General features: G+C 41.6%; 1 protein-coding gene across 1 annotated transcript; it reads right to left on the minus strand.

Moving 5' to 3' along the window:
* Window positions 1-90,976: 90,976 nt before the first annotated feature.
* LOC118081605 (contactin-6) lies at window positions 90,977-213,165 on the minus strand. The gene is made up of 20 exons (XM_035108102.3): window positions 213,009-213,165; window positions 179,574-179,669; window positions 171,948-172,151; window positions 168,899-169,001; window positions 152,384-152,562; window positions 150,566-150,702; window positions 147,596-147,725; window positions 147,222-147,372; window positions 126,495-126,622; window positions 117,810-117,985; window positions 115,507-115,624; window positions 114,225-114,383; window positions 113,990-114,139; window positions 111,742-111,812; window positions 104,476-104,710; window positions 104,022-104,137; window positions 102,358-102,544; window positions 97,553-97,665; window positions 94,211-94,379; window positions 90,977-91,552 (listed from the first exon to the last, which is right to left on the minus strand). Exons 1-20 carry the CDS (start codon window positions 213,148-213,150, stop codon window positions 91,461-91,463), a joined length of 2,856 nt encoding a protein of 951 aa, XP_034963993.3. The 5' UTR covers window positions 213,151-213,165; the 3' UTR covers window positions 90,977-91,460.
* Window positions 213,166-288,358: the final 75,193 nt, after the last annotated feature.

The following is a 288,358-nucleotide window of genomic DNA, read 5'->3' on the forward strand; positions in this document are numbered from 1 at the left end:
TCTAAGGGTATTGGAGTATCAATTTCACCGTTTCAGTTTGCAAACTACACAGAGCAAATCAAATTCTTAGAAGCCTTTGGCCTCACACAAGAAGAAACAAAGACTAAGTGGGACAATATGCCTCCTGCTTCAATCAGCTGAGGTGCCCAGGGTGCTGATGAAACACTGCTGTCTCGCTCCATCCCATCTAAGTCAGGAGACATCACTGAAGTTCTGAACTGGTGCCTGGAAGCAGCAATGGAGGAGATGAGGGCCCCAAAGCTAAAATTAAATCAAGACAAGATGGAGGTATGTATGCAGGCTGGGTGTACAAATCTGGGACATGGTGAGACAGCCTGTTCTGGATGGGGTTGTACTCCCCTGGAAAGAGCAGACCCTCTTGTTGCCATCTACAGTGGTACCTTGGTTCTCAAACTTAATCTGTCCCGGAAGTCCATTTGACTTCCTTGGTTCTCAAACTTAATCTGTTCCGGAAATCCATTTGACTTCCGAAATGTTCGAAAACCAAGGCGCAGCTTCTGATTGATGCAGGTGCCCCAAAACAACAGCTGACAGCCGCGTCGGACGTTTAGCTTCTGAAAAACATTCAGTTGTGTGTTTAGACCTTTAAACCCCACCCCCCTTTAAATAAATTCAGACAAGACTCAAATTTTGGTTTGGTTTCTGGCAGAATTCAGGCCACAACTTTATTGATTACATCAGGTGAGTGGTTGCATAAGCTTAGGTTTGACTAGCTCCCTGCACTGTTGCAAGTAGCGCTGACCCAGGGCACCCGCACAGGTCAGCCTAGGTTGAACACCTGGATAGGCAGAAAGCCGGGGACATGCTATGTCCACCACCCAGATGTCCTCCTGGACTCAGGCACGGACGGGCACAACCTCTCTCAGGGTTGACCAAACCATTGAGTCCCTGGATTCCTTTAACAGAATACCCTTTACATAGGGATGGCGAGAGCGTTTCCCCATCCCTATCACCTGAAACAGAGCCTATCCGCAGCCTTACAAGTTGTGACGATTTGCTACGCAGCAGGAGAAACCCAAGTAGCAACAGCCAATCAGTCCCAACAACAGGCGACACACGTCGGCATAGCAAGGTAAAGCGCAAGCCCTAAACATAGGGAGAGGTGGATGGGTGTTCCGATGCACTGACCAAAAGAGGAAGCTCTGAGTCACATGCATGGGCATATATAGGTCCCTTGATCGATTTGGCTAGCATCCCATTGGCCTGATTCAACCCAGCATCAAAGGACCTACCAATAGGGTGTTGTGCCTATCCAGTCGTACCCACCCACAACACAGGGTGCGGTTGCCAGGTCACACCGCAACACGTGCCCTCTTTGAGGGAGGACACAATAAATCGGAACACTTACTTCTGGGTTTTCGGCATTTGAGAACCAAGGTGCCACTGTACTTTAAGTTGCTTTTTGCAACAAGAGTTGACAAATCTTCCTAACACCAGGGTTGTGTTTGTGTGTACACATACCCTTTCTCCATTTGCTGTAACACTGGTCTTGTGACCACTTAGCCTCTTGATTTTTGCATTCATTCCCATCATTGTACAGTATGTCAAGTCTCCCACCACAATAAACTATTTAATTTGCTTCAGTTATAACACCTTTTATGGCATTCCTCTTTGCCCATTGGAGGGGTTGTAGGGAACCAGTTTAACACCAAGCGCTCAAGGTTGTGATGAGACCAAATTCTATAGCTAGTTTCGGAATTATACTTTATCACCAGCTGTTCTAGAACACAGTGCTCTTTTGTAGGAATGTCAACAGTTTCCCCCAGACAAATCATTTGGTGATAAAGGATGATTAAGGTTTGGTAGACCCTGTCTCGCTTGCTACTGGATCATTTTCAAGGGCCCCCAGGTGAATTAAAGTAGAGTAGTGAAACAGGAAGAACTTCCAGTGATAAATGTCATGTTCTTGGAACACAAGTGGCACACCATACCGCAGCAAAGCATCTAGTAGTTGACTTTATGTAAGTTCTGACTGGATGATAGTGAAGATTAATAATCCTGAAAGAAATACATATGAAGAGGTTTAAAGAACATGATGTCAGATGATGATTGCTAGATACATTGATAGCTTTGAAAAGAAGGAACTTGAACTCAGATTATCATTTCCAATGTACACAAGTGATGCTAAAAGACATCTGGCTAGATGACAAATAAATGAAGAAGAATGATTTCAGGAAGCAATTGCCAAGCAGAAATGGAGAGAACAAAGCTGAACTATGTCAGGCAACTGCTATTCAATGAACACCCGCTAAAATAAGATGAAGAGTGTTGGAAGAAAATTGTTGGGGAAATAAGAGTCCAAATAAAATAAATCATATTCACCGGAACATCGGTGAGACTTCCTAGGTGAGTGAAGCTGAAGAAGATCAAACAATAAATCAGAAACATCTGAATATGGAGAGAGATGGGGGAAATTAACCTGATACAAAATGCAATAGATTTCTTTTGCAGAACACCGTATTCAGATGTAAATAAAGATGAACCTCCCAGACACCTGTCAAGGTGTATCATTTTTTTTACACTTACTTACTGCCTCTGTCACTAAACTGCATAAGTGCTTTTGTGATAGATTAAGAAAATGGGGGACATACCAGAATCACAGTGCACTGATTTGAATAATTAGAATGACTAAGCACTGCCTGGGTGTTTAGCTCAAGATCCTGTTCTGCATTTCACCTGCTGCCTGAGGTGCGGCAGGTGAGCTCAAGACTCCGACTTTCTGGTCGTGGCATTCTGCTCTAGAACACTGCAGTCAAAACGGTTGTAATTAGCAACTGCTAATTTCTAAAGGAAATTGGAGGTGCAGAGTTCCAACCTATATTGGGGCCCTGGAATGGAGGATAATGTTAAGTATAATTGTTTAATCGACACTGGAATGGAGAATGCCTTGGTATGTATTGCTAATTTTGGGGCATGGCAGCATACAGAGAGCTTTCTGAACTCTTATTGATTAACTGAGAATGTTCTCTGCTGTAACACCGAGTGTTTAACCTTAGAACACATGATTATAGTATTTGATTGCAAATTGCTATTTTGAAGGGAGTTGCCTATTAGTCTTTCTCTGGATACCACAGAGACAGCAAAGGGTGTGATAATGGCTCTCCAGGAGCTGCATAGCCTTAGGCAGGTGCAAGCTAATGCAGGCTGGAATGGGAGACACAGTTTTGATTTCTGGAAGAAGTAAAGTTATTTCTTAGAATATGCTGAGCCTGTGCTGGACATGCAGAAGGTACTGTGTGAAACTATTTTGGATGTACTACTATTGTTTCTGTTCTGTTTTGAAGAAAGTTCTGAACGTGAAATTTTAAATCAAACTTACGGGTCTGGGCAATATTTTATTCCAAAAGGAGTTGGTTTTTATGCACCCAGTTGCTTCAAGCTGCACAATATTAATATCTCTAATAGATCAGGACATATGACTCTTTGTCTCAGGCTGCAATCCTAATCTGCATCAGACACTATGCACCTTGGTTTGCATTTGGGGTTGGAGTGGAAGTTCCCATTTGTTCAATGGGAGCTTTTGTTCTGATACCAATAGCAGGGGTGGGGCATGATTCAGATTAGGATTGCAGCAGAACAAAGAATTAATGTCCCTTAGATCAATGCTAGGGACCTGATATGGATTGTGGATGCCCAGCTGCACTTTGCTTTAGAAAAGCATCAACACAACCAGGGCCGTCTTAAGCATATCCGGCGCTATGGTGCAAAGATCCCTCCAGCGCCCCCCCCCTCCTGTTTCCCAGACTTGTTGACCCAATGGCATAGCAAGGTGAGGGCCAAGTTTGGCCATGCCTGCCATATACCGTACATTGTCAGTTTCCTTTGCAGACTTCTTAGCCTTTTTGCGTTTCTGACTACTGTTCCTAACGGACCCTAAATTGATGTGACGTTGTAGGCGCTTAAAGGGCATGTCTAGTTACAAACTCGAAACAGTTGGACAGTCTTCTCAGAGCATCCTGGGTGAGGAGAGGGACACTTGTGCCCTCCCAGATGGTGTTGAACTACAGCTGCCATCGTGCCTGACCATTAGCCATGCTGGTTGGGGATGATGGGAATTGGATTCCAACAACTTCTGGAGGCCACAAATGTCTTCACCCACCCCTCTCTCCACACATGTAGAGAAACCCCACTGCAAGGCTTCCTCGTGCTCCTTTCCTCTAAAAATCCTGTCCACATGATTCACCTACCGACATGACTGCACCGTGAAGTTCAGAAGGCATTGAAGAAACCTGAAACAATGTCACAACATATCCATCACTTCTATAATAACAATAACAACAACAATTTTTTATTTATACCCCTCCCTCCTTAGTCAAGACCGGGCTCAGGGCGGCTGACACCAATAAAATTACAATAAAACATAAAAGAAAGAAAAACAATTAATTAAAATACAAGTTAAAATCAGTTTAAAATTTAAAAATTTAAAATGCAGCCTCGTTTTAAATGGTGTGTTGTCTAGTCTGACCCTCGGCTGGCAGGATCTGGCAGGCAGGAATCAATCCTCTTTCTCCCTTTTCCTGGTATTTTTCCAGTGTCTGAGCAGCTCTGATGAGAAAGCAAGAGAAGTAACTGGGATCATAACAGAATGTCTGGCCTAAGAAATACACCATTGCCCTTTCAGTGTCTCTGCTAGCCTGTATTTCTCTACATTACAAAGCACAAACTAGCTAACTGGTGCTTTAAGCAGAGAGTATATTTAGTCCCCTGTGTCTTGATTCTTAAAATGAATCATGAAAAGGATGCATTTTCATGTCCGCACCACAGGGAGTCGGAAGCAAAGATTTCAGTATACCATAACTGAAAGGTAGCAACCCAGTCAAGGTTTGCTTTTGGATTCCCACTGCTCCGCAATTTATCTCCTGAAGACCTTCCTCTCCACATCACCATGACTGAAATCTAAAATAAAAAATAAAAATGAACTTTTGAACTTTAGTTTCATAAAATATAAAAGAGCTGAAGCCACTCTCAGCTGCATGATGGGAAGGGAAGATTTTGTTTTGTAACATGACTTAAGCAAAGATGACATTGGTGTCTGAACAGCAAGTAGCGCTGGCCTTTATTTTAGACTTGGGTCTCTTTCTTTCTTAGTGTGCCGTCTTTTGGTTTTCTGTCTCCCACCTCCTGGTTGTTATGAAGAATCTCCATCAGTATATTTATTTATCTACATGGATAATAGAAGTAGGGAACCATTAGCACTACAGATAGACCCTCCAAGTGTCCCTGTTTTCCAGGAACAGTCACAGATTTACAGAAGCCATCTCGATTTTTTATTTGATCTTGGAATGTCCCAATTTTCATTAGGATGTCCCTATTTTCAATGGGGAAATGTTGGAGGGTATGGAGTTATGTGCCCCCCCCCCAAAAAAAAACAACCAAGGAGAAATCTGAAACCTTTAGAAGAAATCTGAAGGCAGCCCTGTATAGCAAAGTTTTTTTTTTTAAGTGTTTAATATTTTAGTATGTTTTTAAATGTTTTATTATGTTTTTATATATCTTGGAAGCCCCCCAGAGTGACTGGGGTAACCCAGTCAGATGAGCGGGGTATAAATAATAAAATTATTATTGTTATTATTGAATATAAAGGTAAAGGTAAAGGGACCCCTGACCATTAGGTCCAGTCGTGACCGACTCTCGGGTTGCGCGCTCATCTCGCATTATTGGCCGAGGGAGCCGGCGTACAGCTTCCAGGTCATGTGGCCAGCATGACAAAGCCGCTTCTGGCAAACCAGAGCAGCACACGGAAACACCGTTTACCTTCCCGCTGTAGCGGTTCCTATTTATCTACTTGCATTTTGATGTGCTTTCGAACTGCTAGGTAGGCAGGAGCTGGGACCGAGCAACGGGAGCTCACCCCGTCACAGGGATTCGAACCGCCGACCTTCTGCTCAGCAAGCCCTAGGCTCAGTGGTTTAACCACAGCGCCACCTGGGTCCCTTATTATTGAATATGGTGTCCCTATTTTCATCGGAGAAATGTTGGAGAGCATGCAGATGTTTTTCAACTACATCTCCCATCAGCAAGCATGGTCAATGGCCAGTGATAATCAGAGTTGTAGTTCAGCAGTATCTGAAGGCCCAAAAGTTCCCTTGTATACAAGTATATGCAAACATAAAATCTTTTTCTTTCTTTGCTTAGCAGCAGTGGAGACTTGTCCATGGTGGCAAATGAGGCACTGCCCCAGCAACTGCAGTCTGCTCTCAGCCAGCCCAGGTGTCTGTCCCCCTTAAAATCATACAAGATGGGCCTGTCTAAAATCTGGTAGGCTTAATCCACTGGGCGGAGGGGCTCCCTTGCCTGCAAATGTAATGTATTTATGTGAAAGGGGGGGGAGCTACAGTTATTTTAAAATCCCTTCTTGCATGAAGAGGTTACCAGACACCCCCCCTAAATAACTCACACCACACACAGAATTTTAATTTGGGTTTTGGCATTAATTTGGCCACAACTTTATTTAAATACAATTAAATGTGAGTGTTGGCTTAGGCATTGGTTAATCCATCTGTCCCCCGCCTGGGACAGATCAGCTCCGACTTCCCTAGCCGTATAGGGAAGTCAAGTAAACACCCCATGGGAGAGGAGGTAGCTGTGTCCAGGCACTCTCCCCTCGACCAGAAATGCTCCCCAAGGCTCGTGCTCTGTAATGGCCCCAGCCCCGCCCTTTGCGGGGGTGTATGGACTGGAGCCCCAGAGCCCGAGGATTCCTTTAACGGAATACATTTATGTGGAGCAGCATTTTAATGAGGGGTAGGCACCTCCATGCCAAACCCCTACACCAACCAGAATTATTAACCAATGCCTAACCGCCAACCTAACAAGTTGTGACGATTTGCTAAGCAGTAGGCAAAAACCAATGGCAACAGCCAATCAGCCAAATGGCAAAATTCCTACTGGGCCCTTGCAAAGCAAGTGACCCCATGAAAGGCAAAGCAATGTCAGGCTAAACCATTAGAAAAAAGGCGGTGGGTGGGAGGGAGATCCAAAGCATTTTGCAAAAGTGAAACTAACTGCTGGATGCTGAGGTTTTACGGGTCAGTTCCTGTCAATCAAAAATTGCTACATGCTTTTTACCCCAGCAACCCAGAAGGGACCTATCGCACTCACTCACTCACTCACTCACTCACTCACTCACTCACTCTCCTCCACCCCCACCCCCAACCCTGGAGATGTTTTTTTAACCCTTCCGCAACCCGCACTCTCCCTGATTGGAGAACACACTTTATAATCAGTGGGGGAAATAGGTTTAGACTTAACCATTGAAACTTGGATCTGAAGAAGAAGGATGGGGAATCCCCAACATAGAAGCATATTACATTGCCAACCAAATCCCATATATACTAGAAGATGAGACAAAACAATGGATACACCTAGAGAAGAACACAATTGAAAATACCTGTACCACAGCATACCCATTCCTCCCAAACAAACTAAGGAAAATTCTCACAACACTTAACAGACACACACAGACCATGCTCAAAGCGTGGAAAAGAGAAATAGGCAAACTATTGTTGACCCTATCCCCACAAATTCCCCTGGCGTACCACCCATTATTCCACCAGGCAGCACAAAACCTCCAGATAAAAACCTGGCAAACCAAAGGCTTATATTGCCTAATAGACTTCTATAAAAATAACAAACCAAAGTTTCAGATTTGTTATATGTACGTGAAAATAGAGACTAAGCCAAGTAAAATAATATATTGCTTGCTTTTCATCTGCAAACTGTACAAACTTATGTAAGAAACATGGTAAACGTACTGCAAACTGTTTTGCATTGTTGCTTTCAGAAAGACAGGGTAAAATATTTTAAGAAATTCATAAATAATAACAGTCCTGACCTTCAATCTAACATGTAGAGTAGCAGTTAAGCAAATGTTTTGCATATGTATTAGTTCATAAACTACATGATTATTATGCTTAACATGATCATAACCTATGATTATTTTTAAGTATGTGTTTAAGTATAAAGTGTCAAACCTTGAGTAGTTTGAATAAGCATTCAGCCAAACTTATTCCGTTCCATAGATCCATAGTTATCTGATACCAGAAGAGAAGTCTATGAGTTTGTGGCAGCTGAAATATTTTGTTTGTTTGTTTGTTTCTTAAATTTCTCAATCACTTTATCTTGCCCAGAGATACCCAACGTGACTTACAACCAAAATAAATAAATAAATAAAAATAAACCCAACATAGATACATTAACACCAGGAAGAAAGAGAAATGCATTAAAAACATCTCACCAACTTATAAAAGACCACAGATGCTTAAAGGCTAAAGGCCTGGTTATAGATGAAAGTTTTTTGTCTGGTACCTAAAGATATATAATGATGGAGCCAGGGAAACCTGCCTGAGAGAGCATTCCCCAAACAGGGAGCCACCACAGAAAAGACTTGTTCTTGGGTTGCCATCATTAGGACCTCTCATAGAGGGAACACATGAAGAAGGGCATCAGATGATGATTGCAGGGTCCAGATCAACTCTTATGGGGAAAGGCAGCCCTTGAGGTATGGTGACCCTGAGACATTTAAGGCTTTATAGGTCAGAACCAACACTTTGAATTGGGCCTGGAAACTAAATGGCAGCTGGGCCAAGATTGGTGTACTGTAATATGCTCAAATCGCCTTGCCCTGGTGAGCAACTTGGCCGATTAATTCTGTGTCACCTGAAGTTTCCGAATTTTCTTTAGAGGCAGCCCTACATCTAACATGTTGCAGAAAACCAACTAAGAGGTTACCAGAGCATACACAACAGAATATAGGCTATCCCTGTCCAGATAGGGGTACAGCTGGGCCACCAGCTGAAGCCGGTGGAAGGCACTCCACGCCACTGAGGCCACCTGAGTCTCAAGTGACAGCAATGGATCCAGAGGTACCCCTAAGCTACGTACCCACTCCTTCAGAGGGAGTATAACTCCATAAAGAGCAGGCAACATCCAATTCATAAAGATAAAGTATAGAATGAAATGTTGGAGGTTATTTGAGCCTCCCACCCCACCCCACCCCACCCCAGAATGATTTTTTCTGTTCCTTAGTTCCATGAGCAAGAAGATATTGTAGTCAATTAGATTAGCTAATACAATTACAGTGGTACCTCTACTTACGAATGTTTCTACTTACGAATGGAGCTCCGTCCGCCATCTTGGATGCGGTTTAGATAGGATTTTTTTTTACTTACGAATTTTTAGATAGGGTTGCTTCTACTTACAATTTTTTTCTCCCAATGCATTCCTATGGGATTCGACTTACAATTTTTTTCGACTTATGAATGTGCGTTCGGAACACATTAAATTCGTAACTAGAGGTACCACTGTATAATTCTTCAGCCTCATGCTCTAATAGCCCTTTCTATCAAAGCCAAGCAATCCCAAAGCTAAGATGCCAACTCATAACTTGAAAGGTGCTCGGATTTTTCTTCTAACACAGATATTCCCAACAACATTCTATTATTCCTTTCCTTGGCTGGCAGAATCAAAACCAGGCTTTGATAGTATTTCCCTAGTGGCTACAATGCTTTTAACTTTCACTTTTTATTAAAAATATCTACATCAGACACAAGATTCCCTTGCTGTCCATCAGACTGCAATGCAGCGGTGCTGACTGGAGTCTAAATAAAGACTGGACAGTTCAGCAAACATTATTAAAACAGTTCCATAGGAGCCAAGGTGCTGAGCAGAAATGGAAAACACCCAAGTAAAGGTCAGAACTGGTGACTGAAGGGGAGCGTTGGAAAAGGTGCTTTATGAGAAAGGTATTACAACAATTGCTGCTGCTACTACTACAGTTTTTGGGTGAAAAGTGAGGATTACATCCCAATTGTGCTAGGTAACGACGTTCATTAAAAAAGATGCATAATTTGGCTGGCTCTCAAGAGTAAAGCAAACTGATAGGGTGACACTGCAGAATTTGACAAGTGAAAACCCACATTTTTGCAAAGAGTGAAACATCAGGGTACTCTTAATATGTGTGATAAACCATTTTCAGGGTTGGAAAGAGAATAAATGTGTAAGCAAGGAAAGAGAATAAATGTGTAAGCATGGAAATGTTGTAATACAACGTGAGCACATGGTGTATTCAGTTCTGCACTAGTTGAACTGGCTGTAATCTGTTTCTGGCTCCAGTTCAATTGTCTGGGTCCTTGCACAACCTGAGACTCATACCTGCAACTCCCAACATTATCCACCATTGGCAATGCTTGTGAAACATCTGGAGGGCATCACATTGGCTGCTGCTGCCGCCTTAAAGACTGTTTGTCTCCATGTGAGCCTACTCACAAACTGATTAGGTCTTATTGCCTACGGTTTCTTTATGGAACTATCTTTAAGTGAGAAAGAAGCCCATAGAGAGGAAATTGCAGAAATGAAACCTCAAACTGGGTTAAAAGGATGCAACTGAAAACTTTGTGCAGTCAAGATTTTAATGGAAATAATAACGGCAGGATAATCTTTATTTATTTAATCAACTAAACAAAACTTCTATGCCACTTAAATGTAAATAAATCCTCTAAGCTGTTTGCAAGGAAGGGCAATGTTGTGCAGGATCTTTTCTTGACTTGTGACTTCAAATCAGAGGTAGGGAAACTCAGTTTCAGGCATTAAATTCGCCCCTATAGGCCTCACTAGCTAGATTCTCGCCCACGCTACACTTCCTCCCCAGGCCCTCTTTCTAGCCACCTCCCTTCCTCCCCCTGCTCCATATCCTCAAGTATGATGAACTGTGGTACCGTGTTTCCCCCTTTTTAATACGTAGTCAAAAAGTAAGGCATGGCAGGGTTTTTAATCGTTTGAGAAATGTAAGTCATACCCCAAAAATAAGCCATACTTCAGCAACGTGCAGAGCAAGACCACCGAGCGCCCCAGCCAACTAGCGGGACCCAGCACGGCGGCCGCAACAGGAGGAGGAAGCCTGCCAGGTTGGGTCGGTGCCTGGAAGCGGCGGCGGCTGCTGCAGCGCAAATAAAGCGTGCAGCAGTGCCGCACGGAGCACCGAGGGCACAAGCCAGCAGGACCCAGCTCCTTCAATGCCGGCCGTGGCAGGAGGAGGAAGTCTGCCAGGTCGGGTTGGTGCTCGGAAGCGGCGGCGGCTGCAGCGCTGACAAAGCGCGAAGCAGCACCGCTCTCTCTCTCTGTGTGGGTGTCAGTCTCTTTCTCTCTGTGCGCGCGTCTCTCTCTCTCTCTCCCCCCTCGTGCGTCTTTCTCTTCGGCTCATCATTCAGCTGACGCTGCTCCTTTCCCCCCTCCCTTCCCTTCCTTCCGTCGGTCCGTCAGTTGGGGTTGTGCGCGCCAGAGGCGCACACCCAAGCCTTGTCCCCCTCGCGCTTCCCTCACTAGCGTCTCGGAGCGGGACAGGTCCCGGCCTCCCTCCTCATTCCCCGGCCAGCGTGAGAGAGCCCGGGGAGCAGCCTCTATTCCTCCGCGCGCGCACACACCCGGCCACCGCTGCCTTTGAAGCCATGGCGGTGAGCGCCAAGCCGAAGCAGGAGGAGAAGCACCTAAAGCTGCTGAGGGAGATGAACAGCCTCCCAGTGCTCCCACCCAACCGCGAGTGCTTCGACTGCGACCAGCGCAGTCCCACCTACACCGACATGACGGTGGGGAGGAGGGGAAACGGAGAGAATAGAAGAGGCAGAAAATGCACGCGGAAGAGAGCGCCAAGCGTCCTGAGCCAGTGGGACCCAGTTGTACCGGCACTTTTTTAAAAAAAAGACACCCCCTGAAAATAAGCCACCGTGTGTTTTTTTGAGGGAAAAAAGTTGTAAGACGGTGTCTTAAAAAAGGGAAAACACGGTAATACACCTGTGTGCCTGCCTGGTGCTCTGGAGTTTTCCGATTGGAATGTAGCTCATAATTTGATGTTGCACCCATTGCCCCACCCATTTTTTGCTCCTGGCCCCACCTACTATTGGCACGCAGCCACCAGATGCATATTCACTAGGGAACGTGGCCGTCAGGCTGAAGCGACTCTCTCTACCCTTGCTTCAAATGGACTGTAAGGGAATTTTCACAGCCTCCAAGAGCAACAGCCCAATCACAGACTACGAGTTGGAATTTATAGCCAAGGTAATACCATGGATAGGCTATGGCTATTCCAACCTCTGGCTAGGAATTCTCTGGGTCCAAGATCTGTGTCCCCAGCCCGCTGACAACAGGCGTGCTGCATCCAAACCATCTCCACCTTTGGATGGTAGCAGAAATGGGGGGGGGGGGAGTGTGTGCCATGAGGTGGGGAAAGCAATCTTACTTTTACCTTGTTCCCCGCCATTGGAGTCAATGGAAGGAGAATAACTTCCGCCAAGTTCTGCCCTGATGTAGATTCCTGCTATATATATGGGTGTGTCCCTGTGATGAGGGGAGTCAAGCATTTCTATAGGTGTGTTGGTGCAGGAATCAACCTCCCCCATTCCATCCATGCCCTAATTTCATATACTTCACTACTGGGACATGGTGGAGCCTTCTAGGCAGACTAAGCTTATGACAGCATTGCGGCTTTCGTAGCATGGCAGCCCTGCCATGTAGCTGGTGGCATGGCAGCCCTGCCATTTCCAAGTTCCACTTGGCCAGCAGATATCAGGGCTAGGATTGCACCCTTAGTAATTCCCCTCCCCCTGCTCCACTGCAAATGCTCATCACAACAAAATGTTCACCCGGATGCTTACTGTTAAGGTCTGTAAGAAAAAAAGAAAAGTAGAAAGCTCTTCGGTTAACGCAAAATCCCTGCTGCTTGTTAAATGGCAATTAGCATGTTTTGTGAAGCTCTCTTGGGAACAGTGGAGGGGAAAACCCACATATTATTATCAGGTCAATGCTCAGTAGCACCAAGACATATGCTGAAGAAGCCAGATGTTGTGCCACTTGTAAGTACAAACTGACCTCTGTGAGTTTGCCAAACTTTTAGTCTTGCAATGATATAGACATTTATTAAATAGAAAAAAAGTATTAGTGGATCAATGAAAGAAGGGCAGCATGTGTCAAAGCAAAAAAACCTCCATGACCTTTGCGGTTCTTTACTGCAGAGTTTTGAAATGTGTTTGTTTTTTTTTAAGAGAGAAAAAGCTGTGTGCAAATCTTTAGTGAACAAGCATTTCTGAAGGTGTCTCTGGGCAGCATTTTTTAATAAAAAAAATAGAAAGCCTAGAAACTACATGAGCTCTTTTTACCCTGGATCCAGCTGTACAGATCTATGCTAGCTTAAAAACCCTCACAGCACAATTATCTTTCTTCTAAGAGACTAATACAAAAAAATATTATTGTTGTCACTAAAACTTATGCTAATTATTTATTTGTCCCTTCTTGGCGAGGACTGAGTTTTATCACTCTTTGACTAGGGATAAAAGCTGTTTAAGTGATGTCCATTCTCAAGCCTAGTAAATGCTGGATTAAAGCTTAAATATCTCATGCTGTGTATGAATCATGCCACATTTTCCCATCCCAATAGCATGCTTTCAACTAGCGCTGTGCTGAAAATTTCTTCTGCACCTCCTCTCAACCATTCTCCCTCAATCAATGGGAAAAAATATTGCATTAAAAAATTATCAGAGGGGGAGAGAACACTTTGCTGATGTTCTCTTGAGTGTTGTATGGGTTATTTTCTTTTTTAATGTGCTTACTTTATAATTGTGGTGGCTATGGAGTCATGAGTGTCCTTACTTTCATTCTACAATTATCTCAGCAGTGTCCTGCACTCTGCAGCCTTCCTGGGTGCCCGCACTTCAACCAAAGCCTGAGGATGACAATATTGAGATAACTCCTTCCATTGGACTTTTTCTGATCAGAAAGTGCATGCAGGCTAGAGGCTAGAGAGTGCCAGAGACATATTCACAGGATATAAAAAAAGCACATGCATTATACTTGCCTACTGGAATAAGTTTCAGTTCAATATACTGAGAGAAACATGGTACAATAAACACCAGTTTGCAACCACCTGGAAGCGATAATATTAGCTCAAAACCCTGCGCTAGCTGAAATATTATATATATATATATATATATATATATATATATATATATATATATGTGTGTGTGTGTGTGTGTGTGTGTGTGTGTGCGCGTGCGCGTGCGCGTGCGTGTGCGTGTGTGTCAATGCCTTGAGAATGAGGCAGAATGAAACGGAAAACAACTCGGAGAAGCTGGAGGACAGATTTTGAGAGACAGCACCACTTTCAGCTGTTCAACATTTTCTCTCTCTTTTCACCCTTGCTATGTACTCACCCTTCACAAAAAGTCCTAGCATGGGTGTATAATAAGAATAAAAATACAATCATAGCCTTTCAAAAACTTGTTCAGCAACAGCTTTCGCTGTAGGGACCATTTGAGTGAGACTTTGCTTTTCTAAGAATTGTAGTGAAATACACCGTCAATATCTCCCCCATTTATCCAATCTTAATTTCACTTTGCACCATTTCTGTAGAAGTTTGTGATTTTAAAAAAAAAATCTGTATGGAAGCTCGTAAGCATTTTCATCCATATTTTTCTTAATATATATTATGGAAACACCAGTGGGTGGACTGCATTACAAAATTCAGAGAAGTCTAAATTTTGAAAGCTAACTGTCCCCTTCCCACCCCTAGTTCATGTAATGGTTCAGAAAATGTGAATTAAGCTACAACCCAACATTATTTGCTCGCCCATCCCTAGTCAGAGCATTCACAAATCTGCTTCCATGTGGCAAAAATCACTAAAAAAAAGCTATCTTGTTTTGGTATGGCATTCTTTGTAAAGAAACTGAACACATTAATCACCTGAGAACAACTTTGGCTGCTTTTCTTTTCCCACTTCATGCCTTCCCAACCAATTATTCTCCTACCTCTTCTCTTGACCTAACCCTGCCACACAGTCAAGAAGTTCCCTCTAGTTCTGGCTTCCTGTTTCCGGCGGTGAGAAATGGCTGGCTCCCATACGATCAGACCCCAGCCGTGCCAGTAATTCAGGGCTGGTATGGGGGTAATTAGCCGTGGCAGACTCCCCAGGATGGGGGAGAACTGTCTCATAGACCCCCCCAGATTGTCCGAGATTGTCAGCTTGCATCAAGGTGCAAGCGGCAGGACACTGGATCCCAGAGCATGACACGGCCGGCACTCTCCAAAGCCACTCTCATAGCCGGAAATATCTGTTTGAGGAAATAATTAGATTTGGACAATAAACAGACATAGTCTGGACTGAAGAAGACTGAGAAAAAATCCTGCAGATTTGTACAGTCCCTGGCTCGGACTTCAAAGCTTGGACTTCAAAGAGTTTCTCATCATGATGTTTGGATTACGGAGGTATTTGTACGCTCTTTTTTCTTCACAATACTTACAATTGGTTCTCTATGCCAAGCCTCATTAAGAAACCTAATTCATTTTGAGTTCTTTTTATAATTAAATATTCAATTGCACATCTTTACTTGGTTTGAAAGACTTGAGAAAGAAAAGAAGAAACAAGATGGCACTTGTTAAAATGACACAGCACAGAAAAATTTGAGTTCCTCCCTGATTTCGAAGGAAGTGGGAGATGCTTGTTGACTGACTTTGTAGTGATTTGAGACAATAATTTGGGATACAGTGCACCTGTTTGCAGAATTTCTTCATTAAGTGTGTGAGAGAAGGCTAAATGGATGTCTAGCAGTCCCCCTCCTAGGGGGGGATGTGTGGTCTCTGAAAGCCAATCGATCGTCAAATGATTCATATCTGTGGAATACAGTTTATTTACATTGCAATATCAAACAGTATGCCTTACATCAAATGACAAACTTGGACAACAGCCCAGATAGGAGTAACTTAACGATTTAACAACATAGAAGTTGATGCGTCATTAAACTCTAAATGAAGACTTGGATAATAGCCTGGATCAGAAGATTGGAATGAAGTCAGGAAAAGCTGCACTGGCAAACAGGCAGTTGGAAAAATACATATTTACAAATAAGGCTGTTCTCGGAGGATGTAAGGATATATGATTTTGGACATGATTGAGAATCGCATAGCCAGGGACGGAGAACTTTAAACATTAAAATTGGAATGTGGAAAATAGGGGAACAACAAGAAGGCAGGAACGAGATATGGGAGATATTCTTCAAGAGGTCCAGACTATGGGAAGCCAGGGGAAAAAAATTAATGATTTGGACTACAGTTTGGTCTTTTTTTTAGTTTATTGCTTTTAATTGGATTATGATTATATGTTAATTGGCTGTTTATATTGGAAAATTAATAAAAATGATTTAAAAAAGAAAAGAAATTCCCTCCCGTTCTGACTCCCCTGCCATTCTTCATTCAAGTGATTCATCACATAGTAAACATAGATTCTTCCATCCAAATCTCGACAAATATTCCATCACCTGCAAACAAAATATTATGCTTTCTAGTGTCTCACTATCTCCAAGGGACCATGACTTGGAAATGTTTGATAACACCATTAAGCATCTGTATAGCACTCAAAAGTGAAACCCTACAACTCCTGTTGAAATAGTGGGATGAAGTGAGGAGAATACAAATTAGCTAACAGATTTATTTCTTGCACTGACATAATAAGCAAATATTGATGATGTTCCCTTAGTCACTACTTTGCAGCTCTTCTAGAGTTTCGTCAATTTCTCTTCGCTGCCTCTGAAAGGTGTGATTCATTCTATCATTCCTGGAGCATAAGAGATTTCCCACCACTAACATACTATGCATCGTAAAAATAGCAATGCAAGAGGATGGAAGGTGATGACATTTACCTGCTTATTTTTAACTTCTTAAAGAACAAGATAAAAGGGAAATAGATTCATTTTGCTTTTCAGGAATAATATTTTGCCTTTGTATTTTTATAACCTCTCTCCCAGTCCATTTTTTATTTTTATTTTTACTCAAGAGCTCCTCTGTGCTGATAATAATGAATTGTTGGACGGCGGTGATCGACATCAAAAGCTCAGTGGTATTCTCTGCATATGTAATGATGTAGGTTGGCCCTGAGTGAAAACCTTTCATTAGATACAAAGTGCCCTGAGCTGAACGGAATGAGCACATACAATAATGATGACATTAAGATTTGTAATGGGGGCGGGGGGGGAATGCTGGAAATGGACTAAATATTGGTCTGGATCAGATGAAACTGCTTTCTCCATCCTGTCCAATACACAGCAGGGAATGACTACACAGTTGCCCTCCCCAACACCCCTGACATCTATGTATGCCCACATTTGGGGTGGGGGTGGGGGTGGATATTGGCCATATATGTAAAATCAGTATGAGCCAGCAATTTAGAGATCTCCATACCCTACCCCACTGGAGTTATCTGCACAATGTTTTGTCTATGTGCAATGGAGTTAATACACATGGATATTCCTCTCTGCATGGATGTGTGGGGCATCAGTGGTGGGGGTCAATACCCTAATAATGAATCTGGAGACAAGTATTATGCTATGCATCCTATTCACATGAGTGTTTATTGCTTTATTGAGGAATGATGTTCATGCAATAATTTCTTACTAGGCAAGACACACACACCCCAGTGACTAATTTGTTTAAACTCCAATTGAGGTGAGACTTCTTCCATTTATGTTGTTTTTTGTCTTCTTCTTCTTCTTTGGCGATCACTCGTAGATGAGAAAGATTGTCTTCCATAAACACAGTTTTAAAAGTGAGTCCGTAGGTGACTGTGGAGGCCAAGTCTGGATCCACACATCGTTCCAATTGAGGTGAGACTTTCTGTTGGTTTTTGCAGTCTCTGTTGGAAAGCTGTAACATTGAAGAGTTTATAAATTCTTCAATGCACCCTTAGAAAAGACTTGAAAATTAATCTTGTGATATACATTGAGTAGGAACTTACCCCAAACAGCAAGTCAGGGAAATGCCTGAAAACTGGAAATGGTGATTATCTTCTTTGTTGCTGTTGACATTCCACCAACCACTAAATTGACTATAGTAGGCATGTATGGCCAGCTGGACTGGTATTTAATATCCCATCCTTATTTTTTCCACTCAAAACCATAAAACCAGAAATATAAATACCAAGGGGTCAAAAGCAAGGAGACAAACATGTTTAATTTAACTTTTTAAAAAGTAACTTCTGAGATCCATTTGCAAGGTTGCATTAGTAGATAGTTGCCAAAATACTTATTTTTTTCTTTTTTTTCTTTTAGTTTTTTTCTTATCGTTTTAGCATTGACTGACAGGTAAAATGGACTGTGTTATTGTTTAGGAGAATATACAAGTGTGCTCATTGAAAGGAAGCAGCAACACATTTTCTATCCTTAAGTTTATCTCCACCAGAGTGCCTCCTTTCTAAGCTCCAATGTTAATTTCAAAACATGTCTCTCTCACTTCCCCAGCTCAACAATAACAGCAATGATGGGAAATGCAAAAGACTCTGAACATTCTCTTGCTATGACATGATTTTGTTCACTGAACTATGTGCTCTTCTTTGGATCGAGATTGCTAGACCCAGATGCCAAGCTTCAGAAAATATTTCTGCAACAGCAGCATCGGATTCCCTGGCAGACATTTCTGACAAGTGCATTGGCAGCTTTCGAATTGCCTCCAGGCTTGCCTGATGGGTTTTGTGACTGGGCAAGCATTGCTCTCCTATATGCTTTCAAACGAAAACAGCATTCACTATCTATAGGTGACTCTGTATGGGTATCCTTGGTGATAGTGTGGATCTCGCAGGAACTTTTGTCATCATAATCCCACATATTCATGTATAGACAGTGGGAAATTTCTTCTTCTTTTTTTTAAATCAAGGATAATTGTTGCATGGATTCTCTTTTAAATGGGTCCTCCAACCCTTTGGTTGGCAGCTGGCCTTGAAACCATACAGCTTGTTTTTCTGTGTGATATGAGTATCTTTCTAAATATCCAGGCTTTGCACTAAATAAATCACATTTCATGTGGTATTCATATGATCAGTCTCCTAAAGAATGCAGCACTGACAAATACATTTGCATATGAAAAGCAAGCTGTTTCCTAAGAAAAATACAATATAGGTAGCATAAAATAAGCAATTAAAACAAATGTCAAGTCACCTCTTATTTTCATCGATGCATACTTAGTGGTCACTAATTTATTTTGGGGAACCATTGCATCTATTAATATGCTAGACTACTGCTTTTATTTATTTTTGGAGCAATTAAAGCACAACATGTAAAAGGATATTATGCTGATAATATTACACCATCATGTTTCACCCCACTGCGTGTTGGGCATGGCAATGAAAGTCAGCTGGACCTGACTTTCTGGAAGTATTATCTAGGGGAAGATTGAAATCATTGTAAAGGAAAATGAAATAGAGAATAGAGAATGCAACATTCAGTTAGCAGAAAACAAATTAAATGGTCAGCATATGTGTTGTTGGCATCCACCTGTCTCGAGAAACCATGAAGTGAGCCTCCGGTGGTGAAATCAAACTGCTGTATTAGCAGCACTGAAGTGACTTTCCCGGGGTGCAAGCCTGGGTAATGTGTATGGGAGTTCTGTGCTGCCCAGATGACAAGACCCCTCTCTTGGCCTCGCTGATGTGGTCCAAAGGAAAGCAGAGCAATACGTTGGGCACCAGCTTGGCTGCAAGAGTTGCCAGAAAGAAGCTTATAAGGCAGCATCCAACCACTCCAGATTTGTGTAAGGTTTGCTCCTTAGTTTTGTCTTCTCCCAAATATAGCCTGTAAGTGGACGTTTAGGATCAGAGTTTTCCTTCTCCTACGTAGGCTACCTTCCTAGGTGGATGAGCCCCATCTGCCTCTCACTTCCCTCTACAGCACATGCAGAAACCACTTTCCTGACCGTTGGGTCCATTATTGGTCTAGTCCACTCAATCCGCTGGAGCCTATTCTTTGCATGTAGGGGAAGTCCTCACTGAGGATTTAGCTGACCAGTCAAAACCATTTCCTGGAGTGTGAGTGCTGTTGCATGCCAACAGCTCCTAGGGGTCACAGGTGAAAGTTTAGGCATGGGTGGGGAACCTCAGACTTGGAGACTGACAACAACCCTCTATATCTGTCCCTTGAAACTTATGAAATACTGAATTTAAAAATAAATAAATATTATTTTCTTTGTTTACAACAAAACAAAAAGAAATAAACTCTCCCAGGGCCACACCCCTTACCAGTCCTGCTTCATATCCTCATAGCTTCCTATGTTCCTGGTTTCGGATGGAGGGCAGGTGTGTCAGTGACAATATGACTCTAGAGCAGATAACCACATTCCTTTCTTCACACATCCTTGAAATAAACTCCTGAATAGAGTTCTTAAGTATGGATTTAGAGAATTTCTGACCCCAGGCACTCTACAAAAGAAGCGTATTCATGAAGCTCAGCTTCACTTTTTCTGGCTTTGCCATCTATCCGTGGATTTCTAAGACGTTACTATGCTTTTGATGCAGACTCCTTCTCTTCCTGTCCCATTGTTAGTGAGCAAAGCCGATGGAAAAGACGAACACTCCGAACTGTTCTTGGAGGCTTGACGCTCTAGGGTCAGTTTGCTGTACCCTGTTTGATATGTCCTCTTGGGAGAGCTGGATGCTGACTGGCAGTATACTTTCTAGCATGGATAAGTGTTTTGGAAAGCTAAGATCAGGTTACGCCCTTTCCTCTTCTGACTGGTAATCACATTTCCTTATTTGGTTGTTGCAAAAGGCAGCAGAAAGTCACTTCTGCAGGTCTCTCCATGACACTTATCAAATTGCAGTAGATGCATCCTCACAATTGTCATGTGTCTCTGGAAGAAGAGAAGCCAGCTCGGTTTGTATCTTGACCCAACCAATCAATAAGAGCTTTAGTTCATGCTTTTAAAACCTGGTGTACTCCAAGGTACCATTTGCTATGCTCTCTGACCCTGGTTCATCCTGGGAGGCTGAGTGAGGTTCTGTAAATTGGATGAGAAAGTAATGTGAATGTACTACTGAAATACTTCCCTAATGTTAGTTATATCAGTTGTGCCTTGAAGGAAAGCAGGCCATTTTAAAAATAAATAAATAGCCTGCCCATATTGACATGAAACATTATTATTGTTGTAATAAAAACTCTGCTTTTTAAACCTTCGAAGAACTAACTTTGCACAGTCCCGGGTATAGGAGCAAGGGTGAAATATATTTGGGATGGCACTATTAGAGTTTTGATACTTGTCATGCCATGGGGTCTCTAGGTCAGTGTTGCCTCCATCTGCACTAACCTGGATTCTAGGTTTCCAAGTGTTTAAATTAAGATGAACCATGAGTAAACAGTCAGTTTAGGGAGATGGGGCTTAAGATAGAACATGCAGCAAAGGCTAGAATGGGTGAGCTACTTGTGAGGCTCATGGCCTAGCAGAGGGTTTTCTGATCTTGCTGCTGCTGCTGCTGCTGCTCACACCCACTGTCACTGTTTGTTTGCTCGCCTTTCTTTTCCTTCTGAAGCAGAGCTGGTGTTGATTGTTGGCATGGTTGGCTTTAGGCATCGGCCAAGGAAGGGGCCCACTGAGAAGAGCCTCCTGGACTAACTGCCATGAGGAGGCAGTAACTGAGAAATGGGGGGAGGGTAGAGGTATGGAATGTGTATTACCGAAGGAACCTTCAAAACTTGAAGCCAACACTGTTCTGGAGCACAGGGGGTGAACCACCAAGCAGGCAACAAGCAAGAGGAGCAGGAGCAGCATCAAGTATCACCTGGTACTTGTTCACAGCATTTCTTCCTGGCAAGTGAGTGGGTGGAACCCACAGCAATGTAAGCAGAAGAAGGCAGGCAGGCAGGCAGGCAGTGACTGCAACAGTGGGGAGGAGAAGGTGGGCCCACTGAAAGAGGAGCTACTGAGGGGAGCTTGCCCAAAGGAGCTTCATAACCCAGCATAGGCATTGTATCCAAGTGCAATAAAGACATGGAAGGGAAAAGCATATATAATTAAACCAGAAAATGATAGGTTTAACTTATAAAGAAGCATTGCACTCTTGAATATAAAATAACAAGCAAAATGCTTGCTTTAGGTCCACTGTTTTAGGTTGTACAGCAAAAGGGAGCAAAAGACCCACCTTGAAAAGCTTATGATTGCCACAGCCCTTTTAAAGATAGAAAAAAAAAATAGGAGAAAAGTCCCATTGTAAGTAAGGTGCAATCGTGGTCCCCCACCATTTATAGGAAGAAAATCATGGGAAATATTGCACAAAAGCACCCAATGTGGTTGTTTTGTGTTTAGGAATAACTAATTTATATTAACTATTCTTGAAAAATGATATTCTTAACTTGGGAAGCAGATACAAGTTCAGACATAAGCCTCTTTTTGCCAAACTTTCCATGGGCCTTATTGATCTACACTAGCTACCAATGAGCATTCAAAGAAATCTTAAATGATTTCATAGTCAATTGGCTTTCTGGTGGGAGCTGCTGTCCTCAGAGAAATTTCATTTCAATATGACAGTTTTCACAGCACTCTTTCATAAAAGTCTGAGTGTGATAAAACAGAGAGGGTGAAAGCTGTATACCTACAGCTCTGTATTTTCCTTAGATGTGCATCAGTACCCAAATGCAACCACTAATTTTACTAGGGAATAACCCATCTAGATATGGGCCTTGAACATATTTAAATAGTGTCTAAGTGGACTGCCTGGAGTGATGTAAACAGAATTTGAGTACATCTATTTGAATGCCGTATGCCTGTTCAGTTTTGTTTGCTTTTTCCAAATGGTCTTGTATTTGCATGAATATCAGGGTTCAAATGAGAGCCAAGTATCTGTTCTAACATGAAAATTATATTTTAATTGTCATTTCTGTATATGAAATGCAAACAAACAACCACTCACAGAAAAGAAAGTGTGAACTTGTATGAACTTGGTCTTTTTGAAAGAACAAACAAAATAAAAAACAAAAAATTAGATTACAACCAATAAGAGAATATAACCTTTGACTTCAGTGAGTTTATGATCAACTGAAGGGGTTGCCAAGCAAATCACCAAAATAATCCTTATCAAAATTATTCATTGAATAGTTATGAATAATGGATATATTTGCAAAAATGAGGATCAGGTCACAACAACTGATGCAGAGTGGAAAGGGTTCAGTGAGCTGGATAATTTATTTGCAATGATTCATTGTGTAAGCTATGGCAAGGAATTAATGACATTGACTGAAAAGTGAAATTAAGGGGCTCTGTATAGGTGTGGTCCTTTGGTTGGTGGTGAAAAGAGGACCCTATACTAAGGCTAGCTATTTGTGATCAGATGAGTGTCTGGCTGATCTTCTTCCATGGCAGGAAGTGATGGGAGAAGCAACTTCTGTGGTTGGGAAGGAATCATTGAATCATAGAATTGTAGAGTTGGAAGGGTCCCCCACGGGTCCTCAAGTCCAACCCCCTGCAATACAGGAATCTCAGCTAAGGAACTATGAGGGAGGCATATATTGGGCTATGAATGCAGAAGGTTCCAAGATCAACCCCTAATATTACCCAGTAGGACATTTTGGGGGCATACTGAAATGCCTGAGACCCTAGAGTATGTAGGTAAGGGGTAGTCAACCTTTTTTATACCTACCACCGACTAATGCATCTTTCTTGATGGTAAAATTTCCTTACTGCCCACCAGTGCTCAATGGAAGGAGGATTCAGCTTGTGCCATAGAACCCCCTACCGCTCACCTAGAATCCTGAAAAGCCCACTAGTGGGTAGTAGGGACCAGGTTGACAACCCCTGGTGTAGGTAATACTGAGCTAGAAGTTCAAATGGTCTGTCTCAGTATAAAGCAGTTTCCTACATTCCTACGAGTAGGAGAGCCCATGTCTTTCTTGTAGAGGGTCTTCGGTTCAATCCCTACTGCAACCATTTAAAAAAAGCATAAGGTAGTAAATGATGAAAAATACCTCTGCCTTAGACTCTGGAGACCGTCTGAGTAGACAATCCTGAACTAAATGCACAAATAGCTTAACATGAGGCAGCTGTGTATGTTCCACAATGGACTCTTAATTCGGCCCATGAGGCTGTGTTCCCTAACTTTTCAGAATAAAGCACTGTGTGTGATTGTAGGTTTTCTGTTAGCAGCAAACAAAGGCTCCTGTGGTTAGCTAGGAACAATTTATTTGCTTACAAAAAAAAAAAGTACAGAAGGCTCCAGGCAAAATCTCAAATATGTGCTATCTAACTTAAATGTCTGCCTCAAACTTCTACTTGGGTATAATTCCAGTCCTCCACATTCAGTGTTCAAATTGGACAAGAGAGTGCTGGCAAAAGAAGAAGATTGTATATGGACAAGTGATGAAAACCTGTAGTATATTATTAAGCGGAATGATACCTTCTCCACCAACTAGTAAGGTTGAAAAAGGCAGCACAATACAGTGCAAAATCTGTGTATCAGTGGAAAAACAGAAATTAAGCACTGTAATGCAAATGTTTCAATTCATGAAAGGTTAAGTTTGGGGATATGGGGAAAACCAGGGAAAACTATCTTGGTTATCACAGCCAGTAAATGGAGAGTGATTTGAGAAGCCCATTCTGGAGCTGGGAACTGGGGAAATGAACCTCATCTTTTTTGTTTGCCTGTTTTCTTTTTAGTCTGTTTCAATATGCAGAGGATTGAGCTGTGAGGCTAGATAATGCCCTGTGCATAATAATTACTAGGACACAAGACATGTTGAAATCAATGGGCTGTAGGCCAGGTCTAGACATTATGCTCATCTGGTGGTGCTTGAAGTTGTCAAACAATTACTTTGGTCATTTTTGATGTGTATAACAGGCAGTTGGCATGCTGAGTCTCTTACTCCCCAACCCTAAAGGTCACCTCAGAAATTCTGTCATAATTTGGCAGGCTGGCCTACCCATGTGGTAAGTGCAATATTTACATTAAGTTCACATGAGATAGTGCTTGAGATGAAGGTGGCTTGACCACCAAAGCTGTTTGTGTGTCAGCAGATGTGATGGGGACAACGCAGCCCTCTTTCCCCATAGTTATCTGTCAAAGTACTGACACAAAAGGAGTCATTAGGCAGCTTGAGTCCTAATAATGAATTCAAAATAATTTGTGAGGGCTTAAACCTGGGGTGGGAAACCTTTTTCAGGCTGAGGCCAGTGACCAGAGGCAAAATCAGACAGAGCAATGAATGTAAAAATGGCTCTTGTATGTTAGGGCTCTTTCTACACACACTTGCACACCCCTCTTTATTCTCATCCTGGGAACAAAATACATTATTAGAATTCAAAGGCACATTTCACTCAAGGAAAGTACCAAGAAGAGCAACAGAGGGGAATGGCCTAGGGAAAAGGGATGCATGATTTGGAAGGGGATGTGGTGTGAGAGTCCCAGTGGTCTGGGGTTCCCCAGTCCTGAAGTATAGGAAGTGGCCACGCCTGGGAAGAGGCAATGCCCTCATCTAAACTGAGTGCCTGCTTTCCCCCAGCCTTCTTGCATTGAGTGGAAAGGTCAGAAGAGGGCTTTAAAACACAATTGACTAAACTTGCTTACAAGCCTGCTTGCAGTCAGCAACCCCAGTAATGCAGGATTCTCAACAGCAGGACAGTTTAAAGGTGTGTTCACCAAACACATTTACAAGCCCTTCAGGCTTTCCCACTCAGTGCAGGGAGGTCAAGGATGAACCAAGCTCACTTCTTCACCCTAGTTTTAAGCCATCACACACTATTTTGAATGCTTGGATAGCGACAGAGAGGAGAGGAGATGTGGCTGTTTCTTTAAAAGGAAGAATGAAGGGGGTGGTTTTCCTGGGACAGAGCTCCGAAAACCATGGCTGGCCCTAGTAGATCAGGACAGTTGTGTATAACATGCTATGTGTGATGTTGTATAACTGCAGATCTGATCATCGCTCTGAGCTAGTTCTCCTAGGACTAATGTGTTAATGAAACTTCTTTTTAAAGGATAAAATAAAAGGTTACTATTCAAAGATGTTTACGAAATATGCTCCTTCGACTTTGTGCATAATTAATGGTTTGTGCGAATAAACACAACTGTTCAGACTTGAGATTAGCTGTCTTTCTGTCTTTGCAGAAAAGTAACCTTTAGAGTAGATGCCTGCCATTATAATGGCATAAATGTGTTCCCTGGAATCATACTTGTTGCCTATCGTCCCTCTCTGTGGGAACAACACCCACTAACTGTAAAGCTTTTCACCCTGTTACATTGAAACCTGCTTTCAGTACTCTCTGTGTTGAATCCAGTACTGTGACATCAGTTACCTAGACTGTACTAAACTGATAAGAGACTAGTTTTGAAAGTGATGGGATGCAGAGATGTTGGTGAGGGAGATAGCGGAACAGCAGCTGTCTTCATCTTTTCCTGTATCACCAAAACAATGCCTCTGCATCTCCTCCTCACAGGTGGGGACTATGGACATGAGAAACAGGTAAAGCGCTTAACTCAGGAATAGGGCACCTGTGGCCCTCCTGATGTTTTAAAGCTCCAGTTCCCATCAGCTTCAGCCTTCAAGGCCCAATGGTCATTCAGCAACATCTGTAGGATATTATACTTGCTGAGCTCATGAAATGAATGTGAGGATGGCGCTGCCTCCCTTCATCACATTCTTGAACAGATACTTAATATTCCCTTTCCAATTTGAGGAAGAGCCACAGCTCAGTGACAGAGCATGTGCTTTGGGTAGAAACTCAGGTTCAATCCCAAGCATCTCCAGGTAGGCCCAGCAAAAAACCCCAGCCTGAAACCCCAGAGAGCCCTGGCCAGTCAGGGTTGACAATACAGTGGTACCTCGGGTTACAGATGCTTCAAATTACAGAGACTTCATGCTACAGACTCCGCTAACCCAGAAATAGTACCTTAGGTTAAGAACTTTGCTTCAGGATGAGAACAGAAATCATGCGGTGGCAGCAGGAGGGCCCATTAGCGAAAGTGGTACCTCAGGTTAAGAACAGTTTCAGGTTAAGAACGGACCTCCGGAACGAATTAAGTTCTTAACCCGAGGTACCACTGTACTAAGCTAGACCAGGCATCCCCAAACTTCGGCCCTCCAGATGTTTTGGACTACAGTTCCCATCTTCCCCAGCCACTGGTTCTGTTAGCTAGGGATCATGGGAGTTGTAGGCCAAAACATCTGGAGGGCCGCAGTTTGGGGATGCCTGAGCTAGACAGACTAATGGTCTCAGTATAAGGCAGCTTCCTTCGCTCCTAGGTTGCCAGTGCCATCACCTGTGTCATCACATGTGTTGGTAAGGGAACTTCTATAGTGAGGAACCTTCTCAGCTGATGCAGACTCCGCATGCAGTTCAGGTCCCTGGAAGATCATGTTTCAACACACCACTAAAAGCTACAAGTATAGCAGGCGACCTGCTGTAGTTGCTTCCTTTCCCATCCCACACATGAAAAGCGATTAAGTTAGGAACATGGCAGAGATGGGGGGTGTCCAATGGCCTCTCCTTCCCCCCGAAAAAACCTCAACAACTGGCAGAGAGTGGAGCAACTTGCAAATCCTATCCTGCAGTGATCCACCTGCCTGTCTGCCTTCAGTTACCTTCTCCTTATCCCTAAGGATGCTCACTTGCCAGAGCAGTTATCCAGTGATGGTCCTGCTTTTTTGCCACTTTCTTTCTCCTTGGCCTCTGATGTTGCTGAGGCCCAAAAGGTGGGCAGATGCAGAGTAGTTATTGGGGAGCTGCCCTGGCCCATCCTAGATGTTCCTCTGTAGCTCTTATGGGCCTGCCACCCATCACTTAGCATCTGCTGCTTGCTCATTCACCTGCCTGCTCTCCAGGTGGCAGCCACGCAAACTGCAGTATGATAACATTTGGTTGTTTTTTTCTTACAAAAATATGGTAGAGATATAGACATACATTTTTGCACCTCCTGCTTTTTCATATTCATTCCTGCATCTGCAAAACCTGGAAAAGGAATTTGTAACTTAGCCCTGAGCAAGGGCGTACCCACCACGGGGCAAGTTAGGACAGCTGCCCTACTCTAGAAGCAGGGCTGGTGGGCAGAGGCGGAGCACAGCCCGGCGGAGCGCGAGTTCGCCATTCCCGCCGCGCCGCGCCGCACCCTCCCTCCAGCTCCCCGGCGCGCCCTCAGGCAAGGCCAAGCGCGGCGGGGAACCAGGGAGCGCGGCGCGGTGGGCGGGAACGCCGAACTCGCGCTCCGCTGGGCTGGGCTCCGCCTCCGCCCACCAGCCCTGCTTCTAGGGAGGGGCACAGCCCGGTGGAGCGCGGGTTCGCCGTTCCCGCCCACTTTGTGGCCCCTCCCCTTCCGTGCCTTGGCCCCTCCCCTTGCCCCCCCCCGTAGTTTTGATCCTGGGTACGCCCATGGCCCTGAGTATCAGAGTTCAGAAAGAGATATGATGAATCAGGACTATCAGCATTATCCAGACAAGAGTGAGATAATGTTTAGTAGAGATAAGAAAGTAAAAGTGCCCTACATAGGATATTACCTACTAAAGTATCATGGCCAGATGGTGATAGAGTTGACTTTCACATAACATTCAGATGGAAATTAATCCTGATTTGAGATGAGATTCATAAATATTCTTTAGAGAAAGAGGAAATGCTTTCTTTTAATTAATCTACATTTCTTCTTTCTTGAAACAAGGTGCAGCATCAAAAGACTGTATCTACAAACTGTATGATTAACTTTATTCTTCCTCAAAAATTACAGCTATTACTTTTGAGGGGAACGAGTGTCTGTTCTACCTTTTAAAAATTTCATTTACACATATTTTTTTTCCAAGCTCAGACACAGCCTTGACAGATGTCATCCACGATTTAATGAATATGATAGACTATTACAAATGGAACATAAGAGCAAAAGGGGAACTGACAAAAAATGCTTTTAAAAACAGGACGTAAGAGTATGTTTAAGCTAAAGGCGGCCACTTTTGTGGAAATTAAACAGAGCAGCCATTTAACATATTTTTGAACCCACCATTAGGGTTGTGCAGAAACTCTATTGGATTCACTAAACATTTTTTTAACCAGAAAATGAACTTCATACCTGCCTTGAGTTTTGCTTCAGATGAAATCCAATTTTGTATGAAACTCCCCACTCCCAAACTAAAACCAACCAACCAAGCAAAAACCTTAGGTATTCTTTTTCTAAATAGAACCACCAAATTTGGGTTGATTTTTAAATTATTGTTATTTAGGCCCATTTAATCCCTCATATTTCCTATATCTAAATCTGCCTGGCAACAGTATTTGCCAGTGGCCTTCTCTGTGCTGAGCCATTCATTTCCATGGAAACACAGCCTGGATAGAAAGGCCATAGAAGTAACCTCTGGCTTGAGGCATGGATGATTTGGCCACCATCTCCTGTCATGCTATTCGAAATGCTGTCTAATCTGTTATCCGTCTACCCCAGTGTTGTTGAGGTTGGCTGCTTGTGCCATTGATAACTGTGGGGGAAAGATCCTGGATGAGAGAAAGGATGCGTGAATGGGTGAAGCTAGCAGCTTTGTTTGTACATCTGCCACCCATACTTCTTCTTCATACAGTACATCTGTTGCTGAGAGATTTATAGGGGGAAGGCTTGTACATTCCTTTTGTTGCTTTGGCAACTAGCCGGTGGGTGGATAGGATTTGCAGCACTGATTATGGATATAGTGGTGGGGGTTTGTTATGCGTTGCCCTGTTGGGGTACAGTTCAGTTCTCCTCTGATTTGGGCTTAGAGATATATGGCACACTGACCCCTGAAAGAGAGTCCACTGTATTAATTCCACCAATCAATGTTACTTGCTTGCTCCAAAATACCTTAATACAATGAGTAGCACATTCTATAAATCCATGCAAACAAATGTAAATATTTTCTAATTGTCTTTGTATAATTTAAATCGACTGATGAATGCTCAATTAGATAGTTTGTTCTGAACTACAAAGAACCCCAATGAGACTGAATATGATGAATTGTTGACTATCCTAATTTTATCATATTAATAAAATATGACTAAAAATGTAGGAAGGTTAGTGTTTCTGATTTGAAGAATACAAACGCATGAGGGGGGAGGGGGGAGGCCCAATGCTGAACATACATATTTAAATTTGTCTGGAGGGTTTTTTGTCAAATTGCCCTGCTGTTCTGTGTAAAAAGCTGTGAATCACCATGGAAACCAATTATTAGTTCCTCATACCATCTCCATATTCAATGAACACCAGACCCATCCTATTCTCCATTTTAATTATTGTATGACAAAGTCTACATAATTATTTTCAAAATTTTATTTAACAAGATTTGAAATTACTGTATATAAAGATCCAATTACTTTCCTAATACATTATTGTTGCTTCTGGTATCTGGGAGATAGCTAAAACATGCCAGGTAGAGGGGGAGGGGGGGAGAGAAGTCTCAGGCCAATTACATTAGCCACTTTTTATAGCTTGCAATAGCCCAAGGTGGTACAGAAGTTTGACAAACATTCTCATCGATTTCCCCCCACACATCTGTTTCCTAAGAAACTTTTAAAAGTTGAGACATTGTTACTAGAGTGAGTCACACCCCTGCCCTTCTAGATTTCATTTGTCCTTTTTTTCTAGATAGAGATGTTCAAAATGTGCCTGCAAAGTACAAAATATCATCTTCGGCCCTGTAGATCTTCTTGAGGCCTGGCAGTAGGTGACCAATGGAGGAAGGTTTCCATTGCCCCAATCTTGAAAAGCTGTATACTGAGCTAGGCATGAAGAGTTAAAAAAGAGATCATATTCCTTAAGAGCCACACTAAAAGTCTCATAGCAACTGCAGGTGTTGGGATAGATCTAATTAGCAACAGAACATTTGAAAGGGGAACAGATTTACGCTTTTCCACTGTGCTGTTTTTCTGATTTGAAATTTAAAATTCTACACAGAGCCTGACAAAGCTGCTATTTTCACTAAATGGTAAAACAGACTAGTACCCATATGGAACCAGTATGTCTGGTCCTGTGGGACAAACTGTAGCTTTCTAAGGGGGAAGATTCAGTTGGGCATAGGAAGAGTTCATTTCCTTTGGGGCTCTCTGCAGCTGCTATTAAACTTAAAAAATAAAAGAAAATAGTAGCTAGATCCAGTCATGGATCTCCCAGTGCCCTGCCTAGCAATGTTGTGAATGTTTACTCAGAAGTAAATGCCTCTCTATTGAAAGCATTAAATGGTAAAGATAAGCGTGCATAGGGTTTTAGGCTCAAAATAAAAGTATTGCAGTCCACTTACATTGGCCATGGTGGAAAGTAGGAACAACCTGGCCTTGCTTTAAATCTGATTGCTGCACTAGTTCAAGGCACCGAAACCAGGGGAAGATTAAGCCCAATGATGAGAATGGCTAGGGATACAATCAATTTGGGCTAGCTCAGCCCTGCACTCAGAATTTTGCTTACTACATTCAGCGGACAGCTCTCCCATGACTTTTCCATCCACCTAGACATTTGGTGTCAACAGAAAGCCACCTCACCTGTTCCTAATCTAATCACCACATTATCTGGGAACCCCCCTTTGGGTGGATTGCTCATCTGAACATGAATTTATCCATCTTTGGATCTGGTTTGCCTTTAAAACACTGTGGGGGGCTTATTGGGGTTCAAGTCTGGGCTGCCTGGAACATCCAATAGGAATCCACACACCAATTGTCAGTCAAACAGGACATTTATTTAGGCCAGTGCGACACAACCTCAGCCAGAAAGTACCAAATATGAAAGTAGCACAGGCATTTATACACTTACAAGCAAAGGGAAGCAAAAGGGCAGTTATGTCCACATGTGGCAGTACTTCCTTCTACTAGCTTCTACTGGTTTGATCACAAGGCACAACAACTTCTTAGCTTTCCCTCCCTCCTTTGTTCTCAACTGGTATAGCTCCTGCACATGTGTCCTTCTGTCTCTCTCTCATTGTCCTCTTGCAAACACAACGGGAGAATGGGCCTTTTCCAGGGTTGCTCCCCTCTTGTGGAATGTTCTCCCCAGGGAGGCTCGACGGGTGCCTTCATTACATATCTTTAGGCGTTAGGCAAAAACTTTCCTCTTCTCCTAGCCCCTTGGCTAATTAAACAATCTACACCCTTGTTTCGTTTGTTACTGTTACCGTATGTATGTTTGTTTTATATACTAGTTTTATATACAGTGGTATCTCGGTTTACAAACACAATTGGTTCTGGAAGTCTGTACTTAACCTGAAGCGTACTTAACCTGAAGTGAACTTTCCCATTGAAAGTAATGGAAAGTGGATTAATCCATTCCAGACAGGTCCGCAGAGTACTCAAACTGAAAATACTCAAACCGAGGCGTACTTAAACCGAGGTATGACTGTACTATATATATACAGTGGTACCTCTACTTACGAATTTAATGCGTTCCGAATGCACATTCGTAAGTCAAAAAATTTGTAAGTCGAATCCCATAGGAATGCATTGGGAGAAAAAATTCGTAAGTAGAAGCAACCCTATCTAAAAATTCATAAGTAGAAAAAATCCTATCTAAACCGCATCCAAGATGGCGGACGGAGCTCCATTCGTAAGTAGAAACATTCGTAAGTAGAGGTACCACTGTATATATATATAGAGAGAGAGAGAGAGAGAGAGAGAGAGCACTGTGATCCTCTGATGAAGAGCAGTATAGAAATTCAATAAATACCGATAATGTTACACGCCACCCCTATCTCTAAAACAGTTCAAAATTCCAGGGATTCCAAGCACCTACCCAGGGTTCATGTTTCCTTAGGGAATGAGGCGAGTGGAAACTGTGGTGTCTTTATGATATATGGTTTATTTACACATGTATACTATGATGGGGGGGCGGGTTCTAGCATTGCACTCCAAGCGGGTCCTGTTTCTCCCAAGACTGGCTCCTTGGATCCAAACTTCTGCTCTGCCCCGCTTTGCCCAGCTTGCAAAGGGCTTGCAAACTGCAACTATCTTCCCTTCGTCTTACCTCATTGGCAACTGCAGTTCTGGAACGCCCCCCTCCCAACTCTAGCATTGTCTACAGGTAGGTAGCCAGGTTGGTCTGCCATAGTCGAAACAAAATAAAAAAATTCCTTCCAGTGGCACCTTAGAGACCAACTAAGCTTTGTCCTTGGTATGAGTATGAGCTTTCGTGTGCATGGACTAATTACCCAGAGCCCAAGGCAAGGCTCCACACCTTTGTGTCTGTCTGGCAGAGAGTCTTTGCCTTGTTGATGGCTTTATTGATGGCTCTTCACCCTCTCTTTGTTTGCTTAACAACTTGACCATTCTCAGGCTGGGCTGGCTATTTTGACACTGCTAAATTCAGCCAAGAATTGATTAAATTCTAGCACTGACTAAATCCATGCACCCACAAACTCTGATTCTCTAAAACTTAATAATAATAATAATAAGCAATACCATTCACATTCCACCCTTCCATTGTGAAGCTCTTCTCTCACACATTTCACTTTTCAAGCTATAATGTTCATAATCTCTCCAATAACGCCACAAATGGTTTTGCAGTAATGTTTATTCCATATAGTTACATTATTTTTGCTTTTATATACAGCCCTTCAATATATTCCCAGGGCAGTATACAAATGGAGTAAAACAATTTAAATGTAAATACAAAATTAATTAATTATTTCTAGAGAACCACAAAATCATAAAAGCAAAGGATGTGTGTGGGCACGGGGGAGAGAACCTTTCAACAGGACTGCAATACATTTGGGAGCTCTTTGCCACTGATGAAAATTTTCCCCGATTTGGTGCACTGAAATCTTCACAAGCTACTGCGATGCAGGATGAACAACTGAGAGGGCACCAGTGCTTCCCAAAGGACAAGCATAGATACTGCTCATTAGTCAAGGCAACTTCGCTATCATTAGAAACACTGCGAGCTCAAAGAAACCCCACAGTATGTTGCTGTACAATCTAAGGTCACCGTACATAAAGAAATGCCATCCCAAATTGGCACAGTGCTTGAGAGCCTTATAGAAAAGCATATTGACAGTGAAACTGTTCTAATCAGGTAAATTATCACTTTGCACACACAAAAAGACAGATTTCCTTAATAACATCACAGCTCTGGGGAAGTTGGAGGAGAGGTCATCAATAAAAGCAATTACATGTTCAATGGGAGCAGCAAAGTATGCTATAGCACGTTTCTCGATCTTTTTGGTAATTTCAAATGGGTTGTCCTTGTATGAAACAAGCCCATTTAAAAAGTCACGCAACACTTCAATACTACCGATAAGCATTAGGTTAGATTTCATTTTATGGAACGGCTGTCTTTCTGTTATAGGCCCTAAACTGTAAGGACATCCTGCCATGCTAAACCATACGCTGTGGTGTCCCATTTCTGAAGGGCACATGATGCTAGGGAGCCAACAGGTTGGCATGCTGAAGGCGGCAGTCGGGTGAAGATGGAGCCTAGGTCCAACAGTCCGGCCAGGAACCAGCCGAGGTCGGGAATCAGTACCGGGGGTCAGGAGAAGCCCAAGTCAGGAGCAGTCCACATCAGGAACCAGCTAAGGTGAGTATCAGTACTGGGGGTCAGGAGAAGCCGAAGTCAGGAACACTGGAATCAGGAACAGGATGAGCAAGGACAACCATGCGCTTCAGCACAGCAGTTGCAAGTGCTGGCGAGGGAAGCAGCTGGCCTTCCTTAAGTAGCCAGCTCATCACCACGCATAGCTGCCAACTCCCGGTTAGAAAAATACAGGATCAGCAGCGCCAGCACTGGAAGTCGCTTCTACACATGTCCAGACATGCGAAGAAGCAACTTCTGGTACTGGCGCTGCCCGATTTCCGGTGACCAGACATGGGCAGAGTGGCACCGGAAGTCACTTCTATGCATGTCCAGACATGCATAGAAGCAACTTCTGGTGCCGGCGCTGCCTGATTTCCGGTGCCCAGACATGGGCGGAGTGGCACCAGAAGAAATCCGGGGGAATTACGGGATATTTCACCATTCGGGATGACAGCGGGAAACGGCTTTAAAAACGGGGGTTTCCCGGGGAAAACGGGAGACTTGGCAGCTATGTCACCACGCCTTTTACGAGCTGCAGCTGCCTCCAATTGTTCCCTCTGTTTCTCAGCTCTACGCTCTACAGCTGATAAGGGAGGAGGGGAGGGGGCCCACCAGCTCCTCTCCTCACAAGGGCCTGATTCTACCTCAACTCCTCAACCTCCTGTTCTGGTCTTCCCTCTTCCCTGATTCTTCCCCTCTGAGGAGTGCCGCCACCAGTCTTCACCAGGTATGAAATCCTCCATTTCTCTAGATTCTCCCGTGGGGGCATCCTCCCCAGGCGGGGCTTGCCACCACTCCCCCTCATCCGGCTCAACCCTGACATCTGATCTGGCCCAGAGCCAGTATAGGGGAACAACTTATCTCTTTCTTTGGATGCTAGGAAAAATGTGTCTTCCTTTTATGGTGTTGTGCTTGACTTTTGACCCACATTCTTGTAACTCACAGATGTGCTGCAAGAGGGCACTTGCACCGATCAAACGGAATGGGAATGCAGTCACTGAATATTATGGGCTATTTCAGTAAAAGTTAATATTTATTTACGCATCATTGAGTGGGGGGTGCCATTTTAAGTTTGTTATTAAATTTATTTAAAGTGCAGTTAAAATAGGCTATTGGACATTGTGGTTTTCACAGCTTTTTAGAAACTTAGTATATTAATTGTATCACACTGGAAGTAATCATTGTGGTGCAGTCTAAAAGTTTCAGACATAGATCTCTCTAGAGTACACACGAATTGCATTAACAGAAGCAGCCCATGAAATTTCCATTGCCCGCCCAGCTGTTGAAATTCAGTGGGAGATACTGCTGCTGTTTGTGCCACGACATCTGATTTAATATTTATATAGCACATTTAATATTTATATAGCACAATGATGTGCTAGATGCTGTACAGAATACAAAGGCAATGCCAAATGCATAAATTAGACGTATCACAACCTGATGCTTCTCAGAGGGCTCGCCAGCCGTATTGAAGATGTAGTTGCATGCAGAAAATCAACGTCACTGATTTTAACAACTGTAACATACAATTGTTTCAATATATGCCTCTCCAGAAGGAATTAAGCCTGTCAAAATCTGATCCATTCAGGAGTATCCAAGCAGAGAATCTTAAAAAGTTTTTTTTTTTTGTTTTTTTAAGGAAAGTCTCTACGGTAGCAATTTTTATTGTAATATATGAAATAAATAAATGTGTTCTCTTAGCGGCCTTACCATTTCTCAGTAGTTTCAACAAACAAAAGATGAACCATCTAAATGTGGGTGAAAGCAAGCGTAGCACCGTGATAATGAGTGGACAGTAGCAGTTCTGAACAAGAATTCTTTCATCAGAAGCAAATGCAAAGAACTGACAGGGGCTTGCTGTGACTTGTTTAGAAAGCTTTTTGAGGACAAAACCACTTGCATCCACTGGGGTCTTGACTCCGCTGTTTATAGCCGATGAATCTGTGTCTTAGCTGGTCATGTCTACAGGCACACGGAGGCTTCGGTTTATTTGATAGATCACAGAACAGCTAGCATCTAAACTGGTGCTTACCCACCTTTGGGGCAGTTTACACACACACACAACCCACTCACTTTGTATATTTTCTATTTTAGCATTAAAATAAAATATGAAAATAACTTCACAGTTTTAATCAAGCTTGAGATGGAGTTTCCAAGCAGGGAAACAAAGAAACAACTCCAAAAAGAGAATTCCCACATAAGGGAAGGTAGGAGTCAAACAATAAAAAAAGAACTATCATTGTGATAGAAAGTAATGAAAACAAAGAATGTATGCTTCCAAGCACATGATGACAGAATGTGATTTCTTCAAGACCTAGTTAAGGCGATACCCTGTTGAGACTCACTATGCATTTCCTGACTTTCATTCTTTCTCATAATGTTAATACGCTTTCAAACAGAGTGTGCTGGGAATAATACTTTTGACGGGGGGAGGGATGAAGAAAATTAAATTTAATGGCTGGTCTTCAACAGCATCCAAACTGAGAATCCCATTTATTGTATAAACAGCACTGTGGCTTTCCCAGAGGTTTAGCTTCATCATGGAGAGGTATTAATTTAAAGCAGAGTTCCCCAAGCTGTGTCATGGTGAGCTTCCATAAGATGAAAAGCGCTCAAGCCTTCCCAGTAGGAACTGAAATGAAGTTTAGTCCATAATGGCTCTCCCTTTCTTAAACACCCCCCCCCCAATATTAATTTCTTAGTGTGGATTCTTGTTGTGCACATACATGCAACATGCTTCATTAATGCATTTCTCCCTGTCATCAAGTAACTTTTAGGCATGCAGGTGGCGCTTTAGTCTAAACCACAGAGCCTAGGGCTTGCCAATCGGAAGGTCGGCGGTTCAAATCCCCGTGACAGGGTGAGCTCCCATTGCTCGGTCCCAGCTCCTGCCAACCTAGCAGTTTGAAAGCATGTCAAAGTGCAAGTAGATAAATAGGTACCGCTCTGGCGGGAAGGGAAACGGCGTTTCCGTGTGCTGCTCTGGTTTCTCCAGAAGCAGCTTAGTCATGCTGGTCACATGACCCAGAAAAACTGTCTGTGGACAAACATCGGCTCCCTCGGCCAATAAAGCGAGATGAGTGCCACAACCCCAGAGCCGTTCGCGACTGGACTTAACTGTCAGGGGTCCTTTACCTTTTTTATGTATACTACATGCAAAATGCCATTTTCTGCATGTTGAAAAAAGATCTTTAATGGGTGATAACTGCTGTGAATAGTTGAGCAATTACGTCTAGGGTCTAGGAACGCCAGGAATAAAATGCAACCCTTTCAAGGGACTTCAGGCCATATTTCTGACTTCGTGTCTGGAAAAAGAAGTCAAATTAAACATTTTTTGAGGGGGAACTACAGTTTAATTAAAGCTTTTGAACTGATTTTTGTCCACAGTGACATAATACTGCTAAAGATGTTCATTGTTATTGTTATAAGATCAATAATTCAAGTCTGGAATGAATGCTGCACAGAATGGGGTATGTTTCATTATAGAAGAAACAATTTGGACCAGAGATGATTTTTGTCACAATGTGTTCATTTCAGTTGTATATGTCAGACAAAACAAGAGCACTTTTGGCAAGGTAGATTAATGTTTCAACACACATGAACCATGTGGATTAATGTTTCAACACATACGGTTTTTTATCTTTCAACTGATAATTGGTACTGCCAGGTTACTTGGCATTTCCATATTTTCAGAACCAGGCAGCCCTTGTAATCCTTTGCTCGTTTCATGTGTACTGCAAGGGTGCAGGAATAGATTGACTATATTTGTATGTAGCGATAAACCATGATAATTATTGGAACAAAGTCTAGAGCCTGTTCAAGTCTTGCACAGATATCTGGGTTTTCGCGGGATGTAGAAAGCCCAAAATGCCTTTGTCAGCTTTGTGCATGGCCACCTCACCCATAAGGCAAGATGAGGCGACTGCTCAGGTGGCAGGATCCACAGGTGCAGCATATCCTGATGTAGACTATTCATTTATTTATTTGTTTTGATTTCTATACTGCCCTTCTATACTGATTTCTATACTGTCAAAAGATCCCACGGCGGTTCGTAAGATAAGCACACAAGATAAAAGCACAAATAAGTAGTTAAAGCAGAAATAACAGGACAATACCGCCCCAAAATACATCTAAAAGTCTGTAGAATATTAATCAAAGATCTTAAAACCTTATTGCTGATGTAGCTCTTTACACACCCCTTCTTCTTTAGCAGGGAGGGGAGCTGCCATTTTGTGGTTTGTCCCTGGCTGTGTGGAGTTTCCACACCGAAAGTGTTCTCTATAGAAATTGCACAGATCACTGTGTAGCCCTTTCCACCAGCCATTGCTGAATTGCATTTCTGCTAAGAAGGGGCAGAGCAATCCAAAATCCTATTGTGTTGGGCTGGAAGTGGTGGTGGATTGGGTCCACCCAGCCCTGCCAACCTCCTTTGGCCTTCTACCAGCCCAGAAATCTGTGAGAGGGTCGAAATACCACGCCAGCTAGGTTTTCTAGTGGTGGGGAATAAGCCAGTGTGGAGTCTCTTTGGATCCTGAGCCGGCCCTGTTGTTGTAACAGCATTTGGCCCAATTCCAGGCTGGATTGCTGCATCAGCCTTAGGCTAGTGCAGGAATCAGGCCTGCAAATGAGGTGGTGATCCTGTTTGTTCCGGGGTGTGTGCATGCTAAAATTGTTGTCTAAATCTCTCTTTTGAAATTGCTTGCTCCAATAACTTGAGAAAAATAGGAATGTCCTTGATGCTGGCTTCTCAAGGTTAGCAAATGGAGCAGAGGGCACAGGGATATTTTTCCTCATGTGGTGCATGATAGAATGGCAATTGTATGACTGCTTAATTTTGGCTTTCATAGAAGCTTACTTCCCCCTCCCACACTGAACAAATATTTTGACACAAGAGATACGATTTTTGCTGCCATTGCTCAGGTTAAAACTTTATTAGATAAGGTCAGGAATTTCTTTGACAAGAGAGCGTAAGTGGAATAACAATACAGTTGTATATCTGACTGAAAGGCTAATGGGAAAGATCTTGGCACTCCAGAGTGAAGTAAATGTCATATCCCAACAGTTTACTCCATTTAGGTCATGTTGTGCTTTTTAATATCTCTATTTAATTATATTTAGCATTGTAAGCACCTTTTGGGAGGGATTGTTATTTTCTTGCCTTGGTGGTCCCAACCCGAGCAGAACATTTTATGATTGTTGAACAATTACACAATTAATTGCTTGATGCGATTAGCAATTGTGCTGCTAGGGAGATGGGCAAATGAATTTGTTTTGTTTTTTTGTTTTGTTATGAAGCTTAATTGAAGGTTGGTCCCAAGGTGTATTGTAGTTTCTGCCTTGTTTGCTTCATCTGTGCTCTAGATGTCAAGTGGAGAGAACCTTGTTTATGTTGCAGAGGCAGCTGAACCAGAGCATTTCAATGTGTTTATATTTTTTAACCTATGGTTTCCATCTGCCAAAATACCTTTTCATGCTTTGATTTTCTTTTCTTTCTTTCTCTCTAAGCCATCAAATCAGAAGTAGGAGAGCAGCACCATTCCATCAACTTTGGATCAACTGTGGTGAGGGCAGGTTTCTCAAGTTCCCTTTGGTGTTGGGGAATGCTTAGCACAACAAGGCATAGATGCACCCGTCCATTTCAATCTTTCTCTGTTAATCACTTTCACAATCTTAATTTCAATCCACTGCATTCTTGGATCAATATGAATCTAAATGAATTTAAATTCTTTAAATACAGCACAATGCATTTATCAGCATGTCTACCAAAACTATATAGATCTATGCATTTTGGCCTAATGTACATAGTTTTATGCTGTTTCCCCCCTAATACAATGCACATTTACATTTATAACCATCTGTGCCCCTAATACAGAGGTTTTCACGCTTTTTTGAACCTCAAAAGCCCAGTCATGTCACCTCTTGCCTGCAGAGCTGGAAGCCCCTCAGCTCTTTTCGAATACAGTTGTACCTTGGGTTACGTATGCTTCGGGTTGCATACTTTTCGGGTTATGTACTGTGCAACCTCGGAAGGGTTTACTTCTGGGTTTGCTGCGCGTGCATGCGCAGAAGCATTCTGTGCAGTTCGTGCATGCACAGAAGTGTGTTTTCGTAATTTTTCGGGTTACGTAATTTTTGGGTTATGTACCGCACTCTGGAACGAATCAGGTACATAACCCAAGGTACCACTGTACCTTCCCTTGTGGAGTGTTCTCTCAGACTCCTCTCCCCTCTCCATGGGTGTCTCTGGGCAGCGGCCACCACTGCCCCAGTCTCTGAACCACACTCTCCTCCTCAAAGAGAGGTGCCTCCTCAAGCTGCCTCCAGGGGCCTGGGAAGAAGAAGCTCCCAGTCTTAGCAGCCCAACAGAGACTGGCCAAAGGTAAATGTGAGACCAGCACCTCACCTTGGGAGGCAGCAGTGGCAGCAGCAATTGCCACTGGGCCTGCATGGTGGAAAGACTCCCCTTTGGAGCCAGGCACTCAGATCCCAGGCAGGCATTGCACACAGCAAGCACAAGAAAGCCCAGGACAGTGCCTGCCCACCTGCCTGGCCTCCCACTTGTCCATCCATTCCCAACAGCAAGAGCTGGTGGATTGGCTGGGCTCCCTTACCCATTTGCTTGCCCACTCTGAGGCCACCTCAGCTCCTGGCAACCAGAAACCTTTGGCTGGTTGCCACACAAGCCACACAAACTTTTGGGAGGCAGAGATGTGGAGGGAATCCGATGACGGAGGGAAAGAAAAAGGGACAGAAACCAGTGTTGCCTGCGGCACCCCAGACCACTATTCAAGGCACACCAGGGTGCTATAGCACACTGGTTGAAAACCCCTGCCGTAATATATCTATTTCTGTCCACAATTTTTGGTTGGATGACAGCACAGAATTCAAAGAAAGACCACAACAGTTCAGGTCATGTATTGCTTTGGGAAATAGGAATTAGGTAGCTTCTCATTAAATTGTGAACCAAGCTGAATCTCTCCCCTGTACATATCTCAAGTGAATTCTTCCCAATTGTGTAGCTTCCTGTGGCAGCAATATGAAGTACCTGTAGAGAGAAATGGCAAAAATGTTGAGACAAAGACAGAAATGAAATGAATCTTTTCTGTGTTTTGTTTCTCTTAATCTCTCTCAGAAGCATGTGCATTCTGATTTTTATTTCCTGTTCTTTGTACATGTTGCTGCATGCCATTCCATTTTTTGAGTAGTCCGAGATTCCAGGGATTCCAGGCACTTACCCAGGGTTTCCTTTGGGAAATGAGGCACAGTGGAGGCTGTGGTGTCTTTATGATATATGGTTTATTTACACATATACACAACCTGAGCCTATGATGGAGGGGTTTCCAGCATTACACTCCAAGAGAGTATTGCGTTCTCCATAGGCATAGCTCTTGATTCAAACAGAAATCGGCCATGGCCCTCTCTCTGTATCTGGCTGACTTTTACAAACTGTAACTTTTCCCTTCAGCTCACATTATGTCCAACTGCAATCCTAAACTCTACTGTGCTTCATCTCTGCTAACTATCTCAAAGCTCAGGAAGAGACCCCTACCATTTTCCATCTGGCACAGAGTCCCATCTCTTTGGCTTTTCTAATGGACCAATACCTCCCCATTGTCTTTGGTTCATGGCTGAGCTTCCGGGCAATTTTCTGAACATGGGAAGCTGGGTGGGCCTGTATTGTAACATGTTACTAAATCCAGTGTCTGGAAGCCTATTTTAAAACTACAAGCATCAATTGCATTCTATCACGAATCAGACCCAGGAATTTTGGGGGATCTACCCACATACCTTGGCACCCACAACTCATAACAATATATGTTGACACATAATCTGTTGCCTGAATCCTAGTTAAGATTTTCCAAATGTTGCAGTCAAAAATAAAATAAAGGTGGGCTTGTTTGTAAAGCGAACATGTGCAAGACCTCTGCTCAGATTAACAACAGGAGGAATTACTGCTCTTTAATGAGGTGTAAATTTTTGCCAGAGGCAACATTTCAGATTTTAGTAAAGAAGGCCAAAGAGAGCTGGTGGGATGTAGAATTCAACGAAGCCCCCACGCCTGCCGAAGGATATCCTCAAGGTGAAATTGCTAATGCAACCCTTCACCCCACAAAACTGTACTTGTAATAAGCTGTCTTTCCCTATTAGGAAAAAAAATCCACATAAGAACAGTAACAGTATACTAAGAATAGAGAAGATTTTGGGTTGGATCAAGACATCCCCTTCTGCAAATGGAAGAGTTCATTCCACTCACAGAAGGGACTTTAAGCAAGTTGAGGCTTTCACTGGGGAAGGGAGGGGAAAATTTTAACAAGTCACTTTCCTCCTGCAGCCTCCCGCACAACTTACTGCACTGTTCTGCATGGTCTCCCAAACCTCAAGTGTATATTTCAGTAGTATAAGTGTCTGTAAGAAGGAGAAAATGGTGAAAATTGCTCCCTGGCTTTGTCCAGTGAAAGCATCCAGTGAGCAATTTTTCACTCATTATATAATGCTTGGTTGTATCCAGACTTACTAGGAGGGAATCTCCATCGATATATGTAGGTGTGTGCATCTGTGCATGTTTGAGTATCTATGCATTTTTTTACATATTGGTTGGAGAACTGCATTGCAAAATCTGGAGAGGTGTGGATTTCAAAGGATTACTGAGTTTCCGGTTGCACATTGTTTCGGAAAGTGCAAATTTTCTTGTTTCTTTTTTTCTTACCATACCTTTTTTGTCTTTTTGATTTTATTTGTTCCAGATATAATTTAGCAAATTAAGGAACTTTGCCTTTAAATACAAACAATCCTATTTTCCCCGCATCTCTACTTGGTGGTGCCACTGTAGTTACATAAGCGATGGCAATCACAGCTGAAACTTCAGCAACAGAAGGAATGATTCCAAAGCCAAGAAGTCCAGTCGAAAGAGAATGCTATACTTGTGTCTTCTGTTGTCTTGTGTGTCTTGGAAGCAGGCTAATCCAAAATAATTTCTCTAGAGAGCCTCTGAAACACAGCTTCCACAGTGAGAAAAAATGGTTGATCTTGTGCAGGCTTCCTCCATCTCGGCCCTCCAGATGTTTTTGGCCTACAGCTCCCATGATCCCTAGCTAGCAGGACCAGTGGTCAGGGATAGAATCATAGAATCATAGAGTTGGAAGAGACCAAAAGGGCCACCCAGTCCAACCCCCTGCCAAGCAGGAAACACCATCAAAGCATTCTTGACATATGGCTGTCAAGCCTCTGCTTAAAGACCTCCAAAGAAGGAGACTCCTTGGTAGCAAATTCCACTGCTGAACAGTTCTTACTGTCAGGAAGCTCTTCCTAATGTTTAGGGATGGGGAATTGTAGTCTCAAAACATCTGGAGGGCCGAGGTTGAGGAAGCCTGATCTTGTGCGTGTGCTGTGGGTAGAGAGGGAAGCCATGGGGGTGACATACCTTTCGCCAATGCATTGGTCCTTGTTTTCTTATGCGCTGAAATTCTGAAGTGATGCATGCTGACATCCTTTTCCAATGAGTGATCATAAAGTTTAATCAAATTGTTTGAGTACCTTGCTTGGCTGCTGATATAATAACTAATCGGAAGCATATGGAGGCAACACAAGGTAACTGAAATCCCACAAATGGTGATTAATCCATCCAGTCTGCCACCCATAAACCAATTAGTGCTCCATGTTTCACAGCAGGAAGCCTCATCCAGAAAAAGGGGGAAAGGAAAGTCCCCATAATTCAATCGGAAACATATTTCATCTCAAGTGAAAATGTGAAAACTGCTGTTCACGCCTTACCACATTTTTGCAGGTATTTGAAAACCTTGCCAAAAATAAATGAATCCCTCAAAAAAATTCATTTAAAACGTTTCTGACCAGTTTTTTGATGAAGCCCTGCTAGCTTATACAACAATAGTGCCAAGTGTATTCCCCCAGGGAGAGCGTTCCACAGAGGGGGATCCAAGACTGGATCTTGGATGAAGTACATAGAGAAGGTCCTTTGATGTAGAGTCTGGAACTCAATTGAGAAAATCAGACTTGTCCTAGAGAGCCTGCAGTTGGTTTGAGACCACCTGATCACCCTGCCAGGGAGAGAGAGATTTCTAAACAGTTGTAAAAGTTTTCAGTTATTCCAGATACAAACCCACATTGCAAACTTAAATATGTTAATATATATGCACTCAATCTAAATCTAGAAGGATTCTGTTTAATAAGGGTATGGATTTAATATATTTAAGATGGATTCTGTTTTCTAAAACACAGGGAATGATGCTACTTTAATTACTACTTTTTTTTAAAAAAAATCCTTTTTATTGACTTTTTAAAGTCTCATAAGAGAAAAACTCATGTGCTCATAAGCACAACAAACAAAAATAGACAACAATTTCCAAGCATTCGTGCTTGTTCTGTTTTACGTGTTCTGGCATTCTGCATCTGTAGCATTTGGCAGCAGCCCGATCACTGTCTTTGTCTGTCCTGTATCATTGTGATTCAATTTGTATTAGGGGAAAGGCCATAGCTCAGTGCTAGAGCATCTGCTTTGCTTGCAGAGGGTCCCAAGTTCAATCCCTGGCATCTCCAGGTAGGGCTCAACTGCCGTCATGCCTCTAGGTGGATTTGCTACAGATGAAGAGCTTCACAGATAGATGAGGACTATTGGGGGCTGGGGCAGGAGTGCAAGTGATGGTAATATTCCTCTCACCTTGCTCCCTTTTCAAAACAATGGTTCCTCCTCAGTGGTAAAGGACTTACTTTGAGTGGACCTGCATAGGCATACACTAATATACAGGTGAAACTCGGAAAATAAGAATATCGTCGAAAAGTGCATTCATATGAGTAATGCAACTACTTCTTCTTCTTCTTCTTCTTCTTCTTCTTCTTCTTCTTCTTCTTCTTCTTCTTCTTCTCCTCCTCCTCCTCCTCCTCCTCCTCCTTCTTCATATTATTATTATTATTATTATTATTATTATTATTATTATTATTATTATTACAGTCATACCTCGGGTTGCGAACACCTCGGGTTATGAACAACCCGGTTTACGAACTTCACAAACCCGGAAGTATTTTCGCCGCGCGTGCGTGTGCAGAAGCGCCGTGCGCCTTTGCGCATGCGCAAAGCGCGAAAATAGTGAAAATCGTGCTTTGCGCATGCGCAAAGCGGCGGTTCAGGCCCTTTTCGGGTTACAAACTTTTCGGGTTACGAACTGCGAGCCGGAACGGATCGCGTTCGTAACCCGAGGTACCACTGTATTATTATTTACAAATGCTTTCTTTTGGAAATTCCACAGTAATAAAACAAATAGTTACAATAATACAAAAATAAACAAAAATAAGCATCGCTATTACATTTCATTAATTACATTTCATTTATAATTGACCCGCCTAATGACAAATAATTACAATTACAACAAATAAAGGCTTGACATATCTTGCTTTGCATGTCACGCATTTATCTCATATATTGGTTTCACCTTTTAAGTTGCATTACTGAAATAAATGCACTTTTCGAATATATTCTAATTTTCTGAGTTTCACCTGTATACGAGCAGAAAGCAATTCTCATCATAAAGATTTGTTGAAAATGAGTGTTGGGACTAGCAAATTAAGCTCACTTTCAGACTCTGTGACTTTCATATTGATCTGTTAGGAGGGCGAAATCTATGCCAATAAGCCTAACGGGGAAGATTGATCAAAAGAAAAATGGGCAGATAGTTGTTGTTTTTATTATTATTCCCTCGCACTTTTAACAAATGTGATTCATTAGAAAACTGAAAAGTAGATAATGACAAAATATGTTTTTAATGATGCTTTCTTGAGGCCAAATGCAATTCTGACCACCACCACCCCAGTCAGAGCTATGAGCTAATCAGATCAGCTTTTGCGAAAAGCATTTTGAAACAGTAGATTGTGGGGCAGACAGAGAGGACTATTCGTCATGCCCCACTTCATGTCAAGAAGTCAGTAGCCTCTCAGGGTGTTGTTGACACCTTGACTAGGCTCATTTCTGATGCGAAGTGATTCTATGGCCAGATGGAAATCTAGGTGTAGACTACATTTAGTAATTAGGAAATAAGTCTATAGGAAATGACAAGCTGCAGGCAGCGGGACTCAAAAGCAAGAGAAAAATGTATTGGAAAGGGAAAACAGGAGTCAAAATCAAGAGAAAGCAAGGCAATCCTATATATCATATCATCATATCATATCATATCATCACATCATATATTAAGTATAAATAGGCTGAGAGGGGCATAATATGCTGCAATTAAAAGATATCTGGGATAGAGCTTGTGGGTTCCATTAAATACCTTTCATAATTTCAACATTACAGTGGTACCTCTAGTTCTGTTCCACTCTTGTTCCGGACTTTCAGCTTACGAACGCTGCAAACCTGGAAGTGTTTACTTCCGGTTTTGCCACGTGCAGAAGCGATCTGCGCACTTCGTGCATATGCACAAGTGCTCAATCGTGCCACACACATGTGCGGAAGAGGCACTCTAGTTGTGGACTTTTCAGGGTGCAAACTACTCCGAAACAGATTACGTCCACAACTAGAGGTACCACTGTACTTTGGGGTAACTATTAGAGGCGGTGCAGGGAATTTCCCGGGAAAAAATAGAAACAGAGGACTCTCCTCCCTTCAAGCTATATTTCTTATTTGCAATCCATAGCATACCCTCCAACATTTCTCTAATGAAAATAGGGATGTCCTATTCCATAATAAGAATTTTATTATTTATACCCTGCCGGAGGTGAGAGTGCATGAGGCCATCATGCTACCAATTTGCTGCCAGGTCTGTGCGCCTCTTTCCTGACTCAGGTTGGCAGTGGCCACTAAGGAAGCTGCCATCACCGCTTCCCCTTCCTGCATCATTCTGGCCGCCCAGAGCCTGAAGACTGTGAGTAGCAGCAGGGCTGGGAGCACTAGAGAAGGCAGTGGCGGGCGGGGGGAGGCTCCTGACAAGAGACCTGGGTGGCGGCAGTGGCATTCGGGAGCTGCACTGGGACTGGAGCTGCTGCATTCCATCGTGTTCCTGGATGTGCCCCTCTGCCTCGGGTGGGGGGCAGGTGATTGCCCCCCAAAGCCCAACAACTCATGGCAATCACCTAAAAAGAAAAGCTCAACAACTTCTTGATATATGGCAATCCTAGCAGGGGGATTTTCATTGGGATCACAGCTGGGAAAGGAGCATTACACTTCCTCTCCCCATACATTGGGGTCCCATTCCCAAATGCCTTCCATGCTTGCAATTAAATAAAATGAACTGTTGATGTCATTGCCTGCTCCACATTTAATGTTATGGGTGGTTAGGTCCTAAGATTTGCATGGAACTGACTGAGAGGGTATTCTCCAAGGTGAGCTCAGTTTATTGTCCAAGACAAGACTAAGGGGGCTAATTTTGCTCCCCTACAATAGTTTGGTCTGTTGATCTGTTGCCATGTCCCAGTTGGAAGAAAAACAACCAGCTTGATCTCTTAATCCGGCAAGAGCTGAGGAGTGTTAGAACCATTCCAGTGTTCTCTGACAGTGACACACAAGAAGTCAGTAACAAGGTTAACAAAAAAGAGTGCTATTTGGAATGGCTTAATTCCTAGGTTATTAGCTTGGTAAATTAGAATGCAAGACTCAGTCCTAACCCTTAGTTCTGCGAGATATCATCTATTTCCCAATGTCTATGCAGTTATAACCTTTTCACAAAAAGGGCCACCTGCATAGAATCCTAGCCCAAAGAAAATACATATCTCTATTTACACTATCTCAGTGCGGTACTTAATATGCTATGTGCAGTGTCTACATAAGAAGGAGAAATTGCGGAATAATGTACTTCTTTCCTAAAAGAAGTGAGGCACAGAGAGATGAGTCTCAGATTATTGTGAGGTGCAGTGCAAGGTCATGTTGACAATGGGAGAAACAGGGATTGCCCAGACATTTGCGTGGCCAGACTCAAGGTTACTTACTGACAAACATTTGTTCGTTGTGGTATCTGTGCATTTTGTGCAGTATGTTCATGCCTTGTTCATTCCGTATGCGCTGTGTGAGTACAAGAGTAATTTTATTTTCGTAAGGGAGGAAAATGTGTCATTTTCATTTAGACTTTAAAAATCCTTTTAAAATGGATATGCTTTGATTTACATTTATTAAATGATTTAAAATTATGCCTCTTAAATGCTTCATTGATTAAATTGCTGAAAATGCATGGGGTGAAATACTTCTGCTGGTATTTCTGCTAACAACTGTTTGCCATCTCAACTTATAAAAGTACCTGAAGAATCCAGATTGCACTCGTCTATTTCTTCAGCTGTCAAAATATTCATTTATAAATATGAATGGGCTTGTTCTGAGAGCTGTGGTTGAAATGCAACTCCATTTTAGCAAACATAATTTTAGTATTCATTTGTTAAACCAACTTTCTGAATTCTCAAAAGAAAAAGAAAAAAAGAAACGTGTGTAGAAAATGGAGTAGAAACCACTTCACTCTTCTGTGGAAGCAAATACCTGATTTTTTTAAGGAGGAAAAATGGATCAGTGGAAAAATGAATGCACTGCTATGTTTTGTTCATCCAATCTATTTGTATTTACAGACTAAAGATCCTTAACCTGGACTTAGAAGATAGTAATACACAGGAATCATATATATTTAGAAACAAAGATAAACATTGCTTATAAGGAGCAACCTTTACTTTATTTTGCCAAAAGCTCCACTCATATGGAAACTCCAGCACTGGGTTTTCATCTATTCATGTTGTGTGTCTTCTTGTAAAAGTCAATATGTCACTATTTTCTGTATGTCAGTATGAAGGCTGATTGGAGTGTTGACTTTAAAGACAGGTCAAAAAGTCATAGAGAAGAAAAGCAACAACCTTTGCTAGAACGGAATGCTGCTAAATGTCACAGAACAAAAGATTTAGATGCAATTTGGTGAAGTGACATGCAAAAATGTTTAGACGGCAATGCTTACAGGACATGCTTTAAATCATGTCAAACTTGAGGCTAACGTTGCTACCCTGCAAAAATCACACCCAACACTGAATGCACAACTAGGCCATGCACTATTATATAGTGTTGTTAATTGAAGAAAGACTTAAAAAAACAGCATTCCGTCTATTTATGAAGACTGAAGAAAAGCTTGGCAGCACAGAGTCAATGATATTATGCTTCCAAAGAGTGTCTGGTCCAAGCAAACCAGACCTTTCAATTTGCTTAATCCTCTGTTCAAACCATTCACATCTTGGCTGTGACCCAATAGCAAATTCAACTATTATGTTTCACTACACCTCATTTTTGTCCTTGAAGTTGACTTAGCCCTTTTCAGCAACACCTGAACTGCCACCTGACAGATGGCCAATACAGATGCAAGCCATAATTAGAACACTGATCCTTGATCTGTCTTGTTCACTGGGTGGAATCCTGACATATAGCATTTTAAAACCATTGCAAATCCTTGACCTGCAAATTGAGAATCCCCCCCCCCCATTGTGGTTTGAACAATGCCTTCATGCTATTATTTAGATTTTTTTGGTTTTTTGGTCCACTGATACAAATATGTTGGAAATATATTACATTGTGTTTAGAAAATAGAGAAGACAGCTGTTTACTTATAAGCATATTCGTAACATGATAATTGTTTCCGCATATTTGAAGCTACAAATATACATAATAATAAAGGTAAAGGTAAAGGACCCCAGACAGTTAAGTCCAGTCGCCAACGGCTCTGGGGTTGCGGCACTCATCTCGCTTTATTGGCCGAGGGAGCCAATGTTTGTCCACAGACAGTTTTTCTGGGTCATGTGGCCATCATGACTAAGCTGCTTCTGGCGCACGGAAACGCCATTTACCTTCCCGCTGGAGCGGTACCTATTGATCTACTTGCTCTTTGACGTACTTTCAAACTGCTAGGTTGGCAGGAGCTGGGACCGAGCAATGGGAGCTCACCCCATCGTGGGGATTTGAACTGCCGACCTTCTGATCGGCAAGCCCTAGGCTCAGTGGTTTACACCACAGCACCACCCGCATCCTGTATACATAATAATAAGAGAAGATAAAGTGTTGGGAAATACCTGGAGCACTGTGTCCAGTTCTGGGCACCACAATTTAAGAAGGACAAAATGGAGGAGAGCAACCAAGATGATCAAGGCTCTGGAAACAAAGCCTTAGGAGGCATGGCTGAAGGTGGACACTCCTTCAGTGGAGGTTTTCAAGCAGAGGTTAGACTGCCGTTTGCATGCATGATCTAGTTGAGATTCCTGCGTTGCAGGGGATCGGACTAGATGATGCTCGCTGTCCCTTCCAATGCTATAATTCTATGGTTCTATGGGTTTCTCTTAGCCATGGTGGATAATTTGTTTGTGTGGCATGTGCCTAAATTTCCAACTCTAGGCCAATGAATCATGAGCCTGAACTGCTGACCTGACCTGCCCCTACAGGGATGCCAGGAGGCGAGGTCTATGATGCTGTCCTCCTTGTTGGTCTCCCATCTAGGCACTAACCTCACCAGACCTTAGTTTTAGCAAAGTTTCCAAAGAGCTTAGTTTTAGCAAAGTTTCCAAATCAGGTGCTTTCCGACCATACCCTTAAATCTAACCGTAATAGACTGTTACAGCCAACACTCCTTGTCCTGTGTCACCTTAAAGACTCAAGGTAAGGTTACCAGATGTCCCCGGATTTACAAATCAGTCCCCTGACAAAATCCATCTATTTAGTAGGAAGTTGAAAAGTGTCCCCAGATTCATTGAAAAAATCTGGTAACCTTAACTTAAGGTCTCTAGTCTATGAGCTTTATGCCACATAACACATCTGTTGATTCTTAAACTGCTATCTCTTAGATTGACCAATGTAAATGTGAATTATGCAATACCATGTGAATGCAGATATTTCAAAGCTGAGGCTCCAATACTTTGGCCACCTCATGAGAAGAGAAGAATCCTTGGAAAAGACCCTGATGTTGGGAAAGATTGAGGGCACTAGGAGAAGGGGACGACAGAGGACGAGATGGTTGGACAGTGTTCTCGAAGCTACGAACATGAGTTTGACCAAACTGCGGGAGGCAGTGCAAGACAGGAGTGCCTGGCGTGCTATGGTCCATGGGGTCATGAAGAGTCGGACATGACTAAACGACTAAACAACAACAACATTTCAAAGCTAGTTTTCAGAATTCTGGAAAAGTTTAGCTAATTTGGAGAGGCAACTGCAATTATGTAAGATATTGTGCTGTGTACTCACATTTTTAAGTGGGTTTTTTTAAGGAAGAATATGTGCAATGTATTACCATAAATTTAATTTACTTTGCGAAACAAAATGCAAATCAATCTAACTAAACTATAGGAACTTTATACTTGACTGTGTTGTGTTACTACAGCTGAGAGTCAACTCACTTAATATGGTAATAGATGCAGGAGTAAACAAATTCAGATACACACTCTGTGCTAGACTCAGAAAGCATAGTTTGATAGCATTGTTTTTCATTCTGCCCATTCTAAGTAGGCTGTATTTTAGCACATGGATTTTTTTAATAGCATAACTGTAAAGGGATTGGGATTTGAACACATTCAAACTTTTAAATAATTTTGGCAGCTCTTCTGTTAAAGGGGGCAAGTATTCAAAAGATCCAGATTAGTAGAGACACTAAGCAATTTAAAAATCTATCAAAAATCATGAGTGCTATTAAATGAAACTATTTAGGCACCCATTCGAAATTTGCCTGCACGGGGAAACTTCACTGAAGCTTTTCCTACATATGGTCCTGCAGGCACAGATACAGTTTGGTTTGTTTGTTTTAAATCCATCTTTTATCGCTAGCTGCATTCTCAGAGGTGGCATATAAAATATGGTTTCAGTAACACTCACTGTAAGATCTTAACATCATCCCTGAGGGAGTCCCTGTTAGATGATCTATATGGGACTTCCTCTTCCATGAGAGAAATTCATTGTCAACCTATATAAGAATAAGGGGCTGTGAGTTACAGGGTACCCAAAGTTGTCTCTGGAGCCCTAACACCACACACATACTACCCCTCTCTTTAAAAATAAAATATCTATTCAAGTCAAAGGAGCACATCTTTTTTCAATAATGGGAAACTAAGAAGGTTTCACATGGTGTTTTGATAAAAAGGCACCTCATCACTTTCCAGAATGTATGAGCCCCATAATGTACAGATTCTCAGGTGGGATGTGTATATGCCAGTATAAAAGTGTCCCATCTTCATACTTTTCTAGAAATTAGAATGCTTTGGACAATGCATATAAAATTAGAGCTATCAAGTACCTAAACCAATTTGGTACTCCTTGAGTGAGTGAGTGAGTGAGCAACTAAAGGAAGAATAGCCCTATGTTCGTATTCAAAGAACATCGAAGGAACAATCCTACATCTGTCCATTCTGCCCCATATGGGACACCCCAAAATCAGATATGTTTTTGGATCCAAATGTGAATCCTCTTCGCTGCTCCCCACCCTCCCAAACTTGGCTCACAACCTGATCCTAGTTGCTACTTCTTGGGATGCAAGTCATTTTTGAAAGTTAACTATGTCAATGTAGATATTTTCTTACATATAATAAGAATGTAAGACTACCACCACTGTTCTCATTGACTGTTTCCCAAGTTTATAAGGGCAGGGGTGGGGCAAGGTTTCTCTGAGAACAATGTTAGGGGAGCAGGGAGGAAAACGAGCAAGGGCAAGCTAATATGACAAGTTAAATCAAGTGACTCACAGGAGAAAAAGGGGCACATGGAATGGACTGAGAGTAAAGAGAACATCTGAAGGACCAAGAGGGAATGTGGGAAGGAGGGAGAGGTGGTTGGGATGGAAAGGATGAGGAACTAAGGAGTAGAAAGCTAGCAGTGAGTGGGATGGAAGGGAGAGTCTGCAATGCTGCCAAGGAGCAAGGCAGAGCATTGGGAAGAATGAAGGGGATTATGGGTCAGAGTGAGGGAGGAACTTTTACATCCCTCCATTTTGTCCCTGTGTGACCTGGTTTTCTCTGTGCTGACTATTACTATAAATCAGGGGTCAGCAAACTTTTTCAGCAGGGGGCGAGTCCACTGTCCCTCAGACCTTGGGGGGGGGAGACTATATATATGCCCCACAAATAACCCAGAGATGCATTTTAAATGAAAGGACACCTTCTACTCATGTAAAAACATGCTGATTCCCGGACCATCCACAGGCCGGATTTAGAAGGCAATTGGGCCAGATCCGGCCCCTGGGCCTTAGTTTGCCTACCCATGCTATAATAAATGGTGTTGTGTTTGGCAAGAGGAGTGAGACTGTCCCCTAGAATCATATTATCAGGGTCAGGGTCAGCCATTTGTGTGAATGACAAGTGGAAAGTAAGAGGAACTGAATTTGGTCCTCTCTTTCTTCCCTTCTTTCAAACATATGATTCATTATATTGGTAATTGTTTCTGCACCTGTATATCCATAGACTGGTGAAGTAGCATATATACGAATTATAGAAAGAGTATATCATACATATATTATCTCTCCCACACCCATTATTCTTGCCTTTGATTGCATTGAAAAGAAACTTTTCACAGCCTCTGCTAAAGTTCTAAGAGCTGTTTAAAGTCACCTTTTTTCTTTCCAAGAGAAAAATTAAATGAGGAACTATTTCAAAGCATCGTATTTCAAAGGACCACTGCTAACGACAACTTCCAATGTCTACAAAAATTTACATTTGAATATGTTGTTCCAAAGATGGCAAAACCCACAAGCAAATAAACAACAACCATGATTTGGTCCAAGCAGAGTATCTGAAAGAATTTGCTTCCATTTTCCAGCATAGTGATGTTAAGTCCTCATCAAAGTAGCTTTGATATACATGCAAGCATTAAATTTCATTGAGGGGCACTGGATCAGACTCTTCAATAGTTGTTTTCAGTATTGCTTAGAATCAATGGTGAACCTGTTTTATAGTTATTTAATAGTAATGAATTACCTCCAACATGTGACTTTTAATTCTCTTTGGAGCAGTTTGTTTCCCACACCATCTACAAAACCTTGGATCCACAATGGAATCCCATATTCCACCTGTACCTGTCTCAGTACAGTGGTACCTCGGTTTGTGAACACAATTGGTTCCGGAAGTCTGTTCATAAACTGAAGTGTTCATAAACTGAAGCGAACTTTCCCATTGAAAGTAATGGAAAGTGGATTAATCTGTTCCAGACGGTCCGCAGAGTACTTAAACTGAAGCGTTCATAAACTGAAGCGAACTTTCCCATTGAAAGTAATGGAAAGTAGATTAATCCGTTCCAGATGGGTCCGCGGAGTACTCAACCTGAAGCGTACTTAACCCGAAGCATGTGTGTAATTGGTTCCAGAAGTCTGTTCATAAACTGAAGCGAACTTTCCCATTGAAAGTAATGGGAAGTGAATTAATCCTTTCCAGTTGGGTCTGCGGCGCTCGTAAACCAAAAATTCATAAACCGAGGTGTTCGTAAACCGAGGCTTCACTGTATGCTAAAAACTACCACATGACCAGCTTATTTCTTCTGATACTCCCAACTGGAGACATTAAAATTGCAAAATGGAAACCATACTACAAAGAACCAACCACACCACAGCACATGTAGAAATCTTGTTGGAGTTTGGTGTATATATATTGCAGCAGGCTGCAGACATAAATAACCTGGTAAGACTGCTGGTTGCAGAAAAGGAAAGGAAAGAAACTTAAGATTTCTCACTCCTGGAAAAACAGAGCTATTTTGAGTACAACCTTCCATGAGGCCAGGATTGCAACATGCAAGCAAGGTCTAACTCTAACTTACTTGGAGAAGGTTACAGGTAGGTAGCCGTGTTGGTCTGGGTCGAAGTAAAATAAAAAAATTCCTTCAGTAGCACCTTAAAGACCAACTAAGTTTTTATTTTGGTATGAGCTTTCGTTTGCATGCACACTTCTTCAGATACAGTGAAATAGAAGTCCCCAGGCATTTATGTAGAGAAGGGGTGGGGAGGGGTGGGGATGGGGAGGGGAGATCACTCAGAAGGGTGGTGGAAGTGGGTGATTGACTGACTGATAGCTGTTGATGACCGAAAACGACTGCAAATGGTTTTGCATGAAAAAGCAAGGGTTGAGATGGCTGAAGATCGCTTATCATGTATAATGAGATAAGAATCCGATATCTCTGTTCAAACCAGGTCCCTCCATTGTTTTGAGCTTGGTGATAAGTTGTAATTCAATTACATAAGTTGAATTACAACTTATCACCAAGCTCAAAACAATGGAGGGACCTGGTTTGAACAGAGATATCGGATTCTTATCTCATTATACATGATAAGCGATCTTCAGCCATCTCAACCCTTGCTTTTTCATGCAAAACCATTTGCAGTTGTTTTCGGTCATCAACAGCTATCAGTCAGTCAATCACCCACTTCCACCACCCTTCTGAGTGATTTCCCCTCCCCATCCCCACCCCTCCCCACCCCTTCTCTACATAAGTGCCTGGGGACTTCTATTTCACTGTATCTCATAGCTGCCAAGTTATCCCTTATTTTAAGGGATTTTCCCTTATGCTGAATAGGCTTCCTCGCGAGAAAAGGGAAAACTTGGCAGCTATGCTGTATCTGAAGAAGTGTGCATGCACACGAAAGCTCATACCAAAATAAAAACTTAGTTGGTCTTTAAGGTGCTACTGAAGGAATTTTTTTATTTTACTTGGAGAAGAAGCAGGAAGGGTGAAAAAGCCTGAGAAACAAATTATCCACAAGTAATTTGCTCAAGAAGGAATCAGCAAAGGAAGAATAGTTTTCCCTTTTGTCTATTGCTCCCCTCCCCATCAGTTCAGGTTATTGCAAGTCTTGTTTGTCTCCCAACAAATATGGCCTTAGAGTGCATTTATACAATGATTTATGTCATTGAATTGTGCTTTTGATCTTCCTTCAATCAGCTCCCTATTTGTTTACTTACTGATTTATTTCCTTACTGAAGGGTTTTAGAACCAACCTGGACAGATTTAGAAGGGAAGTCGAACAATTCACGGAGGATAAGGCTGAGAATGGCTACTAGTCGTGATGGCTGCATGCTACCTTTAGGAACTGAAGCCATATGCCTCTACCACTTGCTGGGTATTTCACTTATCAAAGAATCATAGAAATGTAGATTTGGAAGAGACCCAGAGGGTCATGTAGTGTATTCCAACCCCCTGCAATGCAGTAATCACAGCAAATGAATCCCTGACAGATGGCCACCCAACCTGTTTAAAAACTTCCAATGAAGGAGAGTCCATCACCTTCCTAGGGAGTCTGTTCCAGTGTTGTACAGCTCTTATGGTCAGAAAGTATTTCTTAATGTTTAGTTGGAATCTCCTTTCTTGTATTTGTGTTCTGCTTATAAGCTTCCAAATGACACCTGGCTGGATGCTGTGGGGACAGAATGCTAGACAAGGTAGACCAGGGCCAGAATGAGACCTTAAGAGGCCCTAAGCACTTAAAAGATTTGGGTGTCCTGTATATATAAAATTCAAAATATAAACAATAATAAACCATAAAATAAAATTTTATTTTTTCAAAATGGAACAAGTATTAAAGCACCTACCATGTACACTTTTCATTTCCCTCTCCTTTCTCTTTGTTCCTACTTTGCATCTCCGTGTCAACACACCTGACATAGGAAAGGAGAGGGCATCAAAGCTTTAGTAACACAGGATTGCAACATGCTCTGCTGACATGCAGCTTTCACCAACCTGTTCCCCTTCAGATGCTTTGGACTACAAGTCCCATCATCCCTAACTGTTGGTCATACTGGCTCAGACTGATGGGAGTTGTGGTCCAAATGATGTGGAGGGAAACAAATTAGAGAAGACGAAGATAGAGCAATCCACCGAGTCTTTGACTGCTCTATCACTTTCCAAGGCCAAGCAAACCTTATTTGGAAATATTTTTCCCCTCTAAAAATAAATGTGCATATAACTTACACTATTGAATCTGTCCAGAATGACTATATATCAATATCAATGCTTTTTGATTGTTATTTTGCAGGTACTTTCATATAACCTGTCTTTCCACAGAGGGCTCATATAAAGTCTTATTTTGTCATTTTCTAAGAAGTTCTAGTGCTGATTCATCTTCTTTAAATCTTCTTTTCAACAGATCTTTGGAATTAAGACAAATGTTACAAATAAAGGATTAAACTAACAATTTATTTTAGTCTTCAGGGTTTTCCTCCTCCCTCCTCCTTGTTGGTTTGGTCTTTTTTGCTGATTCCCTCAGCGTTTGAAGATTACCGAGCTGCACTTGCAAAGGCTTCCGTTGTCTTTTAAATCTTTTCATCTCATCTCATCTGCATTAAAAATTTAAACTTCCAACATTTAATAATGATGAAGAAGATTAATACTGGAGCGTAAAGTGTGCAAGGAAATGTGTTTCCATTGTAGCCACTGATGGGCTAATAGTTCTAAAGGATATGTAAGCCATAATTTTTAATCACTGGGTTTTTAGAATATGTTCCTCCTTTTTGTCACTTATATCATACTTTTGATGAAAAGAGACTTTCCTGTCATCTCATTCATCCTCCCAACAAATCTACCAGACAATTTGTTTTCAGTGCTATTTGTGATTAAGCCAACACTGAGAGCTTTGAGCCAAGGCCTCCCACCTGCAGTGAGTCCCATGTGTGAACTGACATTTAAAATTAGACCAGTCCAAACACTTGCCCAAAAGTTGTTGGCCTGTGGCATGGGAGAGAGGGTGGCAGACTTTTAATTCCTTTGATTTTCTACTATCCTATATATAGGCATAGCCTGGCATTGAAATGCTGGTAAATCTGTGGTAAACTATCCTGTTGTGAAATTCTAAATACTGGAGTTCTGAGCAGGAAAGGACAATAGACAAGCAACTGCTAACACCCCCACCCCTTGCTCTTGAAGTCTAATGGCTGTTGGAGAAAGAAGGCTGAGTTTTTCCATTGCCAAAACATACAGTATGATTTATAATTTGGTAAGAGAAAATTCTTGAAATTTGTCAATTGCTTAGGGACTGCTTCTGTCCATGCTTAAACCCACTTTTGTTTGGAGTGGTGAAGCCATGGATCTGTGGAGATGATCTGATGATTCTGATAAGTAAGGCAGGCTTCTTTGTCCCTCCAAAAAAATATTCTGTTGGCAGAAGAACAGGCGAATACACAAAATTAAAATGTTCCCTAGACTACACTGAAGAACTACAAAGAGGGATAAGAACCAAAATAAACAAGAGCTTGGAGAAATAACAATCTAAACATTGGGCAATGTGCTGCTGCTGTGAAAGAGGAACTGAGCCTATGAACAGATGAAGGCTTAGAGGATACAGTAGCCAGGAAGCTAGACAAGAAGTGTATGGTCTCTCCTAATCAAAAACACAATAGCAACAGGAAACTGGTCTTCTCTCAGATACCATCGAGTCCTGGGCTACCTAGTGACGGAACAATATATAATGCTACAACTGTATGACAGTTGTCACACTGCTCTTCCTTCTCTTTGCTCCTGTTGAGGTTTCTGCCTTTGGGGCAAATGAACAGTGAAAGCTATGAGAGTGAGATGCCTTTTAGAGTTGGACTAGAAGAAACAAGAAATGAAGAGGTACGACCAGCTTCAGAGAGGCAATGGAATAGTACAGGCTGGAAGGTTAAATCACAATGAAGGTCTCTTACTTTAAAGTTCAGTAAAACAATTGTTGTTAGCTTATAACAGGCATCCCCAAACTTCAGCTCTCCAGATGTTTTGGACTACAATTCCCATCATCCCTGACCACTGGTCCTCTTAGCTAGGTATCATGGGAAAACAGAAACAAGGGGTTGGAGCAGCAGGAACTTGGACTTGGCAATGGGCACTCCACTGGGATGTACCACACACCAGCAGGTGCCCAAGGATACAAATCCCTGGAACCAGCCTAGGTGCCATCCTAAGACATTCTGCTTCAGTCTTCCAGTAGAGCCAGCACTTTCAGAAGGCCTCTTGTACTGTTCAGACATCGCATCTACCTTTATCTTCCTCTCATGGGGCCACTTGACACACATCACTTCACAGTGCTTCATGACAGGACCAGCCCTTACTACCTTTGGCAATCACTCATAGCTGAGTAAGATTGTCTTCCATAACAATAAGTCTGTAAGTGACTGTGGAGGTCAATTCTGGATCCACACGTCCTTCCACAGTGGGGACATTGGTTTCCAGGCGGTCAATCTAACCAATGTTGCCTATACTGGCTGGTTGAAGTTCTCCAAAATCTCAAGAATTGGCCATCCTTGCTACCTCAAATTCTGTTTTTAACCAGAAATTCTAGGGACTGGTCCTCAAGTCTTTCTGTGAGAGAAGGGGTATTGTTTTGTTTTGTTTTGTTTTTGTTTTGAATATCTATTTTGTGCTTTTATCCTGTATTTTTATCTTGTGAACTGCCCTGAGATCTTCAGAAGAAGGGTGGTTTGTTTTTTGTTAATAGTAGTAGTAGTAGTAGTTGTATGGAAACCATGTGCTTTAGGACTATAAGCCCTCCCATTCAAATGTGACTGCAATGTTCAAGCTACACATATAAGACAGGAGTTGGGATGTATTCCCTTATTGGTAACCTTCCATGGGGTACGTGCAAGTGGTGGCAAGAGGCAAAACTGGGCACAGCACCTGATGATTGATGCCTTTGGACAGTGGGCTACATTTCCACCATGCAAAAGTTATGGTGTTTCTGCAAACACACTGCATATGCCTATCTCTCCACCTGTCACATCTAGGCAAGCATTATTGTAGTTCAAGGAAAGATTTCAGCCAAGCAAGAGCACTCATCGAAGATCCAGAGCAGGGCCAGTGAAAGAGTGTGGCCTGGGAAGACAACTGAGGGCCAGTTAGAGGTATCTTAGAAAGAGAGAGAAGAAGGAGAAGGACAGAAATGCCCCAGTGAATAAGAAGAGCTTAGTATTTTTATTCCTGGTGTAGATTTAAGTTTGAACACCAGAATCTGACCATAAACTGCCTCAGTTTAATTTTAGGGGGATTGTTTAATTTGGACTTTTATGAAATTTTGAATCTCACTTGGGTTTTGTTTCCTAGCTGGTACTTGTATTTCATCATTTATGGAGCACTCAATATTAAATTTAGCCCCCAGGTGCTCAGGAAGGGCTACATTTACAGGAAAATGATTATGGTCCAAAATATATATACTCTTGAGTAGCCAAACCAAATCAATACAAGTTTTCCTGAGGATTACTGCCTTTCATGGAAATATCAAAAAATGAATGTTAACCTTCCAAGAAAAGGGATGGGTAAAAGTGTTATTATATATCCCAAAATGTGATTAGGTTTTTCAGATTTGGAACTGAATTATACGATGCAACATTTCATACATTATTGCAGAAGCTCATATCTTTTACATACATTTTTAATATAGGGACACTTCATAATTTTCCTCACAGTACCATTATTACTTTATGCCTCCATTTCAGAGGAATATCGGACTTCAGTTATTCAGGAAAGTGCATGTAGATGACAATATTTTATGCAATTAAATGTTACAATCCCAAGTACTTTGGGCAGCATTCAACTATGTTTACTCATAAACTGAAATGAATGAACATGACAAAGTTGTCCATTAATTTCAACAGGTCTACTGAGAAAAACTTGGTTGAATACCACCTTCTTTCTATTGAGTAGGTACCATTATTTTTCAATGGAGTTTTCTTTTAAACAGATGTGCTTAGGACTATAGCTTATATATTGTATAAACACTTTGGGGACATGTTACAAAGAAGACACCTGAGAATCTGCCAATTTTTTTAAAAATCTGAAAAGCAATTGCATGAAGCTGCTACCACGAGCAGAGAAATGATGCAAGTTAGTGGGACTCCTTAACCCTTCATTTCCTTTTAAAGTTGTTTAGCTCAAGTTGCCTTCGCCAACGTATTCCCACCAGCCCTCAGAAGCTAGAAGTTATGAAATCACCCTACGTCTTACATGGTAAGTGAAATATACTCAGAGTCGAGAGTAAATTTCATGCTCTTTATTCAGCTTGTAGTAGCAATAGAGGAAGAAGAGAAGAATGGCTCTTTTCCCCAAAATGTCTGCTTATTTACATTATTTACACAATGGGCCCTGCGTGATTGGCTACTTCAGGGCTGCACCTGTGGGCCAATCAGGATGCGGATTGACTTCTGCCAGCAGCCTGATTGGCTGCTCCTGCAGGTCAATCAGGTTGCTGATTCACTTCCACCTGGAGCTGGATTGGGTGGCTCCTGCGGACCAATCAGACTGCTGCATTCTGGATCCTATTGTTCTAGGATTCAGCTCAGTACATAACAGTAAGTAATAAAGCAGTAGGGTAAGGCAAGGGTTAAGGAGCAAAAATGGAAAGGATCAAGCAGTCTCTCCCATCAGTACTCTTTATTTTGAATCATAGCCCAAGGCTGTCTTTCAGTTTTTTGTGGTTTTTTATATATAAAAAAGTCAAAATATTAGACTGCTTGTGGGTCTTCTGTGTAATATCTGTATTGACCATTATATTCCCTGCTCCCTGTTATAATCTGCAAGGTTGTGCTCAATGTGTAGTGGAAAGTATAGGGTTTGTGTCCTAACTTTCTGTTTCTCAAATAAATGTTGAAAGGGTGCTGTTCTGGCCCACTTCTCTGTTCCATCACGGATGACTATGCATGCCTATTATACTCTGGAGGTAGTAAATTCCAGCTAATTAAACATTTATCACAACCCCCGATGTTAAATTAAACCATCTCCTGTGTGCTTTTCTTGACCTGCATATCAAAGAGAGTGCTGATGGGGCTAGTTTCTCACCCCCAAACCAGATTTGACACAATTTGCTGTAGATCATTTGCCGTGTACTGAACACAGACCTAGAGGGAGACCGTGGACTTGCAGAAATCATTATATATTATTGCCATTGTTATCATTATTACAGTGGGTTGCAGCAATGCAAAATGTAAAAATACAATATTAAAAAAAAAATCCTTCCAGTAGCACCTTAGAGCCCAACTAAGTTTGCCATTGGTATGAGCTTTCATGTGCATGCACACTTCTTCAGATACACTGAAACAGAAGAAGAATATAGGAATAGGAATAGGAATAATTTTATTGGCCAAGTACCAACATACTTGGAATTTTGCTTCGGCTACATTGCAATGTAAACGTCCCTTAAACAAACACTGTTCCACTCACAGTAAAGGAACCCCACCAATAACTGGCCTCCCCTTCTGCTACACAACTACGAATTTAACAATTTGATGGCACAAGGGGAAAAAAAAACTGTTCCTGTGCCTAGCCGTTTTTGTGTATAGAGTCCTATAGCAACATCCAGATACAAGTAAGTCAAACAGATGATGGCCTGGATGAAAAGGTTCTGTGACAATTCACTCTGCTCTCTTCCTAGCTCGGATAGCATAAAGTGACTCTATTGAAGGCAAACTAGCACCAATTACCCTTTCTGCAATTCTTACTGCTCATTGGAGCCTTTTCTTGTCCATCTTGGAGGCTATGCCATACCAGGCAGTAATAGAATTAAGAGAACAGTTTCAATGATACCTCTGTAAAATTGGATCAACAATTCCTGGGTCAAATTAAATTTTCTTAGTTGACGCAAGAAATAAAACTTCTGGTGGGTCTTTTTAATAATACTATTGATATTGCCTGACCAATTTAAGTTTTGAGAAATTATAGAGCCAAGGAACTTAAAGGATTCTACTACTACAACCATGTTACCAAGGATGGAAAGTGGTAAGAATATTGTTGTTGTTTAGTCGTTTAGTCATGTCCGACTCTTCGTGACCCCATCGACCATAGCACGCCAGGCACTTCTGTCTTCCACTGCCTCCCGCAGTTTGGTCAAACTCATGTTCGTAGCTTCGAGAACACTGTCCAACCATCTCATCCTCTATTGTCCCCTCCTCCTTGTGCTTTCCCAACATCTTTCCTAACATCAGGGTCTTTTCCAGGGAGTCTTCTCTTCTCATGAGGTGGCCAAAGTATTGGAGCCTCAGCTTCAGGATCTGTCCTTCCAGTGAGCACTCTGGGCTGATTTCATTCAGAATGGATAGGTTTGATCTTCTTGCAGTCCATGGGACTCTCAAGAGTCTCCTCCAGCACCATAATTCAAAAGCATCAATTCTTTGGCGATCAGCCTTCTTTATGGTCCAGCTCTCACATCCATACATCACTACTGGGAAAACCAAAGCTTTAACTATACGGACCTTTGTCGGCAAGGTGATGTCTTTGCTTTTTAAGCTATTATTATGCTTTTTAACTATTATTATTATTCCCCAGCCACTCTGGGTTGCTTACAGCATATCTAAAAACAAAACAAAAACATCAAGCATTGAAAACCTCCCAATATTTCAGCTATTTCTATGGAAATTCACCTAAAACTAGACTTCTGACATGGGTTGCCATAAGTCTGGATTTTCCAAGACCTGACTGTCATATTCTGGCTATGTGCAGGAAATTCCGGACGTATTGCAGCCCTAGCAAAAACTGTAAACTGTGAGGGCACATGACTGGTTTTTAAATTTTTATTTTAAAGTGTAGATGTTTTTAATTTTATAAATTTTTAAATACATTTTATTTTATTTCATTTGTACTATTTTACACCCTGAGCTCCTTTTGGGGGGGGGGAGTGCAAGAGAGAAAATCATAAAACAAACAAATTGATTAAAAAACAAAAGCTAAACCAAACCTACAGGGGCAATTCCTGTGGCCATCTGTCCATAGGAAAGTTGAGTGACTTTCTTTTCTTCTATTCCTTCCTGCCTTCCAGGCCACTAATTCCTTGCCGTGCCAAAGATGTGCTCACTGAGAGACCGTCCTCTTCTACACCTGTGCTTCCCCGAAACTCTAAAGAGTCCTTAGTTCTCTGAGAAGTTAAGAAAATAATTTTATTGCCTAACAGGAGGGAAGGCTGCCTTAATTTTGTTGTCACTGGGAGTCTAAATGTGTAAGGACAGCTGCTGTGCTCTGGCGACAATGCAATCAGTTAATGCTTTCAGCAGGGAGACATTAGCCTTCTCTGCCTGCTAGGCAAGGGGAAAGAACTTACTCTGGAAACTTTTTAAGAGGATTTATCTGTTTCTTGTGTGTTTTTTTTTACTGGAGAGAGATAGGAGGACCCCCCCCCCCAAATATGACAGTCTAACCTGATCTCTGTAATGTAGAGACTCATATTAAATTTGAATCAGGATGAAGAATAATTTTAAAAAGGGGAATAAGGGGTTGAAACAAATTCCTCCAGTTCTACAATCCCCAGGCACTAGGGTCCAAGTCTAGTGCCCCCACCACAAATTTTCCTTGGTGGTAATGTTTGGCACAAAATCAGTTTTCTGTAGTCCCCCTATCGTTTCCCATGCTTTCACACAACAAGTTGTGAATGGTGGTGGGGAGAAAGAGAGGTTTTAGCAGTAGCTGAGACTGAAGTCAAAGGCTTATTCCTTTTTACCAACTTGCCAGGAAAATGGTTTCCCCAATGGGGGAGGGGTGTAGCTCACTGATAGAACACATGCTTATGCAGAAGGTTGCAGGTTCAATCCCCAGTATCTCCAGGAAGGACAGAGGATAACCCTGCATAGACATTTTGAGCCACTGTAGCTCAGGGGTGGAAATGTCAGGCCAGGAGGCTCAAATATGGCCTTTCTATCTGGTCATTTGAAACCAGTTCTCCATCGAATTCAGCACTGTCCACTCTACATGCTGGCTCTGTGAAGCCTCCAGGATTCACACGATATCGCTTAACAACATAAATGGATGCCTGAAAAATTATTTAGGCATAATTCATGATATTTTCAAAATTGGAAGAAAATGAATTGAGAACTAGGCCGTGCTTTAGCACTGGCTGATAGACTCTCAATATTTGGAAGGAAAGCGTGGCTGAAAAGGATATTTGATTCAATACCAAATGAATAGACATAGTACTGCTAAAAACACCCACTCTTATTAATGTTGAACACTGCTGCTGAAGTATAGATTTTAGATCAAAACCTTTCCATAGAGCAAAATAAACAGGTATCTCACATCTTCTTTTACGTATTACAAATTGTAAGTTCAAGACACGAACGCACACACAAATGCAACTGCCTTCAATCAAAGAAAGGGAAAGTATTCAGAAAGCTAATGAATTAATAGGTATTCCCAAAAGACAAGGTATCTGGAGATAATTGGGTGTGCTATCACCTGACAGGTGTATTGGGGAGATGAATTAATCCTTAAAAAGCATATGTCAGTTAGAAAAAACTATAATTTAGGAATGCTGACACTTGGGGCACCCGCTGAATAAGAACCTGTCATGCTGAATACAAAAGAGAGGAAAGGCACAGAGAAGAAGTACAAAAGAGGGGCTTATGGCTGTCTTAGGACACCTTTCCAAGTTTTGCTGGAGTTCTGGTGACTGCTATAGTTCCATTCCTTTCCACACCAACAGGTAATATGAGAAGCTCCATGAAACTTCAGATGAGTACACACTGTAGCTCAACCACTAGGCTGTCCTAATTGTACTTTCCATAACATTACTCTCACAGCTATCCTCCAGAATTCATTGAATTCTCTGAATTTTGCATTGAAAGTCTCCAGTCAAGTAAATATTTTTAAGAGTATACTAGGGTGAAGCGTGCATAAAACAGATAGATTACTGAAAATAACATATGTAGTAAATGCATTATATACAGTGGTGCCTTGACTTGAATTTAATCTGTTTCGAAGGCACCTTTGTAGGTTGAAAAATTTGTAAGGCGATAAGTGCCATTGGAAACATGATTCCCCATAGGAATGCATTGGAAACGAAAAAATTCATAAGTCGAAGCAACCCCATCTAAAAATTCGTAAGTCGAAAAAACCCTCTCTAAAACTGCCACGATTTCCATTTGGATTTTGAGAAATTTGTAAGCATGTGGCCATTTGCCCCACTCGTAAGTAGAAAAATTCGGTTGTTGAGTCATTCGTAAGTCGAGGTACCACTGTATGGGGAAATGGCTCAGCAAAATGTGTCCATTAGGCAAAATGGCATACAAAAATGTGTCTATTGTGAGAAATCCACACCAAAATATCAATGAGGACTATAATAATAATAGTAATAATAATAATAATAATAATTTTAAAAAATCACAAAGTGTAGTGGAAGTGTGGAGAATTGAACTGAAGAATGGGGAAAAACAATAGAAAGAAATAAAAATAAGAAACTGAAAGAAATCCCCATGCCAAGAGTGTAACCCCCACCCCCAATATGGTCAAGGTTTTACTCCAGCAATGAAGAAAGGAGTGCAAGATCAACAGTTTCCTTGTTACTAGTGTAACTTCAGAAGCAGGCTGTAGATTTTGTAATGGGAACTTCTTTTCTGGGTTGTTGTTGTTAAATCATATGTAATCCTTTAAATATAACAGGTAGGAAAAGAGGTAGTAAGTGCCTACCTGATCCATGGTAAGAGGAACTTTTCATTCTTCGCTTACCCTCGCCTTGTTTTTCCTCATCACTTGCTCCCATTGCTCATCAACAGTAACAGAACTACAGTTGCTGAGATGCCTTTTGATATACAGTACAGAAACACATTTAATACTTTAAAGAAACAATAGGACTGATTTATACTCTGAAGAAACAATAGAAGTGATTTAGTGTCCTTTCCTGAGTAATATATGGCAAGTACCTCATGGCGGTGAATTGAAAAGGAAAGTCTTTAGGACAATTATATGGAGTGCTCCTACAGCAGGGACTAAACTGTAGGTGGGAAACGGAAATTCTTTCCAGCATGTGAAATCATACATATCTGCCACAGCAGGGCATGTCACCTATTTTCTGAAACACTTAGTTTAATTTCTCCCCTCTTGATCCGAACTTAACAACATACTGTGGAAAATTAAATCTCTGTTTCGTGTAGCATTCCTGAAAACTGGAAGGGAAAGGAAGGTGCTCATCTGAAGTCATTTTAAGGCATTATTAATGTTGAGGTGGAATTCTAAAACATCCTTACTATTATTATATTTATTTATATTCCATCTTTTCCCCTCAGACAGGGATTCAAGGAGGTTTATAGAAACAGCTAAAAACAGGGAAAACATCATTAAAAAGCTCTCTCTCTCTCTCTCTCTCTCTCTCTCTCTCTCTCTCTCTATATATATATATATATATATATATATATATATATAAATAATGTGGGACGCGGGTGCTTAGCTGCCAAGTATCCCATTTTTCGTGGGGAACCCCTGGATTTTAATCCATTTCCCGCTGTTCTCTCGAATGGAGAAAAATCCCAGAAATCCCCTGGATTTCCTACCTGCCAGGGAGCCTCCATTTTGGGTGCTGCACTTCCCATGTGTGGGCACCAGAAATCAGGCACAGCAGGACCGGAAGTCGCTTCTACGCATGCCTGGTGGCCATCTTGGTGGGCACCAAGATGGCCGCCGCCATGCAGCCACCACCAAGATTGCCACCGGGCATGCATAGAAGCGACATCCGGTGCCGCTCTGCCCGATTTCTGGTGCCCACATATGGGAAGAGCCGCCCCGGAAGTTGCTTCTATGCAACTTCCGGTGCCGCGCCGCTGCTGATCCCCCATTTTTCAGCGAGAGACTTGGCAGGTATGTGTGGGTGGTGCTGTGGTCTAAACCACAGAGCCTAGGGCTTGCCGATCAGAAGGTCGGCGGCTCGAATCCCTGTGACGAGGTGAGTTCCCGTTGCTTGGTACCAGCTCCTGCCCACCTAGCAGTTCAAAAGTACATGAAAGTGCAAGTAGATAAATAGGTAGCACTCCAGTGGGAAGGTAAACAGTGTTTCTGTGTGCTGCTCTGGTTCGGCAGAAGCGCCTTAGTCATGCTGGCCACATGACCTGGAAGCTGTATGCCGGCTCCCTCGGCCAATAACGCGAGATTAGCGCCGCAACCACAGAGTTGGTCACGACTGGACCTAATGGTCAGGGGTCCCCTTTACACACACACACACACACACACACACACACACACACAGCGTGTGTGTGTGTGTGTGTGTGTGTGTGTAATTTACATGTTGAAATCTTAGAAAATTGTATCAAAACATATAGGTAGTCTTCACTGGCAGAAGAACAGAAAGGAGGGAGCTAGTCTAACTTCTCTAGGGGGTTATCCGGGCCTGGATTCTTACAAGGGATGAGGCCATGGACCGGGCACGGTATACCACAGCCCGCCTCTCTATGTGGTTTCCTAAAGTGAAAGCGGTAAGATCACTTGCCAACTACTTGATAGACCTGACGGAGCCCAATTTGAGAAGAGTGTTTACTATGGCCCATTTCCATTCTATGCCCAAGGCCTTCCTGCAGGGGATTTACTCTAAGACTCCCTATTACTCAGCGCCTATGCCCATGCACAATGAATGAAATAGAGGACTTTCTACATTTCTTTTTCTACTGTCCCATTTATGAGCCAATAAGATCTAAGCTCCTCCTCTTGATCCCGTCCACCATTACATCTAAGGAAGACTGTTTGAAATTGCTTCTTGTGGACACAAATTCCCTAATTTCACGTGGGGTGGCAATCTTCATAGTGCAGGCTCTGAAACTCAGGGCTACCCGGACAGGGTAGTGTGTCCTAGACCTGGACCTATTTTAATTCTCTCTATTTCATTTTTAACTGAATGTGCCGAGCCTATTTTGGGCTATTTTATGCTTTACATATATCTGCATATTAGATTTTTGGTGCTGGCACCTAAATCATTGCATTATTGTCTTAGGGTAATTTAAATGTTATTACACCAGCAATATCGCCTTGAATTATGCTTTGTTGCTTGTCTCTGGCATTTTGTATTGTTTTTATTTTGCTATGGCTGTATGCTAACGCAATAAAGGTTTCAAATTTGGAATCTCTAGGGGGTCGTTCCTGAGGCTTAACAATCTAAATAGGAATTATAACTATTTTTATTAATACTATTACTAGATAAGTAGATGTACTTCTGCCCCGGTTCTGGAACAGCAGATATTTTAAACAGGGACCATGATGCCCGAAGAACCAACATGAAAGCATTTGATCTACTTTGGAGATTCTGCTTATATCCTGCCTGCCAAGTTAATTCAGGTTTTTTCAGCAGTGTCCCAAAGACTGTGGAACTCCGTTGCCACATTAATGCAGCCATCAATGCATTGGGACCAATTTCTATTAAAGGTGGTTCTCTCTTAACTCATTATTTTACTACAAATGTTGTTGCTTGGGCGACAGATTTCGTTGAGTAAAATTGATGTTTGAAAATTATTTTTAGTGTCCTAGGGTTTTTGGAATATTTTTAACACCATATCTGCACTTCTATGTTGTTTTTACAAATGATTTTATAAATAGATAGTCATGGCTGGTGTGTCTGAAAGTTCTTTTAGTTGAATAGCCCCTCAAATGTCCTGATTCACAAGCCCCAGACTAATGTGAAGATTTTAACTCCATTTGTCCACGGGCTCTCTAAATTAAGTGGTATAGAGATCTTGTTAAATAAAATAACTAAATAATAAATATACAGTGTGTGAAAATGCATACAAAAATTCAGGGATGGCCTTTGAGACTGATTGGGCAGAAGACAGGGAGTCCAACAGTAGGTGGTGCTACAGCCAATGACAGAGCCTATTCTAGTGTTGCCCTCATCTTCCTCCTTGCCAAGTACTAGAAGGAGAGGAAGGTGAGAACCAGGGCCACCCCCTGCGCTAGATGCAAGTAGAAAGGCAGGCAGGTGAGAGCTGGCTGAGGTTGGTTGGGCATTGGCTCATTTGCCTTAATGGACCAGGCTCCAATGGGAGTAAGTAGCTAAATATGTTTTTAATTAACTTCTTTGGTACTGATTTTTTTAGTTTTTTTAAAAGTCACAGATCCAGTCCTGGGATGGAATGAGCAAACACCCGAGCTAGTGACACAGTGCGGGTTCACCATCATCGTGAGCACGGTTTGCGGTGGGGGCCTAACAAACCACTCCTGAGTTCCAAAGGTGGGGGCATGAGTGGTCACTAAGGAATAGGTCCCTGGCTGATGTTGTTGGGCAGATTTGTATGTTGCAATTTGATGGGTCAGCCCCCTGGGTATAAAAGCCAAGGAGAAAGGTTTCTCTTTCTCTTTGGCTGCATTTTCGGATCCCCACCCTCCCTCCACTGTTTTTAGGCCTCTGTGTTGACATTGCTGTGCCTCTTTTGGGATCGCCTGTATTCAGGGGCCTGGTAGGAATTTTTCCATTTGGCTGATTGGCTGGTGCCATCTGGTTTTTGCCTACTACATAGCAAATCACAACTTGTAAGGTTGGCGGTAAGGCATTGGTTATTGGTTGTATTTGGGGTCTGTTGACTGTGTTGGCCCCATGAGTTAATGCCTGAGTTAGAGGAAATGCCGGTCAGGAATACAGGGACTCTATGCGTGTCCATAATCCTGGTCGGGGGCCAGCAACACGCATGAGCCCCTGGGGGCCTGAGGGGAGAGGGGAGAGCCAATTGGACCCGACTCCCTGTCTCTCCCTGTAGGGTTTCCTCTTGTTGACAAGGCGAGTTTATTTTTGTCCTTAGGTGACAGTTGGAGTACCAATGCCTACGCAACCACTCACTTATTTTATATTCGTATTTCAATAAAAGTTGTGGCCAAATTCATGCCAAAAACCATTAAACAAAAATTCTGTCTGTGGTGTGAGTTATTTTGAGGGGTGGTTTTGGGGACCTCCACACGCAAATGAGAAATTCTCAGATTCACCCAGTTCTATTGCTTACACTATGTAAGATGCCAGACTTGGAAGTTTCATTTGGTGTGTTTTGATTAGTCCGGAAAGGTGCAATGGGAGTGTGCTGCTGCTACGTTTTCTTAATCTTGCCACTGCATAGTGTGCATTACCGCAGCTCTCATTTGAATGCCGTTCGGAGGACGAATGTATTTTACAAATTACCGCTGTAAACAACTTTTCTCTTCTGCGGTGGCAGCTTTCCTGTCTAATTTCTCAGTTGTGTACTTGTGCTACAAGGGAAACTTTAAAAACATAGCTGCTAAACAGATAAAACTGAGTTAAGAGACAATGCCTTTAAGCCAATGAAAAACTGAAAACATTACTTAAGAGTCTTTGATATTTTCACAATATGCACGCAGCAAACACATTTTCCCCTCTCTTGTCTGGTTCTCCCAGTAAGGTGCTTTTGGAATGTAATAGAGACATTTATTTTCTAACTCCCCTGCTCAGCGCCTGGAGGCCCCAGTCCTGCCACTCACCACCTGGCCTAGGGCGGGGCCTGATGGGCTTTATAAAGGACTGTTGCCGCCGCTGCTGCTGGGCAGAGAGGGCTCCATTTTGTTTTGTTTTTTGTTTACGGTAAATTCCTGTTATTTTTTACCTATGTTATTTTAAACTGTATTAAGGATGTATTAGTTTTAGATTTTGATTTATGTCAAAACTGTTTTCCATTCGGTTGTGTATTTTTTTGATGTGGTTTATGTATTGTTTGTGACTTTTGTAATTGTGTTATTGCTGTATTGTTTTGATATTCAATTGGAAGCCGCCCAGAGTGGCTGGGGAGACTCAGCCAGATGGGCGGGGTACAAATAAAAAATTATTATTATTATTATTATTATTATTATTATTATTATTATTATAACGCAATCTGTTCCTTTCTGCTTTAGATGAAAATGAATTAACGGTGCTATTATAGCACATACAAAATTGGTTATAATAGAAAATGCACGTAACATTAATAACCGTCATATGTTATTCTCCATATGAAAGGAATACTGTAGTAAAGGAATGCATGTTCTTCCCTGCCTGTCTTCACAGGAGTCCATCTTTGTAGAACAATTTTCCAGCATTCCTTTGGACAACTTTGATTCATTTGCAATACAATTCCTTTGATGTCTGAAGACACCAGAATTGGATAGGCAGGACTTTCTGCATCAAGAATATTCAGTGGAAAAATAACCCATGGTCAAAACATTTTCTTTAACTTCTGTATTTTAATCTTTGTTGGAAACCACCCAGAGTGGCTGGTGAAACCCAGCCGGATGGGCGGGGTACAAATAAATTATTATTATTATTATTATTATTATTATTACCGGTATTATTATTATTATTATTCTGGCAACCACTGATTATTCATCTAGTGGTAGCTCATCCAGTACATCCCATGGCAATCATTTGCAACCCAGTGGAAAATTGTGGGGATTTTAGGGTGTAATTTTTCAACTGTTTTCAGGGATCACACAATGTGGTGAAATGTTGGGCAGTTTTTCGGCATAGAGTTCTTTTCAGCCATTTTCGTGGCTCGAATAAAGGGGTGGGGATCTCTTCAGTTACATCCACTGTTGTATCCCACCACACCCACTGGTATAAATGAAATTTAGTGTCACAAACTTAAGTCCCTAAACTTTAAAATTTACCCCCCCCCATACATTTCCCCCAGTTTAGCAGCTCCTTAATGTTTTCTTCTTGCTGCAGCTCATGGTTTTAAGTAATTGGCCAGGACTACTACTACTAATAATAATAATAAAATTAAATTTATTTCCCCAGCCACTCTGGGCGGCTTCCAACAGAAATATTAGAATACACTATTTTCTTAAAGATTAAAAGCTTCCCTAAACAGCTTTCTAATAATTCTCATTTTTTATAACAATCACCAAAGTGCTTTGTGGCACCTTAAATACACATTTATAGTGGAATAAACGTTCATGGCCTATAGTGCACTTCATCAGATGCCTCTGTTTTTGTGTGTCTCTGTGTGTCAGTGTGTGTTCTAACTGAGGAAAAGTCCCAGTTGGATAATTTGAACTCTAGTCTTTGCTTCTTATTTTTTTCTCAGAAATATCACGGCGGTGTACCATTCTGTTTGTCTTTAAGGTGCAATCCTATTTGTCACTCTTGGTGTAATATCAATTTATTTTATACAAAGGTATCGGAGTAGCTTACAGCAATTTAATAAACTTCATTCAAAATACAGTAAAAATACATCGATTAGCTAAGAAACTAAAAATAGAACGTCAACCTTGAGCCAGTTACTTGCCTAAAATGGCATTTAAAGCAATTGAGAATCTTATGTCGGTTACAAAGGATCTATGACCTCATATACAGACATATGGTAGTTTGTTCCTGATGTAAGAAATGAATTCCCCTTTCTACCTCTCTAACAGAGGTTCAGCTCATGTCAGGAGTGCGACAAACTTAAGGCAACCTGAGGGTAGGTACCACTTTGTAGAAACAGATTATCTGGAAGAAAGCCCAGGTGAATGAAGGGATGTACACAGGTGGAATGATGGAACCAAGATTTCTTTTTTAAAGAAAAATATGTAGAAGTCTGTCCCAAGCATTTATCACATCATCATCATTATTATTTGTTTAACAAAATGTCCATATCACTTGGTTGCAATAAAAGTGATTTACAAATCCTATCCAAAGATAAGATGTTGTAGCCTATCCCGATCAGACTTTCAGATTCCAATTTGTGAGCCATCTCTGAGGGGTTATGCACCCCCAAACCTATACAGGATGTAAGGAAGGATTGATCATGATTCTTCCAGAGAAAGAGAGACATGTTTAAGGCTATCTGGCAGGAGCTATCAGAAAATTAAGTGCACATTTCATTTCACAATTCTAGTGGGATGAACTAACAACTAGGAGTACAGATAAGTGCCCCATATGTTTAGGGAAGCTTTTAATGTTTGATGGATTTCTGTATTTTAATGTTTGATGGATTTCTGTATTTTAGAATTTCTGTTTTGTTGGAAGCCGCCCAGAGTGGCTGGGGGAACCCGGCCAGATGGGCGGGGTATAAATAATAAATTATTATTATTATTATTATATGATAAAGTAGTTAAATTTATACAGATGCAAACACAGATATCATTTATCCCATTCTAAGCAAATGTTATGTGAGAGGTGTTGCAGGGAAATCTTGCACTGGAGCAGGCTGTATGTTGTAAGAGAGACAGTATGAAAGCTATTCATAGGGTTGCCATATATCCAAAATTTCCCGGACACATATGGAATTTCCCAGACAGTAGTGTCCGGGAAGAATTTGGTCAAATGTCTGAGAAATTCCAGACATATGGCATCCCATGCTAGCACTGCCGTTTTTGCTGATTTTCAATAAAAATAGCTCAAATACGGTCAACAACTTTCCTGTCCAGATTTTCACTGTTTGAAAAATGGCAACCCTATATTCCTGAATAGTTAAGTAATGCACAGTGGGCTGAAACAAACAGAAAAAGATGGGTTAGGAAGGAGAGGCAAAGAGGAGAATAAGGAGTTTATAAACTATATAGGAGCAGTTAAATCAAATGTTTGATTTTACTGATATTTTAAATAAATATTTACGTTGTTTTACATAGGCTGCCTAGATGTTTTTGTTGGTGTTGATTAATCAGTATATAAAACTTGTCAAATAAATAATTGAATTTGGCTCCTCAAAATAGTTAATCTTTTTATTGATTGTGAAGATTAACTAAGGCTGAAGGAAAACTATGTTCAATGTCATTTTTCATGAATGAACTGAAAATATGTAAACTTTGATATGGCCAAGCAGTGAAAAAGCTACAAAACTGCTTTGCAATATTAAAGTCACTTCGGCATAATCCCTGTTGTGCTGCTCAGTTTTAAAAACTCAATAATACAATGAAGACTGATTGGACCATTTCCTCCCATACCTTTGATGTGAGAAGAATACCTGTCATTTTTAAATGACATTGATATTTGGAGTTTAGCCCAAGTTTCAGTTATTAAATGATAACACTAATCTATAATATGATTTTAGGTGGTGTGTGTGAGAGAGTGAGAGCGGGGGACTTGCCACTAGGTGCAAAACAGAGGTGCCTCCCTTTTTAAAAAAAACACACAAAATGATGGGTCGGGAAAGCATTTTAACTTGTGGCAAATCTACACAAAATAGGTGAAAGCCCAATTTATACACAGTGTGTAATAGTTGTCTTCTGTACTTCACACACACTGCAATTTCTGCTAGTTCCAGAAATATCTGACAGTGAAATGGAAGATCTTTACATGACATGGCAAGCTTCCCTCTGCATTAGTGCTGCCATGTGGTGCGTCCATTATGAAGAGGCCATTTCAAGTGGTCACTACACAGCTCTTAGTGATTGAGTGGGGATGGGAGTATGTTGCAAGAGCCTAAAGAAGAGCACTACTGGATGACACCAAAGGGCCATTCAGTCCAGCGTTCTGTTTCCTGCTGTGAGCAGCCTAATGTTTCTTGGCAAGCTTGATGGGAAGGCAAGAACACCATCGTGCTGTTTGTCTCCAGCATCTCATATCCAGAAATGTCATGCCTCTGGGCACATTGCTGGAGTTACTTACGGTACCTTCAAAGGAAACCAGGGATCTGAATTCAGGAAATGGGAGTTGGAAATGATTGGGTCTGAAATGACTCTAAACACCTGTTGGTAGATGGTGGTGGCAGCTTGACCTGGATTCTGAAATAGTCTGTCAGGAATCCCACCTCCAGTTCGGCAACACAGGGAGCTTAGTTAAGTAGAGAAAATGATTTATTGACCAAGTACACAGATAACACTGGACGGCATTAACCCAGCTGCAGCCCTCGTGAATTATGCTGACTCTTCTGCCGAGTCCCTCCCCTTCCTCCAACTTAAATGCGATTTCTGCCCCTTATGTTTCTGCTTCCACCTCCTATCACACACCCTTCCCCAGCGGCGACTCCTCCGTGGGCTCATTGGATCCCCTCCAACTTCTTCCTGAGAAGACAGAGTGTCAATCTTCTCTTCCTCAACTTTTCTCTCCAGCTGAGAGACCTGACAGAGATCCTGCTCCTTCAAGATAGTTCCCTTGGCAACCTGCATTCCTAAGGGCAGGGAAGTTGGTGCTTGGCTAGGGTCCTCTCTTCTGGTAGTTGACCCTAGCTCTTCCTGCCTACTTCCTCCACTGAAAGCTGGTTGGGCTGGCTCAGTCGTGACATAGTCCTTATAAGATTATATCAGCTCCAAACATTGTTTTCCAGTTCTACATGGCTTGGTCCATATTTTACAATCAGGGGTTGGCCTTAATAGCTCATCATAAATTAAGGGTGCTAGGCAACTTATAATCATCACAATAATTTTACTATTTCTACCCCGCCCATCTGACTGGACTGCCCCTGCCACTCTGGACGGCTTCCAACATATATAAGAACTAGTAAAACTAAGTTTTACTCAGAGTAGACCCATTGACTTTAATACGTTAATAAGTATCACAGGGGGAGATTTCTTAATATCAATGGATGTACTGTGACTAAAATTGAGTACCAACCTTAGTCTATAGAATCCAAGTTGTTTGGGGTTTTATTTTTTTAATCAAAACTCATGGTGAATTGCCGGTGTCTCAAGGCAACAGGAAACTGAGAGGACATCTCTTGGATACTGACCAGTCTTCAGATAGTTTTCAGTGTCAGTGCTAAACAATGTTTGCTGTAGTGGTCAAGTCTATTATTACTCCCTCTCAGATTAGTGATAGATATATGATAGATGATAGATAGATAGATAGATTAGATAAATAAGATAGATGATAGATAGATAGATTAGATAGATTAGATAGATAGATAGATAGATAGATAGATAGATAGATAGATAGATAGATAGATGCGTGTGGAGACCCTTTAACTAGGCTTAGAAATAAATTCAGACAGGACTCATAATTTTGGTTTGGTTTTTGGCAGAATTTAGGCCACAACTTTATTGATTACAAATCAAGTGAGTGGTTGCATAGGCTCTGGTTCGACTAGCTACCTGCAGCCCTGCAGGCAGCACTGACTCTGGGCACCAACCATAAGTCAGCCTTGGGTGAACACCTGGGACAGAGGTAAGCAGGGGGTCTGCTAGGTAAGCCTTGGACTCAGGCTCCAGGCACAACCCCGTATGGGGAAGACCAACCATGAGTCCTTGGATTCCTTCTTAAAGGAATACCCAATGCATAGGGATGGCTTGGCATCCTGCCATCCCTATCCACAAGAACCAGAGCCTATCCGCAACCTTACAAGTTGTGACGATTTGCTACACAGCAGGCGAAACCCAAATGGCAACAGCCAATCAGTCAAGTGGGGAAAATTCCTGCCGTGCCCCTGTCCCAACAACAGGCGACACACGGCAGCATAGCAAGGTCAAGCGCAAGCCCTAAATATAGGGAGAGGTGGGTGGGTGTTCCGATGCACTGAAGCCCGAAAGAAAAGCTGTTTTGACTGGCATCCCGCTAGCCCAATTGCTCCCAGGTTTGAGGGACCACCAATAGGGTGTTGTGGCTGCTCCAATGATCCCACCCACAACACAAGGCCTGATTGCTGGGTCCCACTGCAACACGTGTCCTCTGTTTAGGGAGGACCCAATTAGATAGATACATAGATGATAGAGTGGCCCAGAGTGGCTGAGACAACCCTGTCAGATGGGTGGGGTGATGGTGGTGGTGGTGGTGGTGGTGATACCAAAGTTCAATTGTGCCAGCTGCCTTGGAACATAATCTGTTCCAGAAGTCTGTTCGAGTTCCGAAACTTTCAAAAGCCAAAAGCGGAAGCCTCAAAATGCAAGCCTCAATACGGAAAACTCAAAACAGAAGCCGCGTTTCCTGTTTGAGTTCCGGGGCGCTTTCGAAAACCAAGGCATTTACTTCCAGGTTTTCGGCATTTAAGTTCTGAAACATTCGACCTCAAAGGCATTCGAGAACCGAGGTACCACTGTACTGTCAAGGGTGGCATATAAAACATCTAGTCAATAAACAGAATGATCCCTGGGTACTGTTAGCAGAATGCAGTTCAGCAACATTAGTTGCTGGAAGCCGAAGGAGGGGAGACGGCTCTTCTGCTCGAATCCTGCTTGCGGTTTCCCACAGGCCACTTTGAGATTGCTGGACTAGATTGGTTACTGGCCTGATCCAGCAAAGCTCTCCTTGTTTTCTTAAGTAAAAGTACTGATAGGATAATGAGGTTTCACTAGCTAGTAGTAAAGAGCACTCTTTGCTACAGCAACTATCTGAAGACCTTTGTATATTGGAATAGATGTGTCATATGGCTTTAATTTGTAAAAGGAACACATACCGTTCTGTCATATGTCAGCATCAAGATCCTTCTTAGGGTGAGATGCTGAAAGGAGCATCTTGTTCACTGTGAATAATAAAGGAAGCCTTTTTAAACATTACGCACCATGTTCGAGATTTGATTTAAAACAGACAGCACGAATTTGGTCCGGGATACTTAATGTTATTAAATGCCAGGCTATGTACCAGCACAGTTTGTAGAGCCTATGAATCAATAAGTCTTGGCAGCTTTATTTGGTTTAAAGGAATGAACTGCCTCAAAGTGACCAAATGATGGTTAATGTCTTTAATTTAGAGTAAAACAAAACTAACAAAAAAAAATTGACTGGCATAATAGTAAGCAATAGCCTCTGATTTAATATCATATTGTCTCTTAGAAGTTTTATTAAAATGTTTTCCAAACAGTTATTAAAGTGCAGGGAACATTGTCATTTTTAAAATGTTTCCTTCCAGTGACTCAAAAAGTCACTGCTGTATTTATAGAAGAGATTTTCTAAGCACTGGGGGTGTGAAAACATTCACACACACACACACACACACACACAGAGAGAGAGAGAGAGAGAGAGAGAGAGAGAGAGAGAGAGAGAGAGAGAGAGAGAGAGAAAGAGAGAGAATAATGCTTGGGAATGATTGGGAGTCCATACTTATGAGTGTCATGCCAGAGATAAATTAGATAAATTATTATGCTGGGTATTAGATACAAATGTCTGCTGCTATGCACTGTCTAATAATTCAACTCAGTTTCTTTGATTTTCCTTTGCAGGGAGAGAGGCATAATGAATAATTTATTCATCTCTTGGCTCTGTGCATTTGTATACTCAGCTTCCAAAATATGCTTTTCTTTTCTTTTCTTTTCTACTTACTGGCTTTCCCCACCCCCAGGGAGGGGTGTTCAGGGAAGGGTAGCACCTCTGGTGGAGGACACGTCATGCTCCTTCTGTGTAGTTAGTACACCTTTGGTCTGCACTCTGCTGTCACCTGTAACTTCTAGAAGCTGTCAGCATGAGATAGCGACCACACCCCAGGAAACAGCTTTGACTGGCCACCTAACCCAGGTGATGGTAGTTGATGGGTCTCAAACCCTCGACGAGTAAGGGACTGCCTATGCTTGGAAAGACGAATTCTGGTGGATTGAGTAGACAAGACCAATGGTAGGTTCAACGGTCAAGAAGGCGGTTTCTGCATGTGCTGTAGAGGGAAGTGAGGGGCAGATGGGGCTTGTCAACCTGGGAAGGTAACCTACCCAGGAGAAGGAAAACTCTGATCCTAAACCTCCGCTGCCTTGTGGAATATGTTTGGGAGAAAAAAGGCTAAGGAGTAAACACTGCAGAAATTGAGAATGGAGTCCCTAAGGCATTGGATGACACCTTCTATGCCTCGTTCCAGCAATTCCTGCCGCACAGCTGGTGCCATCTGTACTTTGGACCCTGTTTATTTGCTGTTATTCTTTACTCTGCTGTTATTCTTTTCTAGGTTGGAAAGGAAATTGTTGCATATTTATGCTATAAACCATTGTATAGATCAGGCTTCCTCAAACTCGGCCCTCCAGATGTTTTTGGCCTAGCTAGCAGGACCAGTGGTCAGGGATGATGGGAATTGTAGTCTCACAACATCTGGAGGGCCGAGTTTGAGGAAGCCTGGTATAGATGCATTGTGTAGATTTAGATGCAGGCGTAGATGTACCTGGTTCTCTTTCTAATTGCATGGCATTCAAAACAATCACCTGGCTAACGTTTGATCATAAGAGGTGCTATAGCTCACTGAGAGATGGCGAGGATATTTGTTTCATGGAAGAATACATAGTGTGCATGCATGAAGTCAAAGGCTAAATCATTGGCGTCTCTGGATCTTTGCTGGTGCCTGGCATGTCCAGGGGAGGCTCAGAAAAAATAATCAGAGTTCACAGTCAGAGTTCACAGTCACTAGATGGCCAAGTATAGGGTTTGTTTCTCATATTCCATTATACGTTTGGATAATTTTGCAGAATAACAGGGCTGGGAAACAAATGAGGGATGCTTCTTTCCCTCTTGCTCTGCCAGTGAGGTTTTTCAACAGTTTCTGCTGGAGAAAGAGTGCAGGGCTAAATGGACTATTGGTCATATCCTAATATAGACAACTGCTGCATTTGAAAGGGTCAAAAATGCAATCTTCTTCATTCCCCTCCTATAAGGAAGGACCCCCTTGCCAGAATGCTGTGCACAGAGAGTGGATGAATCCCAGAATGGCATTTGCAGAACAAATGTCCCCAAGATGATCTAAACAAGTGAAGCAAGTTGCATACTGCAAAGCAAGGCAAGAAGAAGCCAAACTATCAAACCACGACAAAATCTATGCACATCCTCACTTCGGTCTGGCTGCTGTGCATACACAAGTTTCCCAATAAGAGTACAGTACATTTTGCAGAGGTTCTTGTTCGGTGTGAGTAGGATCTTCAGGGTGAACCGAAATGAATATTTATCCCTGCCAAAGCAAGGCTCTAGTCTAGAAGCTCCAAGAACTGTTTGAAACAAGGGTAGGTAAGATATGAGCTTGTAGTAATGAATGAAGATGCTTGCAATGGGCGGTTGGGGGGCACAGAGGTCTATGACCAGATGACCCTCAAATTCCCTCCAGCATTGTAACTTCATTATTATGCTGGCCCAGGCTATCTTAAACTCACATCCAGATCCCAAATATGAAGTGCACTTTTTATTCTTTAGTGTCAAATAGTTCTCTCTCTCGTTGCTGATTCTGCTACTGTATATGGAAATAGCACTCATTAAGACAGACATTTGGCTGGAAGGGATCTTCTTGTTAACCATAGACTAGCACCTGTTGTTCCCTTGCACCTCTCTTGACCTTAAGCTATTTTTATGAAGTCCCAATATGTTTCTTTCGGCAGTTTTTTTAAAAAAAGAAGACAGTTAAAATTGACACATCTATAGATCCTGAGGCTTAGCAATGATTTTTTTCTTATTCCCTCCTCCCCATGCCATAAAATGGGCAAATTTTAGAAGTTACAATTTTTACTGAAAAACATTTACCTTAAGTTGCAATGTTTCCCTTGTCCAAAGACTTCAGCAATCCACACAACACTTGTGATGGCTAGTTAATATTTCATGGATATCTGCAGCATATTTGGCTTTCACTGCTTTTCACTTCTCAGAATGATCTGTAGGGAAGACTTTCATATGTTCGTTTGTTTTTCCAAACCTGAGCAGCTAATTTCTAAACGTTGTCAAGGACTTGATCTGTGCTGATCGAGGGGCAGGCCACTGATGGCAAAGAGTATCAGAGTCAACAGGGATAGAGAAACTTGGGATCAAATCCCCACTTGGTTATGGAGTGTATTGAGTGATTGTGTGCCATTCAGTATCTCTAAGTGCAACCCACCTCACAGGGTTGTTGTAGGGCAGTCAAAACAAACCTGAGGCCCTCTGAGAAAAGGTGAGAAAGAAAATATGCTAAATGAAACAAATAAGATTTGTCATTTATTACCTTAGCTACACTGTGTCTATCAAGGTATATCATTTAAGTTGCTACTAAATTCTATTTCTAGAGGGAAATTGAAGGTTTGTTCTTGTAAAACGTTTCTGAGAATTGTCAAAGTGGTAATAAGAAAGAAGGGGTGGAGGAAGAGACGTTTTCATTCAATCAGGGAAAAGCTGTGTGATTTCACACATCCCAAAATATTGCTATCACCCTAAGAAGTTTTTCTATTATTTAGCCAAATTCTATGTTGCAAAATTCATTGACTTTGTGTGTGTCTGCAAAATTCATTATACAGTGGTACCACGCAAGACGGATGCCCTGCAAGACGATTTTTTTTGCAAGACGAATGCGTCTTGCGATCTGATGGTGACTCGCGAGACAAATTCATTTTGCGAAAAATTCGTCTTGAGAATCGCGGTTTCCCATAGGAATGCATTGAAATTTAATTAATGTGTTCCTATGGGCAAAAAAGAAACTTCAATGCATTCCTATGGGAAACCACGATTCGCATGACGAATTTTTCGCAAAACGAATTGACTCGCGGAACGAATTAAATTCGTCTTGTGAGGTACCACTTTAACTTTCATCTAAGCAGGAACCGGTATAGATTTCCCTTAACATTTTACTTTCAATGAAATTTAGATAATTTTCAAGCCTTATTGATGTTTTTCTATTTTGGTGGAGATATGATGCACAATACTGGTGACCATGCCATTGCCCATGCAGAGAATATATTTATAAACTCAAACAAAAAAGTAGCCAGTCCCTGGTTGGGTCCCTTATCCAGCTTAGCCCTCTGAGGCCTGTGACAAGTGTAACCAGCTGCCCTCCTCCCTTTGCATGGGCCTGCACAATGCCAGCAACATTTTAGAAATCACATCATTTGGGGGGGGGGGGAATTGCCTGATTAAATTTTGTCTCAAAATCTGAGCTGAAAATTGATAATTATTTTACTGATATACATTACTACATCATAATATTATCCAAGATTATGTGTGTGTTGTGGGATTCATGGGAGTTGTAGTCCAAATCGTACAGAGAGCATCAGATTGGGAAAAGCTGCGGCACTCTCTGTTTCAGTTCCCCAGGTCTGATATGGAAATATTGCCAACCTATCCCAGGGGGTTGTTGTGACAATGAGTGGAATTAAAATGTCAATAATATAAGAACAAATTGTTATTGTTGTTGTTGTTGTTGTTGTTGTTATTATTATTATTATTATTATTATTATTATTATTATTATTATTTTATTCTAAACTCATTAAGTTCACACAGTTCTTCATTGGTTTAATACATTTTTCTGGAACATAAGGGGCTAAAAACTGGGAAGTGGGAGACATTTCAAATTCTATTCCATCTTTTCCAGAATAATATATGCAGACTGGACATTCAGTTGCTACTGGCGACTATATGTATATGTATATGTATATGTATATGTATATGTGTGTGTACACACACACACACACACACACACAGGGTTTGGCTGCAAAAATTGTGAAAGAAAGACTGCTACATTATCCAGTATTTTGGATTTCTTTTTCTGTTCCCTTCTGAGTCTGTTTTCCTCTTGCAATCTTTGCAGTAAAAACTTGGAATACAAAACGGTGGCACTTGCTCACTCAGAAAGCCGATCTGTATCAGCTCATTTTTGTCAATAAAAAAAGAAGTCAATCACTATTGGAATGCAGCCTCTTCCGGCATAGCTGTACACAGCTGGCGGGCACACTCAGAGTGTGGCACAATATCCTCACTAATCAATAGGCTGTAAAATGCTGATTTTGGTGGATAAATTGTGAAGGATGAAAACATGTCTTCAAATAATTCACTGATCATTGGTGTCCTATTTATTTAGGGAAGGGCACTGACGATGAAGTCCTTGCCTACTTGAAATGCCAGGAGATGCAATTGATGCATCCAAAGTGTGGCCTGGCAGGCACCTTGAAGAGTGTGGTAAATCCTAGTATTCATTTGATTAGTAGTAGTAGTAGTAGCGGCTAAATTTGTATACTACCCTATACCCATTGATCTCAGTGCGGTTGACTCAGGTAGGGGTGACTTGGATATTGCCAGAGCAAAGCCCTCAGAAATGACCATTTCCAGTGCATCCTTAACTTTTGTTAAAGAGCAGGCTCCTGAATGGATTCCCGCTATCCCAGATAAGGGCAGGAAAGCACTCTGGTGGCTTAGAAGTATTGCTGGTTCAAAGGCAGTCCCCTGGCCACCCATCCTAAATACAGTTTACAAGATCTCACCCTGACTTCTGAACCAAATGTTGAAAGCTTGGCACAAGTGAGTCCTTAAACACTTATCTGATCTCACATCATGCTCTGGGCAACAATTCCACCTGCTGTCACATGAATGCAGACCTTCTTTAGATTATCCAGTCAGGACGAGACCTTTGCAGTTCCAACTTCCTAAGCCTCCCCTTACCTGTCACACACTGCAGAAGTCTAGGCTTACATTGTTTCCCTATAAGAATCAGTGTGTTCACATGGTAGACATGGGTATGTATATACCATTACAATATATGCCAGACTGGTGTCATTCCACAACCATAATGCTTTGTAAAATGGTGCAAGTTTCTTATTAAAATGTCACCACCCAGCAGAAAATCTGTTTTCGTTCTTTGTGTCTGCTGTCCACTGTCTCTTTACCTTTGAAAACTTTCTCCTCACTCTACGGATATCTCAGTTGCAACCTCTGTCTCACTAACTCTTGTATAAGTTCATTGCCCTGAACATGTCTAGAGATCTGTGGCAAGGTCATTCTGGACTGATTAGATGCATGTCATTTTAATTCCACAGACGAGTGTGCAGAGAAGCAACTGGAAGCCAGTCTGCCAAACGCTAATGTCCAGGGGGAATGTGACATGCAATTAACTGGCACCAAACCATTCTGATGTGACATTGACATGAATTTTAAGATATGGTAAAAAGTTGCATCAGAAATGGCCCTGAGCATAATCTGGAAGCCACATGAGGCATTTCAAAGAGGGATGGAAATTAAGGGCTATATAGCTCATACACAGGTACTAAGTCAACTTTTGTTAACCTGCTGACCTCCAAATACTTTGAACTCCAACTCTGATCAAACCCAGACAGCATCATTCCCATATTCTAATAGAGAGTAATGTAGCCCAAAAGGGTCTACTTGGAAAGAAAAAAGGATATACTGTCACTTCAAAGACTGGAAGTCAAAAATCAACAGTTTCAACTGTTATGAGTTTGTGGGTACCAGTTTGGAGTGGATTAAGTAGGTTGTATGCAAAACCCTTCTAATTCCTGGATCCAGCACAGATTCAATTCCTGGAATAGTCAGGCCAGCCTGGGTGATAGGCTACTAGGTGAACAGAGGAAAGGGGACTCTGTGCCAGAGAGTAAGTGGGTGGGGTCCTGGTTGGGGAAGTGCTCCTAGAAACCTGCATTGCTTGGAGAATGAGGTGGCATGCAACAATACTTAATTTCATATTGCAATAGATTGTGTGTGTGTGTGTGTGTGTGTGTGTGTGTGTGTGTGTGTGTATGTCCTCCAGACTGGAGTTTTATTGTAGGTGTATTCAGCAACATGTTCTTGACACAGTAACAGTGCAACCCATCATGGGTTTATCAAAAGCAAGTCATGGCAGACAAATCTCATTTCATTTCTTTTTTTCCTTTATTTATTTTGAGAAAGTTACAACTTGGTGGATTAGGGGAATGCTGTGGACGTAGTGTATCTTGATTTCAGTAAGGCTTTTGACAAAGTCCCCTATGATATTCTTGTGGAGAAGTTGTTAAAATGTGGGCTGGATGAGATTAATGTTAGGTGGATTTGTAGCTGGTTGACTGATATAACTCACCAATGGCTCCTCCTCCTCCTCCTCCTCCTCCTCCTCCTCCTCCTCCTCCTCATTATTTATTTATTAAATTTGTATACCTCATTTTATCTGCAGATCTTAGGGAAGTTCACAACATAAAAATACAATGATACATGATAAAAATACATGATAAAAAAACAAGAACAAAAAACTAATCGGCAACCGCTCCATGAACGAATAACTTGTACATTGTCCACTAATAATGAGCCATATGTTGAGATATTACTGCAATTCTGTTATGTTATTTTTGTGATGTACAGTTGGCATAGAAGACTTGGTCTACTTATTTGTATCGTTTATTATTCCTACGATCACTGTTTATAAAACCCAACTAAATAGTTGTTGTTGTTGTTGTTTTAAAAGTTACACTCTAAATACTCATTGGTAGTGTGGAGGCAGGCAGTGGGAATGAGATCTATCCAGCTTTCAAATTTCATATTTAAACCATAGGGCACCAGGTATGTGAAAGAATCATCAACAAGCCTTTGTTTGGTATGGAAAGCTGATTCTGGCAGCATATTATGCCTGAAACGGCAATGAGAGGTGATAGCTGGAGGCCTGGCAGCTTGGTGAGACAGCCTTGAGCAACCCAGACCCTTAGGAAAGCTGAGTGTGCAGCACATGCTTAGTTATGAATGTCAAAATGTGCCAGGAGAAAGCCTGTGGCAGATAGGCACCGAGAAAAGGGACATATGTTGGGGAGGGCAGCCAAGTTGTGTGGTAAGATTCCTTCAGCTTTATTTCTGGAGATGCATCTCATACATACCGTTGACAGCAGAGAACATGCAGTGCAGATGGAGCCTGAAGAGTGGATAAAGTTCCTTCCATACTTAAGTTTTTTCTTAGCCATTTTCAGGAAAGAAACTTTCAGGATTTGCATGCTTATTTACTGTACAGTGGTACCTCGGTTTACAAACACAATTGGTTCCGGAACTCTGTACTTAACCTGAAGCGAACTTAACCTGAAACGAACTTTCCCATTGAAAGTAATGGAAAGTGGATTAATCTGTTCCAGATGGTCCGTGGAGTACTCAACCTGAAGCGTACTTAACCTGAAGTGAACTTTCCCATTGAAAGTAATGGAAAGTGGATTAATCTGTTCCAGATGGGTCCGCGGAGTACTCAGCCTGAAGCATACTTAACCCGAGGTATGAGTGTAATTGGTTCCAGAAGTCCGTACTTAACCTGAAGCGAACTTAACCTGAAGTGAACTTTCCCATTGAAAGTAATGGAAAGTGGATTAATCCGTTCCAGACAGGTCCGCGGTGTACTTAAACTGAAAATACTCAAACGAAGGCATACTTAAACCGAGGTATGACTGTAGTTACAATATTTATATCCTCCTCCTCCTTCCCACATCATTGGTTCCAAGTGGTTTCCTGACTAATTGAACCACACCATAGTACAATAAAGGTAAATATATAGAGCACAATTTAAAGACAACCGTCTGCTAACTGACAACAACACCAAAGGTAGGATTCACCTAATGATCCCCATCATCAAAAAGCCTTTTCCAGGGGCTTCCACTTGTACAATGGGGTTTTCCCCTCCTCCCACGATTGCTTTCTTGGCAACAGGGGTGCAAAAGTGAAATCAGTGGCTCACTTTGGGTTACATTCTGTTTATTTCCCCCTTTCTCCCTTCTCAGCTTAGTCTTATTTTTACTGTGCCTGGGACACCTAAGGGCAAAATAGCAAAGGTATCTATGACTTAGTCATTATAGCTTATTTATGAATGAATGAATGGATGCACATTATTTTGATTAGGAAGGAGTCAATTTTCAAGAACTGTTTTAAGAGATGCCCACCCTAGCGTTGGCAATTAATTAAAATAAACTCTGGGGAGAAATTCTCATATCTAAATCGAGAAAATTAAGAGTAAGTTGTGTGCAGACACAGACACAAACACAGAGATCCATTTAATAACAAGTACACAGTATCAAAAAGTGGCTAAATAAAGGCATTCAAGTGGTTGATGGAAATATGCCACTGTCAATCTTGAGAATGCTATCTTAAAGGAAAATCTAACAACTGGGTGTACAGATTTTCAACTTAACACACCCCCATATATGTTTTCCTAAAAGTTTTCTCTTTGAGATGAGAAAAACCTGAAATTGTTAATAGCACAGGAAGCTATGGTGTGAATTGTAACCTGCCTGCTGTGTCGATAAATTGCCAGGCATAGCACCAACACCGACTATTCAAATTTGATGGAACTAATTTAGCATATCTTCATTTTTCAAATGTCAACTATCATGAAATATTAACCAATGCTAAACAGCATTCTCAAGGCTCTTCGAGCTTAGCGTCTGCATTCAGATGTAGTCATTTCATTGCATCAGATTCAGATGCACAGAATTGCTTTTATTTAAAGTATACCAATTAAGGAGTGGAGAAGCTCTGGGCCATGGGCCTGATTTGGGCTCTTCATTTGCCCCCTCCCCCCAGCCCATATTGGCCAAGCAGTGCACACCTGGTCTACAACTCACTTCATAGAACATGTCATTAGACATTTCTATGCTTAATGCTCATAGGTTTGGCTTGTATTTAGATTGTAAATCTGACTTCAATCACTTCCTGCAGAAAAACAACTTCTTCAAATGACAATTCTTGCTAACAAGGCTTCTCACCACTTTCTTTTGATTGTGCCACTCTGGGGCACTTTTTGAGGGAGTGGGGAGAACTAGCAGCTACTGCATGAAGCATAGAAATGAAGGGGGAAGCATGTAGAACGTTGTTTAACCTACCTGACTATCCCCTTGCCCTTATATCCCTGCCTGATCACTGAAGTATTTGGAGGAGTCACTGTTAATGATCCCCCATGAATGGGATGCACAGCTTCTATACACCTTGAGCAGCGTGTTTAGTATTATGTGGTCAATTTTATGGAACACCCTTCCATTGCGGTCAGACAAGCCTCTCCCTATAAACTTCCAATGCCTACTGAATACTTTTTTTGTTATTCCAATAGATTTTTAATTGAAGCTTGATCTTATAGTTCTATTTTTTGGTACTGCGTCTTTGTAAACAACTTAGTAAATTGTTTAAATAAATAACATAACATAACATAACATAACATAACATAACATAACATAACATAACATAACATAACATAACATAATGAATGCACATTTGTAGCACATGATAGCCTTGACTGCTGGAAAAGTATTAGTTAGCATACATGTCCTAGCTGTAGGCAGCTCTGAAACTGAAGGAAAGGTACATTAAGTGAAAATGCAAATGGACAGGATTCTAGGTTGTTCCACTTGACCGTGTCCCCCCAAAAGGTTGGTGTTGTTCTTTGTAGAACTACCTAGATCCAAATCTGGGGTTCTTAGACAGTGCTATGGTATCTGACAGAAGGCTTGACAAAGTCAGTGATGGGGTATCAGTGGAAATTTGTGTGCATTCATGTTCCCTCTGATTTTCAGAAACGTGAAATACAAATTTTGTGATCTGTTATTTGAATTGGAATGTCAAGTTTGCACAGCGCCTATTAGAAATTTCCTGAAGAAAATATTTCATTTCGTATCAGAATGTGATGGTAGTGCTGCTATTATATTTATTTCACTTGAATGCCAGTTTCAATTTATTACAGGGTTTCCTCATTGTATTATGAGAAGTCGGCTAGCTCTTAATTTTCAGCAAATGGCTCACCATTGACAAGCCCCAGGCTAATATGTGAGCTGTGAGGCAGTGGTCAGAAAGAGCGCTTCCACCCTGCCTTGAGTTCACCTGGGATTGCTTTTAATCATGTCCTTTACTATTTGCACATTTCTGCTAATTCATTTGACAGCTTATAGTCAATGCTTGAGGTGATGTGCTTGAGATGATATATTCCAGTGAATGACAGAAAAATGAGCCGTTTGTCAATCTAGACTTATTTCTGAGGAATATATATATCCACTTATTCAAGGTCTGAATTGCAAACTCAGTAGGTCAAGAGGTTTAATCAGATTTGCACATGCCAAGATGAAGATGGAAATGAAAAGCTCATTTCTTTTCCCTTCCAAAAAACGAAAGAAAGAAAGGTTATTCCATGGAGGCTGCAGCTTAGAACAGTCAGCTGGACTCTGCATATTACTGCCTCACTTACCACTTGAGAGGATGAACAGATCTGTTGTTTTTGGCTTCCTGATATACTAATGGGAAGTATTTCTTAGGGGAAATGATGTAGCTCAATTGTAGAGCACATGTTTGAAAAGCAGGAAGTACAAGGTTTAATTTCTAACATGAGTGGATGGTCCACTAGATATTGCATTCTTGGAATTTTAAAAAGCTTCTGATAAAGTCTCTCACCAAAGGACTGGGTAAGAGGAAAGAGACCCTTATGGATAAGTAACTCACAGAGCAAGAAGTAGCAGAGAGTAGGAATAACTGGAGACTTTGCACAATACAGTGGTACCTCTACTTACAAATAACTCTACTTATGAATTTTTCTACTTACAAATGGAGCTCCGTCCGCCATCTTGGATGCGGTTTAGATAGGATTTTTTCTACTTACAAATTTTTAGATAGGGTTGCTTCGACTTACGAATTTTTTCTCCCAATGCATTCCTATGGGATTCGACTTACAATTTTTTTCGACTTACAAATGTGTGTTCGGAACACATTAAATTCGTAAGTAGAGGTACCACTGTAGATGGATGTAACAAATGGGATCTCCCAATGATCTGCTTCGGGACCAGTGCTTTTTAATATGTTCGTAAATGATTTGGAGTCAGGGATAATCAGTGACATGGCCATGTTAGTTGGTGACAACCAATTATTCAGGCTAGTGAAAAACAAAAAGGGATTTCAAAGAACCCCAAAAAGGTATTTCCAAACTGAGTGAACAGGCAGCTAAGTGACAGATGCAGTTCACTTCAAGTAATTATGAAATGATGCACTTTGGAGCAAAAAATCCTACTGTCACTTCTTTGTTTTGAACAGGCACCGACAGACCAGGAAAGAGATATTGGGCTTAATGAAAATATTAACTGTTGCAGCTGTGATAAAGGAGAATCTCATGTTTGGGATTTTGGAAATAAAATTGATCCCTTTTGTATAATACTGGAACTCGAGGTCATCCAATGAAAGTGAATATTGGAAGATTCAGCACAGACAAAAGGAAGGACTTCTTCAACCATAGTACAGTTAGCCTATCATCCATGGAAATATCTGATGAAAATCTTGTATGAGCACCTTTCACAACTAAACTATGACTAGTTTTCAAACTGTATTTTCAAAATGTAGGCTATGGGTAGAATCTAGAGAAACAAAACAAGTCCATCCTTATGTGAATATGTTTATGGGACTTCAGCATCCTTAATATTCTGATTTTAATGTCTAGCATTGAAAACAACATCCATGTTAATTCATTTGACATGGTTTCTTCATTTTAAATTTTAAATCAGAATATACACATGCTATGCATGAAGTCTTCAGTTAGTCCAAGATACTGATAAAAATGAGGAAAATTGTAAAGAAATATTTTTTTTATTAAATCTGAAAATGCAGTAAACAATGTTCCATTACAGACCAAAGTGAGAAATACAGATCAGCTAATGTTATACATCACAAACAACTGCAAGCCTTTTTCATATTGATCACTGGGTTTTGTTTTTGTAGATATCTTGTACGTTTGCAACTCATACAGATATACTGGATTTTCACAATAGATCCCTGCAATACAAACTAGCTTTCTTTTTTCTTTCTTTCTTTTTTACAATTTTGGCTCTGTTTTGTTCATTTTGGGGACATTTTAAACACAAATATGCTTTAAAAAAGGAGAAAGAAATCAATTACATTTACATTTTAAAGGGCAATTCATTATCTTTCTCAATAGACTCCATTTTCAGAGATGACAGATGCCAATATGTGAAAAGGAGGAAAGTCTCCCACCATCAATGGCTGCTTTGTTTTCAAAAGTCCAATGGCTGCTTGTTGGCACTATTCAACAAAATACTCAGGAGCTGAGTATATAAATCAGAATCAGAATCTTAGTTGTCATTATGTAATCTTCAGAGCGGCAGGTGTCCATCCCTCTGGAGCTTAAACCTGCAAACAGAAACAGAGATAGAAAAGTACACTCAAATTCACATGCTTGAGGCATTGATAAGAGCTGGTTTTAATGTTCTTAATAATCACCATGCTTTACTTTTCATGCTTTCCCCCCACCCATCATTTAGATTATTATTTTTCTTCAGGAGGATGAGGCCCAATTCTATTAGCTGACTATGATGACACTTTGAGAAGCTTGGAAGTGTGTCATTGCTCTGTTTCATTCCACCATTGGCGGAAGACTTGCAACTGTACAGTTCAATGCATAAAGTATAAAGTGCCTAGGACATTCAACCCACAAACCAGTTAATATTTTGTGTTTGGATTTCAGTCAAGGTAAGCAGTGGGGCAACTAGATTATTTTAGACTCTTGACTTGTATTACAAGGGGAACCCCCCATCCCCCACCCCTTCAGCTGGAAATGTATATTATTTTGCTTACAGCATGCTTGCCAGGTGTTGAAGTATTTGGGGCCCTCATGTTTATCCAGCTGTGTAGGTACCTGTATTTCTGCCCCAAAGTCTTGTCCTGATGGTACCATTCAATAGAACAACAACCGCTTCGAAACCTAACTCTATCCATATGAAACTGCTTACCCACCAAAGTCTTTGAAGGGTATGTGGTCAGGTTAGTTGAAATATGTCATCATGCCTCCTGCCTGGGGGGGCACTAGCCGTTGCAGCTGACTTTCTCAAGATGCACATTTCACAACTTCTATTTACTCTTCTCAGTGAATGGCAAAGACCATGTCCGTCCCCCCACCCAGGGCTTCTATGAAATTGGAGTTGCTTTTCAGAGCCCCTGATGCTGTGTATTATTATTATTATTATTATTATTATTATTATTAAAACATTTTAATGTGCTATTATTTATTTATTTAGACCATCAATGCTGTGTATTATTATTATTATTATTTAATTTTTTAAAATGTGCTATTATTTATTTATTTAGACCATTGGCATCTGCCCTTCATCCAAATATTTTAATGCGGGAAGTGGCAGAAATCAATACAAAGTGAGATCGCTGCTTTGAATTTGCATTTTGTAATGCGCCTCTCATTCTTTTACTTGCATTTTAACTTTAGTGAGCCACTTTGGTGGTTCTTTGGCTGAAAAGCCACCTAGAAATAAACTTTGGCATGACATGACATTGATGTGCAGTGGAGAATGACGTCTAAGCTCACAGCCCTGGTAACGTGTTATCTCCTTATTCCAGAGCTCCGTGCATTCTGATTCCCTATGCGGAGGCAGAACCAGCCATCAGTACCAGAATACTAGAGCTGGTTTAAAAATAACAACTATGTAAGAATCCTTGGAGGACAGGGAGGACGTGGAGAGGACAGCTGGATTTGCCCCCATGCTTTGCACCATATCCTGCCCCTGCCCCAGATCCCCTTAAGGCCCTCTTCAGTAGCTTTTGGTTGAAACATGTACAGTGGTACCTTGGGTTAAGAACTTAATTTGTTTCGGAGGTCCGTTCTTAACCTGAAACTGTTCTTAACCTGAGGTACCACTTTAGCTAATGGGGCTTCCTGCTGCCGCCATGCCGCCGCCATGTGATTTCTGTTCTCATCCTGAAGCAAAATTCTTAACCCGAGGTACTATTTCTGGGTTAGCGGAGTCTGTAACCTGAAGTGTCTGTAACCTGAGGTACCACTGTAAAAATTAGTACAGTGATGTACCCTACCTAAAGCTCCATGTAAGGGTATTCCTTCACCTCAGCGAACTAAGCTCTCATTTCACTTCTGTACACTCTTTCCATTTCTACTGCTTTTTATCTTTCTAGTATCGGTCCTGAAATCATCCCATTTGCTATCTCTTGCCTCTTGCCCCTTTTGCACAGAATTGCCCCCTAGTCTCCACGTTCATGTTATTCCATCTTGATCTTTTGCAATACCCTCTCATTGTTTCTCCTTTAGCCTCCCTTTTGTTTCCTTTCCTTTGCTCCCTGTTCCCACAGTTCACACATGCCTGTTGATAAATTAATGGTTGCAGGGGGGACGCATACCCCTAAACATTTTGTGAATCTAGGTTTGGCCTCAATATGAGTAGAAAAAGGAGAGTACCCCCTAAACATTTTTAAAGAAAAAAACACTGGCCACAGGTGTGAATAGGTCATGAGTACAGTTTTCAGTACAGTTAGTTCACAGGCACAGGTACCTATAATTGTATGTGGGGAGGAAACCAACCTCTCGTTTCGCATAGGAACAGGCAAACTGCTTCTTCGACCCTCCATCTCCCCTCCCCTTCAGTTAAAATAAATAACTGAGAGCCTGTGGGCAGAGACATTGGCTGTTTAAACCTATACACAGTCCTCGGTATATTTTAGGAACCTTTAAAATAGTAAATAACGAGGATTATTATGCTGAAGAGTTTAATTTCAACCCGACCCAGTAACTGATTTCCACACAGCTGCAGCATCCACTTAAATCAGCAAGCCGCAGATCTGCAGCGCCCTGAAAATTCTGCTGCATTTTCCCCCTCATGTTAATTGCTTTTCCCTTTTCCCAACCAGGCACGTAAGAGACTGTTCCCAGGTTTACCTGGAACCATAATATCAAGTTAGTGTCAAAGGTCTATCCAGCTTTAGTTCTTCCCAGCAGTCAAGGGACCACAGCAACAGTGCTGGGGAGGGTGTGTGTGAGAGGTAACTCACTGGACATGGTTGGAATCCTAATTTCCTCACTGCTGCTCCCTTCCCCTCCATCGCTCACGGTTCTTATTTCTACGAGATAATCTTCTTCGAAAGGTACCAGCAGCTCAGCAGATGTACTGTTTGTCTCCAATATATGAGTGGTGCTTTGTCGGTTTTGCCTATACAGAATCTAAATATAAAACAAGAGAAGGGCAGGACCTGTTATATTATTGCCGCTTGCTTTCGTTAAGGCTTCTCCGCATGGTGGGTTGTGTTCTCAAACATTTCTGCAGCGTATTTTCAAGCACCCTGTGGGCACATTCAGCAAAAACACCGACCGCTCCAGTTGCTTACAAGAAATCCCTATGGAGATTCCCCATGTGGAATCTGAAGAGGTGCACGGATAGGTTCACAATGCCTCCCTGTCTTTCATGCAGCGGCACTCTTCAACCTTATAATCCAGCACTTCTCGCTGTGTTCCTTGGAGCTTCTGCTGTTCCTTAAAGCAGCCCAAGGGGTTCCACAATGTAAAAAGTTGCAGTTGTGGACACATTTGCATAATGTGTGATTTCCATTGAGCTGCAGCCATGAGAATTAAATGCACTTATTTCCTTCCTTCTCAGAGCTTTCCAATGGCTAAATCAGTAGCAGCTAGAAGGGCTGTGTGGGCAGAGCAAATCTGCTTACCTGGTTTGCCAAGGCTGTACCAATCTGATGCTCTCCACCACCTCACCCCTCTTAGTAACTGGCAGTGGGGTGCAGTGTTGAGAAGTCAGGTAAGCAACGCAGCTTTGCCCACACCATTTGCTACTGGGTTGAGTGCACTGCTCAAGCCTTTGTCACAGGAATCCCTTGTCTCCTTATAAGTGCCGTCCATTGGAGCCAAGACCTAGGGGCCAAGGTCCCTTTGAACCTCCCCCCATAAAATATTTCAGGGGGCACCCCCAAAAAAATGTTAATGGTGTGCTAAGTTGCGCACTGCATCTTGTGATCAATTATGTGGGGTAGGGCTTAAAGGTAAAGGGACCCCTGACCATTAGGTCCAGTCGTGACCGACTCTAGGGTTGCAGCGCTCATCTCGCATTATTGGCCAAGGGAGCCAGCGTACAGCTTCCGGGTCATGTGGCCAGCATGACAAAGCCGCTTCTGGTGAACCAGAGCAGCACACGGAAACGCTGTTTACCTTCCCGCTGTAGTGGTACCTATTTATATACAGTGGTACCTCAACATCCGAATGACTCGACTTCCGAAGGTTTCGACTTGCGAAGTCGACAAACCCGGAAGTCTTTTTACTGTGCGCATGTTCTGCGCCTGCGCAGAAGCGGCATGCGTGGTCGGTGCATGTGCAGAAGCGCATAATCACGCTTCATGCATGCGCAAAACGGGCACTTCGACAACTGAAGGATTCGACTTATGAAGAGCGCCCCAGAACGGATCGCCTTCGTAAGTCGAGGTACCACTGTACTTGCACTTTGACGTGCTTTCAAACTGCTAGGTTGGCAGGAGCTGGGACTGAGCAACGGGAGCTCACCCCTTCGCAGGGATTCAAACCGCCGACCTTCTGATCGGCAAGCCTAGGCTCAGTGGTTTAACCCACAGCACCACCTGCGTCCCGGGGTAGGGCTTACCGTCCCCCAAAATAATATTTCATTCAAGTTGACACCCCTGGTGCCTTCCACTGAGCTGCATTCTGTCAGCAAGGGTTAAATGTGATGTTCCTTTAATTGAGAGATACAGAAGTGAGACTAAACCCTTGTTATATCTTCTTGTACTAAAACAGCTTGACAAATGTCGGCTAAATACATATATTTCAAGGGGCCAGATACATGAATACTATTTGCAAAGGAGTGGAGATTTGTTATTGCCCCATGTCAAAAAGAATGGGGGAACCAGTTCTTTGATAATGGCACCATGGTCAAATTTTTATGTTGTGACTAAGAATTAAGGCAAGCAGACACAAAGTCAACCTATTTATTGATCTTACAGCTGACCTGTAGAAAAGGATATAGCGCTTTATATCATCCAATATAAAGCGGATTGTGGTAGGGCTGGTAGGAAATTTACTTTAGGGTTTGGGTTCTGGCCTAGGCCACAGGTCATGCTGAGTAATGGGGGCGTGGGTATGTAAATCCCTGAGTTTTGATTGGTTGAAGGGTCCCCCTTTTAAGGTCTTGCCCTCCATTTTGCAGTCACATTTTGCCTGGTGTTTGAATCCCCTCCCTCCCGCCCTTTTTTCTTGCAGGTTAGCACAACATTGCTATTGCCTTCGGGGCCGCCTGTATTCAGGGGCCAGTAGGAATTTTTCCAATTGGCTGATTGGCTTTGCCTCTTGGTTTTCGCCTACTGCGTTAGCAAATTGTCACAACTTGTTAGGTTGGTGGTTATGCTTTTGGTTGGTTAATCGGTTGGTAGAGGGGTGTGGCACACAGATGCCTACCCCCACCTCCGTTTGCTCCATATAGAAGTATACCGTTAAAGGAATCTCAGGGCTTACGCTCTTGTCCTTACCATCCCGCCATTGGCGGGGATGGTGGGCCCAATTATAAGAGTAAGAGCCTTGGGGAACATTATTGGTGAAAGAGAGGAGGGAATGACTGGGCTCAGCCACCTCCTCTCTCCCAGGTATGTTTACTTGACTTCCCTTCAGGAAGTCGGAGCAGGAACTGTCCAAGCGGACAGTGGTGAGTCCTGTCCTATGGTGACAGCTGATGTGAGTCCTGCCCCAAATGGGCAGATGAGGTAAGTCCTGTCCAAAGGGGACAGCTGATTGAGTCCTGTCCTAAATGGACAGATGGGGATAGTCCTTCTTAAGGAAGGATGAGTGAATAACCAAAAGCCTAAGCCAACACTCGGATTAAAATTGGTGTATTTAATAAAGTTGTGGCCCTAAATTATTTGCCAAAAACCAAACCATAATTCTGTTGTCAGTTGTGAGTTATTTAAGGTAATCTCTGGTAAGCCTCGACACACAAGGTGACAGACCATTTCTCAGTTGCCTAGCTGACAATTCCATTTTACGGAAGGTGGAATAAACAGCAAGGGGGTGATCTCTCTTGGACCTGGTCCTCACCAACAGGGAGAAACTGATCAACATTTTTTATTTACGTTCACTGTTTATGTCTCATGTGGAAACAGTTCTCTGCACTGACTACAGAGTCACTTATCTAGATTCTCTGGGATCTCAGGATAGTCTACTTTTATTATCTGAGTGCCCATCAAACAGGGCACATGCTCTGTACTTCAATACATTACACTTAATAAGGTGATAAGGGAATATAATTGCTATTTAGATCCAAAGAAAAATAGCAACATTTTACTTAAAATACAGCCACTCACAGGGGTTCCTATGTTTGACATACTTACTTTGTAGCCTAGCACTTCAGATTCATTTTCCATCGTTTTCACATGCTCCCAGTTCAAGCATATTTTCGAATTTGTCAGTCTCCAGGCAATGTTGGCTGGGCGTTGACTTGGGGCTTTAATAAAAGATAAGGACAATATGCATCATTTCCAGAGAGAAGCTGCACGAGCTGCTAGCATGAAAAGTACTCAGATATGACCCATTCAAACTCAAAGTAACTATTTAAAGACTCTTATTGCAATCACCTTTCCTATGTGAAGCAAATTCTATTCATAACAGGCAGGTGGGGGAAGAACAGAACCCACTGATCAAAAAATTGCATTAACAAATTACATTATTAATAGAGCCCACAATCTGGTTAGCTGTATGCTTCTGCACCCAGATGCTGGGAAGATATTTCATTAAAAGTTCCACAGTTATTCCACAATCATTGGCCTGGGGTGTACTATGTAGCTTAAACCAGCTAGGAAATGTGATGCTTGCCACACTCTCCAAAATATTTGACTCATAAAACCCTGCAAGTGGCAATATGTTATGATGTACTTCCCTGTCCTGGGAATCGTATAGAGAAATAGATGCCAGCCCTCATATACCTATGTAGGTACCCTTTCTTTTTCTGTACAATGGCCCTGGTTGGTTTTCAGGGGTGTCATATGTAGAAGGGGGGAGAAGATGGCTACCCCCATAGGTATATGGAGGTTTTCATATTTTTCTCAAAGAATGTCGTTTAGAAAGAACAGATAAGAGGAGTCAGTTAAACCCTTGGACCACCTCACTAAAAAGGGGGGGGGGAGTGAAAGCAAGTTGGATCAAATCATGCCTGGAAAGGTTGTACACATGTGATCTAAACTGCATGTCCATGTTTCAATCTGAGCATCATCAGTGGGTTCATGCTCAGGCTTGCTACAAATTGTGGAGGAAACCAAAATCTTCTCCTGTCTCTAGTGAACAGAAGTGCCTGTTGTGGGTGGGTGCCATAGCTGCCAACTTTTCCCTTTTCTCGCGAGGAAGCCTATTTAGCATAAGGGAAAATCCCTTTAAAAAAGGGATAACTTGGCACCTATGGTGGGTGCAGGGCAGGGTTGTTGGCTTTCAGGGAAAACTAGTAGGGTGGTAGGGACAGTGGAGGCATCTGGAACAGATGATTTGGAGCCAGGAACTCTTCTTCAGGTCAGACTTCAACGGAGATGGAGAGGGACTTGTTTAGTCCTTTGAGCACCCATTGCTCACGTCCAGGCCTGACTCTGGTAAAAAAAAAAAATCCCCAAGCTTTGAATGCCCTGTGTGTGCCATTTCTTGGGGTCTTAGTTCAAGAGTTACTGAGACTAGACTCTTACTGGGTAGCCACTGCTAACTGGTGAAATATATTATCTATAGCACATGCCTGCGTAAGTGGAAAGGCATAAATATATCTTATTCCATTAATATGTATTTCACAAAGATATTTGGAAAATTCTAGACATATTTCTTAGTATTTGAAAAGGCACAGAAGAGTTTTGATGAGAAACAACTAAGCGAATGATTAAAGGTAATTGAAACAGTTTCTTTTTGTCCATATAAAGACTGACCACAAGTTCACAGCTGGAAAGAAATATACAAAGTATAACCAGATTTCTTACTATCTCCAAAGTTATATGGTGCACAATCCCACACATCATTGTTCTGTGAAGTAGGAAGATAGAACTATGTGGAAGGATACTTATTTGAGCTGTCTATAGCTGGCATTTAAGTCAATGACAAGCTTTCCTCAAGATGCCTAATTTTATTTCATTAAGCCCTCTTCAGAAATTTCATTCCATCCATTCCAGCTGAACCTTAATTGTCTATCCGGCTAGAGTTGTGTAGGTTCTCCCTGCTGAATATGTGCAGTTCAAAAGACAGGAAGGAGATCAGACTGCATGGAGATTAGCAGATGGTCCACATTGTCCCATTCCCACACAGCTCTCCCCTCAATGCATCCATGAACATGTGAGGATATGGTTCTTTCTGGAGAGGACTATATTATATTCTACTATGTTGTACTGAACTTAACTATCCAATAGAAGGGTTGTGATGCAACAGATGACCTTGTTAATGAGTCTTCTGCATTTTCAGGTACCATCTTGTACGAAAGGTACTGTAGGACCCATTTTGACACGTCATATAATAGTGAAATATTAACAGCACAATCCCATGCATGCTTCCTAAAAAGCAAGTCCGACTGTGTTCAGTAGGCTGATTCACTAGCAAGTGTGTTTAGGATGCAGTCTAAAAATATAAAGCTAGAAAAGGTGAAATTGAAACAATCCATAGTTCACTTTACTATGCAAGTTAGTCCACAAGTAAAATCAAGTTGTTGTTGTTGTTGTTGTTGTTTGTTGTTGTTGTTGTTGTTTGTTGTTGTTGTTAATGGCTAAATGTTTTTTGGTCTGATTCTCACTTCCATGGCCTTAGTAAAATGCAATGAGTTGCAACTCGGAGTGAGAATATAATAATAAATGTAAAAATCACAATTTGTTGCCCTTTCATGACATCAAATTCAGGTTCCTGAGGTGGCCATCTCATTTTGCCCAATGATAGGGCTGGGCCAGGGAGGGGGGGTATAACCTCCCACACTGTTCCAGAATATCCTCCAATCCCACAGAACAGTTTTTGTGGACATACAGGGGGCTGCAGGGGAAGAAAGAATAAATGAAGAATCACTTTCCTCTGTTGAAGAACCCCAGAAGCAGCATTTGCTCATGGGGCCTCTGAATCCAACCCATTTTATGGATTTGTTGCCCCCCCCCATTTTTATGATACTTCCTCCACCCAAATTCTATATTCTCTTCTATATTCACTTTCTATCATATGGAAAGTGTTTGAAGTCCTCATCCCGTCCACTCCCTCTTTGATGTGCACTATGCAGAAGAGTGTTTATAAGGATTCTGCATGCATTAAAAATGAATAACCACAAAACACCCTTTACCTGTGTATTAGTGGCCACCTCTCCATACGTAACCTAAAAAGGAGAAAGAGTTAAACGAAAAAGGGCAAGGTGATGTTCCAGTTAATTGAAAGGTATTATTGGGGACTCACTCTTTCTTGTAAGCCTAAAGTGATTTTGAATGAGAAGGATGAATAGTAGGCTCATCAAATCAATGGAAGATAGGTGGAGAACACTGAGATATTTTCACAGAGGACTATGGACACCATTCCAGCTCTCATGCATTACCAATGATGCTTAATCAAAGAGGGAAACTGAGGGAATATTTACACCATATTCTAATTTTTCCTCTGGAATTTTAAGGTATGTCAGTTTAGACTCCTCACAATACATCACAGTTCAAATGCTATGCGATTCTTCTTGGCTGCTAGGATATTCTCCTCCCACACTACTGGGAGATACTGAAAACAGATATATACTCATTAAACCCCATAAAAACAATCCAGCATTCAGGTGCACAAAGGCCTATTGAAATGAATGAGTGTAGAACACTTCTAACCCTTTGATGAACTATAGATTTTCTGCAGTAGTGCTATAATGAAGCAGCCACACTCGTTGAGCCAAAAATGTTATTTTCCTCCATTTTTAACAATGGAAAGGAAGAACAAACAAAAGGACCATCTCATACCCTCGCCCTTTTCTTTTCCCTGTTGTTCTTAAGGTGCTGAAATTTCTAATGTTACTCGCACCTTGTTTAACTGAAGGTTAGTAGAAATTCCAGCTGTAAATGTGATCAAGCCTTCAAAATGACAAAAGGAGTATTTCCCAAACAAGTAACAAAATCCATCAGATGATACGCATACTAGATTCTATTAAAAAGACTGGACTTAACTCATGGATTTAGAACTGCTCACTGTTAGCAGAGGCGGATTTAGGGGAGCACGACCAGTTTGGTCGCACTGGACACTGAGCATTGGAAGCACCACAGAGGATGCTGCAATTATTATTTAGAATGGAGCACGAGAAGCAAGGTGTGTGCGCTGAATGTTGGTGTTGCACAGGGCACTGCTGTATTATGAGACCCCCAAGTAAGTGCACATATCTTCCATACAGGAATTTTGTAACATGAGGTAGCCCTCAATGAGAGTTGTGCAAGAGAAGAATGGAAGAGTATTCTGCTCCATGCTTTCGAAAAGTACCTACAGCTCATGAAACAATCATTCCCCCACCTCCCCAGAGGTGCATCTGTAGAGAGCATTTGCTATCATTCATGTAGAGAAACTGCAGACCTGTGGCAACTCATTTCCTGGACAGGAGCTGTTGAAAATTAGTCCAAGACTCAAAACAGACAGAGGTGCCTGCCATTTCCATCTGAGTTGGTTGTCTCCTAATCCAAGGTGTTGCTTTCTTAGGGGTTTGCCTTGCACAGCTGCCTATACTTCCAGGAAGGGAGGGTAGCACTTGGACAGCAAAGAAATATGGTGGACTGGGCACTTCATGGTGACCCACATTAATCCCTTTGAAATTTTGTAAATTGTGTGGTGAAATGAACTGGCTGGTATACTGCTTGTGATTACTGCTTTAATCGTGTTGGGAAAGCTGGGTGCCCAATCAGTTTCTGAATGAAGGGGAGGGCTTTTCATTTAGTAACACACAGACATATTTCCAATACCCATGCAGTACTTGAGCACTGCATTATTATTTTAAAAAAAGGTGGCAACTTTATCAGTTATCGTAGTTCAGCATCCAATATCATCACTTCCTTTTGAAATATAGGACAGACATACTAGTTGTGGAACTTTATGATGCTTTTCTACTAGGCAAAGTTGTGCTGTAGCAGGTTACTGTGAGTCAAGTGACTTGTGCTTTTTTTTAAGGTCATTGGCTGTTTAAGATACTCACGTGCTTTTTTTGTAGTGACGTTAACTGGGACACTGGATGGTCCAGTCCCAGCTGTGTTGAAAGCCCTCACTGTGGCAAAATACATTGTATTGGCCCTGAGGCTGGTGATATTTTTCGCCGTGATGTTGCCATTGACTCTGACTTTGCCAGTTGCAGAATCCTTTGAGTCGTCCGTCCAGTACAAGACCTAAAGTTTAAAAGCAAGAGTTCATTGCTTTTCTCCAACTACAACCTTGATTGGAAAGAAGACAAGTAGACAAGTAATGCTTCAAGAGGGACAGCTGATTTTGTAATTGAAGCTGTCACGATGTAAAAGCAGGCATGAATATTTATAGCATTTCTTGCATCCTGAATACAAACCGGGGGGGGGGGGGAGCCCACACATAAACAAATTAGGACTCCTATGCTTATATAGCTATCCAAAGGGGAAACTTTGATAAGGTGAGTAATGCTTAAGAGCTTGTCGATCTATAATTAAACCATGAAGGAAAAAGGAATGAAATGAAAGAGGATTCCTAGAGAGATCTTAATTATTATGCCCATGTAGTTACAATTCAATAACTATTGACTTAGGCCTCCCTTTGAGCTCTAACAGTTGTTTGATGTGGAAGAGCATGTGCTTTCTGAACTAGAGCATCCACTCTATTTCTGAGGTTCAGCAGCAAATGTAGTTACAGTGGCACCATCCCCACACATGAGGATGTTTCAGCAGGCTTGGGAACATAGGAAGCTGCTTTATACTGAGTGAGACCCTGGCAGCAGCTCTCCAGGAGTACCTCCCAATCCTACCTGGAGATGCCAGGGATTGAACTTGGGACCTCTTGCATGCAGAACACATTCACTAGTATTGAGGCAAGACCCTTCTGGGCCCTTTTTTGTGCTAAGTCAAGGTTTGCAAAACTACAAACTATCTTTCCACAAACCCTGCAGAACAGGGGGGATGGGGATACAAGAGAGAGGGGAATCATTCAATGACTGCTACAACAACATTGGATGCAACCCATAGCTATTAAAAGCTATTAAAGAAAGGAATCTAAGAAAGAAAAGGGTTTATCTGGTTTGAGATAATAGAATGCACAGGCAGTGCAATTTTCTACCTCCCGTTGCCAATCTGTAAGCTTTCCTCCAGTGAATCATGGAATATTTACAGAGATTCTAATTGCACAGGGTGAGTTTGTCTAAAAAAAATATCCCAGAATCTTATTCAAAGTTGAAAGGAGACCAATCTGTCTGCAAATAACCACATGCAAGGCATTGGACTAGAGGATATGTATACAAAAGCAGGAGAGGTTGAGGTTGAAAAGCTGTGTTGCAAGAATGCTGATGCTCAGGAGGCAGGAAACCAGATAAACTATTAATAAAATAGCAGAGAAGATGGTGTGTTGGAACGAAGGAGTCAAATAGAATAATGGGATGAAACGATCTTGAAAATCAGGAAAATGGCAGTTAAACGTGGAGCTTGACTGGGAGGCTGGAAGCAGAGAGGGACTAGAAAGAATGGACATGAAATGTTGGCGTACAGCAAGTGAATGGAAAAGGTTACAGTAGAACCTAGGGAACTGTGGGGCAAAAAGAAAAAGGAACAGAAGGGTAAGGTAATATATATCTATATATGAATGAACCAGCTATATTTGACTACAAAAATCTAATATAAAGTGTCCCACCTCATAGCCAAGAACCCTTCCAGTATGTCTGTTCCACACAACAGGATTCCAAGAGACTTCTATTTCTGAGGCTGAGAAACTTTGTACAACGGTTCCAGTTGGTGCTATCTGTGGCTCTGGGAGAGCAATAGTGGCACAGAAAACACACATTTTAGAGACCACAATGTAATACCAAGTTGTTATAATGAAAAATAAACAGAAGGGATTATAAATCTGCAGGAAATCATGAAAAGACTGATCTCTCACAACTAAAGACTTCCTGTGGCAACCAACTTCTTATGATGTAGTGAATTTAGCTATTGAACCACCATGACATTCTTGCACAGCAATGCATCCATGCCACTGTCTATGATGTGATGTCAAACGCTTCACAATATGGATCGCATATCAGTTACACCAAAGTAAGAAGACCCAACAATGTCATAAATGGTAAGACATGGATGATTTTACTTACCGTCTTCTCCAGAGTACACAATATATATTGGGCTCAGCGTGCCTACTCCTTCATGATTGAAGACTCCCACTTTCACTTCAAAAGGGAATAAGGGTGTGATGCTTTCATTTCTATAGATGTATTTGGATGCCTCCACTGAGGCAACCGCTGCCTTTGTCCAGCTTGCAGAGCCCAGAGGCCGGAACATAATAATGTAGCCAAAACCTTCCCCGTATTGTAGTTCCTCAGGAACTGACTACAAGAGGCATAGAAATCAATCAATAACCACTTGCAAGCACTGTATATGCTGTTTTAATTGAATCTTCTCTCTATCGGTATATTTTAGCTGTATTGATTTGGTTGACTGTGCTTCCAAGAAGATAATAATGTTTGCTCCATCAGTCAATGTAATATTGAAAATAACAATAAAAATAAATCAATTGAGGCAATCAATTTAGAAACAAAAGACCTAATCAGCAGCATTAAAAGCATGCACTACATTTTAAAAATTAGACTCATTTCATTATCATCTTAGTTTGCTTTTGATTTTCCACCACCCTACACACACTTTGGAGTGCTGAGTTGCTAATTTTTAAAGAATTACAACAGAATGGAAGCAACTATTGCTATATAAGTGTGTACCAATGTGGTGAATGCAACTTTGGGCCTTGCTACATGAGGCACACTAGATCAGGCATCCCCAAATTGCGGCCCTCCAGATGTTTTGGCCTACAACTCCCATGATCCCTAGCTAACAGGACCAGTGGTCGGGGAAGATGGGAATTGTAGTCCAGAACATCTGGAGGGCCGAAGTTTGGGGATGCGTGCACTAGATTCATGAATGGACCTCCTGGTATTTCTATTTTACTAAAAGCTCACATGGGAATGCAGTCCAAATTGGCAGTTCTGGGAAAAGGGTTAATCATTTTCCCTTTGCCATTTCCCAGATCATAGTGCAGGAAGGTGACTTATAAGAGTCAGACCATTGAGTCCATCTACATGAGTATTTTCTACACTGACTGGTAGTGTATTTCCAGGATTTCAGACAAGGGTTTCTCCCAGTCCTACCTGAGATTCTGGGGTTTTGAATCTATTGCAGATACTAATATGAAGCACGAAGCAATTGAATGCATAAAAGTTGACTTCTTTTGGAATAAAAAATTTCCAGACCCATATGTATTATTCAAAGCTTTACTAATCAGAACTTCTTCAAAAAGCAGCTACAAAACAATCAAAGATACATGTACAAACCTATAAGAACCTATGCATATTCAAGGTTCTTATTCTTCAATTATGATCAGAGAAAAAAGAATCAAAGCTGTGTTTCTCTCATAGCTTGAATGAGGCTGCATCCAGCCTAAGGCCATGCAGCTCCTTGGGAGGATTCATTATCACAACCTTTATCTGACTGTGCCTGGGAACAAAGGGCCAAGCCAATTCCCTTCAAAATGGCAAATTTGCAATTGAATACCTGACTCACGTGATCTAAGGTTAAACACTCACCTAAAGGCTAGCAGAGAACATCATTAGTTAATTATCAGTTAGAGAGTTAGAGAGCCCTTTCTAGCTCAGTACACTCCAAGGGAATTTCCCAATGTTAAACACCTCAGTAATATACATATATAATGTGGCACAATTGTCCATTTCAGTGTGCAATTAAACAATTATACTTAACAGAACCTAGAACCAGCGGCAGATGTTCTACCACTGATTTATGACCCTTTCCCAGCTGCTCTTGGTCCTTCTGGATCTCCTGTGTCTTGTGTAGCCCCTAGATGTGCATGTAAGTTTAGTGTGTGTCACCAGAATATAACCAGTATTATTTTTTGTAGTTTCAAAATTCTGTAGTTTCAACATTGCCATATTTCTATCTGTAAGTATGGCCAATTTATTAATAAACTAAATGGACAAAATATGCAGTGGGACTATGTTGACATTATTTTCATGAGGGTGTCCTTTTCCTTATACATACTTTATGGAAAAAGAAACACTGGTGGAATATTGGAGCCATTAAGGCTGCATCTGTGCTCTTTAGTAAATTATCATACCCATAATCACCTTCAAAGGAACTACTGCTTCAAAGATAGAGGAAGATCATTAAAAGCCAACTAAGGCGGTGAATCCCAAAATAAATTAGAGGAACTAATCATCTTTAGGGTTCATATAAAGGTAAAGGAACCCTTGACCGTTAGGTCCAGTCGCGGATGGCTCTAGGGTTGCGGCACTCATCTGGCTTTATTGGCCAAGAGAGCTGGCTTACAGCTCCCGGGTCATGTGGTCAGCATGACTAAGCCGCTTCTGGCAAACCAGAGCAGTGCACGGAAACGACGTTTACCTTCCCGCCGGTTTATCTACTTGCACTTTGAGGTGCTTTCAAACTGCTAGGTGGGCAGGAGCTGGGTCCAAGCAAAGGGAGCTCACCCCATCGCGGGGTTTCGAACCACCGACCTTTTGATCAGCAAGCCCTAGGCTCTGTGGTTTAGACCACAGCGCCGAAGGTATGTTCATGGGGATCAATATACAATGATACAATAAAGCACTGAGATTGGATTATCACAGTAAGAAAGTACCAATACTATGCCATTGTGAAGTGGATATGGATGGAAGTAGCTAAATGCATAGATAGAATGTTTTTGTTTTGTTTTTAATTGCTTTTAGCATTCACTGCTTACCCTTGTTACAAGAAGTGGGTATACAGCAGTAATATTTATTTATTTACTGGACATACCAGAAAAGTAATCACACCTTTGTGGGTTTTTTTTTTTTTGCTGCTGTTCTTTGTTCAGACTTGCAATATATAGCTATGATTTATATTAGAGAGACAGGAAATGTGCATATCTACCATCTGCCTATCTACCTAATGTCTCATACTACTTGCTTGATTATTTAATTTTGGGGAGCTTCTCCTGTATTATTGAGTTTATCTAGGCTGGTTGATCAATTAATCCCAGTAAAGCAGAATTGTGGTGTTCTGTTTTGCAAAATAAAAACTCAAGTGTTAAAATCCAATTAATGTGCAGCATTTTTGAAACTTGTATGTGCTCTGAGTCACTTTTCTCTTCTAGCATAAAGCAGTTAGAGAAATATGATAAAAGAAATGCTGCAGTGTACTCTGGGAAATACACTTTTTAAAAACCCTTAATTTATCATGTGGCACAATTTTTCGGTATCCATATTCCTTTAAACCGAAAGGTGACAAAGTTACTGAATGCTAAAGAGAGAGTTTTATTTGTTATTTCTGGAAATCTTTCTGAAACCCCCAAAGTCCATCTTCCTGCCTAAGCTTTTTTCCCTTTCTCTCCCTAATAAGTCAAAATACTCTCTTTGTTCCCGGCCTCTTTTTCTGGAGTGATGCACAGAAAGCAACTGTCAGTTGTCAAGTCAATGGGAATAAAGGACTAGCACATTTTACATGTTCCCTGTCACATGCTGACAGAAAAACATTTTCTCCCAGAAAGCGGGGTGTAATGCAGCTGTTTGTTAAAAGAACACAGCTCAAACGCACTGGAACACAGCACTGGACTCTTGCCATGCCCATCTTTGTAAAGTAAATTCCAAGAGTGAGGACAGCATAAGTGAACTACGATCAGAAAAAGAAAGAGTTTGTCACTTTATTTGTGCCAATTTACACATTATTCTTTTTCTTTAACTTTGGGGGGGGGAATACTTGCAGAAAGAACCAGGGGTTAGGGCCACGCCAGAGCACCTGGGAGCATTTTGGGGTGAGGTTGCGCCTGTGGTAAGACCAATGCTCCCCCAGTCTGTTTACCCTTACTGACTTCTGCCGATGCCCAGTTGTCAGTGCTGCCCTGCCAGAGGTGTAGGTGCAACTAGTCGAACCAATGCCTAAGCAAACCACTCACATTCTGTAATCAATAAAGTTGTGGCCAAAACTATGCCAATAACCTTAAAGTAATATTGGTGTCAACTGTGTCTTTCTTTGGGAGGTCTTGGGGGGGGGGTCTTCACATACAACCCTGGGTTCTCGGTATGAGGAAGAAAAACATAACCTTATCCATTTTCCAATGCCACACATAATTTTATAAACCTGTTTTGTTTGGGGAAGGTTTCAATATCTGATGAATTATTGTATTTTAATCTTTGTTGGAAGCCACCTAGAGTGGCTGGGGAGGCCCAGCCAGATGGGTAGGGTACAAATAATAAATTATTATTATTATACTAGCTGACCCGGCCACGCGTTGCTGTGGTCCTTTCCTGTGATCCCCCCCACCCTGTCACGATCCATGACGTATCCTGCCCCTCCTCCCTCCACCCCGGCTCATCCCTGTGTTTCCGTAGGATACCCTTCCCTCTGTTGTCCCTGGGGAGTGTTGGCCCCTCCCCCCTGTATCTCCATACCTTGGCCCCCACCCTTCGAAAAGGAATTGTTAGGTTCTGGGTTCTATTTCCCAGCATGCATTTTTGTCTGAACCCTCTGTTGTTCCTGGGGAGTGTTGGTCCCTACCCCCGGTATCTTCCTACATTGGCCCCCGTCATTGGAGGAGTTGTCAGTTTCTGGGTTCTATTTCCCAGTATTTACTTTTGTCTGAGCCCTCTGTTGTCCCCTCACCCCTGTATCTCCATACATTGGCCCCTGCGAACGAATCATGAACATTTCTATATATTTAGATTAAGGATAGGGGATGATGATGTGCCCTGGGACCCAGATAACTACTTAAAGAATCCCAACCGGGGGGGAGGGGTCAAATAGTGAAGCCCCATAGCCCAGTAGCAACAGACAGGCCCAGACAGAAGGAGGGGGGTCATATGGGCCACTTGGGGCGGGCCTCCGAATCTAAAGGGGGCCTCGGTCAGCATATTCACAATCAGTAAAATGAGAAAAGTAGCAAAAGGGTTTAAAAAGGGCCACATTATCTACCTGGCCCGGGCAAGGGGAAGGTAGGGGATTGTAAATGGGGTGGGGGGTGGCCACTGCAAATATCTGAGGACTTAAACTGGGGAGAGAAAGTGAATGGTTTTTTTTAATAAAAAAAAACACAGAGGCTTACAATCAGTTGTTTCTCCTAAAATAAGACATACCCATAAAATAAGCCATAGCAGGATGTGTAAGCATTTGTGCAATATAAGCCATACCCCCAAAATAAGACATAGTTATAGGCGCAGTTCTGGAGGGCCCCAAGGAAGAGGCAAGGCTGGACGCATAATAAAAAATAAGACATCCCTTGAAAATAAGCCAATGTGGTGTTTTTTTTATAGGAATAATAAATATAAGACGGTGTCTTATTTTTGGAGAAACATGGTAAAGCCTAAGTTAAAAGGGGCACGACTGCCCTTACTTAAAATGGCCGCCGGAGCCTCGCATGTGACACAACGCCCACTAAATTATAAAGCAAAAACCCCTTGCTGTGCCCCCAAGTGCTCCTCCTCCCCCCACCTCCCACCCAGGGCTCCATTTGGGATAGTATTTAATGGGCTGGAAACCTGAGGCCTAGTATGTAAAATGGAGCCAAGGCCTCCTGTTTTACAGGATCTCATGGCAGAGGCGGGGTTTGTGGGTGTGTTGTGTTGTGGCTATTCCCTGTGAATGGCCTCATGTGTCCCGATCCATGATCTATTCAGTTTGTTCCCACCCCCCATGACCGGTGTGGTAGTGTTGCTAAATGGTAAAGTAAAAACCCCTTGGCATGCAGGGGCCTACATAAATCAAAGGCTGTGCTGTGGCCTGTGCCACCCCCCCCCCCGGCAGGCCCCGACCTCCACTTGGCAATGTTGGTTTTTTGGTGGGGGTTTTCTTTTGGGGGGGGAGGGTTAGTGGTGCTAAATGGTAAAGTAAAAACCCCTTGGCATGCAGGGGCCTACATAAATCGAAGGTCGTGCTGCAGTCTGTGCCACCCCCCCCCCGGCAGGCCCCAACCTCCACTTGGCAATGTTGGTTTGGAGGGGGTTGGGGGGGAGGGTTAGTGGTGCTAAATGGTAAAGTAAAAACTCCTTGGCATGCAGGGGCCTACATAAATCGAAGGTCGTGCTGCAGTCTGTGCCCCCCCCCCCGGCAGGCCCCGACCTCCACTTGGCAATGTTGGGTTTTTGGTGGTTTTTTGGGGGGAGGGGAGGGTTAGTGGTGCTAAATGGTAAAGTAAAAACCCCTTGCCATGCCCCCAAGTGTGTTGTTGTGGGTTCCCCCCCCCCCCGGGCCTGTCAGGGGCCTACATTAAACAAAGGCCTAATGGCCGCCTTGGGGAATTTCAAGTTGCTTGGTTGATGATGATGTCATTTGGTTTGTGGGTGTGGCTTAGATTTCACAGGAAGGGAGGGGTGGAGGAGGGTACTACACCACTTGAGGGCGCTGTTTGACTTGGTGGAAAAGCAGGTCTGCACCTGGGCAGGTGTGCGATTTGAGGGATTTTTGCCCCCAACAACGCTCTAGGAGTGGCCTGGATTGTTGTTTCAAAATTTCAGGACGATTGGTCAAGCGGTTACGCTTGGAATTTCACGATTTTTACATTTATATATATATAGATAAGGAACACTATTCTGCTCAATATGGAATGGCGTTACTCACTGTATAATGGCAACCACTATCTTTTTTTGTATAATTGTGTATTATCCACAATTGTCGTAACCCACCCTGGGTAAGAAAGGGAAGGTGAGAAATCCTATAAATAAATAAAAGACATGCATGCATAGTCAGACCAGCTTTGGTCCAAATGAACAGTAATTCATGTACCTTGTAATGCTTTAAGTGAAACTTGCTTAAGGGGAGAGCCCATATCCTATGTATAGCCTGTGACAATTCCCATTTGAACATTAAAAGGATATCCACCTATGGACTGCAGAAGTGATTGTGCATTTGGTTTGGGAACTTCTCCAGTTACCTCCAAAGCCACTCTTAGTTGGAACTACGTCTCAGTAATTTCAGCTGAACTTATTTCCCTTCAGCATGAATTATCCTTTGGGTATTTGATTTTGCCTTCTAAACATACACTGAGTGGAATTTGATACTGAAAGGCCATGTCTCCTTTTATGCATGACAGGGAAGGCTTTGGCAGCATAATATCCCAAATGGGAGAAAACAACAGCAAGAGACGTGCAAACAAATCTGTGTGGAATGTTTAATGTGCAAAATACCCAAACAGATTAGAGTGTTAAGCTGCCTTCTGCATAATGATGATAAGAGGGCTACAGATGACTTCTATACATCTTTATAACATGCTGCTCACAGTTTACTTCTCTAAATTGCTACCAGTGGTGCAACCAACCGCTTTTGCTACACCTATATTGTAATCTCCCTTCTTTATATTGAAGAGCTGAGGCTGGTTTACAAATTACCTCCCATGTTATGACGAGCTCGGACCGGCTTCCTCCACCTCCACTCACATTTGCTGGTGCCGCTGTAGGAACTAAGAGGGTAAAGCAAAAGCAAAAACATCACAAATTTGCGAAATTAAAAAGGCATTCGTAATTTTGTAAATCCTTCTTTGAATGACCATATGAAAAGAGAAATCAATACAGTACATGAGATCCAAAGTCCATAGCGAGGTTTATCATCATGGTTGGCAATGGTTCTATTGCTCTCTGGACCAATGCAGATAAGTTCAGAAACTGATCATGGCTGAACTACAGATAAGTTCTCAACTGGGCTATGGGTTCCCTCCACATTTGGGGAGTGGATTCTATAGGGATAAAACTAATGTGCCTGTATAGATCATCTCATTATAGTGGATCTTGAGATAAGCTGGTAGTGGCTTAGATATGTGCGATGCAACAGGAACGATCTACATGGTAAGCCACTAAGTACTTTAAATTAGTAGTAGGCTGACCATAATAGACTCAACTAGCAATCAACACAGGATCATTGACTTCTTGTTTTGTTATTTTATTTTCAGATATGCCATATTCATGAAAACAACACATTGTTTTGGGAATGGGGGGGGCAGCCATTATCCTTTTCCGTTGCTGCCATTCACTTCAAATGATTTGTGTTAGATCTGCAAAAGTTTAAGAGGGGAAAGGAAATGGGGTGGTTAACTAAATGAAGAATTAAAAAGAGACTTTCAAGCCAAGCTCAACTAACATTCCACTGTTCCATGAACCAGTTAATGCTCAATTAGTGCTTGTGTTAAATGAGTTCAGTATTTACTGTATTTGCATGGGAAAGAAATTTATACTACTGCTCAACAAAGCCTCAACTGGGTCATAGTTGAGAAGCAGATGAAAATTTACGGTTAACTGCATCGGCAGAAGCGCAATTAATTCTCAGCTCCATTTTAATGAAATGAGCAGTGGCTCATTTGCCTCCAGGAATCTACAAATGCTCGATCGAGTTTTAGCTGGCAATGTCGACCTTATAAGACAGACTTTCTCATTCACCCTTTCATTGCTCTTTATTTGCCACACCTGTTACTCTGAGGATGGTTTTAATTAGTAATTTAGAATCTTAGCAGCCAGATGCACAACTGAAACATTTCCCTTTTGCCTATGGAGCATCTGAGTAGTGAAGTGAGTAGAGTTTATCCAAATCTGCAGGACTCTTTGGTTCAATACTTTAACCTGTACACAACACCAGAGCCTCTGTTCTATTTCTGTAGCGTCTACTCTACAGATTTTGACAGTCCTAATGAGGGGATATCGAAGCCACATGAAGCTGTCTATGAAAGGTCAAAGTTTAAAGGAACTTTGTAAACCCTATCGTTTTGGATTCTACAGTGTATAAAATAGTCTGTGCAGCATAATATGGAACATACTTTCCTTATCCATTCATCATACAGTGATAGAATTATGCTTTCCCAGTACTTAGCAATAAAAAACTCTGTGCATCATTAAAAAAGGGATGAACTGCCTTCTGACTTCTGCATTTAATGGGGCTTACTCCCAGGACTGATGCCTAAGGAAGTAAAAGTTAATTGGCAGGAAGGGGTGTTGCATCCAGCCATTCTTCCTTCACACCTGGACTCTTGGGAAACAGTTGGGAACCCCTTCAGAATAAGAGATCTGAGGGAGGAGAGCCTATTGTTAAACCCCCTTCCATTGTTCCTGTACACCACCCTCCCGCAAAAAGAAACAACAACAACAAAAACCCACTCACAATATTTTGAATTGCAAGCCAATTTTTAGCTGATAACAGGGATACACAAATACACAACAATGTAACATTTGAATAACGATCTCCAGTAGAGGTGAGCCATTATGCCTTACTTTTGAAATGAACAGAGTTACATTTTTAAAGGTTCTTAAGGAAATCAGCCCTGAGTGCTCCCTGGAAGGACAGATCGTGAAGCTGAGGCTCCAATACTTTGGCCACCTCATGAGAAGAGAAGAATCCTTGGAAAAGACCCTGATGTTGGGAAAGATTGAGGGCACTAGGAGAAGGGGACGTCAGAGGACAAGATGGTTGGACAGTGTTCTCGAAGCTACGAACATGAGTTTGACCAAACTGCGGGAGGCAGTGCAAGACAGGAGTGCCTGGCGTGCTATGGTCCATGGGGTCACGAAGAGTCGGACACGACTAAACGACTAAACAACAACAACATTTTTTAAGGAGTTTCTCAACCCATCAAGACAATTTCAGGAAACCTACTGGATGCTTTAGTTCTTAGTAGCTCAGATGGTGTGCTTGGCTCTCCAATCCCAATACTATTGCCAGCCACAACACGAAATTCATATTCAACCCAAGGGTTCAGATCAACCACTGTTGCCGTGTGGGTCCTTCCATTAATAACTTCAGGAACTAAACATAAAAGCGAAAAACGATTAGCGATGGAAGAATGTGAAACTATAGCATAGAATGGTAAGTCATAAATGTGGCTGTATACCTGTCGAAGCTGCTTGCCACCCAACTGAAAAGGGGGTCCTTATCTGAATAGTGTATATTTGGACTGGACTATTATTATCTGTTCCTTGTCTCCAGTTTAGCACTGCCGTTGTACTGGAAACATGTTCAATGTTAACATCTTTGGGAGGACCTGGAGTGCCTTATTTAAAAAGGAAGAAAATGCACATTTACTTTAGCAGAATACTTAGAAATGGTGCGGCTCTTTAGGGCTCTGTTGTGCATTTGATATTCTCTACTAGATTGATTAGAGATATTTTTAGAAATCAAACCCCTGGTTCAACCCCCTGCTCTAAGGCCATATGGCTTAAAGCATAACACAAATGTCTGTCAAGCCATTCCTCCTAGATTACCACCTAAACTAAACTTCACTTTCTTAATAATCCAGAATAGTTCTCTGCCATCTTTGCCATCTCTGGCCCCAAAGGCCACCAACTCCCAAACCCAAACAAGTCTGAAGTCAACCTATAAAGCACATATACTAGGCAAACACCACCCCTTACAATGCTATTCTCTGAGCAGATCCACTGGAATTAATGGGCCTAAGTTCATCATATCCATTAATATGAATGGGTCTTCTCTGAGTAAAACTTTGTTGAATACCACCCTGTATTTCTAACCTGCCCTTCATCACCCGATCTCATGATGGGATGCACAGAAGACTATATGCCAGTTCCTGCTAAATTAAAAAACAAAACACCTGAATCCAATTATAAGAAATGAAAAAAGCAGGAAAATATTCAAATCACAACCACCAAGCTTTAAAAGCACAGTGTGGTTTTTTACACTTCTAATAATAATAAGATTAACTAAAATCGAGTATTCTACAGATGCCTGGGAAAACTAATACATTTTTAAAGCGGCCACTGAAATGAAGAAAGTGTGAGATCCAAACATACCTTAGAGGTATATATTTGTTTATGATATAGGATGCACAAACTAAGCATTCTCCTCTAACAAGATTATTGAGCAAATAATGGATTCGGTTTAACAGCTATGATATGCTATAGACATATATATACTAGATTTTTAGAGAGTAAAAAAAGTGTGAGGAAGAAATAATGTCTGCCGGCGTTTGCATTGGAGTTGCTTAGATGCCCACTGGACAAATTTTACTCTGTTGGGAATATATGGTGGTAAGAAACATATCTGAGCTATAGATCATGAGTTGTTTACATTTCATTCACCCTCTTCTCTGATGCTGATGCATACCATATTATTCTCCGTGTTACAGTTAGCTGGCGTTTTATAGATAATAGACTTACCCCTTACAATAATTTCTGCCGTTTCAGATAGGTTGTCCATAGCTGTTTGTACTGTGCATCTGTATTTCCCAGAATGATTTAACTGAATGTTTCTTATCATAAGGTCCCCTACTGATTCCTTGAGATAAGAAGAGGAGAAATAGACAACTAAATGCATTTTCTATAGTGGATATTTCTGTAATTTGTAAAGCATTAATAAAATATGTAGTTTTAAAGTCCAAGCATATACTGCTATCATCTGTTTATTTCATTTACATGCCTTTAATGTAATTTCACAAATAAAGCAAGCATTGAAAGCAAAAATAAATAGTTGCGTCCATATAAAGCAATAACACTTCTGGGTGGGAGGATACCAGAACTGGGAGACTTCATGAGTGCTACTATCAAATATCAAAGAAATAAACAACTATACGACATTTAGAAGACATCTGAAGGCAGCCCTGTTTAGGGAAGTTTTTAACCTTCTGTTGGAAGTCGAATTATTATTATTATTATTATTATTATTATTATTATTATTATTATTATTATCAGACAGAGTGAGGCAGCCACCCCGGGCAGTTGATGCTGTGGTAGTGAGTGACAGTGAGGCACCGGAACACAAAATTTTTGTGCCACCAAGCCTACCCTATGCCCTGTTAAGTAGCCTGCTTTTCTCAGGTGTGGTGACGACAGTTGTCAGATCACTAGTGTTGAATATTCAACTCCACATTCAGTTGCCATCCACACATCAAATTGCTGGTGTGTGTCTGTGTCCTTGTCTTTTTCCCCAGACAGCAGCTTAATTTTGGTCACCCGAGTCTTTTAACCATCAGGAAAAAATGCCATACAGAGCTGCATGCCCATCGAAATATGTAAGGTGCATTTTTGTGACCCAGTGTCAGGAGTATGGGCAGGAGTCAGGCTCTGGGGCCTGTAGTGCTTTGCAGGACTGGGGCATGCCTCAACTTGTGCTGGAGAAGCAAGGCGTGGCCACACAGGTGAAGTCCTCAGCTTGTGCTGGAGAGGCAAGGAGTAATCACCCAGGTGAGGCCACTTGAGATCTCACTGCACCTGGTGGCAGGAGCTGGGAGGGATAAAAGCCCAGCATTTCCCTTCAGCTCTTTGCCACAGCAATGCTATCCCTGCCTGGTTGCATCTGGCCTCCTGTTCCTTGGACCCTTGCCTTGTTGCTGCCGTGCTTCTTGGACCCCTGCCTCGCCTTCGCCTAGCTCCTGCCCCGTGGACCTTTGCCTTGCTTCTTGTTCCTGGATCCTTCGCCTTGCTCCTTGCTCCTTGGACCATTGCTTCACCTTCGCCTTGCTCTTGCCCTGTGGACCTTCACCTTGCTTCTTGTTCCTGGATCCTTCGCCTTGCTTCTTGTTCCTGGACCCTCGCTTTGCCTTCGCCTTGCATCGTGCCCCGTGGACCTTCGCCTCTGCCTTCGACCCTGCTTCTTCAGCACCATCTTGCCTCTGGTCCTGACGCCCGCCGACCGGACCGTGACACCCAGTATATGAAGATTTCCAGTAGAACAAGTCTTTATCACTCGTACTTGAAAGGACATGTTCCATTTCTTATAGTGGGTCAGGAAATATAGCTTGGACTCATCCTCAGCTGTAGGAAAGACATTTCCAGATACCCAGGTTGTTAACCCTTTTAGGGATTGTTGTTAGTTGGAGCTACCGTGCTTGGAGCCTTCTGATTTGGATGTACAGTGGTACCAGGTTAAGTACTTAATTGGTTCTGGAAGTCCATGCTTAACCTGAAGCGTACTTAACCTGAAACGAACTTTCCCATTGAAAGTAATGGAAAGTGGATTAATCTGTTCCAGACGGGTCCGTGGAGTACTTAAATTGAAAGTACTCAACCTGAAGTGTACTTAACCCGAGGTATGACTGTATATCCTAGTGGCTATTTCTTACTGTTTTAATATTTGGCCTTAACTGTAGACTTTGAGGAGCCTTACGCTGACAAATCATGTCCAATAGGGACCAAGGGACTGAGAGAAAAGCATCTATAGCCATTGCAGGAACAGCACAGCACAAGTTGGTACTGACACACTGCAAATTTATTACCAACTATTCAGCAATGGACATAAATGTGCAGATTTAGATTTATCATCTTTTTAAACATACAGACAAAAACAAAATGACAACACTAACCACAAATTAAACAGACATAGCTTTATGATTTCCCGATGCATATTACAAAAATATGTCATTTAGGGCAAGGGGACCCATGTGATTTATGACACACACACACACACACACACACACACACACACACACACACTGATTATATGAAGAAGAGTCTGTAAAACTTACTCCTCCGGCTCTTTCAAAATGACTCATTCTTCTTTTAAAATCTATAACATCTCCATTGAATGACCATGAAAACGCAACCTTGATAGATGGATCTTTGGATACCTGACAAGGCAGGACTACACTTTCTCCAACTGTAACATCCATATTGGAAGGTGGAGTAGTAATGATAGTCCTCTCTGTTGAAGGCAGAACAAGTCACTCTTGGTTGCATCAGTAGTTTACAAAAATTCACTTACTTCAGAAAGAACTACCAAGATCCCAAAGGACTTGTGTTTACCCTCAAAAGCATCAGTTGAAAGAAGAAAAAAAAACCTTTCAAGTAATTTAGATTACACTCCCGGCCACTTAATTAACGAAAATTATAGTTTGCTTAAGGGACAAGGGAATGAGTTAGAGCTTTGATTCCCGAACCCCTCCATTCTCATTGGTATGATTGTCAGATAAATTAGAGATAACAACTTCCCTGTTATAAGCAGTTTAGGCAAAAACAGCTTTTGTTGATGAAAGCATTATACAATCATGAGGATCATATGCATACAAAAAACAACAACATCAAGCTTAGTCAAGATGATAAATACTGTATGAATTAAGTACTGGTAGCTAGTAGGGAGAAAGAGGTGTGAAACGAAGATATAAGGGATGTATTATTTATGATTAAAAATAACGTTAAGGTCTTTAGAAAAATGGAAAAAGTAAGCAGCAGACTCCACTGTTCCTAACTTGTAGAAAGTATGAAATGATTTGTCAGAAAATATCCAAATATAATATATCCTGCATGTGTTTGGGGTACAGGCTAAAAAGTGCAGTGCTTTTCTCTCCAAATCTGTCATTCTGTGTGCTTTCATCGGTATTTTGTAGGAAGGATTGAAGCACCTAGTGAAATTTTAGGTTAGTGCATTTCAAATGGATCAAAGGGCTCTGAAAACTTAGTGCAAAACATCCACACACACACACACAGGGTGGGAAAGGGGTGGGGCAAAGTATTGAAAAGTATAGGAAGGGTGAATGATTAACAGGAAGAAATTCTAAACACTCCACAAGCAAATGAATGAATACTAGTTGTTACATAACAGAAAGAACCACTATTGACAAATTAGCCCATCCTTATCACCATATAAGTTTTGCGCAAAGAAATCAGGATGGATCTTGAATGAGCTGGTCAAGACAGCCTGAACCTAAAAACTACAACGAAAGCTCCATGTAAATGCATGGACATGAATTGTATCCGTTTGTCAACCCTGATTCCAAACACAGTACTCGTGGACATGGCCTTTCCTTCCTGCCTTTGTGTAACTGTACTTTTGGTGCAGAGCTTCTTAAGCATCTAAGCATATTCTGAAACACAACCTATCATTTGCCACAACGTACCCACTTAATGTGGGTGGCGCTGTGGGTTAAACCACAGAGCCTAGGGCTTGCCGATCAGAAAGTTGGCGGTTCAAATCCTTGTGACGGGGTGAGCTCCCGTTGCTCGGTCCCATCTCCTGCCCACCTAGAAGTTCAAAAGCACATCAAAAATGCAAATAGATAAATAGGTACTGCTCCAGCAGGAAGGTAAACAGCGTTTCCATGAGCTGCTCTGGTTTGCTAGAAATGGCTTTGTCATGCCAGCCACATGACCTGGAAGCTGTACACCGGCTCCCTCGGCTAATAGAGTGAGATGAGCACCGCAACCCCAGGGTCGGTCACGACTGGACCTAATGGTCAGGGGTCCCTTTACCTTTACCTTTACCCACTTAATACCTGGCTCCAATCAACATGGAAATATGAGGACCCACAAAATGCTGAAGCCTAAGCCCCATGCAGGTGTTGGTATTCAGAAAAGAGTAAATATGTGAGGTGTGTGTGCAGTAGCTCTCCCCCCCCCATCATTGTTCCCATAGCCCTCTGGAATTGGAAAATGATGTTTCCATGGGTACAGGAGAACTCCCCACTTTACACAGATGCCCTCCATGAGTTGTGGGCAACAGAAGCAACAAGAGAGGTAGCACAGCTATAATGCTCATCCCTTATGAGCCTCTCACATTTACTCTTCGCTGCCTTGCAATGTGTGAGCTCCAGCGTTCCATTTTGTCCTATTGTTCTGCTTTGTTAAGCAGTTCAGCCATGCATTATCCAGAGTCTATGTGTGCATTCTTGCAGTCTTAGCAAAACACAAAAGCATATTTTATAGAAGGCTGATGCTCGGTCTCTCTGGGTCTATCAGTCTAGCCAGATCACATCAAGTGCTATGAGTGATGCTGAGATGTTTGTTTCTCTTGATGCAAGCTGTTGTTTTTATGAGGTTTTCCTTAAGATTTCCATCTCAAATCTTTCTAAATGCCTCTTAAAAGCTCCCACGTTCCCATTATCTATCTGTCTTGCTTACTAACTGCAGACATGTATTATGGAGCATGCCCCGTTTCCAAAGAGAAAAAATAGACAATGCACTCAGCACACTTGAGGTATAATAAAGACTTCTTATCATAAGGAATAAACAACTCAATAAGCAGCAATAAACTTAATTTGCCCATTAGATATGCTTTTCGGAATTCTGACATTTCAGTTGAATATAATGCTGAAGCAATGAGGCCTATAATTGAACAGCCAAAACCTATCCAGAGGGGAACCAAAACAAATGTTCCCTGCAAACACTACCATTATGATAGCATGTTGTTATTTTGATTTTTAATAAATGTTGCAATTGTCAAATTAAAGCTTTTCTTTACGTTTGAAAAATTTAATTGTCACATCATTCACAATTAGGATACATGTCCGCTCCACGAAAAAATGCAACACTTCAGAATCTTTAAATGCTGGGAGGCATCCAAGTATCTTTAGGTGCAGAGAATTGCTTGCACATATAACCTGGGCCTGGATTTTTATTTTATTGAACAAATATATACATGTGTGCACACTGTCGCAATGCCACATCTCTCACAGCATTTAAATCTGGTTTTTATGTGCTATTTAAAATTAAAGTGTTTGCTACATTAAGTTGCTAGAGCCACAAATGGATAAAACAAAGATTGTAAGCATAAATGCATACAGTGGTACCTTGGTTTGAGAACAGCTTAGTTTATGAACAACTTGGATTAAGAATGGTGCACACCCAGAAGTAGGTGTTTTGGTATGTGAACTTTGCCTTGGAATAAGAACATGTTTCGCTTCCTGTCAAATGTGTTCCATTTGTAAATTGAGTCCCCCGCTGCTATGGGAAAACACGCCTTGGTTTATGAACGCTTTGGTTTAAGAACGGACTTCCGGAACAGATTAAGTTTGTAAACCAAGGTGCCACTGTACATATATTTAAACAATTCCTGGTAGGATGTTATGTACACAATCCAAGACATTATCTGTTCCTTAGCTGACTTTATAAGCCCAAAACAGTTCTCTTAGGGAATAGCAGACATTTAGCAAAAAAGGGAAACTAAAGTTTGGATGACAGTTTTCTAACTTCAGCAAATATATATATATTGCTGAACATATTTATGGTACAGGTAGGTAGCCGTGTTGGTCTGACGTAGTCGAAACAAAATAAAAAAAATTCCTTCCAGCAGCACCTTAGAGACCAACTAATATATATATGCTTATATAGTGAGAGGGTGGGGAGGGGTATTACTCCCTCCTTGTGGTGCGAGTGGGTGATTGACTGACTGATAGCTGTTGACGACTGTTAACGACTGCAATTGGTCTTACAGGAAAAAGCAAGGGGTGGACATACATCTGACATTAGGAATCACAAGACAGAAAAACCAGTAGGAGAACACTTCAATCTCTCAGGACATTCTATATACAAGATCTCAAAGTAGCTGTCTTATTACAAAAGAATTTCAGAAACAGACTGGAAAGAGAAGTTGCTGAACTGCAACTTATTACCAAGCTTAGAGAGACCAGATCTGAATAAAGACATTGGATTCTTATCTCATTGTACATGATAAAGCTATCTTTAGCCATCTCACCCCTTGCTTTTTCCTGTAAGACCTATTGCAGTCGTTAACAGTCGGCAACAGCTATCAGTCAGTCAATCACCCACTCCCACCACAAGGAGGGAGTAATACCCCTCCCCACCCTCTCACTATATATAAGCACCTGGTGACTTCTGTTTCAGTATGTCTGAAGAAGTGTGCATGCACACAAAAGCTCATACCAATGACAAACTTAGTTGATATTTACGGTACTTGAAGAAACAGGCATAGCCATCTCAAAAGGAATGAGTAACAGAGCAATCTCATTGTCCCTCCCTCCCTCCTCCTGCTGCTGCTTGCACATGAGAGGAACTGGGAGAGGTTTGGATTGGACTGAGATGTTTCCCTCTGCCAGTCTTGCCAACTACAGTACTGGCAATGAGGCCAGATAGATCACTCTTCCATCTGCTGCTGAACAGGTGGGTGAGATTGCTGCTGGTGAGATTCCTGTTAGCTAGCAGCAGCCCACAGAAAGCCCCACATTGGAGGTGGCACCTACTCTCTGCCCCAGCCACCATGCATAGCATGGCTGCGAATGAGCTGATGGCCTCCTGCTGGGTGGGACTTGGGTTTGCAGCCAAAGAAGGGCATGTCAAATAAGGTCAATAAATATTCTGACTTTTGGAACAGCAAAGACTGCTTATGTTTGCTGGATGGAGGGGAGACAAATCTTTTGAAAATGTTAAGCAATGAGTACCATATATATATATATATATATATATATATATATATATATATATACACACACATACATACATATACATATATACATATATATATATACACACAGTGGTACCTCTACTTATTAACTGAATGCGTTCCGAACACACATTTGTAAGTCGAAAAAATTTGTAAATCGAATCCCATAGGAATGCATTGGGAGAAAAAATTCGTAAGTCGAAGCAACCCTATCTAAAAAATTGTAAGTAGAAAAAATGCTATCTAAACCGCATCCAAGATGGCAGACGGAGCTCCATTTGTAAGTAGAAAAATTCGTAAGTAGAGTTATTTGTAAGTAGAGGTATCACTGTAAATGTAAAAAAGGTGAAACTGTGGGCTCCACTTTTCTCTGAAACTGCTTGACTGATTGTCCTGGAATTTGGACACAACGGTCTATGCCACTACCCGAGTGTTTGCACAACCTCGGATTGCTCACATCTCATACCTGTGCAGGTAAAAACCTGCTTTTCCACAAACTAAAACAGCGCCCTCAAGTGGTGTTATTCCCACAGCTCCTCCTCCACCTCCTCCTCCCTCCCCATGGAGTCTAGCCCACACCCACAAACCCTGCCTCCGCCATGAGATCCTATAAAACAGGGGGACTCTGAGACTCAGGGGGATCTGAAGGGGGGCTATTACCCTCCATTTGACAGACTACCGCACAGCAACACGTGCAGGGCCAGCTAGTATTGTATAAAACAAGAACCAAAGCTGAGTAGTTGTGGAATGCCTAGAAACGTGTTCCTGTTTCCATCATTATTAACTTTCAAGATTCCTGTTTCCCCAGTCATTTAGTGGCTGAAGAATACTGTTTCCAGTATAAATTTGGTACTCATTTCCATATTATTTGCTAATAGATTTTTTTTTCCTGGAAGCAAAAAACATGGAAATGAGCACTAGACCTGCACTATATTCCACTATCATTCCAGAAGTGGCTTTTATGTTGTGTGAAAGCTCAAATAGAATGTGGAACCCACCAGGGGAAAGTCATGAAAACAAAATAAACTTCCATGTGAATGTGGCCTTTGGCCTTGACTCTAGTTTGAGCTGTATGAGGGGGGGGGGATTTCCCCTCATTAGCGTTATTTTGTGTGTTATCTTTTTATGCATTGTGTATGAGCCTGCAATCCAGCACTGGGACACATTCAGGGGAGAAGAGTAGTAAAATGAAGCTGGGTTTTTTTTATAAGAAGAAACAACAAAAATCCTTGGTCAGTGGACTTAGCTGCAGCATTCCCTGGATCTTTATCAGGCATCCCCAAACTTTGGCCCTCCAGATGTTTTGGACTACAATTCCCATCATCCCTGACCACTGGTCCTGTTAGCTAGGGATCATGGGAGTTGTAGGCCAAAACATCTGGAGGGCCGCAGTTTGGGGATGCCTGATCTTTATGCTTAAATGCAGGCAGTTTTGCTCTATGCTAGCCAGGCTATAAAAAATATCCAACCTGCACTGTTACCACTTTTGTAACAACCAAGCGAAATCTAATTCACTTGACTACTGGTGTTACAGTAACATGGCTGCTGGCAAGGTAAAAGTATTTTGACATTATAAAAATAAAACTAATCAGTGTGTATATTGGCGGGTGGGCGGTGGTGGTGGTGGGAAGAGACACGCAACTATGTTATTACAAGCTATAATGGCCACTCTATTTTTCTTCAAAATACCATCATTGTTAATGTTATCTAGTGTCACCTTTTTTTTCTTCAGAGGGCTGATAATTACATTTAAAGCAATCTGCCCCTAAAACCCATTCCTCATCAGTTATGGTCACAATTTAATATCAGAATGCAGAGCTTTCTGTAGAGAAAACCAATTATTTTAAAATGCCAAACAAGATCAGATTGAGGAAAAACCACACACAAATACTTAAGTTGCCCCTCTACAGCTGCCGTTTCTTGGCACTTAAACAACCTGTTCGTGGGTTTATCGCTGGGGACTTAACCCAAGCCCTTAAGAATGCTTCTGTATCTTTTGAGCTGTAGGAAAATCTCTATTAGCTGGCAGCCATGTACTGCCCCCACTCTCCTATCTTCAGGCACAGCAGCCATTACAAAGATGACAGGATATATCTAAGCCCGTCTGCAGCCAGAGTTCACCCATAGCTACAGAGCTGCAGAGTTCTTGCATGGCTACGCTTCCTATCTGCATTGTACAAGCTATTGTACAAAAGGCTGTCCATAGGCACTCCACATTTTGCTACACAGATACTTTTCACATCAGCTGATGAAAAGCTCATGTTGGCCCACCAAACCTTCATTGATATGGGTTGGATACATACTACCTGTGTGCAGAACTCTGCTGGGGGGGGGGGCTCCTGTTTCCCCTTCTCCTTGCAGCCTCTGTGCCCATGAAAGAGCTGCTCCCAATGGCTGGGACAACCTTAAGAAGAGTGTAAGTTTGGGGAACAGACTGAATGGGGAATTAGTGAAAAAAAAGCCTCCAACCGTGCAGGGGAATGCACCTGTAGAAGAAATGTTCCCTTCATTGAAATGAACGGGAAAGCCATTGCAGGGAGATTTGTGGTGGTTGTGTATTGTGGGATTCACCCCTCATGTTTAGGAGCTATTCATCAGGAAATGGGCACCCCTGGCTTATCCCCCTCCCCGTGTGATTTGTTCAGGAAGAGGCATAGCTCAGTGGAGCCCATGCACTGCAGTCAAAATGTACCTGGTTCAGTTCCAGACATCTCTCATTAAAACATGAAAGACCTCCATCTGAGAACCTAGAGAGCTGCAGACACTCAGAATGGGATATATTGGTCACATGGAGAAGATGCCTGATCTGGTACAAGGTAGGCTCAGCAATCACAATGTAACTTCTCATTGTGTTGTCTTGATGCTAGATGCTCATTGTATCTCCCCGATAGGTTATTGAGTAGAACAAATACCTTTCCAGACAATTCAGAAATACAGTCGTACCTTGGAAGTCGAACAGCTTAATCTGAAGACGTGTGCATGATTGCACACAAAAGCTCATACCAATGACAAACTTAGTTGGTCTCTAAGGTGCTACTGAAAGGAATTTTTGTTTGTTTGTTTGTTTCAGCTTAACTCCTGACAGTTTTGGCTCCTGAATGTCGCAAACCCGGAAGTGAGTGTTCCAGTTTGCAAACTATTTTTGTAAGCCGAACGTCCGACAGGGCTTCCAATTGGCTGCAGGAGCTTCCTGCAGCCAACCAGAAGCCACGTTTTGGTTTTCTAATGTTTTGGAAGTTGAACAGACTTCTGGAATGGATTCTGTTCGACTTCCAAGGTACGACTGTATGCAGTTACATGAGAGACATATGCTCTATTAGGCACCAGCTTTCAATATGTGAGGGTGGATTGTGTGTGCTCCTCATACTAGTTCCTTCATGTCCTCTGCATGTCTAGGTGTGACCGTATGGATCAGGGAACCATCCTGAACTCACCATGGAGGATCCCACGTATTATAGAACTCAGATCCCCCCAGGGGGGGCGGTGTTGCACTGCACAAAAGCCTCAATGAGTTCAAGAGGCTTCCCCACTGCAGAACTATCTCTTGGGAGCATGGAGGGACACTGGAAACTGGAATGACGACAGAGCTAATACACCCATGCACACCCTTCTCTCCTCATGTCTTTATTTAAACCCCATTACAAACACCTACATAGGGCTGAGTGTTTAATTTCTGAAACTGAAGTCGAGCTGTATTTCACCGTACTACGGTATCTCTCTATACTTTATCACATGCTTGGAAGAGAAACAACCTATTTGAAATGCACCGATATCCAGACTGGAGCCTGAGAACGGATTGTGTATTTGTTGTCAGTATCACCATCTAAGAATGATATCAAAGCACTGGCACCACCTGCAGCTTGGCCAGGCACCCTCCGGTTTGCCAAAGGCATCTCAGCAGCCCTGTTCCAGACAGGAGATTTGGTTCAAACCGTGCCTCTGACAGTACTATTATATTCTCTGACATCTCAGCATGGTTAATCAAATATGCATGTGCGTTTTCAATATGCATAAAGCGCAGATGAAGACAATGAAGTACCTTTCACAATCAGGTTCCCCGAGTTCCTAGCAACTCCAAATTGATTCATTGCTATGCACGTGTATACACCTGCATCTGATTTGGTAACATTATATATCTTCAGGCTGCCATCCTCTAGGATAAAGATTCTGAAGAGAAGGGGGAAAGAAAATCACACAAACCCGTTATTAACAGGATATTGTTCTGATCACTAAGAGCCGTAACAACGATGTAATGTTACTTTTAATATTTGGACATTAATCATAGTTGATGTTGTCTACAGCAAACGGAGCACAATCCAGATAGATTTTCATCTCCGTGTATCATTCATCACTGTACTAGAAGCAACAGATTAGGCATACCAAAAATTGACTAATAATCTATCCACACCAGTAGCCTGAATTCTTCTCTGCTCAGCATTGGATTCTTCTGAGGAAGGAATAAATCCACAACAAGAAGTCTAATTATGTTGTGTTTCCTCACAGGTGAAGAATACTCCTCATCTCAGATAATGAACTATTTACAATATGAAGTATGTGACCTATGCAATTTTCACAATATTAGTGAAAGCTATTAGTCATCCGGCATTGCTTACAATCTGACCAGTTAAATAACGAAAACAGCACAAAATGATTGCTTGCCATAACTTTGGTGCATCACTATTAGAGACGGGCCAATCTGTGAATTTCAGTTTCACATTTTTCCTACCCTAGTTCAGTTCTTCACGGCCCCACATCAGTTTGTGAACTATTGTTTTGTAAAATCCTCATGCAAATTCAATAGCCTTTTACTGTGACATTCTCCTAACAAGCACATTATTGTGTCCGCTTGTGCCTAATATGCACATTTTTGCAAGCAATTTCTCCTAATAAATTTTTGTATGTTATTTTCACTATGTGCATTTTTAAGCACACATTACTTAAGTATATAAGAAGAGGCTGCTGGATCAGGCCAATGGCCCATCTAGTCCAGCATCCACTTCTCCAAGTGGCCAACCTGCGAGTAGAATTTGAGCACAGGAGCCCTCTCCCCTCCTGCGGTTTCCTGCAACTGGTATTTGGAAGCATTACTGTGGAGGCAGAACATAGCCATCATGGCTAGTAGCCTCTCCTCTATCCACTTGTCTAATCTTTACCCTAGTGTGTGCAGTTATGTATACATTCCTGGGTTGGAGAACTGCACTGCAAAATTCAGAGAAGTGTGGATTTTGAAAGATGGCTGCTTTTCAGTTCCTGTATTGTTTCAGGAAGTGTAAATTAAATAAGTTCATTTTTAAATGAGAACCAAATTAATTTTCTACCCTAATCATCATAGCCATAATCAAAAACCACACTGGAAGTTGTTAGGTTTTGCATAGATTTGTAAGAATGCTCATGTGCTACAGTCCCTACTCATTATTGTACCACATCAGAGTGTGTAATAATGGTCAACACCCCACCACAGTGCTATCTCTTTCAAACTCAAACCCAAATACTTGTAAGGTTTTTTTTATTATTATTATTCATCCACAGAGGACCCAATTGCCATCCCTCCCCCTTATTTGACTGCAGCCCTAAAATGGGAGAGGGCAGAGTCAAGTGACCCAAAGAAAATAATCCAAGCCACATTTTTCTGAAGACACAGAGAGAAAATTATTACTACTACCCATTGTATAACATTGTTGTGCCAGCTGCAAAATGAAAGAGCAAACTATAACGTGAGCAGAGCCAGAGAAACTAATTTGGAGTTAATTATCACAGGCTGTGTTCAACCAACTGTCAAACACAAGAGAATTCTCACACCTGTGCTTAGTGTTTGAGGTGATCAGGTGTCAGATTTATTTATTTTTTAAAAAAGCTAACTCCCTGGGATTTGCTTTTCATGATGGCATCCCATTGCTGAATCAGTAAGTTGCTTTAGTACCTCCGCTTTGTTTCTCTGCCTAGACTCAACTTAAAAATCAATACCATCCTCAATTAAGTTTTCATACATTTATATAGGTAGAGGATTGATCAAAATGGTAAAAAGAACTGGTTTGGCACATGTCTTCTGCTATGATGCTATGATTTGTGTTTTTATGTGAAGAGTGGAATATAAAATTAATAAATAATAACAATAATGTTTGTGCTTCAATGAATGCAGGAAAGATATTCCAAGCCCTATAACTAATGTGGAGCACTAAACACTAAATATGCTTTGCTTCCAGTCTGTTCAATGGGGAAGTCCATTGCAGGGAAATTAAAAGTCATGACTGCACTGGTGAGTCCAGCCACACAGACCCAGCTCTTGCATCAGTGCTGGGGGAGTTTGTTTGTATGTCAGTTTTTTAAAGTGGGTGCTAGAGACCCAGTGTCAGCTCTGGCTGTAATACCTCCCAAGAACTCCAACCACGGCAGACTAGGTGCTGGTGCCCAACGTATTATTTGACTTGGCATGTGATCAGTTGCACAGAGCTCTCTAAGAAGAATACCATTTTATCTATTTCCAAAGGATGGAAGTCTAGTTCCAGCCTGCATTCATGTGTTACTTGGGTACCGTGATGAAAGTTGGTTAAAGATCAAGGATTTCTGGATAATAGGGGAACCCTCTTTCAGGAATGTGTATTTCTCTGCTGGGTGAAGAAGCAGCCTGGCTGTTCAGAGCAGTCACCTGCCTACACAGGCCCAACTCACTTCAATTTGCAGCCTACCATGTTCAGCAAAACCCACTAGCCTTGTACAGTAGTCTTCTAGGTGCAGTTCCAGGCAGGCAGCAAACAGGTTTACTAAGGCCCTGGTGGAGCACTGTGTACGGCTGATGGGCTGCTTTTGGCCTAGTGGAATCACAAGTGGTAAAGATCTGTATTACCATATGGTTATATTTCATAAATAAATAAATGGGACCCTCAGAACCATTAATTAGGGTGGCCACAAACATACCACACCAGAACAGGGAATACCTCCCTAAGCCAGAGGGCAGAACAGGCCACAGGGATGCTTTAGTTGAGATTCCTGCATTGAAAGGGACTTGAACGTGAACATGAAATTTATTACAGTCAGAGTCCAGCTTGAAAGGGACTTGGGCTATGACTCTCAGGGTCTCTTTCCAATTCTATAACTATGTGATTTTTAAAGATTTCATAGGATTTATATGCCGTTTGATTGGAAAACAGCAACAGCAACAGCAACAACAACCAACCCTGAAAGCGGTTTATATATGCAGGTGTAGATTTAGAAAGAATTACTGTAAGAGGTATAAATCCAATACACAGAAATGCATTGTGGAGAAGACTCTGTGCCTGCTGAGTTTGCTTCCCATTTGCTAACTATTGATGGGGCAACTTTGAGGAGGCTGCTGCTCTCCCTCCTTAGAGTTCTTAGTCCTTAAACAAGGTTTGGACCGGACAACGCTTGACAAAGAGGATGCCTTTGGATAGAGGAATGTCTTCCATGAAGCAGGACACATGGCCACCAAGAATCATCATACCAGATGGGAGATTAGTGACAAATTGTACAAGAAGCTGGAAAGGAAGACTTCACAATGCTATCAGCATGCTGGCATTTCCAGATAAGAATGTCTATGCTCTTCAAAGTGAAGTAATACTTTTTAATTGGCATCACTGAGCTCTGCATCAAGCCACCACCAAGATAAAGGTTTCTTTTCCCCCAAGTTTTTTTTTTTTTGTGACATCCAGTGACTAAAATAGATAAAGAAAGGAGCTTTTCAAACACTTTGCATTGTCTGAAAATCTTGTATGGTTACCCTTGTGGAGTTGTCTAGTGCTTAAATGCTTGGATTAAAAGAAGATAAATGATACATTATTGTTGGAAAGACTCGCAGATTCCAAAGCATATGCGGTGTAAATATATTATGGAATCTTTCTTTCTTTTTTCCCCTCTGAAGATGCCCTGTTTGGGATGCCATATTATAAGGGTTAAACAAGGGGAGGGACAGAATTATTAATATTCCATAAATTGCTACACACTGAAAGCAAACCAAAAGTTCGATTAATGTGCATATTTGGTGAATCTATTATGGACAGAGTTTAGACTCTGTGGCCCTTAGAGAAAATAGTGGATAAAAGGCATTTTAATAACAATGATAGGTAATGTGTGAGTGACAAGATGACATAGATAAAAGGAGGAACTAAACTGAGTACAAGTAAGTAAAACTGGGCCAAAACTAACAAAATGAATTTCAATAGGGACAAATGTAAGGTTCAACACTTAGGCATGAAGAATCAGCTGTATTAATATAATATGGGGTACAACGATTTAAGAAGGATGTTGACAAGCTGTAATGTGTGTAGAGGAGGGCTACCAAGATGGAAATCCAAGCCTTACGAGGAATGGTGGAGAGAGTTGGGTATGTGTCACCTGGATAAGAGAAGACTGAGAGGAGATATAATAGCCATCTTCAAAAGGCTGTCACATGGAGGATGGAGCAAGTTTGTTTTCTCCTGCTCCAGAGGGTAGGACCTGAACCAACGACTTTAAGTTATGAGAAAGGAGATTCAGACTAAACATCAGGAAGAACTTTCTGACAGAAAGAGCTGTTCAGCAGTAGAATGGACTCCCTCAGAAGGTGGTGGACTCTCCTTCCTTGGAGGTTTTTAAGCAGAGGCTGGGTGGCCATCTGTCACGGATGCTTTAGTTGATATTCTTGAATTGCAGGGAGTTGAACTAGATGACCCTTGGGGTACCTTCCAATCCCAAGAATAATAAAAAAATGAAATATTTTGTAGTGTAGTAGTTAGAGTTTTGGGCAGGCGTTCATAAGTCCAGAGTTCAAATCCTCACTCAGCCGTGAAGCCCTACACCAGTCATCCACTGTGAGCCTAACCTAACTCACACGGTTGTGAGGCTAAAGTGGGAAGTGAGAGAACCATGGACACCGCCCTGAGAAAAGGTGGGGTGTAAATGTCATAAATAAATAAAGTCCATTTGTGAGGTGTAAACAGCAAATGTCCCTCAACTTAGAAATGACGCCTGATGTTTAGAAAATTAGGAAGTTCAGTCCACTTTGGTGCTGCATAGAAGTGGATGAAATATGCCAAGGAAGTGAAACAGACCAAGAAGGCGAAATATAAATATTCGTGGAGATATGCACAAAACATTAAAACATTTGAATTATTGATAGAATACAAAATAATCAGCTTGTTTCCCATCTTTTTTTTTTAGTTACAACATTTACCGTATATATAGTACTGCCTTTTCTAATACATACTGTGTGCCATTTGCAATATCAGAGAGGGTGTGGTACCCAGTGATGACATCCTGTTTGTACAACAGACACCTGTTCTACCAAATGGGGCTTCCCGTTTCTCTCCTTCTCCATCCCCCAAGCCCCCTGTGTGTGTCCCCAGAATTGCTCAGGAGGGATGGGTGACCCTCTGGAGCAGAGTGGGGGGGGGATGCAGGGGCAAGGTGAGGAGAGGAAGAAGAAGTCCCATCCTGGGGAAACTTTTCTTATAAATACGAAGACAGAAAAGCACCAAGACACTTAAAATCAACAGTGTGAGCTGCCTGACAAAACTGCCAGTGCTGAAAAAGTGCACAAGAGATAAAAGTAAGGACAATCAGCCATTCTGTCCATCTTCTATCTCCATCAGCAGAGTATGTGACGAGTTCATACTATGGAGTTTATAGAAAGGCCAGAAGTCACAGAATAGACAGCTCAATAGAAGAACAAAAAGTGGCCAGTGTGAAGAGCCTGCTGAGCAGGAAATTGGGGTGGACCCTGGTATGTGAGAGAATAATAGAGCAAATAAATAGGTTAGAAGAGCAGTTTGTGTTTGCAAATTAGTGCAGAACATGGGGCTCATATTCAGCCTGAGTCAACTTTGTAGATCAACCCCAACTGACAATTTTCATGGTGAAGCAACCCTATGAATGCTCCAGCATGCATTGATATCTTAAGTAATTGCACCAACAAAAGTGATTTTTGTTTCTACACTAGTTTTTTAATGTTTATTGTTATACATTGTGTTGAGTTCACCTTTCTATGAAATAATCATAATCATTAATGTGGAATGATCCTGATCTTCTGACCAGACTACTTTCCTCACAAATTTATTTTTACTAGGGATAAGCCACTTACAATACAATCCTACATACAGTAAAATTGGAATGAGGCCCACTGACCTTAGTGGAGCTTGCGTATTTGTTTGTTTGTTTGTTTTGTCAACCACTTTATCTTGCCCTAGGCAAAGCCCTAGGGACATGGGCGGCGCTGTGGGTTAAACCATAGAGCCTAGGGCTTGCTGATCAGAAGGTCGGTGGTTCAAATCCCCATGACGGGGTGAGCTCCTGTTGCTCGGTCCCAGCTCCTGCCAACCTAGCAGTTTGAAAGCATGTCAAAGTGCAAGTAGATAAATAGGTACTGCTCTGGCGGGAAGGTAAACGGCATTTTCGTGCGCTGCTCTGGTTCACCAGATGCTGGCCACATGACCTGGAAGCTGTAAGCCAGCTCCCTCGGCCAGTAAAGTGAGATGAGTGCCGCAACCCCAGAGTCGTCTGTGACTGGATCTAATGGTCAGGGGTCCCTTTACCTTTTAGGCAACACAAAGCAAACAATCACACATAGATACATTGAAACAAAGAGGAAAGATAAATACATATCCTACCCACTTCTAAAAGGCCATAGGTAGATAAAGGCCAATAGCCTGATTATAGAGGAAAATTTTGCTTGGCACCCAAAGATACATAATGATGGCACCAGGCGAGCCTCCTTGGGGGAACATCCACAAATGGGGAGCCACTGCAGAAAAGGTTCATTTTGTGTTTCCACCCTCCTGACCTCTTGTGGAAGGGGGCACATGAAGAAGGGCCTCAGATGATGATCACAGGGTCCAGGTTGGTTCATATGGGGGAGAGGCAGTCCTTTAGGATATTGTTGTCGTGAGCTTTCCTTATGGTTGCATTATTTAGGTGTATGGGCCACGTCTGACCTGCCAATGTTTTTCTGGGCTGGAGGGGGACATTTTCAGGGAAAGCCTGGATGGGTTGGTTATAGCCAGGTGTATTTCACTGTCGGTTTGATCAGGTGTCAGTCAACTCTAGCTGGGGCAAGTTTTTCACCAAAAAAATTCCAATAGTTCTTATTTTGCAAAAAAAGACAAGACAAACATGTTGCTCACAAAAAGGACTTCAGAATGGCATTTTTACCATAGCTTTTCTAACATAAATTCGCTTTGGAACACTACATGGGAAGTTCTATGTTGAAGTCAAAGGTGCAAGATTTCATTATCAAGACATTCCAAACCATTCTGACAAATTTAATAGAGTTGAAAAGTCACCCTAATGAAAAAATTTCTTAATTTAGGAAGTCAGTCCCACTTAGAGATGGATTACTGATGCCGATGCTGATTCCATGAACTTTAGCTTACCAGTAGATTTTGTTTTTTTAACTATGCTAACTTCTACAAAGCCATGGCTCAGTGAATTATAATGACCCGCGCATTCAGGCATACAGTGGGCACTTACATTTTAGGAAACCCTGCGCCCTTTGAGAGGCTGAGAAGATAAGTGTCTTGCTATGTTTAAATACAACTGGTCCAATAAGAGGTAGATCCACTACCTTAGCTTCTGACATAAATGTTTAATAAATAAAAAAACACCGTGGTAGCAGCCAGAAGAAGTTCTAAAATTACTCCAGAATTAGGAGCTTTCTCTTTTTAAAATTGACTGTAAAGCCGAGAATGGAAATACTCTGCAGTGGACTACACTTGCTGAAGATTCAGATTCTTCTGTGGTTGCAAAATACAGCACTATTGACCACTCAGGCACTTGCATTGAAAAGGCTTTCTATATATTTTGTGTGTTCTTGTAGACCTACTGAGTTTTTGATGAGCCCTGCATACTGATACACTATTGTTCTGTCTGCTTCTGCCGCTTATATTCATGCAAATATTTGCTTAGTTCCAAACTAGACCTAGACAGTATGTTATTTTAATAGCAGCTCCAATGGGGCAGCTGAGAAAGGTTGAGGTTTTTGGTCCATGAGATTAAATCTCCCTCCATGGTACAGTCCAAATGCGGGGGGGGGAGGGGGACCTTACCCAAATAGGGGAACTGTGCAAATGGCCCTTATTCTTAAAGCTTCGATCTGTGACAATCTCTCAACCAAGCCTAACTCATACTGTCATTGTGAAGATAAAAAGAACAGGGGGGAGAACACTTTATGCAATTCTGAATTCCCTGAGGGGAAGGGAAGGTAAAAATATAAATATATGTGATCCATGTTTGGAAGGCAAGAATGTGGTAGAGAATAATATTTTCATGACTATCCTGTAACTAGACACTTGTTGTTGTTTAGTCGTTTAGTCGTGTCCGACTCTTCGTGACCCCATGGACAATAGCACGCCAGGCACTCCTGTTTTGCACTGCCTCCCGCAGTTTGGTCAAACTCATGTTCGTAGCTTCGAGAACACTGTCCAACCATCTCGTCTTCTGTCGTCCCCTTCTCCTAGTGCCCTCAATCTTTCCCAACATCAGGGTCTTTTCCAAGGATTCTTCTCTTCTCATGAGGTGGGCAAAGTATTGGAGCCTCAGCTTCATGATCTGTCCTTCCAGTGAGCACTCAGGGCTGATTTCCTTAAGAATGGATAGGTTTGATCTTCTTGCAGTCCATGGGACTCTCGAGAGTCTCCTCCAGCACCATAATTCAAAGGCATCAATTCTTCGGCGATCAGCCTTCTTTATGGTCCAGCTCTCACTTCCATACATCACTACTGGGAAAACCATAGCTTTAACTATACGGACCTTTGTAGGCAAGGTGATGTCTCTGCTTTTTAAGATGCTGTCTAGGTTTGTCATTGCTTTTCTCCCAAGAAGCAGGCGTCTTTTAATTTCATGGCTGCTGTCACCATCTGCAGTGATCAAGGAGCCCAAGAAAGTAAAATCTCTCACTGCCTCCATTTCTTCCCCTTCTATTTGCCAGGAGGTGATGGGACCAGTGGCCATGATCTTGGTTTTTTTGATGTTGAGCTTCAGACCACATTTTGCGCAAAACTAGACACTACTCCCTCCCCAAAAAAAACACCTAAAAAGAAACGGGCTTAGGCTTTTGCATTTGAGATTTAATTCATCTAGTGGCAAATATTAATTTTGAATCTGTGTTCCTGTTTAGGTTATACGGATGCACTTTCTTCCACTTGAGGCAATGAATTAAGGAACCTTTACTCTTTCAGACATTGCTGCTAGTTCGGTAATGCAATATGGACGATGCAACACTACATCATGCTAGGTTGACAAACGTTTCGGTTTTCAAATGCCATAAATCCGGAAGTAAATGCTTCAGTTTTTAAACACGCCTTGGAAGTCGAACCTGCTGCGCAGTTTCTGCTGAGTGCAAGATCCTGAGGCCTAGCTGTCAGCTGTTGAGTTTTCAGTTTTTGGACATTTAAGAACTTGAATGGTCTTCCAGAACGGATTACGTTCGAAAACCGAAGTACCTATGTACTTTGGACAACTGGGTTCAGGTCCCACTTCCATTATGAATTTACCGCATAAGCATAGTCAGTATGATAACGCATGTTTATCTTTTTTATTTAAAACGTGTCTAAACTGTTTAATATTTTACAAATAAAAATATACCATCATTGACAATACTGTGCATAAATGTATTTCTTTATTAGTAGAAACACTTCTCCTTAGACGTTGCGTTACCACATGTGGAAGAAATATAGCATGACTTTTCACATTTCCCTTTCCTATAGTCACCTTATGTGTGTGTGTGTGTGTGTGTGTGTGTGTGTGCGCACACACACACACACTCTTTCTCTTTGACATAAGAGACCTTTGCTCGTACTATGCAGAAACACACCTCCGAAAAAGAACAACTGTGTCACACTCACATTTAAATGGAAGTGTGAAAGAAATCAAGCTGTGATCATATGTTCACATTTTAATTTAAAATGGGCCAAGCATCTCCTCTGAACAAAATACTGTTAATGACCGATTCCCTTGATCTGCAGAAAATGAAAGCATTATATCTGTTTAGTAAGGCTAATGGGAAATTCAAAAAATAGAAACTAATCAGCATGTGCTAATAGATTTTAAACAAAGAAGTTAGCTGGTGTTATGCTTCTTCTACTCTGTTCTAAGCAGTGATACAAGTTTAATGTAATCTGCATTTATATATATATATATATAAAACACACTATAGAATTCCTGATACAAAATTAAGATAACTCTTAAATAGCAAGAATGAAGAACCCTTGCAGCTCTCCGCAGGCCCAGCCAACATGGTCAGGGATGATGGCATTTGTTAGTCCAACAATATTCAAAAGATCCGTATCCCTGCTATATAGAAAAACACTCCACACTCCAGTGAAGAAAAGTCCACTGCCGTTAGGCAACCTAGTCTTGGCTCAGAGGCAGCTCAGAGCTCATCCAGACATGAGTGCAATAGGAAACACTAATGTTGCTCCAGTGTTTCCTGCAGAAACCATGTCAATGATTAGACATCACATTCTGGGACCTGGTTCTTCAGACTAGTACATTCTGGTGTCAAATACATATATATATATATATATATATATATATATATATATATATATATATATGCTCATCTCTGATATCCATCTTAGCTGTTCTGAGAAGATAAGCAAGCATGTTGCAAATAAGTTAAATAAATAAATATGTTATTTGTCTGCTGCAAGATACACTGGTATTTTCCGAAGCCATTTGTAGTATGTGGAGCTGCCCTTAGATGGAAGAACTGGTCTTTAGGTACAATAGTATGCTTTTTTTTTCTGAATCAAACTGCAGTGAATACTTCTCTGAACAGAGGCCAAAGACTATACACAGCTTTCATTCACCTCTCTTATCTCGGCCATTCTTCTGCTCATACCCCATTCAATACATCTCATAAAGGAAAAGTCTACAAACAATTCACACAAAAGCATCTACTCTTACAGAAAAGAGTGAAAAGGAGAGTTTAACCGAATTATAGCTTCAGCCTATAGGCCAACTATGGGGAAAAAATAAAGAGAAGAAAGCAAATACAAGGGTAGATTTCATTGTACCCAGTCACTCCAGTTTTCTTTAGAGGAATATTAAAATCATTAAATGAATTTATTTGTGTGCTTCTGAACTGACAGCAGAATTAGGTCAAGTGAATTAGCTCTGCCTAATGATATACGGTATTTGTCAATGGTGCCACTAGAATACATCTTAGACTCTTAGGATTTTCATTATATTGTTGAGTTGGGAGGGGGGAGACCGCCCCGTAGTATCTACATTCAGTGAAGGGTTGGAATTTGAGCAAACTCCTAAATTCATCCTAAATTGTTTAGCAAGGGCTGGGAATAATCCTGGCAAGCTTCCTCATGAGGCCAGCCGGACAATGGCTCTCTGGCGGCTGTGTGGTTCAAGAAACAAAAGGCTGATAACAGCCTGGTTTGTTTGATAATAGTAAGCCATCAGCAAAAGAAAAGACCCTCTGCCCAGTAGCTTTTGTGGTAGGATGCCTGATGCAAGCAACAGGGGACACTGTCTTTTGCAATGTGCTTGAGTAACAGAGGTTGCTACAGTGACCGGAGGTGGCAGGGGGATGCTGGAATGTAAAGGGAGGAGCTGTTTTTGGAAAGTTCTGCTGGGAAGAAGGAAGAAATGGGGAGTGACTGACGGGCAATAGCCATGCTTGCCGGCTGGCGCAGGCTGTTAAAGATAAACATGGGGATGGTGCTTAGGATGCCGATGAATCCAGTGCTGGGAAATACAAGCCCCTCTTGATGTAAATGTAAACTCTTTCCATCTCTGAAATATACTCTGATTCGAGAGTGAATTTCATGCTGTTTATTCATCTTGTGGTCGTCAAAGGAGAAGAAGAGAAGAATGGCTCTTTTCCCCAAAACATCTGCTTATATACATTATTTACACAATGGGCCTTGCGTGATTGGCTACCTCAGGGCTGTTCCTGCAGGCCAATCAGGTTGCTGATTCACTTCCACCTGGAGTTGGATTGGGTGGCTCCTGTGGACCAATCAGACTGCTGATTCTGGATCCTATTGTTCTAGGATTCAGCTCAGTACATAACAATCTCATTTCCCCTCGTTTTCCCCAAAGGAAACACAAACCCTGGTTAATGCCAAGACCCCTGGAATCTTGCATCGCGTGGCAGATATTGGCATGGCCTGTAACAATATGTGAATGGTCTTTCTACTTATTTGTGTGTAATTTGTATGGCAATAATACCACAATTTAATAAAACTCCCTTTAACTACAGCATGTGTAAAAGAGTCTTCTCCCTATCTCAGAGCAGATTTTAATGAGCTTTGAAATCAGGTTGCCACAATTTCACTGCAAATAAAATATATACTATTAAACCTGAGGTTAATTTGGATCAAAACAGAATTCCAAATTCCAGTTGAACAGGCTTATTAAAGACATTTGAGTAAATAAAATTACAGTATTAGCAACAATAAGAAGTGAGAGAAAAATATCACTGCTAATTAAAGAGGCAATTATATTCCATTTGTGTGTGTTTTTCTAAGCACACCTTGGGGTGTATAAACTAAAAATACAAATATTTGTCATTGGGAAACACTGTGTAGATATGAAATGTGTCGTCCTTTGTGATTATCTCCTTTGCAATTCATTGAGAAGCTTAAAGTGTGAGAGAGAGAGACGAGTGGGAGCGAGGAAGGAGGGAGGAAGACACAAACAGAAAACACATCATGCAGATAGTGTTGTCTTAAAAATAAAAAAGCACACAACAAAGCATAAATCCTGAAGTTTAAAGGTTGAAGACAATGACTTCCTATATCCAGCTATTAAGATCCTGATTTAGATTCATGGAGCAGCATTCAAAGAACCACACAACTAGGGAAGCTTTGGGTTTGTGTTCACACAGCAGCAACCTCATGCCACATAACAGCTCAAAATTGAACCCAGGAAGTATTTTAAAGGAGGTTTATTATGGGAGACTACTGTTCAGGGGGGGGGGTGTCACTGGCTGTACTCAAATTCTTAGGCACTCCTAAATGAATCTATTTGGATCCCAATCATGATGCCCAGCTTCAAGATATGAATAAAAGCACCCACAATGTGCAGTGAAATATTAGGATTCTGGAGCTCAGGTACATTTCTTTTAGGTTTTAAATCTCGGTTTGTCGTTTAGTCGTTTAGTCGTGTCCGACTCTTCGTGACCCCATGGACCATAGCACGCCAGGCACTCCTGTCTTGCACCACCTCCCGCAGTTTGGTCAAACTCATGTTCGTAGCTTCGAGAACACTGTCCAACCATCTTGTCCTCTGTCGTCCCCTTCTCCTAGTGCCCTCAATCTTTCCCAACATCAGGGTCTTTTCCAAGGATTCTTCTCTTCTCATGAGGTGGCCAAAGTATTCTTCTCTTCTCATGAGGTGGCCAAATCTCGGTTTACTTGTATATTTTATTCTACAAAATACCCCCCCCCCCACTAATCCCAGGTAGTCACAACATCATTAGTTTCCAAGTCTGCTCCAGAGAAGCGGACACGGAGCAATGGATTCAAACTACAAGAAAGAAGATTCCACCTAAACATTAGGAAGAACTTCCTGACAGTAAGAGCTGTTCGGCAGTGGAATTTGCTACCAAGGAGTGTGGTGGTGTCTCCTTCTTTGGAGGTCTTTAAGCAGAGGCTTGAAAGGCATATGTCAAGAATGCTTTGATGGTGTTTCCTGCTTGGCAGGGGGTTGGACTGGATGGCCCTTGTGGTCTCTTCCAACTCTATGATTCTATGATTCTAAGTCTAATATTGGTGCTAGTGAACTGAAATGCCATTAATTGTGAGCCATGGTAAAAGACTCAAGCCTTCAATGAAACAATTAAGAGGTTTAAAGAGAGTTCGAAGGGATTTTGATGACTCTTCTGCCTAGAGTGAATCACTCCCAATCTATTTTTATTTAGGAATAGAGGAAGTAGATGCACACCATGTCAGAACATTGATCTATTTAGCTCTGTATTGTTTACGCCTGTGAGCCATGGGATCCAGACAGAGGTATTTCCCAGTCTCCCTGGAGATACTAAAAAAGGGAACCTTTCACATTCAGCATAAATAGCATGTGCTTCAGTACTAAGCTTTGACTCTTCTGTAACAGTATCCTCAACAAGGAGGTGGGGTAAACAACAACAACAACAACAACAACAACAACAACAACAAACCAACAAACCAACCACCTTTCTGGCTCATAAATTTCATATTTTTTTGTGAAGAAACCTTGTATGTAAGAAGTTACTGCCATGAGCACAACACGGAAACATGAGGAACTGCGCCCATATTGTACACCCACATCCTATAGTTCAGTCCATTCCCACCTCACAGCCATGTTACTTAAGCACCATGACTTCATGTGAAAGAGGCATCAATTGATTACTGGGGTGTGGGGCTGCACTCCATGGTCCTGGCCCCACCCCAGATGCCATGTTTGTGTGGTCATCTGCAGTTGAAGAAGCCCATGTGCAAGCAGTGCAGGCATCTTCAAATCAGCCAGTCATTCTAATGCATGGACATGTAGCAACATGCCCAACCGTTGGGCCAGGGCCCCAGAAGCCTGGCTCCACTCCCCACATTTTTCCTTTGCAGGTCAGTTTGAATTCAGTCCAGTCTGTAAAGGGAAATGTTTCATCTGACTTCATGATGATGTCAGGTGACTGAGAGGTGGGCAGTCTTGTTCACCTTGCACATTGGCCCGCCGGGGATAAGTGATATTGTATATGGCTCTCATAACAACAACAACAACAACAACAACAACAACAATAATAATAATAATAATAATAATAATAATAATAATAATTTATATATACCCCGCCCTCTGACTATGAGCTGCTTTCTCTGTGTGTAGGTACTAGACATGGCACATCCATTTTTTCTGTTTGATAAGTGTTTCATAGTTCTCAACTTAAATCTCATTCCATATTTTCCATGTATTGGGCAGTTAAAACTATTTCAATAATAGGATTATATGACGCTCATACCACAATTAATGTATGCCTATATGTATATATTTACTTCTTTTTTTGCATCTTAGTCTATCTAATTTTTGTCCTCCAACATCCTTTTTTCGGCACCATCTTTAACTCCCTTGAATAATTGTCTGTGTCTTCTGATTGCTTTTCCTTTCTGGTCAGCCAGGCTGCCTACTTTCTCTATGATTGTAGCCCAATCACTGTTGCTGTAATCTAAGTGTCATAAAGACTTTTTTGCATATCTATGAACATGAACTTATGAACGCATAATTACAATTAAAAGAATTCTGTGCTGTGTGAAACTCAGCAAAAACCTTAAGTGGGTAAAGAACATAGCTGTCAACTTCCGGATTGGAAAATAAGGGATCAGCAGCCTCACCCAGCAGCGCGGCATTGGAAATTGGTTCTGCGCATGCCTGGGCAAGCGCAGACGCGATTTCTGGCAGCACTCGGCAAGTGAGCGAGCAACCAGGCTGCTCACTCATAGGTGGGGGCAGGCACAGAGCCTCCCTGGCCAGCAGTGAGGGAGAGGAGCTGCTTCCTTTGAAATCCGGGAAATTTACGGGATATCTAACAATCCGGGATAGCAGCGGGAAACGGATTGAAATAAGGGAGTTTCCCACAAAAAACGGGAGGGTTGACAGCTATGGTAAAGAACAAAGGGAAAGAATTTAACTTAGCTTTGTTGTTGTAGTGGTTATCAAAAAAGGTTTATTTTTTAATAATGTATAGAAGTTATGTATGGGGGAAGTTAACACTTTCTTTAATAATTTAGTTTGCTACTGTTACTTGCTGGCTGATGGAGCCTAATGTTTCATTTGAGCAAAATCTGTGCTGAACTTTCCAGAGGTGCCAATGGACCATGCAGAAGTCACAGCTCTGAGAAGGTGCAAGGGCACTCATTAAAAAAGTTTCATACACTTTCACATCCAACAAAGGAAAACTATGAAAGTTTTGATTAACTGAGGCCAGCAAATTGACACTTTCAGTTGAAAAGTTACAACAAAGGAAGAAATGAGAACTAAGAATGATAGGAAAGGGAGAAGTGCAGACCTTCACCTTTCTTATTGTTACTTTGAAGAAAGAAATGTTTTGTCCCTCTCCTATCAGAGTTTCTTGTTAATGTTCTTGTCCATCTTCTCACATTTTGATATTCAGACAAAAATATGGAACTTTCCCCTAAGATCAGCCTCCATACCAGAGGACTCGAAAGTGATCCAAATAACACAATTTTTATATAAAAAAGGGGGGGAATATTAGAAATTACAGGCCAAATAGCTTAATATCTGTTTGGGGAAAATTTGTGGAAACCACTGTTAAAGACAGAATTACCAAGCATGTAGAAGAACAAGTCTTGCTGAAGAAGAACTGAATGAGATCAGTAACTTGTTAAAGACTGGGAAACAATAAGTAAGTAGCAATACATTAACAGTTCCTACAATGACAGGATGTAAGAATGGTTACAGGTAGGTAGCCGTGTTGGTCTGGGTCGAAGTAAAATAAAAAATTCCTTCAGTAGCACCTTAAAGACCAACTAAGTTTTTATTTTGGTATAAGCTTTCGTGTGCATGCACACTTCTTCAGATACCAGGATGTAAGAAGTGAAGTTCCCTAAGGAACAATATTAGGACTTGTGCTTTTTAACTTGTCTATAAATGATCTGGATTTAATGAATTATTATTCTTCTTCTTTGGCGATCACTCATAGCCGAGTAAGATTGTCGTCCATAAACACAATTTTAACAATGGGTCCGTAAGTGACTGTGGAGGCCAATTCTGGATCCACATGTCCTTCCACAGTGGGGACATTGGTTTCCAGGCAGGAGTTGATCACGGTGTGGATTTGCCATGTGTGCCTTCCTCTTAGCACGTTTCTCCCTTGCATCCTGAGATCAAAGCCCATGACACCTTTGGTAAAGGCTGTTCTCCAACTGGAGCGCTCGCAGGCCAGTGTTTCCCAGTTGTCAGTGTTTATACAACATTTTTAAAGATTTGCCTTGAGACTGTCTTTTTTGTTGTTGACCACCAGCATTATGCTTTTCATTTTTAAGTTCGGAATAGAGTAGTTGCTTTGGAAGATGATCATCAGGTATCTGCACAACATGACCAGTCCAACGAAGTTGATGTTGAAGAATCATTGGTGATCTTTGCTTCTTCCAGTACACTGATATTAGTTCGCCTGTCTTCCCAAGTGATGTGTAAAAGTTTTCGGAGACACCGTTGACGGAATCTTTCAAGGAGTTGGAGATGGTGTTTATAAGTAGTCCATGTTTCACAAGCATATTGTAAGGTTGGTAGTATCAATGTTGGCCCTTGTGGAAAGGTAGGAGAAGTGATCAACATTTTCCACCGTTACACCACTGAGTTGGATTTATGGCACTGCAGAGGGGTTATTTTGTAGTTTTTGGTGCAGCACTTTGGTTTTTTGGATGTTGAGTGATAGGACAAGCTTTTCGTAAGCTTCTGCAAAGATATTTAGGATGGTTTGGAGGTCATCCTCTGAGTGTGCGCACACTACGTTGTCATCAGCATACCAAAGCTCTATGACAGAAGTTATGGTAACCTTTGCATTGTCTCAGCTCTCAAAGCTAAAGCCCACAGAGGTCTATTTAAAAAATGAAAATGGACATGAACTTTCTGGTTGATGAGGACGTAATACAATGTTTAGGTAGGAGGACGGCTTCAGTGCTGGGGGTGGGGAGGAAAAAAAGGGGGGTGAAGATTCCAACTGAGATTCAGAACAGAAGTCAGTTGAATGTTTCACATAAGAGAAAACTAGGATTTGAATGACCAGTATCAGATACTATTTAAAGAAGGTTGTAATAACAATGGTCTGGTTTGCATGACACTGTAAGCCGAAGAACAATCTTAAGGTGTGTTCTTGGATAGAATTTGTATTTAGTGAGGGGAGAGCTTAACCAGCAGCCCAGATTCAAATGACATGCTAAGCCAGGGGTCAGCAAACTTTTTTTAGCATCCCTCAGACCTTGTGGGGGTGGGGGCGGACCATATTTTGAAAAAAAAAATATGAATGAATTTCTATGCCCCACAAATAACCCAGAGATGCATTTTAAATAAAAGGACACATTCTACTCATGTAAAAACACCAGACAGGCCCCACAAATAACCCAGAGATGCATTTTAAATAAAAGGACACATTCTACTCATGTAAAAACATGCTGATTCCTGGACCGTCCACGGGCCGGATTTAGAAGGCGATTGGGCCGCATCCAGACCCCGGGCCTTAGTTTGGGGACCCCTGTGCTAAGCCAAACGTTGGGTTAGCTCAGCATTGTGCAAGAGTAAAAAAGGCTGGGAAGCAGCAGCAAGCAACTGTCCAGGAGTCTGCACATTCTTGTTGTCTTGATAAGTCATAGTTTGGTATATACTCTGTGGTACGAACCACTTCACTGTCTAAATCTGGTGCTTCAAAATGCAGAGTTCCAACAACAAAACTGTTATTCACCTAGATTGCTAAAGCTCCAGTTTAAACATTATTATTGCAAAATGATTTAAAATATTTCAAAGTATTGCCAAATTTACATTCTGCTTCCAATTCTACACCATTCTTATCTGTCTAAACAGAAAGCATAAGACAAACTGAAGCACCGGAGTAGGCTAATAAACTGGGAATGAGAAAACACTTCTTGTTTAAAGCCTGCTCTGTGGACTTTTGTACATCTCTCCAAGACATATATGGCCTTTGTCTTTATTATATTCAATTCTATAGTAGAGAGTATGACTTTATTGCGTAGGAGTATTTCATTTTCTACCTGAGGTTCCACCTAGCACCACTGAAAGGCAATGACAGTGGAAACAATGGCACATGGCACTGTACTGCCACAAGAACCTTCCCACATGAGTTTGATCACAACTGTATGATCAGAGTTTCTCCCTAAGGTCTCTCTAAAGTCACACTAATTTCTTAGCATGCACAACACCAGCTTAGCTCGCTGCAAACTCTCTTACCTATTTTGAGATACAAAAACTCACCTCTGAGAAGTCTGTCAATCAAGCACATTCCCCAGCAGATTAAAATTAATTACAGAACCAAAACCAAAACCTCTCTTCGAAATTAGAGCATCCAGCCCCTAGTTACGCCTCATTAATATCAGAAGTGGAACTTCTTCAAGAAGTTTTCAAAGAAAGGGTGGGAAAGGCTTGAGAAGCATCAAAACTAATCTCCCTATAAAATAGGCTTTAAGCACTGCTGTTTTTCTAGAAAAAGAGGTGCCTGAACTCACCATGAACTTCTCTCTTGTTCTCCCAGAATGGCAATGGCACCCACCTGAGCTCCTGTGAGCAATGGCTGGAAAAAAGCACTGGCTTCAGGTATGGTTAGGAGACCACCAAAAACTTTCTGAACTATTTAAAACATGATATCATTTGATGATACAGAAGTTATGAATGAAAGTCCCCTGTGGTTCAAAATTAGGGTTCAGATTGTTTGCTACTAACAATGCATATCATCAAACTAAATGAACCAAACAACAGAAGAACTGTCTGCTGAATACACTGGTAGAACATTTCAAACGCAAGTGAAACTTTTCAGATAATAAAATATTTTGGCTTAACATTAGGCACCACTTTGAATATCCCATAGGTCATCTGTTAGCAATCAGTGAATAGTCTTTATTTACAGGTAGGTAGCCGTGCTGGTCTGAGTCGAAGCAAAATTCCTTCAGTAGCACCTTAAAGACCAACTAAGTTTTTATTTTGGTATGAGCTTTCGTGTGCATGCACACTTCGTCACATACCTTGAATCTGACGAAGTGTGCATGCACACGAAAGCTCATACCAAAATAAAAACTTAGTTGGTCTTTAAGGTGCTACTGAAGGAATAGTCTTTATTTGTTAGTGTAGTGTATTGCAGCAGTTACAACACCAGTTCAGTCACTTTGGTTTAGTTAAAGAGCTTCTACTGTTTTTCTTTTTTGACAATGTACCATGGAAGAGAAATAAAAGAGGAGGTGACACATGCAACTCTCTCCTCCACATCGTCATGTGAGATGGACTTTTCTGCTGATGATGCTGGAGCTCCTAGCTCTTATTTGTGTTTAGAAGCCATCAAACTAAGAATTCAGAAGTTTTCCAAATCTGCATTTCTGACCCATATCTGGCCCCTGTAGGTAAAGGGGATACATTTCTCCTCAGATACCAAAAGATGGACAATTAGGTATAATTATCATTGTCCAGTTAAAGAGTGGGATTCGGTTGAAGAAACAATGACCTGATTTATTTAACATAATATATTAAAAGGTGAAAATAATAGGCTTACGTTTCCCTGTAAGTCTGACAAATGTACAACTCAGAAAATATTTATGCCATTTTGGCATAAAAGCGGTATATAGATTAATAAAAAGAAAACATAAAAAATAGAATGCTCTTGTACACGCAACAGCCAGATTACCTAGAGTCAACTTCAATCAGATTATCATTTTGTATCATTTAATTTATCTTATCCAGCAGCTCTACTTTATTTTAGCATGTTTCTTCAATCATCTCACCATTTTTGAAATGATTTTGCTTCTACTTCCCAGGCTTCTCCTGCAGGAGAAAATAACAACCATCGGATACACCCAACAATCTTTAGACATTTTTTCTATTAATGAGCAGCAGGCCTCTATGTCACATGGCATTGCTGTTGATATTTGAGGGGTTTGTGACATGGCATGGATTTCAGCCATTCGTGGTTTTTTTTAAAAAAAAAAAAGAGTAAAAGAAATTCAATGAAATAGTGAAAGCTCCTTCCAGGTGGCCCAGTAGCTCCTTGAATCCTGCCAAGATTTGATAAACAGATCACTTAGAAACAAAAGAAAAAGAAAAGGGGGGGGGTTACCTTTTGCTTTGCCGTAGCGTTTCAGTGCCTTTCTTCCAGCTAATGACAGCCTTGGGAGAGGCCTCTGGCTTGCATCCAATTGCAACTTGGCCTCCCACTTGGACAACTGACGTTTTTTTCACAGGATGTTTGGAAAAATCAGGGGCTGAAACTATAAATAAGTTAAATAAAAAAGTGGGTGTAGAGATATATGGAGCCTAGCAGTTCAAAGAAAATGAACTAATGAGTTTTCATTCTTTAGCTTTGAAATGTATGGGTCTTTCCTCTTGGCTTGTCTCCTCCATGACCGGCATGGCTCCCCCCACCCTTTCATTCTCAGAACTTAGTTGTTTATAACATTCCAGTCTTTCCCTTTGAAGGAATTGTTAACTTACCTTTTACTCTTAACTCGGCATTGGAATAGATGGAATCGTATTGGTTTTCTGCAACACACTGATAGAAGCCAGAGTCTGAAATGTTCAGCATAGTTATAGTAAGAGTTCCATTTTCAATTTGAAATCTTTCCTAAAAAAAAAAGAAGAAGGAAGGAAGCCAATATTAATACTATTAAAACCATATTTAAAATGTTTTATTTTATTTAGTTTAAAGAGAAAGAGAAGTTGTCCCTGCTAGAGTGAAGAAAGAACATATGTCTGTGCATGCAGCCTCTATGTCAAGGTTGCCAAATTCAAACCCCCAGGAGCCACACCTGTGGTTCTGCCCTCTGGCACGTTAGTTTCACCTGAATCAGCCGCCAATACAATTCCAGTGCACCACACTGCATTTCCGTCATAGGTACCAGGCATTATTCCTTTTAACCTGGGTTTGAGATCAGCAGGAAGGTTGGGTGGGAGTATGATGACACTTTGTACATGCAAAGCCCTGACATTATTCAATATATTTTAAGGAGTGCTTCAGGTTGTATTGGGGATCCTTTGAGGATCTGCTGTATGTGCCCTGAGCTATATGTGTTAAAAGACTTGCTGGCCAAAGAATGAAATTGCCTTTTGACTGCTGATGATGCAGTAATCAGTTTTGTGTTTGAAAGTCTGGGTGTGTACTCTGAACTTATCTGATTTCAAGAGCTCCCACGTACATATGTGCAGGTGGCATTTCCAACCCAGTTGGGCACTGTGGAGTGTTCCAGTCAGAGGCACCGATGCTTCTGAATACCTGCTTTTGGAGGCCGCAGGAGGGCATAGGACTCCTGTGCTTGAATCCCGCTTGCGGGTTTCTACAGATATTGGGCTGCCCCGAGAGAACAGGATGTGGGACTAGATGGGCCATTGGCCACTTCCAGCAGGCTCTTACATTTTTTAACCAAACTATTAGCCATGCCTATTTTAGAATACGCCATTCTATCTCCCTATCTCTCCCTATCTTCCTGGTTTTCTGTTTCATTCTCCTTTGTCAGTCAGTCAGAATTCTATAGCCCCTGAGCTCAAGCTCTGGTAGTTTTCCCACCCTAAATCAAGGGTGCTGATACCTGTCTCTTGTGCATGGATGGTGCTGTTTGGCTACATCAGGTTTCATACTCGAGAAATAAGGACGAAACATATTTTCAATTCATTGTTTTGCCATGAGACAACAGTTATGTTCACCCAATGCCACACACACACACACACACACACACACACACACACACACACACTGCTGATCTCTCTGCACTCTACACAAGTGGTGTCTCCAAGCCAGTGAGCATCCTAATTCCACAGGCTCCAAATCGAGGAATGTAGGGAATTGACTTATATCGAGACAGATCATTGGCCCATCTAGCTCATTACTGTCCACACCAGGGTTTCCCAAACTTGGGTCTCCAGCTGTTTTTGGACTACAAATTCCATCACCCCTAGCTAGCAAGACCAGTGGTCAGGGATGATGGGAACTGTAGTCCAAAAACAGCTGGAGATCCAGTTCGGGAAACACTGGTCTACACTGATAGGCAGCAGTTCTGCAGGAGCCCAGGCAGGAGCCCTGCACAACACTACCTAGGTAGGGATTGATCCTGAAACCTCCTGCATGCAAAGCAGATGCTCTATCTCTGAGTCACAGTCCTGTCTCTTCACTTGTGGAGATTATATTCACCGAATATGCAGGCATTGGGGTCAAAGCCAGCGTCTCTCTCTCTCTCTCTCATCATACACACACACACACACACACACACACAAAAAAAAATGTTTGTTTTTTTAACTATTGGTCCTGTCTCTCCCATGTTTTCAAGTTGTTTCTATTTCATCTGGAAGCCAACTTGAGTCCCTTTCAGGGGAAAAGGTGGGATATAAATAAATATGATAATAATGTTGGCTGGCTCAGTCCCACTGTCTCTTCCATGTGTCGGATTCCCTTCTGTTGAAATGAATAGAAAGGAATGAATGCACAAGATGTCTGTGTGATCATCGTGATGTGTGTAGCTCTGGTTCTGGGCATATGTGTTAAGAATCAAATGTGCATAACTGCAGGGATTTTTTAATAGTTTAAGATGATGCCAATCATGAGAGAGAGAGAGAGAGAGAGAGAGAGAGAGAGAGAGAGAGAGAGAGAGAGAGAGAGAGAGAGAGAGAGAGAGAGAGAGAGAGAAGCGTAGCTGAAGAAAGGGTGACTCCTACTGATTTTTTTTAAACCGATCCTTCAGCACTCTGGTTTTTCCTTAGAGGATTCTCCCTCAAGTATTGACCCATCCCAACCTTGCTTAGCTTAAAAATTTGATGAGGACACAGCCTCAGGTTGTATGGATGGTACACAGCAATCTAATTAACAACATTCCATTACTTCTCCACTTTTTACTTCCACAGAGCTTGCTGCAAATATCTTCTGCATACTTAGTTCAACCTGCAGGCTGTTGCTGTCCTCAGAGTGAATCTCTCTCTCTCTCTCTCTCTCTCTCTCTCTCTCTCTCTCTCTCTCTCTCTCTCTTCCACCCACCGACCCACAAAACCATATGAATGTGAAACACATCAACATATACACTTTATTTCAAATGGAAGCTCTACTTTTCTATCTTTTTAGGCTGCTTTTCTTTTGAGTCATATAACCAATCTGATAAATAATCATTCACAAGTAAGAAAAAGCAATGGACAAATGAATGGCTGTTGCAATCTAGCTTGATAAAGATACAACACAGATATTTTGTTGCAGTGGTACTAGGCATTCTCCTTCAAACCATGGAGTGGAAATGGCGGATGGTGAGATATTGTCCACCCTTTTATTTCATGCTAAAATCTGGAATCACTCAATGGAACCAGTTGCTGATTGATTCAGAAGAGAGTTAGATTTTCAAAGGGACAAAAGAAAAGCAGGAAAGCGTCACAAAAAGCGGAATTCGTTACAAATTTTGAGCTGAAGCCAAAATGAATCCCAGATCTTACCTCTGATACAAGGGGCTGGCCATTTTTAAACCAGCTATATGAGGGGCTGGGCTTCCCAGTTGCTTCACATTCCCAAACCAATGTGTCATAAAGAGAGAGAGAGGCATTCTCAATGCTTTTATTCCATTCAGGGAGTGCTGTTATCAATGGGGAAAAACACACAGAATTATTGTAACTTTATTGTAGGCTCCTTTCCCCTAAAGCCTTGGAACATGTGACAAAATAAAAACATAAATTTAAATAAATAAGCTTATCAGAACAGCCTAATGTATACTTCTTCAGGAGAAATGTGTGTTAAAAACTCTGCATTTTGAAGCTGGCCATTTCTCTGTTGTTGTCTGTGACATTTACGTGTTATATGAGGAATTAGTACAGAAATATACATTTAACCATGGATATACAGCATAATAAAACCTAAAACCCCATTCGGAGTGGGAGCGACCAGGAAACCTATGCTAAGACGTCTGCACACATTACCCTTCACTCTGACTTTAGTGCATTTTCACCCTGGTCTTTGAATCCATGTACACAACGTCATCCACAATTACCCACAGTCCACCGGGATGTATAATGGAGGAGCATCCCACTTCCCACCCACCTTGCAGCCTGCCCACTACAATCCCCTTCATGTTTTCTTATAATTCAGCCCCCTTAAATTCAAATTCAGCCCCTTGCAGGTGGGTTAACACAGAGCAGTCAAGTACAACATTCCTAGGGTGAACATGTTTACACATGAGGAGGAATGTTTGCCCAGCCAGCAGGTAAACTTCCTGTTTCCTTCTGGGCTGGGAAAGGCTTTCTCTACATGTGACCAGAGGTGGGCATGACCTTCCCTATGCAGGTAACAACAAAAGCACAGGGCAGGACAGCCACCTCTCTCTCTTTGACTCCATTCCTCAAAGAAGCAACATATATATGCTTAATCTGAGATGCTCTCTTGGTTTGCAGCCAAGAGAAGACAAAGGAGCTATCTCCTTATGGGATAGTTTCCAGGTATATTACTTTTGTAACTTAAGTCTGCCTTCTGGGATCCATCTGTGAACAGAATGTGAGTGAGTAAACTCTTTCTATACTTTTATAGAAGACTGTGTCGTGTCTATTCTTTTCTATTTCTTTTCTATTTCCGTTCTGTACCGGTTTCCTAAAAGGGTCGAGCGAAACATGGGGTTAATCTCTTTCCAAATCTTTATATAATTATCTTGAAATAGATTATGATTCCTTGCAGTCAGCCATATCCCTAAATATTTCACCTTTTTGCCTAATTCTTTGTTTACATCCTCTGCTTCTGGAAGGACGTGCTGACAGTGCTTTTTCCAAAGAACCCACCACCACCACCACAAACCACTGGGATCTTCTTCCTTGTTTAGTCCTGTCTTTCCCAACCTGTGCCCTCTATCTGTCTGGGAACTCAACTTCCATAACCCCTGACCAGCATGGCCCATGGTCAGGAATCATGGGAATTATAGCCTGAAGATCTGCTGGGCACAAAGTTAGGGAGCTCTGCCATGGATAAACGGGGGGAAGAGGAGATGACAAAATAATTTCTCTCTGCCACTTAATATTTTGTATGAATGAAACCACTTTACCCCTCCATTTTTCTTTGTATTTATCTTTGTAGCCCAAGGATGCTATGAGCTACCTTTATAGTCTACCACTGATGCATAATATTTCATATTCACTGAATTCTGAACTACACCAGTCATGTTATTATTTTTGTCCTTGATTTCTTCCTGTGAAGACTAAATGTTATATAAAGGGTTTAAGTAGTATTTCACAATAATGCTGGTATTCTATCTGGAAACAATTCAATTTTCTCACCATATATAAGCAGCTGGCCTTTTGCAGCATTCCTCCCCCGAATGTTTCCTGCAATGCATTCGTAGGAGCCTTCATCTTCTTGCTGAAAGTCTGGGATTTCAAGGATTCCTTTGGATGTGTGGATTTTTCTAGCCAATGGGCTACCATCAGATTTCCTCCAGATGATACTGGGAACAGGACTAAATTAATACAAATCATTAGACAATGTAAGAGCCCAGGTAATCCTTTCTTATATGAAGGGAGGAAGTAAGTCCTTGAACTTTTGAAATTATCAGCAACCACCCAAAAACTTAAGAAGTTATTGTTCTGAAATGATCCCAAACTTTTTTGTGAGTTTTAGCCTTTTAGATAATTGTGGGATTAACACATCATTTATATATATTGGGGGGGGTGTTTTACACACACACACACACACACACACACACACACACACACACATGGGGGGGGTGTTACAAGGTACATAAGTTGTCTCTATTTTCAGATCCTAAAGTCCTTTCTACAGATCAATCATATTTGATATGAGACTTTGATGTTATATACAGTATAAGGGGGGAGGGGGGAGAGGTTCCATTTCAAACTGAAATACACAACTAGTCCTAAAATCTGCCAAGGCTCCATTTTCCAAATGTTTGGTGCTACTGAGAGCCTGTGAGGTGCAGTGTTTAGAGTCTCGGCCTGAGATCTGGGAGATACAGGTTTCAAATTGCCCCCTTGGCCATCCGTGAAGCTCACTGGGTGACATTGGGCCAGTCATTGCCTCTCATCTTAACCAACCTCACAGTGTTTGTTGTGGGGATTACATCACAATGGGAAGAACCATGTGCATCGCCTTGAGCTCCTCGGAGAAAAATGTGGGATGTGAATGCAATAAGTAAATAATTTGAAGGGAACTTGAAAAGGGAAAGCAGTCATTGCACAAAACAGACTTCAGAAGGAATCCAGAAGTATACTTTTACCCATATGGTAGAATTTCCAAGAAGCTCTAAAATTGCAATTGTAAATTGCCAAAAGGTTCTAACATTGTAAAGACTGTAAATTGTAAAGACTGCTGACATTATCCAGGCATGATATTTGATAGGATACAGCTTACTTTGTCAGGTGTAAACTGCAATACACGGATTTACACACACACACTTGCAAACATCACATGAAGCACGTTGTTTTATTTTCACAATAAGCCTGCTTAACGACAAGATCTAGGAGTAGAGATCCTAGAAGCCTTGCTACTGATGCTGAGATGCACTTGAAATGTCTAAGAGGAAGCAAAGCACAACATTGAAGGTGCCTTAAAGATAATCTAACTCAAATCCATCCCCTCAGGCAGGAACAAGAAATGTGAATCTGCAGAGAGAATAGTGCAGAGAAGGAAACCACACGCGAACTCGCCTCAAACTGGTTGCATTTTACAACAAACAAAAGCTTTACTCTGTTTGAGTGCATCACTACAAATCAAACTGATGGAACATTAGACATGACACTAAAAGAGGAAGCTGAAAATTATAAATTACAAGCAAAAGGCAAAGGAGTGATGAGCAGAAGGAGGGGACTAGAGAGACTGGAATAAGGGGAACTTTTATCAGCTAGGGAGAGCAATGCTTTGTTTTGCATTTTTATAGCTTTTTATCATTTTAATTTATATTTAGATCAATGTTCTTTATATGATAAAACACTCAAGTGTGAACATGGCTATAAATACGTCTAGAGTTTCTGGCAACATCAGAAAACACACAAGGCTCACTTTCTTGATTTATTATGTCACCAGAACACTTTGAAATATTAATAGTCTTGCATTTCACGGCTGCCTTTCAGGCTCCTGCAAAGGAAAATAAGCTGCTTTGCTGCAGCAGAAAGACCGAAAATGCCTTCAGAACAGCTTTTAACAAAGGCTTTGAGGCAGTGTTGGTGGTGCTGGTGCTGGTGCTGCCACAGAAAGAGATATGCAAAGTTTCAGATGTGATGAAAATCTATCTGACACAAACTGTTCTGATTCATGTAAAAAATAGCAATAAAAAGTGTTGGTTGGGTAGATGGTGGCCATTGTCTGGCTTTCCATTTTTTATTGAGCAACTTGAGGCTTTGAGTTTGCACAATCCACTTCCAATGTGCAGTAGGAAGTGGGCACATGGGCCTGTGTCCCACTATATGGAATCAGCTGCAGGTTTTACCAGTGTTTGAATCCTGAATAATACTGTATAGCAGAAGTGGTTCCCAACCGGTGATCCGTGGATCACAGGGGGGCCTTGTAACCCACCCAAGGGGGTCTGTGGCACCATTCACATAACAAAAACTACCATAGAGATAACAAAATTTTCAAAAGCAGGAGGTCCATGGCTTTGCTTTTGAAAAACAGGGGGGCTGCAGTACTTAGCTAACTGGGAACCACTGCTATATGGAAACCCTTTCACGGATCACTGCCTTGTCATGGCGAAGGGGCTTGAATAACTCAGAGAAGCTATGAGCTATGCCGTGCAGGGCCACCCAAGATAGACAGGTCATAGTGGAGAGTTTTGACTAAACATGATCTACATGGAACAGGAACTGGCAAGCCACTCCAGTATCCCTGCCAAGAAAACTCCATGGACAAAGACAACAGGAAGATAGAAGTTATGACGCTGGAAGATGAGCCCCTCAGGTCAGAAGGCATCCAACATGCTACTGAGGAAGAGCAGAGGACAAGTACAACTAGATTCAGAGCTGATGAAGCGGCTAGGCCAAAGCCAAAAAGTCGCTCAGTTGTGGATATGCCTGGAAGCGAAAGGAAAGTCCAATGCTGTAAAGATACTAATGAGAAGGAAGGACTCCCTGGAAAAGACCCTGATGTTGGGAAAGATTGAGGGCACAAGGAGAAGGGGACGACAGAGGACGAGATGGTTGGACAGTGTTCTTGAAGCTATGAACATGAGTCTGACCAAACTGCAGGAGGCAGTGCAAGACAGGAGTGCCTCGTGTGCTCTAGTCCATGGGGTCATGAAGAGCCGGACACCACTAAGCGACTAAACAACAACAACAACAAGCTATATGGAGATAAAAACCAATAAGCAGAAGGAATATTATTCTTGTAGCAGTTACAGGTAGGTAGCTGTGTTGGTCTGCCATAGTTGAAACAAAATAAAAAAATTCCTTTCAGGAGCACCTTAGAGACCAACTAAGTTTGTCATTGGTATGAGCTTCTTTGTATCTGAAGAAGTCTGCTTGCACACGAAAGCTCATACCAATGACAAACTTTGTTGATCTCTAGGATGCTACTGGAAGGAATATGTTTTTTTTTATTCTTGTAGCAGGTGTGCATTTATTTTCCTCCTTCCTCAAGGAAGACTACTCCCAAAGGGAGCAGGTTGAGGGGAGGACCATGTGGGGGGCCTGCTGGATCTTCATCCTGAGCTCTTCAACCTTTGTATAAGGAGTGTGGGCAGGTGAGGTGGTTGGGGAGAGAAACAGCAGGGACACTGAGGCATTATTGGGTTGAGAATACCCTTTAGTGATCTGCTAGGCAGTAGGACAGGTGGGACTTATGGGGATCCCCTTTAAGGCCCAACATGCACTTTGTGTGAATGCTGGACAGTAGCACCCAGATGCATGTGTGCATTCACATTCAAGGCTCACCTAGTAATCAAGCCCCCTGCTGCTGCCCAGTTTGCTGGGGAGTCACCATCTGCAACTGTATGACATGCTAAAGCAGGCATCCCCAAACTGCGGCCCTCCAGATGTTTTGGTCTACAACTCCCACGATCCCTAGCTAACAGGACCAGTGGTCGGGGAAGATGGGAATTGTAGTCCAAAACATCTGGAGGGCCGAAGTTTGGGGATGCCTGTGCTAAAGGATCTGAAGGGATGCTGTTCTACCAGAATTAACTAAAATTCTCACTTGCCTGTATACTTTCTGAATTTGGTTGATTGGTTAAACTGTTTGCAGTTCTTCCAAGCTGTTATATTAAGAGATATGGCCATTATCCTAATGTTTCGTCTCATGAGTCTTCTTGGCAGGTGTGATGCATTGTACGTACAGCATCTTTCCCTGAGCCTCTGCACTTTTGAGGCACTCTGATATTTAAACTATCGGCAGTACTATCTTCTTATCAGTTTTGTATAACATTTGAATTGTTTATGTTTGTGTTATATTTTAGGGGGGTGTTACATGCTATTTTATAGTGGAATGATGGGGTATAAACTTGTTTTACTAAATAAAACAATTCCATTTGTTTTATTTTCTGGCTTTTTGCTTGTGGAAATCCAAAACACATTTCCACTGGAAAACCTGGGGCTCAGGCTACCTTTGTAGACTTGGCCCAGACATAACCAATGTCTGCAGAATTGAAAAACCTACACATCTACAGTATTGTGACCCTAGAAAGCTGCTTTAAACTGTGCTAGACAACTGGTCTATTTCAGGAGTTGGAACCTCCAACCCACAGATGAAACTTGTCCCACCAAGTGTTTGAATTTGGCCCATGAGGCCTTGTTCCACCAACCACACCCATGTGTCTCACACCTGACACAAGAGCATTCTGACTGGCAAACATTTCAGACAGACATATTGTTAGCACTGGTACCTGCAGGGGCAACTCAGGTAATATTGTAAACATGGGTAACAATTATGCCGCCCACTGAGTGGAAGAGCTGGAACTCAGAAGTAGGGCACTCCATGCAAAAGGTCCCGGGTTCAGTTCCTGACATCTCCTGGTAGGTCTGGGGTAGACTAATGCCTGGAACCTAGGAGAGCCACTGGGCTCTTCCTTAATCCATAAGTGATAGGAATGAGGGGGAAAGACTGCAGTATGTGAAAAATTGGCAGGGGAACGGTCCTCAGGTTCTGTGACCAGGGAAACTCTTCCCTCTGTGAGAGTTTTCAAGAATAAAATGGTGCCTCTTGAATTCTAGCATTTCATGCCATTGTTGGTACCACCTATTGGGTTTGTTTGATCTGTCCCCAGCTAACTCTTTAACTAGAGATCCTGGGGACTTGGCCTGAAACTTGATCCATGCAAAGTTTGTGTTCCATCCAGCCCTTCGCTGTCAGTTGTTATTTTTCATTTCTAATGTAGACTTGGGCATCCATACCAAGAAGCGCTGCTCTAATTGGAACTCCTTTTTCAAACTTCTATCATCTCTTGTATGACTGTGAAATCTTTTCTGATCAGGTCAAATAAGAGATGTAATTGGAGTAGACTTGTAGTAGATTGATATAGATCAGGGGTGGCATTCTTGAGGGTATTACAGGCTTTTAAACCAGTATCACATATTTTAGCCATGGGCAAATGACTTCTTTTCATTAAAACTGGATACAGAATTTGATTCCAATTCCATCGTCAATTTTGATAGTGGCTTCTTCTTCTTCTTCTTGTTGTTGTTGTTGTTGTTGTTGTTGTTGTTGTTGTTGTTGTTGTTGTATAAAAATAGCATGAATTCTCAATAAATAAATTAAAAACACTCATTTTAGAAAAGGATGGGGGAAATTAAGAACTCACCACCTACACTTATCTTACCCAGAAATGAGCCATTTACATACTTTCCTAACCTCTGCAAACTGTACATTCTTTTTTTAAAAAATGTAATTTCTGGAATAAGAGAAAGTTGGCAATGAACCACCAAAGCTAGAGGCAGCACTCCATGAGGAGAAGCCTCTTCTGTCAGGCTGTCAGCTCAGGTTTACTGTGTCCTGCGATGAGGCTGTCCTCTTGTTTTCCTTTTCCATATCAAATACTCATAATTACTTCCTCAGGGATCATTCCCAAGAAGTCCTTTCCTCCTCCGCCACCTCCTCCTCCTCCTCCTCCTCCTCCTCCTCCTCCTCCTCTCCCTTCTCCCTTTCCTTCTTTTGTGTGTGCCTGGGTATTTTTTAATTCTTTTCCACGAGACTAAAGCTGTCTGACACATAAAGGCAGTGTGTGCATTAACATTGCTTTACCAAGATAAGTTGTTGCATTGAACACTTAGCTGTGCTTTATTCTCTCCCAAGGATAATGGCTTTGTGCTGAGCTGCAAGAAATGATACCAAGAATCAAGAGAGTGATAAGGAGTTCTAGGCAGGGGTGGATTACCAATTGTGCTGCAGGGTAGGGCGGCCCCAACTAAACCAGGACACTTTGCTGTGGTATAATATCTTGAATTCCCATTGCTGCCTGCATTGGGTTTCATGCATCTTTGCTGCAACTCTCCATGTGTTCCCTTTGTGTTAATAGGAGACAAGCAGAAGCCATAATCCCAGTATGATGATCTAAAGAGAAATGGTAGACTGCTTATCACGAAGAGAAGAATATCTTTTGTACTGCAGAAATATTTAGGTCAGACTGTAGTAGATAGGAACAAAGAGGATTCTCTCTGACTGTGTATGGCTATGCCCATTTGGTAGATGAAGGCTAGCAAATGAGAACTTGTGGTGTATGCTGCAAAGACAGGAAGCTTTTAAATATGGGTCAACAGATGGATTCAGGGGCCTTTTACCTGGGGGCCCTGATGAGTATTAGGATATTGCTGAACAGCTTTCAATATTATCTGGCTGAAAAGGAACCAAATCCACAGGTTCCACAAACTTCCTGTTGCCCCACAACATCACACCCAAAATGGAGCTTTCACATGTTTTTGAATGTGGAGGAAATGTACAAGATGCTGACACAAAGAAAGCTTGTGTGTCTCCTGGACAACGTGAAGGCTGTGTTTTAGTTCCAAACAGCTGGGGATGAAAAGAAAGTGCAGTGAATTTGTCTGTGCTGTTAAAAAACAAACAAACCAAAGCCAACACTACGTCACTCAGCTAAGCCTCGGCAATTCTGGGTGGAGACTGTTACCACAGAGTGCTGTGTGGGATCAATAAGGATGCTTTAGGAAGTTGATCTTTATGTATTTTGATATGAATTGGCCTGATCTGGTGTCAGGTAGCCAGGCAAGGCTTACTGTTATGTACTGAGCTGAATCCTAGAACAATAGGATTCAGAATCAGCGGGAGCTACCCAATCCAACTCCAGGTGGAAGTGAATCCGCAACCTGATTGGCCTGCTGGAGCAGCCAATCAGGCGGCTGGCAGAAGTGAATCTGCTACCTGATTGGCCTGTAGGAGCAGCCAATCAGGCTGCAGGCAAAAGTCAATCCACAATATAATTGGCCCACAGGTGTAGCCCTGAAGTAGCCAATCACGCAAGGCCCATTGTGTAAATAATGTATATAAGCAGATGGTTTTGGGAAAAGAGCCATTCGTCTTCTCTTCTCCTCCTTGATGACTATGAGCTGAATAAAGAGCATGAAATTCACTCTTGACTCCGAGTATATTTCACTTACCTTCCCCCTCTCTGTAGATAACAGAATGAAGCGAAAGCAGTCTTTTGCAGCAAGAGAGAGGTTTCTTGAACACAGCACAAACATTCAGTGTCCGTTCTCACCCTGCAGGTGCTCCCAATTGAGTTCCTCCCACTTCCCTCGAGTTACTTCCGTCTTCCTGTCTCTTCACCACGTGATCCCTCCACCACCACTGAGCCTTCTGAGAAGCTACCCTATCCAGATGCCGGGCTCTAGGGCTCATGACCTGCACACTTTCTAGTGAGGGAGATTCAACCAGCTCTCTCTTCCCGTTCCTCTCCCCTTGGTTTTTCTTCTTGCAGCTCAGCCCAACTGTCAGTTTCCGAACTGTGTCCTTCCGCGAACCGTTGCTCTAGGTCGATATGATCCTCCTGCTTCAGTATCAGGCCCTTGCACGGGGGGGGGGGGCTCCCACCATTCTTCCTCAGAGCAATACCCTTCAGTCTGGTTCCCGGCATCTGGTCAGAATCCACAAACTGATCTTCTGCAACTAATGTGCAGATCAGAACTGAATCTGCACTTCTAAGATGTTTCAGTTAAGTTCTTGACTGATTCTATATAATCAAAATACATTTCATAATATGTATTTTGCAAGAAAAATACAGTTAAAATGCTTATATTGAAATTTTAAAATACTTATTTAAATGGTATTTAAATGAACATTTTTGCAAAAATGAATAAAAAATAAATAAACCCCAGGTTAATGCAGAAATGGGATGGAGCCAAATTATGCACAAAGGTCATATCTGCACTATACATTTAAAGCAGTATCATACCGAGTGGCAGACAAAAATGATAGACTATGCGGAATTAGCAAGACTAACTAACAGGATCCGAAACCAGGGAGAGGCAAAGTTCCAAAAAGACTGGAGTAAATTTGTGGACTATATGGAGAGGAACTGTAGAAGTTTAAAGACACTTGCAGGACTGAAATAAATCCTACGAAATGACTTTAAGTAGAAGGAGTAAAGGAACTGTGAGATAAGAGTAGATAAGAAAACCAGATGAGGGGAGGGAGGGAAGTCAAAGCTCGGCAGAGCATTGTGAATTTGAGATAGAATAATAGGCGTTAAAAAGAGAAAAATTGTGTGTGTTTGTGTTGTGGAATGTTTTGTTTTGTTAATGTGTTTATTTGAAAAATCTAATAAATTGCTTTTAAAAATAAAATAAAATAAAGCAGTATCATACCACTTTCAACAGTCATGGCTTCCCCCAAAGAATCCTGGGAACTATAGTTTGTTAAGGACACTCTTACGGTAGAGTTGTTCATACATTCCTAGAACAATATAAGAACAACTATGAAAATAATGTCAGTCACCTGACCCCAGGTTCATGTGATAAGGTTGTTGTTGTTGTTTAGTCGTTTAGTCGTGTCCGACTCTTCGTGACCCCATGGACCATAGCACGCCAGGCACTCCTGTCTCGCACTGCCTCCCGCAGTTTGGTCAAACTCATGTTCGTAGCTTCGAGAACACTGTCCAACCATCTTGTCCTCTGTCGTCCCCTTCTCCTAGTGCCCTCAATCTTTCCCAACATCAGGGTCTTTTCCAAGGATTCTTCTCTTCTCATGAGGTGGCCAAAGTATTGGAGCCTCAGCTTCACGATCTGTCCTTCCAGGGAGCACTCAGGGCTGATTTCCTTAAGAATGGATAGGTTTGATCTTCTTGCAGTCCATGGGACTCTCAAGAGTCTCCTCCAGCACCATAATTCAAAAGCATCAATTCTTCGGCGATCAGCCTTCTTTATGGTCCAACTCTCACTTCCATACATCACTACTGGGAAAACCATAGCTTTAACTATACGGACCTTTGTCGGCAAGGTGATGTCTCTGCTTTTTAAGATGCTGTCTAGGTTTGTCATTGCTTTTCTCCCAAGAAGCAGGCGTCTTTTAATTTCGTGACTGCTGTCACCATCTACAGTGATCAAGGAGCCCAAGAAAGTAAAATCTCTCACTGCCTCCATTTCTTCCCCTTCTATTTGCCAGGAGGTGATGGGACCAGTGGCCATGATCTTGGTTTTTTTGATGTTGAGCTTCAGACCATATTTTGCGCTCTCCTCTTTCACCCTCATTAAAAGGTTCTTTAATTCCTCCTCGCTTTCTGCCATCAAGGTTGTGTCATCTGCATATCTGAGGTTGTTGATATTTCTTCCAGCAATCTTAATTCCGGCTTGGGATTCATCTAGTCCAGCCTTTCGCATGATGAATTCTGCATATAAGTTAAATAAGCAGGGAGACAATATACAACCTTGTCGTACTCCTTTCCCAATTTTGAACCAATCAGTTGTTCCATATCCAGTTCTAACTGTAGCTTCTTGTCCCACATAGAGATTTCTCAGGAGACAGATGAGGTGATCAGGCACTCCCATTTCTTTAAGAACTTGCCATAGTTTGCTGTGGTCGACACAGTCAAAGGCTTTTGCATAGTCAATGAAGCAGAAGTAGACGTTTTTCTGGAACTCTCTAGCTTTCTCCATAATCCAGCGCATGTTTGCTATTTGGTCTCTGGTTCCTCTGCCCCTTCGAAATCCAGCTTGCACTTCTGGGAGTTCTCGGTCCACATACTGCCTAAGCCTGCCTTGTAGAATTTTAAGCATAACCTTGCTAGTGTGTGAAATGAGCGCAATTGTGCGGTAGTTGGAGCATTCTTTGGCACTGCCCTTCTTTGGAATCGGGATGTAGACTGATCTTCTCCAATCCTCTGGCCATTGCTGAGTTTTCCAAACTTGCTGGCATATTGGGTGTAGCACCTTAACAGCATCATCTTTTAAAATTTTAAACAGTTCAGCTGGAATATCATCACTTCCACTGGCCTTGTTATTAGCAATGCTTTCTAAGGCCCATTTGACTTCACTCTCCAAGATGTCTGGCTCAAGGCCAGCAACCACACTACCTGAGGTGTAGGAGACCTCCATATCTTTCTGGTATAATTCCTCTGTGTATTCTTGCCACCTCTTCTTGATGTCTTCTGCTTCTGTTAGGTCCTTACCACTTTTGTCCTTGATTATGGTAATCTTTGTACGAAATGTTCCTTTCATATCTCCAATTTTCTTGAACAGATCTCTGGTTTTCCCCATTCTATTGTTTTCCTCTATTTCTTTGCATTGCTCATTTAAGAAGACCCTCTTGTCTCTCCTTGCTGTTTTTTGGAAATCTGCATTCAGTTTCCTGTATTAATACCCAGTTACAGTCATTAATACCCTTACATGGAAATGTCTTATATGAATCAGTTGGCTTGGAATGAGACTTTGGTTCTGAAGCTGTGGTGACACATGACTCTCAATTCATTATGAAAGGCCTGCTTAGCAGTGATCCATTGCAACTAAGAAGTGGAAATATTTTAACAAGGGGGGAAAAGAACTCTTGCAAAAAGACCACATTAAAATTTCATATCCAGAGAGAGAGAGAGGTTTTGCTACTGTTCATTTTAATAAGAGTCCATGTTTTATGTGATAATTTAAAGACACTGGAAAAATACAGTGTTTGAATAAAGGGCAGTTTTCACTTTATTACCTCAGTTCTACAAATACCCATTAGTAAGTAGTTCCATACTCTAGTGTTTATACGTTGTGTCTAATAATATATAACCTTTGCTAACAACAGTATATTGTATGTTCCCCCCCTGATACTGGATGCGATAGTGATTCAGAAGGAAAAGTATATAACTGAGCAAAATATGCTTGAAATACATATGGGATACTTTTTGACATGAAGTTAATATTTGCAATATTCAAACTTTACAGGATTTTTCAATTATGCCAGTCCATTTTCTATATGAGAAATTTCAAAGCAAAATTTCAATTCCCATTTTGAAGAACAAACCCTTAAGGTGTTCAGAACCAGAATTCTTGCCAGAAGCTTAATTGCTTTGATTTAGGCCAGCTTCAACTTGAATTTCCCACAAGCTGTCAACTTTCAAACACTAAATTGTTATTGCAATTTACCCAATGCTGGTGAATTGTAATGTACCTAATGTTCGACCACCCTAAGGACATTGGGGGGGGGGTTCCCTGAACCCTATGTAGTATATTTGAAGAGGGATGGGGGGGGGAGAGACGCACATGAGAAGTGGGAATGGAAATTCTGTTGTGTAGCCAAAAGTCCTTGTGCTGGTGCAAGTACTTCTAAAATCTTAAAATGGCAAATGCCATACCCCTGCTCCAGAAAGGATTCAACACACTCCTTGAAAACCTGTTCCCAATTTTGGCAGCAATTTTACCCACCGAAACATTCCACTTTATCACTTTGGTCAAATCTTTCCCAACCACACCAAGCTGCAAGAGTAGCACAGCTGTATATCTTTATTTCCTACTTCTTGCCTTAAAGCACTAGCTTAAAGACTTTAAAAATAATAATAATTGTATTATTGTCCTGCCATGTCCTGCCATGTCCAGTCTGTAAACTGTCAATATGGGTAGAATCATGTTTCACTACTTTCCTGGAGATAGCATACTTTCTCTATGGTAATTTTTGAGTAATACGGGGCATTTTGAAACTCCTTTGTTGTACTACCATAACTTGTTTCATTAGTGTACTATACTTTTTTATTATTATTCCTTGTGACAACGCAGCACATGATGCCCTCTGTCCCCAGTCTGACCTGGTTTTTGCATTTGCATTAGTGTAATCTGTGGTTTGGTTGCAAGTTGGATATAATTGCAGATGTCACTGTGGTACTGATGTTTGCATTATGCTAATAATAGTATTAACGAGGCCATATTTCCTCATTTAAAAGATGCAGATAAAGGGGTGTTTTTGGCATGATAGCCACTGATGCAAACATAGCTTTTTGTAAAAGGAATTACAAGATCTCAAATGCGTTATGCTTCACAAATAATTAAGACCCCCCCCCGACACACTTCAGCATGAATAAGTGGACACAGTGCGAAAATGTGCATCTATGGCAGTGAAGATAAATCTATAATTCGTTTGCCTGAACGCTCCAAAGCATTGAAAGAACACTGGCTGCAGTCACTATTTTATTTATATCCTACAGAACAGGCAGCAGACCCAGGAATCCATAAGTTACCAAATTAAAACAGAGAAGAAGAAAAATATTTTCTTCGAAGTGACAAGTCTAGTCACACTGGGCATCAATTTCAGTTTGACTGGAACAACGCAGGAATAGCCAATAAGCAAACCTTGTCTCTCCCTTCAAATGAAGGCGCATGCAGAATAACCTTCGGTCAATCATACAGTATCTGTGCTGCATCATTCATGTCACTCCTCTCAGGACACTTCACAATAAAATTAAATTTGCAGCTCAGATAATTACGACTATGCCTGGTTAAACAAATGAGACAAAGCAGAGATGAGAAAAGCTGTGCGGGTGGCTTTTGGCACCAAACACTGACATGGGGTGGGAGAAATAAGTTCCAAAAGGGCATAATAATTAAGTGGTTCAGCCTTCCAGTTTTCCTGCTTGATTATTTAGGTCCCAGCCCTGAGCAAAACTGCATGTTTGCAAAGAGCTCTAACGGAATAAGGGTCCTTAAGGGACTTCTTCACACTGCATACTTCTGCCTGGCAACTGTGCTCCTATGCTAGGACACAGCAAGGAGCGCCACATACAGAAGAAGCAAAGCCAACACACAACAACACAGGGAAATGAAAGTAACCACCACCACAACAAGCTAGAAGGTAGAGTCTTCGCTCCAGCCCATAATAATATTTAACTCTACAGTTACCAATTACTACAATGACCAAGTAAAGGAAAAGCGGGGGGGGGGGAGCTGTCACTGACCTGCCACCCTGGCCAATGCGCCCAGCAGGATTTAGGGCTTTATAAGCTTAAAGCTGAAATAAACTGATTTGATTTAACTTAGGGCATTTTACCCAGCCTGGACTCTCCACCCAACCTCCAAAGGATTGTTCTGTCCAGTTTTTCGACTGAACCAAAACCCTAGGATTGGGTTAATTTCAAGTTTATTCTCTGTTGCTACATTATTTTCTTGGCAAATTCAGCTCCAGCTGTGATTTCTGTGGTCTATTATGACAAATAGTTGCTTTCTTTTAAAAAACCTAAACTCTGCTGTGGTTGTAATTTGGGTAAGTCTCTCCCCCCCTCCCCCGTTCCCTAATTGGTCTTTGTTCTGTCAGGTATTTCACTATAATTGTGTCTTCTGCTGTCAAATAATATAAAAGACAGCAAAAGCTAAATTAATCCTTTGACCTTCAGCTTTTGAAACTATTTCCACTAAGAGATAATGCACACAATTTGTGTTTTCCCTCATAACAAGGAATAAGAAGAAGGCAGGGCTGAAATAGCATTTATCTGCTGGACTCTCTTTCCAAATGTTCCATCTAAGATTTATGAAGAAACTTTTATGAGGAAAATTTACTCTCTAGAAAATGCTCGTTTTTTTTGTTTCGTTTTTTAAATCAGACCAAAACATAGCTGCCAAGTTTTCCCTTTTCTCGCGAGGAAGCCTATTCAGCATAAGGGAAAATCCCTTAAAATAAGGGATAACTTGGCAGCTATGGACCAAAATATTTAGTCATAATACTCTAGAGAAGTCACAGTAAACCTAAATATATCTAGGAATCGGAACAGGAACCTGACATTTCAGATGTGGTGTTTTGCCAAGAGGATTGGAAAGAAGCAAGCTAGCTGGTGAGAAAATGCTTCCTTATTTATTTTTCAAGCATTTCACATCTTAAAGATGTGCAATTTAATTTGTTTCCTCACCCCAGTTTAAGCTCTTCTTTAATGTGGGTCAACTTGAAGAGCTGACGCTACATTTGCATTTTCTGGTTGCCCTAATTATTCCTTATTTTAAAAATGAATAAGAGATGGGCACATTACTCCTAAACCCAAATGAAGATGTGAGACAATATATGGGTGAATATGGCCACAACTTTATTAATACAGCACATTTGTAAAATAAATAAGGCCTCTTCACTGCTGCTAAAGGCCTCTTCACTGCTGCTAAATAAAGCCTCTTCACTGCTGCTAAAGAAGGGTGGGTCTCATCATCCTTGTTGGGTACCCATTGATGGTTCCTGGCCCGAGAGAAGTCACTGTATGATCCCTCCTCCTCACAGTCCTCTGCTCCTCTTTTTCAAGGAGCTGAAGGTGCTACAAACATTAACCACACACTGCCAACCCTTCACAGCTGTAGCGGCAGCAAGGCACGAACACATGTAGTCAATAAAAAGTTGGTTTTATTCCAGAAAAAAAACATACCACTTGTCCGGAGCTCTCTGCCCCTGTGACTTATGGCTACCCTGATAATGACTCAACTAAATCCTCAGCGTTGTTCCTCTTCCTCCGGAAAACGAATCTCTTCCTTCGCTTCTGTGATGTCGATTTCCCCTTTTCTTGTACCCCTCCTCTCCTGCGTTCCTGCACGCTGAGAGGCTTGGAAACTGGCTCAGATAACTCTGATAACTCCTGTGATTCTCTGGGCTGTGAACTCCCCCCTGTACTTCCCCTCTGGTCTTCCCATAACAACTCTCCCTTTGTCCCCTGGGCTGCCGTCAAAGTCTGGCAGCTGCTGTTGCTCGCTTGCTGGCTCCAGCCTGACAGTGGCTAACAATGCTACCTATGCCCAGGGACATGCCTGTCCCAGTTCCCTTGCACCAGGCAACCATGATGGTTGGGTTGGGCATTCCTCCCTGCACTACAATGGTGGACCACACTTTCTGCCTGTTGGGCCAACCATTTCTCTGCTTAGAAAACACAGTGGTAAGAATATACCCATCCGTCATGACAAGAGGTTGGCAGACTCTATTCAGCACAATTCAGAATGGCACTCGGGAGCTTTCTTAGCGCTTGGATAACGCTAACAGCTCTTTCCCAGCTTGTTCTGTAAGCGTATATTTGCAGGTGACGCAGAGACAACACAAATCGTTGTACTTCCCACTTGGAAATACACAAGCATACAGAACTCTGCGTTGTTCCTCAGAGTGAGGAAGAGGAAAAGAGGAAAAGTCAAGGCACAGCTACTTCTGCTGCATATCAGTTAACAGGTAAAGTGCTGGGAAGGTGAGGGAAATTAGATGTAGGAGCCATGGCAAGGATGAAGAGAAGGAGTGGAAATTTGTCATCCCCATACCCACTGCCTGAGGCAATTGTCTCCTATTGTCTCATGACAAAGCTGACCCTGATTTTAATGGTATAGTGGTACCTCGGGTTACAGACACTTCAGGTTACAGACTCCGCTAACCCAGAAATAGTACCTGGGATTAAGAACTTTGCTTCAGGATGAGAATAGAAGTCGTGTGGCGGTGGCGCAGTGGCAGCGGGAGGCCCTATTAGCTAAAGTGGTACCTCAGGTTAAGAACAGTTTCAGGTTAAGAATGGACCTCCAGAACGAATTAAGTTCTTAACCCGAGGTACCACTGTATTTTCGTTCACTCCAAAACTGTAATTCAAGATGGAGAAGTTTCCCTTGGGAAGTTGTGGACTCTCATTCCTTGGATGTTTTTCATGGATGCTTTAGCTGAGTTCCCTGCATTGCAGGGGGTTGGACTATATGACCCTTGGGATACCTTCCAACTCTACGATTCTATGATTCTAAGATATCCCTGTTTAAGGAGGGAAATGAAATGCATGCTTAGTTACCTTGATCTGATGAACTAGTGTCCATATTGTAGTTATTTGGATCAAATTATCAGAAATTAAGCCTTATACGTTGAAGCATAGGTGTTTTGAATAAAAGCCACCAGTTTTGCATAAATGGAACATAAACTGGGACAGCAGAAGCATTTGCAGTAGTTTGCATAAGTTTCTCATACTGAAGGATTTAATACCATTGGTAAAACGTCACACACACACACACACACACACACACACACTTAAAAATCAGCATTCTTTCAGAAAGATATATTATAGTTTTGTGAGAATGAATGCTTAGCTGGAGGAGCTTGGTTATCAGGAAACTGCAAATAGCCTATTAAAAGTTGAAATAAAAAACCAATGACTTGGTTGAAAATTCACCCATTCCCCACAGCCTAACAGCAGGGATACAGCAGGAGGGGTGTTTGGGCAGCCTACTGCTTTGGTGAGATGGTATATTTGTCCTCTATAAGGCAGACCTGCAAGATTTCTAGGTAAGGTAATTTTAAAAACCTTTCTATGACCATGGGATATCACTCAAATCCAAATCAATACCCATTTGGTTGACTATTTGAGAAATGTCCTTATTTTATTACAGCAAACAAGCATTATGATTTTTTTATTTGAAAAAATTAGAAAAAAGAGAGAGAAAAACGAAGAACCTTACTTTCCAAGGGCAAAGCATTCCAGTTTAACCAATGAGCCTTTTGCTGCCAGTGTTGTTTCTGGAAAACGCACTTCAATCTTTGGTTCATACCTTCCCATCACACCTGTTGAACATTAAAACAAGGAGTGCTCCAGTTGTGCCTCAGACCTGTCTTACTACAACAGATTATCAGTGTGACATTGAAAACCGTGGCCTTACTTCTTCTTATGGAAGCTAGTAAATGTCTTCCAGTAAGAACATGAACAGGCTACTGTGGAAGACTTCATCACCATGCAAGTGCTTAATATGAAGTCTACAAATCAAATCATACAAGTGACTTCCCCTTGACCTCTTGAACCATATTGTGAAAAAGAAGCTAGCATTCAGCAGTTGTCATGCAGCACATTACATTCTTTTTCAAATTCCTAAGATGGCTTGATTTGTGTAAAAATGCAGCCCTAAAGTTGGATGCCTTTCACATTCCAACCCTCTGAGAAATGGGTCTCCGCCTGAGAAACTGGGCAAACCCCTATTAGATGATATTGCAAAACACATATTTTGTTCACACATTCCACTGCATATCATTTTAACCCTTTCTTCAACAAAACTAACTGAATAGATCCCATTTCCGCTGAATTTATAGTAACTTTTTTCTGGTTTATTCTCTTTTTAAATACATATTAAAATGCTTAATTTTTTTTTTCATATAGAGGTAACAGTATGCCACCAGGCTGCACAACTTATTTCTCACCAACCACATTAACTATGTAATATAGATGTGCTTAGCAAACACCTATACTTTATGCAAGGGACGTGGGTGGTGCTGTGGTCTAAACCACTGAGCCTCTTGGGCTTGCAGATCAGAAGGTTGGCGGTTCGAATCCCCGCGGCGGGGTGAGCTCCCGTTGCTCGATCCCTGCTCCTGCCAACCTATCAGTTTGAAAGCACGTCAAAGTGCAAGTAGATAAATAGTTACCGCTCCTGGGGGAATGTAAACGGCGTTTCCGTGTGCTGCTCTGGTTTTGCCAGAAGCGGCTTAGTCATGCTGGCCACATGACTCGGAAGCTGTCTGCGGACAAACACTGGCTCCCTCGGCCAGGGCAGTCTCGAGCAGGTCGCGTGCCCTGGTGCTGAGGGGCGGAGATCGCTACCAGCCCGGCGCCCCACGCCACCGGGACTCTACCTAGAGCCGGCCCTGCCCTCGGCCTATAGAGCGAGATGAGCGTTGCAACCCTAGAGTCGTTCGTGACTGGACTAAATTGTCAGGGGTCCCTTTACCTTTTTATACTTTATGTAGGTTAAAAAAAGAGGAGATAACTCAAAGTGCTAGTAAGAAAAATCTCTGGCATCTCAAGCATCTGGTATATATATGAAGGGGGAGCACATCAGTGGGCCTGACAGATCTCCAAAGGTGTAGGCCTGGTGTTCTGCAGCAGGGAGCCAATGCTACGTATGTACACTTCCTGTCTGATTTCAGGATTCTGACTCATGTAGGTAGTCTATAAAAGTAGGAGAGGCAGCACATCCAATTTTGCTGCTCCCTACACCACATACCTGCTCCTGCTGCCACCACCTGTTCTGCCACCATTCCATGCCCTGCCACATCCTCGGCTGGTGGAGAAGTGGCACCACCATTGCCACTGATTTAGGGCGAGATTGTCAAGATTCTGCATGATATGTGTGAGATCTTGCACACTCTGCCTCAAATGGCTCTCTCCTCCACCCCCTACCTTTGGGTTTCAATCCTTCTGAGTCATCTTTGAGGAAAAGGCGAGGGGCCAAATATGCCCCTGCTACAGGAACAGAAATGATTTTTGTCCTCCTGAAATGTAGGCAGTTGTACAAAGTCACATACATTGCTTTTCCCAGTTATTCCAATAGTCCTTCCCACTGTTGACATTTGGTACCTGCAAGGTCCCCACAGGGGAATGTAGCCTTGGGCTGAAAATGCCCCACAGCATTACAATATGGAACATAATGCCTTGCAATAGTCGTTGCTATTTTATGAGAGCCCTTTTGGCTACACTTAAGAGGGGCCATGGCTTTCAACTGCAAACATTTAAATAAAAGCTTTTTGCTTTTTTTTAAGGGAGTGCCTTTCACTTCAGTGACTAAACTGGATTAGATCTAGTGTTCTGCTTTTTAGATCTAAACAATGAAAACCTGTCACATCTGAATCTGAGCATTCTTGGAATAATAACATTAGCATGTGGATTAGGATTTATTTTATCATGCCTCTTTCCCCTGCAATGTGCTTGGTTTACTGTTGACATATCTTCCTTACAAACTGACTGGCCTAACAGTCATGTGCTCTTCCCAGAAATACCAGGGACTAGCCAATCTCTAACAGAGGATTGCTAGCATGTCACCAAAATAAAATTCATTTTAAAAAATCAATGGCATTTGAAAAAACAACAACTTTGCAGTGTATTTAAGCCACTTTATCACCCTTTGCTTATTTGCTCAATTATTTCAATTTAGCAATGACGAACAAGTATAGACTCAAAAGGAGCTTTTTGATTAATGTAAATGGGTAACACAAATGTTGAGATAATCTATTGCACTTCAAAAATATCAAGGTGATATCATATGCAAGTATTTATAGTTCACTCTTCAGTCAAGAGTCCCAGTTTGGCAAAGGGTAACATTAAAATCACAAAATAAAAAAATTCCTTCAGTAGCACCTTAAAGACCAACTAAGTTTTAATTTTGGTATGAGCTTTCGTGTGCATGCACACTTCATCAGATTAAAATCACAGTTAACAATTAAATAAATAAATAAGTACCCTAACATTAATAACAATCACAAATTACGCAGGTGGGAGAAGCAAATAAGTGCATATAAACCTGTCTTCTGAATGAAAATAATATACAGTCATGATTCACCCATGAGAGGAGGCCATTGTAAACCTGCAGGGCTACCACGGAGAAAGCGCTCTTCTGGACCCCTCAACTGCAAACCTCACTCTGTGTGGGATCACAAAGAGAGAGTCCTCTGTAGACCTTAACAAGTCGGTAGGCTGCATTTTTAAGGTGGTTTAATTGAGATTGTACGCAAAACAAGCCTTACCATCACTACGGAGTACAAGGGGTGTGGGTGGGCCCTGCACACTTTGTTTGGCCTCTGTGTTGGTTACAACACATGTGTAGTTGCCCACATCAGAAGGTTCCACTTTGGCGATGTATAGATTTCCTGTCTCTTGAGATACAAATCGACGACTGTCCTCCTGAACATATAAGGGATTATCATTGAAAATCCAAGCATAGGATAAATCTGGAAAACATCAAACACTTATTACACATATTTTCCTTTTTTTTTTTTAATTATATTTTTTATTAAACATTTTATCAACACACATACAAAACACAAATACAAAAAGTAAACATCAAAATACAGAAATACAAAAATACAAAAATACAACAAAAAAAAAATATATCATCTCTAATCCATTTTAATATTCATTGTCCTCTGGCTTCCCCAATTCCCTACTATCTGATTTTCTTTTTTATAAACTTCTGTAGCAGTTTCTAAATCATCCTTCTTACCCATCATATAGTCTCTTTAACACTTCAAAAATTTCATCTTTATATCATCTATCATATTTTCTCCCTTTCAATCTTCTATTATTTCCCTATTGCCTTAACTTCTTTATTTTCCTGGATGTTCAAAATCTAGTTTTCAAATTCATACCCTATGTATATTTTAAATTTCTTCCAATCTTTTAAAACTTTGTCATTTGTTTGGTCCCGGAGTCTTCCTGTCAATTCTGCCAATTCCATATAATCCATCATTTTCATTTGCCATTCCTGCCTCGAAGGCAGTTCCTCTTTTTTCCAATATTGTGCTATTAAGATCCTAGCGGCTGTGGTGGCATACATAAACAAATTAACATCGTCCTTGGGGATTTCTTCCCCAATTATTCCAAGCAAAAAGGCTTCCGGTTTTTTCAAAAATGTGTTTTTAAACATCTTTTTCAACTCATTATAAATCATTTCCCAGAAGCCTTTTATCTTAGGGCATGTCCACCACATATGGTAGAATGAGCCAACATCCTGCTTACATTTCCAACATTTATTGTCGCTTTTGTGATACATTTTAGCCAGCTTGACCGGCGTCAAATACCATCTATACATCATTTTCATCAAATTTTCCTTCAACACAGTACAAGCCGTAAATTTCATACCCTTCTTCCACAATTTTTCCCACTCCGACATCATCACATTATGACCCAAGTCCTTGGCCCATTCAATCATCACTGATTTTGTTTGCTCATCTTTCAAATGCCATTCTAGCAACAAATTATACATTCTAGACAAATTCTTGTAGTCTGTCTCTAATAACTCCGTTTCTAATTTCGACTTTTCTGTCTGGAATCCTATTTTTTTATCTAGCTTGAATGCTTCATTTATCTGCACATACTGAAACCAGTCACTCAACCTATCTTTCAGTTGTTCATATGGCCTTAACTTAAAGTGGTTTCCCACCTCCATCAGGATATCTTTGTATTTCAACCTATTCTCATCCATATTTGTCCTTTTAGGTTTCTTTGCCTCAAGTGGTGAGATCCACCTAGGAGTTTTTCTTTCCAATAGATCTTTGTATCTAATCCAAACATTAAACAATGATTTCCTAATTATATGGCTTTTAAAACCTTTGTGTAATTTTACTTTATCATACCATAAATATGCATGCCAACCAAACGCATTATCATGGCCCTCTAAATCCAACAAGTCATCATTGTCTAACAAAAACCATTCCTTCAACCAACAAAAAGCTGCGGCTTCAAAATAAATCTTTAAGTCTGGCAAGGAGAATCCTCCTCTTTCTTTTACATCAGTCAAAAGTTTGTATTTAATCCTGGGTTTCTTCCCCTGCCAGACAAATTTAGACAGTGTCTTCTGCCACTCTTGAAAACATTTCATTTTGTCAACTATCGGTAGGGCCTGAAATAAAAACAACATTCTCGGCAATACATTCATTTTAACAGTTGCAATTCTTCCCATTAAGGACAATTTCAACCTTGACCATACTTCCAAATCTCTTTGGATTTCTTTCCAAAGTTTCTCATAATTGTCTTTATACAAGTTCAAATTTTTTGACGTCATATTAACTCCTAGGTATTTCACCTTTTTTACACACTTCAGTCCTGTGCAATCCTCTATATTCTGTCTCTCTTGCAATGTCAAGTTCTTTTCTAGTACTTTAGTTTTCCCTTTATTTAACTTAAAGCCTGCCACACTGCCAAACTCTTGAATTATCTGCAGTACTCTCACTGCACTCTGTTCAGGGTTCTGCAAGGTCAGTACTAAATCGTCTGCAAAGGCTTTTAACTTATATTGTTTTGTACCCACTGTAATTCCTTTAACACCATCATCGTTCCTTATCATGTTCAACAAAACCTCCAGAACGGAAATGAATAGCAGGGGGGAGAGTGGGCACCCTTGTCTTGTTCCTTTCTCAATTCTTATCTCTTCTGAGACCACATTATTTACAATAATCTTAGCTCTTTGCTCAGAGTAAATACCATTAATCCCATTAACAAAGTTTTGGCCAACCTCCATTTTTACAAAATTTCTTTTCATAAAATTCCAAGAGATATTATCAAAAGCTTTTTCGGCATCTACAAAAATTAACATTGCTTTGGTGTTTATTTTCACTTCCAATCTCTCAAGAATATCTATTATAATTCTCACATTGTCTTTCATATGTCTACCAGGCAGGAATCCTGCCTGGTCTTTATGAATTAAGTCTTTCAACACCCTTTTCAATCTTGATGCCAAAATACTAGCAAATATCTTGTAATCCACATTTAGTAAGGAGATTGGTCTGTAATTTTTAACCTGAGTCTTATCCACATCCGGTTTTGGTATCAGAGAGATAAAAGCTTCTTTCCAAGTCTCTGGTGCTTTGCCCCCCCCTAAAATCTCATTTGCTACCTCCATTAGTGGTTGTATCAACCAGTTTTTTAATGTTTTGTAGTACTTGGAGGTAAGTCCATCAGGTCCTGGGGCTTTGTCGTTTTTCAATTCTTGTATTGCTGTTTCAACCTCCTGTCTTGTAATCAATCCATTCAGTAGGCTCTTTTGTTGTGTTGGAATTTTTTGCAATCCATTTTCTTTTATAAACTTCTCAATTCCATCTAAATCTTCTTTTTCCCTTTTATATAACTGTTTGTAATATTTTGTAAAGCATTTCCGTATCTCTGCAGGGTTCTCAATAGATTTTCCTTCATCCATAATCTTTATAATTGTATTCTCTTTTTGTCTTTTCTTCAATTGCCAAGCCAACAATTTTCCACATTTATTGGCCGATTCGAAAGATCTTTGCTTCATTCTTCTAATTTTCCATTCAATTTCTTCATTTATTATTTGGGAGTACTGCACCTGCAAAGCTTTTATCTCTTTTTGAACTTCCTGACTTTTTGGATTATCTCTCAATTTTTTTTCTTTTTCTTTCAATTTGTCTAAAATCTTTTCCTTCTTTTCATTCCTCCTCTTCTTCCAAATTGTATTCTGTTGGATCAAGAATCCTCTCATTACTGCTTTGCCGGCATCCCAAACCATTGTAATATTTTGTCCTTTGTTCAGATTTAATTCAAAATAATCTTTCAACATCTTCTGGGCCTTATTATTTATCTGCTCATTTCTCAGTAAAGAGTCATTCATCCTCCATCTAAAAGAACCCTGCAGGTACTGTTTTAACTCCATTAAAACTGCGTTGTGGTCTGAATAAGTTCTGGGGCATATCTCGCTTTTTGTCACTTTTGGACATAAGTCCTTTGTAATCCAAATATAGTCCAATCTACTTCCTGACTTTTGCGAGTCCGAAAAAAAAGTGAACTCTTTTTCTAATGGGTTTTTTAGCCTCCAAACATCTACTAAATCAAAATTCTCCACCAAATCAAAGAATGTTTTTGGAAGCTTGCCATCATTAGATATTTTTTGTCTTTGAGTTCTATCCATCATAGTCGATACAGCCCCATTAAAATCTCCCATCATTATGATCTTATAATCCAAATATTCCAACAGCGCAGTATGAATGTTCTTGAAAAAGTCTGATTTAGCTTCATTTGGTGCATAAATTCCAAGTATCAAACATTTTTCGCCTTGCAGAGATATTTCCACTGCGATATATCTCCCTGTTTCATCCTTAAACAATAGTCTAGGGTTATATTTTTCCTTTACATAGATGACTACCCCTCTTTTCTTAACTTTATCAGAAGATATAAATTCTTGGCCCAATAACTTATTTTGTAAAATTCTTCATTACACATATTTTCCTAGCAAAACTCTGAGAGATAGCACTATTGGAGGCAAATGGTGATTTCGGTTTTTTTTGATAAAGTTAACCAACATAGAAAAGCAAGGCTCTAACGGTAAATCTTCAAGCAGTGTTTCATTCATCCTGATTCATTCATTGTCCTCTTCCTGTTCAAGTGGTTTTCTCCCCACCCTTTAAATGAAAATAAAATGCTGAAATAACACCGCTTCCTTTGTCATTTGCCATTTGCAATGAGAGTGCGTTAGGGTTAGGGAAACATGTAGATGCAGTGATGTCAACAGCAAATCAAGGATAGCAGAACATTTAAAAATCCAGCCAGGGATCTATATAGCAGGAATAACACCAGTTGACAGATACATATTCTACACCTGTTGAATGCAAAATCAGTAATGATTTGAGCCATCACAAATCACCCATTTTCATCTCCAACAGAACAGTTTTTAATGGAGATGACTCACACACTCGAATGAGTTGTCCTGGGGATAATGCGGATAACAGAGCAGAGGCAAGGAGCCTATTTGTTGGGCTACTTTAACAGCTTCCCTTTCTTGAGTACATTGTAATGGAACACATTTTTATCAGATACGAGGAACTGTATCCTCAACGGGTTAATATAATACTGTTAGTCCTTGGACACATGTACATCTGCAAGTATAGCTGATAATTACATGTAACAACTGATTTTGAATTAGTTCTAAGGAAGTCAAATACGGCAAGTGGGTGGATTACATTACCCTTGAGAAAGCTCCAAACATTGTTTTCCAATTCTAAGTCTTCTGTCCTCACACTGCTTTCTTTGGAATGACTTTATAAAGTCTGGCAAAGCTCACCCTTCCCTTTCTTTCACTACTTCCTTTGGAAGGACTTCATCTAAGCAACTCAAGACTAAAGGGTGTGTCTAGAGGAGGGAAACTTTTTCACTCCCTATCTTGGCTCATATGTGTGGGACAGGAAGTATAGGGACAGCAGTACTTAAAATTCAGGCCCAACACAGTCCATTTAGAAAGGGGCCCACTTTTGATAGACCTTTTTCTATACAGCACAGTTGCCTAAATCATCATATGCAAATAGCCATGCCAATTTGCAAGTGAAAACAAAGGAAAACAAAAGTGGATGGTTTAGGCTCAGTATGCTGTCTCAATTAGCCGATAAAAGCTATTGCACTTGTGTGGACTCTTATTCGGAAAACAGTGAACATACTTAACACTCAAAAAAGCAAAACAAATCCCAAGTATTATCCATGTGAAGGGTTCTCGCTGTCATTGTGCCAACCACAGGTTGTTCCCCCCTTAAGTTATGAAAACACTTGACCAGGCTAGTAGGAAGAAAGAGCCCTTCAGAGTCCAAAACCAAAGAGGGCTCCCTGTCTAAATTAACCCCATCTTCTCCACTTCCATCCAATGAGCTATGGATTGGTTTTTAAAACTTTGACCTGATAGACAATAGTCTGCATGGCCTTTTTAAGTGGGTTTATACAGTACTTTTTAAAAAAGCTATCACAGGCACGCAGAGTCTGCACAACCACACAATTTCTGCCTCCTGCGACGTAGAGAGACCAGCATCAGTGTATGTGGACTACAGGAGATGGTAGACATTCACAGACACCCTCTGCACTTCAAATGCTTCCCACATTGGGAGTTACACTTTTTATTTCTTTTACACTGCTGTGCTTTGAGGACTGACGATTTATATGCTAACTTTTCCTTTTCCTCTTTCCCCAGCAGCTGCTTCCTAGTGGGCGCTGGTAGCTCACCTCCTTTCTGATCCCCCAGCAGCTCTGATCTGTCTGACTCACTGCTCTTCTGTCCAATGGCTTCTGTTCACCTCCTGTCGCAATTGTTCCTTCCTGCTGTCTGCAGTTTGACAGCTGACTCCTGAGCACTTTCTATCGAGCTCCGGCAGTGGCAGGAGTGGCATGGAAATTGTATTTTTAATAAAACATAGTAAATCAGAAGTTTTGAAATCTAGCAGTTTAGCATCCCTTAATTAAATGTATAATTCATGAGCCGAGCGAAACTCTCTGCCAACTGATTCATTTCAAAACGTCGACTCTTTCCCCATTCTAGCTCCTTGCCATCATCAATGCCATTTTACAAACATTATTTATGTTCCAGTTGCAACATCAGCGTAGTATGATAATGAGTCTGTAAACACTAGTGGTTTCTTCTGGAACTTTATGCTGACTTCCTATAATATTATGTGACTATAATTAGAAACAGCATGCCACTTGGGATCTATCAAAGATGCTTCCCTTCTGAAAGCATCCCTCCCCCCTATAAGGTAGTTAGGAAGTTAATAAAATCGGGGGGGGGGGATGGAGTATGTGAAATATTGAAAAGGTGTGTTAGAGTAGGGATGGGGCTAGCACAGGAAGCTGCAATCCTCAAAGAGCCATTATGTCTGAGAACAGAAACAATATGAGGAAAGGCAGTGCTATTTTCATAGAAAAAGAGGTGCTGGAACTCACAATGAATGCCTCGTTTGTTTTCTTATAACGGCAATGGTACCCACCTGAGAGGTGCCGGAACTGAGTTCTGGCAAGTTCCAGCTGAAAATAAAAACTCAGAGGAAAGCCAACTTGCACCCCCCCTTCTCAATACACACACATACCCCTCAGTTCTGATTCTACACCATGATCTCTGGCCAGTTCTTCCACCCATTCCTCCTGTTTGGGAGTCTGCAGCAATTTTAAATCTGCCTATTACAATCTATGGAGACCTCTGTATTCTGTCAATTTTAACTGACCCATTAAAACCCATTGAATGCTTCCAAAATGGCTGGTGGGGGATTAAAAAGTGATGAGGGTATTTGGGGTGAGTCACTTTCTCCCTTACCCCACCCCGTGGTCTGAAGAAAAGGACAACCAAAATGATCAAGGGGCTGGAACCGCACCCCATTGCAACAGTTCGGCTTCGTAGTTTAGAAAAATTAGTGAGGGAGGTAGCTGTTGTTGGAGGAACTGGACGTGGAGGAAGGGGTTAATTTCCTTCACAAACGCAAATCACTCCAAGGTTGAGATAAGCCAACAGGTGGGTCAGCAAAGACAGTTGCAACAGCCCTGTGATGACTATATAAGTGATTAAGGCCTGTCAGTTTATCAATTATGGGACTTTGGCTGTCTGTCGAGGTCAGTCTTGAGAAGTGAGCCGGAGTCTGTGTTATGTCTTGAACTGCTGGAACAACAGAAATACTTTATACTTGTCTGTATCTGTGCTACTGAACTGTGCTACTGAAGCTTTATATTCTGCAGCATGGTAATGGGCTGGTTCCCTAGGTTTGATCATAAACCCTATGCACACTGAATATGCATGAGGATAAATCATGCCCCCATAATGTGTTGCACATTCAACAAATTTGTGCTGATACTGTAAAAAATATTTTTTAAAAAAACCCGGTAAGAATGTTGTATACTACCTCCATAGTGTGGCGGAGGTCCACAGAGCAGAACGACTCCTTGGCCTTCTCTGACTGATACAGTGCTTCTTGCTTTGGTTTCAAAGTTTTCAAGATCTTAAGGAGAGAGAAATAATTAAAAATCTGTCAGGTATTTCTATTTCCAAACCATGGAGACCATTTTGCTGTTCACACTGGGAGGACTTTGGAGGAATAAGCATGAAAATGATTTGCCTAGGTCCTTATTGGCTCTTGGAAAGTGTCTGCTGTGTTGATAAGTTTCATTTGAAGTATGCCAGCGCCACACTGGTAAGTTTCCTATTAGCTGAAATATATATACTGAGAGCTTGGCTTTTTTACAATTTTTGTGGTCTCATCTCCTTGAAGATATTGTCTACTCAGAGGTGGCTGAATTGAACTGTAAGCAGTTACAGTCTCTCATAAATACACTGTGCACCCTTTTAGGGTTGGAGATTATAGCTATGTATCCATACAACGGTTAACATGTTTAAAGTTTATGCTCATCCTCATTTATATGGTTGTTTTTTCTATGGAAATATTTTTTATTTAAAAAGCATTTTATTCTCCCGCTTCCTCTACCACCTGCTTTGAACATTCAGCCAGTTTTACAGGAAAAAATCCTAGTGCATTTCTCCTAGGCACACTGAAATCTGAGCATGACACCCCCCCCTCCTTTTTACCATATTTTATCAACAAAGGAAACAACAATAACATTATTACCAACTCTCTCACACACACCCAAGTACAGAGATAGCGTTAAAGAATAGTACATTAGAATCAAGGTGTAAAGTGATGCCGTCCAGCAAGAATCAAACAAATGTATTGTTCCACAGTGTCATGTGAGAAGCTGAAATTTGGAAGCCATGTTCAATAGAATGCACACATTCAAGTAAATTAAACCATGTCACACAGAACGTTATGGTGTCCCTCCCCCCAAAGTACAGTGTTATCTTTGAGGTGCTGCTAGCTGATCCATAAGAATTATGTCCCATATCTCTACTACCATTCTTCATAAAGGTCTGTATTAAAAGTTCTCCAGGATCTGGCTAAAACAAGTTACAAGCCGTTAACAGGTGAACAATAAGATCTTTATTAGACAAATCTGATTCTCCCATTTTATTCTCTAAGATACTAGTTTAGACTATACTAACTTCCTTCCCATAGCTTTTTGCCTGCCCTCAATGGAATACTTTACTCTTATGTTCAAGTTAAACAGAAATTGGGGGGGGGGGATGAAAGGATCAATATATTTTATTATAAATCTAAATTTCAAATAAGTAGATCTAATGGAGTATATGGCCCAATTTAATCTTGAATAAAATCAAAATACGCTACTCCTATATGGAGTTGGACCCAGACTTTAGTTCTACTAATATCAAGAGTACTTAGTCATACTCCATATAAGTATCAACAATCTGGATCCACAATAAAATAAAAGTGAAAACTAAGTGAAGGAAAAACAGGAGTAAATGTATAAACTCAAGTCAGACCAAGATAATGATGCAACTGAGCTGGTGAACTCAAATGCCCTTGTTCTTCTAGTAAAGGAAAACTTTTGGATGTGTCTAAAGATAAAAAGGAAATTTCCATTAAGGGATTAAATCAAACAGTGTTCATATAAAATGACTTTCTACAAAACAGGTAGAACAACTACATGCTTACATTGTTTTGTTCTGGACTGCAAACTGATACGGTTGCTCGAAAACATCTTCAGGGGGATGGATATGTGTGAAGTCTAATGAGGCTACATACTGACAGTAATTTCACAAGTCCCAGAATCACATGCCCATTGGCTGAACATGGGTCTCATTTATTGGATTGCTTTGGATGTACACATCATGAAACAGGCATTGGTATTCTTCATGCTGGGACAATTGGGCTTCAATTTACTAACACAGGAAATACACCTAGAGACTGATCTTTTATTTTTACTTTCCTACAAAAAAGAAAAGTATTCCATGCAGCTTGATATTTTAAAATAGAAAAACCACCATAGGTTAAGAGTATCAGAAGAAAGCAAATAATTAAGAAGCATCGACTTTTACAAAAATACAGCAACATTGATAGATGTGCGTTCCTATTATCCCCCCCCCAACTAAAAAAAAATGTTTACTATCACATATCTGTTGGAAACAAAGTTGAAAGCCAGATTCGTAGCATACTGAAAAACATTAATCAGCTTTTTAATGGCCAAAGTGTTAACGAAGTAATGGGCTCCTGAAAAAGAAAAAATCTACAAGATCATTTGCCTAAAATGACACTATTGCATAACATTACATAAGCTATTAAAGCATAATGGTTTATTTTGTTGTTGTTGTTGTTGTTATCAAGGAGTGTGGAGCAGAGATCAGGTGTTCGGAGTGGATTGCAATTGCTAATAGACATTTAAGGAACGCCAGCTCTATTTCACAGATGGTATATTCGCTAACTGTGCTTTCCACAGAAATCTATGAATAAGTTATCACCTGACTCTCCATAATTCTCCTTTTTCCTCTGCCTGCATTTGTCTTACATTGTGAGCATCGACTTTGCTCACATTGCATTTTGCTACCGGCTGCAATTCTGTTCCAATTGCCCCTTCTTCTCTTTCCCTGGCAATTCTCTTTGATCGTTGCATTCTGGCATGTGGCTATTGGCAGGGCGCTGGCTAATCAGCCAAATCTGTAACGGTATCATGTAGACTGAGCAGAATGCTCAGGTGCGAATGTGATCCTTCCACGTGTGGCATGGCAATGCCAGGGCTCAGCTGCACAGGGTGGCAAGTCATCACCATCTGAGGAAAGCATTCGCAGACCACAGCAGGCACAAGATATGCTTATGGCAGGGGAAACATATGTTTCCTTGTGTTAACCAAATTAGATTATCACAAGAACATTACTGATATACGCTGAACCATATGGGGACAATGCTAGAGAAGGCTGGGAAGCAAGTTGACAGAACAGGCAAGTTGTTCAGCTGGTGTAATTGAATCTTGCCAACTCTGGAAATTTCACTCAGGGCTTTCATGATGAACATTGCTTTTCTTAAAACAATACGACGGGTTTCCAATCAGAGACAGGCGCAGCCAGAGTTGACAAAGAACATAAGCCAGCGTTCTGAATGAACAACAGTTGAGCCCAATTCAGACACCCCTCGGGAAGCAGGGAGAAGAGACACGGGTGGTGACAGAGTGCAGTTAGACTGTGGACGCATTACTGGGTTAAAATGTAACCTGCTTGTTGTTTTACTCTATTCAAAGCTGGGTTGGGGGAAAATGCATTGAAACGAAGTATTTTGTAATAAATGGCAGGATGGAGGTGGATTGAGTCTCACATTCTGCGCACACTGCTTCTTGAACCAGAGGTGGGAGCCCATGGGATTCGGAGCCAACAGGAGCGTGTACACAGCTTTAGAATCACCACCCCTTCACACCTTGTATCTCAGTGCAGGAAGATCCGAAGTAGAGCTGGCAAGTGTGCAATGAGTTAGGCATGGGGTTTGAATGTGTGCTCCTGTCCTCTCCACGCACCATACACTTTTATCTGAACAGGGATTTAGAGATGGGGGTTGTAACCTCTTTCCTGGCACCTGAAAATTGCCACGAAGAAGTCAGATCTACCACTGGCGCAAAGTTACAGACTTTAGACCCATACCTGTTTTATAGGACAGGGATTTTCCTGGGCCTTCTACACGGAGAGGGGGGGCGCATTATCACTGATAATCAATATTGATCGGTTAACATTGCTGCATTGCTGCCTGCTTTGTCACCCCAGCTCAGATCCCACTCCATAAATCTCATTGGAGGGGGGGGGATTTCAAAACCAACTCTGTCACGCTAGCATCCTTTCCTCACAAATAAACATACCTTAGAAGCACAGTTAATGCATCACAAACCATGTTTTAGAAGTGGAATCAGTAACTCTCACACCTTGCCATTTATGTGTGCCCCCCCATTTCTGCTTTTTGTTACCAAGGAGTGCCTTTCTGCCTTTGCTTTGAGGAGTCACTTCTTAGATACTACAGAGGGATCTGATGGATCTACTACAAATAAGATTTTGAAGATCAGTTTATAATAAGGCACTTGTTGAAGCTTTCAGAAATGTTACTATAGCTTCTTGCTTAATCTAACTCTTCTCATCCCAAAGTGCGAAGGAGAAAGAGCATTCTCCAAATTACCCTTTATTAAAAATAAATCATGGCGAACAATGCTGCCATTGAGACTGACATCTTTATCTGGTCTCTCCATAGAATGGGATCTTTTGAGAGAAATTACTTTTGATAAGCGCATATCGGGATATGCTGCTTAAAAATTGAAAAATGCCTATTGCTAGTCATATGCATTAATTTCAGTGGGCCTACTCTGAAAATGACTTAGTTGAATATCACCCAATATACGTAACATTTACAATAACCTGAACATAGTTTGTCATTATGTGTGTGTGGTTATTTTTACCTTTCAATTTTCTCCCTATCTACATAAAAATGTCAAGTCATCATTGTGAAGCCCCCATTAGAGGACCTGTAGTGTTGCATCACAATCCTGGATTTGCATGAATTTGGGGTGGAGGAGAGGGAAGAAAAAGAGAAGGAAGATTGTGCAACAACAACAGCCAAGGCATGAGAATGAGAAAGGACGGACACTGGCAGTGGGAAAGGGCAGGGGGAGATTAAAACAGCAGAAGTTTGAGTAAAGCACGGATGGGGAAAACTGAGGGGAGGAAACAGTGATTCTGAACAACAGCAGAGGTTTGAGCAAAGTACCTTCATACAATGAAATATTTGAGGGCCTCACATCCTTTATCACATGAGGCCATAGCTGCCAAGTACCCCGTTTTCCCCGGGAAACCCCCATTTTTACATAACTTTTCCCGGTGGTCCCCCGTATCACTTCGTCTCCCGTTTTTCTCCATTATTTTCTCCTGCCGGCAGCCATTCCCCTCCCCCTGATTTGCCCTTCTATGGGCACAAAAAATGACCACCGCCGGCTTCAAAAGTAGCTTCTACGCATGACCAGAAGTGTGTCGATGCACTTCTGGTCATGCGTAGAAGCTACTTTTGAAGCCGGCGGCGGCCATTTTTGGTGCCCATAGAAGGGCAAAGAGCTCCAGCACAGGAGGTCAGTCTATTAGCAGCATTCCAGCAGGAGATTGCAGTTTTGAAGCTCCAATGAAACCACTACCTCCTCAACACTGTAGGTGTTGAAAGCCACTGAAACAGACAAGTCCCTTATAGTAATTTCTGCTGCTGGGAGTGAAGCTAACTACCCAGATTAGCAGCAACAAACAGACCACACGGTAATGTTAGCAAAACAATGAAAAGGTAAACAACCGTGAAGTGCCAATATTTAAATGTATATGCACCAACAACCTTCACCTATACAAAGAGATTCAAAAAAGGTTTGAAGAAAGCAGGAATGGAAGGAAACTGAAATGGGAAAAGTGGTGATATTTTAAAAAATGGCAGAGGTTTTGAAATGGGATTGTAAAGGTGAAAAGTGAGGTTAGTAGTTGCATGGGGTGGGAAGGGGAAACTTTCTGGGGTTAAAGTGGGGGAGGGAGTGGCAGAGGGCTGTTGAGTGGGATGAGCAGGGACACAGACCCTGACCCCTCAAAACGTAACCCAAAGTTCTGCTTGCCCTTTTTGAAGCATTTTTGCTTCAGCCGCACCGCCCTTCAAGTGATTGCAATAAGGACCATTTGAAGGTGCAGCACAACCCTGTGGAAAACTGAATGCCACACTTACAATTCGGCATCTGAAAGGAAGAATGAGAATATAGACTCTTGTGAATATTTGTATGCATATGTATATGTGAGAAATGAAGCACACATGAGCTTTGCATTTTGTTTTATTTTGGAGGACATGCATTGGCCAGTTTAAAACTGGCAATGGAACCCTCCCATTAAAAGCGTTTCTTGTGCTAAACTTAAATATTCAAAACAGTGACACTTTAATAAAAGACATGGCAACAGTAGTAAAGTGAGAAAATAATCAACAATTTGAAGCACTCTAATTGCCCTAAACTGCAATTATCTAAAGATGGGCAAATCCTCAGTGATTGCTGAGGTGTTTGGTTATGGTGATAAACAACTGTATCCCAAGAAATGCTCTAATGTAACATAAACAGACATTTTCCTTTTCTCTGTGTTGGTTCCATTAGTGCTAATGGGAATAGCAATCTGCCACGGAATAGAGAATATATCTTTTCTACCTCCCCATCCTCAGCACCAGGAGTTTATCATTCAGTCTTAATTGGATGACAAAACATTAAAACGATAAAACAAAGTTTGTTTGCTTTTAATTTGGAAGAGTAATTTTTTCATACTGCCTGTTAGCACCAACTTTCTTCTACTAACTAATAAGACATGGGTGGAGAATCTCTGGCTCTCCAGATATTGCTGGTCTGGAACTCCCATGACCTATGACCATTGACTGTGCTGTAACGAAAGTAGTCATAAACCATAAATAAAACTTTAACAGTACACAATTTGAACAATTCCCACATAAATAGTAGTAAGATCTAAAATATTGATGCAAAAATTCATCTCGCTAACAGCAACAACAGCTCCTCTCCCTCCTGGCAACAAACCCTGCTAAAAAATACCCCAGCCCAAGAGTCTGTTCAGCAGCCTCAACTTTTGTAGCTGGAGTCAGTCAGGGCCCCAGGCTTTCAGATGAGGTGGGGAAAGGCCTGCAAGGCAGGGAGCAGGTCTTCTGGGATTCACAGCCAAGATGGTCTCTGGCATAAGGTACCTTGACCTTAAACTTAGTGCCAGCCCAGCAGAAATGCAAAAGGAGCTTGAGATGATCCACCATCTTCAGTGGTGCCCCCAACAGAGCCTCCTCTCTAAGATCAGTGACTACCAATTGTTTCACTGGTTGAAAACTTGATTAGGAGATATTGTGTGGGACAGAAATGCATTTGTGGGAATACATGTTCAGGGCTGAACCAGGACACTTTTCCATTTCAGGCAAAAACCTCAATGCCACCGCCCCACCCTTGGCACCACTTTTTATGCTGCCCTGAGCTTCTTGGATGTAGGGGCATTTAAAGATAGTAATGGTTGATTCAAATAAATGATGACAGAATCAACAGAACCAAGCTACATGCAGGGTGCACGTCCCATTGTGACGTTTTTAAATTAATGCAATAAATGTGTTAACTTCTTTTAGGGAGGACTATTACATAGCCATGCCTTCCTAAATACCAAACAAAGATATAACAACATCCTAATACATGTTATGGATAATTAGGGAGAGGCAAAATTCATCACCTTGCATAATTACTAACACTTCTTTGGAATTAATGCAATTTCATGCTTTCTTGAACTTTTGATTCCATCCCACAAATGTTTTGTCATTATATAATCTTAAATATGACTGTTGTAATTGTAGTCCATTATTGAATAATGGGGGAGGGGAAGCATTAGGAGCATAGACACTTTTCAAGCTAGAGACAACTCCTAAAAGGAATGGGGGTGGGGGGGTGGGGTGGGGAGACCAATTCCTTTGAAGAAGCTCTGCTTTATACAATGTGATTTATTACAGCACAATGACTAATGGAACTGGTTATGATGGATCACAATGCAGTTCTTCACCCAAGCAAATATAATAGAAAATTATGAACTTAGCTGTTTTCAAAGTGCACCCATTGTTAAGATTTGCATAAGTAACTGCACTGTCTGCGTTCAGGAGATTAAAAATTTGTTACCTATATTACCCTGTGATGCTAATTACACACAAATGCCTTCCAGTCAAGGGAGAACTTCTTTTCTGTCATGCTTCTCTTGTTTCCTGACTTGTTTCCTAAGGCTACTTCCCTGTCTTATGTTTACTAATATGCCTGGATTTATAATTAGGCAATTGGAGCAATTGCAAGGGGCCCAGATCTGAGATTTATTTATTTGTTTGTTTGTTTGTTTAAAGAAAGCCCACTACAAAGAAAGTTAGAAAGAGAAATGTGCAGAGAAATGGCTCAGCCTGACTTCTCCTGCCTTTCACTGTTTTAAGCCAATGAGGGAAGTCCTAAATTGTGATTGATGAGTGAGTTATTTTACCCAACAGGATTTGGGAATCTCTGGGTTCTAAAAAGCTGCTATTTTCTATTTTCTTTTAGTGATCTTTCCAGCACCTTTTCTAGTCCGGGGAATCTCTGTTGTTTTTTCCAGACCTAGCAGGAGGGGCCAGCTGGTTAGGAGAAAAATGAGTACATTTATAATATAGTGCAGACGTACTTTTCCTAATCACTTTGGAAAACTCTTCCCCTGCCCTCCACCCAAAGTAATTGAATAAATGGAATGAAAGTTTGAAGTTTTGGAAATAGGAAGTGATTTCTAGTGTTCTGTGTGAATGAATAAAATAGTTTGGCTAAGTATGATCTGAATAGGGTTAGACTTTAGATGTTCAGGTTCAGGTGTGATTTTTGTGGAAAGTGACAATTTTCCACAGAGGTACGTAGGGAAAAAAGACAGCTAATTTTAAAGGTTTATTGTTTTATCACTGCTTATTATTTTCCTTATTACTGATCTGTATTAGCCACTGTGGAGGCCTGGAAGAGAGTTTTTTTGTTTTGTTTTGTTTTTTTTTTGTTTTCTTGTCAGTTGTATAGCATGCAAAATGACAATATTGCTGCTTCAGGGTAATGGACTTTGCTTGGTTTCTTGAAGCAGTGTGTGTGTGTGTGCATACCATCCCACATTTTTCTGATGAAAATATGGAATAATAATATTTATACCCCGCCCATCTGGCTGGGTTTCCCCAGCCACTCTGAGTGGCTCCCAACAGAATATTATTAATAATAATAAAGCGATCAAACATTAAATACTTCCCTAAACATGTCTTCTAAAAGTCAGATATTTGTTTATTTCCTTGACATCAGATGGGAGGGCGTTCCACAGGACGGGTGCCACTACCGAGAAGGCCCTCTGCCTAGTTCCTTGTAGCTTCACTTCTCACAGTGAAGGAACCACCAGAAGGCCTTCAGTGCTGGACCTCAGTGTCTGGGTTGGACAATGGGGGTGGAGACGCTCCTTCAGCTATACTGGGCTGAGGCCATTTTGTGTTTTAAAGGTCAGCATCAACCGGTGTTATATCATAACAACAACAACAACAACAACAACAACAACAACACCCCACCATGGGTGGCTTCCAGCCTATGTAAAACATAATAAAACATTAAACATTAAAAAACACCCTTTGCTATACAGAGCTGCCTTCAATTATTTTCTATAGGTTGTACAGTTACGTATCTCCTTGGCTCAAGAGTCACACAACTCCATACAGTCCAACATTTCTCTGATGAAAATTGGGACATCTTAAGGAAAAGCAGGATATTCTGGGATCAAATCAGAAACTGGGACAGCTTCTATAAATCTGGGACTGTCCCTGGAAAATGATATTAGTAGCCTGACTTCAATTTTTCTAGTTACAAGTAGGTAGCCGTCTTGGTCTGCTGTAGTCGAAACAAAATGAGAAGAAGTGTGCATGCACACGAAAGCTCATACCAGTAACGAACTTAGTTGGAACTCTAAGATGCTACTAGAAGGAAATTTTTTTATTTTTTTTCCGACTACAATTTTTCTGCCTCCACAATGCCCCAGAACTACCATTGTTCCAGGTCATGTTGAAGGGGCTCCACATACAAAATGGTGGTGGATATTGAAAGGAAATTCTACAATGTGACCTTTTTGTTCTAGAGGAGGTAATAAAAAGCAGAAACAAAAACAACACAACACAACACATTTTTATTTTTATTTTGCAGAAAAAATGTATTCTGAGAAATGTTAGCTCAGCTCTACTCTAAGCCTCTGGAGTTGAGAGCAATGGGCTATGGAATAATCCCTCCTATTTTAAATGCATATTCCTGGCATGTACATTAATGACACACAACAAGGAGTATTTCCACTGTATTTCCACCGAATCCTGCTTTAATATTTAATAAGCTGTAGGCCATATAGGTCCTTTGAATTATTAGCATAGCTTCAATACATTGATTTAGGTCCAAGTCTAACAAATTGCTGTATCCCCCTCTGCCCCTTATTTCATCAGTATCCATGAAATCCAAGGGATTTCAGTGTCAAGCTTTGCACCGATAAAGCCAGCCTTGCTCCATGTTTTTTTATGATGACAGGATAACAAAGAATATCACAGTATATGTAGAAAATCCGTGTAGTCAGTGAGGCCTAATGGTAACTACTCAAGGATTCTGAAGGTGTTAGCTGGTGAAAGCTGAAAAGCCTAGGGAAGAGTGAATATATTATCTAGCTTTAAAATTGAAAGGGAGAAGACTCAAGGAATTACAGACTGATTAGCTGTTCTTCAATACCAGAGACAAAATTAGACCAAATCATACACACTATTTGGTTTTTAACCACTAAAAGAAAATCTGGGTGATGAGTAGTAATCAACATGGATTTGTTAGGAACAATCAGGGCAAACCAAAATAGTTTTATTCTTTTATGAAACTTCCTTCTGTGAGGCTTTAAACTACTCCTAAATGACAAGCTCCCGCAAATGATTGAGCGAGCAGTGTCTATAATAAGATGCTTTCTATGGCACTGATACACACGTGATAGGAAAGTTATATTCAAAGACCAACAATTAATGTATCATCATGAAAATTCAAAGAATGATCAACTGGAATCTCCGTTGTTGCTCAATGCTTTCATTAATTGACACGTCTCAAATAATACTGAGGGAGCGTCAGCTGTGGAGCATTGGAAACAGGGTAATAGGCAGGAGATCTTATCAAGCAAGACAATAATGCTGCTTACAGGAGCATGTGTAAATTGCTCCACTTGGTGTGAAACTAAATGTTACATGTTTGCTCACTGTGTCCAAGGGCTGCAGCAAGCAGTGGAGAAACTCTGAAGGATGACTATCTCAGTGTTAAGAGCACACATTTTGCATTCAGAAGCAGTGGCATAGCATGTGGGGGCCCATAGGGGCAGTTGTCCCAGGCACACACAAAAATTGTTAGGAGCGCAAAATTTCAACACCTGTGCTGCCTCAATACAGCTACACACTTCCATTGCTGTGCTCCATTGAAAATGGCTTTTCCATGTGAACCAGGAAGCGACCTCCCCAGACATCAGAACAACTTTTCTTTTCTTATCTATGCAGCTGTGCTCTCCTGGGTAACATGAGCACCTTAGGTAGGTGAATATCCATCTGTTTTCTTTCCTCCCATTTTCCTTCCTCCCACCCACCCCCATGCAACCCATGTTACACCACTGCCAAGGTCAAGATTTCAATGCCTAGAACAGGGGTGTCAAACTCAAATTCATCAGGGGCCGCATCAGCAGTTTGGTCACCCTCAAAGGGCCAGTTGAATCTGTAGGACTATGTGTCCACTCTTTATTATCATAAATTATTGTCACTGCATTCAATTATTACTGTTTTTTTGTAATAATGTAAGTAATAACTAGCTCTGAAAGCAGAAACATAGTCAGAATAATGGCAAGTAGATATTCAAATGTACAATTATTGTACAATTTATTGAAAAATGATTTTTGGTAACTGCACTGGGTGGTGGAGGCTCGCTAGGGTTTCATGCAGGAGCTTTGCAGAGCTACTGGTACCTGGAGATGCTGGGGTCCTTCTGCATGCAGGACAGATGTTCTGCCAGTGAGCCACCACCCGTCACCAAAGGGACTGGCTGAGGTTGACTCACTGGAGCTGCTCTCCTGGTTCCAGGGTTTAAGGGCCAGAAGTATAAAGCAGCATCCTATGTTTCTGAGGAGAGGGAGAGGGAGGGGAGGGGAGGGAGGAAGGAAGGAAGGAAAGAGGGGAGAGAAATAAGAGTAGGAAATAAGGAAGGGAATAAAGAAGGAAAGAAAAAGAAAGAGGGAGAGAAGACGGAAAGGGAGAAAGAAGGAAGGAAGTACAGTAGAGGGAAAGAAAAGCCTCTTTAAGCAGAGGCTTGACGTCTTTAAGCAGAGGCTTGACAGCCATATGTCAAGAATGCTTTGATGGTGTTTCCTGCCTGGCAGGGGGTTGGACTGGATGGCCCTTGTGGTCTCTTCCAACTCTATGATTCTATGATTCTAAAGAATAAGAATGAGGGAGAGGAAGAAAGATGGGAAGGACGGAAGGAAGGAAGGAAGGAAGGAAGGAAGGAAGGAAGGAAGGAAGGAAGGAAGGAAGAAAGAAAAGAGGGAGCAGGAGGGAGAGAGGAAGGAAAGAGGGGAGAGAAAGAAGAGTAGGAAAGAAGGAAGGGAATAAAGAGAAAGAAAAAGAAAGAGGGAGATCAGACAGAGATAAAGAAGGAAGGTAGGAGAGGGAAAGAAAGAATAAGAACGAGAGAGAGGAAGAAAGAAAGGGAAGGGGGGGTCGCCGCCTTGATTCAGCGCCAGAAAAGAGCGCGAAGGGACCCAGGGGCAAAAAACATTTCCCGTGCAGCGAGAGACAGCGGGTGTCCATTTTAGGAGAAGTGCGTAAAGAAAAAAGAAAAGCTGTACCTGCTGAAATTCCCCTCTCTTAAAGGTACAGGAGTCCATTTCCTCTCTCCTGATCGAGCCACCCAAGCCTGAGCCTTCCAGTCACATGCACACACACACACACACACACACACACACACACGAGAGTGACACCCTGTGTGTGATTAAATGTCTTGAAATCTGCTTCTGATTTCCTCGGGAATCAGGAGGAGTTGATTTTTTCCTTCTCCCCCCCCCCACTTGGATTGAAACCTTTTTTAAAAAACTCCCATTTAAAGGCAGCCCGACCTCAGTTTCTCCACTGTTGCATTTCTCCCACCCCCTCCCTTCCCACACCCCTCGCTGCTCTTTTGATCCCTCCCAGCGAAGCAACCCTTCATTTGGTAGTTCAGAGCGAGCGAGCGAGAGGGAGGGAGAAGCAGCAGCAGCAGCCAGCCCTGCCTCTGCCGCTCATTCCGGCGCCCCTGGAAGCCGCGGCTGCGGCTCCAGCGCGCTTGTCTCCTCTAGCCAGAAAGGGAGAGGAGCTTTGGAGGACTTACGGAGCTTCCGGACGAATGGCGACAAGGACAGCTTCGTCGGAGGAGACGACGCAGCAGCGGAGCGCGTTGCCATCGCCGCCACCGCCCCGCCCCACATTCAACCACCGCGCCGAAAGTGAGCGCGAAGTTGCGAGAGGTGGGGTTGGGGAAGGGAGCAGCGACGGGCCATCTCGCAAGAGTAAGAGGCGAGAACGGTTTCCCGAAAGGAGCCCCTGGGAGCTGTAGTCTACAAGCGGAGCGCTCCCCACGCGCCTCCAGATAGCGGCCTGTTTGTCGGCGCGGCGCTTCAGCAGCAAGGTCCCGCTGCTGGGTCCTGCTGGCTGAGGCGCTCGGCGGGCCACATGAGGAGGTCTGGCGGGCCGGATTTGGCCCACAGGCCTTGGGTTTGACCCCTGTGGCCTAGAATGTTCTAGAAATATCACTGTCTGGAACCATGAAGAGCCACTGCAGTGTAAATTTCCTGGTCGATTTACCTTCATTCCAACATAACAATAATTTCTGAAGAAGTGTGCATGCACACGAAAGAACAAACTCTAAGGTGCTACTGGACAACATTATATATATATGTATATATGTATGTGTATATATATATATATATATATATATATATATATATATATATATATAATTTATAATATATACAGTCATACCTAGGTTTAAGTACACTTCGGTTTGAGTACTTTCAGTTGAAGTACTCCGCGGACCCGTCTGGAACGGATTAATCCACTTTCCATTACTTTCAATGGGAAAGTTCGCTTCAGGTTAAGTACGCTTCAGGTTAAGTATAGACTGCTGCAACCAATTGTGTACTTAAACCGAGGTACACAGTATATATACTGTGTCAGAACAACCCGGCTGCCTACCTACCTGATTGTATATTATCTGGTCAGTATGCATACTGTCCAGCAGGCCTCTTGGAATGTGCATGCCTCACATTTTTGCATATTGTCTAGGCCTTGGAAAATTTGCATATCATGATAGGTTTTGTTAAGCTTCCCTCATCCTACAATCCTCCCTCCCAGTGCTTCCCAGTTGACTAGCAGGAAGGGACATTGGATGAAATCAGACAACAGGATGCATGTGGCTTGTAGGCGAAGGGTTGCCCATCTCTGACAGGAACAAAGGGTATGCTTATTGGAGAGTGTGCATATTGCCCTCAGAATCTACAAGCATGCAGCTGAGCTATTAGGATTCTATTAAGTGGGAAATGTGCACATTTCCCTCTTCATTGGCAGATTATGTGCACACTGGGCAAGATGGACTTGGTAGAAACCATAAAGTATGTTTCATTGTTCCTTTCCACCCACCTATGCAAAGATCCATAATAGTAGGAAGTAAAACAGAAAATAATAGTAGGAAGTAAAACTGAAACCTTGTTTCAGTTGCATAGCAGACAGACGTGCTGCAGAAATTGGGGGAAGAGGAAGGAGCCTGCCAGTTTCACAACTGCTCTTTGCTGGTTTTGTGCTCAGTTCTTTGAGTTTCTCCACTCACTATCCAAATCAGCAGGCCAAGAGCCTGCACATCCAGCAGCGGATGATAGTCTGTCATGATCTTGGAGTCCAACTTCCCCTCTTGAGGGGACAAAGTGGGGAACTTGGAGGAAGAATCAGGGAGCGAGGAGGAATTGTCCACACATTCAACCACATGGTCCCCACTGCACCAAGAGCTCCAGCACAGGAGGTCAGTCTATTAGCAGCATTCCAGCAGGAGATTGCAGTTTTGAAGCTCCAATGAAACCACTACCTCCTCAACACTGTAGGTGTTGAAAGCCACTGAAACAGGCAAGTCCCTTTTAACTATAGTAATTTCTGCTGCTGGGAGTGAAGCTAACTACCCAGATTAGCAGCAACAGACGGACAACACGGTAATGTTAGCAAAACAATGAAAAGGTAAACAACCGTGAAGTGCAAATATTTAAATGTATATGCACCAACAACCTTCACATATACAAAGAGATTCAAAAATGTGTACAAAATCTCATGCTCGAAGTCTTAAAGGTCCAGTATAAAGTGCAATAATCAAGTCCGATAACTCCTGTGATCCCTAGCCATCAGGGATGATGGGAATTGCAGTCTCAAAACATCTGGAGGGCCGAGGTTGAGGAAGCCTGGTCTAGGGCATGCTAAGCTTGCATCCTTCATAGAGCTGACTACCAACATGGTACATCTTGCCTGCATATTAGAGTAATCACGAGGAGCAGCACACAGTTGTCTCTCTACCCCTTGATGGAAACTAAATTAGAAAGTGGCAGACATGCGTCAAATGCAGGGTACTTCTCAAGACCAGCTGTATGGCAACATATACACAGGTGATCAAGTTTGGCAGATTACTGGGACATTCCTGGTTGCATCCCAGAAGCATTTGGACACTGATTTCTGTTGCTGTTTTGGAAGATTGAGATCCAGGAATGCAATGACCTCTTTCATCTTCCTCAGCAGCAACAAGAAATACCTGCAATAATGTGTGGCTCTTTCACTGGATCATGGCCTGCACAAAAATGTGCTGTTCCTGCTTACTTTTGCAAGAGGAGTGTTCCTGATGAAACCTTGCTGTTAAATATGTTATTACAGGAAAAAACTTCAGTTAAATATATTTATATATTATTGTAGAGTAGTAGACCCACCTAACTTTCAATTTATTTTTTTAATCTATTGCTATCTATTGATTTTTTTTCTTTTTTTAAACAAACCTTTCCAATCTTTTGTCTGTATTGTACCAAAAATAAAATGAAAAGCTCTGGTGGATATGGTGGAAATTACATTTAATAATTTATTGGAATCTTGGACAGTAAAGGGAACTATACCAACACTGCAAATAAAGAGACTGACTTTAACCTTCAAAAATATTAAATTTTATCAATAAAAACCTAACTGCTTTGAGACCTTTATCTGTTTTCTTCCTAACAATATCTCGATAACACATAATGCTTTTATAAGAGCACTTTCTGGAGGCTATATATGACTGTATTATATTTGAATGTTACATGTAGAATACATATCATACATATTATATCACTCATGAAAAGGCCTCAGGGCTGGCCCATGCTAGGGCTGCCTTATGTCCGGATTTTCACAGACATTACCGGGATTTCAAAGGCAGAATTGACATCCGGGGGAATTTCCAAAAGCCGGCCCTTTGTCCTGGATCTTAGGCAAGTCAATAGAAAAATCACATTTTTCTCGGTGTTTTTGTAAAGAAAAATGCTCAAAAATGTCAGGGATTGTCTTAAAAAAGCTCAACAAGGTTGAGGTATTCCTAAGAAAAGCTCAACAACTTTTTGGGTGTCCTGGTTTTTAACTTTTTGAAATATGGCAACCTTAGCCCATGCCATCTTGCTGTCTGAGGTCATGGACAGTCCCTCATCACAGCCAATTGGACTGGACTGGCAGTTTCATCTTCTTTCAAAACTAGAGATGGGAGAGCTACTTCCAGTCCACCTACAGAAAGCAAGCTAACTTAAGGGGTGCAAGGCAGGCTGTGTGGTATAAACAGCTTTGTTGTCCAACATTGTCTTCACTGCTGCTTCTGCACCACAGCATGGGCTCCCTCACTCTGCCTGATGGGAGGGCCAGCAACGAAAAATGAAGTCGTCCATGGTGAAGACTTCATTCTTGATTTTTCATGTTTACATTTAGTGTCCCCCCCCCCGCATGTTGTAATGTTCTGCATGCACCACTTCCAAATCTGAGGTAAAATTTCATATGAAAATTTAAAATGTTGTCAAATTATTCATGTTTGTTAAAGAGAGATATTATGGAAGGAGGCATATATATTTATCTGAATCTGATTTATCAGGCCAGGAAGTGCTGTAGCTCAAAGATTGTGAGTTGACTTGGCTGTGGCTCACTTGGATAGTGGATGTGATTGTTGGAAAACCCAGGAGCAGGAGTAAAAGACACCCAAAATTATTGCTTCTGCTCTGCAAATGGCTTGCTGTAAATAAACAAGCAGGAGTGGTCTAAGTCATTTTTCCGCCTGAGACAGAATGCCAAATGGAGTTGCCCCATTTTAAAGTGAACAGTACCCCTGAAATAAAGTGACTAGTCTGTGGCCAGTCATTAGGTTTCAGAGTAAGGATTTGAACCTGACTACTCAACATCCAACACATTGACATTTTCATAGGAGGACTGGAATCAGGATATATACATAGGAAATTCAAAAGAATGGATGGATGGATGCTTCTTCATTTCCCTTTCCAAATTCCCCAACCACATCCAATTGTCCTGATGGGAATTTACCAGTAAAGATCAGTACAGTGGTACCTCTACTTACGAATAACTCTACTTACGAATGTTTCTACTTACGAATGGAGCTCCATCCGCCATCTTGGATGCGGTTTAGATAGGATTTTTTCTACTTACGAATTTTTTCTCCCAATGTATTCCTATGGGATTCGACTTACAATTTTTTTCTACTTACAAATGTGCATTTGGAACGCATTAAATTCGTAAGTCGAGGTAGAGGTACCACTGTATACAAACACTTGTAGAGGATTATATTACCATGACTGTGATAGCACAACTTCCCTACATACATGGGATCTTTAAAGTGCGATGAAATAACAGCACTAACAGTAATTCCAGACCAGAACTGGTTTGTAACACAGCAGGGTACCATCTGGACCAGAGATGGAGAAGCCAAGAGGAAAGAAATTCATGCATCCCCAGCTTTTGTACATTTCAGAATATCTGATCTGATTTAGCTGCATTGATTTTCCCATTTTCTGCTTCCAAACATATGCTACAAGTTTTAAAAAACCCAAAAAAACCCAGGGTTGTGACATTTTGAGCTATGCTGTATTGCTTTCTGGTGCTTGTGCAATTTGTGTGCACTCAAAGGTAAACAACATGATGAAATAATCAGGGGGAAAGTGAGCTTTTATGTTTGCTGAACAATTCAAAAGCTCCATTTCCACACATACACATTTATTCAGCTCTTCTACATTGCCAGGCCTATGATTCAGCATCAACTGCAACAGCTTATCAAGTGACTTGTCCAACTGTGGGTAAGGGTTAGGGCGAAGGAATCTAATCAGTCCACTTTTTTCAGTGGATTGAGCAGATCTTACACTCTCAAATTCACTTGGCTATTGGAATGCAACCCCCACTAAAAAGCAATGGTAAAAATGTGTATTTTACTTCAATATTTCAGTAAAACATGTGTAAAAAAAGCACCCTATGATTTAAATGTACTTTTTAAAATGGGACAGAACAGACCAATGACTGGAAAGTGAAGCTGAAATGGAGAAGAATTATGCTTCCCAATACCTCCCTAGTTTCCTGTGATTTATTTCTACACTCCAGGCGAGACTTGGGACTCCTACATGCTTGGAGGCTGCATGCTGCTCTGCTACAAAACCGGGCCTGATACTTGGAGGTGTACTGGACCCAAGGATAGGAGTTTTGGTTGCCTAGAAAATTCCAAAGGTTATGACTAAAATATCACTCAGTATTGGGGCCCACTGGCACCCACAATGAGAGCCAATGGAGTGGTTAGAGTGTTGAACTAGGACCTGGGAGACAAGGTTTAAAATCAGCACTCAGCCATGATGTTCACTTGGGCCATTTTCCATGTCTATGGCTTCTGAATGTTGTGAAGGTAGAATGGGGAATCAGGAAGCTTGTATGCCACTTTGACCTATTCAGAGGAAAGGTAGGACCCTTTTGGCAGTTCCTACACCCTCAGAGGCTCAAGCAGTGGGTGGCCCAGAACAGAGCATTCTCTGGGATGGCCCCAAAGCTTTGGAACTCCTTCCCCACAGAGGTGCATCTGGCAAATTTATTGTACAGCTTCCTATGTTGAACACACTTGAGGTGTACAGTTGTACCTTGCTTTTCAAACAGAATGCGTTATAGGAGTTCCTTCGACTCCCAGAACCATCCAAAACAAAGCGTGGCTTCCGTGTGGCTGCAGGACTGTCCTGCAGCCAATCAGAAGCCGTGGCAGACGTTCGGCTTCCGAAAATTGTTCGAAAACCAGAACATTCACTTCTGGGTTTCGACCATTCAGGAGCCAATTTGTTCAGGAGCCAAGGCGTTTGAGAGCCAAGGTACGACTGAATATATTTTAGGACCCATCTTATTTTTATGATTGTAACTGTTTTCTATGCTATTTTAATGCCCTGGAACATTTGGGTAAAGGGCAGGAAATAAAGAAATAAAATATTCTCAGTGTTTCATCGCTCAACATAATAATCAGTTCATTTCCTCATTTGCAGAATGGAACGTCAAGTCCTGAAGAAAGTGCCTCATTTCCCTATAAGCCGCCATTATCAACATGGTTTCTGAGAGACACCTGCCGTGGCTGAACCACAAAGAATATGTCAGGGCGCTCAGGCATCCCAGGTTCCTTTCAGCACTTCTGATCCTTGGTATGGATCCAAGCTTCCTCAAGCATGCTTGCCAGCACTGCACTTTATTCCTGGACAAAAGGATGGGAAATTATTGTGCAACTTCATCGGCTTTCCTGAGGAGCAATTAGCAACAGGCTTCAATGCAGCTCCCTCAGCGAGGAATGTTTTTGCTTACTCTGCAAGCTAGCCCATTGAAATCTCGCCCTGAGATGCCAAACAAAAGCTCCTTTATTAACAGCTCCAGCCCTGTTTACAACAGGAGGGAAAGCTTTTTACAATGTGGACAATTTACAAGTGTGAAAGGGCTGTCTGACTCTGGGGTATTGCTTCCCTATGCAGCCCATTAATCTTGTATGTGAATTAAAGCGCTTGTCAATATCTCTTGAAATTAACAAGCTAAAATCACAGTTGGTGACAGACAAGTGACTTTCACGTGGCAATGGAAGTGAACTGAGTTAAATGGGAACCATCATCCCTTCCTCTGATTAGTGACAGAGCCTGAGACAGAATGATTTGCATGTATTAGAAGGAACCTCATTTCACATCCCAGACAAATTGGTTATTTTAAATAATATTTGGTCTGCTGTTCTTACCCTCCATGAATAGTTATGAGTGGTATTTTTGTTTCATGCCTGCGCTCCTCCCCACTTCCATCCATTCCTCAACATCATTTCCCTTCTGTTTCTTATCACATGAAAAAAATATGTCTGAATTGAGGACTGAAGGCTAGATTTTTGTTTGTAATACAAACACAAGTCTGCTTAAAAGTAAGTCCCACTGAGTTCAATTGAATTTACTCTAGAGTAAGTTAGTACAGAATTGGAGCCCACAAACTTTTACCCTTCCTTTCATCCAGATCAGCTTATATGGAGTCTTGCAGCCATTTAAGCAGTAAAACATGAGCAGGAGTACATCCATTAAAATTGATGAACATGATTGGCTTTGAGTCATTCATTTCAATGGGTCTCCTCTGAGTAGGGCTACTATTGGTCACAACCCCCAAATAAATATCCCTATAAAAAAACAGAGAGCTGAACAACAGAGCCAGCAGAAAATATAAATGGAAGGAGGGGAAAAACTGAATTGGGGAGGGTGTTCCACCATCAACCTAGTATACAAATGTCTTGTGGCTACAGAGCCTCTGGTGCCCTTCTGTTCTTTGATTTCCATGAAGGAGGAAATTTGAATGTACAATATACTCTTGACATTAAAATAAATGGACAGCTAACCCATTTATGAACATGATGTACCCATCAAAGTGCAAATTTGGCTCTGTATGGAGAAGCATGCTTACTGTACATTAACCTCAGCTATCAGGTCGCCGCACGGTTGTGAAAGACTGTTACCACAAAGCAAGTGATCATGGGATGCAGTGCTCATCCCAGGAGGCAAGATTATGAAAGGTGCCAAAAATGAACACAACTTGTGACCCACCAATCTGGTCTGCCAGTACTTAGCACCCCAGTTTTGACACCCCAGGCTGCAGTGGGCAACTATAAATGGTTGGCGGCCGGTATTTAGCTTGAAGGATCACAACCTTTGTAATCTTGAGCTATCTTTAATTGGCCACAACCACAACAGTTTGATTATATATAGCCTGGCTATTTAGGACAGTGGGAAAAGAAGCTGTGGTGCCCCTGTTAATATTCAACTCGATGAGGATATTTCCCTTAAACCTATTTATTTACATTGACTTATTTTTACATAAAAGTGGTGCAATAATGAAAACATTCCCCAGCATTCTAATGAATTTTTGAGCATTTAAAAACACCATTTAAATTTGAGTTATGTAAGCTTCATTCATAATAATAGGCCTACATTATGCACAACAAATTAATATGCATGAAGATTGTGCCTCTCAACTGCATTTCAGACTAAAGGGGGGGGGGGGAGAAAGGAATCTACTTTAGAGTTTAAATACTCCCAGACCCTTTCTATTTTCTTGGCATTGTTGACGTCAAGAATGCATGGCTACTATTTCTGGCAGTTTGAATACAGAATCTAAATGGTGCCTTTTTTATTTCCTCTATGACATTTATATTTAATACCACTTTCCTATATTACCAAGGAGGTAATACTGAAAACAGCAGGCCCCTAGATACAAGATGCCTGTGGACAATGCCGCTGTCGTAGTCAGGGAAAGAAGTTAACGAGAAACAAAAAAGTCTGTGAGTAAAACCTGCAACATTGCTTTATCTAACACCTTTGCTATAAAAAAAAATGTGCTTTAGGTATGCATAGCAATTCAATACTCTACACATTAATGTGAGCTTTGGATTACTCACACAACTATGTACCTATGTATCCATATACTTTAATCCATATACTTTAACCTGCAACTGTCCCAAATTAGTGCGTCTGTCTTCCTTAGAACCCTATGACACAAGTCCTGATACATTCTGCCTTGGTCAATGCCAATGCCAACATATCGAATGCTAAATGTGAGCCATTTAGGAGAGCTGCTGCCAATCATAGAGTTGTAGAGTTGGAAGGTACCACGAGGGTCATCTAGTCTTACTCCATTTCACCGCAGGAATCTTTTGCCCAAGGTGGGGTTCAAACCCATGACCCTGAGATTAAGAGTCTCAGGTTCTACCAACTGAGCTATCCCAGTAGACAATACTTCCTGAGATATCAGTGGTCAAAGTGTAAGGCAGCTGACTATGCTCTTGTTTCCATCCATGTTCCAAAGAGGTCAGTGGAGGCCTCTTTGTTTTGGTGCTCATTCTTCAGGTCATCTGTTTTCTAGGAATCCTAGTTTATTTCAATCCAGATTGCAGCTGACCTGAAGCTTGGTTTCTAGATGTTTCAGCAATAAAGGCCATTTCACACAGAACAGTTTTGCTGTATCAAAGTGATATCCATGTAGGAAACCATCTTGTGTGAAGAGTTCTTGATGACAATGTAACTCTGGTAGCCAGCTGACAGTAAGACACCCTGCTAGTATATGTGGACAATTTTCTTCTTGCATATCTTATGTATTCTAATTGTGTTGTTATGAGTTTGGTGGGGTATACTTCTGCCCACCCTCTAACCCCTGGATCCAGAATGTGTTAACATATAAGCCAGGCTAGGTTCTTGTGTTGAAGTGATCATCTGGGTGATGGGCCATTAAGACAGCAAGGAAAGTGGGCTCTGTGAAAGACAGCAAATGGGTGAGGCCCCTCCCACAACTCAGAGATGGTTAGAAGGACAAAGCATGAGTTTAGAGTTGAGTTTTGCCGTGGTGTGACTGAGAAGCAAAGCAGCAAGCTGGAAAGCCAGAGAGAAATAGCAGTGGTTGATTTCTGTTTGAAACCAAGGCTGCGGCTAAGGGAGAAACAAGACTCTTTTGGGATGTTAATGCTGTGAACCTCTCCATTGCAGGCTCAGGTTGTATATATGTGAAAATAAACCAACTATCATAAAAACACCACAGTTTCGGCTGTGCCTCATTCCCAAAGAAAACACAGATCCTGGGTAAGGATTAGGGTGGCATGCAACAGTATTTTCAAGCTTTTACTAGGCAGTCTACATTCCCTTATCTATTTCATCCATTTTAGTGTGTGTGTGTGTCACAGCATTTCTAAAATGCAACACTTGAAAACAAATTCAATTAAAAGGCTTTTTTTTCAGCCAGAACTCCCTGGAACTCAGTTCCGGCACCTCTCCATTGCCATTATAAAACAAGGGAGGCGTTCATGGTACGTTCCAGAATCTCTTTTTCTAGAAAAACAGCACTGCTTATGACTGGATTTAGCTGAAGCCATAAATGGAGGTCTTATGCACTACTGGGATAACACTGAAAAAAATCTTCCCTCTGCGAAGTTTAGAAAAGCTTGCCATATGCTCTGCTGCGCTGTCATCATATTGCACGTTTATTTCTGCAGTCTCAAACTTGCTTACTGTGTAACAAGTAAGCTTTACACAGAGCTATTATTGAAGAGTGTTCAGAAGCTTGAAGTGATATTAGAACACAGCAGCTTTCACTGAAGGAGGCATACTGCCAATACCACATAGTGGCATAGCATCTGCTTTAGTGATAGGACATCTGCATTGAATGCAGAAGGTCTGAGGCTCAGTCCCTGTCATCTCCAGGTAGGGTTGAAAATGTCCCCTGACTGAAAGATCCTAAACACTGCAAGTCATTGTAATCAATACTGAGATACATGGATGAGTTGTCCGATTCAGCATAAGGCAGCTTCCCACATAACACCACTTCTAAAGGACTGGGAAAGGATCTGAAGCTGGTCTGTCACTGGGTCTGGTGCCTGAAGTCAGCTCCCCGTAGAGCACACCCTTGGGAATCCTGAGACAGGAGTGCGAACATGCTGGGAATGTGGGCTTGGGAGACCACATCTTTGTTCTGTCCTGAGATTCTGTCCTGCCATGTGATACCCAAAATCTTCCTGATGCAGTGCATGTGAAGGTGTTGAGGCATCACTCCTGCAGGTTGTAAGTTGCCCACAACTCACTTCCATAAAGCAGTGTGCTCAACACACCATCCTGGTAGACCTTCATCTTGGTATTGAATGTTAGCATCACATTCTCCCATACCCTTTTGGAGAGATGAGCCGTTGCCTTAGCTGCCTTGCCAATATGCTAGCCAAGTTCAGCAGTGATGGAAAGATTGCTGGTTATGGTGGAACTCAGGCCAACAAAATCATCTACCACCTCAAACATGTGGTGAGCATTGCTAATGTGTGGAGTACGGGTGATGTTCTGACCCAAAATGTTGGTCATCGTCAGGCTGATGGTAAGGCTGAACTCCTATTAGACCATTAATACAGTATATGCTAAATATAATATAGTACAGTGGTACCTTGGCTGTCAAACTTAATCTGTTCTGGGAGTCCGTTCGACTTCTGAAACCATTCAAAAACCAAGCCACGACTTCTGATTGGCTGCAGGAGCTTCCTGCACTCGATCGGAAGCCGCACCGGACATTCAGCTTCCGAAAAATGTTCACAAACAGGAACACTCACTTGCGGCGTTCAGAAGCCAATTTGTTCGGGAGCCAAGCCGTTTGAGTATCAAGGTATATGGTAAATGGCATTTCCATGTGTTCTGGTTTCTGTCACGGTGTTCCATTGTGCCAGAAGTGGTTTAGTCATGCTGACCACATGACCTGGAAAACTATCTGTGGACAAATGCCGGCTCCCTCGGCCTGAATAGCAAGATGAGCACCGCACCCCATAGTCGCCTTAACCATCTGGACTTAACCATCCAGGGATTCTTTACCTTTCCTTATATGCTATTATTATTATTACTACTACTGTCATTATAATTATTTAACTATTTTAAAATATCATTTAAAAATAGCTCTCTGGTGGTTCTATTTTATGACCACAATACAGGAAAAATTAAAATTAATATCAAATAACAAATCCCTCAGACATGATGATGAATGTACAAGTTGAAGTTCAGGCAGACATACCGGTAACAATTTTTAATTACACTACTAAAAGACGCAATTGGGAAATGTGTGTTAGGACTTTAAACCTGAGACGCTGGCAAATTAGCAAGGTCATGTGATTTAAGTTGTTAAGTTGTTAAGATGCTCAGTATATATAGAGCGTTTGTTTTGTTTGCCTGTGGGGTGTGGAGCAGTCATGTCTGAAAGCTCTGGAGGTGTTTCTGTTATTTTTCTGCAATAAAGCTGTCTTCAAAAGTTGAGCTTTGGTGAGTCGTTTTCTGCTGCAAAGCTACAAGAATTCTACAACAAGAAGAATCCAGCCGCTGTGCTTAAAGCTCTGCAAAGAGAACTGTTTCTGGTCTGTATAGCGCAGCAAAAGCGTTTTTACTGGACCAGTGCAGAAAACCTCTTTAGGTTATGGACTGAGTTATGTTTTGTATTCTAATGCTGTGGACTCTCATGTGCTGATTGCTGTATCGTGTGCAGAGGCAGTGAAAGTGGCTTCGGATGTGAGAAGACCTGCTTGGTCGTAAATCAAGCCATAAAACAAGGGAGGAACCGAGAGAGCTGCGTAAGTGAAGGCTTACACCTTTAATTAACTGCAAAAGGCTAGTTTGATCTCCCGTTGTGTTTTTTTGCCAATAAACACAAGACGGTGGCAGATTGCTAGTGAAGACACGGAGGGGAAAAGTTTAAAAGGCTTCAGAGAAGGCTCAAAGCGTCTGAAAAGTGAGTAAAGTAAATCCCAAGGGGGAAGAGAAGCAAGGGCACTCAGAGGGGGTGGCAACAGACCCCAATAATGGCAGCAGAAAATTTCCAGGTTCCCTTTCCAAAGCTGAACTCTGATAATTATGTGCAGTGGTCTAAGAGGGCTCAAGTCTGGTTGGAAGCCAAAGAAGTTTGGGCGGACTATGTCCAGAGGCGAAAGCCAATTGTGGCTGTTGCAGCAGATGCCACAGCAGAGCAACAGGCTGCTGCACATGCTCAGAATAGAGAGCATGATAAAATGGATACTAAAGCTAGATGCATGTTAATGGTATCGATAGATGACTCTCAACTGCCCTATGTGGAAGGCTTAAGGTCTGCATTTGAAATTTGGGAAGCCCTTAAGCGTATTCACCATAGAGCCACGCCCAGAGAGAAGGTGAATTCCCAGTGTGGGGGAACTGGCAGGCAGAGCTGTAAGGAAGTCTCACAAGTGTCTGCTATGGCCAGCAAGTCATGTTTTCGATGTGGAAGCAGATTTCATCTAATAGCAAAGTGTCCAGAAAAGCAACAGGAGTTTCAGCAGCCCAAGGCCAGTTTCCAGAGCTACAGAGGAAAACGACGTGAGAACTACAAGAGTCAACGACCCAGAGGGGGAAAATGTGCTAATAAGGGACTGTTTGCAATGGTAGCACAACAGAACTCTAAAAGGAACCCACAAACCTTGAAATGGGTAATTGACAGTGGGGCTTCGCACAGTTTAGTACCGGCGACATCTTGTGGCAGTCTTAGGAACTGCAAGACTTTACCAGTTGCAAAAACTGTGACTATAGCAGACAATAGCAAACGAGAAATGAACCTTAAAGGCACCATTTATGTTAATTGTTTGCAAACTAACCTTCCTGTTTTTGTTCTTCCAGGAATGAAGAATGGACTTTTGAGTGTGTCATGCCTGGTAAAAAGTGGTTTTAAGGTTAAGTTTGAAAAAGATGTGTGCACTATTTCAAAACAGGAGAAGGAGCTAGTTAAAATTCCCTGTGAGGAAGGGCTTTTTGTTTTGGATGAAGAGCAGTTGGCAGCAGGCAGCTGTTCAACAGGTAAAGCACAAGATCAGTTGGCAGCAGGCAGCTGTTCAACAGGTGAAGCACAAGCTAAATGTGTAAATAAGGCTCCTCATACAGGTTGTGCACATTTACTACATAGAAGGTTAGCTCATATATGCTTTAAGTATGTAAGCAAGATGCCAGATTTAGCTGAGGGGTGTAACCTTAAACCCTGTTCGAATTTTTTGGATTGTTGTGCTTGTAAACACTCTAAGGTTAAGACATGTAACTACCCTAGATCTGATAGAGTAAGCAAGAAACCCTTTGAGCTAGTACACACAGATGTGTGTGGACCCTTTCCGGTCAAGTCCCTTGGAGGTGCGAGATTTATGCAAATTTTAGTGGATGATTTTTCAAGGGCCAGTTGGGTTTTCTTTCTGAAAGAAAAATCGCAAGCAGCATCAATTCTGATGGATTGGATTGAAGAAGTAGAGTGTAAATTTGACACTAGGGTGCGCAAGATACAATCGGATCGTGGTGGGGAGTATGTGAACCACACGCTAGCGACATGGTTAAAACGGAAAGGTATAGTCCATAGACTTACCAATCCCTATTCACCACAGGAGAACTCAGTTGCGGAAAGAAAATTCCGAACATTGCAAGAAGCCATTGCTGCTTTACTGTTTGATTCTGGATTACCACAGCGTTTTTGGGCAGAGGCTGCGCTGTATGCGAATTATTCCTTTAATAGAGTGTACAACAGCACAGTAGGCAACACTCCTTACTTCATGTTGTTTGGTAAGAAACCAAAAATTGACCATCTAAGAGTTTTTTGATGTCGTGCTTATGTGCTGGTGCCTAGGGCACAACGCAAGAAAGGTGATTCCAGATCTAAAGAAATGATTTTCTGTGGTTATCAAGCAAACACAAAAGGTTGGAGATTTGTAAATGTAGAAGGTAATCAAACAAAAATCACAATCAGCAGAAGTGCTGAATTTTGTGAACAAGATGGTTGGAATAGAATCCATGGTAATTCTGACATACTATTTGATGTGTCAAATGAAAAAGATCAGACACAGGTCCCAAGGCGAGAATTAGTTCCAGAACAGGCTGAGGAATCCGAGTCTGAGGATGAGGGTGAGAAACCTTCTAGTTCACACAAGTTTGAAAAGTCAGAATCGTCTAGCCCAGTAGGTTTACCTGTACAGCAAGGGAGACGAGTAAAGTCAGAATCAGAAAGTCCTTCAACTGCTAGTGACAAACAGGTGACAACCAGTGATTCTGGGTCAGAGGGGGCAACTGATGGAGCATCGCAGGAGCTGCCAAGGCGTTCCAAGCGTACCAACAAAGGAAAACCTCCAGAAAGGTATCAAGCCATTAGTGTTTGGGTAGGATTGGCGAATTGCGAACCTGAAAGTTTTGAGGAGGTAGAGCAATTACCCAAGGAGGAGGCCAGTAGGTGGCATGAGGCCATGCAGAAAGAGTTGAATTCTATGAAGGAGCTTGGTGTATATTCCATCTCCAAACTGCCAGAAGGTACCAAGGCAATAAGTTGCCGGTGGGTGTATAGAATAAAGACAACAGTAACAGGGAAACCAGAGTACAAAGCAAGGCTTGTAGCTCGGGGTTTTTCACAAAGTAAAGGGGTACACTACTCTGAAATTTATGCGCCCACTTCAAGGAGCGAAACTCTACGTGTACTCCTAGCGGTTGCTGCTCAGAGAGGATTCAAAGTGAATCACTTTGATGTCTCAACTGCTTATCTTCATTCAGGTCTAGCTGAAGAACTTTATATGGAGCTACCGCCAGGATTGAAAGGTGATAGGTCAAATCAAGTTTGGAAGTTACACAAGTCTATTTATGGACTCAAGCAGTCAGCTCATAATTGGAATGAATTTCTAAATGATGTTTTGGTAAGCATTGGCTTTAGCAGGAGTAAAGCTGACAACTGCTTATATTTCAGAGGTTCAGGAGACACTCAAGAATCTTTGCTTGTTTATGTAGATGACCTGATTTATACTTCAAAGACACAAAAGCAGGTGGAAAAGCTGGCCAAGAAGTTAAGTAAACACTTCAAAATTAAGAATCTTGGTGCTGTAAAGGTCTATCTTGGTGTTCAGATAGGTAGGACCAAAAATGGCGGTTTCTTGCTGAATCAAAAAGGCAAAATATTGCAAATGTTGGAAAGGTTTGGCATGGCAGAGTGTGCAGGTGTTAGAACACCTATGGAAATGGGTTTTGTAAAAGAAAGTGAATTCAAGGATAGTGCTGAGTTCAAATGTCCTGAAATCTTTCAATCAGCTCTGGGAAGCTTATTGTACCTTTCGCAATGGAGTAGGCCAGACATTGCTTACGCTGTTAACTTACTCAGCAGGGAAGCTTCAAAACCTAGTGTAAATGCATGGAAAGGAATTCAAAGAGTCTTAAGATATTTACAATACACCAAAGATTTTTGCCTTGAATTGTCTTCTGAAGGGCAAGCACAGCTTACTTGCTGGGCAGATAGCGATTGGGCAAATTTAAGGGATAGAAAATCAGTGTCTGGCTGTGTAGTAAAATTTGGAAACTCTCTGATTGGATGGCGTTCGAAGAAGCAAAACCTGATTACTTTATCGTCGACAGAAGCCGAATTCTGTGCCTTATCTGAATTATGTAGAGATCTAGAATTTTACAAATGTCTGGCACAAGAGATGTGTGAAAAGTCCATCACGCCCATCACTATATGGGGTGATAATCAGCCATGTCTTAAATTAGCACAGAATGGTCAATTTAAAGGTCGTACAAAACATTTGGATATCAGATTTCAAAATGTTTGTCAAACAGTGAGAGCGGGAATTGTTAAATTAAGTTACTGTCCAAGTCATGAAAATTTAGCTGATGGATTTACAAAACCGCTTGGGTTTCAGCGTCATGAAGAATTTTGTGAAGGAATGGGTCTGAAATAACTTTGTAGAACTGTTTTTTTTTTGCCAGCGAGAGGGGGTGTTAGGACTTTAAACCTGAGACGCTGGCAAATTAGCAAGGTCATGTGATTTAAGTTGTTAAGTTGTTAAGATGCTCAGTATATATAGAGCGTTTGTTTTGTTTGCCTGTGGGGTGTGGAGCAGTCATGTCTGAAAGCTCTGGAGGTGTTTCTGTTATTTTTCTGCAATAAAGCTGTCTTCAAAAGTTGAGCTTTGGTGAGTCGTTTTCTGCTGCAAAGCTACAAGAATTCTACAACAAGAAGAATCCAGCCGCTGTGCTTAAAGCTCTGCAAAGAGAACTGTTTCTGGTCTGTATAGCGCAGCAAAAGCGTTTTTACTGGACCAGTGCAGAAAACCTCTTTAATGTGACATCAGAAATGTAGTTCTGTCTTCAAAAACTCAAGCTTCTTAGATATGCAGACCCGAAGATTTTGCTCTGAATGGTGCAGTTTACATCTAGTTGCAGAACGTCTACACTTGTCATCTATAAATTCTCTTGATCTTGTGACCATAAAGATTATTAAGGAAGCTTAGACTCTGCCACAGATGATATCATTTAATCCAGCGCAAGGGATCAATGTGCCCATATATTTATATGGCATTTGAACATTATTGCACTGCAGGGGACAGTTACTGTGATCCTGGCTTCTGTTAACCAACAGTTTAGGAACTAGTACAGTACTTGAAATTAGCTCCAAGCTATACTTTTACCAGGCTTCTTCTGATTCTAAACTAATATCAGTTCTTTCTAGTCCATTGGCTTAAAGCCTTTCAGTACATGAAGGATTCATGGATGATCACCTTGGATTTCCCTAACCGAGGGGACCAAACTGCAGATAATTGAATGTTGTCTGGTATGAACAGTAAATTCGCACAATCAGTCCAAGGCTTCTTTCCTCATCAGAGACAGACAGACAGAAAGACAGACAAAGAGCTGCATAAATTTTTGTTTTCCCCTTTGCTTATAATTGATCCTCTCTATTTATGTGCCACTTTTCTTCTCCCCATACTAGCTCAAGATGGAACCTGGATCCACAAAAGTGGATAAGCTTTTTGCTCATGGAATGTATGGGTTATAACCAAGTAAGCCATATTCAGAGTATATATAATTATCCCTATCACCATGGCTCTGTAAAGCAACATGGCAGTACCAAGAATGAATGAGCAGAGAGGTTAAAATGGCTCCCTCTTTGTTATCTTTCCAACAGCAGGCTAAGAACTTCCTGTTCAGAGAGGCTTTTGGAAACTTAGGCACAGATGATGCTATCAGGCTGCTGTCGGGACAAATTGCATTCTAATTGCTGGTTTCAACTATGTTGTGATGTTGTTGTTTTAATTATTGCTTATAACTAGTTTATTTTTATTCTTCTGTAGTCTATAATTGGTGCTTTTAAATGTTGGAAGTTGCCTTGAATCCTGACTTGGGAGAAATGCAGGATATAAATATATTAAATAAGTAAAATAAATAATTACAAATAAATGAACTGAAAGCAAACCAGTCCAGGTAAATAGCAAGAGAAGTACCAGGTTTTGGTTTTGGTTTAAATTTTATGATAGAGCAATATTGATTACTTTTAAAAGATTTTAGACAGCTGCAAAAAGTGGCTGGGACAATCCAGCAGTATGGGCTGGGTATAAGTTTAATAATAATAATAATAATAATAATAATAATAATAATTTTTAAAAGTAATGAATATGCCAGCTAAATGTCTCCAAGATCACAGATCCACAACTGGGGTACTGATACAGAAAAGGCCCTGTTGTCTAGAAGAAGGGATGGGAACATCTGTCAAATTTGGTTCTCTAGGTTTCTCATTTATCCAATCTTAAATTCAGTTCTTCACATTTTGCAGAAAATTTTGTTTTTGTGGTGTGGGTTTTTTTAAAAAAAATATTGAATGAAAATTCATCAGCATGCAAATTTCTCCTAATAAACACATTTTTATATGCAGTTTTGACTCATTTACATATTTCTGCAAGAGTTTCCCTTGATACAATGCATCGTGGACTCCCATTTGGACTACGTCATTCAGTCTCATATTGCATATGTCAAAACAAACCCAAGGATTTCTCCAAATGCATTGATAAAATGCATATATATCTCTTTCATAATAAGAAACCTTTCAGCTTATTGCCAGTTGGAGATTTTTCCTTTTTCTCATGGTGCATGTTTAAAAAGAAGCCTGCTTCCTAACCCAGGATAACTGAAACCACCACCAACCACATATAAATACACGCACTCTCGAGTAAGCTCCTGAATACCAATTTATCACCACTTGAGTACTTTGAAGTGGGCTACACATTATAGTCTCCACAGGAATTGACAACCCCGTGACCAGGTTTCCACAAACAAGCCATAATGCTGAGCAGCACGAGTCATAGTGTGAATTATGACAGTACGTTTCCCTACAAGGGATAACACAGAGTCGGGGGTAGAGAAGTTCATTCTGTGCTGGTTCCACAGAGAGCATTAAAGCAGACTGTTAGCCAAGCACTTCATGTCCTGATGGTTCCAGTCCTACTTTGATAGTCATTTCCATTAGTCAGTTTGCTTTTACCTTTGAACAGTCAGAAGAAAAATGACTAAGACCATGGCAGGAATTACCACCTTTGCACACATGCACAAGTCTGTGAACCGTCACAATTTCTACAGCCTCCTTTCTATGACCTCTGTGACAGGCAATTTGTAATAGGAACAGAAAAGGATTAATAATTAATACCAGCACCGATGTCTGAAACAGCTCCATGAGGCTGCCTTTCGAAGTATATTTTATTAATGAGCATTAAAAACAATTGCTCTCTTAGTGCGGCAGCCAGCCCAGATGGAGGACGAAGAAAGGAGGATGGCAGGGAGGTGGCGGTGGGGTGGGGGTGGGGGACGTGCAACTTTCTCCAAGCTGCTTTTGAAAAAGAGCTGCTCTCATCCACCACCCGTCAAAAGTGCAAGAATAAAAAGGCAAAGGCTGCGGTCTAGAGTCATACACGACGGAGAACCCTAACAGATCGGTCCTATGTGTTGTTTTCTCATAAGCGACCAAGTTCTGAATGTGTTTAGAATTGCAGTCTCAAGCTTCCACAGTGGGGGATGCCCAATTTGATAGATGAGGCTGTCTGGCTGGATTGCTGCTGATGGCTTGGATCAGACGCCCCCCCCCCCCAGCCATGAACACAATAGCCTTCTATTCAAGGAAGAGCTCTACACACTGATGTGTCCTCTAAGTAGAACAGGTCCGTCCATGAGCAAAGCTCTCCTTTCATGAACAGTGCCTTGTTCTGTTCATGGAACGGAGACTCAGTACCCAGTGTCTGCAGTAGCACTATTTGACTTCCCTGGCTGCATAGGTGTAGATATGCTTATACTGTACTTCTCTGGTGTAGGAAAGAATGTGGTTGCATAAATTTCTTCTATCTCTTCCATCTCTGTGTTTTGTGTGCATGCATGATTTTGGATTTTATTATTTTATTATTGCTTTCACTATGCGTGGGCACACATACACCTGTGCCTAAAGGACAGCTACATATTTTAGGTGCAAGCAACAATGGCATGCCAAATGTGTGGAGGTGTATATTCTTGTTAATGCAACTAAATGTCAGTAAGGTAATTACCATGTGTGACATTTCTGTGACTCTGCTGGACATCATTATACTTTTGTGATTACTTCATTTTCCAACCTAGAACGGGGTGAGGAGCAGGTATCTTACCAATAGCAACCTGACCATGAAAAAATGCCTCCCAGGGGGGTGGGCTGAGGGAATAGCAACAGCTCTATTAAGCAAAACCTAATTGTGTTCATCTTTCTTGACCTTTCCCTCGATTGTAGATAATTGTTGTGTGTTGCAAGGACCAGTATATCTGTCTCATTATTGCTGTTTACTGGGGAAAGATATTGGAATTCAGCATGAAAAGGGAAAGATGAGCAAGTTCAATCATTTCATAGCAACTTTCATTGATGTTTTAATTGCCTAATACATTGTTTGCAAAAATAAAATTGATGAAGAAATAAAATATCCATGCAACTTACATGCAAACTGGAGTTTTGCTTTCCTGCTCAGAATTGTTCCAAACGAATTTGTGACCAAACACTGGTATGTTCCAATATCCTGTTTTTTATGTGGGTTATTGATTGCCAAGCTGCCTCCAAGCAGCCTGTAGTGATAACTCATGGTGAGATCAATATCTGTGCCATTTTGCTTCCACCTTTGAGGGAAAAAAAATCAAATTATACTTATAATTTACGGAGGCTATTCAGGTTTCTTTTTTAAATAGTGTGCTGTAGCTTACCTGCAACAATAAAACCATGGTTAAAATATTAGAATATCATACCATATTTCACAGCAGGCTGGTTTTTATATCTATCTTGTAAATTCCCCTGTAAATTTTACCGTTTGAAAAATCCTCTCTATTTAATGGTGTTTCCTAGGCAAGCATCCAAATGTCTACAAAAAATAATTATAACTTATTCATACATACGAAGTTTTACATTCAAATGCAATAGGAGGATGACACAACTACATCCTTTTCTTACTATAAAAGGTACCTAGAAATATTTTACAGTCTTTGCTAGTGATGTAATAAATTTGCTTATAGCAATGATTTCAGAGATGTAAATCAGAACAAATTATACTTCAAAGGGCAAGAAGAAAGCAGAGAAGGAATGTTTTTATACCACTAGTTTGAGATTGATAATGTAATAATGATAACACTGTTATTTTAAAACATGATTTGTCTCTTTTAGCCTGTTAGAGAGAAAATGAATCGTGTCTGCAACATATCACAGCTATTTACAAATGCCAAAATAAATTGTGTTTCATAGATAATCATATTTTACACAAGAACAAAAATGTCCTGTGGATTAACCATTTGTTGTAGCAAAACAGAATTCTCATCACTTATGTAAAATCACATTCCTGGCACCGCTGACATTCACAGACACAATCCTTCAAACAACTGTGCATGGCCAGTGTCGCTTCTGACCTGGGTATTATTATTTCTGATCATCCTGGGGTCTTCCAACACTATACCAGAAACCACCTCAGCTAGCTCGGTCAGCAACAGAGTTCTCCGCTGAGCCACAGAGTGGTTGATAGAACAACTGTTTCCTTAATCTAGTCCAACATCAAGTGCAGACCTGCTAAACCCAGCCCAATATCTGGTAGTGGCTACCATTTCTGGTAGTGGAAATGGTGCTTCTATGGACAATAGCAACAACCCACCACACTTGACTCCCTGTTCTAGTCAGGTGCTGCACAGAATACCTGGATGGGTACAGCTGATGGACACCCGGTTTGCCCACCCAAGTCTTGGTAATACACATCAGGTCAGCCCCTTCATCCACAACCAAGTCATGGATGAGAATGATCTCATTACGGACTGACCTGGCATTCAATCCCAAACCAAAGGGATCAACAGGTAAGATACCAGAAACCTCTGGGAGAGTAGGAGGGCTGAAATGGGGATAGGGATCAAATATCTAAGTCTCTGCCCCAGATGGAGGTCAGCCACTCCACTCCAAGTATACTTTCCTCTTCCTACCACCACTGAAACTGGGGCATCATCTTTACAACTCCTTGCTACCTGTCCTCCCTGCTAGTATCATCATCCAATGCCACACTATACAAGACAGAGATTAGGGCCAGACATAATTACAAAGAGCCCAGGAATAGGTGCATCCCTAGCTTCTATAGACTGTTAATGATAACCACACAAATTCTTCCCCATCTCAACCAACTCTCACAGGCACACAGAACTGTAGCCTTCTAGAAATGGTAGCTAAATGACCTGTCACAAAATGTAAGGGAGATCAGTTCCCTCCTCCAGCTCTTCCATGTAACTGGAGCCCTGCTCTATTGCAGGTTGGAGCGGCATGGTTGGCCACCTGCTGAGAGGCCCCCACTACAGCAAGAAGCTCACTGATGTTTCTCCTTTTCTGTCAGTGGCGAAAAAGAGACGAGGAGAGGTACACTAAATAAGTCTTTCCGAATTCCCCTCCTAAAACCTTGGAATGACAATGGATGTCTGCAGCCTGGTTGTATTAGTTCCGCCATCACTTGTGTTTTTTACCTGGATTTATTCCACTAGAAACAAACCTGAATTAAACATTCGCTCCTCACCAGTTTTGTATCTTAGAATGCATTGTTGTCCACAAACATCACTCATGAAGGAAATGGTCTGAGCTGGTCAACAGCGAGTACAAAATTGCTGGGATAGACGGTATGACCTCATAAAAAACCACCACTCTCTAATCTACTGTGAAACTGGAAACCCCTACTGAATTATGAATGTTGAAACATCAAGCAGTCATGAGGTATCTACAGCACATCAGTACAGTGGTACCTCAGGATACAAACACTTTGGGTTACAGACTCTGCTAACCCGGAAGCACTACCTCAGGTTAAGAACTTTACCTCAGGATGAGAACAGAAACCATGCGGTGGTGGGAGGCCCCATTAGCTAAAGTGGTACCTCAGATTAAGAACGGTTTCAGGTTAAGAACGGACCTCCGGAACAAATTAAGTTCTTAAACAGAGGTACCACTGTATTGTAATAGTTGGCTGAGGTTGCTGATCATTTTGACTTCTCTCCCCATTTATTTCAATATATGTGCAATTTACATGCCCTGGACCCAAAACTTCTCAGTTTTCTAGCTCTGGATGTACTGGTGTTTAATTTGCCAGCTCGCTTTAATTTCAGAATCAATCACTGAAATAACTGCTGTCATCATTACATGGGCTCCCAATTAAGGTCTATAATTGTTTCTCAACACAGATGCAAAGTTGTTGGCTTATTCGCGGCAAATGAATTTTTCACAGTGTCCCCCATAATCATTCTAATCACACAGTATGATTATTATTAAACTGTGCATATAGATCAGGGAAGGAGCTCCTGGTTAGGGCCTTTTCTTAATTAATATGTTTCAATCAATGAAGGAAAGCTATTAATGGATGCCTATGATTGCCAGGTGAGGTTTAATCATATCATGCATACTCCGGTGAATTACTTAAGATTAAAAACAAAACAAGAAGTGGAAACGATTTCAGTTAATTCTTAGCTCAAGAGTAATTCAGTAGAGTTTAATGATTTTAGACATGATTTTTAAATCCTAATGTATAGCTTTCAAACTGTGGCTTTAGAAAAAACATAAACCAGACATGAGGCAACTGGATGCTTTGAACAATTAGAGGGACATTGGCCTAAACCTAGCAGAAAGTCCAGTTTGCTCAAGTTTATAATACAATTTAAAATTAGACAATGAACAATGTGCAGTTTTATTGGAAAGAAATGTTTAAAACTGACATTAGATGTACATGTGAGAAGTTTTAGAATTTTTCAGAAATGATCATTGAGAAATGGTTGAATACTACATACATATGAAATTCTTCTAGGATAACATAAAAAAATGTGGCATCAGAACAATGAAATTTATTTCAGGGTTCTATTAACTGCTACCAAAAGCAAAGCAAAAAAATTGAAAAGGATTTCAGAGCATCTAAATGGAGTGTTCCAATAGTTCCGATACAACAAGACTGGTTTAATGCAGTTTGATAACTTGCCACGATGTGCAAATTAAAAGACATGGTACACTTAAGGAAAGGTAAACAAAGAACAATTTGAGAACCTTATCATCTCCCTTTATTAAATATATGAAACAAGAACATCAACTAGTATAATTAAAAACCTTTTCATTACTATTATGATGAATAATTTATGGTATAGAAACAATATTATATATATATATATATATATATATATATATATATATATTAGAAGATATATTTACATTTTAATACATTGCACTAAAGTTACGCATTTAAGGCTTGATGATTTAGAAATAAATTATACATTTGATGAATATTAGAGTTGAATATGGAATATGTCATTATTGGTCTTTGTATGTTTATAATCAAACCTTTTTAGAAACTATTATTATCATGGATACATTCTCTTTTAATAAACCGTTCTGACTCATCTTGATTCTATTGGTGTTCCTCATTTCGGTCACAGAATCCTGAAGTCCTACCAATTTCAGTTTCAAATCCATAGACATGGTTGGTTTAAGCTATGTTGAAAAGATATGCTAAGAGGAATGTTTACTTTCCCCAGAAATTATTATTTATTACAAGTGGGTCCCAACAGCAACATGGAACGATGAACCCCTCAGTGTGTTAGGTGTTGTTGTTTTCTACCCGAGCTTCTGACTATTGGGGCTGATAAAACACAAGTTAATAGCACAGATAGGAGTTCCTCCTCTAACTTGGGTCTTACTTCATGAGCCAATTTTATTTTTTACTTTTTGAACTTTTAAAGGTGTCACCAGAAAACATGAGATGCATGCAGCTGACTGCCTGATATTGCAGGGCAGCTGTAAGCTGCTCGCTTTCAGCAGTTATTCAACCTGCAATAGGTATGTAAGAGTGAACTGCACTGCCAGGTTGTTGTATATTCATAGCTGTCAACTTTTGGATTTGAAAATAAGGGATCAGCAGCAGCCTCACCTGTCCCGGGGACAGACTACGGTATATCTAACAATCCAGGATAGCAGCAGGAAACGGTGCTGGAATAAGGGATTCTCCGGCAAAAAAAGGGAGGGTTGACAGCTATGTGTATATTGCTTTCTCAGCCCAACCGGCAACTGGGGTGTGGGGTAAAACCAAAACATACAACTGTTTTTCAGCTTCTGCTTGACAACACTGCAGGGTTGTCATAAACCACTCAGAGCCTGACCTTCAGCATTCAGTGTGAACTACAAACTCAGGACCACAGGCAATTCCAATGTGGGGAATGAACTTCATTGTCGTGAAATTTGTGCCAATATGTTTGGTGGTGGGTTTTGTGTGTGTGTATGTGTGTTCTAAAATAAAATCTTATTACAAAATAATAAGGTGCTGAATTGCAAATTATTACTAAACTTAAAACCATGGAGAGACCTGGTCTGAATAGAGACATTGGATTCTTATGTCATTATACATGATAAAGCTATTTTTAGCCAGCTCACCCCTTGCTTTTTCCTGCAAGACCAATTGCAGTCGTCAACAGTCGTCAACAGCTTTACCACACCTATCAGCCAATCACCCATTCCCTCCACCCTTCTGAGTAATACCCCTCCCCACCCTCTCACTATATATAAGGGTCTGGTGCCTTCTGTTTCAGTGTATCTGAAGAAGTGTGCATGCACACGAAAGCTCATACCAATGACAAACTTAGTTGGTCTCTAAGGTGCTTCGGGGTCACGAAGAGTCGGACACGACTAAACGACTAAACAACAACAAGGTGCTACTGGAAGGAATTTTTTATTTTGTGTTCTAAAATGTTTCACACGAAACAAGAATTGATTATGAAAAAACAAGAATTTCCAGTGTTTTTTTTTTCTGGGGGGACATAGCGGGACACATACCCCTAAACATTTTGTGAATCTAAGTTTGGCCTCATTGAGGGGCAATATTTCAATGAGTAGGAAAATGAGAGTACTCCTAAACATTTTTTAGAAAAAAAAGCACTGCTGTTACCTCTTGGTTTGTTTGTTTATTGTGGGTAGGTGTAGAGTACTCAGCTACATTAAAGTTTTGGATTTTTTTCTATTGATTTCTATATCTATACAAGTCCTCACGGTTCTATTCCAGGAGAAATTTAAAATAGCTTATCAGTGCAAACCTGGAAATGACCTATTGAGATAATGAGATGGCTATTTCTGTACCTTTTTCATCTCCTTATGTCTCATATCTGCTTTGCACGCTGAAGGTGCAAAGTTCAGTCCCCAGCATCTTATATTGGGACTGGTGAGGTTGCAGTACTGGAGGAAATTCCTTGCATTAGGGTTTTCTTTTTGAGGATGCCAGTTCCTCTCCCTTGTGCATGGCTATCGCAAGTTTAGCTACAAAATGGTGGACTTTCCACTGAAGTTTAAATATGGAATATAAAATGTATATACCGTACCACCAATACTGTGCATTATGCTCTACATAGTACAAGAAGACACATCCTTGCCCAGAGAAGCTTGCAATCTAAAGTTTAAAGCAGGTGAAAGCATAGCAGAGGATGGGTACCAATAACAAGGTCCTAAGATCTTTCCAGGCAACTGCCTCAGTGCAGCATTTCATAGCACAAAATTGAAATAGCTTTAAAATCACTCTGATGAGAGATGCTCAGCTTGTTAAACTGAATGGATGGTTGGTACTGAAGAATAAATTGTAGTTTATGCAGTCTGCTCACTAAAATTTATTATTTTTAGTGATGGATGAGATGAATTGCCTTCCGCTAGATTCAGAATTGGACTTGGGGGCAGGGTGTTTTCTCAAAAAAACTGGAAATAGACAGATTCTCTTTAGCCAAATATCAAATTTTGAAACCCTGCCCCATTTCTGATAATGTTACCAGGTGCATGAAGGAATCAAAACACACATCTATCGCCCCCTATATGTTTCCCCAATTCCCAGTGAACCCTTAGATCAGAATTGGGGGACCTGTGACCCTCAAGATTGTTGCTGGGTTCCCACTCATATCAACCCTTAGCTAACTTGGGCCCTTGTCAGGGATGATGGGAGATGTAGTCCAGCAAATTCTGGATGGCCATAGGTCCTCCTTCCCTGCCTTAAACCCTTTCCTAATACCTTTTCCTTACACAGTTACCTGAGGGCGGCAGAAGGGCATTAAAAAAAAGTCTCTCTGGATGCCTTCATGCAAGGCTTCTTTAATTCATTTACACCTAGAAAGCTGCAAACAGGAGTGTGCCCATGGCACTACTAGATAATAATAATGGTTACAAAATCATTTTACAGGGTGCCTGGATCTGCACCATGCACCTTGCCATCATGACTACTGCCCCACTCCACCATCAGATGAGTTTGGGGCTGAGGGAATGGGGTAGCAGGACAAGGAGGGAAGGCTGGCTGGCTTGAGGTGGATGAGGTGACTTAGGCTAAGCAGACACTATACAGTGGTACCTCTACTTATGAATAACTCTACTTCCGAATGTTTCTACTTACGAATGGAGCTCCGTCTGCCATCTTGGATGCGGTTTAGATAGGATTTTTTCTACTTACGAATTTTTAGATAGGGTTGCTTCGACTTAAGAATTTTTTCTCCCAATGCATTCCTATGGGATTCGACTTACAATTTTTTTCTACTTACGAATGTGTGTTCGGAACGCATTAAATTTGTAAGTAGAGGTACCACTGTACGTTTAAAGTACATGAATTCCCCAAAGAATGATAGTGGAAATGATAGTTCACGCTACACAGCGCCAAGCTCCCAGCATGCTTAACAGATCCCAGGATTCTTGGTGGGGGGGGGGTGAGTTGTGTGATTTATATGTATGGCGTATATTTGAATCTCAATATGAAACAGGTCCAGACTGAGAAGAAGGGGAACTTTATGTGTCGGTTGAAAGGGTCAGTAAAACACAATTAAACTCAAATCATTAAAACAATTTTAAAACATACCAAAATAAACCCCAATACAGCATGAGAGTACTGCTAGAAAAAGAGTCCTACGTTAAGTCAATATCCCTGAAATGTCTGCTTGACTAAGCATGCCAGTTGCACTTCAGGCTGAGTACCTCAACTATGTGATCCCTGCTTTTTGCCCTTTTGTTTTGTGGCACAGAAGAAATTCACCACAATAATAATTTATCCAATTCATGGGTGGTGTGGGCATGTGGATTCATACACCCAAAAGTGGAAGGAAATTCGTTGTTTTTGCATGCAGCAAAACTTGTGGCCAGGGCGGAAGTGGGAGAGTTCTTTGAAAATTGTAGCACCATTTTCTTCCCTTCAAAATGCTCTCTGCGCCCAAATCCCATTTGTACAATAGAAAAAAAAGACTTCAGCCAGCTAAAGGTAAAGGTAAAGGGACCCCTGACCATTAGGTCCAGTCGTGACCGACTCAGGGGTTGCGCGCTCATCTCGCATTATTGGCCGAGGGAGCCGGCGTATAGCTTCTAGGTCATGTGGCCAGCATGACAAAGCCACGTCTGGCATACCAGAGCAGCACATGGAAACGGCGTTTACCTTCCCGCTGTAGCGGTTCCTATTTATCTACTTGCATTTTGACGTGCTTTCGAACTGCTAGGTTGGCAGGAGCTGGGACCAATCAACGGGAGCTCACCCCGTCACAGGGATTCGAACCGCCGACCTTCTGATCAGCAAGCCCTAGGCTCAGTGGTTTAACCACAGCCCCACCTGGGTCCCATATTCAGCCAGCTAAGTTGACCTCTAATTGTCTTTGGTATGTAGTTAACTTAACAGGATGCAGATTGCACCCATAAAGGCCAAGTTTGACTGAGAACTTTTTTTTTGGCAGAGTTCTCATATGTAATAATATCTACAGTACTTTATGCTTATAGTTTGTCTTCTGTTTTGTTTTCATTCTAGTCAGCCCTTTTATTCTGTAGTTTGTGTACAATGCAGGATTTAATGATTCATTTTTATTTATTCTCTCCGTGCTCACTTCAGTGCCATATTTTTTTGTGGTAAGGTCGTTAAGCATTATGGGTTTTTGAAATGAAGTTGCAAAAAAAATATTGTTGCAGTCAATAGGCTTTCCTTAAATGTATAGTATCACCACAGAAAACAAACTTTCATCCTCACTCTGCAAAAACACAGTGGGGTGGAACCTCCCAATACAATACGCTTTCTGCGTATTCTGAGCGATTCTACAGCATGCATTTTAACCCAGTAGTGTTAGGAGGTTTTTGCTTTCCCCTCCAAAGTTTAAAAGTACGGTGTATGGGGTTGGTGATGGTCAGACCCGATTGCTGCACTGCTAAACTCCTGCGCCAGCTGGAAATGAGCACAGCTGAGTCAGAGGTGAAATCAGGTAGTGATGGGTGAAGCTGATGGATACCTAAGCTTCTTCAGCATATAGTGAGGCAGACAGGCTGAGAGAAAAAGTCATCAGAAGTAGCAGTGATGGTTCCAGAGGGAGGCTTCACCTTTCTCTTTGCCTCAATGTCACAAGCAATGGCAAAGGGCCTTCTCAGTAGTCATGCCTGCCCTGTGGAACTCCCTCCTGTCAGAAGTCAAGGAAATAAACAACCAGCTAATCTTTAGAAGACATCTGAAGGCAGCTCTGTATAGGAAGTTTTTAATGTTTGATGGTTTAGTTGGTTGGAAGCCTCCCAGAGCGGCTGGGGCAACTGATTCAGATAGGCAGGCATATAATAATAATAATAATAATAATAATAATAATAATAATAATAATAATAATAATAATAGCAGCATGTGAGGCAGTAGGGGCGGATTGAATAGTTGGGTAAAGATGGGTGTGAGGAAACCACATAGAAGAAGAAGAGTTTGGATTTGATATCCCGCTTTATCACTACCCGAAGGAGTCTCAAAGCGGCTAACAATCTTTTTTCCCTTCCTCCCCCACAACAAACACTCTGTGAGATGAGTGGGGCTGAGAGACTTCAGAGAAGTGTGACTAGCCCAAGGTCATCCAGCAGCTGCATGTGGAGGAGCGGGGACGCAAACCTGGTTCACCAGATTACGAGTCTACCGCTCTTGACCACTACACCACACTGGCACTCTCACACTGGCAATTTAACGTAGCTTTGATAAAGTGTTTTGAGGTGGTGGGGCAACTTAACTTAGTCAATATTCTCTGGCTTTTGGCAAGGGTCCTAACAGTTAGAAAGGTTCCAGGCTTCCTTGCTAAGGGAATAAGGCATTCACCAGCTTTCCCCTGAAGTAAAGACAGCGGGTTTGGGACTCTGAAGGAACCCTGTAGGGCTGGTGCCACTGCTGCCCTGCTCCCCCAATCAATGCCCAGCCCAAACTGAGTGCCAGGCAGGATTCAGGCAGTGCTCTAGGAACACAGAGTTCTGAAACTCAAAGGAACAGGAGGTGGTACAGCCTTGTCATTAGCAGCAAGGCCCAGCCTTTTTCTGGTAATCTCCTACTGTGACACAGTGGGGCAGGCTCAGATCTACCTAGGTCTTCTGCAGTGGAGTGTTGGGAGTCAGAAAAAGCAGCGCCACATCCTTGAGCCCGCCAGATGGGTCAGTGGCTCTGTAGGTTCATCTTGTGGCAGTTCATCTGGACCTGGGTCTGCATTCTCTTCCCCTTCAGACTCCTGGCCCCTGAGATCTGCTACATTTCTTTTTGGAATTGTTTTCTAACCAGGTTATGGGTTTGGGCTGGGGACTTGGCACTTCAGTATACCTGAAGGAGCATCTCCACCCACATCGTTCTGCCTGGACACTGAGGTCCAGCACCGAGGGCCTTCTGGCAGTTCCCTCACTGTGAGAAGCAAAGTTACAGGGAACCAGGCAGAGGACCTTCTCGGTAGTGATGCTCGCCCTGTGGAACACCCTCCTGTCAGATGTCAAAGACATAAACAGCTACTGTATCTGACTTTTAGAAGACATCTGAAGGCAGCCCTGTTTAGGGAAGCTGTTAATATCTGAAGGATTATTGTATTTTAATATTTTGTTGGAAGCCACCCAGAGTAGCTGGCCACCCAGAGTAGCTGGGGAAACCCAGCCAGTTGGTGGGGTATAAATAATAAATTTATTATTATTATTATTTTAAAAGATAGTCCAAAACTTTCCCTTCATTTTTCCATGAAGGTGTTTCTCCCCTCCCCCTGCATTGCGCGAAGAAAACAAACAAACCCTAAAGCCACATCCCATCATAGCTGCCAAGTTTTCCCTTTTCTCGCGAGGAAGCCTATTCAGCATAAGGGAAAATTCCTTTTAAAAAGGGATAACTTGGCAGCTATGCATCCCATAAACCCTGTATTTCACATCTTGACTTATTTGACTCATAGCCAATTATGCCTGTACTTAAGTTTTAAAGTAAGTTTTTGTTATTTTTGTGGAACACCAAAATGGAATTTAAAATAACCTTTGAAAACTTCGTTTAATGTTGTAAATGGGCTTTGTCATTATCACTTCACTACTGTTAAATGAACATATCAAATTATGCATTTCTACAGAGAGAGAAATGAAGCTGAAGAGTAAGAGATGTGAGAGAAGGAATGGGGATGATGCATAGATAGTTTTTGCATGCAGAATTTATGACAGGAATTCCTTGTTCCCATCACAAATGCCTATTGTGATTAAAACTAAGCGGTTCAACCCTCTTTCTTTTTTGTCTGTCACTACATCAATGTTCATTTCTTACATTTTTGCTGCTGAGTCTTCATTTGAAAAATTGAAGAGTGGAGTGATATTCCATTAACCTCTTCTCAAAGCCATTCAAAATGGAAACAGTTGCAAAACAAAAACAAAAACCTTACCTGTAGATTGGCAAAGGATGTCCTTTAGCTGTACAGTTCAAAATTACTTCTGGATCTTCAGAACTCACTGAGTAAATGACATCAAATGGCTCTTGAACAAAAATAGGTCCATGCAAAGTTTCTTCATCTGTGAGATGAAACAACAATTGAAAATTAATATTCTTTTTCCAGTTAAACCCCAATTAATGTGGATTCTGTGTTACACCCTTGAGTTCCACTGGCCACTTTTTACCAAGGAAATACTTCCTGCAGAAAGTCTCCCCTCGTTGCTTTTGATGCACACATTGGGGTGGGGCAAAAAGAAATGAATATTCAACAGCATACAAGCAATTGCCTCATTTTATTATCACAACAGCCCTGTGAGATGTTAGGCTGAAAGATCAAGTACAAGTTGCTTTATGACAGTCAATGACCAATAACAAGATAAAAAACAACAACCCAAGTTTCTAAATCCACTGACTGCACTTTTCTGGTTGAAAGATCATAACTAGCTTCAATACCATGGATTTGGTGAGGTGCACAGCTGAGAAAGCATTTCAATTCTCCCACACTCTGTTCCCAGACCAGGGGTAGGAAATCTTAAGCTAGTTTGAATGTGACCCTCCAAACCACTCTGTTTGGCCCTTAGAGTTTTTCCCATGTCACACATCCCTACTGACCCCCCTTGAGTTTTTGCCTGGCTGAAATGTCCTTGAGTTCTCACAATGCTTTTTCCTTTCCTGGATGAAACATAGAGAGGAGTAAAACTTATATTAATTGCTCCACCTACTTTTCCTCTGAACCATCCCACCACTGCTATGTGACCCCTGGAAAGTTGCCCCAAAGGGAATGTTGCCCTCTGGATGAAAAAAAAATATCTCTACCCATGCTCTAGTGCAGGCATCCCCAAACTGCAGCCCTCCAGATGTTTTGGCCTACAACTCCCATGATCCCTAGCTAACAGGACCAGTGGTCAGGGATGATGGGAATTGTAGTCCAAAACATCTGGAGGGCTGAAGTTTGGGGATGCTTGCTCTAGTGTCTTTCAATATGCCACCAAAAAAAGCATGAATAGGTTGGTATGCTTGGAGCAGAATGGGGATAGATTTACATCTCCTATATGGATAGTATGAGAAATCTGTGCCCCCCCCCCGTATTATTGGACCCCAGCTGCCGTCAGCCCCAGCCAGCATGGTCAATGGTTGGCAAGATGGTCCAACATAATCTGGAGAGCCAAAAGTGCCCAACCCTTGCTGTATGGACAAGTTCTCTTTACAGCTGAGCAGAAGTCCAGGCAGGCAGGCAGTGCAAGTCTGAACACGATTCAAATATCCAACATTCATGTGCCCTTAATACCCAGCCATCACCTCCCTGCTTTTATAACCAAGGTTTTATAAATATATGGCACTCAATGCCCTTTATTTCAAAATCTTACATGGGGAAATTGCCTCCAGCCTATCCTAGATAGTCTGCTGGCAATTTCCTCTTCCCGCACAGCAGCAAACATTTCATGTCTGATTGATAATAACACCTCATTTCTTGAAGATTTGTGGGGCTTATTTACATAATGAAGGTGAGGAAAGGCCCTTGTTTGTATCCCTGCTTCATACAGATGGCTCTTACCTCCACCTTGCCCGTATCTTGCTCGAGCAGAAAGATCCTTGAGCAAGTCCCGGAAAGCAAGGCATGGGGCTCGCTCTGTCAAAATGAGATTGATAGAACCAGCCAATCAGGCAATTATGCCAGCATAGATTGCCATGACCTTAAAATCCCATGTTAGCAAGCATCCAATTGTGTTTCCTGCATGCATATTTTGAATTCTATAATCCACACTATAATATAAAATGTTCAAAAACCAAGCAACCTTTTGTTGTTGTTTTCCTGGGTTCATGGAATTTGCAACTTAACTCTCTATATATTTAAAGCAGAACTTACTAATTACATAGGACTTACTCCTAAGAATGTATGAAGACTACAGTCTGACCGTAGGAGCTTTGGAAGCCATGGTGTTCCACCTTTGCTCAATGAATAATCCACAGAGCAGGTGGCAGCATCCCTGAGTGATACCAACCCAACCTCTGCTTAAATACCACTAGCGAAGGAAAGCCCAACCATAGCTGCCAAGTTTTCACTTTTCTCGCGAGGAAGCCTATTCAGCATTAGGGAAAATCCCTGTAAAAAAGGGATAACTTGGCAGCTATGAGCCCAACACATACTGAGGCAGTCAATTCCACTGCTCTAGTTACAGGTAGGTAGCCGTGTTGGTCTGTCATAGTCAAAATAAAATAAAAAAAATTCCTTCCAGTAGCACCTTAGAGACCAACTAAGTTTGTCATTGGTATGAGCTTTCGTGTGCATGCACACTCATACCAATGACAAACTTAGTTGGTCTCTAAGGTACTACTTGAAGGAATTTTTTTATTTAGTTCCACTGCTGAAATGCTTCTCCTAAAGCTTAGTCAAAATCTAATCCCTTGCAATTGTGTTTATTGTATGCTTATTCAGGAGTAAATTCCATTGTACTCACCTATTTACAAAATCTAAAGACCCAGGGTTCCTATCTCTCAAAGATTTCTTTCTACCAAGATCATGGCCACTGGTACCCTCACCTCCTGGCAAATAGAAGATTTTTTTCTACCATACTAAGAACCAAGATCATGGCATCACCTCCTGGCAAATAGAAGGGGAAGAAATGGAGGGGAGGCATTGAGATATTTTACTTTCTTGGGCTCCATAATCACTGCAGATAGTGACAGCAGTCACGAAATCAAAAGATGCCTGCTTCTTGGGAGAAAAGCAATGACAAACCTAGACAGCATCTTAAAAAGGAGAGACATCACCTTGCCAACAAAGGTCCGTATAGTTAAAGCTATGGTTTTCCCAGTAGTGATGTATGGAAGTGAGAGCTGGACCATAAAGAAGGCTGATTGCCAAATAATTGATGCTTTTGAATTATGGTGCTGGAGGAGACTCTTGAGAGTCCCATGGACTGCAAGAAGATCAAACCTATCCATTCTTCAGGAAATAAGCCCTGAGTGCTCACTGGAAGGACAGATTGTGAAGCTGAGGCTCCAATACTTTGGCCACCTCATGAGAAGAGAAGACTCCCTGGAAAAGACCCTGATGTTGGGAAAGATGGAGGGCACAAGGAGAAGGGGATGACAGAGGATGAGATGGTTGGACAGGGTTCTCGAAGCTACGAACATGAGTTTGTCCAAACTGCAGGAGGCAGTGGAAGACAGGAATGCCTGGTGTGCTCTGGTCCATGGGGTCATGAAGAGTCGGACACGACTAAACGACTAAACAACAACAACAAGAACCAAATTCTGCATCCCCAATTTGCCGCATGGGAAGTCTTGCAGCAATAACTAGGACTTGCCACTTAATCTGTCCACCTTTGGCTTATCTCGGTTTCTCATTTTTCCTTCCCTTTCTTAAGTTCAGTTCTCTACATTTTTGTATCACTTTGCAAAGTTTCTTTAAAAGAAGAAGAAGAAGTGTGCATGAAAATGAATCAGCATTTTTGTGTCATTTTCTTCTAATACATGTTTTGTATGTAAGTTTGCCGAAAATGCTCATTTTTGCAAAGCACATTTCCCCTCTTATTTATATTTTCTCTAATATATGACATTTCCCACTAATATATGCATTTTACACACACTTTGGCCAGGTATTTGCATTTTTGCACATATTACTTGGCTAGAGAACAGCACTGCTCTGCCTTATTCACCGAGTGTGAATTTCAAAAGTTGCCTGTGTTTCTGTTCACATATTATTTTGGAAATTGTACATTAGATAAATTCGTCTTGATATGTGAACTGTTATTGCTCTGCAAAAATGGGGAAGAAAGAGAGAGCACTCTCTGCTTTCACCACCACATTCCAGAAAGAAGATGTTGAAACACATGTTGTTCATAATTGTGAAACAGGTAAGGGTTGAGGAAATTAATGGGTATGACCAAAGGAGGAATCCTAAGTATGGGAGGAGGGCTTAAGTTCTGCCAATGGAAAGGACACCAGATCCAACTCATGGAGGAGCAGAGCTAGTTCAGGCTGAGCTGGTCTAAGTCTGGCAGAAGGCCTTAATGCTGGTTGAACCCACAGACCTGCTCCATCCTAATGGCATTGTGCCTTAGTCCCCCACTGTACTTAACAAGCTCATTATTGGAGGCTTGAGTGCTCCATTTCCAAATACGGTGGCAATTCTTTTCATTTTTTTAAACATTACTTATATCAAATGAATACTTATATCAGTGAAGGATCGTTCAATGCACTTAAAAAAGCTTAAAATTATTTACGTTCTACTACGGTATATCTCCAGAGCATTTAATGAGTTCAGAAATTTTAGTGATTGAAAGTTCCGCATTAGAGGATGTAGATTATAAAAAAAAGTTAATTTACCTTTTCTTTTTCTTTTCGCAACGGAAGTGTCAAAGAAAACATGTGTGAATTTCATGAATGTTTTATGAAAATCTTTGAATTTTCATTCCTTTTGTTCCTTCAAAAACAGAGTTTACTTTCAATTGAAGGTGTTTTCATTTTTACTTCTACATACACATAAATCATTAATTAGAAATGAAAAAGTACACTTTAATAATGTAATAGTTAAAAAATATAACCCATGTTAATAGCGAACTCATTCTTATGCATTTAGCTCGGTCATATTTTCAGACAGTCACATTTATGTAGGTGAATGATTATGCCCCTCCTCAAGGGCCCTACAAGCCATAAAGTTGCCAATGTTGTCTTTTTTTATACAACATTTTTTATCCTTGTTTAATTTAGCAATTATTTGGTGTACCTAAGCCCATGTGTATAAATCTTGCTACTACAGAACAGAATACTTCTGAAACTCATTTATCTAGTGGCCCTCTGTAGCAACTGATTATTTGGCAATGTCCACAATCCATAGAGCTACTGCATTATCTTCTTAAAGAAGAAGCCAGTTAAGAACAAATGCTTCATTAACTATTGAAGTATTGAACTGGAGAGGGGGGCAGGGACCACAATAACTTATTATCTTAGACCTGGATCTGCCTTGCTGTGAGCTACCTCATCTATGTGCCTCTTCAAGCAGGAAGTGGTGACTCTGTCACTTTGTGTGAAACCCAACTCAATGGTCCAGCAATTACTTCAAATGTATCAAAGGGCAACAGACGTTGTCTTAGGTGTCTTCAACAGGATTGCCTTTCCCAAACTGGACAAGACACATAATGCCCTGTGACAAACTACTTTGGATTCCCTGCCCCATAGTTTTAAAAGTGGTTTGTCGTGTAGTATAAGAAATGAACATTTAAGAAGCATAATGCTAATGCACTAGTGGGCGCATGCTGCTAGCATTCTGGGATTGTGGGATATGATTAATATCCTTTATGGATGATATAGTGCAGGGGTGGCCAACTTCCAAAAGACAGCGATCTACTCACAGAGTTAAAAACTGGCAGTGATCTTTTTGGGGTTCAGGTCAAAGTTGTTGAGCTTTTTTTTTAAGAAGGAAAGCCCTGTTTTGGGGGGGTTCACATAAAAGTTGTTGAGCTTCTTTAGGGAAGAAAGTGATGTTGAGCTTTTTGTTTTAGGAAGGAAAGCCCTGTTTTTTGTGGTTCAGGTCATTTTAGGGGTGCAGGGCAAAGATGTTGAGCTTTTTTTAGGGTAGCCAAAGTTTTTTAGCTTCTTTGGGGGGAGCCACTGATCTACCGGTGATCTAGCACAGATGTCCAGTGATCTACCGGTAGATCACGATCTACCTGTTGGACATGCCTGATATAGTGGAAGCAATGTCACCTATAGCCCTGTTTAGTTGTCTTCTTGTATGCAGTAAACATGACAGTTAGGAACAACTTCACCAGCTGACATTGATTTATCCCACTGGCCCCACCAAGTAGTGGAAGGGTTGGAAAGGGCAAACTCAGAGTGCCTCTTTTAGAGCAGGCATAGGCAAACTTGGCCCTCCAGCTGTTTAGGGACTACAACTCCCACCATCCCTAGCTAACAGGACCAGTGGTCAGAGATGATGGGAGCTGTAGTCCCAAAACATCTGGAGGGCCAAGTTTGCCAATGCCTGTTTTAGAGCTTCCTTCCAATGCACAGGGGTCTGTGGGTCAATTGGGCATGGCAATGTTGGGCCAGGCTCTTAAGCATAGCAATGCTCCTACTTCCATGCATTTGGTGGGTTTATTTTTTATTTACTTCATATAATTTATGCCTCACTTCATTGTAAGAAACCTCAAGGCAATTTATAAAAAAGATAACACCATAAAACCAGGGGAAATTACAATTCATTAAAGCATACAAGAAGTTTAAATGTTAAAGCAGATTAAAATTCACATCACGTGTGGGATGTAGCTCAATAGTAGAGTATCTGCTCTGCCGGCAAAAAGTCCCAGGTTTAACCCTGAGCATCTTCAGGTAGGGCTGAGAATGTCACCTGCCTGAAACCCTAGAAAGACCCTGTCAGTCAGTGTAGACAATACTAAGCTAGATGGAACAGTAGTGGACCTTAGTGCCTCAGATTTCAGTGGGGCCCTGTGTGACATCATAATCTGGCACCCCTCCCCTTCCATTAGTGGCCACACCTGCTCCAGCCACCTCATATGCCAGGCTCCCCTAGTCTGGATGGATTAATGATCTGATTTGGTATGAGACATGTTCCAAACGGGGCATTAGGGATGCAGGTGGCGCTGTGGGTTAAACCACAGAGTCTAGGGCTTGCCAATCAGAAGGTCGGCGGTTCGAATCCTCACAACGGGGTGAGCTCCCGTTGCTTGGTCCCAGCTCCTGCTAACCTAGCAGTTTGAAAGCAGTTTGAAAGCAGTTTGAAAGCACCTCAAAGTGCAAGTAGATAAATAGGTACCGCTCTGGCGGGAAGGTAAACGGCGTTTCTGTGCGCTGCTCTAGTTCGCCAGAAGCGGCTTTGTCATGCTGGCCACATGACCTGGAAGCTGTACGCCAGCTCCCTTGGCCAATAACGTGAGATAAGAGCTGCAACCCCAGAGTCGGTCATGACTGGACCTAATGGTCAGGGGTCCCTTTACCTTTAATGACAGCATTAAGTTATAATCAGATTCATGACAACATATTTCTGTTAGATAATGTCGGAGAACCTATTTGCTTTGCTAACATCTTCTTTTAAATATAGAAATCTGCCCATGAACAAACTCTGCACAGATATTCTAACTAGCTTTGTTTCTGAGAAGAGGGCCTTCTGGCAGTTCCCTCACTGCGAGAAGCAAAGCTACAGGGAACCAGGCAGAGGGCCTTCTCAGTAGTGGCACCTGCCCTGTGGAACACCCTCCCATCAGAGGTCAGAGAGATAAACAACTACCTGACATTTAGAAAATACCTAAAGGCAGCCCTGTTTAGGGAAGTTTTTAATCTGTGATATTTTAATGTATTTTAATGTGTGTTGGAAGCCGCCCAGAGTGGTGGTGGTGGTGGTGGTGGACCCGGCCAGATGGGCGTAGTATAAATAATAAGTTGTTGTTGTTGTTGTTGTTGTTGTTGTTGTTGTTGTTGTTGTTGTTGTTGTTTGTTATTATTATTATTATTATTATTATTATTATTATTATTATTATTATTATTACCAAATATAGCGGGAGATTCATAAAATGTCTGAGTGGCACCTGGCTGAGTAGCCTTAAGGAATATCATTGTGAATGATAACATGCATTAGCTCTTTGGCTAGAATCATCTTAGTCTGACCTGGGGCTTACACTACTATTGGAAACTAGAAGGTGGGATGATGCCTGACAATCGTAGTTTCCCTCATAATCTCAGAGGATATTGGAAGGATTCTGACTAGGCACATGAGAGGAAAGTCTAGATTTGGAAGGGCAATAATTGTTGCAGTCTAAGGGTGGGGAGATTATCAAGAGAATATCAAAACAGATATATGTTTCTTCAGTAGCACCTTAAAGACCAACTAAGTTTTTATTTTGGTATGAGCTTTCGTGTGCATGCACACTTCTTCAGATACAGTGAAATAGAAGTCCCCAGGCACTTATGTAGAGAAGGGGTGGGGAGGGGTGGGGATGGGGAGGGGAGATCACTCAGAAGGGTGGTGGAAGTGGGTGATTGACTGACTGATAGCTGTTGATGACCGAAAACGACTGCAAATGGTTTTGCATGAAAAAGCAAGGGTTGAGATGGCTGAAGATCGCTTATCATGTATAATGAGATAAGAATCTCTGTTCAAACCAGGTCCCTCCATGGTTTTGAGCTTGGTGATAAGTTGTAATTCAGCAACTTCTCTTTCCAGTCTATTTCTGAAATTCTTTTGTAGTAAGACAGCTACTTTGAGATCTTGTATAGAATGTCCTGGGAGATTGAAGTGTTCTCCTACTGGTTTTTCTGTCTTCTGGTTCCTGATGTCAGATTTATGTCCATTTATCCTTTGGCGTAGGGTTTGGCCTGTTTGTCCAATATAGAGAGCTGAAGGGCACTGTTGGCATTTGATGGCATACACAATGTTAGAAGATGAGCAATTAAATAGTCCTGAGATGGTATGTTGGATGTTGTTGGGGCCAGTAATGATGTTGTCCGGGTGTATGTGGCAGCAAAGTTGGCATCTGGGTTTATTGCAGGCTCTGGTACCAGTGTCCATGTTAAGTCTGGTGGTTGTGTTATTGTGGGTGAGGAGTTGTTTAAGATTGGGTGGCTGTCTGTAGGCAATGAAAGGTCTTCCTCCCAGAGCTTGAGAAAGGGAGCTGTCATTGTCCAGGAGAGGCTGTAGATCTCTGATGATGCGTTGTACTGTTTTAACTTGGGAGCTGTATGTGATGACTAGTGGTGTTCTGTTATTTTCTTTTGGGGGTCTGTCTTGCAGCAGGTTCTCTCTAGGTATCAGTCTGGCTCTGTTGATCTGTTGTTTAACTTCATCAGGTGGATATTTTAGTTCTAAAAAGGTTTGCTGTAGATCTCTTAGGTGAGATTCTCTGTCTGTAGAGTTGGAACAGATGCGGTTGTAACGTAGGGCCTGGCTGTATACGATGGATTGTTTGGTATGTTTGGGATGGTAGCTAGAAGCTAAAATATCCACCTGATGAAGTTAAACAACAGATCAACAGAGCCAGACTGATACCTAGAGAGAACCTGCTGCAAGACAGACCCCCCCCCCAAAAGAAAATAACAGAACACCACTAGTAGGAGAACACTTCAATCTCCCAGGACATTCTATACAAGATCTCAAAGTAGCTGTCTTACTACAAAAGAATTTCAGAAATAGACTGGAAAGAGAAGTTGCTGAATTACAACTTATCACCAAGCTCAAAACCATGGAGGGACCTGGTTTGAACAGAGATATCGGATTCTTATCTCATTATACATGATAAGCGATCTTCAGCCATCTCAACCCTTGCTTTTTCATGCAAAACCATTTGCAGTCGTTTTCGGTCATCAACAGCTATCAGTCAGTCAATCACCCACTTCCACCACCCTTCTGAGTGATCTCCCCTCCCCATCCCCACCCCTCCCCACCCCTTCTCTACATAAGTGCCTGGGGACTTCTATTTCACTGTATCTGAAGAAGTGTGCATGCACACGAAAGCTCATACCAAAATAAAAACTTAGTTGGTCTTTAAGGTGCTACTGAAGGAATTTTTTTATTTTACTTCGACCCAGACCAACACGGCTACCTACCTGTAACCAGATATATGTTTGTTATACTCATAAAATAAAAACCTGTCTAAGAAAGAAAAAAAGAGCTGCCGCCATGTAGTATGTCAGATCGGTAACAGACTGAGATGAACTAGTGGCTGTAAAGATAAAGCATTAAACTTGTCTGAACAGGATGGCATGTTGTAAGTGACATAACAGAGCATAAAATGTAGTAAATCATATATATTTTTAAAATGCTATCTATTTCCATAAAGTCTCTTTCAGCCCACCAGACTCAGAAAGCTATCATTAACTGGAATGAGAACCCCCAAGCATTTTCTGATTTATCTTTAACTAATGGGCATGAATTAGGTCTACACTGAATCAAGTAAGGTTGCCACCTTGATTCTGGAAATTGATTTGTAGACCTTTAACAAATGCGTAACCACCTGAAATACTTTTCTTCCCTCCCTCTGTTGCCCAAGAGCAGGATAAGCCCTAGTTTGAAGCTGCCTGGTTTTCCCTTCAGGTCTTCAGGGTGATGCAGAATCCAGGGTGATGCAGAAAATCACACTTAACATTCATATCAGCTCACCAGAGGTCTAAACACAGACTGCTACAATAATTCAATCCTGTAACACAGTGCTCCCCAACCTTTTTATCGCCGCGGACCAGTCAACGTTTGATAATTTTACCGCGGCCCGCTGAGGGGGGACGACGTTGATTCTTTATATTTTATTTAGATTGTTTTGATTTAATAATTTCAATTAAATTGTATTTAAATGTTCATTGGGCGGCCCGGGACCGATTGATCCACGGACCGGTACCGGTCCGTGGCCCGGGGGTTGAGGACCACTGCTGTAACAAAACAGCCCTAGTCTGCTCCCTGCCTCCTTCTTTTAAAGTAGCAGTACACACCCACACCCACCCCTAATTGTGTGTGTGTTTGTGTGTGCATGTGTTTTTCAGCAAAGTAGACAGGCCACATGCATCACCAAAAATAAAAATGCATATACTAATTTATATGTATAGGTGCATATTCAGAAATAATTGCTATAATTTAATATTATAGTTAATAGAAAACACTATAGAATGGAACACTCAACCACACCTCCTGTCTCTAATAATGCAGTGGACTATATTGCCTCCTTCTGGCAAATCGTGCAGCCAAGCTGGTGCCAAATGTATTGCTCTGCTTTCCTTTGGACTACATAAGCGTGGCTAAGACCGGGGGTATTGTCATCTGGGCAGCCCAAGACCTCCATACACACTGAGGAGGTCTCTGCAGCCACAGCAGGCACTGTGATTCTCCAGAGGTTTGACTTCACACCCAGAGGCACACTCCATTGTCTCTTGAGGCAGACAGATGCCAACAACAACAATATTGTGGGGGCAGGGTGGGACAAAGGGGTGGTGCACGGCCTGCTCCCTAAGCTGTCGATTCTCCCCTCCCCCTTTTCCTTTTGGAAAATTGCCTTTTTAATTTGTGAAATGAGAGACAATGACAACCGCCATTTAAAGAATGTCATCTTGCTTTAAGAACTGGCACGGCTTAAGTACAGGACCTCTTAAAAGTTCGGTGAATAAGGCAGAGCGAGTACCCAACAAAAGTCTTATCATTTGGAACAGCCTTCAAAAGTCTGCTCACTCAAGACTTTCCCTGATGATTTTTCATTATCGCGATCGCCCTATAATTACCTAAGTGGTCCTGGAAATACAGCAACAGCCTGTATAGTACACTCAGACACATACACACAAACAGCTGCCAGCACAGCCTCCATAATGTTCCTGGACTTTTAATGGGCAAATTTGGAAACCTGATGGACGTCAAACAGTGATACAAAATCTAGGAGCATATGGACAAAAGAGGACATCTGCCCATTCTTCAACTGTGGTAGACTCCAAATTAGCAGTGGCTTAAACTATAGTAATTGCACTTCAGACAAACCATGTTTCCTTGTCATCAAAGAAGAGTTTCTTCTCAGCTTCCTTGGGGTTTATTATAGAATGGGTTGTGCAAATGAAACATTTATTTTAAAGAACACGTTCTTTTTTTAAGAAGAAAGCAAAGCAAAGAAAAACACCTGCGTAGAAACGAGAGCTAAGCTGAAAGACTCCCTCCCGCCGAGTCTCACCTCTCTCTTTGACAAGCCAGAAAAAGAACTTTCTCTGAGCATTCTCACTGTTGTGTTTTTTTAAGAGGCAGCTGTCATTTTCCCTACACAGTGCCCTGGAGTGATGCCAGGTCTGGGACATTGTGGAGGATGCGAAACAGTTACCAGGCTGCCAACACCGTTGATGCTACTGCTGCTTAGAGTGGCAACGGGGAGGAACCTCAGGGAAAAAGAAAGAAGCTGTGCAATTGCCACCGCTAAGGGTGGGTCTCACCCCTGAGAAACTGAAAGAGCTTCTCCCCCACCCCTGCAAGAAGAAAAATGTGCCCACAGATAGGGTAGAGAATTTGTTTGTTATATGGAACCATCTTAAACAAATATAAAGATTAACAGAGTGAGACTAGCATATGGAAAATTGCATTTTGTTTCATAATCATAAATTGTCAGAGGATTTAATTATGTTTATATTCCTTTTTTTGTTCTTTTGCATAGGCTGCAAATTTTTCTTTTGTATGTAGTTGTGGGAATCAGTTCCAGTTCATTTTGGTTTTCTGCTTCGTTGCTATTATTGGCGCCTACGTTACAGCAAAAGCAAAAGTATGCAATGCTAAATATACTCATATTCGGGCATTCATATAAACATGACTAACTGGTATGCATATGTATGTTGTACACTCATTCGGCAATGGTCGAGCTGGGCTCAGACAACAATAGATCCCTATGGGTCAGGTTGGCTGGGGAATCAGGCAGGCATTAGGAGGAAAACCCACAAAAAGCCTGAGACTTACCTCACTGATGGCTGCATTTTCACAGGAGAAGGTTGGCAACCATCAATGTGTGACTTTCCTGCCTGCCTGATGCCCCGCCCTCCACTGATCCTGTGGAGCAGAGGGATTGATCATAGGGGGTGCATGTTTAATTAGGCTTTACCCTAATTAAACATTGCTCCCACTTCCTGAACTAACTGGAACTGGATCTGAGGTGGAGCAGGTGGCCCCTGAATTAGCCAAATAACAGCAGGGGGGTGAAATTTCCAGCAGGCAAGATATTGTGGGACTCCCAATTAGTCCCAAGGTAATGTGGTCAATGATCACGGATGAGGGGAGTGTTTATTAATTGCACATTTATAAACCATTTTTGCAGTCAAAAGTTACGAAAGTGGTATACAATACAGTGAATTAATATAGAAGACATTACAAGCTTGGTATGTATGTCACCTTGAGCTCCTTGGAGGAAAAGAGGTGTAAAAATCAAAATAAAACATACACTTTGAAAATAGTTTAAATATAAGTTAGAACAATCCTTTTATCATCTGATAGCTCCCTGGTACAAACAGGAGCTATTGCAGAGGTGCAAAGTGTAAGCATAATTATATGGGGAATATCAGGAAACAATACAATTTTTCAAAACGCGGCCTTAATGAACGGCATCTTTGCAGTTCAGGCAAGCTAGTCCCTATAATGTGGTTTGCTGATTGAGGGAAGATACAGAACCAGGAATAGCTTTCTAACATGTTCCATAATGATACGCGTTGTAAAAACATAACAGAAATGGAAGCTTTTACAGCAGCCCACAATGACCTACAGGTTACGTAAATAAATACCTGATATGCTCTCAAGAATTGTATCTGTTCCCCTCCCCCCACCGCAACAATGTTATCTTTTGAACTTATGCCCATATTATGAATAAAAATAGAAAACGATCTGTTCAATTGATTGTGTTGTATTTTTTAACAGTTGCTATATAGTAAAGATTTAATAATAAAATCTAATAAGGGAGAAAATGCTGCTTGAACATGTTTTTATTAAATGAGGGTGAAGATGACAATATAGTGTTGCTGTCTGAGATAAATGTGTATGAACTGCAGTGAAATTTCAAGAGCCAATTCTCCATCTCCTCCCCCAGTGGTGGAAGATTACCGAACAAACTAGGTGCTATGCTAAAAAATTCTCACACTATCCCACCCCCTGCCCCAGCCAGTAACCCCTACCAATTAATGGGAAAAGAAATACTTTAGCATTAAGGAGAAGAGAAAATGTTGGTGAAATTCTCATCGGCAGAGTATTTACTGACCTTACTTTACCTTTGAGTTGCCCAAGAAATGTTTGTGTCAAGTCTTTCATTCTACAAATCATCTCACCAGCAGTCTGTACTTGGTTGCCTTCCCAGGAGCTTGACTTCAATTAAAGCACATGGGAGGCCTGCAGGTTTTTTTCAGATCAGGAAATGCACACACACCCCATTCTTGGCCACCTTGCGTTGATATGGTACATTTATGAAAGTATATTAGTTAATGTCTATGAATTCTATCTCTAATATAACCCATCTAAGTGCATCCTGTGTGTGTTTAGCCAGAAATGTGCACTGAGACTAACTCTTGGATAAAAATGCACAGGACTGCAGCCTAAAACTTACATTTGACTTTCACAAAAGTGTTTGATTTTCATGTCCAGGAAGATATCAATTTTGCACATCCTCAAGGAAAAGGTGTCATAGATCAGAATCTGGTGATGCAGTGCTGCAGAATCTCTTCGAACTGGCTACCCAGAGTGGGGTGGAGACAGCACTTTGGGAGGGAGAATAAAAGGAGCAGTTTCTGAGAGAGGGTTCGGATAGATGGTTTTGAGAGAAGAGAAAGAGTTAGAGAGTTGGTTCTGAGTTGTCCACTCTGAGGAGAATATCTACAGTTAGAGAAAGGAGTCTCTGAACTTTGAAAGACAGTATGTAGTGCAGGCATCCCCAAACTGCGGCCCTCCATATGTTTTGGCCCACAACTCCCATGATCCCTAGCTAACAGGACCAGTGGTCAGGGATGATGGGAATTGTAGTCCAAAACATTTGGAGGGCCGAGGTTTGGGGATGCCTGATGTAGTGCCTTGTGAGAGTGCCTTGAAAACAAGAGTTAACTGGAGGGCTGGGCTTGAGCCAGGAGACTGTGAGGATGCAGCCTTCTTGGGTCTCATTTCAGTCAGGAGGGCATGATCAATCTAGAAAGAAAAGAATCCCAAACCAGAAGAGCGGTGTGGTGATCTCCTGGGTCTGTTATACTGCTAGGAGTACCTCACTTGCTAGTGTTTGCCGCCTCCTCCTCCTGAGTAGGCTGAGGAAGGAGAAGTCAAGCTCTTAAATGGCTAATGTGTCCCTCGTGCCTGAAAGCTTCGTTACCTCTGAACCTGTGTATACATAACTCAGGATGACACTTCATGCATCTGATGAAGTGGAGTGGAGTTCATGAAAGCTCATGCCATAATAAATGTAAAAAAATTCCTTCAGTAGCACCTTAAAGACCAACTAAGTTTATATTTTGGTATGAGCTTTCGTGTGCATGCACACTTCTTCAGATACACTGATACCTAGGGAGAACCTGCTGCAAGACAGACCCAAAAAAGAAAATAACAGAACACCACTAGTCATCACATACAGCTCCCAAGTTAAAACAGTACAACGCATCATCAGAGATCTACAGCCGCTCCTGGACAATGACAGCTCCCTTTCTCAAGCTCTGGGAGGAAGACCTTTCATTGCCTACAGACAGCCACCCAATCTTAAACAACTCCTCACCCACAATAATACAACAACCAGACTTAACTTGGACACTGGTACCAGAGCCTGCAATAAACCCAGATGCCAACTTTGCTGCCACATACACCCGGACAACATCATTACTGGCCCCAACAACATCCAACATACCATCTCAGGATTATTTAATTGCTCATCTTCTAACATTGTGTATGCCATCAAATGCCAACGGTGCCCTTCAGCTCTCTATATTGGACAAACAGGCCAAACCCTACGCCAAAGGATAAATGGACATAAATCTGACATCAGGAACCATAAGACTGAAAAACCAGTAGGAGAACACTTCAATCTCCCAGGACATTCTATACAAGATCTCAAAGCAGCTGTTTTATTACAGAGAAATTTCAGGAACAGACTGGAAAGAGAAGTTGCTGAATTGGAAATCATTACCAAGCTTAAAACCATGGAAGCACCTGGGATGAATAGAGACATCGGATTCTTATCTCATTATGCATGATCAAGCTTTCTTTAGCACCTCAGCCCAGGACTAATTGCAGCCATCAGCAGCCATTAACAGCCATCTACAGGTTTACCACTCCCATCAGCCCACCACCCATTCCCACCCACCCCCACCACCCTCTGTATATATATAGGGTCTGACACTTCTGTTTCTAGTGTATCTGAAGAAGTGTGCATGCACACGAAAGCTCATACCAAAATATAAACTTAGTTGGTCTTTAAGGTGCTACTGAAGGAATTTTTTTATTTTGCTTCGACTCAGACCAACACGGCTACCTACCTGTAACCATAATAAATGTGTTAGCCTTTAAGGAGTCACAAGGGTCTTTGTGCTTTCTGCTGCAGCTAAGTGCAGATTTGCACCACATAGTTAAAACACACCCAGTGCACATTTAAAGCACATAACATCCTCCAAAGAATCCTGGCAACTGCAGGTTCCATTTCACAGAGTTGCAATCCTCAACACTCTTAACAAACTGCAGCTCCCAGGATTCTTTGCAGGGGCGTTGTGGTTTCAGTGTGCCTTGGATGTGTTTTAAATGTATGGTATGGAGCTGCCCTAACCGTAGCTGCCAAGTATCCCGTTTTTCACGGGAAACCCCTGGATTTTAATCTGTTTCCCACTGTTCTCCTGAATGGAGAAAAATCCCAGAAATCCCTGGATTTCCTACCTGCCAGGGAGCCTCCATTTTGGGTGCTGCTCCGACCATGTGTGGGCACCGGAAATAGGGCAGAGCGGCACCGGAAGTCGCTTCTACCCATGCCCGGCGGCCATCTTGGTGGTGGCCTCATGGCGGCAGCCACCACCAAGATGGCCACCGGGCATGCATAGAAGCGACTTCCTGTGTCGCTCTGCCCTATTTCCGGTGCCCACACATGGTCAGAGCAGCCCTGGAAGTTGCTTCTATGCAACTTCCGGTGCCGCGTCGCTGCTGTTCCCACCCTTTTCAGCGGGAGACTTGGCAGGTGTGCCTAACACTAGTACTACTCTGGAAATTATTTAATATGTGGCTGCAAGTAAGTTTTGACTATCTGTTCAGCATACAAGCATGCACGCAAACCGTACATATGGAGCAGAGGCAAGATGAAATAATAAAGGCTTTGTTATTATTATTATTATTATTATTATTATTATTATTATTAAAAAATCTTGTAAGACCACATATAAGAAAGCCCAAAGTGATATTTCTAGTTACAATGAAATTCCATGATATCACTACATTGATTGCACAGTCCTTTACTACTATTGTGCAAGATGCATGAAAGATAAAGTCTTTTCTTTTGTACAGGTGATTTGTTTTATGTCATGAACTTGGCCATGTCCTTCAGACACCAAAGTATTGCTGAAGCAGACATCTAATTACAGAGACAAATCTTCACCAGCAAGTTAGGGGGATGTGTCTTTATGATGTATAGTAATCCTGACATGAATTCTTCTCAATGGAATGTCATTCGTTTTGTGTTCCCAGTCAAGACAAATAAATAATAATGAACCCTTTTTCCAATCTACTGCACAAGCATTTTGTTCACTGAAATTTGACTTATAAGGGAGACCTAGATTTGGTGGCAGATACTGTGTGCTGCATTGTACTGTCGTAATATTCATCTGCCACTATTGCCAAACTAACTGAAGGTTTAATTCAATAATTTACACTGCAGAAGGAGATAATAGCTATAACATTTAATACCCTGTCAGTTAAATAAATCCCACACTTTATACTTCAGCTACTTTTACAGAGTAAAAGACAATTGGGTTTAGTAATATGAGAGGGAGGATAATTTAGCATCCCCTCCCCACCCAATTGAGTGCATCTATTTTTTTATTAAGGTTGTCAGAATATCCTCTAGCTAAGGCTAAACAAAAAAATTTAAAAAAATCCTCCATAGTCCAAATAGGGTTGCCAGACTCAATAGTGGACTGGACTTCTGTGCCTTTAATTGCCATGCTCTCTTTTGAGTCTGGAAACCTTAAAGAGAAACCAGCAGACCCATTGCTTGGAAATTAAACAAAGGGACTGCTGGTTTCTCTTTGAGGTTTCCAGGCTCAAAAGAGAGCAGGGCAATTAAAGGCACAGAAGTCCTGTCCTCTATTGTGTCTGGCAACCCTAAGTCCAAAGCCAGTCCTGGAATGTAACCCATTATTTCAACTTTCCAGGCAATGAATAAGAAAGGAGCCACAACAATAGAAAGCAAAAACATGGGATGCTGTCCATCTTGAAAAACCTTGTGTGTATTCTATGATCATAGATCATAGATATGATCATAGATATATTTGCCATAAATGACTACGGTACCTGGCTGGCAGGTGAGAAGTGAAAGCAAAGCTCAATGAGGGAACTGGAAATGTGTAGCATTAGAGCTACATGCAAGAAGAAACATTGGGCTGCTGCCAACAATTGGATGCTTCTGTCATATTGTCTCCTTCTCATCCATAACAAGTAGTAAATCATATTCTGGCCTAGTTCATAAATATGGCAGCATTCCCAATTACAGGCCCTGTTTGCACACCATGGTAAACCACAGTTAGTAGTTTAGCTTGAATGCTCAGACAGCACCCTCTTCTCTCCACCCCATGGGGAAAGCAAACCCTAATCCCTGGTTTAGTGCTAATCCAAAACAGGGATTGAGGATTGTTTCATTTGAAACAAAGATATTAAACAAAAAAGAGTTTTGCATTGTTGTTGTTGGGAGTGGCATAAACCACAGTCCCTGGTTCAGGGATCATGGTGTTTTGCTTCTTCTCACAAAAACAGAGTGGAGCAGGATCCACCAGCACATTCACAGTATTTATCCAACAAAGTCACCTTGTTGGTACAATGACTTCCACCTGCACAATGAGACTTCTCCTTGGCCTGCATGCCCCTGTTCTGGAGAGTTGGGGAAATCCCCAGACCAGATTTTGAGAGTGTGCAGGGAGCAAACAGGAAGTCCTATCGTGCAGGTGGAAAGCCTTGTGCTAAGGGAATGGTTTCAACTGAAATACTGTATGGAATTGTTTTTGTGTTAATTGCCATTGTTTCTAAAATGGTCCCATCAGTAGAATAGTGATGACATAAGGCTTGTCACTGGGCCATTTCATTAACCAAAGTCAGCACTGGCATGGAGTTTTCAGTGATTCTAGTGTTTGTATGAGTTCAATATAACAACCAGCTTTTGAAATCTTGAATAAGCCCTCCATTTGGAGGCAATTCATTTTGCAGCCCAGTGTAACATTCAAGAAAGAAATCATCAGAATGCACAAAGATACATTAAAGATTTTTCAGACAGTAAGTCGTTGATTGCTTGTAGATAATTGACAACTGGATGTGGAAAACTTGAAAAGTAAATCATTTCAAGCAATTAGGGCAATGTAAAACCAAGCAATATTAAAGGCAAGACTGCATTTTTTTACATCTATAATTGGCGGGGGGGGGGGAATGCAAGTGATATTAATTTTAAAAATAGTACAAAACCCTTAAGATTAATAGTTAGAGTGTTCTATGAATATTTATTTGAGCAATGGGATGCTTCATATGATCCTATTGATACAAGATAAAGATTGATTACTCATTGAAAAATAATTGAATCAAAGCAATTCAAATCTTATGTGTCAAAAGGAGGAAAGGAACAGAGCAGAAAGGCGCCCACATAGCAAACTACTCTAGTAATTTGAATGCTTTGCCAAATATGCCAAAGCATAATTGTATACTTTTTCATATAATACATAATTAATATATGGGATTTATTGCCACACAGCACAGTATACTAATAGCCACAGTATACTAATAGCCAAAGTTTACTTTGGAGAAAGGCCTAAGGCTTATCTATGGGTTATAGATCTGAAGCAATAAGCTGAGTCTTTTGCTGGCCATTATCTTAATAGAATAATAGAATTGTAGAGTTGCAAGGGACAACAAGGGTCATCCAGTCCAACCCCCTGCAGTTCAGGAATCTCTTGCCCAACATGGGACTTGAACCCATGACCCTGAGATTAAGAGTCTCATGCTCTGCCAACTGAGCTTACCCACCACCCTCACATATGGGAAGACCTGTGGTCGTCCCAAGGCAAATCTGACACTCCCACAGTGGGATAAGGTGAAGCTAAGTCTCCATTAATCATCTATTCATGTTCAAAGGCAATCTTTGTCTTAGTATCAAATTCTAGGGACAGATAAGGGGGAATGAGTCACAAGACCAAGATGCACGTGACACCAGAAAACCTAGTTCAAGAAGAATTAACTTCCTGTGGTCCCAGTCCTTCTCTTCAGAGATTGTGACATCAAGGAATGTTCCTGACTCTAGTGTTACCCAGCACATAGTAAAACTATGGAACTTTCTCCTACAGGAGGCAGTGATGGCCACCAACTTGAACTGCTTTTAAAAGAGGGTTAGACAAATTCATGGAGGATAAGGCTATCAACAGCGGTGAGCCATGATAGCTCTTTGCCGCTAATGCTTGGAGGCAGTAAACTTCTGAGTACTAGATACTGGAAACTGCAGGAAGGAAGACTGCTCTAGTGCTCATGTCCTGCTTGCAGGTTTCCCACAGGCATCTGGTTGGCCACTGTGAAAACGGGATGTTGGATTAGATGGACCATTGTTAGTCAGGGACATAATGACTTGCATTTAGATATATAATATAATAATAATAATAATAATAATAATAATAATAATAATAATAATAATTTATTATTTATACTCGCCCATCTGGCCGGGTTCCCCCAGCCACTCTGGGCGGCTTCCAACAAAATATTAAAATACAAAAATCCATCAGACATTAAAAGCTTCCCTGAACAGGGCTGCCTTGAGATGCCTTCTAAAGGCCTGGTAGTTGTTGTTCTCTTTGACCTCTAGTGGGAGGGCATTCCACAGGGTGGGTGCCACTACCAAGAAGGCCCTCTGCCTGGTTCCCTGTAACTTGGCTTCTCGTAGCGAGGGAACTGCCAGAAGGCTCTCTGCGCTGGACCTCAGTGTCCGGGCAGAACGATGGGGGAGGAGACGCTCCTTCAGGTATACTGGACCGAGGCCATTTAGGGCTTTAAAGGTCAGCACCAACACTTTGAATTGTGCTCGGAAACGTACTGGGAGCCAATGTAGGTCTTTCAGGACCGGTGTTATGTGGTCTCGGCGGCCGCTCCCAGTCACCAGTCTAGCTGCCGCATTCTGGGTTAGTTGTTGTTTCCGGGTCACCTTCAAAGGTAGCCCCACGTAGAGCGCATTGCAGTAGTCCAAGCGGGAGATAACTAGAGCATGCACCACTCTGGCGAGACAGTCCGCGGGCAGGTAGGGTCTCAGCCTGCGTACCAGATGGAGCTGATAAACACCTGCCCTGGACACAGAATTGACCTGCGCCTCCATGGACAGCTGTGAGTCCAAAATGAAAATATACCCTCTAGGACAGCTCTCATAGAGGACCCCCTCTAAGCTCAAGGAGCACTAGTTTCATCTGCAGTGAGTAGCACAGTACCCATTTATTTTCTGAGAGCTACATGGCAAATCATATTAGCTGGAGTCCATCAATGAGCTGTAAAATTGTGTAGAGAAAAATGGTCATAATTCAAATGTTGTTTTCAAACTGTTTTCATGAGTAAACTACCAGTGTGTCTCTCTGATGCTCCTTATTAAGATGATTGTGTTGAAACAGCATTTTGGTTCATATCATTTGACGTTACATGACATGATAACTTGAACAATGGCCATCCTAAAAACTAGAATGTGTGTGTTTGTTCATATATCTCTATATCTATCTGGCCTGGGTTTAGAAGCACCTTAAAATGCAGACTAATACTTCATAAACAATAGAGAAAATTATGCAATAAGAAATCTACTACATTTGGCAACTGAATATTGTTATATATATGCAATAATGCTAATTGTACAGCAAAGGCCAAAACACAAAGTTGATAAATCATTACACAAAGAAAAATTAAAAATCCTAAACACTGCTTTGCTTAACATATTACAGTGGTACATCGGGTTACAGATGCTTCAGGTTACAGACACTTCAGGTTACAGACTCCGCTAACCCAGAAATAGTACCTCGAGTTAAGAACTTTGCTTCAGGGTGAGAAGAGAAATTGTGCTCCGGCAGCACAGAGGCAGCAGGAGGCCCCATTAGCTAAAGTGGTACTTCAGGTTAAGAACAGTTTCAGGTTAATAACAGACCTCCAGAACAAATTAAGTTCTTAACCTGAAGTACCACTGTACTTTGCTTTTATGTGTTTCACCATAGACAACAAATCTTTATTTCTTTCTAAGATAATTAAAAAATATAATATTGATGGTCACAAATATAATTGTTTCTCACAAACTATTAGTAGATAAAAAGCAACTTGAGAAAACCATAGATTTGTATGGTATTTCATTTTAGTCTGAGTGAAACAGGATGAATATCCTTTTATCAGGCACCGTATTAAAACCTTAAATTTCAACTGAAGCTTTTATTCAGCTAGGTATATTGCATCTGCTCCAGTAAGTGTGTAGGCTGGACTCTTTACAAATTTTGACTGGTTTATAGAGCTGGATTCCTTCAACAAAGTCTATGGCGTGTGTGTGTGTGGCAATTAGCAAAAAAAAAAAAAAAAGCGGGAAGGGAGAAATATGCACTGTATTCCAGCAAGAAATAGGCTTCCCTTTGTGCATTGTTCTCAGGATGCTGCAAGGGGGGAAAACCACAACCTTTCCCCTGCCTCAGTCCAACAACTGTGGTTCACATGGTGCTTCTGTTTTCTGTTCACACACTGGAAAAGGTAATCCTCTGTGTGACAGGGAACACAAGCACACACACACACACACAGACAAACAAGACAGACAGACATGAACACCTCTGCCAATACATGCCTGCTCAACCCTTTGTCAAAAGTAAGCCTCTCAGGTGTGTATAGGGTTGCTACATAAGTCCTTCACATCAGAGCGTTTATACATATCTGAGCAACACATCCAATGATGTCACCCCATTAGGACAATTACTTCTGCTTGCACAAGGGGAATCCCTTTCACGATCTTCTCCCCAATTGCCCATTGTGCCACCTCTAATCAGCTCTGGAGGCTTGTAGGATCCCAAATAACTGATTTTGGCATCCAGGATGAGGAAAGGGAGAGGGAGTCTCACTGCAGAAGCAGAAGTTTTCGTGTTAACAGGATATCTTTATTGGCTAAAAACCCACGGATTACCAAGCAAGGTATGCATGCTGAAAGGTGGCTGGGGAGACAGAAAAATGTGCTAAAGCTTCACAGTTGATCCAGGATAAATTTCACAGATGGAAAAATAAGGTGTAGGATTCTTAATAATAATAATAATAATTTATTATTTATACCCCGCCCATCTGGCCGGGTTCCCCCAGCCACTCTGGGCGGCTTCCAACAAAACAGAAATTCTAAAACACAGAAATCCATCAAACATTAAAATACAGAGATCCATCAAACATTAAAAGCTTCCCTAAACAGGGCTGCCTTGAGATGCCTTCTAAAGGTCTGGTAGTTGTTGTTCTCTTTGACCTCTAGTGGGACCTCTTCTTCTATCTCTTTCTCGTCCTCGTGTAGTTGTACCAGTACTAGGACCAGAAAGTGAGTGAGAATCTGCCTTCTTCAGCATATGGAAAGGATTAGGCCATGGGTAGTCAAACTAAGGCCAAACAAAACAAACAAACAAATTCAAACCTTTATTGCGTTAGCATACAGCCATAGCAAAATAAAAACAATACAAAATGCCAGAGACAAGCAACAAAGCATAATTCAAGGCGATATTGCTGGTGTAATAACATTTAAATTACCCCAAGACAATAATGCAACGATTTAGGTGCCAGCACCAAAAATCTAATATGCAGATATATGTAAAGCATAAAATAGCCCAAAATAGGCTCTGCATATTCAGTTAAAAATGAAATAGAGAGAGTTAAAACAGGTCCAGGTCTAGGACACATTACCCTGTCAGGGTAGCCCTGAGTTTCAGAGCCTGCACTATGAAGATTGCCACCCCATGTGAAATTAGGGGATTTGCGTCTACAAGAAGCAATTTCAAACAGTCTTCCTTAGATGTAATAGTGGACGGGATCAAGAGGAGGAGCTTAGATCTTATTGGCTCATCTTATTGGCTCATAAACTAAGGCCCGGGGCTGGATCTGGCCCACAGACGGTCCAGGAATCAGTGTGTTTTTACATGAGTAGAATGTATGCTTTTTTCTAAAATACACGTCTGGGTTATGTGTAGGGCATAGGAATTCGTTCATTTTTTTATTTCAAAATATAGTCCAGCCCCCCACAAGGTATGAGGGACAATGGACTGGCCCCCTGCTGAAAAAGTTTGCTGACCCCTGCTTAGGCTTTCCTTAACCACAGGATAAAACTAAAGGAAGAGCCCTCAGTTACCCTGATAAGTTCAGGAAGTAACTTGGTCTGGCAAGGCACTTTCCATTAACCATAGCAAGCAAAGTGATAGCCATTGGCAGGACCTATGGTGTGAAGTTTATCCCAGTTGACAATGCTGATTATCTCCATATGAAGGGGAAGCTCTATACATTTCAAATGTCCATTTTAAGGTAAGCATGGGAGTGTACATTTTGAAGAGTGTACATTTGATGCTATACATATCACTAAATGGCTTCAATTTAGGTCAGTAATGATTCTAGTATCTAAGTTTTATTACAAATAAGGGCAATAAATTACTAACTAAACTAACTTAAGTAATAGATTACCAAAGCTGCGTTAGATGCACAAGAAAGACCTTAGGCAACTTCATTTTCTGCTTTAGATGATTTAAAAAATGCCTTTAGGAAAATGGGTTAATTAATGTGATTGAATGTGATCCAATTCCTCTGAAGTATTTTTTTTTTTTAGAAATTGCTCAGCAGTTAAAAGAAACTGATATAGGAGTTAGGGGCTTTCTTTAAATCTTCATTTTCTGAAGTGTGTCAGAATACGATCTGGGTAGGCTTGCATTTGTTAAGTGTAATTAATTCCATGCTACTGCACATATTCTCTCAAATTAAATGGTGTTCACTCATTGTCTATCTTGCGTTTTGACTCTAAATCTATAGAGGAAGAGAGAAGGGCATTCTGGTCCCCTTGCATGCAGCAGGACCAGCAGGGAACGAGGCATTGCGCGGACAGGCAGAGTCCCCCAAACCCCCAGGTGACCCCCTGAGTGGCATAAAGACAAAAGACAATGTGCTATGGGATTCAAATTGGCCACAACTTTATTAAGATTCAGATGTAGGGAGACCTTGGCTCAGGCACTGGGCGTTATCCTTCCCAGTCCCCAGCCGGGGTTCTGGGAGGCTTCGGGGTTATCCACATGTATGGGGGTTGGGGCTGGCTCTGGAGAATATATCTTCAAGCAGAGAGAGCCCGCCCCCATTCACCACCGCTGGAGGGGGAAGCGATGACGCCTATTGGCATGGTCAACGCTTTCCCCAATACCCCGATCTTGTTGCCGCAAGGGGGTGAGGTCTCTGCCTCACGCCCCTCCCTCTAGGAAAATCGCCAAAGAATTCCGCCCAAGGCCTGAGACCATCAAAGTTGTGACGTATTGCTACGGGAAAGGCAAAACCTGCCAATGCAGGAAAATTCCTTTCCAGCCCTTCAACAGCAACCTTGATGTAGTAGCGCCTGTGTACCCGAGGGGGAAAAAAAGGTTAACCTGCAAAAGAAACTTGAATGAGCATGTGGAGGGTGGGAGAAGCTCTGGAACCAACTGGTGCTTGGAGATAAGATTCAAATTCTATTGTGTGAGCTGGAAAGTCCCTCCCCTTACCTGGCCACCCCCTGGCAACACCTCCCCAGGCAGGATTGGACGCTAGGCTGGGGTAGGCAGGAAGGCGGTGCCAGCCCCGAACTTCCAGGGAGTCGCCCTATGGGATCAGGGGGCTGCGCGCGACCACGCAAAGGTCGCCCCCCCCCCGTTTGGTGTATGGAGCAGTCATTTAGGCTGCCTTAAATGGCAAGTACCATTTCCTATCTCCCTCAGTCTGTTTTGGAGCAGCAGCCCCACCCATTCACCACTCACCCCCCCCTTTTACCTGGAGAATGGGGTCATCTGGTTGCCTGACAAGGCTGAGTAGGATGTTAGGGAGGTTTTCTCCACACCATTTTCACTTCATGATGCATGCATTTTTGGGGAGGGAAATCAGATTTGGCTGATTAGGCAAACTTTGTTTGATTACAGCTGACAGTTAAACCTGGAGACTAAGGCTCCAGTCCTACTGTCATGTTGCAAAAACCACTCTAAAATAATGAAAGTTAAGATGCTAAGAAACTCCTTTACTCCTTTTCTAACCTCTCAAACACTTTCAGTGGTGAAACCATGATCTCTGAAATGGCACCCAAGTGGCAACACCTCCTCTATCCAGGGGTGTAGGAAGGAGGATGTGGGGTGTGTGGTCAGCCCCAGGTGTCATCCCTGAGGGGGTGACAAAATGGCACACTGCGGGGGGGGGCACTGGGCCTGGGCCTGGCCTGCAGCGCGTCCGAGCCACGCGTCTCTCCTGGGAGTGACGTGGTGGCTTGGGGCCCTGTGTTGCCCATTTTTGTGGGAAATGATTGTGTCTATTGGGGATTTTAGCCACCCTACAGCAATTATTCATCAGGAATAATCAACTCATCTCATCTCGTCAGCTGGGTATTTTTAATCAGTTCTAGACTGCCTGTGGTTCCTATGTACTTTAACTATAAATCCTGTAATCTTTTTTTAAAAAAAGTATCGCAATAAACTGCTTTTGAAGTTTAAGAGGGCCAAGAGCAGCATCGTTGGGGCAATCATTAAAAATCAGTGGGTATATGGACCCACGGTCACGTGGGTTGAATTTACTGGCATCTCTTTGGCTGTAAATGAGCTCAACCCACACAATCTTGGACAAAATTGAAAGAAAGAAAAGCTGCTGCCAGAATCATGACGGCTGTGTCATTGTAGTGACATTCTGTAAAGAAAAATGGTTGCTGAAGCTCTGTTCCAGCTGCCACAGGAGTGAAAAAAGAAAGGTGCCACAACTATGAGAAGCACCATATTGGAAAGCAGGGGTAGAGAGCCTATGGCCCTTTGGAATTTGCTGGACTACAACTCTCATCATCCCCACTTATTGGCATTGCTGAGTGGGACTGATGGGAGCTGTAGTCCAACAACATTCGGCGGGTCCCTGTTTGTCCACCCCTGTGGTTTTTTTAAAGCCACCACAGTAAATTTCCCCTCTTTGCTCAAATCCATTTGAGCCATTTTGAGTCCTGTCCCAGATACACATTGGAATAGGCAGCCAGATTCTCCACCTGCAAATGGCTCAGCACAAAGGCATGCCTATCAGTGTTGGAGGAGGAAGAAAGGAAATGGAAAGCTGCAGCATAATGGGGACAAATGTAACTCTGTACAAAAACTGAATAATCTTATTTACAAAGTTTGCACCTAAACCATACCTCCTCTCCTTTTACATCTCCCTCTTCTTTATCTTTTACAAGGGGTGAGGAGGCCATGCTCACAACAAATATCAACAATTAAGGTATAGGAACAGATTAGAGAAAGCACCTATTTTTCAGAACCTTATTTTGTTATTATTGTTTTCCTTTTCCTTATGCTTTCCACTTTTGCAAGGCTGCCGAAGATGGGAGATAATGCCTTTCTTTCTTATTTGTTTGTGAAATAAATACGTGGCATACTGAACAAAACAAACCCCCTTGGTTTATCTGCGTCTATGTAACTCTATACATAATCTGGATAGGCACACCCAGGGAATGGAACAAACCAATTACAGTGGTACCTCGGTTTAAGTACACAATTGGTTCCGGAAGTCTGCACTTAACCTGAAGCGTACTTAACCTGAAGTGAACTTTCCCATTGAAAGTAATGGAAAGTGGATTAATCCGTTCCAGACGGTTCACGGAGTACTTAAACTGAAGGTACTCAAACCGAAGCGTACTTAAACCGAGGTATGACTGTATTCCTAATGCACCATTTCAGAACCATGAGCAGGTCATACATAACTCCAAATGTCAGATCCACATCAGCATTCCACACGGTGGCATTTGAGAGTTTTCAAAAAATAAATAAAAAGCTGTTCTTTTTTGTTGTGTTTTAGTTGCCCTGCAGTTCTTTGAACCATGTTGCCAGATGGTGTCACAACGTGTAAGTGGGTGTGTAGATGAATTTTCAAACACTTATTTATCCAGGAACTTTCAGAGAAAAACCCCTGTGCTAGTTGAAGCCTGAGGGTATAACTAACCTCCATTATGAAGGCAAGGTGTGTACAGTACTATGACCGTGATGCCTTACTAGAGCAAAATATATGAGGTAAGCAATTAGCATTTATAAATAACCTTCCCCAACAGCTGAGCATCCTTCCCAAACATTATCTGCATAATCCTAACACAAGTACCATGTATGGCAGAACAGCATTATTAAGAATACAAGAAGAGCCCTAGTACATCAGACAAAAAGGTCTTGCCAACTAGCCTTGTTCTCTTCAGTGCCCACCAGATGCCTCTGGGAATCATACAAGCAACGCTTCAAGGCGATAGGCCTTTGCCTGCTACTGTTCTCCAACTGCTGGCATTCAGCGGCATACTGCCTCTAAACTTGGCAGTCCTATATAGCTATTGTGGCCAACAGCCATGGATAGGCATGTTATTTTGGATTTGGCTCATCCCTTTAGGCTAGTGGCGATCACTGCAAACTCCACAAGCTAATTCTGTATGAAGGAATTCTTTCTTTATCCTTCCATTATATGTTTTCTTTCGAGGTAGAAGAAGGAAAGAAAGAAAGAAAGAAAGAAAGAAAGAAAGAAAGAAAGAAAGAAAGAAAGAAAGAAAGAAGAGGTTGCTCGAGGCCCCACCTTGTGACTCAAAGCCATCTAGCGAGATTTGCCACTTACTGTTGCAAATTTGAGGTGAGATCTGAATTGAGGATTTCCCAGCTCATGACTCACATTTCTGAGGTACCACACAACACCAATCTTCTCACTATTTCCTCTTACAAATGTGTAACATTTAGAGGGGGAGAGAATTCAAAAGCAACTCTTTCCCCTTAACTGCAGTTTGAAATCTGAAGGGTTCTTCTTATCGTTGCCGTGGTTGTACCCCAGGAAGATCAATCTCTATATTTTAGAGGTTTTTGCTTTCTCGGCATATGGGATTCTTTTGGTGGTTTGGGATTTATTTTTATTTTTTTTCTGGGTTCGTTTGTTTCTAAACCCCTTTCCTGTGTTTTCTTTTCCATACATAGATGAGGCTCTAAGCACTTGTAAGTGGGAATTGCTAATAGACTGGGTTTCTTTGTTGGTGTTATATCCATGGATTCTCAAAGAATGTATTCTCTCCCTTGAACTGAAGCAGCTCAGTCTGGCAGAAGCTGAGAATTCCTGCTGCAAACAGCTGTCAGTATCTACAGGGCCTTTATTCAAACTGACTGCGTATCTTTCCCCCCACATACAAAAGGACGCTTCATCACCTCTCCCATCACAACAAGCATGCTGTCTTCACTAAAAGGTACAACACAGAGGGAGCTCTTTGACCTGACTGGAGGGTGAGTTTGTTGATGAATTATCTTTCAACTTTTCAAGGATTAGGCAGTGCACGCCATAGCAACACTCACAATAGCCTTGTTCAGGTGAAATCAAATGAAGTTGATAAAGCACGATGAATAGCCCATATGGTGATGGCAATGAATGAAGAGGATATTCAAAAGGTTAGAAGATAAATAGTACCAAGGTTCTTTTAATTATGAAAAGGAAGAGATTTTAGCTGGTTGCATGTAGGGAGGGGGGGGTATTCTCAAATAGGTACATGCCTGAACCCTAAGATCCTCTTCAGAGGTCACTTCTTTGGTCACAGCCATTGTATTTTCCACCCCAGGGTTCTGGAATAGGCACATGGGCATCTTAGCCAATCAGATTATGTTAAATAAAGTGAGTTTAGCACTTGGATGAAAGTGAGTAGCTTGGTTTTCCCAGGAAATGGAAAGCAGTTTGCTTTAGTTAAGACAGGATATGCTTCTGAATGGCTCCATTGCCCACAAGGGATAATCTACACCCAAATTATAGGCTTTTATTGCATTAGGTATGGCATTGAGTTCTGGGGGCATCATTAAGCAAATGTGATCACAATATTGGTCACTGTGAGGAAATTATTATCTACAGTAGGGATGGGGAAGGGATTTGTTTGGTGGGGAAGGGATTTGTTCGGCCTACGTTTCACAGTAGACCCACCTGAGTTGATACTTCTGAACTTGCTTTCACAACAGAAGACAACTCCCAGTCAGGTGACAAGCCCTTCCAGTTTTTGCCATCAAGGTGTGGTGTGGCAAGTGGGAAGTGCGTAGACAACAAGGATAGATACAAAATGCACATTTCACAGATAAATGCATTGAAAGCATTGAAAAGTGTGTGTTTTACATTATTTTACTTTAATAGTGTGTACAAAATGTGTACAATTTTGTGTACTTTCGTGAGATCTTTCAGAAAATTCTGCACAAAATTGGACAGGAGGGATCTGTGATTGAACGTCAGTGAGATTGAAACAGGATGGATTTTTTTTTGCCAAGTCTTTCCCTTCTCTATAGAAGCTATACTGGGTAGGACCATTGGTGGGAATCTCTGGAGCTTACCCAGTTTTAAAACAAGAAAGCAGCTGAACTGCCCAGTCCAACTTGTACTATCTGGTATGATATATTTGTATCATAGTTGTGGCAGTTACCTCAACCTGCACAGAACCAACAGACGTTTCACGGTCTGTTGGTACCTGCACCAACCATGTTTTAATTCCGCTGCCACCAACCAGTATATGTCTAGCAATCTCTCCACTCACTCCAGTCAGGGATAACGTTGGAACAAACTATGTTTATTTAGATTTAGTACATACACATGTGGTTTCCAAAAGATTAGTTCTTATTTTCTTTCATAAAAGAAACTCTCTCTCCCTTCTGGTTACCTCGCTACCTCTGCCTCACCCTCCGACTCTCTCAACCACACCTCCTCAAACCTCCCACAACCAGCCCCAACAACAACTCCTCTTCCCCTCCCAGGGGTGGGTTTATATAGTCCTCCTAACCCCGCCCCCTAGGGTTCTAACTGGCTAATCCCTTTAACTCCTTCTATGCTGTCCCTAAATTTGGGTGATCGTCACAATAGTATCCTCTCAACCAGTGATAACAGCCAATGATGGGGAAAGGGGTGAAGATACTGCTTCATGTCATGACATCAAGATATGGGAAAACTTTAGTCATTGGGTGGTGAGCTGCATTGATAGTCACTATTTCATTCTGAAGGAAATCAGCCCTGAGTGCTCACTGGAAGGACAGATCGTGAAGCTGAGGCTCCAATACTTTGGCCACCTCATGAGAAGAGAAGACTCCCTGGAAAAGACCCTGATGTTGGGAAAGATTGAGGGCACTAGGAGAAGGGGACAACAGAGGACAAGATGGTTGGACAGTGTTCTCGAAGCTACCAGCATGAGTTTGACCAAACTGTGGGAGGCGGTGGAAGACAGGAGTGCCTGGCGTGCTATGGTCCATGGGGTTACGAAGAGTCGGACACGACTAAACGACTAAACAACAACAACAACAATTTCAGGCACCTTAGAGTTCCCTATGAACACTTTGACTGGTGCTACTTTTTCCTCAGTTAACTGCACATTACCTAAAGATGTTAAGATTATTACAAATTTAATTATTTAAATTTATTTTTTCCTCATAAAAGCAATAAAAGTTGCACCAGGTATTTCAAATACTTGATCACCTGTGCGTCTCAGCTTCATAAAAAGAGATAATAAAAGCAAAATAGAATTTTCCTTTGAATCTGTTATGTACCTAAATGAAAACATTAAATTATTTCTGAACTGCCAGAAGAGTATCTTCTCAAGTTAATAAGCCTTTCATAAGCAGAGGTGAAATTATTTGATATTTAAAAATAGGAGAAACCTATAAAAACCCAGTAGTTGGAAGACAAAAATGTACTTCTTCTTACATAAAGAAATTCATTGGAGAGGTCATGAAATAATAATGGTGTATAGGTTTTGGAAGGATCTCAAAATCGGAAAAATGGAAATACACCAGGCACCAATGAAGGACATCTTTGCATACACAGAAGATGTTAGAATAGAGAAGTTCAAGGATGGGGTCAAGGCATTTCAGGGATGGCTCACTTAACTTTTAAAAATATACATACAATTGTTCTGACAGGTGAATCAATTCAACCCCAAAATATGAGAGAATTGAGCCTCAACAAAACAGCTGTTCTATGACCAACCTATACACTCTGCGAATAAAAGGGATTTCATGTTGAAATTAGATAGTTTTCTTTTAAATGACCTATGAGGAAAGGGTTCTGTTGGAACTGCAACTAATTCCTTTTTGGAGTGGGTGAACTGGAATTGGAACTAATTTGTTTTTAGAATGAACTTTCTAAGCACTGGCTATACTCCCTTCCCTTCAGCTCATCTACACGGATAAGCTAAGTGTCTTGTGTGTGAGACAGAGAATGCCAGTTTATGTAGTTAGCCACACCTACCACTGTGAATTTAGTCGTCAGGCCAAAACAAGGTTTAGCCAAACCTGCCATAAAGAGTTTGTTTTGTTCAATTTCTGGAGCTGTTCAGGAAGATGAAAATGGAAAAGGGAATGTTCGCTTCTCACACTCAGTGCCTGTCTTCGTGTTACAATGGGCACCGTATGACTCTGTTGTCCTCTCCTTAGTCTCAAAATGTTTCTTTCTTTCTTATGCAGTATATATATATAAAACACTTCCATTTTACCAATAGTGCAAACGGGAACGATGAATCCAAATAACAAATATTCAGATTTTCAAATAATGATCTTAGAGTTTATCTTCATCATACGCCTTGCCTCTGGTTATATGTTTACATCAGATTATCTCATTTAAGTAGCACTAGGTTATTAGAGGAGGAAGGCAGAAGAAAAATGGGGTCCATTCTGTTTCCTTACAATGTCATTATCCATGGATGCATTACTTATTCCTTTTGGCATAAGCAAAAAAGACTTGTTGAGACATAAAAAAATAAGTGCTCTTTGAGAAAATGAGAAGAATAGAGAACATTAGTTTTAATGGTATGAGGTGTACATTTCTCGGGGGTGGGGGAGATCTAGTCATATTAATTGAATTAAAATATTCTTGAAAGATTTATTTCACCTTATTTTTGCTTCATTGTGCCAGTTCTGTGCTAATGCAGTTCTTTTCAAGGAATTAAAAGCATTTTCTTTTTCTTTTCTTTTCTAATGGCATGTTTCATGGCCACACAATACAGATTTTAGATCAGACTGGGATGGCGAACTTCTGTATCATGACAGCAATCTCAGCATCTAATATCCTTAATGGTTCAATCCTATAATACTAACATGCCAAGTATTAGCTGCGGCTGGCAAAATTCTTGCAAGGATCTTAGCAAACCGTCTGGTAACAATATCCGAGGTGACCCTTCCTGAATCCCAAAACAGTTTTCGGCCTTCTAGGGGGACAGTGGACATGATTTTCACCATTCGACAGCTTCAAGAAAAAAGCAGAGAGCAAAACCAACCCCTGTATATGGCGCTTATTGACCTGACTAAGGCTTTCGACACTGTAAATCGTAATGCCCTGTGGATTGTCCTTATGAAAGTTGGCTGCCCAGATGAATTTGTAAACATCATTCGGCTGCTCCATGATAATATGACAGCAACAATCGCAGATAACAATGGCTCTCAAAGTGAACCATTAACAATGGGACCAGGTGTTAAACAGGGTTGTGTTATTGCCCCAACTCTATTCATTATTTTCATTGCCATGATTTTGTCAAAGGGAAACTCCCCACCGGAGTAGAAATCATATGTCAAACAGATGGAAAGCTCTTCAATCTGAACAGGCTGAAAGCAAAAAGTAAGGTTACCATAACATCCGTCTTAGAGCTTCAGTATGCTGATGACAACGTAGTGTGCGCACGCTCAGAGGATGACCTCCAAACCATCCTAAATATCTTTGCAGAAGCTTACAAAAAGCTTGGCCTATCACTCAACATCCAAAAAACCAAAGTGCTGCACCAACAAGTACAAAATAACCCCTCTGCAGCGCTACAAATCCAACTCAGTGGTGTAACATTGGAAAATGTTGATCACTTCTCCTACCTAGGCAGTTACCATTCCACAAGGGCCAACATTAATGCCAAAATCCAGCATTGCCTGAGCTCTGTGAGCACAGCTTTCTCCCGATTGCGGGACATTCGCAGGGAAACCAAAGTGCTTGTTTACAAAGCTATTGTGCTACCAACCTTACTATATGCTTGTGAAACATGGACCACTTATAAATGCCATCTCCAACTCCTCGAAAGATTCCATCAACGGTGTCTCCGAAAATTTTTACACATCACTTGGGAAGACAGGTGAACTAATATCAGTGTACTGGAAGAAGCAAAGATCACCAGTGTTGAAGCAATGATTCTTCAACATCAACTTCATTGGACTGGTCATGTTGTGCGGATGCCTGATGATTGTCTTCCAAAGCAACTACTCTATTCCAAACTTAAAAATGGAAAGTGTAATGCTGGTGGTCAACAAAAGAGTTTTAAAGATTGTCTCAAGGCAAATCTTTTAAAATGTGGTATAAACACTGACAACTGGGAAACACTGGCCTGCAAGTGCTCCAGTTGGAGAACAGCCTTTACCAAAGGTGTCATGGGCTTTAAAGAAACTCGATCTCAGGACGCAAGGGAGAAACGTGCTAAGAGGAAGGCACGCTTGGCAAATCCACACTGTGATCAACTCCTGCCTGGAAACCAATGTCCCCACTGTGGAAGGACGCGTGGATCCAGAATTGGCCTCCACAGTCACTTACGGACCCATTGTTAAAATCGTGTTTATGGAAGACAACCTTACTCGGCTATGAGTGATCGCCAAAGAAGAAGACTTACATGATAGTAAGTTGCATTAAAGTTATTTGGGGCTTCCAGGGTCCTTATGTGATGGAACAAGTTGAAGTTGATATCCCTAAGCTGCTTCATGGTACATTAGCAACCCAGACATTTTTTTTAAAAAAAAATGCTGTGAAAAAGGATCTGCTAAAATAAAAAATAAGATTGCAATAATGACTATCACAAATGTGGTGTGGTGTGGCTGTGTAGTGAGGCAATGGTTTTATCAGTGTTTTCCAACCATAGTGCTTTGCATGAAGGAGTAACTTTGCAAAATCAAAGCTTAGGGAGGACACCAGGATGGAGAGGGGAAACACCAATCAAGCTTCCAATGAGAGGGAATTAGTGTGCCCACAGAGTGAATCCCTTTAATTATTCCTATTCCAAAATGAACTGTACAGGTGCCTAGAATGAAAGCCTATGGTCCAGGGCCGGATTTAGGTTTGATGAGGCCCTAAGCTACTGAAGGTAATATGTCCAGCTGTCCTTTGTCAACAACATATTGCCGCTGTTTTGTTGTTGTTGAATATATGCTATATGGTAATTTATGGACCTAATAGCTCAATACACAACACAAAACACTACTCCCACTCTCCCAGGCACTCTTCCTCCCTGAGATTTCTCCCATAACTGGAGATTAAATGATTCCTCTTTCACCCTCCACCCCCCTGAAAAAAGTGTAAAGAAAATAACTGGGGCTCCCCCTTTGTTGCGGCAGGGTAGAATGGCTGTTGATTATGACAATTCTGGGGAAGAAAGTGTGGGCCAAGACAATTTGGTGCCTGACCCTGCTGCCTCACTCTGCCTAATAGTAGGACTAGTCCTAAGAAAAACTAAAGGACAGTTGGTCCTAGTCAGGCTGAAAAAGGTGCCTTTGCAAGAGCATCTCTCCCATTGAGGTAGCCATATATAAAGGCAGTTCCTAGGGGAGCACAACCAGTTCAGTCGCACTGGGTGCCAAGCCTGCCAAGCCTCAGGGGCACCACAGTAGGCACTGCAGCTATGATGTCCAACAGAACATGAGAGGCGAGGGATGGCAGATTCTGGTATCGCACTAGGGGCTGCTGAAATTTGAGGTGCCAAGGTCTGCCACTGCCAGGTAGAATGGTTGCTGATGGAGGAGGCCAAGCAAGGACCGTTGCTGTCTCATCTCTGAGGGATCCAAGTGGAATGGGTGTTTGAGGATAGAGCTCTATTAAACCAAATTGATGCTGTAATTAGAATTATATTGTTTGCTTACTTAGGTTAATTACTTGGTTTGTTGGTGCTTAGTTAGAAGAGATTTTCAGTTTTGCCTAAACTCTACTATGAACATTATAGCTTTGCTTTGTTTTAAGTTTAAGCCTGTATTTTGCATTATTTTCTGATCCATTATTCAAATAAAAGGCAGCTGCTGAGTCATGAATCATATGATTAATTTAAGGCTCACTTGTAGTTGCTATAATTACCATAACCACATCATGAGAATATGACTAAGATGAGACCAGGGTTTTGTTTTTTGTTTTTTGAAGTATAACAAGTTCAGTACATTAGTTAGAGACAGATGTCAGACAAATGTCTACACTTGGGAACTGGATAATGACCCTATAAAAGTCAAAGCAGCATTAATGGGAGAAAAGACCATTTCTTCTGAACTGTCCACGCAGAAAGCAGCACATACTTTATTTATATTTGAATATTTATAAGCTTCCTTTCGGGATCATGTCCTTTCCACCATGTAAGTGGTGTCAGGAACTTATGGCCCTCAAAGCTTCTTGAACTCCAGCAGCCCCACTCAACGTGGCCAATGATCAAGGAGTTATGATGCAGCAATATTTGACATCTTGATAACAGCAGTTTCTGGGAATTAAAGGGAGGCAGAGTGCTGTTGTGCTCATGTTCAGCTTGCAGGCTCCCCAAAGGCTGGCCATTGTGAGAACAGGATGCTCGACTAGATGGGCCATTGGCCTGATACACCAGACTCATATTATATTCTTGGAAGAGGATTTGAAAACGTACAGCCCAAATATTTAATGCCCTTTCCTTGTCACCAAGGAACCTGAAATTATAGACAGGGTGAGCCCTGCTGTGAAGCAGATTCAGTCAGCTACCTCACATGGCAGATGCTTGTGGGGAGCAGTGAGATAGAATAATAGAATCATAGAGCTGGAAGGGACCCAAGGGTCATCTAGTCCAACACCTTGCAATGCAGGAATCTCAGCTAAAGCATCCATGCCAGATGGCTATCCAACCTCTTCTTAAAATCCTCCAAGGAAGGAGAGTACACAACCTCCCGAGGCCAAACAGCTCTTACTGTTAGAAAGTTTTCTGAAATTTTAGTCGGAATCTCCTTTTTTGCAACTTGAAGCCATTGGTCTGAGTCCTACCCTCCAGAGCAGAAAACAAGCATGCTCCCTCCTCCATGTGACAACCTTAAGATATTTGAAGATTTGGGTGATAGATCTGTGTGATTCTCATGCCCTGCCTTACACACCCTTAAGTCAGCCTACTGTTCTTGGGCAGGGTTAAGGCCACTACTTCATCACAATTAAATCAGTGTAAAAACAATTTCCAGAACCATAACGTCAAAATATAAATAAAACAACAGCATTACCATATATTTCTCACTGATAGTTTCCATGGAACATAGACACTATCCTTCATTACTAGTTGAGAAAGATCACAGGATTAAAGAGCTAAAGCCCAGGAGCCAGACAGTTATCTGATCAATTTCCTTATACCAAAACAGGATCAAATAATATAAAAATTGCTGTACCAAGTCAGACTAATGGTCACTCAAGCTCAAATATTGTGTTGCTTGAAGGATGACATTAATCCTTGGCACATGAAGACTTCCAATTTGATCTCTTTCTTTCTTTCTTTCCAGGGACCTGCCAGATGCTTATGGGAAGTTATGCTTTTGAGAAAGTCCCCCATGATATTCTTGTGGAGAAGCTGGTAAAATGCGGGCTGGACATGGTTACTGTTAGGTGGATTTGTAGCTGGTTGACTGACTAAACCCAAAGAGCAACTCACTAATGGTTCCTCATCATCCTGTGGAAAAGGGACATGTGGGGTGCCCCAGAGTTATGTCCTGGGCCCATTATTGTTCAACGTATTTTGTAAAGGACTTGCATGGAGAAAATTACGGGATGCTCAGCAACTCCTAACTCTAAAATTCGATGATTCTACGTCAAAGGCAATGTGTCCCAGCATCTGCATTCATAGTTACAGTGCCCTAAACATTGAACTTTATCTACTTGGGGTGATAACTTTTATAGATATATGAAAATGTTCAATTTCCCACTGTCTACTGAATTCCTTTTAAAATATCCTTTCTAACACTTACAGATATGAACACCTGCAGCTGTTGGCGGCATACACAAAGATCATCCTCACTCAACTCAGTCCTTAGCAATTGGTGGCTTTCACATTCCCAGCTCAGCCCACAACAGCATCAGTGAAAGCTCACAGAAAGATGTAGCTGCGTCAGAGTTAAATGGCCTTTGGAATAAGTAACTGTAGCTGACATCTTAATGACAAGGTGCTTAGACCAATGGTTTGTGCAGATTAGTCCTCTTAAGATGCATGCATTTCTGTTAAGAAATAAAACACAGTGATATATTTATCAATCGACTTCTACAGAGTAATAATTGAATACTTCACCTGCAAAGCAGCTCAGAAGTAGTAGCAGAAATACGAGTTTCCATAGCAACATCATCTCCACGTTCCAAGGTCAGAAATTCCTCCCATCCAATCATCAGAGAAACTATGTAGATCTTCCTGTCACTACTTTATAGCCTGTAAAATAGTAAGATAGGTTGGGGTCATACATGCCAAACAAATATGTAGGCTTGTTTTATTTAAATCCACCTTAAGGCCCTAATATTGTTATTTGTCCTCCTTTTTGTATGTGCTGTAGGATGATGAGTTCTTTCCTTGGAGGAAAAGATCTCATGATTGTTTGTCCCAACTTCCATCTGTTTATAGTTAAATTGCTTTTCACATGGCTTATAAAACCTCTGATTGTTTGCGTGTCGAGGTCACCGGATTCCCCCCCCCCAAAAAAATTCTCACACAAACGTTAATTAAGTTTTAAGGTTTTTGGCATTATTTTGGCAACAACTTTATTAAATTACAATCAAATGTGAGTGGTTGCTTAGGCATTGGTTAGTCAGTAGGTAAACATTCCCTGATGGAGGACGGAGCTGGGTACCTCAGGCCCATCTTTTGTCCTCCCTTGAATGTTCCCCGAGGCTCAATTTGCTCTGTGTTAGGCCCAATCCCCTAACGGGGTACTGACGAGAGCCCTTCAAGCCCCACAATTCCCTTAACGGAATACCTCTATAAGCAGCAGTAATTTAGCGTAACTTTCCAGTGTTTCCATACTCCTCTTACCAGCCAATCTCTTACCAGCCAATTTTAACCAATGCCTAACCGCCAACCATACAAGTTGTGACAATTTGCAAAAACCAAATGGCAACAGTCAATCAGCCAGATGGCAAAATTCCTACCGGGCCCCTGCCCCAAGGCACAGCAATGTCAATTCGCAAAACATCCTTAAAAAAAGAAGGCGGGCGGGTGAGAAATCCAAAGCGCTTGGCAAATGTGAAATCAATATAGTCACACAGTGGGTTTTTATAGGCTAGGGGCCGACCCTTACTCCAACCTGCAACAAGCTTTTCTACCCATCAACAGCACCAAAATGCCCTGTCATTCCGTGGCCATTTTGCCTAATCTGCCTAGCAACCCCAGGGTCATCCTGATTCCCCTCCCGCAACGTGTGCTCTCCATAATTGGAGAACCTGTTTTTTCAAGAGGAAAAGCTAAACGCCCACCAGTTCATTGGAATTTCATAAGCTACACTCCTACACCACCAGCACCTCAGCCTAGTGGGGCTTTATGGAATCATAAGGCCACTTCTGCATCTGCAGCCTTCCTGTGCACAGTGGATGGGTGGAAATGGGAAAACAGGTAGATCAGGCCCAGCTGGGGGCCTATGCTATCATGTGATGGCAGTGGGGCTGGCTCTGGATCCAATGAGTCCAGGACTAGTGAAGCTCCACCCCTTCCCTGCCCCAGAAATCTATACCCCAGAGCTTTTTGCAAACATTATTTGTAATATTAGTTCCAAGAACACACATAGCTAAGATAACTTCCTAAGCTACAAACCAGCACGAAAAAGGCCTCCAGAGATATAAGGAGAAAAACCAAATACATTGTCTGAAAATAAGAGCTAGTATCAAAATGAATCATTTATTAAACTAGGGAAAAATTGAGAAGGGGAAAGAGGTTCTGAAAACGAATGGTACGGTATTTTAACTTCAGTTAGGAACTCTGAAATGGAAAATGCAAAAATAATAATCGGCTGAAAACATTGGAAGTCACAATTCCATGAGAAGCTTCCCACCAATGCCAACAATGCAGTTCTTCAGAGCTACATAAATTGGGGGGAAAGCTGAAACTGAACTATGGTACTTACTCGGTACATTCCTCATGTGGATGGGGGAAATTGTTTCAATGCCATGTGTCAAAATTCAATTTAAATTCAATATGTTTCAAATATTTACAGATGAAGGAGTGTTAGAGTGAGCTTGGTTGATGAAATCAAAGTTGATTAAGTCTATTTGAAAAGGGGACCATTTAGGTGTTCCATCTAGGAGGTCCCATGTCAAGGGCTTTGCCCAAATATTAATTGTCATAACTAGAGGTGACTCCTCTCCCAGAAAGCCTGAAAAAGCCATGGAACTTCCACAGTCTAAGTTTCTGCTCCATGGACACCTTGGCTTGCCTTGTGTAGAAATGCTGGCCTCTTACATACGCCCAAGTTTTAAAAGCTGCAAAAAAAATTGTAACTTTCAAACTCTTCTAGTAATTAATTTCGACTTGGGCCAGGTATATTGCAATACATTGACTTTTGACAGTGCAATAATGAACAAAATTCTATATGCATCTTTAAAAGGTAAAGGGACCCCTGACCATTAGGTCCAGTCGCGGACGACTCTGGGGTTGCGGCACTCATCTTGCTTTATTGGCCGAGGGAGCCGGCGTACAACTTCCAGGTCATGTGGCCAGCATGACTAAGCCACTTCTGGCGAACCAGAGCAGCACACGGAAACACCGTTTACCTTCCCGCCGAAGCGATACCTATTTATCTACTTGCACTTTGGCATGCTTTCGAACTGCTAGGTTGGCAGGAGCAGGGACCAAGCAACGGGAGCTCACCCCGTCGCGGGGATTCGAACCGCCGACCTTCGGATCCGCAAGCCCTAGGCTGCATGGTTTAACCCACAGTGGCATCCATGTCCCATATGCATCTTTACTTTGAAGTAATTCCCATTACATTTCAAGAGGCAATCAAGTTTAGGATTGCAGGCTATGTGAACATCTTTAACTATGTAGATGTGTAGGCAATGAAGGTTTTGTGGTAGTGGAAAACACTTCCACTCCCATTCAGGGAGCCCAGTTTCTGTTTAACCCTACCTACTACAGCTTTCTATTTCTTCTGAAAGCTTTTCCTGAGGGTTGGGACAGTATGGAATAAAGAGTGAACTGCTGAACTAGGTGGGGGCTGAGGAACTGGCAGAATTGAATGTCCCTGTCTTGTGTTTGTTGAAGCGATGGTTGAATCCCCCTATCAGATAAAAGTGCTATCCTTAAGTAAGCAACATGTTTCCCAAGGGTTTATATAACAAGTTGCTCTAATTTCCTGTGACATTTCAGCCACTGTATGATTAAGTAAATCAAGAAAGGTGTCAACTTGGCCTTTACTCCCAAAGGGCAAACTAATAATTTAGTGTTGGGAGTAAATTTGTACAAGGCTGCAACGAGGAAGCTTTGCTCACACAGAACTATCAAATGATAAAACTATTTTGGATTGACACTTAGTACATATGGAAAAATCCTCATTAAGGAGGATGAATCCATCAATCTTCTCTTGATTCAAATTCATTTGGCCACAAAGCAAGATAAAGGCTGCAATACTATATCATACCTGGAAGTAGATCCTATTAAAGACAACGGGATTACTTCTGTGCATCTTTACATAGGATTGTGTTCTGAGACTGGCAAAAGAGCTATTGGGTGGTCAGATTTTGGGGGGTTGCTACGATGAAGAACCCAAAACCAAAACTGATTGTTTAGTTCAATGCAACACAAGAAGAAAACAAATGCAGTACTGTGCAAGAAAGTTAAGTGTAAAGCAGTATTCAGTTGAATGCATTCCATCAGTGCAAGGATTTCTGCTTGCACTTTCCCCTCTTCTACCCCCATGCATGTCCTGTGCCACCCCCAAAACTGTTGGGGAATCCTCTAGAAGAGATTTAGGGAGCTTGCAGTGGGGGAGAAGGGAAGATTGTTCCATCACATAAACATAAATGCTTGTGAATTTACAATTTACTTAAGAGTAAACAACTATAAACTTGGGCAGGATTATTTGAGTAAGGCTTGTAATGTACTAAAAACTAAGGTAAAAATGGATTATTTTAAGAAAAATGGAGAAATGATATGATGAAGTTGAAAAAGTTCGAAAATGGAAACCATGGAAGGGTGGAGGGAAGTCTAAGGATTCAGGGAATACTAAATGTTGATGATTATGACTAATGTTTGAATTCAAATGTGTAGTGTAAAACTAAATAAATAATAATAATAATAATAAAGAAAAGAAAAAGAAATGCTTGCAATGATGGAAAGTTCATGTTATGTACTGAGCTGAATCATAGAACAATAGGATCCAGAATCAGCAGTCTGACTGGTCCACAGGAGCCACCCAATCCAACTCCAGGTGGAAGTGAATCTGCAACCTGATTGGCCTGCAGGAGCATCCAACCAGGCTGCTGGCAGAAGTCAATCCACAAACTTATTGGCCCACAGGTGTAGCCCTGAAGGAGCCAATCACGCAAAGCCCATTGTGTAAATAATGTATATAAGCAGATGGTTTGGGGAAAAGGGCATTCTTCTCTTCTTCTCCTTGATGACTACGAGCTGAATAAAGAGCATGAAATTAACTCTCGACTCCGAGTATATTTCAGTTCATATAGTGCCACATTGGATACAACCCATAGTAAGCCTTCAAGGATGGGACCTGATTGTATCTTATTGAGGTCATTCAAAGTTACTGCAGGGAGTGGGGTGACTGGGTGAAGAGAAAGAAGGACTGAAACATGTACAGCACATGCAGAACCCCTGTTCATAAATAGGGTTCCAGAAATGTTCTCACATTTAGCATATGACACCAACCAGGAACTAAAACTGAACAACCACCAAATATCCATTCAACATCCTTATATTCAACTAATATCCAGTGAGCATACACTAAATATTCAAAGACGGTGGTTTTGAGCAGATTATTATATATATATTTTTTGGGGGGGGGGTATTGTCCCCTATAGCTTGTACCAACGCAATCAGTTTTTAAGGTGAACACATTGACTTGGGAGGGCTTTTTATCTTTCATTCTGTATCATTGATCTAATACTCCGTGTATGTAAGACTAAGCCATTGTGCTGGGAACATCAAAATCCATAATGCAAAAATGTGCTGATACTATCAAACTGTCTATTTAAATTACAACTACGGTAAGCATGCACCTTTTGTAATAAAGACAATGCATGGTTCTGCCACTATATAGCTGAATGTTTAAGCCACATGCATTTAGTGTTCTTTGTGTTGCATTTAATTCATCCATTCTGAAAAAGAAAAGGGCAGCACAGTCCTATTTTATGTCTACACAGAAATAGGGATGGGAGAGAAATGTGGCTCAGTTCACATGTTTATGCAAACCTATGTAATCTGCACTTCCCCCAAAAAATGTGTGAGCTGAAAAGCAGCTTATCTTCTGACATTTAAACATGTCTGAATTTTGCAAAGCAGTTCTACAACAACAACAACAACAACAACAACAACAACAACAACAACAACAACAAAAGTGCAGTATTGTATATACTCAAGTAAAGTTTGCATAAAGGACTCGTGCTAGGGAAAATAACATATAAGATGAATTACGCTGCAATGCCTTGCTTGTAAAAAAATATTTTAGACACAATTCCAGGCAAAAATGTACATATTATGAGAAATGTGTACTAAAATGTTGATGAATTTGTGAGGCAGATGTTGAAATATAGGGAGTGAAGGAAGAGGAACAGAGAGGAACCACAATTGATTTGTCTATCCTTGCTCAGAAGCTGAGTCCAGTGGAGCTTATGCCCAGGTGTAAAATTGCAGCTTGTGACAAGAAATAATAAAGATAGATGTTTTCTTAGGTATTATTGTAACTTTATTTATTAAATGCCAGCAGACACAGAAGCCTTTCTGATGAACATAAATACTTGTTAGTGTTACAGCTGCTAATACTGTCTTTCATATGATAACTTACTGTCAAATTACATCAAGAATATTTCTTTAACAAAAGACTGTAATATTTATTGTATGAGAATGCCTGGTTTAAACTAGAGTGTCTTGCCTGTTTTTTTAATTCTGGTGAAGTATAAAGATAAATGGTGCTGTCAGATCCTTTGTTTTCTGGATATAACTATTGCTTAAATTAATTATTATTCCATAGCCATCTTAAGCAAATGGACAGGGAGACAACAAAATGAGGTAATGGGAGTAGAAGTGCCTATCTTGTATAGAACAATTTAGATATTTACTTCTTAATGGAATAAAATGTATACAAACATATCTCTTTAAAAACAGCTATTAAAGTTTTTTTTTTTTGCTTGCTGTTAAAGATGCCCTCCCCCATGATCTTTTCAAATCACTCATTCCCATATCAAATGTTCCTGTTAATGTGGCGTTCCCATTGTGAAATTTCCTTTATTTTCTCTGATTGGATGGCACTCCCATGATAGTGGACAATCCACCTAATATTGCTGGGGCGAAACATTTTCTGAAACTGGCATTCATCCAAGGGAAATTTGGTGTAGCAGACATGCTATGGTTTGGATGGATGGGCAGATACCTCCTCGACTTTGAGCATTCAGTAAATCCCCAGCTTTAAAAAGACCACAAGATTCTTTTGGGGTGGGAAAGGACTCTTGTTAGGCTGCAGTTCATAGTGCAACAGTGTTAGCAATTCCACTCCTCCGATGCTGCAGATGAGATTGTTGTAAATCACATGCCTGTCTGGGACGAGTCTGGGAAAGGAAGACAGTCTTATCTCTTCCACTGCGGGTACTACGGTATTACACTGTACTTTCACTTTTATTTCTTTCTGTTCTCTCAGAGCTGGAGGGAACGGACGCCATTATGCTTTTGTCTGTACATAGTGTGTAAATAAATAGTAGATTAGCTCCACGATATCTCACTCTTCTTGCTGTGTTATGCCAGAAGATTAGTGTGCATATGCCAGCTGGTATATGTCGCTAGGAAGCGCACTGGAAGAGAAGGGAGATGCCTTTTCCAGAGCTGCACGTACTGGAGGACGCTCAGAGTTTTGGGGGCTTGCAGGCACCCCCAGGGCATTTTTCCGGTGTGCTGAGTTGCGAGTGGGGCTGTCCTTTTAGCCCCACCCCCTGCACCTGCTTCTTTCAACAACCATGTTGTGTAGGGTAGGGAAGACCCCAGTGCAGACCTCTTGCGCACATGTATGGGCTTCACATCAGTGGGGCACTGGCGGAACCAGGTGTCCCAATCACATGGAGCCCCTTAGCCCATACCTTAGGCTCTTCTTACACACAGCTGTAGGCGTGGTGACTGAAAGAAGCAAATCTAGCAACACTGGCAACAAGGACCCATTCCCAACTCACCATACCATTGACCCAACTTGTGCATGGGGTTAATGCCAGGACCGGCCCACTCATGAGGCAGGCAGCTGCCTTGGGTAGCAGATTCCTACAGGGTGGTGCCCCCATACGAGCCTCACCTGCCCCTGCCACCACAATCTCGCGAGAGCTTCGTGGGAGCTCTGTAAGATCTTGTTAGAAGCTGTGTAGCCACACGACCCTGGTAAGCGGCGGGGGGGGGTGGAGAGGGGGAACCTTCCTCTTTTGCCTCAGGTGCCAAAACAGGACAGGACACCCCTCGCTAATACATAGGTTGGTTCCAAACTTCAATAATCTACAAAGAAAATGATGTGATACTGGAGGGAAGGGAAAGCACTGCTTCAGTGCATGAATATGGGGAAAATAAATGATTTAAGGAAGGGGTCAATGGGGGATGCAGTCGGTTCAGGGTTTATTTTGTCCTTAAAGTGTGGCGGATACTACAAACCTGTTTCCCCCCACATCCATTGTCACCAAAAACTGAGTTTAGCCTCTGATTCCTGCCTTTCTCTCCTTCTCTCATGCTCATTCTTTGCTGTCTGACACTACAGTATCTAGCAAAGTCCCAGCAAACCTCTGTATATGATCTCTCTATTCTCTCCTGAACACCTGATTTGCAGGCAGCTAATGTGAGCTTCCTCATGAATGCCAATTGTATTCAGCGAGTATTTTTCTTTTCAAACTTTTTTTTTATCCCTCCGGCAGTCTCTGTGCAGTTTGACTACTTGAACTTTCTGTATGCCCATAACAGGGTGAATTGCAAATGCTTTTAGTGGTGTAGAGTAAGGCAGAGGGCAGCTTGACTGTCTCTGAGAAGATTTACTAGCATTTTTGCTGCTTTTCAAATTATTTCCTAGGCAGTCTTGGGAGAAAACACACTTGCTATTTATCTCAGCTTTCTTGATGCAGATAATTTCTGCTTTCTCCTTGTTGTAAATCCAATTGCTTCACCTCTCATGCGATCTTTTATGTAATACCCTCAACACTGAACTGAATCCTGTTAGTCACGCTTAGAACAGACACATTGAGATCTATAGAAATTTAGTTTAGTCTTTAAGTTCCATTGATTTTAATGATCTACTCTAAGCATGACTAAGTTTGGACCAACCCTATGAAAATAGTTAAGCACCAAATCTTTGCACCTTTGTGGCAAGTGAGCCTTCCACATTCAGAAGACAATGAAACCCTCTATTACCACTGTATATATTTCTTATATTTGTCAGTTTTTATTTGAGGAATGTCTATGTTATTTATGGAAGCCAGTCAAGGAGTCCCATGCTTGTGGCAACTGTGGTCTTTCAATACATGCTAAATAAAAAAATCAGGATACGTTAACACTATTTTGTTGGTTACTTCATCGAGGTATTTTGCACATCTACCCTGTTTCTCCGAAAATAAGACGTAGCCATAAAATAAGCCGTAGCAGGATTTTTAAGCATTCAAGGAATATAAGCCATACCCCGAAAATAAGACATAGTGATAGGCGCAGCAGCAATGCCGGCCGTGGCAGGAGGAGGAGGAAAAAAATAAGACATCCCCTGAAAATAAGCCATAATGTGTTTTTTGAGGAAAAATAAATATAAGACAGTGTCTTATTTTCAGAGAAACACGGTACAGTCATTTTAATCAAGGTTTTCCAAGGCTAGAAACATCCAAGGACATTCTCACAGCCATGCAAACACCCTGATATAAAGACACAAATCTCAGAAAGTCTTCAACTTCCTTCAGTTAATTAAGCTCAACTGTGACATAACTAGTTGGTAATTTTTTTAAAGTGTAGATGACTGGCTACCAACAATTCCTCTTCGGCCTGTCTTATTTGATCAGTAGTTACAATTATTTGCACTGTTTACCAGTGCTTTCCCCCCTTAAAACATGTTTAGGGATACTTTCATTTTCCTACTCATATTGAAATACTGCCCCTCAATGAGGCCAAACTTAGATTCACAAAATGTTTAGGGGTATGTGTACCCCTGCATCCCCCCCCAGAAAAAAGCACTGTTGTTTACTGTACATATACAGTGGTACCTCGGGTTAAGAACTTAATTCGTTCTGGAGGTCCGTTCTTAACCTGAAACTGTTCTTAACCCGAGGTACCACTTTAGCTAATGGAGCCTCCCTCTACCGCCGCACAATTTCTGTTCTCATCCTGAGGTAAAGTTCTTAACCCGAGGTACTATTTCTAGGTTGGCGGAGTCTGTAACCTGAAGCGTTTGTAACCTGAGGCATTTGTAACTCGAGGTACCACTGTACCTCAGTGTGATGTCAAATAGGTCAAGACTGCATTTTCAGTATCAAGTCAGTATGGCTTAGAGCAGGCATTGGCAACATTTTCCAGCCATGGGCCGGAGGATTCAAACGGACTATCGTCCGTGGGCTGGACATAGGCTGGACATGTGCAGAAGCCATTTCCAGCATCCTGGACATGAGCAGCGTGGCACCGGAAATGGCTTCTGTGCATGTCCGCGGCTGCACAGATGCGATTTTCAGTGTCTGCGCAGGCGCCATTTTCGGCGCCACTCGGTGAGTCCCGGAGCCGTGCTGTGCTGGTTTAGCGCGGGGGACTCGCTGAGCGGGTGGCTCGGTTCACGGGCGGTCCGTGGGCCGGATAAACAGCCTTCGTGGGCTGCATCCGGCCCATGGGCCGGACGTTGCTGGCCTATGCCTTAGAGTGTCCAAACCTGAACCAGGTCCCAGGGCATCAAAGCCAGTAAGCCGTGAGAAGTTAACCCACAAAAGACTCTTTTCACCATACAGTCATTCCTTGGGTTACAACCGCTTCAAGTTGTGTCTTTTCGGGTTGCACTCTACACCAAACCCAGAAGTACTAGAATGGGATACTTCCGGGTTTCGGTGTGCGTGCATGCACAGAAGCACTAAATCACACTTTGCACATGCGCAGAAGCGCTGAATTGTGACCCGTGCGTGCACAGACGCGGGTTGCAAACACTGCGGGTTGCGAACATGCCTCCCGCATGGATCACGTTTGCAACTCGAGCGTTCACTGTATAAGGCCTTGAGAGCTCACCAGCATATTCCGTCCTCACCCTGCTCTCTGGCTTCCCTGCTGTGATCTAATTTAAACAGTGAATTGCTCCATGCTAACTGGATGTTATATTTTTTTAACCTCCAACCTTACAGTGAGGAGCCACAGTGAAAGACAAGGAACACCAATCCCCAAACTGTTCAGAAGGACAACGAAATTGGATCCTTCCCAAACAAGCAAAAGGGTGTCTTGGGGGGGAGGGAGGTCTTGCATTTTCCCCTGCTGTTGTCTCAGGGGTGTTTCCTGTTAAGCACCTAGTACGGTTGGTATAAAATACATGCTAAATTGTTAATATGAAGTAAGTTGTTTTATTCAGAATAATATATAAAGAGGCAATTTCTTTGCTGGGAAATCATTTACAGACAAACCGTAAAACCAGTTTTAGTAGTAAGTCATAATGAATATAGTTGTCATAAGCACAGAAAAACCCATATCCTCTGGGCATAAGTAATTCCTAGAAAAGGCATTATAAAAATACAGAGTTATATCTTAATGTAAAAGTTCTCTGGAGCTGATTCATGGTTAGCGTTGCCACCTTTCTTTCTTTCTTTCTTTCTTTCTTTCTTTCTTTCTTTCTTTCTTTCTTTCTTTCTTTCTCTCTCTCTCTCTCTCTCTCTCTCTCTCTCTCTCTCTCTCTCTCTCTCTCTCTCTCTCTCTCTCTCCACCCCCCTCCCCCTTGCAGTTTATATACAATATGCATGATCGTAATCATTCTGAACATGACGTCTCTTGGGCACAATAACAATTTGCTTCGTGTACTTGGAATTCATTAATACAACCAGTGTTAGGTTGCCCCTCCCCCCCTGCATTTTAGGCAACGGGCATGATCAATGTGCCAGCATGTAGCTTTTCACAGTGCCGTCTTTCTCCAGGTGTAATCAGGAGAACTTGAAGATGTATCAGCATTGACATCTGACTGTGATTTTTTTATTTTGGTAAGGTTAAACAATTTCTGAGGTGTCTAGAGCAGAACAGGCCAGCTAATTAGTCATGGGTACATGCCTAATTTTAATCCAGCCTTCAAAGCAGAGCATTTGAACATGGATTGGAATAATCTACAAATAATGCAAATTGCACATGGAGAGCAATATATGTGGCTCCTGGGGAATCTAGACCTTAGGGGGAATGAAGCGGATACATACATTTGTTGGAAGTTACACACACACACACACACACACACACACACAAACATATACATTATTCAACCCAAGAAACCACATGCAACTTTACACACTCTACTTTTTCACAAGTTGAATCTATGCATTTTACTCTCCCTGTGTATAGGAATACAGAAAGCTGCTTTATACTGCCCTTGGTCCATCTAAGCCACCCCATTGGACCATCTATACTGACTGGCAATGGCTTGCCAGAGTTTCAGATGGGGTTTGTCCTTACCCTACCCAGAGATGCCAGGGTTTGAACCAGCAGCATAACGTGGGTCCCCGGCCAGCGTCTAATCAATGGAATCTTTCCTTGCAAATTAGCCCCACCCTGGGAGCAGAGATAAGGCAGAGAAACATGAAGCCAGGAGCACCACCATGTTGCCTTGCCCGGGCTGTGCTCTGCCTCTGCCCACCAGCCCCACCGGCAGCGCCGCTCTCATGCGCCGGCCCTGCTTCTAGGGGGGGCAGCTGCCCCCTCCTGCCCCGCGCTGGGTACGCCCATGCTTTGGTTCGAACCCAGGGCCTTCTGATTCCAGTGCAGTTGCTCTACCACCACCTACTCAGAAAGGGATTATTATTATTATTATTATTATTATTATTATTATTATTGGTAGCAGTAGTAAAGGTATCCTACTCTTATATTGCTTCACAGTGGAGGGCAGGTAACGATTTCTTAAAAATAAATAAATATTGTACTTGCACCACTGTTCCATTTTTTCTATACTTCTATACCAGCAGCAAAAATTATTTGTGTAGTTCTTTACCTCCTTGACATCTGATGGGAGGGTGTCCCACAGGGAGGGGTGCCACTGCCGAGAAGGTTATAAGAGGTTATAAGCTTGGTTATAAGAGGCAGGAAACCAATAGAACAGGATCCCATTCATCACATTGCAGCTTGGACTCTCTTCCTTGCATGAGCAGCAATTGTACTTAGAGCCCACATATGCATGCCAGCTCCTTAAACAAGTCTTAAGTGTTGCTTAAGTGACACCACCAGTGGCTCCCTACCCCTTCTTTGTCTTTGGATCAGTTAAATACAAAGCAGGATTAAAGTGCCATTGGCCGAGGCGGTGGGTTTATGGGCTGCAGCTCTCTCAGTGAAGTCAGATGGAACTGAAGTGAGGCAAAACACAGTAATTATATACCTGAGTTTGCTTGTTACAAAGGAAAAGAATAGGCACGCAGTGTCACACAAAAGCTTCCCAGGGGTAATGTGAATAACCTTAATGACCATTTCACAGTGGTGATTGCAGGTGTTTAGCCTTGTCGGCTGCACTTTTTGCAACTGAAGGAAGACAAAAACGAATTCAGGCCCATGATGGTAGCATTACGGTGGTTTAAGTCACTCTGTGAATTCTTGTTAGCTTCAGGCACTCTGAGATTGATGTAAATCTTAAACCACCAGCATAGCCAACACCTCGAGAAGCTATCTAAAAACATAGTTCTATAAAAAGAAACTGTGGAGAATATCTTACTATCCAGCGGCAAAGTTCAGAAAGTGAAGAGGCCAAGTTTTTGCTTATTTTAGGTAAAGGTTTTCTCTCACTCACATGTTTTTCCTTAAACTACATGTGTCCCCCCCACTTTACAGGATGATATTAGAACAGGGGTAACCAATGTATTATGCTCCAGGTGTTTGGGGTTACAACTTCCATCAGCCTCAGCGATCAGGGCGTATCTATTCTGCTGTTTGTGCAGGAACTCGCTGCAAGCTGGGTTAATGGCAAATTGAACTTTCCTCTGGGTGAGGTTGTAGCTGGCAGCATCTAGAGGGCACCCTGTTGGCTAGTCTTGTATTAGAGAGACTGGCTACAAACATGGATAGGTGTGAATGGAAGTGAGAATGAAAAAGAATTACATTCTTGAGAATTGAAACATTAGACACTGGGATTTCCATTTAACAGCTACAATTTTAAATCCAGAAAGTAATGCATTATCGTCATACTAATGCTGATTCAAGTCAAGTCATGTTTATGTGCATGTAACCAAAGTCACACTACTCATTGGGGGGGGGGCTGTGACTCAGGATAACCCTGAGGTCTCCACAACACACACACCAATAATGCACATTTTGCTTGTGAATAATAACTGCATTCATCACTTTTGTGGTCCTAGATCCTTCATCTTCAGATGATAATTATCTGCTACTTCAATACACAAGAAGCAGCTATTTATGTATGACATTAACTTTTCAGAGTTGCAATTGAAAAATGGTGACCATTTTACCGAGATAAGTAATTATCCCATCTTTATTTCTATTTTTGTTGCGTTTAGGAGCAAGGAAGTGTAGCTCGGCAAAGAGGTAAAGAGCTGTAGGTCTTTTGTGGCTATTTTTAGATGCAGTCCTTTAGGTAGACTAAACAGGACTAAGCAGATTGTGTTTTACATGCCAGTGATCCCACTCCCTTTGATTTGCAATTTATTCAGCAAGCCAAACCAGCATTTGCCTTCCACCCTCCAGCCATGCACTGAGCTAATGGCTGAAGGGGATTAGCTTGCAATAAGTCACAAATCTCCAGTTCTGAACAATGTGCAGAAGACACCTCTCAATTATTGTGGGTCTTCGTTTTTATTCTCGGCATGGGGGGCAGGATGTTTCTTTTGCAGGACCTCGTGCTGTTTATTATTCTTACTTCTGAAATGTTCTTTCTGGCTTTTGCAGTTAGTTAGTTTTTTTATTAAAAAACCCCCTATTAATTATGATTCCTTCAAAATACAAAATATAACTTAGATACTCCACTTTACATATGTATTATATGGGCTATTGGACAAATATGAACAACACTAAGCTTCCCCCACCTCCCACCTCTTGCTGTCCCTGCAGTAAGCACCAGCAGCACACTGTGTTTGGAAACAATGCCTCACCTGTGTTGCTGCATCAGTTCTCTCTCTCTCTCTCTCTCTCTCTCACTCTCTCTGTGTGTGTGTGTGTGTGTGTGCGCGCACACACACACACACAAACATGTGATGTTCATTTTAGCAAAAGGCCTCTGAGATTCTAAGGGGCATTGCTAGGGTTTCTCCAAGTGTTTCTGAGTGGGAAATTAAATCAGAGAAAATGGATCTGGGAATGATCTTGGCTATGGGCAGTGCTTTTTTCTGGGGGGGGGAGCAGGGGTATGCATACCCCTAAACATTTTGTGAATCTGTATTTACTGTATTTATTTTCCCCGATTTGAACTATAAAGCATGTCCTCCCTAAAAGAGGGCACGTGTTGCGGTGAGACCTGGAGACTGACCTCTTGGTTGTGGATTGGTTTATTGGTCAGCCACAACACCCGATTGGTAGGTCCCTCATTTCTGGGTGTATCTGGTCAATGGGGTGCAGTCTAAACGGGCTGAGGGACCTATATACACCCATGCACATGACCCAGAGCTTCCTCTTTTGGCTCGTGCATCAGAACACCCGCTCACCTCTTCCTATATTTAAGGCATTTTGTGATTGACCTTGCTATGTCGTCGTGTGTCGTTTGTTGTTGGGACAGGGGCATGGCAGGAGTTTTCCCCACTTGGCTGATTGGCTGTTGCCATTTGGGTTTTGCCTGCCGCGTAGCAAATCGTCACAACTTGTAAGGTTGCAGATAGGTGATAGGGATGGGAGAAGGCTCTCACCATCCCTATGTGAAGGGTATTCCATTAAAGAAATCCAGGGACTCAACTTGGTTTGCTCAACCCCTGAGAGGGGGTTGTGCCCTTGCCTGAGTCCAGGGGAGCATCTGGGGAGAGGACATAGTCTGTTCCCGGGCTTTCCACCTACCTCAGGTGTTCACCCTTGGCTGACCTATGATAGAGCTCTAGGTCAGCGCTACCTGCAAGGGTGCAGGGAACTGGTCAAACCAGAGCCTATGCAACCACTCACATGCTGTAATCAATAGAGAGCCCCCCCATGCATGTGTTTCTCACCAGGAAACTGCCCCTCCCAAAAAAACCAAAGCTGAGGAGGTTCCCTTTTTGCTTCCTCCTTTCCCCAAGAATGTCATGGGCTGTAATCAATAAAGTTGTGGCTTAAATTCTGCCAAAAAACAAAACTAAAATTAGAGTCAAGTGTGTTTTTATTTAGCGGGGAGGTCTCTGGGACTGAACACACAAAATGGTGATTTTCTTGAGTAAAAATGAGAGTTCCCCTAAACATTTCTTTGGGGGGGGGAGCACTGGCTATGGGTAAGACATTAATTTGGGGAAATAAATTAATTTCAGATGATTTTATCCAGAGATGATTTGGGGAGGTAATGAATGGAAGCTGGTGTGTGTGTGTGTGTGTGTGTGTGTGTGTGTGTGTGTGTGTGTTTGCTTGCTTGCTTGCTTGCTTGCTTGCTTGCTTGCTTGCTTGCTTGCTGTAAGCCATCCTGTGATCACCGGATGGAGGGTGGTATAGAAAGTTAATTATTATCAGTGATGATAATGTTGATGATTAGGAATTGTACCAGGATCAGTTGAGGAACTGGGAGTAATTGAAGTACAAAGGAACTGATTTGGGGTGACACGGGTGGCACTGTGGGTTAAACCACGGAGCCTAGGGCTTGCCGATCAGAAGGTCGGTGGTTCGAATTCCCATGACGGGGTGAGCTCCTGTTGCTCGGTCCCTGCTCCTGCCAACCTAGCAGTTCGAAAGCATGAAGTGCAAGTAGATAAATAGGTACCACTCCGGCGGGAAGGTAAACGGCGTTTCCGTGTGCTGCTCTGGTTCACCAGAAGCGGCCTAGTCATGCTGGCCACATGAGCTGGAAGCTGTACGCGGGCTCCCTTGGCCACTAAAGCGAGATGAGCGCCACAACGCAATCCCAGAGTCGTCTGTGACTGGACCTACGGTCAGGGGTCCCTTTACCTTTAGCTTATATTAACTGAAGAACTTAGCTGGCATGACTCAGATGTAAAATTAGTTGACTTTCAAAGCCAAAATTTGCATCTAGCAGATACGTAAATAATCATTTGCAAATTTTAGTCTATGGGGTTATGCCCCATATCTTTTCAGTAGCTAGCAATGTCCTGGGGACTTCCTTTCTGCCAATAAAACATTTAAATGTGTTATAACAAATTATCAAGGGCTTAGTTATTTTATTTTTTTCTACTTTTTTGTTATTTCTTCAATGAGTTGCCTTCTGTAAATGGAGTCCTTCCCTTAGAAGTGGGATCAGAAAGGCCACATGTTACTTCTAGCACCTGCAGTCATGGCTCATAGTCTTTATTTGTAAATCATTTTTTTAGCAATGAAATGAAGGGGTGGGCAGGTCAATTTTGCTTTTCAGACAAGAAATTGGAAACCTGCCAGCTTATTAACCACCAGAACTTCAGCCTGGCAGCCTTAATTCCAACATGAATACAAATTCTTAGTCTCAGATTTCCCCAGAGAATTGCCAGGAAATACTCTGAGCAAAAATAGAGCTTAAAAAAATGAGTCCATTTATGCATTGGAGAGGATGACTCTCGTAGAGCTTTAATCACCTGTCAGCTGGGATGTGCGGAATTGTAAACCAAATATTAGGTAGCTGTACATATTTTCTTGCTAGCTAGGATGCTTTCACTGCGGGGTTAGACTACAGTCAGACAGCATTATGTGCAATGAAAAGAGCTATGTAAATAATAATAATAATAATAATAATAATAATAATAATAGAATTTCTAAAGAAGTCTTTGTCAATAGTTATACAAAGAAGATAAAGTTTGGCAGGTGTTTCCCTTTTTTTGATTATGTCTGAAGTTGGTGCAAGATAAGATCACAAAGAGAGAAAAAAGCATGTTCCAGCTTCTAAATAAGGCCTACATGTTAATCAAGTTTGGAAAAAATCCAGCTTGCGGAAAGCATGGTGATGGTAGACTTTGTTACAAATTCAGCCAGTGGATCCAACCAGAGAAAACATTAAACTCCAGAACTTCAGAGGAAATGGCCTTTAAAATATTGCTTGCTTTCAGTCTGAGCATTTCAGACTATACAGGGTTGATCCTGACATCGGGTCTAGTGAGATGGCTGCTTCTGGTGACAAATTGCTTTTATGTTATTGAAAGATTTACATCCTGCATTAATAATTTGTTTTCCTTGCTCTGCCTATCATCTGACCTATTGATTTCAGCTTTAATCACCACATAATATCCCAAATATTTAGTTCTGTGTAATGGACAGTGGGCAGAAATGAGTGACTCAGGAAGCTTGCCTGTGTCACCTGAAAGGTTAACTCCTATAGGGCAAACCTTGTGTGGAAATGATCTGGTAGAGTATCTAAGCCCTATCCATGCATCTGAGTGAATGTTTGTGGGTTTAAAGGAGGGATAAGGTATGTATGCAAGCATCACTTCCCCCACGTCCATTCATGGGCTGCCTGCACTTCAGACCTTCCTGTGATGAGTAAGAAGGACTAAAGCAAAATTCTCTCTAGAGGTACACAACAAGCATAAGATTCGCCTTGTATCTAGATCTGTAACCTTTGGGAGCAGCCAAACTGATTTACTGAATTATACTTTGTTGTCATTCATTATTTGGGTACAAACTTGATTGGTTAAATCCAACACTGTTTCATCCCATTGACTACAATAGCCATAACTCCCCCACCCTGTTTACAGAAGTGGATGAAATGTGCAGGTAAATGAGCCTTCCAGAGTGAAGTAAGCCTGCCAAGTTTTAAGTATTTGAGGGTTTTCATGCAGCAAACTTTTTAATAAAAGAAAAGAAGATGAAAAGTCTCTAGCTTTTAAAGTTTCTGCTAAAGTTGGATGCAGATTGTAGGCATGATAATCTCTTTTAAGGGGATGAAGCCTGGTCTATATCAGTAAGTTAGATGGAAAGGTTTGTTTTATATATATAAAGTGGCACATCCATAATTCTAACCATATCAGAGCCTGGGTGTACCATAACTCAGTGGTAGAGCATCTGCTTTATATACAGAAGGTCCCAGGTTCAGTCCAGGTATGGCTGGGAGAGATCCATGACTTGATATAAGCCATCCTCATATGTTCCAACGTTAAAATGAGTGTGTTTAGAATAATTTGAGACCCCTCTGAATCAGAAGCCTGTAAATCAGAGAGTCCCAGTGTTGAGGTTAATCTCTGCCATGAACTCGTTTTTCAACTCATTCCCTTCTCAATCTGCAAAATGGGAAAAATAAAATCTCCTTTAAAGGGTTTTTTTAAAGGGCAATAACACTCCATGTGGATATTCAAAAGTCTTACATAAGTGTATAATATGATACCATACCATACCATACCATACCATACCATACCATACCATATAATAATTATATTGTATATAAAAGTCTTACATAAATGTTTATAATACATTATATTGTATTGCCACCAGATGAATTGCCCCTTTCACAATTCATATTACTGTTCACTTTCACATTCTTGCTGCAGGGTGGCTAAGGGTCCCCTAATTAATATTTGAATAATAACTTTCTTTAACAACTTGTCACAAACTATCTTGTCAAAAAGGCAGTTCTTTGTAGCTAATTTTAAAGCAAGTGTCACCAAACATATGGAAAAAGTTACAGATAACACTCTTGTGTCTTACTGAATATTTTTGGAGACACATTGTGAAGCATTCCCCCCCCCCTCCCCAGTTCAAAGTGATATTGTTAAAGTTACAGCAGATTGTGTTGTTTCAGAGGCAAGCAGAAAAACATGTTTTAAAAATATGCTGTCCCCAAACAGAACCAGCTGTGTGTAGTGCTTCTCACTGCCTCTCTGTCCACGTCAAGATGCTGAAAGTCCCATGCTCCTGTGCTAAAGGATTGGAAGAGGAACACACTTGGATTTGGTGTGCAAATGTGGTTCCAGGTGTGCTAAAAAAAGTTACCTCTTTAGGAGTCTATATGCCCCAAACTTGGTGTGCTAATGCTGGGGAAGCATGCAATAGCTGATGTGACCAACAGGTAAGTTTTTAAAAGATTCCCATCACTGTGGTTAATCTGGATCCATGTTTATGCAAAGACTTGAAATATATTCTACTAGGTGTTTGGGAGATTGGGGTGTTTTTGAAGTTGGCAGGAAGGCTAGCCCTATCATTAGGCAAAGTGATGCAACTGCAAATGCTGATGGATTGAAGCAGACAGAGTTCTCTTTGTGTTTTCCACAGTCTGCCCTGCAACCCAGAGCTAGCCTAGTGTATACAGTTATTGTGAGGATTCTCCCCCATCACCTCTGTAGAAATAACATTAATCTACAGGCTTGATGGCTTTTGTACATACAGTTGGGAGGCAGGGAGGGGAAGAAGTTGTCTCACCCTTTGCCTCAGGCATCAAAATTTCTTTGTTGACTGTACATTTCCCCACCCCGCCAACACACACACACACACACACACACACACACACACACACACACCAGTTACTGGATTTGGATGGAGCTATGAAACAGTATTTTTATAAAATGGTTTGGGTTACAGCTTTGTTTGAAAAGCTATCAAATAAAAGAAAATTGGCTAGGGAGACAAAGGAATAGTTTGGGGCCACAGTGGAGAGATTTTGAATAAGAAAATGAATAATGTAATGCTGCCATCTCAGTATGCCATTTGTGGAATCCATAGTTGTTTGTTTTTGCTGTAGGCTGTAGTAACATTAAGAACATCTCTGAGTTGGTAAAGCTTGAGACTCTTAATCTTAGGGTTGTGGGTTTGAGCCCCATGTTGGGCAAAATATTCCTGCTTTGCAGGGGCTGGACTAGATGATCCTTGTGACCCCTTCCAATCTAAGATCCCATGGAGGGTGGAAGAGAGGAACAAGAGTTGTGACAGGGTAAGAAATGAACCTATCCATTCTGAGTGCTCTGGGTGCTCACTGGAAGGACAGATCCTGAAGCTGAGGCTCCAATACTTTGGCCACCTCATGAGAAGAGAAGACTCCCTGGAAAAGATCCTGATGTTGGGAAAGATGGAGGGCACAAGGAGAAGGGGATGACAGAGAACAAGATGGTTGGACAGTGTTCTCGAAGCCACCAACATGAGTCTGACCAAACTGCGGGAGGCAGTGGAAGACAGGAGTGCCTGGTGTGCTCTGGTCCATGGGGTCATGAAGAGTCGGACATGACTAAACAATTAAACAACACAACAACAACAACAACAACAACAACAACAACAACAACAACAACAACAACAACAGAAATGAAGCTCTGCGTGTATTTTTAAGACACATCTTATTTTTGTGATTGGAAGTTGTTTTAAATTGTTTTTCATATTGTGTTGTGATGTTGCGGCCTGCCATTGGGACGTTAGGGTAAAAGAAAAGGTAAATGAAGAGGAAGAGGAAGAGGAAGAGGAAGAGGAAGAAGAAGAAGAAGAAGAAGAAGAAGAAGAAGAAGAAGAAGAAGAAGAAGAAGAAGAAGAAGAATAAGTATGGCTTCAAAAGACTTATTGTGTGCCTGGACTGACTCTGGACATGCACAAACAGAAAGATAGAAAAAGCACAGGAAGGGCCACCAGAACTGATGTCAATTCTACTAGCCTTCAGCAGCTAATTGCTTTGTGGATTGCTTTACTAGTTGCTGGGAAGAGTGCAAAGGAAGGCTTCGATTATGACTGAACAGCCACAGCGCTTCTTCAAAGTCACACACAGAAGACCACCAGCAAGGCAGCCCTGTTTAGGGAAGCTTTTAATGTTTGATTTCTGTATTTTAATGTTTTGTTGGAAGCTGCCCAGAGTGGCTGGGGGAACCAGATGGGCGGGGTATAAATAATAAATTATTATTATTATTATTATTATTATTATTATTATTATTATTATTATGTTTGGGAACCTCTGTTCTCGATGTATTTGTGGAGAGTAAGTCTTGGGCCCATTAGTCTCTGGAACCAAGTTACATTTATGTTGCAGAATTTTTTAATATATTTTGAGCTACGTTATTTGTTTCTATGGAGATATAGATATTAAAACACAAAGGTCTGCCAGTTAAATGTAATTCAGTTGGGTCCAAAAAGTTTCTTTCTTTGCTTTCTTTTATTTTCTTTCTGCCTGGTTGGTTTAAGTTAATACATTGAAAGCAAAACAATTAATTTACTGGAATCTTTTGGGTGTTTTTCCATCTGGCATGTTTGGTTAATTTAGGCTGCATGCAATCTACGGCTGCATATTTGGAAGCAAGTTCTTTGAAAATAATGGCACTCCTCACATCATGTGAAAGACGGGAATGTCCACATATTACTTTGTTAGCATCTAAAAAATGCCCACATTCTGTTGTTTTGTTATTGGCATCAAAGGCATTTCAAATGCCATTGTGTTTTCACAAAGCTCTTCCAAGGCGGTCATTCCACGATGAATATCTGGATGCTTCAATACATCAGAGATTTGTGGGTACTTTGGTACTCACTGGGCAAGGTTACATTACGTGCTAAGTGCAAGATGCATTCCAGCAAGTATAGCCATGTAACTATGTTCTGAATAATGACTGCTTGATATTATATGGGTTTCTTCAGTACTTTTTCCTATAACACTAGTCTTTCCAAATGGCTACAGTGTTCATAAAGTGGCACCATCACCACCACAATCAACAATAGGGATATGTTTCAAAATGTAAAATTATCCACCATGCACAGAACAATGGGTTTATGGATTCATTCACTCTACAAACAATTCTGCACGATTTTATAGGGACCCTAAATCAAGAAGCAATTTTCAGCTTTTGACAATAACAATACTGAAAAGTACCCGTTCCCCACCTGATCACTTTCCTGCTCTAAACTGTTTGCTCAATCTAAAATAGTCCGGGCTTTGTTTGAAGAGTTTGATGTGGTTATAGCTAATCTTTTAACAAGACAGGAAAGATTTATGTATCCTAAATCAAATGCAATCTTTGTCTTTCAGCATTACTGTTGAAATGTTTCTCCATATATCCTGAAAATGGTTTGTTTAGGCACTACAGGTTCAGCTATCTTCCACTTATCTGATGTGTGTTTGTGCCTTTTTATATGTGTGTTTAAGCAGCTAAGGGAGTACATTGTGGTCAGAAAGACCCCAGTTCACATTTCACCCAGGCCACAAACTCACTAGGGTGGCTTTAGGCAAGGCAATAGTTGCTCTACTTCTTTATTCTGCAGTTGGGGTCCATCAAACTGGCTTACTTTACACTACTATGATCATATGGCTAAGGTGCTTTAAATACTTAAATTCTGCTATATAAAAGACAGGCTAATTATTATGTGTTAAAATCTCATGCTCACCGGAACCTGGAGTAAGTCCCATTGCATACAGTGGGCTTACTTCCATGTAAATATGCACAGGATTGGACTGCACATCTAGAAAAATCATAAGATGCAAACATAAAAACTAACAATCTGATCACCAAAAGGGCCTCAGAATTTTTCTGTCAAACATAAACCATTGCTAAATGGTTTGATTATATATTCTGTTTATTTCTGAATCAATAGAGCTCTTCTCGGATGAAAGCTTTAGCCCTGATAATCTCTCTTGAAAGTTTCCAAGTTCATGTTCATTCCTATTTCGTCACCAATTTATTCCAAGTTTGTAGTGTTACAATTTATATGCCATGGGAATTTCAAGAGATAAGCAATTATATCTATAGCTAGCAGCAGCTGTGGATGACCAAGAAGAGCAATGAGCCAGTGTGTGAGGTGTTTTTGTGCTTTTCTAACGTTGAACACTAAAACATCTTCATTGCAGGGAATAGCCACCAAATTCAGTTTAAGATGGTAGACTTAAATAACCAAAAAAAAAAAAAGGTTTAAGGGGAACGAAGACTGAAACATTTGTTCCCTCAATTTCTTGTAATGCAATTTTCTGAGACCCCCACCTAGGCCCTGTCAAAATTAATTATACAGTATTCAACCAGTTGTCAGGGAAGAATGCAACAGCTCTAGTATGTATAGTCAGTTCCCTGTGAATATTTATTAGACAGTGTAGTTGCCTTGGCCCCATCCTTAAGGCTCATGAGAGGAAGAGTGTGGTCTGGTTTTCAGAAAGCTTCTTCCTACCAAGCAGAACCAGATTTCTGATTCTGAAGCTAAGGCTGTGAAGCTAAGGCTGTGAACCCTTGCCAGGGACTTCACAGACATTTTTCACTGAGCCAGATTCACAGAGAGGAAGAGAAGTTCTCACTTTAAGCTCCAGGTATTGGAGAGAGAGAGAGAGAGAGAGAGAGAGAGAGAGAGAGAGAGAGAGAGAGATCCGTGTTCCATCCCACTCCATTACAGAATCAGTGATCCACCATATATTTGTGTGCATGTGAGTGTGTGGAGGGGAGGGCATAGATTTCATAATTCAAAAGCTGCCCAAATTTCCTTTCAGCAGCTTGTACAGAAATCCTGATTTTATAGTACATAACTCTTCTAGTCAGTGCATGATCAATTTGACCATAAAAATGAACAGCTGAGGATCTTTTCAAACTGGAAAATAGATTGAGACCATTGGAGGATGTGAACCATATGTACAAGAAATAAATCTTTATGAAAACACACGAGAAAGGAACAAAAATAACGTTATGAGAATGAACACAAAATCTGTTTTATTGATTCAGCCAGCTTTAATAATGAAGATATGCAGTCTGTGATCAGCTGAGAAGAAGCATAGAACTAGATCTTTTTGTTCATCACAGCTTGTTTGTAATGTTCTAGTGACACCAAGCAGACTTAAATGGGACATATGTCCTATAAATTCTTGCCGTTTTCCTTGCTTAAAATGCAGTACAGTTCCATCCAATTGTTTAGGGAAGCTTTTAATGTTTGATGGATTTCTGTATTTTAATATTTTGTTGGAAGCCGCCCAGAGTGGCTGGGGGAACCCGACCAGATGAGAGGGGTATAAATAAATAAATATATTATTATTATTATTATTATTTTTTAAATATTTTTATTAATTTTCCAATTAAAACCAATTATATCACATTCAATATTTCAAATTATACACATATATATATCAATCAGACCGAATGTTATGCCAAATCATCTAAAGAATTTTTTATTTGGGTTCCCATGCTTCAAGAAATTGGGAATTCCTCGCAACTGTCCACTGCCGTCTTTTTTCTAAAGTTCAAATCGTCCTTCAAGTTCATAATAATCCAGATCTTCCCCTTACAGTCACATAGATGTTTTCCACTTTCACGATTGTTTCCCAGCTGCTGATATAAATATCAAACAAAGTCTCACAGATGTTCTTTCTCCTGTGTGAGTTAATCAGTCCAGCCTCCCCATAAATCTTCTTAATGGAGCTCCTGTTGCGTTGAAGCAATTCGAAGTAGCGCCATCTTAAAAAGCTCAAATCACTTTCGCTTTTCTCTCATAGCCATGAAGATTTACGATCATTATAGAATTTACAGCTTTTCCAGGCAGGAGACCCAAACATCAAACCATAGACTCTTGGTAAATTAATGGATCTCCTTGCCCTATAGCTGAACTTAGCTTCAGGTCGCTGCTCCAATTTAAAGTGCGTCACAGCTCATAAATCCTCCAAACGCATTCAGAACTCCTTCCGTCCGACTAGGGGGGGGGGCTTTTCTCATCAGTAACAACAGTTATAAGGTTCAACTCACACAGTCTTTTGCTTCTCTTTCACTCCAAACAAGCCAGGACATCGCGTCCGGGAAGGTACGAGGCAACAATATGAAGAAAAAAAATAAAATAAAAACTCACTCCCCTTATCGCTCCGTCCCCATCAATCCTTCTTCCAGATGCAGTACAATCTTTGACTCCTCTCACTCGGCAGCATAAATTTCTCAGCAGTAAACAGCGCTTCTTTCCCTCCTTCTGAAGTATGTCCATAGATTTAAGCCTAATTATCTTCTTTAACCATGGAAATCCCCGCCATGCAGATTAGCGTCCGGGAGTCCTGGCCCTTGTAAGTGCTCAGCCCAAGCTCCCCCCACTCCAAAAACAGTCGGAGTGGGTCTGGGGGCATCGCGGGCCAGCGGCCCCTCTCCGTAACCCCCGGAGAGGGTAGGGGGTTGCCATTTACTCCCCTAGCAACCGCCAAATTCCTTACAAAGGTCAGAGAGATGGAAAACAGGTCCGCCATTCCTGCAGGCGGAAACCGGAACCCACTATTATTATTATTATTATTATTATTATTATTATTATTATTATTATTATTATTTACTAAAGAGTGATGTACTGCAGATAGAAAATTTACCAAGACTGATCCTCTAGCCTAAATAAAACAAGCAGTTCCTTCTTTGAAATATATGTCCTTATGGAAACAATGCACATTAGATATTGTTCTGTAATGCATTATAAGCATCATTAACATAGCAAATGGTCTGGAAGTGTACAGAAATAATTCTGACATATCTGATCCTCTTAAGGATGTCCAAATGATCATCCTTCATGCTGGAGTGACAGCAGGAAACAAAAGGGAAGGATATGAACCTCAAAAAGTGTGATATACTAGGTATTGTGCACTGTTCAAAACATTGTATTGAATGGAAGTAAGCCAAATTACTGGCTCATATACCGTATATACTCCTTTGTCAAGGTAATGGTTTTGGTTGGCTAGTTAAGTACCATGATTTAGCATCTCCAAAGAAGTTGCTCTGTGCCATAGAACAAATTTCTTTTCCCCCACCCCTCAACACCTGGCTGGAATATAGAACAATAGCCAGAGCTGTTGTGTGTGAGAGCTAGAAGCTTGGGACAGAGTCATGTTTTGCTCTGTGCTGGACTTTGGGGGTCCCCTGGAAAGGGGAAACAAGATT

The sequence above is a fragment of the Zootoca vivipara genome, chromosome 2, assembly GCF_965207765.1.
Source record: "Zootoca vivipara chromosome 2, rZooViv2.hap1.1, whole genome shotgun sequence".
NCBI lineage: Eukaryota > Metazoa > Chordata > Lepidosauria > Squamata > Lacertidae > Zootoca > Zootoca vivipara.

What these genes read in the sequence shown, in the direction of transcription:
- LOC118081605 (XM_035108102.3), bottom strand. Translation starts at nt 213,150, where the DNA reads ATGAGTTATCACTACAGGCTGCTTGGAGGCAGCTTGGCAATCAATAAC. An exon ending in CCTTGTACTCCGTAGTGATG is followed by an intron (nt 169,002 to 171,947) that starts GTAAGGCTTGTT and finishes AATGTTCAACAG; the next exon opens with GTGTGATGGGAAGGTATGAA. An exon ending in GAATGCTTTGCCCTTGGAAA is followed by an intron (nt 152,563 to 168,898) that starts GTAAGGTTCTTC and finishes GTATTAATTTAG; the next exon opens with TCCTGTTCCCAGTATCATCT.